Genomic DNA, 236,800 nt, shown 5'->3' on the forward strand with positions numbered 1-236,800 from the left:
AATCCTTGTAACAGAGCAAGATACCAAGCACATAGAAGCTGTTATGGCCTCTGGGAGTTCATGAGCATCCATGGGTGTTGTCATATCCATACAATACCCAATCCCGATCTGACTTCCGGACCTTCCTCTCCACCACCTCCAGAGTCCTACCTTACCCCTGTCCGCTCTGACACCCACCTTCAGATGTGACGCCACTCCTTACCTCCTCACCTCCCACTCCTCTCCTCACCTCCTCTCACTCCTCTCACCCCTCACCTTCTGTCCCTCTCTTACCCTACCTCCATCCGCTCTGATACCCACCTTCAGATGTGACCCCACTCCTCTCATCATTCCTCTCATCACTCTCCTCCCTCCTCCCCTCTTCCGCCAACCTCTGCCAAAGTTATGACCTTCCACCACAGTCCCATATCCCATACTCAGACACCGCTTGTACCTTCGCTCCGAGATCCTGTCATGGTTCCGACCTCGGACTTTGACTCCACCTCAGCTTAAGTCCATTGCATTGGTGACCTCATAAACACCATTGCCAATATTCCTTGGACTTTCAACCCTGCCTCCACAACCTCCATAAGCTCCGCAACCTCCAAGCTTCACGGACCATACTCAGCACTTTCACCGCTGCAAGAGGGCCTGTGGCTCTCAATGCCAACTAAGCTCGTGGGGGACAACTCTCCCTAAACTCCTACTTTCTCTCTTGACTTCACTTATGTAACTCAATCCTTAACTCCATGGTGGGTTCTCCAGGATTCCTCAAGGTCCGGGCTCAGTGTCCACTACTCACTTGTTGTGAGCTAGATCACTGCCCTTATTCCTACTGTTGGAATTCCACTCACTCACTGTCAGGGGCTGCGTGTCAGTTCACGACGATGAGGGTGTTCCCGAGAATCCTAGTCGTTGTTAACGCTGAGTGTCATATCCATCCCTGGCCATCGACTTCCGATCCCTCCGATCCCTCCAGTCTACTTCCGCTCCTTCTCCACTAACCTCGGAGCTCCCATATTCCGCAACCCCCTCGGTACCCCTCGATGGTCACCACCCCCTCCTTTACCTATGCCTCCCTAAGTACGGAGCCCCGAAGGCTTCTGGACAGCTCTGACGTCCGCTAGCGCACTCCCGCCTCCGCTGGACAATACACTCACTTGCCCTGCAAAGCCCACCTTCGGGCCTATCCCTCCTTTCTGTTTCTGGGTTATCGCCTGTCTTTCCGCTAACCCTGTAACCCGACTCGTCGGTAATATTCAATCGGCTAATGTCTAAACCCTGTTAGCTCCGCTCCGCTCGGCTCCACCATTTGCGGACCCGCCCTCACTGTAACTATATATATACTTAACTTGTACATAGGTTACACTCCAGTAATAAAATCGACTAGAGTTTACCCTCTTCAGTTCTGGTTGCCAGTTAGTAAGTTAGGGCACAGACGTGTTTACTTGGCACAGCGCTCCTGGCATAAGTTGCTGAGGCTGAAGCCCTCCATCACGGAGACACTCCCTCGTCTTGACCTGGTCTCTGACACTGAGGTGCCACCCTCAGCGGAGATAGGAGTTATATACATGGGTACCGCTACCCACTAGAGTGCGGCTACAACAAGATAGAAGATAACCGATAGAATGACGACATGAAAAGATAGCTATTCATTCAGATAATCGTAAGCGAGGTGTGGGAAAGGGGTGACATGTGGATGGAAGATAGGAAGTGGGAGCTAAGCAAGAGCTAAGCGAGATTACCTGTGTTCTTCGGATCACTCCGGATCGTCTTACGGCAACTCCCTTCCGGCATAGGGAGTCAGGGTAGCTGGTTAGGCCGTGCCCTGACACTCACACCCACTCTAGCACATCCTAGCACCTTAGAGAATTTGGGGGAGGGGAGGACTTCTTTTCCAGAATCCCACTAAATATTGACCCGTTTGACCACCTTCATCCCCATGAGAACCAATTCAATTGTGGGGTATGCATGTCCCCGAAATGGGCTCTCGGCCAAAGCCAGGCCAGCCGTTTCATTCACAAACCGTGAACATTGTTGTAGGTAAGGCATGTTGATTGACGTCCTCAACATCAGGATAACCATACATTACACTACAGACCCTATTCCTTGGGTGTTCTACTTCCTATATATTGCCATAAGTGGCATATTTGGTAAGCTCAAAATCCATTGTTGGCATCATTCCCAGCCCTGCACCTAACAGAACGCACTACGTTCGCCTCCAATCTCGTGATAGATATCATTAAAAAGGACCACTCTTTGTATTTAACTGAAATCCACTGGAGGCGCTTAGCGCATTGCTAGTGCACCACGGTTAACGACAGGGATCCCCCCAATCAACCCAGCCCTCTGAGTACACCGTCTACATAGAGTAACGGTTTCTCCAGGCCGTTCTGTATATTCTGCGCGAAGATTTGGGGCTTATCCATGGAGACACCTGCAGAGGGCCAGAGGTTGCACCTAGCACCGCTGGTACTCATGGTTGTGTGGTTCGTCTGGGCCACCCGCCGCAAAAACCGATCCCCCGCCCCGGTTCCGTGCCATACATTGACAGCTAACACCTTCCTAGGCCCCCATCAAAATCTTTTACCCAAACGGTCGCACCGACATGCAATTCCCCTCCCTGCTTGCTTGCACACCAACCCTCAGATCTCGCTGTCTGCGCTCATACACCCTAAAACACTCTGTGTGTCATCTTTTGTTATCAAATGGGTGCAAAAGATCTCAGCGAGCAGAACCATTGGGTGTTTGCCACGATCCTCTACACCCTCATATTACACACTATCCTGTTGTCCAATCTGTATCAGTGGGAATTCGCTGTCCGCTGTCCAGTCATATCATACACACACCTTCCTAGGCCCCCATCAGAACATCTTACCCAAACAGTGTATTGCATTATGCACCGACACACGATTCCCCTCCCTACTGTTAGAACTGGGCGAGGGCAGACGATTCCGGAGGGGAACCGGAGACTTAGCAAGGAGGGATCTTGGCCTCAGTGACTCAAGCGGAGCGCTGTGTCATATCCATACAATCCCGACCTCTGCTCCGGGCTCCCGGAACCCTGAAACGAACTCCGGATCCCTACTTCCCTTCCATCACTTTCTCCTTGCCGACTCCCAAGAGGTTACCCCACCTCCGGCTCGGACACCACCTTCGGTCCGACTCCAGAACATTCCGGGTCCGACCCCAACCTCGACACCTTCCAGACGAGTATGCAAAACCTATGCTCCCGACTCCGGACCTCCGCTCTGGAATCCCGTTCACGTCTCCGTCTCCGGAACCTCCGGTCTTAGCTCCGACCTCGGACTTTGACCCCACCTCCGCTTATACCCATTGTATTGGTTAGCTCATTCCATTTAATTATGTTTGCCAATATTCCGGAGTTTAACCTCCGAGTTCGGACTTTCCGGACTTACCCCGGACCTTGCAACTATTGCATTGTCCATTTCAATTCCGCTATTCTCCCTCATTCCTATTTGGGCTGCTGCTTCCTTCTATTCAGTCAGCTAGCCATTCCCAGCTCCCATCCTCCTTCCTTCCTCCTTGGGCCTTGGCCCTTCATTCCTCCTTTGGGAAACACCATTGAGTCAAACACTTGACCCTCGGTGTTGTTCCTCTTTCCATCTCCCTTTGTCTCCTTTTGTCCTACCCTTGTTCCTTTTGATTCCAGACCCCTCCTTATATACAATGTACCTAGTAACTTGTAACCTCAGTCCGAAATCGACTTGAATTCCCCCCAAGAGACTTTCCCTCTGCTAGATCCGAAATTAGGGACCCCTAGGACAACCAGCAATGGCACAGCGCTCCGCCTGAGTCGCTGAGGCCAAGGTCCTTCCATGCTAAGTCTCCGATTCCACTCCGGAGTCATCTGAATCCAACAGTTCTAACACACATGACGAGTGCCATGTCACCCTCGGAGACAGCCGCAGGCATCTGGGTATCCCCGTGGGGGATCCCGAGAGCGTCCGCTGCATGCGCATGTGCTGGGCACAGCGGGAAGCCGTCCGGGGTGTGTGGGCCGGACGGGTCAATAGTACATTGATACAAAGGAAGGTGGTCCGTGTAGATAGAAGGAAATAAACAAGAAAAGGAAGATGAGAGGAATGAGATAAAGAAAGGGGAAGAAAGAGAGAAAGGAAAGGGGAGGAGAGGGAGGAAGGAGGAGGGAGAGGGTTGGACAGCGGGGAGCGGGTGTGGTGTGGCCGGGTGGGTCCGGGTGGACCCGGGTCAGGTGGGTGTGCCCTGACATCACCCCCTCCTTAAGCCGCTTTGCCTCGAAGCGGTCAGGTGGTTCTCTCTCTCTCTCCCCGGGGCTAGGGGATGCGTCCTGTGGAATTCCTCGATCCAGTCAGGGGCATGGGCTAAGTGGTCCCGCTGGAGCCACTGGTTCTCTGAGCTTGGCCAACCCACAAATTTTACCAGATACCAGAGTTTCTGGTGTAGCCACTTGGAGTCCAATACCTTCTCGACCTCGTACTCTTCTTCCCCATCTACGAGTTCCGGGCCTGGGCGGGGGTCAGTGGGTCAGTGGGTCGTTCTGCGATATCGTCCAGGCGGTGTGGCCTGATGTTCGTTACGGATACGACCAGGTGAACTCCCTTCTGTCGTGCAGTGAGTTGGAGTTTGATGGCAGCTGGGGAGATGACTTTGACGATCTTGAAGGGGCCAAGCCATTTGTGGTCCAGCTTTTTGGTTGGATGGTTGGTCGTGTAGTTCTGGGTGCTGAGCCAGACTTGGTCACCTTCTCGATATTCTGGGGCTGCCTCATGGTCTCGGTTGTAGTAGCGGGCCATCTCGTCTGCTGCGTGTTCCAGTGTGGCCTTCGCCTCCTCCTGCATTTTCATCATCCTTGATGAAAACGCGTCAGCGGCTTCCACTTCGGACGTACGTGTGGGTTCCATCCCCATTCTGGGGTGCTGGCCGGTATCGAGTTCGAAAGGGGTTCGGTGGGTGGATGAGTGGATGTGGTTGTTGTAGGAAAATTCCGCTAGCGGGAGCCAATCTGCCCAGTCATCCTGTCAATGGTTGACAAACACCCGGAGGTAGGCTTCGATCTCTTGGTTGACTCACTCGGTCTGTCCGTCCGTCTGGGGGTGGTAGGGCATTGAGGGGGTTAATTTTATGCCTAGGAGGTCTGCGAGCTCCCTCGAGAAGCGGGAGACGAAGGCGCTTCCTCTGTCGCTGAGGATCTCCTCAGGGAGCCTGTGATGCTTCCAGACGTGCTCTAGGAAGAGCCGCGCGATACCCTCCAAGTCTACGGTCGTCACAGTGGGGACCGCGTGGATACGTTTGGACAGGCGGTCCACCACCACCAGGATGGCGTTATATCCCTTGGACTCTGGGAGCTCTCCCACCATATCCACTGAAATTACCTGCCAACGACGGGTAGGGACTTTGTTCGGGGTAAGCTTCCCAACCTTTCGTGAGGGGAAGGATTTGACACGGTTACAGGTGTCGCACCCACATACGTATCGCCCAACATACTCTGCCATCCAGGGCCACCAGTAGTCGCGGGAGACAAGTTCCAGGGTTTTCCACCGCCCTGGGTGCCCTGTCGCCTGCGTGTCATGGTGTAGCCTCACTAGGTCATGGCGGAGTTGGGGGTCTTTTGGGACATATACCCTCCCCCAGTACAAGACCAATTCGCCTTGCCTTTCCCATTCATCTGACCTTAGCGTTCCCTCCCCTAGCTCTCGCATGGCTTTGACTACTCTTTCATCATGGTCCTTTGCCCTGCGTATCCGATCTAAGATGCCTACCTCCTCACCTTCCACCGAGAATGCCTCTGTTGTGCGGGCCTCAAACCAGGCTGGTTGGAGGAGGGTCAACCCTTCGTTGTCGTCTTTCCCTTTCGGGTGGTCAGCACGATGGGAGAGGGCATCCGGTTTTCCCATGAGCTTCCCAGGACGATGGACAAGGGTGAAGTGGAAGTGGGAGAGGAAGAGGGACCATCGGGCCTGGCAGCGATTTAGCCTCTGGGCCATCCGGAAGTACCCCAGGTTGCGGTGATCGGTGTAGACCTCGACCTTCTCTTCAGCACCCTCTAGGAAGTGTCACCATTCCTCAAGAGCTTGGACGATCGCGAGCATCTCTTTGTCATACACTTTGTAGTTACATCCGTAAAGCTCTTGGACATGAATGCCACCAGGTGGAACTCCCCATCGGGTTGGAGCTGGGAGAGGACCGCACCGGTTGCGAAATTGGAGGCATTGCATTCGAGTTTGAAGCGGCCAGAGTCAGAGGGGAAGGAGAGAACTGGGGCAGTGGTGACAGCTTCTTTGAGGGTATGGAAGGTGTCGTCTTCGTTCGTGCCCCAGTTCCAGGTTTGGGCCTTTCGGGTCAGCTTGTGGAGCAGGCGTGCCTTCTCAGAGAAGTCTTTGATGAACCGGTGATAGAAGTTCACAAACCCCAGGAAGGACTGCACTTCCTTCACTTTGGTTGGGGTTGGCCAGTCAAGGACTCCACGGACCTTTACAGGGTCCATGGCAACGCTGCCCTCCGAGATGACGAGGCCGAGGTACTCGATCTGGGTCCGCTCAAACTTGCATTTTTCTGGCTTCAGGAAGAGCCTCCTCTTTCGCAGCATCTCCAGGACTTCTCGGACGACCTTCCGATGCTCCTCCAGGGTGGCCATGAAGATGAGAATGTCGTCCATGTAGCAGATAACGACTTCCCGGTCAATGAAATCCCTAAGGATGTCATTCATCATGGTTTGGAAAGTCACGGGGGAGTTACACAGCCCAAAGAACATTACCATAGGCTCGAACAGCCCTCGGTTGGTCGCAAATGCTGCCTTCCACTCGTCCCCATCCTTGATCCAGACATTGTTAAACCCCCAGCGCAAGTCCAGGGCAGAGAAGTATTTGGCATTCCGGAGGCAGGCGAGGATGTCCGAGATGAGTGGGAGTGGGTATGAGTTCTTTATGGTGATCTCGTTCAGCTTCCGGTAGTCCTGTACCAGGTGCAGTGATCTGTCCTTCTTTTTGACAAAGAAGACTGGTGCACCCATCGGAGACTTAGACGGTCGTATCCGCCCGTTCTGCAGGTTCTCATGCAGGAACTCATCCAGTTCTTTCTGCTCCAGGCGTGAGAGGGGGAAGGTCTTCCCTCTGGGAAGTTTGGCATCTGGTACCAGATCTATAGCGTGATCCCAGGGCTTCCAGGGGGGCAACTGGTCGAAGGCTTCTTTCGAGAACATGTCCCGGAAGTCCTGGTAGTGCTCTGGCACCAGCGTCTTGAACGATGCGGGCTCTGCGTCCGGGTCACGGGCCTCCTGGGCCATCCACTGGGAGGGGGTCGTCGTGGCCCTCAGGTCGTGGCCCCAGCCGGGGGGGATGATTGCAGTGTAGATCCCATCCCCCGGCTCTAGTGCAGGGTCCTGGTCATCTCGTGCTCGCGGCTGTCTACAGGCAGACAGGCAGCGGGACATGACGACTTTCTGTCATGCCCAGTCTACCTCTGGGTTGTGGTGTAGCAGCCACGAGTGCCCTATGATGAGGGACTGTCGTCCCAGGTTTGCAACCGCAAAGCGGGCACACTCTGTGTGCTGCCTGAACGTCAGGAGGGCTTCCAGCTCTTCGGTTATGGCTCCATTCTCATTTGGGGTTCCGTCAACGTTACGGACAGGAATGGGTTGCGGGAGAGGGGTTGTCTCGAGCTTGTGCTTCCGGATGAACTCAGGGCTTACGGAGTTCCTGGTGGCTCCTGAATCTAGGAGGGCTGATACTGACACTGACGCGAGGGAGGTCAGGGCAGTTAGTTTCACCGTAAGGTTGAGGGATCTGGGGGATTGCTTGGAGAGGACATAGATGGCTGGCAGGGATACTGCCACTTCGGGTGCCGTCTCTATGGTTCTCTTACTCTCATGGGTTGAGGATGTGTTTTTTCTCCTCTTCTTTGCAATAACTCGGTGAAGTTTTGGCATTGGCGTTGACTCACGCGCGCGCTGCAGTATTTACACGAGCTATCTTCTACGGGCACCCAGGACGCATCCCTCACCGGTCGCCTTCCTGAAAATCCCTCTGAGCCTCCGTCTCTGGCTCTGTCCCTTCCGTCTCTGGCTCTTCAGTCAGCTGCCTCTTCAGCCCTTCCATCAATGCCCGAAGGTCCTCAGGGTCCCAAAGACCTTTATAAGACCAGTGCTGTCATATCCATACAATCCCGACCTCCGCTCCGGGCTCCTGGAACTCTGAACTCCGACTTCCGGAGCCCTACTTCCCTTCCGTCACCTTCTCCTTGCCGACTCCCAAGAGGTTACCCCACCTCCGGCTTGGACACCACCTTCGGTCCGACTCCGGAACATTCCGGGTCCGACCCCAACCTCAACACCTTCCAGACGAGTACGCAAAACCTATGCTCCTGACTCTGGACCTCCGCTCCGGAATCCCATTCGCGTCTCCGTCTCCAGAACCTCCGGTCTTAGCTCCGACCTCGGACTTTGACCCCACCTCCGCTTATACCCATTGTATTGGTTAGCTCATTCCATTTAATTATGTTTGCCAATATTCCGGAGTTTAACCTCCGAGTTCGGACTTTCCGGACTTACTCCGGACCTTGCAACTATTGCATTGTCCATTTCAATTCCGCTATTCTCCCTCATTCCTATTTGGGCTGCTGCTTCCTTCTATTCAGTCAGCTAGCCATTCCCGACTCCCATCCTCTTTCCTTCCTCCTTGGGCCTTGGCCCTTCATTCCTCCTTTGGGAAACACCATTGAGTCAAACACTTGACCCTCGGTGTTGTTCCTCTTTCCATCTCCCTTTGTCTCCTTTCGTCTTACCCTTGTTCCTTTTGATTCCGGACCCCTCCTTATATACAATGTACCTAGTAACTTGTAACCTCAGTCCGAAATCGACTTGAATTCCCCCCAAGAGACTTTCCCTCTGCTAGATCCGAAATTAGGGACCCCTAGGACAACCAGCAATGGCACAGCGCTCCGCCTGAGTCGCTGAGGCCGAGGTCCTTCCACGCTAAGTCTCCGATTCCATTCCGGAGTCGTCCAAATCCGCACATTCTAACAAGTGCCCGTGCTATACATATATTCCTCAGTGCCGAGCAAGCACCAGTAATCGCCCTTCTTCACCACAAATCGTCCTGTTTGGTGTCCATTCCTATTGGTATGTACTACAGCTACACACATGAATATGCAGCTGAGTGCATGTCTCTCTTACAGGTCGGCTACTGGCGTAACTCGGCCAATATACCCACACTTGTTGGGGGAGACCTATCCCGTTCTGCTCCTTTGACCTGAACCCATTAGTTTCTTTAGCAGCTACTCCCATGCCAAGGCATAAGCGTGTAATTCCACCCCTTACTACTTTGCCTGTGAAAAAATATCAGCCATATAATTTAAAAAAAAGGACATAAGCACGTCCCAGCCACTGAAGTCCCTATTTCCCAGCCATCATGATGCATTGAGATAGCAAATGCCAGCGGCACCATGATGATGCAACGCTGGGAGCCTGGCATTGAGCCTACACATTGGTGGCAGGTTCCAAATCACCATGATCATGTAGGAAATGCAATGTCAGCGGATGCCAGCAATGTTTCAACTCCCCCTTCAATGCCAGCTCTAAAAAAGGAATCACCAATATGGGAAGCATCCCCTCAGGGTTGGCTGGAAAATATCGCAGAGCCCACTCCTTCGGGCCCAGACACTGCTCTGTCCCCTGCACTGTTGCGGTCAGCTTCCCGAAAGCGGGCCAAGAGAGCATTACGAAATCCGCAAAAGCAAGTTGCATGGCTCCATTGGCACCGCAATGTAATACACAAAGCAGTGGAAATCTATCTAGGTCTAGAGGCAAAGAAGGCAGGACATGTGCCCCTTGCCACCCCCAGCGAGACGTTGTATGATAGAAACGGAAAACTGCAAACACCAGCAGCATCGCTGTGCTCCCACTGCAATACATCTTTCCAGTTTCATTCACTCATGATGATCGCATTCTCAGGTACGTTTGTGTTCTGACCTCGCTTAGCAGTGTCCCAATGACCCTGAGCCAGGTGCCATGGGGCAGATGTTCGAATATTGCAAATGTCCATCCAATACTCTCCCGCTTAGCATCATCCAGTCTGGCTACTTTCCAGGGTCACCTGTAACGACCCAAGTTGCCTTTCATTTTGATGTCCTTTCGCTGTATTCAGCTTTGCATGTGGACTTGTACACCCCAATTGCCTCCTTTCATGCCGCTTTGTTTGCCATGTTACGAGAGAACTGTTACGAATTCACCCACAACATAAGATCTATTTGTTGCATGTCGGGAGTTGGCACCTTCATGATCTGGCGCGCATATAGGACCCCTTTCTGCAGTCATTTAGCGAGGCGATAACATGGTTTCAAGCCCTATGTGACTCGGTAGAGGTTGAAACAGAGAGAGAGTTTCTCCTACCCACATCCCCTGTGGCACCTGATGCACCGCTATGTCGTTCCACGCTGGTTGAGTCCGCTGTGTTTACCCTTGTCGCTCCTGCCCACAACGGTGATCCATCAGTCACTGCATCCCATGGCATGATGACCGTTAACCACAGCATCCCAACCTCCATAGGGATGTCACCGGACCTTCCATTGATGGTCCATGAGCGAACAAAGCTGATTCGCAACTCATCTGACAGCAGTGCAAGTCCATACCTCCAGGTGATGTTAGAATGGGCGGATTCAGACAACTCCGGAGTGGAATCGGAGACTTAGTGTGGAAGGACCTCGGCCTCAGCAACTCAAGCGGAGCGCTGTGCCATTGCTGTTTGTCCATTTGGTCCTCAATTTCACAGTAGGCGAGCAGGAAGTCTCTAGGGGGCATTTCAGGTCGATTTCGGACTGAGGCTCCTATGAGTATGTACAAGTGCCGATATATATAATGAAGGGGGTGAAAGCACAAGGAAAGGGGAACCGAATCGGAATGAAGGCGTTCGAATGGGAACAAAGGGATGACAGAAGCGGAGCGGTACCGAAGGTCATAAGGCAGAACCTGTGATACATCCGAAAGGAGGTAAGGAGGGTGAGGCCCAGAGGGGCAGGAGGATGAGGGGAAGTGGGGATGATGACTAACTGGCTAGAATGGGAAGAAGCAGCAGTCCAAATAGGGATGAGGGGAAAACACGAGAGATACATTACAAGCGGCGAAAGTGCCGAAGATGATCTGTGAAGCTCGGAGGTTGTGGAGCTTACGGAGGCGGGGTTGAAAGTCCGAGGAATATTGGCAATGGTGTTTACGTAGTATGAGGTCACCAATGCAATGGACTAAGACTGAGGTGGAGTCAAAGTCCGAGGTAGGAACTATGATGGAGGCTCAGAGCAAAGGTACAAGCAGTGCCCAAGTATGAAGTATGGGTCAGTGGTGGAAGGTCGTAACTTGGCAGGAGGTCAGCAGAAGAGGACCAGAGGGAAGGGAGAGGAGAGAGGGAAGAGGGAAGGAGTGGTGGAAGGGAGAGTTGTCAGGTCCGAAGGTGAGTATCAGAGCAGATGGGAGAAGAGTAGGAGGATGACGGAAGGGTGGAGGTGTTTGGGAGGAGGGAGCGGAGGAGTGGGAGGAGGAGTAGTAGGAGGGTGGCGAGAGGGGTGGTGTTCGGTCCGAAGGTGGTTATCGGAGCGGACAGAGATAGGACAGGAGAGTGACAGAGGAGTGGAGGTGGCATGGGAGGTGAAGGGTGGTGTGGTGCCAGGACCGAAGGTGAATATTGGAACGGACAGCGGTAGGGTAGGACTCCGGAGGTGGGGAAGGAGGAGGTCCGGAAGTCGGGTCGGGATCGGGTATGCATGGATATGACATGTGAGATGCCTGCAATGTTTTGGAGGCTCAATGTGGGGCAATTCAGCCAACAAGTTAGTCCTCTCATACATATGCTTTGGGAACAGGTATACTAAGCGATGTCATCATCGCCATGGATGGTAATATGCAACATAAGCAATACATGTTCATTGGAGGAGAGATGATTCTTCCCTGGAATGAAACTTGCACATTCCTCACCGATGCCGAAATTGAGGAAGCTGCCCGCCATATCTCTGATGCACGAGCTGCATCTAGAGGCTGTTTGGAAGTATCTCATCCCTCATCCCTTGTACCAGATGGTGCTATTGACAAATGCAAAGAATCACACAGAGCCACGAAACGTGGAAAGCAGTCAGCCTCAAAAATGGATACCTTCCGTTTGAAGGGCCTGATGGCAACCGTATGCCATCATGACATCCCCCTTTTCCTCTGCGATGTACACACTCCAGGTGAACAGCAGCACTTTTCAATTGCCATGTTGCACTTAGCCACCAACTACCCTCAAATGCCACTATTGGATTAATGTATGATGTTGGGTGTGTTCTTGATCGATCGATTGCCAAGGTATGGCCTCGCATGGTCTGCAACTACAACCTCTGATATTTGAACAAAGTACAATCTTATCCCCGAAATCGCTCCTAGATTGAGCATCGCCATTTCAGTCTTCCATGCCTACACACATCAATTCTGTTGTCAAATCGCATTTCACCCCTGGAAATGAAATGGGTTCAGAAAGTCAAACAGGGAAGGAAATGAGCGATTATGGTCCTTGATTGTTGATACAATTGCACCTGAACGCATAATGAGTGTGAGTCCCAACACTGTTTGGTCGACAACCCTCTCTTATGCAATGTTGTCCCAAAACTCGCCAGCAAAATCACAACTATTGACAACAAAATCAAGATGATCGCGTGCTGTGGCCGAGACCGCCCCACTTCATTGGCTAGATCCAAATTGGCCACCATTGTTCATGAGGAGGCACTTCTAATCGACCTCCTGCAAGATTTGAAGAGTAAGAGGGGATTCACAACTCCTTTCCTTCAATGCCAGTGGGAAGAGCAAAAGTCTTTGCAGCTCTCCGTTCGAGCCTGTATGCCCATTCCTGATCTCATGTTCGGCGTTGACTTATGCTGTTATGCCTGTCATATCCATCCCCAGCCATCGACTTCCAATCCCTCCGATCCCTCCAGTCCATCTCCGCTCCTTCTTCACTAACCTCGGAGCTTCCGTATTCTGCAATCCCCTCGGTACCCCTTGATGGTCACCACCCCCTCCTTTCAATTTATTACCTACACCTCCCTAAGTACGGAGCCCCAAAGGCTTCCGGACAGCTCCGACATCCGCTAGCACACTCCTGCCTCCGCTGGGCAATACACTCGCTTGCCCTGCAGAGCCCACCTTCGGGCCTATCCCTCCTTTCCGTTTCTGGGTTATCTCCTGCCTTTCCGTTAACCCCATAACCCGACTTGTCGGTAATATTCAATCGGCTAATGTTTAACCCCGTTAGCTCGGCTCCGCCATTTGCGGACCTGCCTTCGCTGTAACTATATATACCCAACTTGTACATAGGTTACACTTCAGTAATAAAATTGACTAGAGTTTATCCCCCTTCAGTTCTGGTTGCCAGTTTAGTAAGTTAGGGCACGGACATGTTACTTGGCACAGCGCTCCTGGCATAAGTCACTGAGGCCGAAGCCCTCTGCCACGGAGACACTCCTTCATCTCGACCTGGTCTCTGACAGTATTTTATTACTCCCTGACTAGTACACATCTTGTATGGCACCAAAGGCCCCTCGCACTCGTTCGCAACTATGCACATTGGTTCCAAACTCTGCCTCACCGTCCCCAGAACCCTCACAGCCTGGTCCTAGTCGATTGGCAAGGAACCCAGTTGAGTTTCGAAGCTTTTCTAACCTTGAAACCCCTCTCCCATCGACTCCGATCATGCATCCCGTTAGGAATCGATCACCAGTTGCAGATTCCGACTTCGGAGACACCACGGAACAACCCATAGACCCCGTTCACTTCTTTGGACTCGGTTCCAAGGTCCCCGACTTCGTCGATCCTCCTCCTGCTGATCCTCCCATCCCCACTGTCCCAACTGCTGACGACACCGAACCCACCTCCAACGTGGCTATTGCACAATTAGCCCAAGCCATTGCCAGCTTGGCTTGTCACACCGGTCGTCCACCACCTCCACCATCCTCTGCTCTCCGGACCAAGGTTTGTGAGCCTGAACAGTTCGACGGGAAAGATCCCTGCAAACTCCGAGTATTCCTGGTCCAATGTGGACTCAATTTCCAGGACTGTCCCCTCGCTTTTGCTAGCGACTGTGCTAAGGTCATCTTTGCACAGTCCTACCTCAAGGGAATGGCCCTCGATTGGTTCGAGCCGGATCTATTATTCGACCAAAATTCTACACTTCGTCCACAATGGATGAATAACTATCAAGAGTTCGTCAACGAACTCCAAACCAACTTTGGTCCTCACGATCCTGTGGGCGACGCTGAGGTTCAACTAATGACCCTGGACATGAAGGATGGGCACCACATCAATAAGTACGTTGTCAAGTTTAACCGACACGCCTCTCAACTTCATGGTTACGGAGAAGCCATGCTTCGTCGTTTTTTCTATAACGGATTGCCAGAACGTATCAAGGACGATATTGCCAGAGTAGGTAAACCTTCTACTCTTTCAGAACTTCACACCTTGTCACAAACTCTCGATGTGCGCTATTGGGAGCGTAAATCTGAAGTTACACGTCACGTGAAACCCTCCTACTCTAATGTTTTCGACAAGTCCAACGCCGCTTCTCGTTCCGACCCCGACCCTTCCTCCTCCTCTTTCAACTCCGCTTCCGGTAGTAAGCCTCCGAAGGACAATAAGAAGCCTGAGGCTAGCTCCGTTAAACCGGACCTTTCATCTAAACTCGAGACAACAGCAAGCTCACGCCACAAGAGCATAAGCGCCATCTTGACCAAAGACTTTGTATGTTCTGCGGTCAGTCCGGCCACATGGTCAAGGACTGTCCCAAGTCTTCTTCTCGCGCGTCTAAGGCCCGTTTGGCCCAGACCGAGGAGCAAGGATCCGCTTCTGCAGAAGCAAAAAATTAGTCCGCACCCCTGTGGACTCCGCACGGACCGGGGGTTGCGATCCTTCCTTCCGTGCGCTCAAAGAAGTGCGTTTAAACACATCTTCCATCTCCGACTTATCCTCCCTCCATATTCCCGTTTCTTTTTCTCTTTCAAATGGTCTATTTTCTCCTCTCAATGTTGACCCTTCGGTTAATGTTCTACCTGTTGTAGATAGTGTTGCTGATGTACCACTCTCTCCTCTGCCCCCTCCAACTACTTCCGTAGATCGATCCACCTCTCTCCATTTCTCTTCTTTCTCTTCTCCTGTTCCTTCTCCTGTTCCTTCTCCTCCATCCAATGATAGGACACAAAATAAACTTTTCCACTCCTATGAGAATGTCCCCACACTCATAGACTCTGGGTCTTTGGACTGCTTCATCGACGACACGTTCGTAAAGAAGTTGGCCTTGAAGACATACCAGATTAAACCCCTACAACTACACCTATTCAACGGTAGCACCAACTCAATCATAACCCGTGCCGTCGATATTCCCCTCCACTCCGCTTCCGGAAACATCACCCCCACGACTTTCTTTGTCACATCGCTGGATGGATCATGTTCCTTAGTCCTAGGACACAACTGGCTTACCTGCTACAATCCGTTGATTGACTGGGTCTCAAGCAGTATTACATTCCGAACTTCCGAACCTACCAAGACAGTTACTCCGAGCTCTCCCCCATCGTCTCCGGCACCACTGCCGTCGTCCGACATCCAACCATCTGATGTTTCGCCAGCACCTCAGTCACAGGCTCCCACTCCTCCGTTACCATCTATCGAGTTCGTCAGCTGTTCCGCATTCGCAAAGGCTTGTCGACTTGAAGGATTGGTATCCTTCAGCCTAACCATCCCTTCCGAGGAAAGCTGCTTGAGGGCTGCCTCATCCCACACCGATTCCGTTGACCTCTCGGCCGTTCCGAAGGAGTATCACGAGTTTGCGGATGTGTTCAGTAAGAGCAAAGCCTCAATGCTGGCACCGCACCGTGAGCACGACCTAAAGATCGACCTTGAGGAAGGTGTCAGAGACCAGATTCGAGACGAAGGAATGTCTCCGTAGCGGAGGGCTTCGGCCTCAGCGACTTCTGCCAAGAGCGCTGTGCCTAGTGACACGTCCGTGCCCTAACTTACTGACTGGCAATTAGAACCTAGGGGGGTAACTCTAGTTGATTTTTCTACTGGGGCGTAACCTATGTACAAGTGGGATATATATATGGTTACAGCGGAGACGGTTCCGCAATTGGCAGAGCCGAACGGAGCGGAGCTAACAGGGTTTAACCATTAGCCGACTGAATATTACCGACGAGTCGGTTTGCGGGGTTAGCGGAAAGGCAGGCGATAACCCAGAAACAGAAAGGAGGGATAAGCCCGAAGGTGGACTCTGCAGGGCAGGCGATTGTATTGCCCAGCGGAGGCGGGGGTGCGCTAGCGGACATCGGAGCTGTCCGGAAGTCTTTGGGGCTCCATACTTAGGGAGGCGTAGGTAATAAATTGAAATGAGGGGGTGGTGACCATCGAGGGGTACCGAGAGGATTGCGGAATAACGGGGGCTCCGAGGTTAGTGAGGGAGGAGCGGAGTTGGATCGGAGGGACCGGAAGTCGATGGCCGGGGATGGATATGACAGAAGGCACTTCTCCACCCTTGGGTACTATGTACTCTCTCTCTACTTCGGAACTTGAGGCCCTCTGGGCGTTCTTAGATGAACACCTAGCCTCCGGGTTCATTCGTCCCGCTACTTCCGCTCACACGGCACCGGTCCTCTTCGTCCGCAAGAAGGACGGATCCCTCTGTCATATCCGTGCATACCCGACCCCGACCCCGACCCCGACCCGACTTCCGGACCTCCACCCTCTTCACCTCCGGAGTCATAACCTACCACTGCCGTTCCGATACTCACCTTCGGTCCTGGCAACACACCTCCTCCTTACCTCTCCGACCCTATCTCCGTCCACTCCGATACTCATCTCGGACCGAACACCGCCCCTCTCGCCACCCTCCTACTACTCCGCTCCCCCTTCACAACACCTCCACCCTCCCGTCATCCTCCTACACTTCCCCCGTCTGCTCCGATACTCACCTTCGGACCTGACTACTCTCCTTTCCGCCACTCCTTCTCCCTTACCTTTCCCCTCTCTCCTCCCTCTGTTACTCCTCCGCCACCCTTCCGCCAAGTTACGACCTTCCACCGCTGTCCCGTACTTCGCACTCGGACACCGCTCGTACCTTGCTCCGAGCCTCCGTCATAGTCCCTACCTCGGACTTTGACTCCACCTCGGTCTTAGTCCATTGCATTGGTGACCTCATACTATGTAAACACCATTGCCAATATCCCTCGGACTTTCAACCCCGCCTCCGTAACCTCCGTAAGCTCCGCAACCCCCGAGCTTCGCGGATCGCCTTCGGCACTTTCGCCGCTTGTAATGTATCTCTCGCGTTTTCCCCTCATCCCTATTTGGACTACTGCTTCTTCCTATTCTAGCCAGTTAGTCATCACCCCCACTTCCCCTCATCCTCCTGCCCCTCTGGGCCTCGCCCTCCCTACCTCCTTTCGGACGTATCACAGGTCCTGCCTTATGACCTTCGGTACCGCTCCGCTCCTTCTACCCTTTGTTCCCGTTCGGACGTCTTCGTTCCGATTCGGTTACCCTTTGTTCTCCTTGTGCTCTTGCCCCTTCCATTATATATATCGGCGCTTGTACATACTCGTTTTGGTTCAGTCCGAAATCGACCTGAAATGCCCCCTAGAGACTTCCTGCTCACCTACTGTGAAATTAAGGACCAAATGGACAAACAGCAATGGCACAGCGCTCCGCTTGAGTCGCTGAGGCCAAGGTCCCTCCACGCTAAGTCTCCGATTCCACTCCGGAGTCGTCTGTTTCCGCCCGGTTCTAACACCCTCCGTCTTTGCGTTGACTTCCGAGGGCTGAACAAGATCACCAAAAAGGATCGCTACCCACTTCCCCGCATCTCTGACCTCCTTGACGCACCTAGCTGTGCCACAGTCTACACCAGACTCGACCTCCGGCATGCTTACCACCTGGTTCGCATTGCAGCAGGCAATGAATGGAAGACTTCCTTCCGCATGCGCTATGGTTCCTATGAGTGGCTTGTCATGCCATTCGGTCTCACAAATGCACCTGTGGCCTTCAGCGATTCGTCAACACAATCTTTGCCGACCTCTTGGACGTTTCTGTGGTAGTCTACCTAGACAACATCCTTACCTACTCGGAAGACATGGCTTCACATCAGGAGCATGTCCGAGAAGTTTTTAGGAGACTCCGCAAACACGGCCTATACGCCAACCCGAAGAAATGCGAATTTCATACAGACACTACGGAATATCTTGGATACTGCCTCTCTCCCTCCGGACTCACCATGTCCATTGAGAAGGTCAAAGCCGTCCAAGATTGGCCCAAGCCCTGTAAAGTCAAGGATGTCCAATCCTTCCTTGGCTTCGCTAACTTCTACCGGCGTTTCATCCACCAATACTCCGACATTGTGGTCCCCTTGACGTGCCTTACATGTAAAGGAGCCCCCTGGTTATTCTCTGACGACTGTCGCTCTGCTTTCAACACCTTGAAAGAAGCCTTCACTTCTGCTCCTATCCTCACACATTGGCTACCTGACGCCCCCCTCATTGTAGAAACCGACACCTCCGACTACGCAATCTCTGGAATCCTGTCCATCTGCTGTGATGACAGAGAGATTCGCCCCATTGCTTTCTGCTCGAGAACACTCTCGGCACTGGAGCTCAATTACGACACCCATGATAAGGAACTGCTCGCCATCCATGATGCATTCCGATCGTGGTGTCATTACCTTGAAGGTTCAGGAACCCCAATCGACGTCATCACCGACCACAAGAACCTCGAGTATTTCTCCACCACCAAACTCTTGACCTGGCGGCAAGCCCGCTGGTCGGAGTTCCTCTCCCAGTTCCACATGACTGTCCGATTCCGTCCCGGAAGACTCGGAGTAAAACCAGATGCGTTGACTAGACGCTGGGACGTCTATCCCAAAGAAGGGGATATGGACTATGCTCGCGTCAATCCGCAGAACTTCCGACCGGTCTTCACTTCGGAGCAGCTCACTGCGTCCTTATGGGCTACGTTCCTAGCTGCCACAGTAATCTGAGCAGTTGTACTCGTCGACACAGAGGCTCTCCATCGAGACATTCTAGCCTCCCTCTCCTCCAACACCACAATCTCTTCTCATCTCGCTTCCCCCAACCTCCCCAACCTCCCCAATTCCTGCTGGTCCGTTGATGCTGAAGGCCTGTTAAGGCTGGACAACTGCATTTACGTTCCGGATTCTAATGATCTCCATCTCCGCATTTTGCGAGACAAACACGACCACCAACTTTCCGGACACTTCGGTCAAAACCGGACTCTGGATCTAGTACGTCGTGAGTATACCTGGCCAGGCATCTGTAACTTCATCAAGAGTTATGTATCCTCCTGCACTTCTTGTGCCTGTGCCAAAGTCCCTCGTCATAAGCCTTACGGCTTGCTCAAACAACTCCCCATCCCCAAACGCCCTTGGAACTCCATCTCCATGGATTTCATCAAACAGCTACCCTCCTCTTCTGGATTCACTTCCATCTTGGTCGTCGTGGACCGCCTGTCCAAACAGTGCATTTTCATCCCTACCCACGACACCATCACCTCTCCGGAACTGGCCAAGCTCTTCCTCCTCCATGTGTTCTCCAAGCACGGAGTCCCTTCCCACGTCACCTCCGACTGGGGTCCGGAGTTTGTCTCTCATTTTTTCCGTTCACTTGGTAAGGCCCTCAACATCTGTCTCCACTTCACCTCCGGTTATCATCCGGAAGGAGACAGTCAGACCGAACGGATGAACCAGACGCTCGAGCAGTACCTGCGCATCTACAGTAACTACCAGCAGGACAATTGGTCCAAACTCCTGCCTCTCGCGGAGTTCGCCTACAACAACGCTCCGAATGCCACCACAGGGGTCTCTCCATTCTTCACCAACAAAGGCTACCACCCGAACATTACCATTCACCCGGAGCGAGACCTAACATCAGTACGTGCCCAAGAGTACTCCGTAGATCTCGACTCCCTCCATCACTTCCTTCGCGAGGAAATGCATCTCGCTCAGATCCGTTATCAGGGCCCTGCAGACTCCCGTCAGAGTCCTGCCCCAGCTTTCGAAGTAGGAACCTCAGTCTATGTAAAGGCCAAGTATTTCCGCTCCACCCGACCTTCCAAAAAGCTCTCCGAGAAGAACCTCAGTGTCATATCCATACAATCCCGACCTCCGCTCCGGGCTCCTGGAACTCCGAACCCCGACTTCCGGAGCCCTACTTCCCTTCCATCACTTTCTCCTTGCCGACTCCCAAGAGGTTATCCCACCTCCGGCTCGGACACCACCTTCGGTCCGACTCCAGAACATTCCGGGTCCGACCTCATCCTCGACACCTTCCAGACGAGCACGCAACACCTATGTTCCCAACTCCGGACCTCCACTCCGGAATCCTGTTTGCGTCTCCGTCTCCGGAACCTCCGGTCTTAGCTCCGACCTCGGACTTTGACCCCACCTCCGCTTATACCCATTGTATTGGTTAGCTCATTCCATTTAATTACCTTTGCCAATATTCCGGAGTTTAACCTCCGAGTTCGGACTTTCCGGACTTACTCCGGACCTTGCAACTATTGCATTGTCCATTTCAATTCCGCTATTCTCCCTCATTCCTATTTGGGCTGCTGCTTCCTTTCTATTCAGTCAGCTAGCCATTCCCGACTCCCATCCTCCTTCCTTCCTTCTTGGGCCTTGGCCCTTCATTCCTCCTTTGGGAAACACCATTGAGTCGAACACTTGACCCTCGGTGTTGTTCCTCTTTCCATCTCCCTTTGTCTCCTTTCATCCTACCCTTGTTCCTTTTGATTCCGGACCCCTCCTTATATACAATGTACCTAGTAACTTGTAACCTCAGTCCGAAATCAACATGAATTCCCCCCCAAGAGACTTTCCCTCTGCTAGATCCGAAATTAGGGACCCCTAGGACAACCAGCAATGGCACAGCGCTCCGCCTGAGTCGCTGAGGCCGAGGTCCTTCCACGCTAAGTCTCCGATTCCACTCCGGAGTCGTCCGAATCCGCAAGTTCTAACACTCAGCCCATTCGAGATCATCACCCGCATTGGAACTCACTCCCTCACTCTACGCCTGCTGGAAAACATGCGAGCCATTCACCCGGTATTCCATGTCTCGCAGATCGAACCCTCCGTCCCAAACATCATTCCGAACCACCACCAGCCACCTCCGCCTCCCATAGAAATCGAAGGCGAGATGGAGTTCAAGATCAAGGAGATACTCGACTCCAAGATTGACCAACGTAGATGCAACAAGTTGCTCTACCTGGTCAAGTGGCTAGGCTATGAAGGGACCGACGAGGAGACACAATGGCTCCTTGCTGGCGAACTCGATCATGCCACCAACCTCGTCGAAGCGTTCCACTCTCGGTACCCAGATAAGCCTGGACCCGAAGCTCCCTAGGAACCCTGACTCCTCTCCCATCTCTCCTTTTCTCTCCACTCCTCACTTCCATTTTCTTTTTTTCTTTTCTGTAAGTACAGCTCCCCTCACCTTACTAATTCTGGGCCTTCAAGGATTCAGGCCTAAGAAGGGGATACTGTCATATCCATCCCCGGTGTCAGGGACCGGTCCGGGGTCGAGAGCGTCTGGGTATATCGCCCGGCACTGAGGGCCCGGTGGGGTGTGAAGCGGGCACGTACGGCAATGGGTCCGGTGCAGGCAGATGTCCCTGAAGTGGGAATGGTGAGAAGAAGACTGCTTCTCTGGTTCCCACCCCAGGTATGTTTATATACATGGTGCTCAGGTCACATGAGAGTTGCCACGTCGTCCCCATGCACAGCCCCAGCCACCTGGGTATTCCCATGGGGGATCCCGAAGGGATCCGCTGCAGGCGCACGTGCTGGGCATACCCGGGGGTCGTCCGGAGCATCTGGGGCTGGGTGCGTCGTGCATGGGTCATGGGTGGGTTAGTAGTACATCGATCAAGGAAAGTCGTCTGTGTAAATAGAAATAGGAAGAATAGAGAATGAGACAGAGAAGAAATAAGAAGAGGGGGAAGTGGAGGGAGGAGGAGACAGGAAGGGGAAGAAGGGGGTAGTGGGTGGGGTGGAGCCGGGTGGAGCCGGGTGAGGCGGGTGTGCCCTGACACCCGGCCATCGACTTCCGATCCCTCCGATCCCTCCAGTCCATCTCCGCTCCTTCTTCACTAACCTCGGAGCTGTCATATCCATACAATCCCGACCTCCGCTCCGGGCTCCCGGAACTCCGAACCTGACTTCCGGAGCCCTACTTCCCTTCCGTCACCTTCTCCTTGCCGACTCCCAAGAGGTTATCCCACCTCCGGCTCGGACACCACCTTCGGTCCGACTCTGGAACATTCCGGGTCCGACCCCAACCTCGACACCTTCCAGACGAGTACGCAACACCTATGTCCCCGACTCCGGACCTCCGCTCCGGAATCCCGTTGGCGTCTCTGTCTCCGGAACCTCCGGTCTTAGCTCCAACCTCGGACTTTGACCCCACCTCCGCTTATACCCATTGTATTGGTTAGCCCATTCCATTTAATTACCTTTGCCAATATTCCGGAGTTTAACCTCCGAGTTCGGACTTTCCGGACTTACTCCGGACCTTGCAACTATTGCATTGTCCATTTCAATTCCGCTATTCTCCCTCATTCCTATTTGGGCTGCTGCTTCCTTTCTATTCAGTCAGCTAGCCATTCCCCACTCCCAACCTCCTTCCTTCCTCCTTGGGCCTTGGCCCTTCATTCCTCCTTTGGGAAACACCATTGAGTCAAACACTTGACCCTCGGTGTTGTTCCTCTTTCCATCTCCCTTTGTCTCCTTTTGTCCTACCCTTGTTCCTTTTGATTCCGGACCCCTCCTTATATACAATGTACCTAGTAACTTGTAACCTCAGTCCGAAATCGACTTGAATTCCCCCCAAGAGACTTTCCCTCTGCTAGATCCGAAATTAGGGACCCCTAGGACAACCAGCAATGGCACAGCACTCCGCCTGAGTTGCTGAGGCCGAGGTCCTTCCACGCTAAGTCTCCGATTCCATTCCGGAGTCGTCCAAATCCTCGCATTCTAACAGGAGCTCCCATATTCCGCAATCCCCTCGGTACCCCTCAATGGTCACCACCCCCTCCTTTCAATTTATTACCTATGCCTCCCTAAGTACGGAGCCCCAAAGGCTTCCGGACAGCTCCGACGTCCGCTAGTGCACTCCTGCCTCCGCTGGGCAATACACTCGCTTGCCCTGCAGAGCCCACCTTCGGGCCTATCCCTCCTTTCCGTTTCTGGGTTATCTCCTGCCTTTCCATTAACCCCGTAACCCGACTTGTCAGTAATATTCAATCAGCTAATGTCTAACCCTGTTAGCTCCACTCCACCATTTGCGGACCCGCCTTCGCTGTAACTATATATACCCAACTTGTACATAGGTTACACTTCAGTAATAAAATCGACTAGAGTTTATCCCCCTTCAGTTCTGGTTGCCAGTTTAGTAAGTTAGGGCATGGACGTGTTACTTGGCACAGCGCTCCTGGCATAAGTCGCTGAGGCCGAAGCCCTCCGCCACAGAGACACTCCTTCGTCTCGACCTGGTCTCTGACAATGCCCTAGACAATGATCAAGCCGGAATGAAAAAGTTTGCCAAATTTTGGAAGCTGAACGATCAGCCCAGGCACATTCGGACGCATTGGATGCTGTAAAGAAGGAGCTGGACCGAATCAGCTTAGCACAAACACTGTCCCATGGTCCTATCGATCTCATGGAGCATTTCCAAGCCGCTCAGCATGTACAATTGTTGCATGATAAATCTCAAGAATGCCTATGCGATCTGACAGCTCAAATTGGCCTGTCCAATTTGAAACTTCTGCAAAATCCGTCTAGCACAGAAAGGGACTACATGGAGAAGTACATTCTGGCCTGATTCTGCAAACATGCCATCCTTATCCACTTAGCCAAGTACCAGGACAAGATTAACCCTATTCAGAGCTCACAATGGCATGGAGGACAGCTGGTTACAAAAGTCGGTAAGCATACCCCATTTGAGGCGAATTCTGATGTGCTCGAAAATTCATCCAGTACTTTGAGGATATTCAAAATGGTCTCAGTGTTCAGTAGCGCAAACGACCGTGCCCGTATTATTTCTGCCCATGTTGCACAATATAACAAGCTTGTCGACTGCCTCAAGTGTTCTGTTAGGCCATCCTGGGCTCCCGGGCTCTTTGAAACATGCCAAAATGAATGTCAAGGAGCTGCTTAACATGGATCCCAGTGATGAACAGTGGACAAAGATGTGGGAGAGCCTGTGGGATTCCAACTGGAACTTGGATGAGAAACCACCAGCTTTTATCGTTGACCAACAGGTTTGCCATGGCATAGTAGCGGTGCTATCACTCGCTTGTATTGAGGAGGAAAAGCTTAGGCTCACTCGAGAGGAACTTAATGCACGCACCTGGACTGTCCAATCGGTAGACTTGTTGATTTGGATCACGGACGATATTCATCATATGTCCTACAAATTCCACATTACTCAAATGCCGTGATACGATCGTGAACAGACCGTTTCCTCATGTCAATCTATGGCATGCATTGCCGCACTATCTGCTAGCAAATCTAGAATGTCCAGACTCCCAAGCTGCACTGAGTACTGCGGAGTATTCTTCTTTCCACCTTCCCCACCCCCCCCCCCTGGTTCTGTTGAAATAACCACCTCAGCCTATCAGGGCGTATGGTGTAATGGCTGTGCACGCTGAGTTCGCGATCCAGAAGACTGGAGTTCGATTCCCAGTATGTCCAACTTTTAGGTTTCCCTAAAAGACCACGTGCAAATTCCAACATGGTGGACATTCTGCGGAATACACCGAGCACACCCAAATCCGGTTGCTGCCACGTGAGCTGGGCACGTGAAGTCAAGCATTAAATTAGCCGGCCTGACAAAGTTTCAGGGGGTGTAGCTCAGAGCACTAAGGACCCAAATCCGGCTGCTTCAGACCACATGACATGGACATGTAGGAGATTAGCAGTAAGTCCGGCCTGAATATGAATTCAGGGGGTGACGGCTCACAGGTTGTTGGAACCCCGGTGGTTTGGGTCACATGTGGATCACATGGTCGATCCAATGTGAAGGGGGTGTGTTGAAATAACCACCTCAGCCTATCAGGGCGTATGGTGTAATGGCTGTGCACGCTGAGTTCGCGATCCAGAAGACTGGAGTTCGATTCCCAGTATGTCCAACTTTTAGGTTTCCCTAAAAGACCACATGCAAATTCCAACAGGTTCTGCCACTCTGGCCTCAGGAACCAATGGCATAGACCCCAAAGATGATTCTCAAGTTAGAAATGAGCTAAGCACACTCGATGGACTTATCAGGATGAGCCCAGAGCTGGGTGTAGCTGATGACGATGAGCATGTTGAGCCCTACCTGTCTACCGACAGTGGCAGTGGCCCAGGCGATACTCTTGGCCCTGAGATGCCAGTAAACCCTCCAGATAGCGAACCTGAGACATGGCCAGATGAGACAATGGACCCCACAGACAATGTCGAAACACATGCTGAGCCTCTTACCGACTTGGTCCCTCCTAGTGGGTTTGGAGATGTGGATAGTCCCAGCTGTGATGAGGATATTGAGGAGAGGTTCTGGAATGAGAACCCTCGTCCCCAAAGCCTTCCTCCAATTAGAACAATCTTCAATGCCATCCACTCACCCACCCAGTCTACCCAACAACAAAAGCCAACAAAAATCTGGAAGGAAATAACAGAGTTGCATTTACCTCAAGAGACTGAAAAAGTAAGAATGTTTCCAAGTTCCCCTGTGAATGACAGCAGACCAGAGACAAAGCAAGATATTACAAACATATTGCGATCTTCCCTGATGCACTACCAACAGTCAATCACTGGCAGCTGATACACAGAGCAATAATCGATGCCTATGTTGAGATGCTGAAAGACCTTACAGATGAAAAGCTGTGGGACATACTCAAGACCATGCGTCCCTGTGTGATTATGTTTCCTACCCAGTGTGAAGGAATGAGACATTGTATGGCAGTTCACCTGTTAGATGTATGTGTGTGAGGTCTCAGTGGGTAGCTCAGCACACAGAGCTGTAAGTGATACAAAGATGTGTATTTTATGGTGTGTGTAAGCAGTTAACGGAAGTTACCGCTTACCCACGTGACTATATGTATCTTGTAATTACATATGGCTCAGGGTTTGGGGCTATTGCCCTGACATTCTCCCCCCTTGCATTGCATTTGCGATGCATACAAGTTTAATGATGAAGAGAATAAAAAATGAGTTACATTGAGTTTGATATTATCAATGAGTGTTTTATTGTCGCCACTTTAAAGTGGACGATTTATACATGTCGGTGAGAGGAATTCAGGGAATAAATGAGTGTGGGGCTGTCACTTTGAAGTGAATGGCGATACATGGGTATCACAGAGGGGAAAGTGATGGAGAGAAGGAGTTTTTCGAAAATGAATTTCGATCCAAAGATTATATGTCTTTGGTGTTCCTCCTCACTTGTTCTGTGAGGATTCGTGTGTAAATGGTGTTTACACATGAGTGGTGGTGGATGTGGGTTTTGACGAAGTAGAGATTTCTGCAATTGTTACTTGTGGTTCCTCGCATACAATATTGTGTGTGGGGCCTTGAGTTGGGGGAAGGTGTTTTCACAGGCGCCTCAATGGTGTATTACTGTGTCACTTTCCCTTTCCTCAAGGGTAGAGTTATTGCCCCAGAGGAGGATTTTCCTCCGGGTTGTTCATCTGGACATCCGATTGCTGCATCGGATGCGATGATGTAGCCTGGGCTACATTGTCAAGCTGTGGGCTCGACGAAGTGGGCGCTCCCTGGGTGGGAGTGGGTTGTTGCGTTCCTGAGCTACTTGGCTCAGGTGTAGAGTACAGTAAGTTTACTGTTCTTCCTGTGGGGAAGGGTGGTCGCTGGCCTGTTTGTCCAGTGCAGAGACTTGCATCTCTTTCCCGGTATTTGGAAGCTTTCGCTTCCCACTCCGCAGTTCTTGCAGTGCATTCCTCAGGAGTCCCGAGTGGTTTGGACTGGGACTTTATATAGGCAGCTTTGCCTAGACTTTCCCAGGAGATTTTTCCCTTGTTCTCCAGGGAATTGTACTCCTCCACGAGTCTTGCAATACTTGGGAGTCCCAAGAAGTATTTCTCAGTTTCCTTGCTTTTTCGCAAAGGACTCTATGTACCTTGCCGCTTTTAAAGGCGGCTTCAGCCTGTTCATACCAGTGTACAAATTCTTTCCCACTCATGCTTGTCCACCAAGCATATGCGGCATCGTGCGCCACTTCTGACCCCGCTATTCTCCTCATGGGGAAGTTGGGGTCGATTGTTATGTTGACTGGAGCTTCGACTTTACTGAACTCGTTGAGTTCAGCAGTCTCGTATAGCATGTGGACACTTCCCTGCAGGGTAGCTTGCCCATAGGGTGCTGAGGTACTCAGTGGCCCGCCACCTCTGGCAGTGGTCCCTGTTTTGGGGTCTGCCATCATGTTAGAACTGGGCGAGGGCGGACAATTCCAGAGGGGAACCAGAGACTTAGCAAGGAGGGACCTTGGCCTCAGCAACTCAAGTGGAGGGCTGTGCCATTGCTGTTTGTCCAGGTCCTTAATTTCATAGGAGGCGAGCAGGAAGTCTCTAGGGGGCATTTCAGGTCGATTTTAGACTAAGGACTAAAACGAGTATGTACAAGCGCCGATATATATAATGGAGAGGGCGAAAGCACAAGGGAACAAAGGGGATCCGAATCGGAACGAAGGTCAGGGTAGCCTGCCCACGGGGTGGCAGGATAGTCAATGCCCCAGCACCGTATCCCCTCCCCCTGACCTGGGAGGCCCCCATCATGATGAGTTTGGCAGCAAGGTCTGCCAGTGCATGTGCCTCTTTGAGCTCGCATTTTAGTAATTCGATCTCCCTCTTTTGGAGACCGACTTCTCTCTTTGTGTCTTTCAGAGAGGTGAAGATGCCCCCGGCACCCCTCGTGCTCTATTGTACTCGCACCTCCAATGGGTGCAATTATCGCAGGCATCATCTGATGCCCTCGAGTTATCAGACCATGCCCGTTTGGATGGCCTGGACAAGGAGCCGCTGTTGCTCCCTCATCTCCCTCCTACGAGGGACTTCATCTCTTTCAGCTCCTGATGGAGTTGGCCTGTCTGAGCAGCTACCGCTGATGCGATAGCTGATTCCCAGCCTGCATTTGGCTGAGGTGTTGTTGGACCTTGGCCGAATTGGCCGATCCAGGGGGTGATTTGGCCAGGGAAGTTCCCTGGGGAGTATGCCTGGGGCTGCAGCAGCAAATGCTGCTCCTGGAATGGCGCTTGTTGCACCATCAGTGCAGTTTGCACTGCGTATGGTTGGAAGCTCCTTTGAGGAGGCTGGGGGTATGCGGTGCCTGTTGGCATCATGGATGGTTGTTGGTTTGCAGCACTCATTTGTGCTGTGTGCATTGTGTAGTCCATGGCGCTTATCTGTGCCTGGTGTTGTTGTTGTTCTGGGTGTCAGAGACCGGATCAAGACGAAGGAATTGTCTCCATGGCGGAGGGCTTCAGCCTCAGTGACTCAGGCCAGGAGCACTGTGCCAAGTTACACGTCCATGCCCTAATTTACTTACTGGCAACAAGAACTAAAGGGGGATCAACTCTAGTCGATTTTATCACTGAGGTGTAACCTATGTACAAGTTAAGTATATATAGTTACAGTGAGGGCAGGCCCGTGAATGATGGGGCTGAGCGGAGTGGAGCTAATGGAGTTAAACATTAGCCGATTGAATATTACCGACAAGTTGGGTTATGGGGTTAGTGGAATGGCAGGCGATAACCCAGAAACAGAAAGGAGGGATAGGCCTGAAGGTGGACTTGCAGGGCAAGCAAGTGAATTGCCCAGTGGAGGTGGGAGTGCACTAGCAGACATTGGAGCTGTCCGGAAGCCTTCAGGGCTCCGTACTTAGGGAGGTGTAGGTAATATATTGAAAAGAGGGGGTGGTGACCATCAAGGGAGGCAGAGGTGATTGCGGAATACAGGAGCTCCAAGGTTAGTGAAGAAGGAGCGGAGGTAGACCAGAAGGGTCGGAGGTGGTGGAAGACGATGGCCATGGATGGATATGACACAGTTGCAAAGTTAGAGGTGTCGCACTCAAGTTTGAAGCGACCTGTATCAGTGGGGAAGGCAAGGACTGGGGTGGAGGTGATGGTGTCTTTGAGGGTGTGGAAAGCACAGTCTTCACCTGGCCCCCAGGCCCGTGCTTTGATTTTGCAGGTCAGTGCATGGAGGGGGCAGGCTGTCTCGGAGAAGTCCTTGATAAACCGGTGATAGAAGTTGACAAACCCCAAGAAGGACTGTACTTCTTGGACCTTGGTTGGGGTTGGCCAGTTGAGAACTCCGTGGACTTTCATGGGATCCATCGCAATGCTTCCCTCAGAGATGATGAGGCCGAGGTACTCAATCTGCTTCTGCTTGAACTTACACTTCTCCGGCTTCAAGAAGAGCCTCCACTTCCGCAGCATCTCTAGGACCTCTCAGACGACCCTCCGGTGCTCCTCTAGGGTGGCTGTGAAGATCAAGATGTCATCCATGTAGCAGATGACAACCTCTCGATCAATGAAGTCTTGGAGAATGTCGTTCATCATTGTCTGGAATGTTTCTGGGGAGTTACACAGGCTGAAGAACATAACGGTAGGCTTGCACAGTCCCTGGTTGGTCGAAAATGCTGCTTTCCACTCATCGCTGTCCTTGATGCACGTTGTTAAATCCCCAGTGCAGGTCTAGCATCGAGAAGTATTTGGTGTTTTGGAGGCATGCAAGGATGTCCGAAATGAGTGGGAGGGGGTACAAGTTTTTGACTGTGATCTCGTTGAGGTTTCGGTAATCTTGGACTAGGCACAATGATCTGTCCTTCTTCTTGATGAAGAAGACCAGCGCTCCCATCGGGGATTTGGATGCCCATATGCACCTGTTCTGCAGGTTCTCATGCAGGAACTCATCTAGTTCTTTCTGCTCTGGCTGCAACAGGGGGAAGGTCCTCCCTCTCGGGAGCTTGGCATCTGGCACTAGGTCTATTGCGTGGTCCCAGGGCTTCTGTGGAGGCAGCTGGTCGAAGGTCTCCTTCGAGAATACATCTCTGAAGTCCTGGTACTGTTCTAGGACTAGTGCCTCGAACAGTGCAGGCTCCACCTCTGGTTCGCAGGCCTCCTGGGCCATCTGCTGGGACAGCGTGGTCGCTCTCAGTTCGTGTCCCCACCCCAGAGGGATAATAGTGGCGTTGTTGTGGGGACAAGTCCGTGCAGGTCAAACCAACCCTTAACACACATTTCACCCCCTACTGCATCAGGGACTAGGATTGGTGAGTCGTGGTAATAGTAGGAGTTGTAGCGACTGTGGAGATGGTTCTGACGAGTTCAAGATCGTCGGATTTGGTGGAGTGGTTGAGGAGATATGACTTGTTCTTTATTTTCCTTACTATTTTCATTCATTCACACATGTGACTTTCCTTTTATTTTTGTATCGGACTCTTCCATGACAACTGTACAGACAGTTAGTTAGAGGTTAGACAGAGAGTATCAGCACTGTACTCCGCAGGACCCACATCTACCTGACACTAGAGAGAGACCTACCCCCCCCCAGACCTGAGTTGCGAGTCTAGTTGGATAGACCCGTTACAGCGTAAATCCCATTGCCAGGTTCCACTACAGGTTCTGGGTCGGCCCATCCTTGCGTTGACTGGCAGGAGGATGGGCAGTGGGACATACTGACCTTTTGCTGTGTCCAGTCTACCTCTGGGTTGTGGTGGAGCAGCCACAAGTGTCCTATGATGAGGGATTGCCACCCAAGGTTCGCGACAGCGAAGCAGGCCCGCTCCATGTGCCACCCAAACGTCAGGAGGGCCTCTAGTTCCTCAGTTATGGCTCCGTTCTCGTTTGGGGTTCTGTTGACGTTGCAGACAGGAATGGGTTGGGGGAGCGGGGTCGTCTCGAGCCCATGCTTCCTGACAAACTCGGGGCTTACAAAGTTCCTGGTGGCTCCCAAGTCTAGGAGCACTGACACAGAGACTGTGGCGAGGGAGGTCAAGGTGGTCAGCTCTACAGCCATGTTGAGGGATCTGGGGGGTTGCTTGGACAGCACATAGATGGCAGGTGGTGGGACTGCTACCTCCGGCGCCACACTTGGGGCTTCTCTGCCCTTGCTAATCGAGGACGCGATTTTCCTCTTTTTCTTGGCGATGACTCAGTGGAATTTGGACACCAGTGCTGGCTTAGGCACCTCACGGTATCTACATGAGCTAGTACTATTGCCTACAGGCAGCTGGGGCATGTCCCTCACTGGCCACCTTCCTGAAAATCCTCTTGGGCCTCTGCCTCTTGCCCCTCTCCTCCATCCATCTCTGGTTCATCCACCAACTGCCTTCTCAGCCCTTCCATGAGTGCCCTAAGGTCCTCTGGGTGCATCCATCTGGCTCGGCGGATTTTCGGTTGCAGGCAGTCTCACGCAATGTGCCCTGGTGTGTTGCAGTTATGGCACAGCCCATTCCGTCTTTGGTCTATCCTCGAGCGGTTGAGGTCCATGGGTTGTGGCCCTCCCCCCTGCCACAGGGTGGGCTGCGGGAGGCAGCGGTGCAGTGGCAGCTGGGGGGCACAGTGGTGGAGGGGCTGGGCGTACTTGCGGGAAGGTAGTAGGGAGTGGAGGTCTCACAGGTGGGAGTTGGGGTCTGACTGGGGGAAAGTGGGGCTGCATTGCCTGGAAGTGCCACCACTGGTTGTCAAGGAGGGTGGCCTTGCACTTCCACTCGGCCCAGGTTGTCAGCATGGGGTGGAGGCGGTAGATGCTCTCTCAGAGCCGGGAGTTGATCACCTGTTTGAAGCGATCTACCAGCCCTACATATCCTAGCCATGAGGCAGGGCCAAGGATCTCGAACTCTTGGATGACCTTGTCGGTGCCTACCAACACCCCATCCGCCCTTTCCACTGACAACTCTTCTGCCTCATCCTCTCCCTCGGGTTCATCAAACCATAACCACTGGAGGAAATTGCCTCGAGAAGAGAGAAGGTCCCATCCATATCCTGGCCAAAGAGAAGGATCAGTCTCGGGTCATTTGGGACAGGCTCGTTGGCAAATGGGGAACGAAACCCATCAAACTCGGATGGACTCATGTCGCCCCGAACCTAGTCGATCCGACTACGACAGAGATGTGGATAGAAGGTGGTCTTCTCGACCTACATCTTGGGAATTGATTGCTCGAAGGGACAGCCGCCCTAACCCGAGAGACTCAAATCCCGATCCTTCCCCTTCTAGTATGGTACCATATAGCACCAGAGGGCCACAGTCAATTCCGCGGATGCCAACTTTCGCAATGCCAGTTGGAAGTTCTGCAGATTGATGCAAGCATAGTCCATATCCCCTTCTCTGGGATAGACGTCCCAGCATCTAGTCAATGCATCTGGTTTCACTCCGAGTCTTCCGGGGCGGAATCGGACAGTCATGTGGAACTGGGAGAGGAACTCTGACCAGCAGGCTTGCTGCTGGGTCAAGAGTTTGGTGGTGGAGAAATACTCGAGGTTCTTGTGGTCAGTGACGACGTCGATTGGAGTTCCTGAACCTTCAAGGTAGTGACGCTGTAAGCGGGATAATCGCCCACGCACAGAGCCGGCTCAGATACCCGCTTACAACATTCAGAAATCTACTTTTATTCATGCGACAACTCGGTACGGAATTGGTATCTAAAAATAGTGCTAATTCGTACGATTCCGACGATATCAAGAACGTCCTAATCGGTGGAGATTTGACGGAGTTCTATGTTGGGCAAGTTAGGCACGGGCATGTGCGGGCGTGGGAATCTCAAGCGGCAACCCAGAATTCCAGCCTCACTCGTTCCCACGACGCCTAATAAATTGGTAAAAATGCATATTGGCTGTGTGAGATTTATCTCCGGCTTCATTTCCAATTTCGGCTCTTAATTCTATAAATCCGCTGAGAAATCGCTTATTTCCTTATATTTTCATATTTTGCCATCATTTCAGATATGAATTGATATTCTTTTATTGATACTATTACCCTTTTTTATTATTTCGCCTAATAAGGTATGCAGGTGCCATATGGTACCAATATTTCCCATCTATTATTCTAAAAATAATTGTTCCTTATATCCTGTACATACCAGATTCTGGAATAGAAGTTCTCCCCTCCCCCATTTTCTCTAAGGTGCTAGGACGCGCTAGAGAGGGTGTGAGTGAGTGGATTCCAACAGTAGGAATAAGGGCAACTGTCTAGCCCACAACGAGTGGGTAGTAGATTTGTTGAGCCCGGACCTTGCGGAAATCCCGGAGAACCCACCACGGAGTTTAAGGATCGAGAGCGTAGCGAAGTCTAGTCAAGAAGTAGGAGTTTTGGAGAGTTTGGCCCCACAAGCTTAGTCGGCATAGAGAGCTGCGAGCCCTCTTTCAACGCCATGATCGGAACGCATTGTGAATGGCGAGCAGTTCCTTATCATGGGTGTCGTAATTGAGCTCCGGCACCGAGAGTGTTCTAGAGCAGAAAGCGATGGGGCGAATCTCTCCGTCATCACAATGGATGGACAGGATTCCGGAGATCGCGTAATCAGAGGCGTCGGTTTCTACAATGAGGGGGGCATCGGGTACCCAATGTGTCAGGATGGGAGCGGAAGTGAAGGCTTCTTTCAAGGTGCCGAAAGCAGAGTGACAGTCATCAGAGAATAACCAGGGGGCTCCTTTACGTGTAAGGCACGTCAAGGGGACCACAATGTCGGAGCATTGGTGGATGAAATGCCAATAGAAGTTAGCGAAGCCAAGGAAGGACTGGACATCCTTGACTTTACAGGGCTCGGGCCAATCTTGGACAGCTTTGACCTTCTTGATGGACATGGTGAGTCCGGAGGGAGAAAGGCAGTATCCGAGATATTCCGTAGTGTCCATATGAAATTCGCATTTCTTTGGATTGGCATATAGGCCATGTTTGTGGAGTCTCCTAAGAACTTCTCGGACATGCTCCTGATGTGAAGCCATGTCTTCCAAGTAAGTAAGGATGTCATCTAGGTAGACTACCACAGAAACGTCCAAGAGGTCAGCAAAGATCGTGTTAACGAATCGCTGGAAGGCCGCAGGTGCATTCATGAGACCGAATGGCATGACAAGCCACTTGTAGGAACCATAGCACATGCAGAAGGAAGTCTTCCATTCGTCACCTGCTGCAATGCGAACCAGGTGGTAAGCATGCTGGAGGTCGAGTCTGGTATAGACAGTGGCATGGCTAGGTGCATCAAGGAGGTCTGAAATGCAGGGAAGTGGGTAGCGATCCTTTTTGGTGATCTTGTTCAGCCCTCAGAAGTCAACGCAAAGATGGAGGGATCCATCCTTCTTGCGGACAAAGAGGACCGGTGCTGCGTGAGTGGAGGTAGCAGGACGAATGAACCTGGAGGCTAGGTGTTCATCTAAGAATGCCTGGAGAGCCTCGAGTTCCGAAGTAGAGAGGGAGTACATAGTACCCAAGGGTGGTGAGGTGCCTTCCTCAAGGTCGATCTTCAGGTCATGTTCACAGTGTGGTGCTAGCGTCGAGGCTTTGCTCTTACTGAACACATCTGCGAACTCGTGGTACTCCTTTGGAACAGCCAAGAGGTCAATGGAATCGGTGTGGAATGAGGCAGCCCTTAAGCGGCTGTCCTCGGAAGGGATGGTTAGGCTGAAGGATACCAATCCTTCAAGTTGACAAGCCTTCGCAAATGCAGAACGGCTGACGAACTCGATAGAAGGTAACGGAGGAATGGGAGCCTGGGGCTGAGGTGCTAGCGGAACATCAGATGGTTGGATGTTGGACGACAGCAGTGGTGCCGGAGACGACGGGGGAGAGCTTGGAGTAACTGTCTTGGCAGGTTCAGAAGTTCGGAATGTAATACTGCTTGAGACCCAGTCAATCAACGGATTGTAGCAGGTAGGCCAGTTGTGTCCTAGGACTAGAGAACATGATCCATCCAGCGATGTGACAAAGAAAGTCATGGGGGTGATGTTTCCGGAAGCGAAGTGGAGGGGAATATCAACGGTGCAGGTTATGATTGAGTTAGTGCTACCATTGAAAAGGCATAGTTGTAGAGGTTTAATCTGATATGTCTTCAGGGCCAACTTCTTCATGAATGTGTCATCGATGAAGCAGTCCAAAGACCCAGAGTCTATGAGTGCGGGAACGCTCTCATAGGAGCGGAAGAGTTTATTGTTTGTCCTTACATTGGACAGAGAAGAAGGAACAGGAGAAGAGAGAAGAGAAGCAGAGAGAGGTGAAATGATCTATGGAAGTAGGAGGAGGGGGAGGAGGTGTCAGGGCACACACCCTGACTAGCCCGGACCCGGACCCGTGTCCGGACCCGCTTCCACCCGCCACGCTTCCCACATGCGTGCACACTCCACACGCCGCATGCTCCGGGCCCGGTTCCTACCCCTTCATGTGACTTCCGGGTATCCCCAGAAGTTTTGCTGATATTGTGGCCACTGTGGGAAGATGGGAAGTTAGCTTCCTTCTCATCTTCTTACCCACAGTAGGTTGTGCCCTGGATAGGGCTGGTTACACCAGTAGGCTGTGGACCATAGGGGAGGGTCATGGGGACCCGGGAGTCGTCCCCTGACAGGAGGAGAGAGTGGTACATCAGCAACACTATCTACAATGGGTAGAACATCAACCGAAGGGTCAACATTGAGAGGAGAAAATAGACCATTAGAAAGAGAAAACAAAATGGGAATATGGAGGGAGGATAAGTCGGAGATGGAAGACATGTTTAAGCATACTTCTTTGAGTGCACAGAGGGAAGAATTGCAACCCCCGGTCTGTGCAGAGTCCACAGGGGTGCAGACTAATTTTTTGCTTCTGCAGAAGCGGATCCTTGCTCCTTGGTCTGGGCTGTACAGGCCTTAGATGCACGAGAAGAAGACTTGGGACAGTCCTTGACCATGTGGCCAGACTGACCGCAGAACATGCAAAGTTTCTCATCGAGACGACACTTACGCTCTTGTGGCATGAGCTTGCCGTTGTCTCTGGGTTTTGACAAAAGATCCGGCTTAGCAGAGCTGGCCTCAGACTTTTTGTTGTCCTTCAGAGGCTTGCTACTGGAAGCGGAGTTGAACGAGGAGGAGCAAGGAATGGGGTCGGAGCAAGAAGCAGTAGTGGACTTGTTGAAGACATTGGAGGAGGGTTTCGCATGATGTGTCACTTCGGATTTATGCTCCCAATAGCACGCATCGAAAGTTTGTGACAAGGTGCAAAGTTCTGAAAGTGTAGAAGGTTTACCTACTCTGGCAATGTCATCCTTGATACGTTCCGGCAATCTGTTATAGAAAAAACGATGGAGCACGGCTTCTCCATATCCATGAAGTTGAGAGGCATGTCGATTGAACTCAACGACATACTTATTGATGTGGTGCCCGTTGAAGGAGAGAATGAAGGAAGGTCAGTTGGGAGGTTCAAACGAGACCACCACCAAGCTGTTCCCTGGTTCTTTAGTTAGGATGGGGAAGTGTACTAGTATTATTTGTTGTAAATATAGTACCAATCCGAGTGTTTTGGCTAATTCTATTTTTATGGGTTAGTCTAAAGTTTCTGGGAATTGACTTACAGATAAACCGAGCCCTGCGGAGCTGTTCCTTTATTGAAATTTCTTAATTTGTCTAGGTGTAATTCTGTGTAGCGTTGTTCAATTTGGAATTTAACTTGAATTAAATCTTCTACTTGGTGAAGTTTCAAAGATTCTACTCAGTTAATGGATTTGGATTGTGTCTGGAGTGTCCCTTGAGTTTGTTTTATTTTTGTCTTATTTTATTGCTTGTTTTAACAGTAGCAAAATAACTGTTTTGTGTTTACACTTTGAAATCTGGAGTGTTAACCAGCTCTCCTGTTGAAATATCTACTTAATATTTCTCTCCTTAATTGCTGCCTTTTACTACAGTGGCAATCTTAACTGTATATCACTTTTTCGCACTGGAGTGACAACCAGAAATGCTTGAGAAAAATAATACTCTATTTTCTTACTTCTCTGAGGGGGGCAAAAAGTCACAGAAAGGGTCTCCCTTTTATACTCCTTGGGTCGCTGTCAGGGGACGTCTCCTGGGTCCCCATGACCCTCCCCTATGGTCCACAGTCCTAGGTGTAACTAGCCCTGTCCAGGGCACAACCTACTGTGGGTCAGAGATGAGAAGGAAGTTAACTTCTCATCTTCCCACAGTGGCCACCATACATCGAAAACTTCTGGAGATATCTGGAAGTCACATGAGACCTGAGACCCGAGGTCCGGGCCATCCGGCCACACTGAGCATCCGGCACAGGGTGCGTGCGGGGAGCGCAACAGCCAGGTGCAGTCGCGGGTGCGGGTGCGAGTGTGGGTGTGGATGCGGGTATGGGCTAGGTCAGGGTGTATGCCCTGACAGTCGCCTTCCTTTTTCACGCTCTACCTCGTATTTACAGGATTTATTTACAGTGTATTTTTCTCAAACTGAATAAAGAATGAAATTTTCACGCTATAGTTCTACTGCGGTCAGACTGCACCTAGAATCCTTATTGTCCTTCCTTGCCTAAGCTATTTTAATGGTTAATTAAAACTTGACTGCACTGCATTTGTTGCAGTTTCCTATTTCAAATTCCTCATATTTACCATTAAATTTGCTATGACTCGGTGATTCTGAATTCAAACTTCGCATTACTATGCATACGGCTGTGCTGAGACCTTCAGCTGATTTATTCCATTTTTATTCAGCGACATTTAGTTAAAATGAGACTTGAAATGGTAAATGAGTGAATTATTCAGGTTTAAAACCGAAAGAAAAAGTTGCTAGTGGTCAAGAATTACTCAAACGAATGTATTATAGCTCTCCACTTCATTAGAATATTGTTCCCTAAAATTCCCGCCATGGTCCGTCGTAGTTTAGTGGTTTTCGTGGATTTCGTTCATCTTCCCTGATTCCCCTTTGTATTATCACATCCTAATCCTCCATATGTATTGTTCGTTGTTATAGTAGGTCGTCCTCGAAGATATCATATTTCTATGTATTTTATTTAGGGCTCTGGTGTCAGGGCACACCCGCCTGACCCGGCTCCACCTGGCCCAACCTGACCCGGTACCCCGCCGGTCCACCCCTCCTTACCTCCTCCCCCTTTCCCTTCTTCCCCCTTATCCTCCCCTCCTCAGTTTCTCCTTATCTTACTTCTCCTTTATTCTCTCTTTATTCTACACGGACGACTTTCTCTGTATCAATGTACAACTGACCCATCTGCAGCGCGCCCACCATGTACCCGGCCCGGGCACCTCGGGCGACTTCCCGCTGTGCCCAGCACACGCGCCTGCACCGGATACCCTCGGGATCTCCCATGGAGACACCCGGGTGGTTACGGCTGTGTGCGAAGGTGACGTGGCACCCGTCACGTGATCCAAGCCGCATGTATATAAACGAACCTGAAGTGGGAACCGAAGAAGTAGCCTTCTTCTCAACTTTCCACTTCAGTCTAAGTGGCCAGGGACCGCTGTCCCACATCGGGCCTGTCAGTACGCACGCCCGATCCGCCCCCCGCCAGGCTCTCGGTCCCGGACGCTATACCCGGACCCCCTCGACCCCGGACAAGTCCCTGACATCTGGACCTCTTGAAGCTGTCTTCCCACGCGTTTTCAGGTTTCTAACTTCATGTCCTTGTATCTCATTCATTTCTGGATGGTTTCTCACGTTCTTGGTATCATAAAATTTCATTTATTCCCACCTTTCCAATGGTACTAAAGTTGTGTTCTATTTCCTGGTATTCGTCGAGTTAGCAAAAGTTTGCATGCACATTCAGTAATCACATGCATTGTTCCCGTAGTCGTTTGTACGCGGGCGCCATTTCTGTTTAATTGTTCAGGATTTATGGTATGCGCGGGTGTTTATATCCTTCATATGGGCTTCCGTGATTTATTTCAGATTTTTCCCTCATTTGCACTTTCCGTGCTTTGTTTTGACCAGGCTCTTCCTTATTTGGACGGAAATTGGTCTTCACGATCTGCGGAAGTGCGGATCTCGGTTCTGACAGCCGGTTCCCTTCACATTGCCACCCTCATGTGTCATTAAACATGATGCAGATTTCTATATTCCCGTCATGGGTATAACTTCACAACGGCTGGACCGTTTGGGCTGAAAATTTGCATAACTATAGTTCCCTATTTTTCATAATTTCCGTGTAAATTTCGTTGTATGTTTTAATTATGGATCCTTCGTAAACATCGTCTTTTCCCTGAGTCCGGACTTTTGATGTCGCTATTCCCATTATTGGATATCTCATTAATGCGTGATCCTTTTATCATGAAAATTTGGGTGGATTAAGATTAGATCCCTTCCTTTCTAATGGGCTATCAAGCTCGTCTCGGTCGTTACTGGTTGTTCTTCGCGCTTGCTTTTAAAACATTGTCCTCATTTTCCGGGAGTTTTAGTCATATCTCCGTTGTTTATGGGTAGTTTTCCCTGTAATTACTTTCATTGAGTCCGTTTGGGGGACATCTACATTTCCTATTATAAACACGACTTTGAATTTTGCATTAGTTCCTGAGGAATCCTTGTTCCATGGTACTTCCATCCTTGGCTATGTGTGTGGACGTGGGAAAGTAGTTTCTGTGGAGGTTCTCTGATTGTTTTTAGAGTCAAATCTTGGTCGATTGTCCTAATTCTTTGTTTAATATTTGCTATAAATTCCCCCGAGAATTCCGTCTTGTTGATGCTAAGCTTGAAGTATTTTTGCTAATTTTCTTTCTTTCAATTTATTGCGTATAGTCTGTCATATCTGTACAATCCCGACCTCCGTTCCGGGCTCCTGGAACTCTGAACCTGACTTCCAGAGTCCTGCTTCCCTTCTGCCACCTCCTCCTTGCCGACTTCCAAGAGGTTATCCCACCTCCAGCTCCAACACCACCTTTGGTTCGACTCCGGAACATTCCGGGTCCGACCCCAACCTCAACACCTTCCAGACAAGTACACAACACCTATGCTCCCGACTCCGGACCTCCGCTCCAGAATCCTGTTTGCATCTCCATCTCCGGAACCTCCGGTCTTAGCTCCGACCTCGGACTTTGACCCCACCTTCACTTATACCCATTGTATTGGTTAGCTCATTCCATTTAATTACCTTTGCCAATATTCCGGAGTTTAACCTCCGAGTTCGGACTTTCCAGACTTACTCCGGACCTTGCAACTATTGCATTGTCCATTTCAATTCCGCTATTCTCCCTCATTCCTATTTGGGCTGCTGCTTCCTTCTATTCAGTCAGCTAGCCATTCCCAACTCCCATCCCCCTTCCTTCCTCCTTGGGCCTTGGCCCTTCATTCCTCCTTTGGGAAACACCATTGAGTCAAACACTTGACCCTCAGTGTTGTTCCTCTTTCCATCTCCCTTTGTCTCCTTTTGTCCTACCCTTGTTCCTTTTGATTCCGGACCCCTCCTTATATACAATGTACCTAGTAACTTGTAACCTCAGTCCGAAATCGACCTGAATTCCCCCCAAGAGACTTTCCCTCTGCTAGATCCGAAATTAGGGACCCCCAGGACAACCAGCAATGGCACAGCGCTCCACCTGAGTCGCTGAGGCCGAGGTCCTTCCATGCTAAGTCTCCGATTCCACTCTGGAGTCGTCCGAATCCGCAAGTTCTAACATAGTCTGTTATGGAAATGGAGATTCCTATGGACCATGCACACAGGTAAGACAATTCCTTCCCTCCACTTTGTTCTTTGCCAAACCCCATGCCAAGCTTTCCCACTGGGTTTTGGTGCTGGCTGGGGGATTTGTTGATTTCCAAGGGACTTCCCTTGGCCATTACAACCTTTGTATTAGATAGACACAAGTCATATGACATGTATGGCAAATGCCGAGATGTTTTCTCATTATCAAATACATAACCCACAAACCTTGTACTGCGATTGTAACATCCTCACCATTGTGTCACCACTGTAAACTCAACCTGTAACCCTGGAACCATGTCCACCTCCCTATTCCTCCTCTCCATGACAAAACCGCAATGAGGAGGGCATTCCCATGCCCAACCTCCTGCTGCCCGCTCCCACCAGTCCACCAGGTGGTCGAGTGGTTACTCCCATCCAACCAGAAGTTCCCTATCAGGAACTGTAGCCTATCCCACCTCCTCAGGAGAAGGATATGGTCCAGGCAGCTCCAGGATGCCTGGCCACGCACCCGTGGGTCCCACTTCCCATGGTCACCCACTACCGTGCACTGGTCCACCAGCCCACTTTCCCCAACAACTCCCACTACCGGTACGCTCCCATGAGCGCCAAGTCACCGATAGCCACCAACTGGGTGACTCCCTTTGGGAGTCCCAGTATCCCTCACTACCGGTACGCTCCATTGAGCACCAAGTCACCGCTAGCCAAACACTCCCAGCACACCCGCTACCAGCACGCTCCCAGGAGCACCAAGTCCCCATTAGCAGACAGCCAGGTGGCTCCCTCAAGGAGCCCACATCATACTCGCTACCGGTACACTCCCAGGAGCGCCAAGTTACCATTGGCCAACACACAGGTTGTACTTCCATACACTCATCCTATTCTGCTCTCCCTCCGATGGCTACGCAGCCACCTCCATTAGTGAGCCGAACGGCTCAGGTTGGGTTCCCCGGAACCCATTCCTGTAACATAGTCTGTCAGAGACCTGATCAAGATGAGGGAGTGTCTCCGTGACGGAGGGCTTCGGCCTCAGCGACTTATGCCAGGAGCGCTGTGCCAAGTAAACACGTCCGTGCCCTAACTTACTAACTGGCCACCAGAACTGAAGAGGGTAAACTCTAGTCGATTTTATTACTGGAGTGCAACCTATGTACAAGTTACGTATATATAGTTACAGCGAGGGCAGGTCCGCAAATGGCGGAGCCGAGCGGAGTGGAGCTAACAGGGTTTAGACATTAGCCGATTGAATATTACCGACGAGTCGGGTTACGGGGTTAACGGAAAGGCAGGCGATAACCCAGAAATGGAAAGGAGGGATAGGCCCGAAGGTGGGCTTTGCAGGGCAAGCGAGTGTATTGTCCAGTGGAGGTGGGAGTGCGCTAGCGGACGTTGGAGCTGTCCAGAAGCCTTCAGGGCTCCGTACTTAGGGAGGCGTAGGTAATAAATTGAAAGGAGGGGGTGGTGACCATCGAGGGGTACTGAGGGGATTGTGGAATACGGGAGCTCTGAGGTTAGTGAAGAAGGAGCGGAAGTAGACCGGAGGGATCGGAGGGATTGGAAGTCGATGGCCAGGGATGGATATGACATAGTCATAATAATTCGTTAAAATTCGTTAAAATTCATTAAAATTCAGGTCCTTCTATTTTCTCATATCTACTTGTTGTATGAGGTTTTGTGATTTATCTGGCATATTTCCATAATGGGTTTCCATAGTGTGACCGTTATTTCTCCTACACCATCCTTCATATCCAGGGTCATTAGTTGGACTTTGGCATCACCCACAGGATCATGAGGATTGAAGTTCGTTGACAAACTCTTGATAGTTATTCATCCATTGCGGATGAAGTGTAGAATTTTGATCGAATAATAGATCCAGCTCGAACCAATTGAGGGCCATTCCCTTGAGGTAGGACTGCACAAAGATGACCTTGGTGCAGTCGCTAGCAAAAGCAAGGGGGCAGTCCTGGAAATTCAGTTTGCATTTGACCAGAAATACTCGGAGTTCTCAGGGATCTTTTCGAACTGTTCAGGCTCACGGACCTTGGTCCGGAGAGTGGAGGATGGTGGAGGAGGTGGACGTCCGGTGTGACGAGCCAAACTGGCGATGGCTTGGGCTAGCTGTGTAATAGCCACATTGGGGATGGGTTCGGCATCGTTGGCAGTTGGGACAGTAGGGATGGGAGGATCAGCAGGAGGAGGGCCGACAAAATCAGGGACCTCGGAACCGAGTCCAAAGAAGTGAACTGGATCTATGGGCTGTTCCATGGTGTCTCCGAAGTCGGAATCTGCAACTGGTGATCGATTTCTAACGGGATGCATGATTGGAGTCGACGGGAGAGGGGTTTCTAGATTAGAGAAGCTGCGAAACTCAACTGGGTTTCTCGCCAGACGACTAGGACCAGGCTGCGAGGGTTCAGGGGACGGTGAGGCAGAGTTGGGGACTAATGTGCATAGTTGCGAATGAGTGCGAGGGGCTTTGGGTGCCATACAAGACATGTACTAGTCAGGGAGTGATAAAATACTGTCAGAGACCGGATCGAGACAAAGGATTTGTCTCCGTGGCGGAGGGCTTTGGCCTCAGCAACTCAAGCCAGGAGCGCTGTGCCAAGTTACACGTCTGTGCCCTAATTTACTTACTGGCAACAAGAACTAAAGGGGGATCAACTCTAGTCGATTTTATCACTGAGGTGTAACCTATGTACAAGTTAAGTATATATAGTTACAGTGAGGGCAGGCCCGTGAATGGCAGGGCCAAGCGGAGCAGAGCTAACAGAGTTAAACATTAGCCGATTGAATATTACTGACAAGTCGGGTTACGGGGTTAGCGGAATGGCAGGCAATAACCCAGAAACGGAAAGGAGGGATAGGCCCAAAGGTGGGCTTGCAGGGCAAGCAAGTGAATTGCCCAGTGGAGGCAGGAGTGCACTAGCAGACATTGGAGCTGTCCAGAAGCCTTCAGGGCTCTGCACTTAGGGAGGCATAGGTAATATATTGAAAAGAGGGGGTGGTGACCATCGAGGGATGCAGAAGTGATTGCAGAATACAGGAGCTCCAAGGTTAGTGAAGAAGGAGCAGAGGTAGTCCGGAAAGATCAGAGGTAGTGGAAGTCAATGGCTGTGGATGGATATGACATCTCCCACATGCTCCAGCCACTCCTGATGCTCCGGAGCATAACGGACTTTTGCTGATGCAGGACCCTTTATAACCTAGGTTCCTCTTTTCCCAATATGACAATCACTTCCGCTGTGGTACCACTGCGATAAGTATTGGAATATCAATATCCATGCGTACTGATATTTTCTTTATTGACGCGATATCAATTGAGGATATCGTATATACCTTTTTGTCTTGATGTCCTCTTCATTGCTGGTTATAGCAGGCAGTCGCTATAAGCAATATTAGCGCTAGGTGTATAAAACACACTGTGCACGGAAATTTTTCACACCCCCTCAGTTCTCTTGTTCGAGACTGAAGTGATATCCTTTTTCTTTTACTTTATTCCTTGTATGCGAGTTCTGACTGTATTTACAGACCGCGCGTATAGGTAAAGGAACAATAAACTTAGTTCTCTTGTTCAAGACTGAGACCGCGCGTATAGCTTATTTACTTTAATAAGACAAATCACTTGACCTGTTAGCTCAGACTTCAGACACCCAGTCGGCTCCCTATGAGTACGAGTTTGACTAACACTGCACATTCCTCTTCTCCACTCATTATTCTAATCTCAGTTTGAAACGTGACTCTTTCTGCACACACTATGGCTTCCTCTAACTCCATTTGCATCACTTCTGATTCAACCTCTAAACCGTGCACACAGGTTTGTGGTCATACTCATTTTTGAGTGTGCCTCGGACCTCGATCCATCCACCATCACTAATTACACATACTGTACTCACACGACCAACAACCGGTTCCCACGGCCTCCGGGAATTGCCGGAGGCACCCAATCAATTCAATTGTGTTAATTTTTAATTCAATCCAAGACCTTCGCGTGACGCGTGACCGGTTGTTGGTCGTGTTAGTACAGTACCTCCATGATTTATATTTTACCTTGTTAACGGCGCAATGCCCTGCATTCTTTTAATCGGATAAAGCTAGTGGAATAGAGAGCGTTGGGAAAGCTAACTGGTGTTAGGTAATAACTAATATAGTATATATGCTCATGGCGGACAAAAAGAGGGGAAAGAACACCCACGACAGCTCAATAAAAGTTGTGCGATGGTAGAAAGAACCTCAGCATAATGGTGCAGAAAGACCCGATGGTTAACCTCACATGCAGAAGGCTTATCACAAGGGCTGCACGGCAGCCATTTCTAGTTATGTAATCGCGCTTCACAAGTAGACTGGTCCTCTATTAATGGTTATTATAGCCCTGCTCGCTCCCACATGCTGAGCTGATGTACTTCTCTGTACCCGCACGCCACAACTTTATCGCTGGATCTTCTGCCCTCCGTTCCAATTGCACTGTTTGCCCCTCACTTCTTCAATCACTCCTCAAATGTGGACAACCCAGCTGGGGCCCAAGCTCCGTGGCCTTGTTCTGCCGTCTAGAATAAATTAACAATTCACGGCCTCGCTTCGTCTGAGTTCGTGGGTTATAAAGGTCTGGTGACCAATGCCTTCAGACTCAGTCTCTATACTGTGTCCTATATGCCTCCTGAAAACCTCTCCCCTTGCAACGCTACTGCCCTTGCGAGCTCCAACCTGCCACCGTGTGAGTCACATTATATTATTACAATGGCCGGAGGTTTGGGTGCGCTCAGATTCTGGGTTACAATCCACCGCTCTGTGCCTTTGCAAGCGGCTCTGGATTCCCCTGCGTCGAAGGGGAGGGGATTATTTAAAGCCAGGCATTATCCACACCTCGGTGGGATCTTGCGAGCCGTCGGCGCGCACGGACAATACATTGGTCAGCGCTTTCATGGCTAAACACCATGAAATTCAGCCATACACTCCATACTGACATCGGGAGGACATACCCATCGAGAGGGGGTTTCTATTATTGTATTAGGGTGTCATTCGTCCCGCTCACACTCACGGAGGGAAGTGCTGCAAATGTTGATCCGAAAGGGGCTACAGGCAGGAGCGTACTGATCATCAATGATCCAAATTCCTTCGTCAACTAGACAGGGATGTTTGTTGGCAAATGTGAGGTTTCCGTCAACTGGGCCGGTGAACCTATCCCTGGGGATTAATGCAGGCACTGGTGACCTTTCCGGGCGCCTCGTTCAAATGTTTAACAACACAGGTTCATATATGCCTTACCCTCAGCAGTTAAACCCGGACCAGTGGGGGGTGAAGTCGGGCCAGGTGCACGCATGCCAGCGGAGACCAAGTGGCCCAGTAATAAGGATTTATCGCGCATGACTACTGGGAAAATGATGTGACTAGCTCGACCGCCGGGATCAAGTCTGGTGATTCCCGGGTGGTGCGTGTTTGATTTGGGCCCACAAGAAAATGCAACAATATATGCCCTTGGAATCCCAGGTCGTCATGCAGCAGTGACGCTGGGAGTTGTCTTACGCGCATAGGATGAAAGGTTGAAATGGAGCCTCTGAGGCTTTAAAGCCCAATATGAAAACTATATATAGTCTACTGTGCATGGTGCTCACTCGGATGGAAATTCCGTACCTGCATGGATTCCATAAGCTCGTGGAACAAATGGCACAGTCATCCCGGCCAGCTGCTGAGAAATTTCCTATGACTATTCGGATACGAACACACCCACTTGGAAATTCATTCAGGCGGCGCCGGTATTTGAGCCCAGGATGGCTCACAATCCCTACTCCGATCGATCCACACCCACGAATAGATGCTCACTAGGGACAAAACATCCGATAAAAGAGCATCGCGACGGCAAGTGGCACAAATCCCTGAATTTTTGCGCAGCATGGCCAGTGCCAGTCAACCACAGAATTCAGAAAATCCCTAAGGGCCATGGGTTGGTATTAGTGATTGGGTACTACCCGATATATGCAGTCTCAATCATATCATATGCAAGTCACCGGGCCATTACAATTCGTCGATGGCGCTATCTCTTACGGGGATGGCGCCATCGTCAATTCCGCTGAGCGCGAAGGTTTGAGAGACTGACATGGATGAATCGAAGATGAGTGGACCTGATTTTCTTTTAGCATCCTGTCAACTTCCTCCGACTCAAGATCCAATCACGAAAAAAGCGATATCTTGGGCGGGCGAGACTTCGGTTCCAGTACTGGAAGCCGTCTCGGGGGCAATTGCAATAGCAAATAGTCGGAAGTAATTATCTGTGACGCCATCTTGGACAATGCTAGGTGCAGAGTAGCGCAGAGTAAAGATATGCCTCGAGCCCTTAGGCATATAGGACTTCGGAATGATTGTATATTAGCGATGCTCACTGATCAGGAGCACGAAGGGGAACCCCGTTAGATTCCCAGAGAAGATCAAGGATGTGGAGAAATATGTCGCTGGTAACCTGCCCGTGCCGATGCGTGAGAAATCAAAGACGCGACGATGTCGTGCTCAACCAATATGGCCACAGTTAAAATGGCCGTATCCCACTCATTTATCAGCCAGTCCACCATCATAAATCTCGCACCGTGTCATGGCAAACATACCTCATGGTGGTGTCCTGAAAGACCTCATAGTCCGTGATCGTCACCTACATGATCAACTGCAACAAGAATCGGGCTCGCTGCCATCGTTTACCCTTACTGAGCGCCAGTTATGTGATCTTGAGCTTATCATGAATGGCGGGTTTAGTCCCCTGGAGGGTTTCTTAAACCAAAAAGACTATGAATCGTAAGCACGCATAAAACTGCTCTTCGATCTTGCTGCGATGCATACATGGCGTAGTGTCGTAGAAAACCTTCGTCTTTCTGATGGACTTCTGTGGCCGATACCTGTCGTACTTGATATTTCGGACACAGAAATTGAACATCTTGGCATCAAACAAGGCTCCCGTTTAGTTCTTCTCGATAGACGGGATGATGCGGCACTCGCCATTCTAACCGGTTAGTTATTCGAAGCAGTGTTCCTGCTCGTAGTAACTCTGAATTCTGACAACCGCTTGACTACAGTCGAGGACATTTATGCTCCGGATCTTACCAAGGAAGCCATCCATGTCCTAGGAGATGATGATATTGCCCATCCCTCGGTAGCCTATCTCCATCACCGAGTACAAAATAGGTATATAGGAGGGAAAGTCCAGGCCATCCAACTACCCACTCATTATGATTATGTTGACTTGCGATGTGTGTTTCGTCTTGAGCCATATTTAGCGATCTTCGCACTGAGATCCTTCCCTTTTAGACACACCGTCCGAACTCAGGGCACGATTCGCTAAATTGGCGTGGAAAAAGGTCACTGCCTTCCAAACTCGTAACCCTATGCACAGGGCCCATCGGGAACTTGTCGTTCGTGCCGCTCGTGAAAGCCGGACCAATGTTCTTATCCACCCTGTTGTTGGCTTGACCAAGCCCGGCGATGTGGACCATTACACGTAAGCACGGAACATGATCTTCTATTATTCCGGCTGAAACGACACTTCTTTTAGACGTGTTCGTGCGTACCAAGCGCTCCTTCCATCTCTGCCGCCAGGGCTGGCCGTCCTATCGCTTCTTCCGCTCGCGATGCGCATGGGGGGTCCACGAGAGGCTCTGTGGCATTCAATCATCCGCAAGAACTTTGGCTGCACCCAGTTCATCATCGGGCGCGATCACGCCGGCCCTGGGAAAAACTCCAACGGCCAAGACTTTTATGGTCCGTACGACGCGCAGATCCTCGTGAGCAAATATTCGGAGGAGCTAGGTATCCAAATGGTCCCATTCAAGATGATGACTTATTTGCCGGACGGGGACGAATACATGCCCGTTGACGAAGGTGGGATGAAAAGTCTCTCGAATGGATAAACAACTCACCATTGTGATAGTTCCGGAGGGCGCCCAGACACTTAACATTTCTGGTACTGAGCTGAGGAGGCGATTGCGCACAGGAGCCGTAAGTTTTATCTCGAACAATGAAACCGAGGTTGACATTTCTGGGATTGATTAATAGTCGATTCCAGAATGGTTTAGCTACCCGTAAGTCGTAGTAATTGGTCACCTATCCCCTTGTAGTCACGCTACTCTGCCCCCAAGTGCTGTGGTGAACGTGCTTCGCGCAAGCTACCCTCCACGCACGAAGCAAGGATTCGTCCGTGAGTGCAGCTCGTTGGTTCGAATATCCGATCGCCTCACTCGTCGATGTAGTGCTCCTAACTGGCTTGCACAACTCGGGACGCGATACTGTCGGTCGAGCTCTTCAAACCATTCTCAATCAGCATGGTGCCAGGAGCGTTAGTCTACTCCTTGGCGAGACAGTCCGCTCGGAGCTCAGTTCAGGTTCATATGCTTCACCTTCCTTTCCTCATGCTCGCTGAGCGGCTGACGATGTGTCTAGAACTCGGCTTCTTGCCCAGCGACCGACACCGTAATATTCAACGCATCGCTTTCGTTTCCGCAGAGCTGGCTCGGGCAGGCGCAGCCGTTATCGCGGCACCTATTGCACCGTATGCGCACTCGCGAGCGGCCGCTAAGCAAACTATCGTTACGAATGGTGGCTCGGGGGGTAATTTTTTCCTCGTTTATGTTGCCACGCCGCTAGAATATTGCGAGAAAACTGATAGAAAAGGAACATACAAGAAGGCTAGAGCTGGAGAGATTCAAGGCTTCACTGGAATTGGTAAGGCACCTCTTCCATATATTTATAACTGCTGGCCCTAATTGAAAATATCTAGACGATGTTTATGAACCACCGACCGATGCAGACATCGTTGTAAATGTAGAGACTCAATCTATCCCGGAGATAGTTCATTGTAAGTGTCAGTGACTTATCCTTGTATCGAAATGGACTAATTGTGCACTTTGCAGCAATTGTGTTGATGCTCGAGGCTACGGGGTTGTTGTAGACCCAACTAGCGAGTCATGTGGTCGTATCTTGCCGGCTCGGCGTGGATAAAAGTAGGGATCAAAACTATGACACAACCCAACATTGAGCACGGTCCTCCACCTCCAAGTAGTCTGACAACCGTAACGACCTCATCTCTCCCTTCAGGGAACAACAAATCCAGGTTACTAGTTCTGCCGTTGAGAATGGGATGGTTGATTGGAGGCTAGGAGACATGTTTGGGATTTCAGACTGAGACTGTTGCTGCTGTTGCAAATTGTCGCTAAACGTATGCGAAACGAAAACCACAAGTCAAATCGAATCACTAATAAATTCGGCCAACCCCGGCGCTAGTACATAGATTTAGTGTACAATGTCATACTGTACGCCACAGGCACATGCATGCACTATTCAAAGGATAATTTGAATTCCATCCAACTATATGCCAAGTAACTTGGCTGATATAAACGACTCATGGATGGGCTGCTGAGATAGGGACGGCAGAGGATCGATACCTAGCTGCACTGTTCGTGATGCTGTGCAGGGGATGCTCGACGCATGGGGCAGCAAGCACCTCCTGCGATTGCGTCATAGCCCTGAGGAACACTTATCAACGACTGGGTACGAGTCTGCACTTATCGGGGACTATGACGTAAATAAATGTAAACACACGATCTCTGGGCCGGTTTCTAGCAACTACGGGGGTTCCGCCGCTTGCACGCGTTCTGTACGCGCGTGCAGCTTTCTATTAATATTATCGGCTGTGCAAGGAGCCTCGGCCCTTGGAAATAGTCGCATACATATAAGAGGCCAGGTCGTCTCGCAACAGTGCAATCATTTCACACCCTCACATCAATCAAACTGTGCGGCTTCCGTAGAGACAAAGGCTCAGGCAATAAGCAAAGCCCCCATCCACGCGAAGCCATGGCCGCCTATCCCACTCACTTCCGGGATGTCGTGGAACAACTGCTCCAGAATCTGAGATCAGAGAAAGACTCAGAGGCACATAGGGTGTGAATCATGCTTTGCCATTATGAACGTTATCGCTGACGAAGCGGCGTTATAATTTTGTGTCGCTAACTCCCTGCAGATCTTCCGTTCACACCCTGGACACAAGTCTAAGCACATAATCCCAGAAACTGTCAACCCTAATGAAGAGACTGTTCCAGGGGTGCAACACCCAGGATCGACAGGCGTTATATATTGCACTGACCGTGCTATGGCCAATGGTTTTACATACGGAGACCCGCAATGGGTATGGCCTTTCGGATCTCCCTACTTGATAGGTGGAAGGTGTTATTAACATGTCCGCTATCAGGCCAATCTCGGTCAAGGTGCACCAGAAGTAGGGGAAATACCCGATGCACCACCTCGCATCACTAGTTTCCAAATACCAGTGGAAGCACTGGAGTACGGTCCCACCACAGGCGTGAAAGCATTCCGTCAAGCTGTCGCCAATCTGTACAATATACAGTATCGCCAAGGGAAAGTACGTTATGACAATCGTACCTATTTTCATAGCGTCACTAATCGTGGCTTCCAACCCACAGGAAAGCAAGTATACGTATGAGAACGTATGTATCGTCCCTGGTGGGCGTGCTGGCATGAGCCGCGTGGCTGCAGTTGTCGGCGATGTGTATTGTGGATATCAAGTTCCAGAGTACACAACTTATAGTGAGGTACGCCAACAGGGGGGGGTGCGGGGTTGATGTCACTGAGTGAATTCATCATAGGTCCTGTCCGTGTTCAAACGCCTGGTTCCTGTCCCCACTGCGTGAGTGCTCTTCCGTTCATGGTTGCCAAATGTTACAAGCTCTCTCTTTCCGAAATTCCAGGCTGAAACCTGAGGTCTGTCGAGTTCCACCACCACTCGCCACCCATTGACTAATCAACCACCACAGAACGAATATCGAATCGACGTCGAACAGTTGAAGGTAAGTCTCTGGAAACAGCGTGAGGTGAAACCAAATTCATACCGATCCCTGCATAGGGAGATATCAGGACGCAGGGTCTCCAGGTTATCGTTGCTTCTAACCCCAGGAACCCCACAGGCCAGGTAATCAGAGGCGAGGATCTCAAAGCATTAATCAAAGTTTGCATACCACATACAACTCTCGTTTTGGATGAGGTAATTTTCTCAGAGCATCATCTCACCTAACTCTAATACTGGCCTCTACAGTTCTATTCATGGTACATCTATCCCAAGGAAGGCGAGGATTATGGCCAGTCTGTCAGCGGCGCCGCTTTCGTGGAGGGTAGGCGCTTTTGCTCTATTTCGGTGCATCGGTCTTGAATGTCTCCCACTCTAAGACGTCAACGAGGACCCTGTCGTTCTCATCGATGGTCTTACAAAGAATTTCCGTCTTCCGGGTTGGCGCACCTGCTGGGTAATTGGCCCCAAAAACCTCATCAGCGCTCTATCTCAGAGTGGTTCTTTTCTTGATGGAGGTGCCAACCATCCGTACGTCTCTGCTGTCTCCAGTTTATTAGCCACTACTTGCTCACGGGGGTTAGGCTGCAAATTGCTGGATTGCCATTACTCGATCCTGATCGCGTGATTCAGGAGAAACTCGCTCTGCAGAAACACTTCCACAAGAAGCGTGACCATGTATTGAAGAGGCTTGCCGAGATTGGGTTGCCCGTGAAGGTGATTCCTCATGCGACGTTCTATATCTGGTTAGACCTGTCCAGTTTGCCTCATCCGTTGGATGATGGCTTGGTAAGCAACAAAATTCAGTGCGCCGTGAGATGGCAATATTGACGGCCACCTATAGACATTTTTCGAAGAGCTTCTGAGGGAAAAGACTATTGTCATCCCAGGGATCTTCTTTGAGATCAATCCCGCTCACAGACGCGATCTCTTTGCTTCTCCTTGCCACCACTTCATCCGTATCTCATTTGGTCCTCCGTTATCTGAACTTGATAAAGGTGAGGGTTTCAAGTGATGTTGGGAGGGATGCAATATAACGTTATGCATTCATTCAATTAGGACTCGATGCCATTGCCAGGGTCCTAGAGCGTGTCAGAAGGGAAGGGGCGAAAGACTTTGGCCACAGCTACAAACACTCTGGAGGGGAGAGTGCTGTTCACCAGTGAAGAATAACGGCCCGTCCAGCGACTCTAAAGATCGTTTGTTCGTAAATGTATGTTTGTCATCTACGTGAGATATTGTACTCGTACCCGCGTTGATACGTGGCAATGCGGCTATCCCAGCACATGAGGGGATCGTCAATACATGACTGGTTGATGTCGTCGAGTCCTCTGGCTCGTGTTGTTTATAGTTGTTGACGTGTCACGAAAGCAAAGTCACTCCATTGTGTCGTCATAGTCCTATTGCGTATGATTCACTCTTATGGTCAAGAATATAAAGAGTCACGCCAGTCAGGTTAGTTGCGCTCTTTCAAACCACGGGCTGACGATAAAGAACGTTGGACGTAGACAACGTGAAAGACGGGCCACAACAACAATGCTAAAGGCTCAAAGAATGCTAGCTTTGGGGTTTGGGATGAAGTCGCAGCTAAGTTCGGTGACACGAGGTGCGATATCGTGTGCGTACTTTCTGGAACTGTGGTGCTTATCTCTCGATCTTTCCATGTTGCGCAACCCACTTGCATCACGCGCACACAGCTTATTCAATGCACCCCAAGCTTTCCATCGCACCAATGCGTACCTTGCATATTCAGCAACAATGGATCAGGCCACGTTTGACAGCTCCTACCCTCCTTCAAGTCCGCTTCGCTACAAGTGGACCTGTCCCTCGGGATGCCAACTCAGTTATTCAAAATGCAGCTGAGGAGATGAAGAATATGTCTAGTGATCTTGCGAAGACAATCGCGGGGAATAGGATCGATACGACCTCAAAGGACCCTTCGGTTGTGAAGAGAGAGGCGGTTTCAGGGAAAGCCCGTGTAGTTCAAGACTTTGTGAGCTTGCGATTGGAGTAACAAGCCCTACATACATCAAATGATTCATATTCCATTTTTTCAACTCAGGTCGGCATCACTACAGCGATCGCTTCGGAAGTCCCTAAGCACATTTTATATGCTGGTCTCGCTGGTACACTTCCATATTTGGGAACGACGTTCTCCACGCTGTATTGTGCTCGAACGGCTGGCCTCGTTCCAGATCAAGTAACCATCGCTTTATTGGAATCTTCGACACACATTCAGGTCACGTATGGTGCAGTTATCCTCAGTTTCCTTGGTGCCTTGCATTGGGGAATGGAATTTGCTGGTTACGGGGGGTACATGGGATATAAGCGTCTAGTTTTTGGAGTCACACCGTTGCTTGCTGCATGGCCTACGCTTGCGATGGAACCACACACGGCTCTTGTCGTTCAGTGGTTCACCTTCACGACTCTTGTGAGTGAATGTCCTCCAGCTGAGCCGAAAGTTTGAATGGATATTCATCTTGATATTTAGTGGTACGCTGATATGAAAGCAACCGAAGTCGGTTGGGCGCCACGTTGGTATTCTCAATACAGATTTTACCTTTCTATCCTCGTTGGATCCTGCATCATCGCCACTCTCCTTGGAATCAACTACTTTGGCCCTACCACACAAGATATCATCGAGCATAACCTACCTGACTTGGGTGGTGTCGGGAGCGCCGTTGCGTTGATAAATCGTGACACAGTCAGCAAGCGAAGAGCCTATGAAATTCAGGAGTTCACGATTGGTCCTGATGTCCCTGTTACAGTGGAGGATGGTACCGCATCGGATGCTGATGCATACCTTATTGTTAAAGCTGGGGAGAAAGAGGAAATCTTGACTGGGGACAATGAAGAGAGTGGTGCGCCGGAGGAGAATACCCAGAATCAACAAGAATCGGAGTAGACCAAAAATAGCGGGAATCGAGATCCGGAAGTCGACAGATGACGGGATGATGTCACAAGAGTACAGGTCAGGAGGGAACGGCCTCTGCCAAGCAGCGATTTTTCTTGAGCATCATGACCTCATTTCAGGTCAGTCGCCGCATGGTTTGATCTCGAGGCGCATTTGCTGTACTAGTAGGCCACTGGTATCTTCATCGTGTACATTTTGATAAAATATTACAGTATATGGATAAACAAGCCGGGATAAACTGGTGCTTCAGCATAGTCCCTCATCTCCAAGCAATCTGATAACCATAGCGGTCTCGTCCCTGCCTTCAAGGGGTGGCCCTAATATCTGCCAACACATCCGACATACGAGAGTGATGGGCTCGCCAGTTCGCACGTCTCCGACGATAGATAGTTCTGCGGGGAGTCTGTTGCAACTCCTGCATAGAGGCTTCCTGCTCGTTATGCTGGCAGGGGACAGTTGGATTGTCAGAGGATAATTCGCGGGGGGGTCAGTGGGTGTCGGCAATCTAAACAAAGCACATTAGGGAGCAGTTGACGGGGGGCATTATCAAAGAACACCTTATTTGACTGAAAACGATGAAGTGTTCGCAGTCTCCTTGGTGCAGAAGATAATAAGGTTGATGTAGTCGGAAAGCCAGGTTTGCAAGTACGACGCTGTGAATTCCAGCTCCCAGGTGGACAAAACCAGGACCTCTCTTGTTGATATACGTCTTCAGTTTTCTGTGGGGAAGTGCGTGAATATAATAAATAGGTAAGACTGGGGTGATCCTGATCGCTTACTCGCCATAATCATGCGCACCTAATCCATCACCATGCACAACACCCTCCACACATATAACAACTCCTTTGCCTTCTTCGACATGATCTTCGTAGCCCACAAGAGTTTTCCCATCATCGCTTAAAATTTCTTGTGGGAGGAATTTCTCCAGGCACGGCATGTTGTCGTACACATCTCCCAGAGTCTGAGTGGAAAGAGCAACATGCGTAGAGGATCGATGGAAATGGTGAGGGAAAGAAAACCCGCGGGAGAAAATTGCGTATGTGATGAGCGCAATGGGACTGCCGCTTCCAAAGATACCACTGATCGAACATAAGGCGGAACCATCCTTGCTTGGAACCGAGCTGTATTTCTGGGAAGAAAGTGGGGGGTCAGCTCTAGAAGGTGTAGTTGACCGAGGTCAGCACAATATTGCTTAAACTATTTATGTCCTCATTACGCCGCAATCGGGAATAAAGGTTGGCTTCCGCAGACACGCTGTCACGTTCGTGAGGGATGAGGATGACATTGGCTTGGCTTTGGGACTTACTTCCAACACTCCAATGGGATATCCCGAATAGTCTTCTCGAAATGAGTGAGGTCGGGCTCTGTCAGACGATTTCAGCAAATTTACGCGAAAGTTCGGTAGGAATACTGTCTACCATCACTTGCAGTGCTTGAACGACCCAAACGCACGGATGAAATTTCACCGCGCAAGCCAGCGTGTCCTTTCCGCCTTTTCATTGCACCATTTTCACCAAATTCTTCATTCAGCTGAAGGTCATGGAAGCTTCGCAAAATCGCTTCTTTTTTAGGATTTCCTAGGTTGTTCCTTATGTCTTCCGCGATGTCATCAACTCTGCCCAGTTTATATACGGCTAAAATATCTGAAAATCTATAGTACACGCACCAACATACCTACATTCTTGCTCTATTTTGTCGTGCGTGACGTCGTCAACGCGATTCCACTTCAATGAATCCTCGGAACTTGGGCTATCCCTCCCCAATGAGACGTCACGGTTGAGTGATGTAGCTTCCTCTATAAATTTGACGATCGATATTGGATGAGATGGAGGACCGAATGTCGCATTCTCGTCCCAGCGATGGCTGGGTTGCATCAGGGCTCACGTTCACATCACGTTACATATACTTTGTCCGTCGTAGCGGCGCTTTCCGCCAAATCGTCCATCAAATATTGGCAATATTAGGCAAGACCCCATAGTGGAATATAGAAGATAGGTTGGCAATATCTTTTTGCCGTCGCGCAGACTGTCGCGTACCTTTATTTTTTTCCCCTCCACCTATATACTGCTGTACTCTAGTGCTTCACCAGAGTAATTTTCTTTGCCCTGCTACGCATGAAAGCACTGGACACAACAGGAGGTTCAAAAGAAAAAACCGCGACGGGAAAACATGGGCTTGAGGTGGGGGGAAGCTATATCAAGTTATTCTAATTAACCTGCCAAGGGGAAGCAACCACGGGAAGAAGTGCAAATTGAGAAGAAAGGTAAAAGATGGGCCGGAAAGATCCGTTGCGACGCCTGGTTCGGCATTGCCTACGTGTTGAGCCGCACCATCGCACGGATCATTGCTTCGCAGTCTTCACCCTTACTGACGCCATGCGCCCACTGAGACGACTTGACGTCTTGCCCGCATTCCTTCTATCTCTCATCTATTCCTGGATAGCGAATGGCGAATTCATCCGCCCGCGGCCAAATCCTTTGAAGCAGGTCCTGGAGCATACGCCAGTGAATCAGCCCTCCGAAACTTGCGCTAAGGTGTGATACTACATAGAGGATTTCCTGGCGACTTGGATTGAACCACCTCACAAGCTCCGATTGAAAGGACCTATAGAAACCACACATTGTGATTATGAGACTGTGGAAAGCGTGAATGACGAACTGGTATCGAATCTAAGCGCTCTGGTTCGGAAACCATTCTTCAGATACTATAAGGCATGTCCTTCCCCCCTCCCTCCCTCCCTTAACAAATTTAGTTGCTGTCCCAGGTTGATTTATATCGGGAATGCCCGTTTTGGCGAGAAAATGGCTTTTGCATGCATCGCACTTGTGGAGTGACGTCCATAGATGAAGTAAGGCAGGTAATGGGTATTGAGGTCGCTTTCTAATTACTCTTTGCATAGAGTCAAGTACCAAGGGAGTGGAGAGCTGAAGCACTTAGCCAAGTACGAGGAGCCCAAGAAGGCATTGTGGTGCGTCTACTGTTCCATCGCTCCGTCCATGATCTGAACATGAATTACCATTCAGAGACTTCCGGGATGCTTTTATAAAAATTCGGATTTCTGTTTCCTCGACGATAACGAAGGTACGTGAGGGTCGGTAGCGCCATTCAAGTGGTACATTCACATGTTCATCCAGGAGGAGAGTATGTCGACCTTACTGAAAACCCCGAAGGTTTTACTGGATACGCTGGCGCATCTGCTCATCGAATATGGGGCTCGATTTATAACGAAAATTGCTTTGGCTTATCAGAAGCGACCCTTCTCCAACGTGCTGAAATGTCGCGATTTGATCGGTCCCCTGCCAGCATACTCGGACTGAGTCGTTTACCGGCAACAGCAGATGAAGGGTGTCTGGAGAAGCGAGTATACTACCGCATCATATCTGGTCTGTGGATCTGCACAGTTAATATGCTCCCAACACTCTATTCACCATACTCTCTAGGCATGCATGCATCAATATCAATTCACATTTGTCACCGGTGGTTCAATCAGACTACGGGAGTATGGGTATGTCGTCAGGCTTGCGGTATTTACGTCCCTCTAATCAATTGATAGGGCCCAAATCTGCAATGCTTCGCTAATCGTATAGCACTGCACCCTGAACGTCTTCAACACCTTTACTTCAACAACGTTCTCCTTTTGCGTGCTGTTTCTCGTGTTGGTCCATACCTATCCGCTTATAGTCTAGATGATGAAGAGAAAGGCGCAGATGAGCTCCTCGATAATGTGTTAAATATAGCCAAATCAGCGGGGGCTTTTGACGAAACTGCATTGTTCCGGGGCAACGATGCTAAGGTAAGTTCAGAATGTCAATTGATTTGATTCTGGGCTGAGCTATGGCTTGGTAGATACTAAAGGAGGAGTTTAAAGACCATTTCCGCAACGTGTCTCTAATCATGGATTGCGTCGGATGTGACAAGTGTAGGCTTTGGGGGAAGATTCAGGTGACAGGCATTGCTGCTGCTCTGAAGATTCTCTTCGAAATGGATGAGAATGCCCTTGAGTAAGTTGCATCTGCTTTCTATATTTGGATCTCAGTAATGTTCTCCCTTTGCTAGCCCTCAGCTGAATCGCAATCTGCTCACGCGCTGGGAAGTGGTGGCTTTAATCAATACACTGCGTCTCTTCAGTGAAAGTCTGAAGATAACAGAGGATTTCCGTGCACTTTGGCATGAGACACACGATGCTGAGAGGATAATATCTGAAGCAGAAACAGAAGCACTTATCACTGCGAAAGTACGTACATCATGGGGTGCTCATGTGTTGTTGGTTCTTATCCCCATAGGTAGGCAGGCCAAGCCTCAACTATTCCTCGGCCGTCACCGGCATCTCTGATGCCTCCTCAACGGCCGGAATATCGTGTTCCGTCGTATCGATTTGAGGTGTTCGGAGAAAAGGTAATCGATGTGTGCAGGCGAGGGAGGGGCTGTGTGGCAGCTGTCATGAGAGAGATAACACGGCTTACACAGGCTGCCGCAAGGATATTACGGACTATATTTGCCTTGTCTAGAAAGGACCACACAAACGATCTATAGACTAAGCACCTCGACCTAATCAGTATATACTATGTATATTCATTGTTTGTAGTTATATCCTATTTGCGTCATCTAATCACTTGAACATCCGCATTAAATATAGTGCATCCCTATCCTCGCATCTTGGAACTAGGTTAGAGTGAGCTGCGAGTCAATTGAATGAATTTCCCACGACTCTCCGAAACTCGAAATCCGTCTACGCCCATTTTTGTGGCGGCCATTCAACATGCCAAATATCCACCTCTCACCTCGAGCTGAAGCCCTGAAGCTGGAGGCCAACCGTTTATTTCAAAATCAGGACTGGAGTATGGCCTTCATAACATACTCCGCAGCCATCTCCGTAGAACCTAGGAGTGCAGTGCTTTATGGCAATCGAAGCGCCACATCCATGAAGATGAACAGATACCATCAAGCCCTTAGTGATGCAAAGAAGGCTATTGAGGTAAGATCCCTCGTCCAATCTTCATAATCAGGGCGATCTGCAATCGATTCCACTCTCGAAGCTAGACCATGGTTGGGACAAAGCTCACGCGCGTGCCGCCGCAGCTCATGAAGCTTTGAGTTCAGTCCATCATGAGTGTGGCGATATAAAAGCTTAGGGTCATTCGAACTTTATAGATGAGCTCACGAGCGCCCATCTTAAATATTTGGAAGCGGCTAAATTCGCTACGAAGCCGGCAAGCAAAGACGAATATGAGAGACTTGCAAGGCTTGTGATCGAGAAGGCGCAACGGGCTTCCGAGGCTACAGTGGCCCAATCTTACGTTCAGCTGAAGAATCCAACCGACAAATTCATGCAGATGGTCGAGCAGGGACACATTTTCCCTCTCGACTCCGCCGTCGTACGGAACGTAAACACTGTTGATAGCGTCCTAAAAGCATGGAAGGTGGTTAACCATACCCATCCATACGGACAATAACAGAGTCGCTGAGCCTCGTTCGTCAGGATATTTTGGGTCTCGCAATCACGAAGACTGATGCCAATGGCAAGCCATTGCCCCAAGCTCAACATACGGCCAAAGTCAAAGTAGGGGCAGTTTCAGACTTCGTCTCCTGCGTACTACAGGATCCGATGAATAGTTTCGCGGTTACGAGTTCCACAGAGTGGAACAATCCAGTTGACTTGATCCAGCATCAGATCCAGTGGGAGGCAGTGAGTACGCATCTATATATTACCTTGGACATTCAAACTCTAGCCGCGTACTTCATTAGGCAATCTCAAAACTTCCGTCGGTGTGTTCTCTAACCTTGGTGACTTATTTCCGTGCTTATCGGTAGCACAACACTTTCAGTTCGAAAATACACAGAACTTCGTAAGATGATAATTACTATTGCGTGCGATGCTTTAATGTCAATATCATAATAGATTCAGTATTTTGAGAGTATAGTATCTGCTCATGGCTGGGATCATGTCCACGGAGGACCTCAAAGGCGAGTTTACAGTGTTCGGCGAATAGTGCGCCTTCTTGACCCAAACTACAGCTGCTTCAGGGTGCGGGATAGCCTATCACTTGCCATTCGCATTCCTATACTTGCCGGAATGGTCTACGAGCTCATCGCCGGCCATTATGGGACAGCGGCGCAAAAGTATGAACAAAGTCTAGCATATATTGACGCCATTCGAGCCAGATGGCCTGATTTGGGCCCCGAGATCGTCGGAACTAGCATCAAGGAAACGTTCAGTAAGGAAAAAAGTAATACTGTGCGACTGGCTCAACAAAACTACGATTTCATAATAGGGAGAGCCGTTCAAGCCAGGTACTTAATGTGTCTTGAGCAGCGAGCATCAGCTCGTCCGAAACCTCTTTCGTCGGAGTTCGAGGAGATCAAAAAGGTGGCAAATGAGCTGCTGGAGTCGTGTAGAGCGCACCCCGTTCACCTTGGCCCAGGTGCATCCCCATCGGATATAATTCATTGGGTTGCGTTCGACAAGAGTATTCGTGCTGAGGTTAGTGCTTCATTACTTTAGGATTTCCGACAAGTAGTTGAATATACTAGGCACACATGGCGCTAGCCTATGCGTACCGAAACACCAGAGATGATCCCGAAGATGGAGTAAAGTGCTTACAGAAGTACGTGCCTTGTTCCAAGTCGAAGCTTTGGGACGCCGCTCATTGATAGACGACAGTTATCTTCTAGCCGCTGCTTGGTTTCCGCTAGGTGAGTCAGTTAATCCTGTTTATCATTCGGCAAATCTTCAATTCTCTTTTAGATGATTATCGCTGTGCTATGAATTTGTGGTATGCACTCAATATCTCCATGAGAGAAGGTGGTATCTCCTTAGAAGGTATGAGAGACTATTGCGGATTTTGGCGGGGGATAATGGCTGTTGCAGATATTGACGCAATGATAGCAAAGGCTCAGGCTGCTGAGAAAGCTTCACAACTATTTTTCGATAAACGAGAAGATCCCCAATGGTATGACCGGAATTCATGCTTCAGCCCCATTTTAATCAGGTATCGTTCATCAGTCGTCAATGGGTATTAGATTGCAGGGACGAGCTCAAGAAGTGGGCATCAAAAATGAGAAAGGCGAACCCTCGCAATGTTTTCTTAGGACCAGTGATAGGACAAGCCGACCGGATTGTCTCAGGCAGGATCCACGGTTTGGATTTGTCTCAGCTCCGGGGAAATGGTTCGGGTCGAATTGGTATTTTTGCTGAAGTCCATGTGGTGGAGACTTACAAGGCGGCGAAGGAAGAGGCAAAGCAGGAATCCGAGGGAGTGCTGGTTCTCTCGGTTGATTAGTCGACATTCGGAATTACCTCTTCTCATCATTTGTTGCCAGTAACACAGCGCTGGCTGATACGAATCTCCTTTCTTGGATATGTAGAATTGAATTGGATGGTGTTCGACACCAGCGAATGTGCGAGGTACAGTAATGTAAAATGCAGCGATACAGGCGATTAATAGATGGAAAGTAAAGGAGTGAACGCAATCATCTTAGTATGGGAGTAGTTGAGCCAGAAACGAAGCAAAGGGAAAATAAGTTGTGTCCAATAAGAATACCTTTGACCCCATGAGCAACGATCACACCCCTGCTATGTGCCGATTTGCCACGCAGATGGCCACTCATCAATTCCTTGAATGAGCGCCGAGTTTTCTCCGTCAAACACGAGGATTGACGTGGCTAGGTGTGATGCGACGTTTACCGTTCCTAACTTCGCACGCATACTATTGGGAAGATCGTTCCACGATGCTGTGCCATGTTGGGATTGCTGTGGGTCATCGTCATCCTGGGAAACCAAGACAGACCGCACATGTTTGTTCCCTGAGGGATCTTTTACGCCTGGAGCTTGGGAAACTTGTGCTATGGAGTCTTTAGCCATACAGTGGAAAGAACCTGCAACAAAGAGTGGAAAGGGGTTCAAATTGGTAACGAATGCACTGTGTGAAGCGTCGACCATTACCTTGAAATGAAGGTGGGACACGAGCCAATACTGGCGAGAGCTTCGTCTCAGCAGACATCTGAAGTGCGACAGGCGGATAAGAATATGGATAATCTACGATCACGGCAACCGGTGCATATGTGGTGCATGCGGATAGATGGATGGCATAGGGGTCGGTCGAACCGCTACGCCTCTTGGGGAGATTAACGGCTTTAACTATAGCATCGATCGGACTAATAACCAAAATTCAGACGCAATCAGTAAGGACCGTGAGACAGAGGGATAATTTGGAGGTGTACTAAATGTGACACATACGCATGATCGGAATGAAGAAGTACAGTGAAGGGCAAGCCCCTGTACACAAGGGTGATGTTGGCCATTATTTCAGCTGACCGGGCCTGGATACGCAAGTACTGAGACACTCGCATCAGCCCACGGATGGGAGCATATGTATCAATGCTGAAGTTTTTAACTTCGTTCTGCACACATCTCCCCGTAAGTAAATAAACGAGAGATTGCCCACAGATGCGTACCATTTGCATGGAGACGAGAGAAACAGGTCCTTCTAGTGAGAGGGATTCGATAGAGAGGGGGTGTTGTGAGTTTCTCCGTTGAAAACTGTGACTGAAACGGGGAAGGTAGGTGGAAAGACAGCGCAGCGACACATCTCTAGGGATGATTAGGCTGATGGTCACATCGAGAGGTATATTTCTTTCATTCCTCTGTTCTTGGTCATTCACTCAGTCTGGAGAAATATGAAGAGAAAATGACCACGCACGTTGCGTATCTCCAAACCATATTCACCGTCCCCTACACCTTTCACCATGCACACATGGATGTCCCTCGTAGGTGCGAATTGGCCAGGCACGTATACCTCAATCAGGATGCCCATGTCTGGCCAATTATGAGCCCAGACATCAAGTTGTCCGGTCAGTAACTCAGAGTCAAAGGAACGAATGAAGAAAGATGTCGTATTCTTCGGGTAGAGATACCGAAGCTCGGGCATGCTTGGGACGCTGAAATTCCATGCATCACACGAAGCATTTTGACCCCCCATGCATGCATCACACGGAACGGTTGGCGGTCCCCTGTAATCAGCTGCAAGCGGAGGATAGGGTGGGGGGGAATGGGGAGGCGGAGGCGGGGCGGAGGATGGGCCAAATTGTGGACCCGGAGGGTCATTCCAGAAATTAAAGCTGAACTGTTCGTGGTAAGTTGCGTCACTCCATCGTCGCTTCCAGGGTTTCTACATTGGGGATATCATCGATATCATAAACCCAGATATCCTTCGTAGGCATGTTGAATTTCAAATGCTTACCAGAATCAAGAGGGCTGTGAGAAGAGCAGAGTACACAACGAAGGCTATGAGAATATATAGAAGCCATCGCCGACGTCTCTTCCGCGGGAATGTCTTGTCTTTTTCGACGACGGTAGAAGTATCATCATCATCGTAACCAACTCCCGAGTTGTCATTGATTCTGGTGGTCGTTGGAGCTGACGGGATATAGGGAGGCGGATGCTCAAGGGAAGTGGTGGATAGAGGGCGAAGGGCAACAGGCTGGCTTGATGAAGGGTCAACCTTTTGAGGCTGTTGCTCGTCGAGGATGATCATGGGAACATTGGACAAAAAGTGGTGTTACCTAAAGGACACGGAATAGAATAATTCCGAACGTGATTGCTGTGCGGCAATTCCCGCGGAACTTGCTAACTCCGTTCTTCTCCCGCTTCAATTCCTGATAGACTCCTTTCGGAGGGTTCAAGAATATCTATTGCGTTCTACATACACATTCATCCAGAAACAAGTAGATAAAGAATATAACTATTGAAACTATAAAAATAAGAACCGACACGGCGCAGTTCATCTTGTGAGGCAGTTGCAGAAAGGCGGATCCTGAGAAGAATACACCATCTTCCACGGCTGTCGAGCCTGCACGATCTGTCTCTCGTATAGGAAAACCCAATTTTGAAGACACGATGAATTCCGCGATTTGACCGATAGCCTTTGTAATGCCTTCCCAGCCTCAAAACATTCTCCAACCCATTCATCGAGGTGCTTCGGCTCATCCATCCCAGCTATACTGCCTTCCCAAGCCAGCTCTTCCAAAGATGATGCTAGGGCTGGAATAAGAACATCCACAACTCCCGCGAGCCCATTGACGAGTTCGGCTGCTACAGTGGGAAATTTGATTTCGACACTTCTGAGACGTTTCAAAGCGGGTATGCGAAAGAGGTCCGAATACGTGCTAGGCGCGCAAAGGGCAGCCGTGGATGCGCCGTGGAAACCCATACTCAGGTGGTCTAAGGGGTCGCGTGCTTTCTCGTCCTCGTTGGTTGAGAGGGCAAGCTCAAGTTGCTGGAGGTTTGTTGACATATAATCAATGGAAAGGCGCTTGATTGGTTGACCACGGATGATGTTAGATTGGGAGGGCGTGCGGACATGGAGGGATTGGAGGGAGGGCAGGTAAACGTCTAATGGAGACGCTTCGCATATTGATAACGGGAGACGTAGAGTATGCAATTGTGGATGAGCACGTAAAAATTTTCCGAGTCTTGCATCGCATCGATCCATGTTCGCCGTGAAGACCCTCAGGTGCGGAGCGAACCCCAGATTTCTCTCAAAAGTCGAGGTAACGGGGTTGTGTTCCACCCCGTGCCGATGCGAGCAGACTTCCAAATGCGTAATGTTACGTGCATAGCGCGTAAGCTTCCCAAGGATGAGCTCAAGCTCTTCGGAAAAAGGGACATTCTGGTTCCCTTCACCGATCATCGAATTGCCGACTTCGAGGCCGAGCCCGCTGGTGCCGAAATCTAGGCAAAGACGGCGAATGAACGTCCCCGAGATGTCCTGGACGAATGTGGCAAAGTTGTTAATCGTGCAGGCAGAATTGCGTCGAGCTTTGGGGGAGGTATAACGGATGGAACGCCAGAGCTGTGGCGCCGTTGCGCGGCGTAGCGACGAGCTACACAGGCTAAGAGACTTGAGTGAGGACGAGTCCAACAACCCGAAAAGGATGTAATGGACGTCGTACGTCGCGTTTTCGATGCGAGAAGACGGCATGGATAGGACTCCTGGCAGGTTTGGGGTAAAGGTCAAATTCTGGGCACTCTTATAAGCACTGCGGAGTGTTAGGTAAATAAGCCACGAGTGCCAAGTGCCCGATCAAATTCCAAAACGGTCACCTTGTGCGTCCCCAACGAAGAGGCGGAGCCGGCGTCTGTACCACTTGACAGGAGCATTGGCTGCAGGCCAAACTTATAGACTAACCCTATCACCCTTTTTCAATGACCCTGATCGTATTCCCTGGCATTCAATAGTGGACAGAGAAGTGCGAAGCATGAGGCGGAAAGAGGGTGGATTGTTCGAAAGAGCTGCCGCTCCCACGGCCAACGCCTCATAGCCGACGACTTCCCCTAGTCCTAATGAGATTTGAAGCATGAACACCGCGCATTAGAGCGCTCTTTAAGCGGGCCACTGCAGCTTCTTCTGCAGTGTCGAAAACATAACTGGGTTCGCTGATGCAATCCACATGGGCACATGGGATCATATCAGCGATTGATCGGCTCCGCGTGTAGTAGCGCCGTAAAGTCAAGGCGGCTTTGATGCATGAAGTACGTGACAGGGGACAGGAAGCGCACTATTCAAGGCGAATCGCAACCTCAAGGAACAAAGAGAAATGCAGCAGGAGTGCATGAGAAACGAGCAGTTGTAGAAAAGAACATGGTACAAATTAGGCATGGTTTGGCGGCTGTAAACTGAACCTAAGGCAATACCCGCCCAAAACATCCATATGACATGCCCCCGCTACACGGAACGACACGAGCTTTCTACTCCCCATAGGGAGGCGTCATTGCAGCTAAATCTTTAAGGCATGCATTTAGATGATGGTCGGGCTGGGGTTCTTCTGCAATATCGAATCAATCCACCACACACGAGGTTCTTGGTCGACCTCGGCGTGTCTGGTTCCCTGAGGGAGTACTGGGAGTAACAGCTACTGCCGCAATCTAGGGCAACAAGGTATGTCTTCCAACGTCACGACGGAACCAATAGCCCCTCACACAATCTCAGCGTCTCCAGTACTGCTTGATCCATGTTGAACGCAACCTCTCATAACAACATATTCGGCTCAGAGGATAGTATCAGGACTCGCCCTCAATACCGAAAGGACCTACCTGGGGGGTCTCAATATATTACCTGTGGGAGGTGGCTTCATCACCCGATTGCAAGCAGGTTCTCTCAGCAAGCTCAGTTCCCTTGCCGATGCGCTCAGTTCCCCGACCAATTTGGAGCGAGAGCCCGTATGAAAGTGCTGGCCTGCCCGGGTGAGATACCTCCTGACGCACCAACTACTACGGTCCTAGGGGGAACTTCCCATGCACAACTGATTGATGAGACACTACTACCTTCTTCTCATTTATCGTTGGATTCACCCAATGGGGACAGCCAATTTATGCGGGATTAACAAACTTCCACCACCCACCTATATTGTCAACTTCTTTATCTATGGTGTGTGTCGGTCTCACGCCGTTTTCCTGGCTCCCTGGATCCAGCCAATCTACACGCAATGTAGCCTTTATTGGAAAGAGTGTAGCTGCGGTGAACCCTTCCCATCGAACGGTTTCTGTCGACGTATCGCTTATATGGAGACGTCAAGTTCTTGCCGTTGTGGGGTTGATTGCACCGGATGTGAGTCCGAGTCATAACTAATTAAGAGTCGTCCACCGAGGTGGTCGAGGCTGATATTCGGACCGGCCAGGCTGGTAGATGTTGCCCCTGGCTGAGTCAAGATTAGGCAGCACACTTACAAGACGGCGAAGTTCGGGGCCGGGGAGGTATATATCCGTGGCATCGGTTCTCTTGGTGCCACTGATCTTACCGTGTCACGCACAACCTTGGTCGTGGAACGCATCTTTCACCTAGTGTGTTTCATGACACCGCGGATACGGCGAAAGCTTGATGTCTGACTGTACGTTCACGTACTAGCTGAGATCAGTGGATAGAACATCCTGAAGACTTGACGTAACTCCCTCTTCATTGTACTTGCGGCCTGATCTCCCCAGTTATACTGCCCGCAACTAAGTCGCAACTTGCACTTTCCACCCTTACATAAACCGAACGAACCTGACACCCTTCTTGCACCCCGACACTAATGGAATGCCCGCGAATGGGCTTGTCCCGATGCGTTTGCATAGAGCGAAGGTGAATTTGTCCACCTTGCTGATCGACTTGCGACTGGGACACGTGCGAAGTGATTCCAAACTGGTATCCAAATTTGAGGTGCCAATCATTGCATTTTGCGTTGTGTAAACCTGGCGTTGCCACTGAAGGGTCTATTCACTCCTATCCTTTCATCCGCACTAGGTTAGAGCTCTACATCCCTGGCGTATGCAGTCATTTTGATTCGATAGCTGGTGTCTGATGACCCGAATAAGGACAACCCCACTACAAGCGAGGCGACCCTCAAATTTCCCATTATACGTGACAAAAGCTGGCTCCCTTGCACTCTCGGGAACCGTCTTGATTCGTCAGCTTTAGCTTAGTGGCTGATGTTGTGCAGATTGGCATCTCAATAAAGTCATACATTAACCCACGAGTCCGATTGCGTAGGATCACTGCCAGACGGAGATAGTAGGGAAAAGTGCTCGGTTGCCTGCAGCTTGATCAACTGCTGTGAATTGGTCCTCGCCTTCTGGGTATCCAACTCACATCAACCACACTGGGCTGCACCTCCGTTCTGTGGAGCAACCTTGGACCCTAAAACGATATCCTGCTTCGGTCAGGTCTGTGGCCGGCAGTAACGCACATTGCTGCGGTTATACTTAGTTACCTATGCCATGCGCATTCGTCTCTGGCTTTTTCGTCAGCGGTCAAGTCGTGGTCAATATGGTCATATAATTCAAGTCGTAGGAAGGATTTCGTTTATCATCCTTCGAATTCAGACCCATAATGACTGCATTATTCTGCACATTCATATTAAGACATGCTGACTAGGCAATCACATTGGAATTAGCCGACGTTTCAATTTATTTCAGTAATTCAGGAGACTCGGATATCCAACAAAGCATATCAAGGAACAGGAAAAGGGGCGCGAATGTTGCAATGAGAGCCGACGCAGTGCATGATTCACTTCGACTTCGCGAAACCAACGGCATCACGATTGAGATCGTACACAGTGAAATAACGGCGGAGGAAGGCATCACCAAGGATCCAGAGGGAGCCGCCTGGAACGTTGATGTCCATACCTTCAAAAGGTTGAAGTTTAAGGTACGGAAGCAAACAGAGGTGAGGGACCCCTACCTTGGAACGCACTAATGCACGTGTTCTGAATATTGAGGATGTAATCAGTTCCCTTCAGGGATACGGCTTGCCATTGAAGTAGAACGAGAGCTCCGGAAGTGTGGGGACCTCATCACAGGGAACGGTATACTGGCCATTCCAGCCCTTCGTTGCGCCAATCTCAGCATTAAGCATTTCGGCAATGTCAGTAGGAGCCACAATCAGCGAAGTTCCACTGAGCTTATCCCATGAGCAACATGCGCAAATCATGAATGCTTGAACTTACGTGTCGATAGCAGCGCCAGTGTTCTCAAGCTCTAATTCCTCATCACCGAAGGTGATCTTCTCGAGCTCCACTTCCCAGTAGGCCTTCCTCCTAACAGGTACATACTCGATCTTTCCGGTATAGTGACTATTATCGATACCGCCAAACACAGCTTCACCTCCATCTTCCTCACTATCACCGACGCGGAAGGAGAAAACAGGGTCCGCCAGCAATCCGTGATTGACAAGTTCGTAGAATGGAGGGGTGATGTGATTAACAGCAATGGTGTCATAAGCAAGTCCGAGGATACCATCGAACCTGGTCAATAATTAGTTCAAGAATCGATGCTGGCGTGGGAATTGGCCTACTTTCCGAAAGCAAAAGTGAGACCGGGTTCTTTGAGCGCCTCAGCGAAGGTGACGCTTCCCAAACTCAGGTCCCCAATGCTAAATGCATCATGCGAAACAATACCAGAGAGGGAACCAGAGCCATACGCAATGTCGAAAGTTGATCCATTCGCCTTGTAGGTGCTAGAAGCCGACGAGTCGTATTTGGCATGGAAAAAGCATGCAATAGACGTGCAGGACTTGCTGGGGACCCAGAGGTTTGAGGAACTAATGACAACCATGGTTAGGTATTTTGCGGCACGCAACATGCGGCAACAAAAACTTGCCCGGTATCTAGATGTCCTCGCGTTAGCAGCCTTTATATATGATAAGATACGCATCTTACCAAGAATAACCTAATGGTGACAGACGAAGAAAACGAGTCAGTAAAAGTTATGACGACAACCTATCTGCATGCGACACAGGTAGCAGTACCTTGAACTAATTCTCAAAGTCAGTCTGAAGTGTAAGTTAACAAACACAGCACTTACAGTTTGCGGGGGCGTTCCTATAGTAATATCGGCAAAATATTGCGCATTGGCATAGTCTGGTGTTCACACAAATCGAATCAACTCCACGAAACGAAGAGAAGTCCACGTACTGGTAAGTGGGACAGTGTGTCCACCTTGACCCCTCTCCTGAACCTGGGTCCAGTAGAGGTCGTCCTCTGCATTGCGATTGAGGGGCTTCGAGAGGGGTTGTTGAACACCGTATTTCTGTCCAAGCTGCGCAACAGACGCTGCCGATGCGACATGGTCGGGAGAAGAGGGGGTATCTTCTGAAGCCTCAGACGATGAACGCCTCCCGCCACCGCGAGAGCTGAAAGGGATAACGAGACAAGCAACGATGAGAACATAGTTTTAATGAACGGACGAACGCGCGGCAACTCGCACATGACCTATCCTTTCTTTTACATGTTTTCTGCACGTGAATTCCAAAATGCCAACCGCAGCCACTTAATAAGTTAATTGAGGTTAGGAATTGAGCGCGCCATCCCGTTCGCTGCGCGTCCTACAACGTCGCTTGCGGGCCAAGGCTATGTTGTTACCTGTGCTTCTTGTAGGCTGGGTTTCTTGCGCAGTGGCTTATCTTCCTGCTGTTCCCACCAACAATGTGTCGGCTGTTCACGTCAATGCCTCGATGGTCGTACTTGAATGGTCTGGGGGTGTGTACAGCCGCGATGTCTCTTATCAGCTAGTAGGCTCAACTACCACCGGGATCGACAAGGTATGGTTTGCGAGTGGTCTGCTACTCAGTCCTTAAGACTTCAGTTAGGGAGCGCTGGTCCATTTCGCTGAAACTAATGCTACCCAACCTTTTGCGACTACCCCATGGATTGCTCTCATATCATGCGACCAAAATTACACCTGGCCCAATGGCACACTTCATAATGACAGTTACGACGTATTGTCTATGGCGAACGATCTGGGCGCAATTGCAGCCCTACTCTACACCACAAATTCCGAGGCTTGTCTGATAAATCCCGAGTTTTCCAACCCAAAGCTTTTCGACCAAATCATGGATATATTCACAACCGTCTCGAAAAGTTCGGCAAGGTAAAGTCCATCCGTCTCTTTTTTACAACTGTAATTCTCTGATCCGTGCTTCTATATCTGTGCCCTGATGGGAACCCTTCGAGAAGGCTTATCGAGTCTCGGTTTAGCAATGTCGACCACTCATATTATTGGTATGACAGTGGGAAATTGAACGATTCGTTCTCCCAGGTGGAGTCATATATCAGCGGTGCTCCTCCGCAGCCGGGGTTCATGATGTCCAGTCTGACCGTCAATTCAACATTCCATCCCAACATTACTACACCTCCTCCTCCCACACATCTTCCAAGGGATCTGGGGGGTCCTCCAACACTAGTTTGGCGATGTGGGTGTGCCGTATTAGTGCGCCTGCATGTGCTCATCAGCCTCGGTTTTAGGATTTTGTTGTACTCAGTCACTGGTTGCGTCTCCGTGCTCTTCTCCATTGTCGTCATATCCGGGGTATGTCGATCTGATAGTCCCTGTTTCGTGAACTTGCGCTAATTCCCTTGCCTATTAGGCAGTTCGTGCTTTCCGATACCCCGATAGATATGGCCCCCGATCAGGAAATGAGCCTCACACAGGCCCTGGCCTGCATCCTGGCCCACGCACCCGAACTCAGGGCCTCACGCGTGCGATGTTGGATAGCTTCCCCCTTATCAAGTTCGGCCAATCTGACAACAATGCACCGCCGCAGCATAGACAGATGGAGAGGATGCTGTACCCTAAATTCGATGGAGAAGATGTGGAGCGGCATGCGGGTGTCCGGGCCCCAGATCACGGGCATGCGGACTCTACCATTATGGAGGAGATCAACGGCGCGGTGGAGGGCCCCGCGCCAACAATCGTGAGGCACCCAAACTTCACAAAGAATCTGGACGAAACCTCGGGGCTAAGCGGGACTCAACGGAGAGAAGGCTGGACAACGGGAGTCTAGATCCGAGGAGGTGGATCCTGCCACCATAGGACGCGAGACTTGCCCTATATGCATCGTTGACTTTGAGAACGGCGATGATGTCCGGGTATTGCCGTGTGAGGGCAAGCACCGGTTCCACCAGGGGTGCGTGGATCAATGGTTGTTGGAGCTGTCAACCTCGTGCCCCATCTGCCGGGCCGGTGAGTGTTCTCTCGCCATTCATCTCTCTGATCATTCCATTCATGATACTGCGTGCACAGATTTCAATACTCTTGATGCAACTGCTGGCACGAATATACATTTCCCCGAAATGCCTGAAGTCCACTCCCCGTCATCTTCTGCAGCTTCTGGACCTGCGGCAGGGAATACGCCGAAATATTCAGCTTCACTATTCCCAAGATATCTCGGAGTCTCGCGTAGAAGCCACGAGGGGGCAACCAATGATGCCGGTACTTCGCAAATGCGCTGAACAAGGTCATCCAATCCCCGCCTCGCCTGGCGCGTCACCGTGTGCAGCTTTCTCCCACGTTATATATCCAGAATGACAATGTTCAATCTTCGCCTGACGCCGTACCATCATACGCATTCCCAAATAATCGGGCCTTCATGTTGGCATCCTCGAATCCCACCGTTGGTTTCGATCCTGGGTCTCTTTCAGAATTCTCGTACACCCATTATTGCTCAGTTCTTTACGACAGGATTCTGCTTTCCGCGACCGTCACCGTCTCTAACGCAACAGCAGCACCGCCACTAGTTGTATCACGGAGTCATTCCCCTTGTTTGAACATCTCAAGCTCCAAAGCGCCACCGGAGCTCACGGACTTTCTGGATTTGCTCACCGTCTGACCCTAATATCTGTACATTGTTTGTAGTCTAGCTAACATGTATTATCAACTGTGGGCCCGACTCCATGTGTCAACCTGGAGAGGCAGCTCAAAATCCAAAAATATGGGATGTTACTGTTCATGCTGAACTTCTTCAAGGAAATGGCAGTGTTGGCTTTGTCGAGGTGACAAAGATTAGATATAGAATTCGGCTCTGAGAACCAAGCTTTCGCCATGCCAACCCGATGTCAGCACTTCGCCATTCCGGAAATTCTGCATGGTAGCTTCGTGAGATACGCACGTAAGGACGACCGGCTCATGACAGATCCTGTCATGTCGCCGTCGGAGCAGCTCCATCATGATACGGTTCTCTGGCGTAGCAATGATGCGGGTCATTGCGTGGTGCGAGGAACCTTCACGTTTTGGAGATGATGAGATTGGGAGGAAGGGACCATGCAATAAGTCCGATTCTCTCGTCCGCCCTCGTCCGCAGCGTAAGACCCTCCCATTAACGAGTTCCACTTACGGATCATCGGGTGATCAGACACAAATACTGCCTAAAGACTTTGACCCCTGAACGATGGTACAGACCACTAGTTTGACGCGATTTTAAGGATACACGGAGGGCCGTAGTACCGCTGCCTTAGTTTCTGCGAAACTGCGACTCAGAATTCACTGTAATAGCCCCATTCCATCTGGGTACTATATTAGCTATTCCAGTCTGCCCGAGGATGGTGCGTATCGACTCTCACCGATTCAAGGAGCTCATCTTTCTCAGCGGCCAGGTCGGATACCGGACCAGCTACATGGCTGGGGGAGAATATGGGCGCTCATTCTTATATGTCCAGGAAACTTACTGCTTGAAAGCCTCTGCGTTCTTATACCTATTCGTAAGGCGGATCGAGTTAGATCGAGGCTATTCTATAAGTCAACGGATCAACGCACTCTTCAAAAATCGTAAACTTTCCCCCAAATCTTGCGATTCGATAAGCGAGAGTGCCTGGTTCCTTGTCAGAGAGCGCGTAGTCACGAAGTTTGGAGATTCGATCAGCAACTACGTCCTCTTTTTCCAGGTTTCGAAGTACTCTGAACGGATCCGGAATCCGTCATGAACACTTCACTTGTTATGACCGACGTTCGAATTCAAAAAGAATGAACTCGCACATGAGCAACAACGATAATAGGCCCGGTAATATCTTGAAGATTGTCAGACATTTTGTCGATCGATCAATGTCCTTTTGAGGGGAGGATCGTTCGTTCGGAATGGAAAGTGCTCGAGGAAAGTTGCCATTTGGATAATATGGGGGACATGCCATCGGAACAGACTCGTACCCAGTCGGAGGAGCTCCGTGGACGCGCAAAATAATAGCTTTTTTACGCAATGTAAATAAACGTTCTCGTGCCTCCATTAAATTTAAACTTGTGCGTGGGCGAAGGCGCAACGGATAGCGTGGCGACGGCCCCGACAAGATGTCGAAGCCTCTTGATTTGAAGCGAGCCGGTAACATGGTAGAAGAAGGAGGAGGAGGGGAGGGATGGTGGTGAAAAATAAAAGGAGGGAGCTAGGAATCAAAAATCGAAGACCCCACAGGGGTATGGGCACAAAGAATTACAGGGTTCTTACGAATATAAATCCGCCAAGCATCAGAAGACCAACGACCTAAAGCTTGAATCCTCGAATCTGAAAAACCAAGAGCGGCAAGATGGGTAGCCCCTCCAGAGCGAAAAGAATGACCGGCAAATTCTTTCGGAAGACAAGTACGCAATTTTTGCAAAAACCAAGAACGGGAGGGTAAGGATCCATCACCTCGGACCCAAAGCTGGGGAAAGAAGGAGAAGGCATCATCTCGCAGTTGAAGGTAACGTTCAAAAATCAGAACAGGATTAAGTGGACCAGACCTGGACTGAATCAAAATAGGACTACCATGAAACCGGCGATCCGCTTTGTGAGTGGGTAACAGGAATTGGAAGCAGCGTAAGGAATCGCGCACAACTATGTCGACTGACCGACGAAGAACCAACTTCCTGAACACCAGTTTTGAGGGGTCATCCGGCACAACCAATTCGCCTAATCGCAACAAACCGTGAAAGGCTGTAAAAGCAATGGCGAGGAAAAGGCAGTCATCAAAGTCTTGAGAAGCACCGAACTCTTTCAGCAACAAGAGTAAGTGCGCATCTTCAATCGGCAACTTCCGGACGATTGGCTGGCCGTCAGTCCGCTCTGCTCCACGCAACGTGTTAACTACCATTGGGTGCTTGCGGGCCTCTCGAACCGAAGGATAACAAGGCTCCAAGTGGTGAGCAAGGCCTGACAGGTAAGAGGTAATTGTGCGGATTGAAATCAGTTTTCCTGACGGTCCTGTCTGTTTCGCCATAAAAGAGATAAACAAACTAAGCATATTAGGAGTTGGCTCGGGGTCGTAATGATGGATTTGGCAGAAGGTAAGATATGAATTAATCCCTGATTGATAGGCAGATTTTGTTGACTTGTCAAGAGCATTAGACAAATAAATCGCTCGCTGACGATGCAAACGATCCAATGTCCAAGGGGCACGTTTGGGCTGACGTGCCTTGGCGCTTACTGAAACATTCATTCCCGTATCACCCCCAACATATCCTGTGGAGGCCTAAAGGAAGAAATTTTCAGCCCTGGACAGTGAATAAGGGCCGAGTTGAAAAGGTGACGTGACAACGCATCTGTGACGGTATTTTCGGAGCCAGGGATATGAATAACTCGAACATCAATGTCGAAATCCATCATTGTTTCAACCACATGGAGGAGGAGTAGAACGTAATTAGGTTCGGTGGCTAGTGAATGGAAGATATCGACCGTGTTCATCGAATCAGTTTGAAGTAAAATGCGATGAGGTCTATCCGGTAACTGCGCAGCCCAATCAATTGCTGAGACAACCGCCAACGCTTCGTTGAAAAGCGTGTCTCCAAAACGTAAGCTAGACTCCAAAATCGTTGCCACCATTGCAATCCTGATGTCCGGAGACCAGAAAGCCAATCCTACATTAGACGCGTCTGTCAAAAAGGTCAAGTCTGCCTCGTGCTCCTTCCAAGTCCTGGCTCGCAAGAAGTTAACACCCGCCGAAACCTGGATTCGCTCTGTGAACCAAGTTAAGTCTTGTATGACTGTCAGGGACGCGTCCGGGGTCGAGAGGGCCCGGGGGTAATGCCCGGCACTGAGGCCGTCGCGGGGTGTGGAGCGGGCGTGCGTACTGGCGGGCCCGATCCGGGACAGTGGTCCCTGGCCACTCAGACTGAAGTGGAGAATGTGTTATTATTATTAAAGAGGAAAACTATACTACTTACCTGAAGTGGAGAATGTGAGAAGAAGGTTACTTCTTCGGTTCCCACTTCAGGTACATTTATGTACATGCGGCTTGAGTCACATGACAGGTGCCACGTCATCCTCGGAGGCAGCCGCAGGCATCCGGGTGTCCCCGTGGGGGATCCCGAGAGCGTCCGCTACATGCGTGCGTGCTGGGCACAGCGGGAGGCCGTCCGGGGTGTGTGGGCCGGACGGGTCAATAGTACATCGATACAAGGGAAGGTGGTCCGTGTAGATAGAAAGAAATAAACAGGAAGAGGAACATGAGAAGAATGAAATAAAGAAAGGGGAAAGAAAAGGGAAAAGAGGGGGGAGGAGAGGGAGGAAGGAGGGGGGAGGGGGATAGACAGCGGGGAGCGGGTGTGGTGTGGCCGGGTGGGCCCGGGTGGGCCCGGGTCAGGCGGGTGTGCCCTGACAATGACTGACTTGTTCAAACGAATTGGCGCTAATGGAAGATTCTTCCCTCGAATTTTGGCATACGAAGATTGAAGTGCTGGTCGTAAGAGTGGATAAGCATTCAGCACCCAATTGCAGTAGCCTAGGAGGCGTTGCCAATCTCGAAGAGGATGTCGGCAGGAAGAATGTTCAAGAAAGGTTTTGATTTCGACAATCAAGTTCTCTCTTTTTTCGTTCGGAATGACGATCGTTAACGTATCAAGGCACACTCGGAGACCAATTATCGTGAGTTGCTGGCCAAATTCTTGCTTTTTCTTTTCATGTGGGATTCCTACCTCATCAAATAACCTGAGTATTCCACTTGTTTGTGCGGGTAGGTTGAACCATACGGAACATAAAGTTCCAAATCCTCACAGGGCTCGAAAGGGAAAACGTCGTCCACATAATGCAAGAGTCCAGGTAAGTTTCTTTCTTCGATGCCAATCCATAGGACCAACGCATAAAAAGTACTCCAGATCGCACCTGAAGCCCGGTTCCCGAAGATGCAACAACGATCAATGTGGTATTGACCATCAATCGTTGTCGCTTGTCGAGCCTGCCATCTCGGGTGACAAGGAAGCAATCTGAAGGCTGAACTCACATCAGTTTTAAAGAGCCAAGCAGGTGAATGACCATGCTTTTCCAAAAAAGAAAGTAGGAGGTTCCCTAAATCATGTAAATTGTCTGGCTTGAACGACCCTTCCTCCGGAGGTATTGCCGCATTCAAGGACGAGTCTCCAGCCGTATGATCGTTCACTAAACAGAATTTCGACAACCCAGACTTCGGGACTGCGAAGCACAGTTGCGACACCATTCCAGGGAGTAAGGTCGGCCCAAAGGCAATAGAATATCGGTCCAAAGAAATCTCCACATCTCGCTGCGACTTCAAGAATTCCCACTTCTCCTCATCCATCTCATCCTTCCCTCGGCGATTATCATAACCTTCTCGAAGTGAGACCAAACGTTCGGGGTGCACTCCCAGCCAGAAACCCTCGTGAAAACCTTTCAGCACAGACTCCACCAGGGCTCGATTAGGGTGATTGATCAAGAGTTCCTCAAGCTTATCAGAACGGATAGGTGTCACTATTTTAAAGAGATGAGCATTTTGGGCGACAGTTTCGGTAACCAACTCATGGTCATAGTCGGTATTCGGGGTTATGGGTAAAGGTTCTCTGAAGACAGTAGACGTTACCGAAGGTGTGCCCGATTTTTCATTGCCCCACACAAATCCTCGCAGATAGCGTGGCTCTCTGATCGATCTTCTCCAATCACTGATCCTTTCCAGACTTCTTCCCTTCCTTTTGTTGACAGTTGATACACCGATGTTCTCCTTGGCACTGGTCACATACGTGCTTGTATCGGCAGTTGGTATGGGGGGTTCCCGCATTGAAGCGTTGTAGGCGGGATAATCGCCCACGCACAGACTCGGCTCGGATACCCGATTCTACGATTAGGAAACAACTTTCATTCACGCGACGACTCGGTACAAATTTGGTATCTAAAAATAGTCCTAATTCGTACGATTCTGACGATATCAAGAACGTCCCAATCGGTGGAGATTTGACGGAGTTCCGTGTTGGAGAAGTTAGGCACAGCAGGTCACGGGCATGTGCGGGCGTGGGAATCTCAAGCGGCAACCCAGAATTCCAGCCTCACTCGTTCCCACGGCGTCTAATAAATTGGTAAAAATGCTCATTGGCTGCATAATAGTTCTATTAAGTCACATTTCCAATTTCGGATCTTAATTCCGTAAATCCGTTGAGAAATCGCTTATTTTCTTTTATTTTCATATTTTGCCATCATTTCAGATATTGATTGATATTCTTTTATTGTTACTGTTACCCTTTTTTATTATTTCGCCTAATAAGGTATCCAGGTGCCATATGGTACCAATATTCCCCATCTATTATTTCTAAAAATAATTATTTCTTATAATCCTGTACATACCGGATTTTGGAAAAGAAGTTCTCCCCTCCCCCATTTTCTCTAAGGTGCTAGGACGTGCTAGAGAGGGTGTGAGTGTGTGGAATTCCAACAGTAGGAATAAGGGCAGTGATCTAGCTCACAACGAGTGAGTAGTGGACGCTGAGCCCGGACCTTGCAGAAATCCCGGAGAACTCACCACGGAGTTAAGGATCGAGATAAGTCAAGAAAGTAGGAGTTTAGGGAGTTTGGCCCCCATGAGCTTAGTCGGCATAGAGAGCCGCGAGCCCTCTTTCAGTGTCGACAGATCTCTGAATCAAACCTCCCTCTCCCACTAGGGTTAGGTCGTTGTGATCCACTGCTCCCTGCAAAAGAGCCGAAGAGGAATGGGTGGTTAGTTTCGACATCATCAAAGGTAAGTCTAGCATCTGCTGCGAGATCTTTTCGGAACCTGACATCGAACTCAATGACTCCGCACTCCTTATAGAATCCTGCCAAGGTAAAGAGTCGTTGCATGTAACGCTTGTACCCCTCAAGTTCTCCCTTCCTGTGTGGGTATATGAAGAGTACTGCTTCGGAGTAGGCTTCAAAGGCCCTTGTCCAGGTAGCTTCTCCTCGGATTGTTCCTTTCACTTCAACTTGATTAAAGATGAATTTGAAGCGACCAGATTCGTGGACCACCTCTTCATCCAAGGCCTGCCCCGACTCGATGGCATAGAGTTTGTTGAAATCCACGAATTTGTTGAGGAGAACTGCTTCCCAGAGTGAGTCGGGTAGAGGGGGCTTATGCAACTCGCCTTTGAGGTCTCTGAGTGCTCTCTTCCGCCTCTCCAAGTAATATTTCCGAACAATATTCGTCTTGGTGGCAAGGCGTATGTTTTTAAAGTGCTCATGCTTTGTTCCCCTACTCGATCCCGCAAAACTAATGTGTTTCTTCCCATCACTGCTCGAGCTACTCCCTCTTGAATGGGTTTCCTCTGAGTCGCTTTCTCGCTTGTCAGCATCCCTGAGGATTCCTTTGACTCGTTTTGCTCTCCGACTCCATCCATCTTCTTCGTCGCTTGATTCTCGTTGTCGCTTTCGACGTTCTTGTGGGTCACTACCTTTACCTTTTGATTCAAGGGTAACTACGGTAGTATCTCCCTTCCCTTGCTCAAACTTCAATAAGGTCAAGGGCCTCCTTTCTTGTGTGATTGTAGTCCCCAGTGGATTCTGCGTCTCGCACGATGTCCTCAAGGATGTCCTTCGGGCCCTTATCAAAGTCGGACTTGGGTGGATTTCTCCTCTCGATTCCCGTTGACACCTTTACTGAGGACGAACTTGTTCCCAGTGTCTCAGAAGTTCCGCTCGTTCCTCCTGCCGTAACCTGGGGTAAAATCGACTCTTCCTCCCCGTCAGGCATAAACCTTCTTTGTTTGGACGAAGGACGAGAGAATAGGCAGATTCGATAGATATAACGATGAAGACAGACAGAGAGTAGCAGCAAGAAGCGCCAACAAAAGAGAAGAAGTGAAGTTACAAGAAACAAGGCATGAGCCGAAAAATGAAAGACACCATAAACATCCGGGATCCAACTTGCAAAGGGTAACCAAGGCTAACTGCCTTATCCAATGCAAGACCGAATATTCAACACCAACCAACCACCCTAACCAGAACTAATAAGAGAATTAGTCAGAAAAATACATCAGAGTCATAGAAAAAGGAAATAAACTCCAGCGTGCGCGGATGCAAGAGGAGGTAAAAGACTGTAGAACAACAGCGTGCAGCGGACGTGAGAGGTGGTGGCTGAGAAGCCAAAGCGTACCGCAGACGCAGAAGAGAAGGCATGGAGGCCGAAGCGCTCAGCGGGCGCGCATAAAGGAAAGAAGGCACGGAGGCCAAAGCGTACAGCGGACGCGTGTAAAGAGAAAGAAAATCCTCCGACGTACCGATCAAGCAGCAGAGTATCAGAAACATGGACACAATTGCATACCAGACAACTAAGAAAAACTGAACATCGCGGATGAACAGTCTAAAGGCATAAAGCAATGAATATTGCGTACAGATGAGGACTTGACCTAGCAAGGGGGCACGGCGGATACCCAGAAGAAAACTGAGGCGCTGAGGCCGGCGCACACAAGTCATATTTAATCTCGTGCCTCCATTAAATTTAAAGTTCTCACACTGGTACTCGATACCATGTGATCTTTTGTATTGAGTACAAAACGTGACTAGCATCGGAAGCAGTCGAGTACCAGTGTGAGAACGTTTATTTACATTGCGTAAAAAAGCTATTATTTTGCGCGTCCACGGAGCTCCTCCGACTGGGTACGAGTCTGCCATCGGAATAGCATTTACGCTACATAGCACAATGATTCTTTTCCCGCCATAGATGAATCAGACCATCGCCTAGACCTCATCTAAGACACTGCCTCAACGGATAGGGCCAAGCATCTGTGTAGAAAATCATTAGGTAGGGTCTAGAGTTGGCTGGAACAAGTCAATTTCTCACGATATAAAAAGTTCATCAAAACAGCGCACTGTCTCCCGGCTGTCTTGCTGACAATGCTAGGCTAACTCTTGCCGCGCGGAATGATCTAATCCGTAAAGAAGGTGCACAGCCTGATGGTTCATTGGTTGGCCAATGGCCCGCTCTCTCTCAGATAGTTCATGTTGTTAATCTAATTCCAGTCCCCCTATGGGCCTCCGGCAAGGCTCTAATTGGTTCTTGCCGTCGACTACGTATACGCGGAGGGGATGGTAACTTAGTATGTAACAGTCAGTTGTGGCAAAATCTCGACTGGGAAAATTTTTTTCCTTGACACTGATCATGAGGCTGAAAGCAACATTTCAGTGATGGGTCTTCAGAGAGGCAATAACGCTGCCTCTAAAGGGAAACGGAACTATTGTAGCCGTCTAAGTGCCAGTCCTGTTGACATCGTCAGGTCCTGGGCAGTTCGATTTTTGAATCAAATGCTTTTGGCGTTTCTCTTTCCGCGGATCCGTGTGGCAAATGGGGCGCATGACCTCGTCATGAACTACTACTTGATGCTGGTTTTGGAAAAATTGCTGTCACAGAGTCCTCGCTGTGTGTGAGCTTCACCAGGGTGATTCGGGCACTTGGTCTTCATTGCCAATTGGCTATAACGGTCTCTTGGGCCATTGGCCAGTCCTGCGAATCCTGGTTGTCTCCCCCCCGGCTCCAATATGACTTGAATGTTCGAGTGCTCGATTTCCCCTCCACTGAGCCACAGAAGCAGCATTTTCCCTTCAGTGCAAAATCCTGATTCAAGAGCCTTTGATTCCCTTCTTCCTGTGTCCACTGCGAAGTCCACATGATTCAGATCCATTTCATTGGAATTGCGTAGTCCCAGGAACCTTCAAGTTCTGGAGGAAAGCAGAGATGACGAGAAGGCAATATTTGTATCGAATCAAGTATGCGACGGATCATCAGATGATCAGACACACGAGATGGGGGCTTCGCCAACGAGGTTGACTTCTAAAGTTATATAGGGCTCGGCTAAATTTATTTTGTTCATTTGTTCAGCACACGCTGTTTCCTACGTAAAGACTTCGATCATAAACTCTGGAATATGGTGGTACAGACTGGTTTTGACACATTTTCAACGATACACAAAGGGCGGTAGTGCCGACTCATTTCCTGCCTCGAGACTGCTACTTAGTATTCACTGTAAAAGCTCCATTCCAACTGGGTAGTTGGTTAGCGATTCCAATCTGCTCGAAGGTGATGCCTATTGATTCTCACCACTTCAAGGAGCTCATCTTTTTCAGCGGCCACTTGGGATATTGGACCAGCCACATGGCTGGGGGGGAGAATATGAGCGTTCGTTCTTCCATGTCCAGCCGGAGAGACTTACTGTTTGTACGCATCTGCGTTCTCATACCTACTCACGACACAGATCAACTTAGACCAAGGCTATCTTATAGGTCAACGGAATCGACGCAACTGTTCAAAAATCGCAAACTTTGCCCCGAATCTTGTGATTCGATAAGTGAGGGTGCCTGGTTCCTTGTCAGAGAGTGCGTGGTCACGAATTTTGGCGATTCGATCAGCCACTATGTCCTCTTTTCCAGGCTTCGCGATAGCCTGAACAGAATCGTCATGAGTACTTCACTGATTACGACCGACCGTTCGAATCTGAACTCGCACATGAGCAACAACGATGATGGGCCCAGTAATATCTTGAACGTTGCTAGACATTTCTTGTTGATCGATCGATATCTGTGTTGAAGGAGAGATCGTTCGAATTCGTTCGAATGGAGAGTGCTTTAGGAAGGTTGCCCGTATGAGGCAATACTTAGTATGGGTACATCTATCTCATGTTCTACGGCGCAACGATCACTCCCCCACCACAGCCTTGAATAAGACCACGTAATCCCATTGCTTGCGCCCCGTCGAAAACACTGTCTCAATGGATAGGGCCAAGCATCCAGGAAATCGGAGGAATGTCCAGTAAATTTCCCACGATATGACCTCTCGAAACAAACTCGTGAAAACATTGTACGGCCTCCGCCTGTGCACAGCCCGATGCATGAAGCTTTATGCACCTCCGCATTGCACCCGCGCAAATTGTCATCTATTACTATGGGTGGAGCTTCCGGGCTCTCGGTTCTTGTAGTTCACCACGTATCAGAGGACGGCAGGTTAAGTATGTATTAGTTTGTGTGGCGAATTTCGACCGTCTGTGTTGGAAAAGATTTCCTTCGACACTGAGGCTAGGCCGAAAGCAACTTTTCAGTGATGGGCCTTCAGAGAGGTAATAACGGAGCTTACTGTAACCGTCCTGGTGACAGTCCTGTTGGCGTTAGATGCCGGGCTGTTCGATAATTACCTGATTATTGTATCAGATGTTTTTGGCGTTTCCCATTCCGTGGAAAGAACTCGATGGAGCCCACTGATTCGGAACGTCTAAATGCTGGTCTTTGGCGACCTGAACTACTGTCGCGGTCTCGCTGTTTGTGGGCTTGTTCGGGCACTATGTTCCTTATTGCTGATTAGCTGTCTTACTTGGGATGATCTCCTTGGCACTAGCCAGTCCTGGAATTTTGCTTACGATTTCAACGTTCTCATTTTTTCCCTCCACTGGGCCAGAAGCGACAATATGAGGAGGAAGCAAGCGGCCCTTTCGAATGGGCATGTACTTTCTGCAACATCTTCATTTACTCATGCTGTGCTGTTCGTTCACTGCGGATCTCCATATCGAGTTCTAGCTTCCACTTTTCCCCTTCAGTGCGATGAGGCTCGTGAGCCCACTGATTCAAGATTCAACCCATGGTTTTTGGCGACCTCGGGCTTGACAGGATGACTAGTATGTAAGACTCCCTGTTAGCTTCTCTCCTTACGTCCGGTTGTACGTACAACTTTAAACTTACCAAGTTCACTGGAACTCCATGCGCTTCCGCATTACGTCTTTCGTCAGCTGAGCCATTAGTAATCATGTTACAATAGCTATACAATCCCCTCCGCTCTATAAATGCTCTCTGGGCTTGGCTTTCAGGGATACCTCAACCCCATGGCTAGGATCACTCTCAACATCATCTCCCTTTTGTTTGTGGCCTTGGTCGGGCTCATCGCTGTTCCGCAACCTGCGGCCGCCTATGACTTCCGTGTGTTGGTGAAATGGAACCACTCCCAATACAAAACAGGAGACGAATTCTGCACAGCTTGGAAGGCAGCATGGTATGTGTTGTTGTACAACTAAATCGGCTTCATCTTTAATCTAACGTGTTTAATTTCGCAAACATCAAAGCCGATCCTTTAAGCCAAAGCAGGCCGGCTTTTTCTTCCTGGGTGCCGTCTGCGAACCTGGCGATTATAAAGGCAAACATCCGAACACTGAAGCGAAAGTTACGTGTATCTTCCAAGTGGCAGAGACCGAGGGATTAGCGAAAGAGTTGAATCTCCGTTTCGTCTGAGTGTTGGGATGGAGCGAATGGGCGCATATTTGCTTGTCACCTCATGTACTGTACTTGTATATTGCTGCGAGAATTGGGACTGTTTTGACCTTACCATAAGTGTACCGTAGCCGCATGGATACCATAAACGATGGATTATCGCCGATACCTTTGCTTGGCAGTAATATGAAATTCCCGGAGAACTATGTACCTGTAGGCACATAGTCACGCACCGATACCATGCCGTACGTACACCGAGTAATTGTTACATTGTTCAAAGTGAATAATTGCGGAAGGATTATTGGGGGTAGTACTCTGCAGTGACAAGTAGAATGGATAACAACAATATGGCGGACATGAAGGTGGTAACATCAACATGGCCGCCCCAGGGGCCAGAACACATTGAAGGTTGGGAACTCGGATTCAAATGGTGGCGGAAGCTTGGCGGATGGCGCGCCTAGAATCAAGTCGCCCGGGCTCCTCGGGGACGAAAATGGAGGGGCGGGGCCGGATGGTTGAGGGCTTTTCGCCAAATCCAGTAGGCGAGGTGGAAGTAGACAGTTGAGGAGAGAATACGCAGAAGTGTACTGCGTTGACCAAAGGCCATAAGATGATTGGGCGGAGGTAGTGGGAAAAAAAAAACAGATGCAAGCAGAGGGGACCATGGCTGAGGGGACTCCGTCGAATATGTGTGCGATGCCCGTTAACAGAACCTCCGATCCAGCGGTTGTACATATACTCCTGTTAATCATTGCAAAGAACGCCACCAACTGTCTGCATAAAAAAGGAATTAACAATCCCGGCCCTTCAGACTGCCACGGTTAGAAATGCAGAATAGAGAAATATGAGCCATGGGTCCGAAAGAGAGAGGATATAATAAGGAAAAGCTGATACAACCCAGTGGAATGGAGAATGGATGTGGGGAGTTACTGACGCTAACAAGTTTTAAGGTATCATAAGTGCATCCAACGATAAACACCTTAGTACATCGAGAACACAGACAAAGCGAAAGATAATAAAGATCTTGATGAGGAATGAAAAGGGAGAAGGGATCTTGCGAAACCGTTAAGCTCATGAGCTAGTGGCTTGTTCCGCAAACACACTCGTGGCGTTCTCTATAAACCATTCTATCGTGAGGGCTTTCCCAGCCATGTCAGCGAACTCCTGGCTTGGATCGCTCGAACGCATCAAAGTTGCTGATCCTGTCATCAGCGGTTGAAAATCTGCGCGAACTGGGAACACTCACGCCCAAAAACAACACCCAGATTACGTGCATTCATCAGGTTGATATTGCTTTGTTGTTTCACGCTGTTGAGTCGTGGTGAGCAGAGAGGCTTGCATCAACGTAAGCAGTGCGGAACAGTAAGCATACCGATTTAGGTGAAGCATGAGCACTTTAAGGGTGGCGAAATGTTCCTTCGGAAGCTGTCGAACAAGTTGTGAAAGCTGTGCAAACTTTTCGCTTGAGGTTTTCATCGCTAGCAAAGAATAATCAGTTCCAGCTGAAGCCAAACGTTGCATGCATTGGACCTACTGGTTGCCTTTATAAACGCTTCATGAAGTTCGGCCGTGAAGAGGGGATTGGGAAGTGAACGGAGATAATTCTTGAGGACGGAAGTAATGCTGGAGACATCGTTAAATGTATCATTGTCGAGAAGGTCAAATGATTCGTATCGGCCACGCTCGAATAACTGAGTGATCGCTTTCGATTGGGAACTACCTCCATTCTTACGATAAATCCCTTCATAGTCCATGCCTGCAGAAAAAAATATAAGCGAGAGCGAGATGATTCGTCTGGCAAACACACCTTTAAACTCGACTGCAGCAATGCATTTGTCGACAATAATGGGAACAAGCCGGTCGTCTCCCTGCGCATCGGCACGTGCCTGCTCAACCAAATTGCGCCCAAACATCGATGGGGCTTTAAAGATGTTCAGCGTCAAACTGAGGTCGGGAGAACGAAGGAAAACATACGGAAAGGGATAATTTCCGCCAGTTCATCCGAATGTCCGTTCAGCTGTTTGCACATTCCCTTGACAAGCGCACTGCAGCGAGGATGACAACAGAAGCTACAATCTAATGCAGAGGTAATCGATCAGATGCCACATCATGGTATCTGCTGAAATATGACTCACTCGTGCACTTCATCTGAGCGCCCCAAAGCTTATCACCACAATGATCACAACGAGTTATCCGCAACATATTCGCGGAGGCAAAGTTATGCCCTTTCACTCCAAGAGGGGCGTGCGGAGCCTTATTCGACATTACACCTCCAGCAGCATCCCGCAACCACCTGAATTTCTTCTGGTGCACATGCGGCTCCGGAGTCGAAGGTTTGGCACCCCGGAAAGAAACTACTGTCTCCTCAGAGATATCATAAGTCGAATTAGTGCCAACAGTGTTGAAGGACGTGACTGAGGGAGAGTATCGGGACCTGGCATTTTTCCTCCCGCGTGATGAAGCCTTTGTCGAAGCTATGTCTGAACCGACCAGGGTAACCGAGTAATCCTGTGACACGTGCTGCCCAGCAGCAGTGGATGCGACAGGGTCCCCAACTACATTCTGTATCTGGGCAGCAATTTGTGCATTTAAATCGGCAAGCTGCTCGTTCCGAGTGTTCAACGCTGTTGTTTCCTCCAGGAATATATCACGGGCCTCCCCCAGCTCCGTGATCTCCTTCAACACCCACTCGCGCTTCTCCTGAAGAGCTTCCAAATCTTTGCGATATTGAGATTTGACGTAATCCAGACGGGACGACATGGCTCGCGCCAAATTCGCTGTAACCTCCGAAGTAGTGATATGCCCATTCCTAGTGGTCCCATCAGGATAATATACCAGAACTACTCAATGAGCAAAGCTTACTTCCTAGTGGCAGCAATTTCGTCGAGTTCAGCAAGACCCATATCACGCTCCACGCGAATCTTCGCCACTTCCTGAGCGATGGTGGCAACCTGGTTATTCAAATCCATAACAACCCTTTCTAACATTGACTGGGTACGTGTTTCGGCACTCATGGCGGTAAGACGCGCTGCCTGTCCAGAGAGTTGCACCTGAAGCCGCGACACCTCCGCCTGGAGGTCTTTGCGAGCAGCGACTTCCTTCTGATACTCTTCCTGTGCAACTGTGAAACCAGTTAGATACTGATGACTCGTACGCTATTGAGGAACAAATCTTTGTATCAGACCCAAATCATCTTATAGGTCAAAATCAGCCTACTTTCATATGATCAATATCGCCCTTTAGCCCAGAATACGCCTCCCTAGTACCTTCCACGCTCTTCAGGAGAGTCTCTACGAACTCAAGTTCAAACTTAGCACTAGGCGCCCCCTTCTCCTTTGCATCCATCAAAACCTCCCTCAATCTCTTCACTGCAAGGTCTGACGAAGCCGATGTCGAACCTGATTCCTGGCGACTCGTACTGGACTTTAATGGACCAAGCAATGACACAGCACTGCTATTTGCCATTGAACCGCCCAGCGCAGCGAGGCCACGATTCTCCATGGATGCCTTACGTGGCGAAGGCTGCACCATGGAAGGCAATGGTGTGGGGAGACGTAATGACGACGAACCAGACATGTTTGGGGACGAAGATGGTGCAGGCTCACTGTGGCTTCTAGTAGACGAAGAGAGTTGAGTCGGGGGATGAGAGGCCGACTGAGGCAATCCCCCATCTTTGGCGTCTTCATCCGCAAGCAGGCGTGGAGGCAGGTGCAGCAGGATGGGCGAGGAGTGGAGATGCGATGCATCCTTCTCATCGCTCGATTCTGCACCATGGTGAACGATTGTGGGTGTGCTCTGCGATACACCAAGCGGCGAGGCAGTACGCTGATGAAGGATATCATGCGGTAACGGCCCAGCGGATTTCGCAGTTTCATCCCTGGCATCAGCGAGTATGCCAGAATCACGGGGCATCGGTACCCTGGGAAGTGAATCAGAAACAGATTTCAGAACATCCGCAAAGTCTGTTGTATGTAATGAGAAGCGCATTGGGGGCAAAGCAGGAGTTTCCAACTGCATGGTCTGCGGACCGGCCTTCTGAGGTGTCATCTCGGGGTCGCTACCCCCAAACTCCGAAGTCGGTGATGGGGAAGGCGTCCTCAGAGACCTCTCATCTCCTGGTGAAGGAAGCGGGGTATCATCCCCCAATCTAGGTGTGATATGACCTTCATCTGAAGCAGTAACAATCGAAAGAGTGGGTTCAGATATCTGTCTGCGTGTTTCTGGAACAATAGTGGCCGTTGATGCATGGGGGTCTCGCGCATCTGAGCCTCGTCGATGGATAGGTAAGCTATTCCCCCGAATTGGGAAGGATGATTGCGTTAGCGGAGATTCAGTCCAAGTGACAGGGGAAGCGCTGTTGCCATCGGTCTCATGTAGACTGGGAGGGACAAGGTTCGATGGAGACTTAGCTCGGGAACTTCTTCGCGAAGATGAGATCAGCGATTGGGATTGTGCATCGGCCAAAGGCGAGGAACGTCCATCAAGTGGAGCAGGCGAAATGGAAGGCGAGTAATAAGACGTGTGGCTTGAGTCAGGCGAATCACTCCGCAGAGGAAGTGCCGCTAACCCTGACAATCCCAACGAAGAAAGCGGTCGGGCAGGAAGACCTGGGTTAATGGACCGCCGTTTATCCGCCTTCGATGTTCGCCCTGGTACGTCTAGACCATTCGATAGGCCGCTGGGTAGCAATAACGAATTATTGGATAAAATAGATTGAGATGCACGAGGCGAGTAGGGGCCGAAGAACGATTGCAGGGGTCGGACCCCATCGTCATATGACTTGCGCGGCTTGCCATCTCCGAGCATTTTGAGCCCATGAACGGGAAGCGATTCGATTCCATCCGTAGGTGATACTTTGGGTGATGGTAATGAAGATGTCGATGGGTTATCTTCAGTCACAAGTGCCAAGTGAACCGTATGATCGTTTCCGTCGATCGGCGAGGGGGCAATGGATTCATCTGCGTCATCTGGGGGAGGCAATGAGATTGTAGTATCAGCTGGATCCATTAATGATTCTACATCTTGAGGAACAGATTGCGATGAAGACCGAGTTAGATTGTATGGGTACGACACGGACTCATCCACCGCTTGGTTCTGACTGGACGCACTGTGCAAGGGAGTCGTAGTCTGTGCAGACCCCTGGAAAGTTATAGGAGGATACGAGGGGTGAGAAAACGCCAAACCGCTGATGATAGACCCACCGCAGACCCAGCATCTCGATCGCGGCTCTTAGCTTCCCTTGGCCGTTTCGATCCGCCGTTCCGTTTGCGTTCAGCATGTCTTCGACTCCTCGCTACGCGTGTATTGTGACAATCCATGCAATATATCCCCTGACTGGTCTTCGCGAAAACAAGCTCTTCGATCCGTTTGTGGCACGTCCGACATGTGAAACATGCCGCATGATAAGAGTCTTCACCGGTCATTATTGCCTCGTCTAGGATGGGCTTTTTGCAAATGTTGCAACTATAAGAACAGTTTGAGCATATTGGACTTCCATCAGCGAGGAGTAGCAGAGTCGTATCCGCCTAAGAGACACCATGGGAGTTACAATCCATCGACGATACATGCTCCATTAGGAGTCCCACTTACCCCAACTTGGTTACCGCATTTTGCGCATCGGAAGCTACGCGTCGATTAGATACACGGTCATTCAAACACAGCCATGTTGTACATACCAGTCTGTATGCCACAAAGCGGATCTAACGGTTCATGGCCGTTTGCAGACGGTCGGGATAGAGATACGAAGAAGTAGAATGCCCATGAGGAAAACACAACTTACGATAAGATCATGGCACATACCCAAAAGCTACCACCACCCCGCCGGTTTCTTCATCGATAGTTCTTTTGCACCCACCACAAACTGACGCTAGCTGATCAGTGGTTTGCGTGGGGTTATGAAAATACGATGTAGCCGTCATTGGATCAGCATTAGCGGCGTAAGAGGGTCCTGCCACGTCCATGCAAAGCGCGCTGAGAACCGCGTCGTATAAGAGCGGAATAAGGTTATAACTATAAAGAAGGTGTAAGGTTGGTTGAGCACCGTTGTCCCAACGCAAAGGAAAGGTCTAGGATGGAGTGAGGGAGGTTTGTCGCCTGTGTGATTCTCAAACGTTCTCAATAATGGAGAACCTTTCGAACTATTGGTCTTTCCGGAACCCGCCGAGGCAAATCGAGACTCGGCCCAAGCCTAAGGCGTAGATGGCGAAGGGAGAGGTGGATGAAGTACAACACAGCGCGATGCAGAGATCCCAGGGATGGGGTGTTTCTCTTGATGACACGCTTTAGAATGTGTGGCTACACCGGTTGCTTGTCGCACGGTTACGGAAGGAACCCGGGCAATCCTTAAAGAACTAAATAAAGGCCGTCGTTGGGACACCCGTTGCAACTCCTGCATAAAGTCTTGGTATCCATATGTTCGATTTACGTGTATATTAGTGTCAAATCATCAATTCAGCCGGGGGACAGTGTGCATACTGCAACAAGTAAATCCGACGGGACGAGAATGTGGGAAGAGAAAGAACGAGAACATGCATAGGAAAAACAATATTGCTTCAAAAGTGCAAGCATGGGTGCGTTCTTTAGAAATGGGAACAACTAGATTTCAATGCCAACCAAGACAAACCGGGGGTCAACGGCAAAGGGAGGATTGGTAACCACCGTGCCGCCAACATACATTAACGAGTGCAACAACTCCCCAAACTCTTGATTCGTCGACCTCGTACCTCCATTTCCAATGCCTCTCCCGTCGTTCAATGGACGCTGGTCCCGTTCTAGAACCATCACCACGGAATCACATTTCAGGTGCTCGCTGGCAAGATCCAGAAGCGCGACAATGCTCTCACGGATCCGGTCTTGCTGTTTAAATGCGTTCTGGATGCTCATGTACAAGATACGCGCACATGCGGGAGATACTATTTTGACCGGGGGACGGCCCTTCCTCCCCTTCACTGTCGCTGGTACCGGAATTACGGGCACGTGTTCAAGAACGAAACCCTCCCATATGTTGCAAGTTCCGTTAGGCTGAAGGCTCTCGACAATCACGCTCTTCGCCTTGTCCTGAAACTGGTGCGCATTCTGTGGGAAGAGTTTGTAGAGCAAGGAATTGCGTTGTTCCAGGTTCGAAATGGGTGCAGGAGACGGAGATGTCGGAGGCGTGGCGGGAGGCGTGGTCAAAGCAGCATGATTGTGAGCTGGGGCATGCGCTGAATTACGAGCAACCATTTCCATCTGAATCGAACCGAAGTGAGCAAGCGAGAATGTGCCGGGTGGCGTTGGAAGTGGACTGCACGTTGCAGTTGAGGCATGTTTGGGAATCTCGATGCTTTTGCTCAGCGTCGGCAATGATGACGAAACAGTGATCGAGCTCGCGGTTGGCATGATAATGGCAGGGTATGTCGAGGAAAGGGGAGAGGGGGCAGAAGAAAAAGCATGGCTTCGACCTGTCACATCTTGGCCATGACCCTCGGGATGACCCAATGGGCATTTCTTCTTTGGCGGGTCAAAAACGCCACTAGGAAATGAAATCAGTGTCAATGTACAGCTATAATGGCTAAAACTGCTGAATCGGGCAGCTTCTGCGTACATACCTGGGGGCCACCCGAGAACGTGGTCGAGTAATAGTAGAGATTGGAAGGTTGCCCTTGGAGGTGACAGATGGCCGTCACGTCCTTAGGCAGAGGTGGAGACGGAAGCCTCATATCGACCCCATCCACAACGGCAAGTCCTGCGCCGTTGCTGTCAACGAAAGATAATTAGTATGCAACAGTTAGGGCCTTCAGAACGACAATGAGACTGACGGGATGGGGAAATAATTAGATATCGTTAAACTGGAAGTGGTACTGTTTTGACTCGACATGATGTTCCAGATCCAGTGGTGTGTGTGTGTGGTGAGTTTTAGAGTTGTGAAATGTCAGAGAAATGAAGCGCTTGGACAGAATCACAAGTTACGACTCAGATACAAGCTCTCGCCGGCAATACCCTGATATACTGGTGCTTATGTAATTCTCAACTTAATGTATGTTCCTTCCCTTTGATTCCGACGCTGTCTTTTCTTTCGAAGACTCCTAATATTGGGTCCAGCCAGATCCATCATTGCGCGCAGCAGGGAATTGGAAGAGAAACAGTGCAACATGCAAAAGCTGTTGATAGTAGTTTTGCAGCGGAAGCTCTGGGCTGATCTCATTTCTGGATTTAAGTTCAAAGTAGCCTGAAGCTGCATTCTGATATGAACGTGGACGCCCCAGGCAGAGCTAGTTTATCTAGTTGCTGAAAGAAAGATGCCCGAATGTACGAAGTGTCAGTCAGATATCACGACGCCCGTTGGTATTGATAAATCAGAAACAGCGCCGGCAGGAGTCTGCACATAATGTTACTTCTCCATGGTGCATACATACGATGGCTCAAATGAGAGGATATAGAAGCCGAGTATTACATGCATTGGGCAAGATGTTGATGGGAATTGGGAAGTTGCTTGAATGGGTTTCTCATGCACATTCATTCCACCAAGCTTTGATAAAGTTCACCAGCGGCGAGAACCAGCAGCTAGATTTCAAAACCAGTTTCTGTAGCGGCAAGAAACGTCATAACAAACAAAGAAGGGGGCACCAACTGGAACAAAAAGTTTTGGGATTAATCCCAAGTTGAAGTCCACTTACGAACACGTGCCGAAACTACTCCTGTGACAACAAGCGGTTCTGTCCGCCGCTCGAACTGTCCCTTCACACAAACGTCCCTAAGTGGCATGCCATGCCATTATCCAAAGATGTCGAGACTAGGGGACCACTACCTGGCATGCAAATGAAGCGTGCAATGGTATTACGCCTGTCCTCAGAGACCTTTGCAGAGCTTAGTCGGGCTATTGCTGGCGGAGCAGGCAGTGGCGTGCCTCCGATCGAGGTACAGTTTGGTGATCATGAACCAAGTGTGCGTTTCTTTTTCACTGTGCTCGGCCATGAATGAAACGAGCTTATCGTCCGGCGTTTGCAATAGGTGCTTTATATCGGTGGGAGGCGGGTTGACCTCACTGACTTGCCAGAGTCTGTATTCGAAATATATCGTCAGCGCCGAACGAAAGGCGCATCGGGAGCAGGAAACCCCTTGGAGCTCTATGGGACTGTTTCTTCCACTCTCACTGCGAAACGTGTTCTTAACGAAGAAGTAGAAGGTCGTTTACACCAACGGACACAGCAAGCCGAAGAGGATCGTACAAAGCGCAAAGCTATATACCTCGACGGTGCACCAGATACATTGCAAACCGCCAAGAAGAGGAAGGTTGCTAATTCGTCAACGGGGTCATCACTGGCAAAACGGGCCCTGACCCAAGCTCGGACAGGTGCTGGTCCGGCGTCTGCGGCTTCATCCAGGCCTGGTTCTCCTTTGCCACCTCGACATGCCACAACAACCTCACCATCTGGAATAGAGCGTGCCTCAACACCTGTGGCTTCTACGGCATCGCTCTCTCAGGGACATGGCACTTCCGTCGCCTCGGCTCCTGTGGCGGCGCCAGTACAAAGGCGCCCAGTACCAAAGGTGGTTAACCGCCCCGCGGACCCTCCACAAGTCTCTGCGGATGGATTCCTCACATCTTCATGGAAGGGTGGGGTCAAGCCAAAGGCAAACACCTCTGCTTCAGGCTCGAGCAGACCGGCGAAGTCCAAGGTCGTGAAAACTCCTGCAATCGTCCCCGATAACGCTGATGCTCAAGTTGACGGTCCAACTACTAAATCGGTCCCTGAAAGGTCATCTGCATCCACCACACCTACGCGCTCTTCGTCCACTTCCAGCACCAATCCTGCCCGAAAAATGGCCGTCGGCGAGCCGCTACCTTCTCAATTGAATCGCCAAGCCACCGCCATACAACCACCTCCTTCTGCATCATCATCATCATCGTCTGCATCGAACCCTGTTGTCCGGAAGAAACGATCTGCATCAGATTCCATTGACCATGATGAAGATATTGCGGCAGCCGTGAATAGTATGCCGACATCTAAGAAATCTCGACCTCCAGTGAATTACATAGATGACGAGCTTGTTGCTGCTGCTGCCACGACCGTATCGAACGGAAAGGGCAAGGGCAAGTTAAAGGCTGTCGTCGCTAGTCCTGAAGATAGCGAGCTCGTCGCAGCTGCTTTGGTATCCAAGGTCAATGGGAGGCCGAAGAAAGTGGCGACGGGAGTGGAGGACGAGCTTGAAGCTGCGGTCGCATCAACGTCCGCCAGGCCAAAGAAGGCCCCGAATACTACCGCCTCGCGGGCGTCTGCGGAGGAAGACATTGCAGCCTCAACCCGGGCAGCAAACAATGGGAAACCTAAGAAAAAAGTCGGGAAGAAAGCCGAAACAGGAGATACCCCGGTGAGGCGTAAGGCGCCACAACCACTTTATAACGACAGCACTGTTCAAAGCGTGCCCCCACCTCTACCACCACCCACCTCAAAGCGCGTCACCGCAACTTCAAAAGCATCAAGAGCCGCAGCATCCTCAGCAACCCCTTCACGCTCATCGACTGTTCACGCGAGCGCCGGCAACACAGCCCCAACAATACCGCATCCACCTAAATCTAGTCCCCCTCCCAAACGTCCCAAAACCACCACTCGTAAAATGAATGGAGATGCTCGTCGTGCCTCTGCCATGTATACGAGCAGCGAGGAAAGCGAGAAGGATGTCAAGCCCTCCACCATTACCCACAACGTCGCCCCACTATCGCGAAAGCAAATGAACGGGAACGGGACCACACTTTCTTCGTCTGGCACATCATCAGCACCGCCCAATTCCACCTCGCCTGTCCATAAACGAATCCCTTCTGCGGCAACCAATGCCCCTTCTCCCCCTCCGCCTCCATTGGCGGCAAAATCTAAGAAGAAGAAAGAGTTCGTAATCCCGCCCCTGCCTCCAACCACGGATCGTGCTGCACTGAAAGCACAGTACGATAAATGTTACGTTCCCTATTCCCAACTGTGGGCTCGAATCGTGGCTGAGAGACATCGGAGTGAAGTGCTACTCAAGGCTATCGAAGAGGGTTTAGATGACGAAGGAGACAGTGATGACGAGAACACCTCTTCCGAGGAGGATGTAGATGCATTAGCGAATTCTTACGGGGCGTTACATCAAAGGCTTTTAGATATTAGAAGTTTATTGGGGGGGTGACGGAGGTGGTTTGACGTCTAATTGTACTTCACTTTGTTAACACACACTTGGAGGAAGGAGATTCTCATTTTTTTCTTCCATACATTTCCCACAGTTTTAGTATTAATATTATTCTAACCCTCGGATCCACACTCGAAACCTTCCATTCCCGCGCAGGCCAACTTGGCAGGTCCTTGAACGGCGAAAGCTTATCAATAAGCAGCGATGCCAATCTCGTGCGGAATACCCACCGCCAAAACTTAGAAAATTGTATGCCCACAACGTGTACAGACTTCCTGGGTATCAACACTGGAAGTGGAAGGGATGAGCTCAAGAAGGGGTTTTGGCAGGTTGTTACTTACCTTAACGCAATTAATCCAATAGGGAAAAATCTATATGGGTGAGTAGAATACATTGAGACTACCTGGGACTTGCTACGCGAGCACAATCGAAAACATACATAATGGCGATAATAATCCCCGCTACCTGGAGTAATGTTATGCGTAGGCTGATTCCAAATCGAGATAAATACAGCAGACTTACTCCGTATCTCCTCATGTAGGCGTGGCCGCCCACGCACTGATTTTGCATCATGATGGGCATGAAAGCAGGCGAATAGCCCCCTCCTCCTACCACCACTGGATGAAACCATCAAAACCTGTCGTGAATAATTGGCAGATAAAATCTCACCAACGTTAGGAGCTGTCGACGGCGGCTGGGGCTGATAGGTTGGCGGAGCTGCTGCTGATGGCGGAGCTACTGATGGCGGAGGATATGGAGGGTCCGATGGTCGGTGGTGATAAACATTATTTTGCTGAGAGGTCCCAGTCCAAGAATTTTGGTGATAATTAAGCTGGTTGTAGTTGTTTGGCGGGCCACCAGTGGGATACTGACTCAGTCGGTTCTGGTTTGGATCGTAACTGTGCTGGTGCTGGGGACTCTGCGGTGGACCGGTTTGTTGCATATTGACTGGAGGCGGCATGAACGTCTGCCCCCCATGGTGACCACCTTCTGGGAATGGTGCTGGTGGACCAGATTGAGTCTGTACCAATTGCATATCTAACGCATTTGGCGGGAGAGACTGTTGATGATGTGGTGCGGGAGAGCTGGGTGGGCTCTGCGTAAATGAACCAGTGGGATAGCCCATAACTTGACCGGGCCCCGCATTATAGAGGTTATTTGCCTTTTGATCATCAGGGATGAACGGCGGCGGTTGTTCGGACATGTACGAGGGAGTGCCTACGGTTTGAGGGCCTGTCATATGGCCATGAACGCCAGGGGAGAAAGGATTGGTAGATGTCTGAGAGGGTACGACACTCATGCTGAGGGGGGGGAAACTAGTTGGTGCTGATCCCAAACTTGGAGTACTCTGCTGCGCCATGGCAAGGACAACAGCGAGATCAGCAGTGTACAGGGCGTCTCTGGGGACACTGACGAGCAATCAGGTGGAGTTAACGTCAAGAATTATGGGACAGAACGTAAGCGCTTCAGAATCAGAAGAGAAAATCACTCTTTATATATGCCCTCACAAGGGACTGGGCGGTGCTCAAATCAGGTAGGATTACCCAGAATGGCAGATTGATCCAGGCACGTAATTATGTACAAGTGCATCGCCTCAGCAGGGTTAACTGGAATTGACGATGTCAAGACCGCCTTGTCCGCTTTATCAGGGTTTCGCTCCAAGTCAAAAGAGGTACTAGAAGAGAACGCTTCCGAGGTGCACCGTGTTGGAATGCTCGATTTCATTCCTTCGATGATATCATCGCAGTGTTCTCCTCACGCTCATTTATGTATGGCCTGCGTTGATTCCGACTCACACGGAGTGCGCGCTGTCGATCCTGAATCCATTTGCCCTGCTGCCGAAATCCCTGGCGTGCTCATGGTCTCAGACATCGTGATCGAGACCTGAGAATTTGTTGAGGTTCGATATATAAAGACTAATCACTGCACAGGATGGCGCTCTCAAACTGCAGGCGCCTTGCTTCACTTACACGCACGCACACTTCACTGTCCTCGACTACCTTATCCTTTCATCCAGTAAGGTCCCGATCTCCTCTTGCGTTTGCGCGTTTGCGCTTATGTTGGGCATATTCCTTGTCTGTCTTCTAGGGAAAGAAGTCCTGGCACTGCTGTGGGGTCTTTACGCTGCCGACACAACAGTTTCGTCTCCCTGGAAGCATTTTCTATTATTGTCTGCTCCGTATGACATCACGAAGCTTTGCAGCACTGCTAAGAAAAGTCAATTGTCGGTCTCACGCAGGCATATCAACAGCCGTCAGTCGCATGGATAACTTTGTTTTATCTATGACAGCTTCCCTTGCTATGTCTACCACACAATCGAGTTCTGCAGTTGACCTCCTGATTAGCTTGGAACCCAGTGCTCATTGTCTTGTGTACAATCCGTTCAGTTGTGCTCTTCTGCGCCATTGAGGTAATGCATTGTTGCCCGACCGCTCTGCCAGGAGCTCCGGCGGCGACGATGAGCAAGAGTCATTTTTAGGATCGCTGAATTCGCGAACTTCCCAGATCCTTCGTGTGCATTGGTCATTGGTCTGACGTGTCTTGGAAATCAGCCTCTTGAAAGATAGGAATAAATGTTATTTGGTTGAGTGTGGTACCGATGTGCACACATCATCGTCTAAGTGACAACCCGTGTCTTTCGAGTTGGCTTCTTGTCTTCTCGCAGTGGGCAAAATAAGAAGTGTCTTCGGGGACCGCTGCTGGAACTTGGTATTCGTGGATCCTGAGGCACAACATCTGGTCCGTTCCGCATGCCAAGGCTAAACATCCTGTCGAAAACTGATGGAGGCAGGCAATCAACAATTGGATGGGGATGAAGAACACCAAAAAGACACACGTGTCGACACCCACGCCTTTGCTGTAAGCTGACAACTGTGGTGGGTCAGTGAAAGAGGCGGGCTAACGCCTTCAAGTTGGCGAAGATATCGGAAAACCATGGACGGTTGGGCTGGGCCTGTTTAACGATTGAATCTGTAAATTTCACTTTCAAAATTGACATACAAAAGAATCGTGTATACCGAATCGAAAGAGTGCCTGGTACCCTTGTTTCCACTTTTCTTCGAGCGATCTAGCGCAGTTGGCAGAATCTGGACACGTCAGGCACTGGCAAGGGTGGGCCCAAACGTCTGAGGTGTTTAACATTCTAGAGTGGAGTTACTTACGCATTGATACTCTTTGGCTATCGGCACCAGTCCGAGTTTCAGTACACGCTCAAGGAACCAGCTTCGCCTAAAACCGTTCAGGCTGGTGTCAGTGTCTGGTAAATTGTCCAAGATTCCTGAGACGAACCGTCTCTCCAGCTTCAGGAGTGTCTCCTGCGACAACGTTTGCATTTCGGCTTCGGGCCTACGGATGGAACGGTCAATATATATGTGAATGATTATTACCACGACCGTACCATCCACCTAAGGGAGGCATTTAGCATAATAAACTCATCCGCATTCGCATCCTAGGCGGCGTGATACACACCGGGATTATCAAGTACAAATCGACTCGATTCGCGGTACAGTTCTTCTTCTTCGAACAATTCAGCTATTCGTAGCGCCTTGATCGGTTTCCCGGCCGCGTGGGTCAAGAGGAATGTCATACATTCCTTTTGAAGAGCTGGTACGACAAGTTTGTGCGAGATGTTCATTCTGTGATGACCGGTGGTTGGGCAGGTTCAGGGGGCATTCTATGGTAATTGGACTCACAAGCCTTCCACATTATTCCTTGCCACACGGGAGATTCAGACATCGAGGGAGATCCTTTGCAATGCCGCTCACCATGTAATGACACACTCTAAACTGTGAGAAGCCCGTGAATATCATCATGTCTTTGTAGATAGCGGGTTTTTGCGTACTGAGGATAGACAAATTTGAGGAAGTCATGGAATGTTGAAGCCTGCTCGTTCGGGCATGTTACTAACGGGCATAAGCATTGACAGCGTTGACTCCCCTTCTCCTCCTGAAGTACAATATATGCTATTGCTATCGGATGGTGTGTTCGTGGAGCGGATCCACTTGCATCCAAAGTGCCATTCCCTGCACTCTCAAGCTTCTTCAGTGAAGCATCACGCTCGGCGTCGCGTGCCGAGTCGTCCTTTGGTGTGTTTTCATCTGCACTCATCTGAAAGACCTCATGGTCCTCTGTAACAAGAGTTGTTCGTCTATCAGTTCCTGCTTTTGAAGAGTTTGCACTTTTAGGAATCTGAGGTGGTTGGCTAATAGTGATTATTGATGATGCGACTGAGGCCCGTCGGCCGGTTTCGCGCCATCTAGGGTCCTTTGCTTCAAAGCAGTGCCTCGACTTTTTCCATGGCATATTACTCACCCGCCACTTAAAGCAGCTTCAAAGAACGGTGAGGCAAAAAACAGGACTTCCTTATGTGTCCTTCCCAGTTGTTTCGGGTCTTTAATGAGAAGCTAGACTGCGGGAAGGAAGCAACACACCAGAACGTTGTCGCACCTACGGTGATTTTGACCGTTCCGGGAAAGCGCGCGTCTTCGCGGAAAGTGGCATCAACTTCGATCGGTTCGTCGTGTTCGCGATAATCTGTAGTGGATCCTTCATCCTCGCTATCATCATCAGAAGCATAGTAAGATACAACGGGTGGGGAAGTCGAGTTTCTAGGAAAAACTCCGCTAGCTGCAGCGTGGGTCTCCAAGGGAGACGAGAGGGTCGCGTGCTGATGGAAATCAGTTTGTTTACTGCTCTGATATCTTCTTTGTCATGGACGCGTACAGGCTGAGATGAGCGCGATGATCGTGCTATTAAAACATGAGAGGGGTTGGACATTTTACGGGTGTTGTCGTTTTGAACGCCAAAGTGTTCGTTCCGTTCGTTCCTGAGCTGCTCGGAAGCAAATTTGCTTGGTTCGGTCCTACCTCCTTCCTCGTGGTCGACGGAAATCTTAATGTCGATACAGCCTGAGGGCCAGCACGCATCTTCCCCCTCTCCTTTGGCAGACACTCCGGCAGTAGCTGATATAGCCAACGTCAACGGCGCAGTGCGTAAAGAAGATAACGACGACGGCGAAGGAGAGGAAACACCCAAGGCGAACAACGAGGCATCGTCGACCACTGCTCCTCCTATCTCCGTTCCTCAAGAAACGGCCACTACCACTTCTATCACACAGCTTAACGGCCCCACGTCTAACATCCCTCCTGAAACCCCCACATCTGCGCATAAACTCTCATCTAAACGCTCAAAAGTGACAACGCCAACTATGACTTCCAAAGCGCCTCGCAAAAGGTCCATCTGGAGCTCTTTCTTCGCGAAGCTCATACCATGTGTTCCATCTTCCAAGTCTGCTTCAATCATCGTAGACGATTCGACAACCCCTGCGCGTGACTCATCTTCTACAAGCAGCGCGCCCGTCAAGCCTGAGCCTAAATCACCTCCCGCTCTCAAAGAAGATGCGGCTCCTGCTACTCCCGCAAGCAAAATAACCGAGAAACCTGTTCCTTCCACACCCACGCGTCCACCTCCATCGCAGGTACCAACACTCAACATCGATACAAAAGCTGATGAACTCGTGCCGCCTACCCCCGTCAAAGCTGAAATCGTCGTTCCCCCCACCCCAAAAACTCATTTGCTGCCTGAATCAGAGACTGCTGGTGTTACATCTGGTGCTGTTCAGCCTCCTGGATCCACTGGTACGGAGCATGATGACGAAGCAATGCCTATCTCTGATGATGAGGATGGTGAACAAAATGGCGAAAGCACCGCACAGGAGGAGGACGATGAGGACAGACTAATATTGCAAGGTGGCAATGGGATCCCCATCATCGTGAGTACCTTAATTGCGCTCCACAGATCCTTTCAATTACATGAATCATCAGGATGGCGTGCCAAGACCGTTGTTACCTCCTCGTCTACCGGAACACAAGGGGCGGAAATGCTTAGTGCTAGACCTGGACGAAACGTTGTTACATTCGAGCTTCAAGGTGCGGAATCATCCAGGCTTGGCTCGGCCGTCACTTATCCGAATGCTGTGCTATTTTGACATCCCAGATGATACCCCAGTGTGACTACGTCGTCCCGGTTGAGATCGAATGGCAGTGGCACAACGTGTACGTTATCAAGCGACCAGGTGTCGATGCATTCCTTCAGAAGATGGGCGAACTATTTGAGATAGTTGTTTTTACTGCTAGTCTCAGTAAAGTAGGGGTTGGATCTTTTGCAGTAGGTTTGAACCGAGCACTCACACCCATTGCCCGTTAACAGTATGCGGATCCCGTCTTGGACAAACTTGACGTCCACAAGGTAGTCACACACCGGTTATTCAGGGAAAGCTGCTATAACCACCGGGGCAACTACGTCAAGGTACCTAATTCCGCCGTATAACATTAGGTCCCCACCATTGATCTCTCTGTGGCCATTCGACAGGATTTATCTCAGCTCGGCCGTCCAATTGCCGAAACAATCATCTTGGACAACTCTCCCGCCTCCTATATCTTCCACCCGAACAATGCCGTACCTGTCTCGTCGTGGTTCAATGACCCGCATGACACCGAGCTTACGGATCTCTGCCCGTTCCTTACTGATCTGCGAGTTGTAGACGATGTCCGCGGTGTGCTGGATGGTGGTCTATGAGTCCCTGCAACTCGAGCCATCGTTTCTGGTGGACAGATGTTACACGGTATAAGGAGAAGGTGGCATTCGTAACGGACGTTTGCGTTCATTTTTGGGGTTAGTCTCGATCCCGTCACTCATTCGCTTCCCTTCATTATCTATTTCTGATTTTTCTCGTGTTGCGGCACCTCTTGTTGGGCACCGGATTAACGATTAATCTTTCTCCAAACAGTGTGCTTGTTACAAATTTCTCTCGCGGTTCTCAATTCTCATACTTCATATCCTTAATCGCAAGCAATGGACAATTCGACCGGTCCGAGTTCTTCAACTATTTACTTATCCTATTCTTTTGATTCCCTCACGTTGTATTCGTGTGTTCTCTGGGCGTTTGTGGCACATGCTCCCAATCCTCAGCTTTCTATTACATTCCCGACATCCCATCCCCTACCCTCTTTTCCTTTTCCGCTTTTACTGTTTCTTTTCTTTGGCAAAAAATCCTACATCGTTCTTTTGCTCCGTTTTTGTTCTCCCCTTCAACCCCATCATGTCTCATTGCCACGATTACTGATGATTTCAAGCTGGCCTCTTCCATTTGCCCAAACACGTATCTGCGTGCAGAGGACTGATCAATGATCATGAAAATATACTGACTCCATTCCAATTCGGACCTCGGCCCTCTATTGGAGGGTAATCAAACAATGTTTTCGACGTCGGAGCCCGATTAATCATGATGTCTGATAATAAGTGTCGGCATGGGATGCTGAGGTCATTGGGGCGTCAGTCAGATCAGAGACACAATTAAGAACAATATTCTGCATTCGTGAAGATGAATTTGGCCAAAGCGGTGTAACGGAAGAACGGCAGATAGTGAACAATCAACAACTAAGAAAGCACGAAGAAATGAGAAATAATCTGGTTCTGTTAGATCATGCCCATGAACCTGAGCAGAGCTGAGAATGCAAAACGAATGAATCGGGGAGTGTGACTTTAAGAACCGGGCAATCAACAGCAACAGAACACCGATTCATAACAAAAAAAAAACAGCATGCTCCCAGACTGCCCACCAATAGATTCGTGCACTTACATCAAACCATCATCGCATCCTGACTCATCCTTAACCCCAAAATCTCCCTCAGAACCAGTAGATATACTTCCGGCGTTAGAACGCTCTTTCTTATGACTCCACAACGAAAACGTCTTCCTGAGGTTGGATGACGAGCCAGCGTCTCCATCTCCCCCGCAGCAACTGTCGGCTCTGATACTCCCTCCTTCAGCCCAACCGCTCGCGGGACAAAAATGGAGGGCCCAGTGCGGCCATTCAAACTTCCCCTTGGGTTAACATTGGAGAGGTAGAAATCACTCCCTCCCCAAATAGAACTACCACCGGTACCCAATGAAGGACCAAGGTGCTGTTGGGGCGGCGATGGTTTTTGCGAATAATGACTATGGGAGGACAAACTCGGGGATGAGTGGTCCGGAAGGGACAGCTTTTCCATAGAACTATTGAAGTTCGGGTGAGATTGGCCCAAAGCTCGTTGGAGCGCTTCACGTTCAGCAGGCGACGGCGTGAACGCAAGGAGGGACGAAAGGAAACTCGTCGTGCTGGATGCTGCACTGATTAATGGAGAAGTCGAGTTGGACTGGCTCGGCGAAGGGATCGGTAGCGAGCTGAAGGAACTGCGAGATGCGGAACTCGACCCAGGGTGCCGGAAAGAAGGCTTCTGTGGGTTTATATTCGCAGATGTAGGCTCATTCGTGGTCGCAACTCCGCCAGGAGGGAACAAGTAGGACCGGCCGCGACTAAAATTGAAAACCTTGGCATCCGGATTCAGATTACTCGACATTCCAGTTGAAGTCGCGTGTCTCGAAGCCAAGGATGAAGCCAACCACCGACGAGGAGTGCTGGAGACAGTCTCTTGTTCGGCCTGGGAAGGAAAGTGCGTCGTGCTGGGTGTGTGCAAATAAGGGGTGGCTGGAGAGGTGTAGAGAATCTCCGAACCGTCATTCCATGTCCCTTGCACAGGCAAAGTTGTTCGCCACGCTCGATTTGCATCGTATGGCTCGCCCGCTGATGAGATTGAGAAGGAATCAGTTGGGGAGGCTCCAAGCTGGCTCCCATCATCTGAATCTAAGGAGGAGAACAAGCTTGTGGGAATCAGAGACGATGCTGTAGGTGACATGAGGCTATGGTCGGTGAAGGGGGAAAAGTCATGGTATGGAGCCGATGATTCCGGGTGCGTCGTGCTGGGGGTATGGCCGGTGGAATGCCTGCGTCCCAAGGAACCGAGCTGGTTCGTGGCATCATTGCGCACAGGAGGACCGAACGCACCATGCTGAAGGAACGGAGGAAGGAAGGCTTGTTCAGCAGTGTTGAGCGTTTGGGGTTCAAAAGATTGAGGCACTGATCGCCTTTGGAAGAGGGGAACGGATGGGCTTGAGTTGGCTGGTGTAGAATGAGGAGACGCAATCCCTGACGCAGCGACCGTGGCAGGGCCTGCAGCGACCGGAGCAGGAACTACCTGAACCGCCCGAACTGCCCTTGCGGCTTGAGCAGCCGCTACTGCCTTCACCCTCTCCTTCGCATCCGCCTTCGCCTTTACCAAAGCCTTCTCTTCGTCTTCGATTTGCGCCTGCAGCTCCCTTGCACGGAGCGTCAACGCTGCGACCAGATCCTCCGCAACCTTTATCTCCTTCTTCTTATCTTCGATTTTCTCCTGGAGCACACGCTCCTGCTCATTCGCCTGTACTTCGCTCGCAGCTACACGATGCTTGTTCTCGGCGATACGTGTTTTGAGCACACCAATGTCTCTGCTAAGTTGCTCCATACGATTCGCAGCACGGTCGCGCGCACTCTGAGCAATCTTTAATCGCCTCTCTGCATCACGTTTCGAGTTCTCAGTTTGTCTTTTGGAATCTTCGACAGCTTTCTGCTGTTGTCTAAAGTCAACGCGCTGCAAATCGTCCTCGCGCTTTTTCTCTCGGCATCCCTCCAAGGTAGACTGGAGTTGGTCGTGGGAAGTGGCAGCAGAGGCCTGGAATGCGGCAAGATGATTCCGAGACTCGTCCACCCCATCCTGAACAACTTTGATTTGATTGAGAATGTCCACGATGATCGGTGATTCGTCCAACCCATACGTCGGCGTGACATTGCTGGTGCTGTTGTTTCCTTGATTATTTAGCGATATCGAGTTGGAGTTTGAGGCCGAAAACGAAGAATCTATCCGATGCGTTGGCTCTATAGCGTTCGTCGAAGGATTGAAAGGGGACGTCTGAGATAAAGGATTAACAGATTTGATGGCCAGCAGACCCTCAGGACCGCTTTGTGGAGGACGAGTTTGATGAAGTGGGAGGGACGCAGATTTAGGCAATGGTGGGGGGATCCACTTCGCAACGGTCCATTGGCCCCGTGAGCTGACCCAAGATTAGTTATTGATCTTCTCCCGCTTCGCGAACGTTCATGTTTAGCTGAACCAGACGAGCTGTTCCTAGTAGCTTTCCTTGACTTGCTCGTGATTGCAGATATGGAATCAGTAATCGTCTTGAGACCTGAATACGACAACGTTCGAAGTAAAATTTTTCAACCTCGGCTATATTAATAGTGGTGAAACATTACCTTCTGAGATAATATCACAATCAAATGCATCGAGGGCACGAACACCAAGCACTCCCGCAGTGAACGTATCGTCTTTACCATCCATGCATGAAGCACTGCGCTGACGGAGTTGTAGTGTGCCACCGAGCCACCATTTACCGAAAATACCGATGAACCAGCTGCCATCTAGCATGACCTCTGCTTTCTCTGACGCAGAAGGAGTAATCTGTCCTGCAAGATTCACATCTGTAGCTTTGTCCGTGACGATGGGGACGGCAGCAACTGTGAGAACGCCGAGACTGCGAAAGATTAACCCAGGAGTTCGAAGTGAAATCGATGCACGATTGGAGAAATGGAACCCAGAAACAGTTGTAGGAGTCGTTTGAGAGGAAAGGATGAGGTCTTTACTTGGATGTTTCGTCTGTTGATGGTGGCGTTTTGGGGTGTGCAGCCCACTGATCTCGCAATCTTGACTCCCTGGTTTAGAGTTCTGAGCATCATAATACGGAGAAAAATGGCGGCGAAATGATAGCTCGGTGAGGTAGTTCCTAAAGGAGGCCTCGGTTGGATTGGTGAGGTACGCTTTAAAGGGTAGCAAAAAAAACGTGGACGAAGTCAGGACAATCATGCCTCGTGTGTGGCAGGCTGGTTGAGCTAATTACGACAGATCACATACCAAGGATGATCGTAACTACCACGAAGACAAACGAAAGGAAGAGAGATCTTGGCTCGACCAAGTTTGCGATTCGGGGGAAAACACTCATAGCCTTGAAGGGTGCGAGAGGCAGCCTCGCCGAGCGGAGCATGATACCCAATGCACCAAAGGATAATCCCATAAAAATTTTGAAGCTCAAAGCGGAAGAAGAGTGATCGTGGTGAGATTGTGGGCTGCTCAGAAATCCGGAGAAAAGGCGAGTCAGCAACAGATTGGCGATTTCTATCACGAGGCCACCGCGTCAGCGCTCAGGCCACTCTCAGCGCGAAGTGGTCGACGCTGGGGATGGGCGGAGAGCGCTATCGAAGCAGCAGCCGACTGTAGTTATGTTAGGTCAGGATATGGGACTTGCGAAGGAGGGAAAGCCTCGGACTCAACAACCGCAAATGAAAGCCAAGCTAGTTCAGGAAGAAAAAATTGAAGTTTAACTTCAAATTATGAATAAATAACAACAACGATAACTTCACTTTTACGGAGCTTGTGTGCACTGTCTGGAGTCTAGAAGATGCAAAGACAAGGCACACTGGTTATATACACCCAGGTTCTAACCGACTACAATATTGCAGTGCAATTCCGTACGCACACAAGGCCATCAGTGGAACAAACGGAAGAAATCTTGACGCCTCCTCTGCGCGTATTCCTGCACCATGGATCTTCCAACCCGTGCTTTCTGCGTAGTTGTTCCATTTTCGCACACCCAATATCGGTTATTGCTTTCGAAGACCGATCGCAAATTATTAGAGTCGTTTTAGTCGTGCGACCATTAAGTCTCAAGCTTCCAAACGCCTCTCCCAGGTGACTGCAGTGTATGAAGATGGCGATAACTGGGATATTAGAAAATACATATGAATGTATGTGTGCAGATGGCTCTCTATTGCATCTCGCCCCAGCAGTCAGTCCTACAGAATGACCAAGGGACTCAGGTGGTGCTGCGAAAAGGCTCAAGTCGCGGCTACTTATGACGGTGGTTGCGATGTCGATGTCGATGTTGTCGACGGTGGAGAGTCCGCAGCCCGTTCCTCCAACGCAAGCTTGTACTCCGCTTCTAATCGCTCTTTCGCACGTACAACTTTGGATTGGAGGTAGTGTGAGTGTACAAGGGGAGTGTTCTTTGATGGAGGGGGGTCGATCTGTGGTGCTGAGTTTGCTTTGAATAGATGTTCGTAATTCTAGAGCATGAATCATCAGGGTCAACGGCTGGAAAATGCGGTATGAGACCTGCCTGTAAAACCTTCTCCATACTCTCCCCCTTCTTAAGATTCAGGATGAGGTGTGCTTCATCTAATGTCATTCGATGGTCTCGGGATAAAGTGTCAGTAATCGAGCCTGAAGTAGCATTCCCTATGCCAGTAGCTTGGTTCACTTCTGCCGGTCGGTATTTTGCATCTGTGATAACCATATGAATACCACCAGGAATACAGCCGAAAAATCATAACAGTGCGCACTTTTAATCGCTTGACGTCCAGCTTCCAGAAGTGCTTTGCCGAATATGCGGCCCCCAACAATGACAATTTGAATGAGTATTTTTGGAGCTGACTATGTCCATTCCAGGAGCGCGTTAGCATCGTTGAAACGGGGTCATGGCAGCAGATAGGCTTGCCATTTTTGCTGACGAAGGGTGAACGGAAATATTAAAGGAGAAATATTAATTCCCACGCTTGTGGCTGCATAGCCTCACTCCAAGTTCTTCTTGACTTTTGCTTTCAAGATGGGCAAGAGGAAGCGCTCTACATCACCACCTTCGAGACTAAAGACAAAGGAATCGTCGAGCACTAAAAAGCGTAAGCCTGGGAACGACAATAATGATAGATTGTCACTTTTACGTAAAAAGGCAAGGTTAGATGTGAAGCGCGAAACCGCGAGCAATGACACCTCTGCCTCTGAACGAGAACATGGGCACGAAAAGGAAAGAAGGACCTCTTCACGCAAGAAGTCTAAGAGGGATCTGGAGAGCGGGCTTTCGGGCTCTAGCGATGGTTCCTCACCCCCGGAACAGAACTCCAGTCACAGACGTGGACGCGACAGAAATAGAGCAGTATCGACTCCTCCGCGCAAGAAGAAGAAAAATGTGGAGGACGAGGCCGAAAGCTATCGCGACGATACCCCTCTTTCAGACCGTATCTCCCCTAGTAACCAGAAACGCGACCACGACCAGGAACCTTCTTCTCTGCGCGGGAAGGAGCACAACCCCAAACATAGACGCGACAAGCATAGTGCGCTGTCTCCCTCACCCAAGGGCTCGCGGAAGGAGGTGGAGAGCGAACTCTCGGGCTCCGGCGAGGACTTTTCTAGTGGCGCAGGCATCGAGGATAAAGAATCTCGTTCGCCGCTTGAGGACCCAGGTATATCTGCGGTAGTCAAGATCTCAACCCCTAGCCCCGCTCCCAAATACGACTTCAGTTACGTGCGCGCAAGAGTTCGTCTCTCACTCGCGCCTGTATTTCTAAGGAATCCCACATCCGGAGTTTTCGAATTGTTAGACGCAATGACCATGAAGTGAGTCTTGATACTATGTACGGGCAACTCGTGATTTATCGTCCCGCCGTACGTTTGCGTGCCTTTGGGGTATGTTCATCAGATATGTGCCGGATTTTCGTGGGGTACTTCTAGCTCATTCGAACGCGAAAATATTGGATTCTAAAGCAAAAATAATGGAGAGTTGTCCATTTGCATCTGTCGATGTTGGATTCAATGCATTGATATGGAGTCCATCGATAGGGATGAAACTCAGTACGTCCTACGTTAACATATTATTCCTATCTGAGCTGCATCAACCCCGTAGCCGGCGAAGTTAATCTTTGCTCCCCATCCCACATATCATTACTCATCCATCGTATATTCAATGTGTCGATACCCCGCCGTCACATACCAACAAATGAATGGCATTTCGAAACCGAGAATGATCCTGAATACGAAGCTAGGGAAGATGAAATGCAAGTCGATGGCGGCAAAGCCGAGGGTTGGAACAGCATCGGATGGTGGGTTAACACCTCAACGGGTAAGAGAATAGGTGGAAAGAAGAGGCTCGTCACGTTCACTGTTATAGGGTAAGGTGATAAGCTCGATTCCCTTAGTTGGTATTTATCAGGTGCTATCTGCCTTGTAGCATGATCGAAGCCCATAGGATGCTCTCGCTGAAGGGCTCATTACAACCTGACCCTTTTAATCCCGCACATTCTCTTCAGCTCACGAATTCCATCGAATCCCAACCCTCTACCACCAGCGCATCCGAACCCACGGCTCGAAGGGAGACAGAGGAGGGCAGCGAGGATGGTGATAACGATGACATCAACGAAAAGGAAGAGGGACGCCCCAGACGAAAAGTCAGGTTCAGCCTCCACATGGGGCCCATTCCCTCGGATTCTGATGACGAGTGACATGGCCAAGCCGACCCTTCATTTCCCAACACTCGTGTTGCTCAAGTTGAATACCTTACGACCCCCCAAAGCCCACTGGTGCACGGCCGCCCAACCCAAAACTTTTAGCACCCTTCTCATTGAATAAACCTAGGTCTGGAACAAATGGTAATCTCGCATAAATGCTTGTGCTTCTATGGACCTTTAGCGACAAAAAACGCACATGTAATGTACTCAGCTGATTGACAATTAATAACCGCTAATCACCAGCAAGCTATCTCTGAGCGCTTCCCATGAATTATGATGCGCTGTTGAGTTGTTACGGCTTATGGGCGCTAAAACAATGATTGTATTGACAACCGGTTTTACTGGACGAGACCCCCCTGGGCCATGTCATCCAAATCGGGTGTGCGGTTTTTTTTCTCGCTTACTGTAAAAGTACCCCAATGTCATGGCATAAGATCTTTGAACGCTGGAGAATTGCCACGGTCGTTGTGGTGAAACAGGGTCCTGCCTTCCAAAAAGTCGTATGGGGTGCACCTGCTAGAGTAAGAGGTCCATTGGAAAGTGTTACATCCCTAGGGAGCTTTTAAAAGATATGGAGTCATGGACAAAGCTTGAGACGGCGGGATTGAATGAAACCACGAGCGCTTAATGTGTCCTGCTTTAGGGAATGCTCACGTAAGGATCTTCCGCAATGTCAGACTGATTAATTTACAACGTCTTGTTGCTCTTCCACATGCAAAATGCACCAAACAGGACAATCCTTTTCTTCATCACAGAAGCAGGATGAACTCAGGCAAGCCGATTCAACAACATCGATCACCTCTTGGGACGCGTCGTTGCGGAAGTTCTTTCAGACAGTGCGCATTATGTTTTCGTCTGCCTGCCGTATTCTGAGGAAACATTAAGACTGGTTTCAATGAAACATTCAGGTCATTCGAAACTGATATGCTTACTTTAAATTCAACATTTGAACAAGACGTCGTAAGTCCCGCTCTTGCCACTTTGGCCAACGAGTTGGCGGTATGCATTGTTGCCTGTGCTAGAGAAAGGCCACTGATCGTGAATGTTAGAAAGCATCTCACACTAGAGCAAACTCTACGCAGAGTGATATTGAAGAAAGAAAGTTACATTATGTTCAGGATTCCGTTCATCCCACTTCCCCTGCCAATGTGCGCTCCCACATACTCAAATCATTGCGAACTTGGCTTCTAACTCTTTCCGGCTAGTTGACAAGGTCCATATCCCAGTTCCTGGCGTCCAATCATGCCCGCTCTAATCATAACAACATCGAGGAGTTCCTTCGTCCAATGAAACGTCGACGGGTAGATGAATCTTTAACTTCGCCTGCGCAGCATGATTCCTCATCTTCTGGCGACGTATGTGATGAACCTCTTCCCACATGTGCAAGGACCCGCGCGATACGCGTAAACCGCGACATCCAGATGAAGTATGATATTGTAAAGAATGATGAAGGGCCTTTGGGAAAGACTATGCATGGTACTTTCAAGGATCCAGTTGAAGTGTTGCGAAATGCCCCCGAACAAGGGGCAGGAGGCGTGATCGGGGACTCCAGAAAAGGTGTGCCCATACTTGATAGACACCCAGGTTTCACGGAGAGGTTCAAAAACATAGAGGAGCACCTTGCTATCAGATACAGTGAGTTCACAAATTTTCCATTTGAGGACGCCCATTTTGAGGCCAAGGTTATCCATGCACGCAGTTCCTCGACCTCCAGAAGATATTCGTCTCCGGCTAAAAACCATCGAGGACCATATCATTAGGTTGGAGAAAGATTACCCTCCTTGGGCGGCTCTTCACTTTAACCAGCCTCGACGCGATGTGTGTGCTGACCCCATGTTATATTTCTGAGGCTTTCACTAACCGCTATTTTAAAACACGCAAGTGGCCACCCCCTCCGCCTTCCACACTGATTGTCATTCCTTCCCATCTGACTATTCCCGACCCTACAGTTTCATCATCAAGTGCAGTTCCCCAAGCACCATCATCTGCCCCCGTCTCAACCCTCTCTTCCTCAGTTTCCACCTCACTGCATGTGGACGGACTGACATCATCACCGGCGTTATTAGCACCTGTGTCGACGAAAGGGAAAATGAAAGCAAAACCGTCACGGATGGAATCAAGCTTATACCGAGCCGTGATGGAGAAATTGGAGGTTAGCAAGGCACTGAGTGAGGGTGCGAGGGTTGCAGAGCTTGATGATGGAAAGCACTGACGGGCAAATGGCTGGGATGCTATGATACAGACTATTCGATTGCCCCGATCCGATATCGGGGTTATGTCTATCAACAGATACATAAGGTGGTATTAATTATACGAGAAGACATAAAGCACCACGTTCTTGAATGGATGCCTAGAGAAACAACAAAGAGGGCTACAACGTAATGCATCGGGGTCATAAAAGCATCACCATGATGCTTCTGCATGAGATTTTGCACAGGAAAGTAGGGATGGGAAAAACATAATTCATCGAAGTGTGTATGAGGATAAAAGTTGATCAGGTTGTGTAGAAATCTAAGTGAATACAAAATTATGAGCTTTTGTCTGAGAAACGTAGATTCAAAACATGGCCTACAATATAATGCAGCATACGGAATGGTAACATCTGCCGGTCCGGATGTGCATGTAGATTTAGGTGGCTGACCAAAGTATGTACTGACGCGGTAGATAGACTTCGCAAGGGTACCGTTGACATTCTGGAGTAACAGCCAGTCAACGTTGCCCTTGCTATTTTCTGGATCAGGAACATCCTAAAGAGATTATATAAACAAGCACGAAGACGACGGAATTAAAACAAAGGACAAAGTGTACCTGGACTTTCTTCATGACACTGAACGCGACCAGCGCGCCATTAGGTTCTAGGTCGAACCTGGGATTGATGCCTCCAGCACCATTATTCACGAAATAGTGGTGTATGGAAGGCCGGGAAAGATCTAGTCCAGCTAATGGGGTTCGACCAGTAGGATTGGTCTCGATAAAGTCGTAAACGAGTTGGGGTACAGTCTCAAGCTTTGGTGTGCTTGCCATGCACGAGACGTCATAAAGTTTGGCCACAGCGCCCGCGGGAGAGTACGCTCCGGAAGATGAGCAGGTGTAGTTCTGCGGATTAACATAATTCAGCGCACTGGTAAACGTGTGATTGAACGACAGCGAAGGACTCACTTGGGTGCCATAACCAACCATCACGTATTCTGGCGCTGTCGTGGACTTGGTCAGGTTCTGGGGCCAGGTGCAGGGAGTAAGCGCATTTGACAGAGGGCAACCTCCTCGCTTAAATCTCATATCGTGTCGTTCACCGTTGAAGAGTGACGGCGCCGCCTGCACAGCCATTAACCAAGTGACAAGTGCGAACACAATTCTAACAGCAGCCATGGCTAACAAACGCAGACCTCAAGGAAATCGAAGGATAGGAAGAAAGAGGGCAACAGCGTCGAGCAAGGCAGGACAAATCTTGTGAGTTTCCCTGCTCCTCACGCCACCAAGCTTTATAGGCATAAAGGGTGCTTTCCTATCGCCACCATCGCTAAGGTTACAACACAGATGTCACCAGGGAGGTCTTCCCACCTGTTGTCGTGCCGAACATCCAATAACCTGCCGCTACAGTGTTCACTATGGAGATTATGCGGCTTTGAGTTGGAAAGGTTCTGCGCCAGACTGATGTATCAGCTCCAGCCATTGATAAGGTTAAGTGTTGTGTCAGGGGTAAACGCATATCTCTCGCCTAGCTACCAACCACAGCAAGATATTTGACGTTTTTGCGTCAATTGACAAGCATGTCACTGCCACCATGCCAATTATGGTACATGATTCTTTGGCACCGCTGTTGCTTGAGGTTCCTGGCATCGCTAGCTGAGGAAATTTCGGCCTCGAGAGTCGTGCACCTACCCCAGTCACCGGAATGAAACCGAACTAGCTACGTCATGAGCTGAAATGTTTCTGGGCTAAATAAACCCATCATCAAACAAACACAAGGGGTCAAAGACTGGGACTGGGGGAGTATAGATATTGCCATCGGGACTTTGTTGCATGCCGTTAATCCTCCTCGTGTGGCGCTTCCGACTTGGAGACCAGCACTGCCCAGCGACGTCAGCCAACGAGCCTGAGAGGCTCAGTGACGTAGAGACGTACTGGAAACCGAGCGACCGGGGACCCATACAACATGGAGCATTCCATATCCCCCAAAGCAGTGCAAACAGGGACCGCCAGCGCAAGCAAGCGAATGGTTCCGTTCAATGTGCCTCCGATGTCACGCGCTTGGTTTCTTTACACCCAAAATGGACAGGATCTTAAGCAACATTGGCGACCTGATCAGTGGTCAGAACGAACATTCTGCACATTACGCGCCGGATGAGCCTCAGTCCACTACTTCTCCCTCCCTATCGGAGGCCGTAGTTTATCGATATCGCAAGCAGTATGGCATAAACCTAGGTTAGAGCAGAATTCCAACCTCCACACCTCGAAAGATCGATGGCGATTCACTGATGACCATTCTCTAAGGCTCATGGTTCACGTTGGAGCGATGGATTTCGGAGGCGCCCTTCAAGGAAGTTGATGGTCAATGCGATCTCGCTTTGGCGCACGGCCCACACGCTAAACAACACCTCGAGGCTCATTGGGACTCGTGGTTGAAGGATGAAGACTGGGACTGGATACGGGATCATGGATATAATACTGTCAGGATCCCTGTCAGTAAGAATACTGCTGAATATTGAAAGCAACGGTAGCTAAATTATGGTTTCAGATTGGATACTATCACATTTGTGGCCTTGAGCCATCTGTCATCCATGGAACAGACTTCGAGCCCTACCGGGACGTATACGAAGGCGCGTGGAAGCGCATTTCCCGAGCAATTTCTACGGCAGCCAGTTATGGCATAGGAGTTCTCGTCGGTAGGCATCTCGCATTTCAACCCTCATAATCTGTTTCCTAATGATCGCGATGACTAGACCTTCACGCTGCGCCAGGGGCACAGAATAAGGACCCTCACGCGGGAACTGGAACCGGTCAAGTCCACTTCTGGGAGCCTCACAATCAGTCCGCCACAGTCCGTGCACTGCGAGTTCTCGCTGCCGCCTTATCTCCTATCCCCAATGTTGTGGGTCTGGAACTCCTGAATGAGCCTGCTAACAACGATTCCCTCCAAGGATGGTATGAAGACACAATTCGCGCCATCCGATCGGCCCTTCCGCCCCGACATGCTGATGAGTTTCCCATCTACGTCGGCGATGCGTGGGATCCGAACTGGTATGCATCCTGGACGGGACAACGACACGACTTTGTGGTATTGGACCATCATGTTTATCGTTGCTTCACACCTGAAGACTTGAAGCTTACTGGTGACCAACACGCGCATAACATTCAAACGGACACAAGAGGATGGTTCACGTCTCTCTCATCGAAAGCTAAGGGTAATTTCGTCATCGGCGAGTGGTCCGGGGCCTTAGGTCCCAGCTCCGTCGGTCTTCCCGGAGCGGATGCTGGAGAGCAAGACCGACAGAGAAGGGTGTTTGTACGTGCGCAATCTGAAGTTTTCGATGCGACATCCGCTGGGAGTTTCTTTTGGACATATAAGAAAGGTCAAGGCTGGGATGCTGGCTGGTCTGCCCGAGATTCAAGATTGGCAGACATTTTGCCTCATTGGCGTGGTGGCGTGAAGAGGGGTATAGGAAGAGGGAAAATTACCGACAACGAGAAACAGGAGGCTTTAAGGAAGGCTTATGGTGCGTACGCTGAGCCTGTGTTCCATGCAATTTGTTCTCAACTTCTTCACGAACCCGCATTTAGATTCCCATGTGGCATACTGGGAGGCTCACGGTCATGGAAGCAAAGAGCCTTGGCGCTTTCAAGACGGCTTCTCCAAAGGATGGGATGATGCGAAACATTTCTCGCAGAACATACCCGCATCAAACTCGTCCCCCACGATTGGGTTCCTTGGTCGTTGGACGAGTCGACGTGTAGCAGACCATGTCCAAGAGAAAGGAACAAGTCCTCAACTTTGGGAGTTCGAGCATGGCTTCGAACAAGGGGCAAATGCTGCTGTTGCCGCGTTGGCCGACTGAGGATCAGCGAATCGATGGGCGGATCGTGATGAAGTCAATTGTCAAAGTTCAAGTGTGCTGATGCGTTTGAAAACAAATGTACTTGATAGCCCCACAATGTATGTACAATCCAATGGAATTCCAGACAGTTGTGATGGATTGCGGCCACCGCATGGGGAATACCTATTAATCAATGTAGAACACATGTTGGTGGGTATAGGGTGTGGAAAGTTGTAGACAAGATACGGATGGAGCCACAAAGAGCTTGGGTATGGCAGGCGGCGGACTGACGATTCAAGCGATCAAGCGATTGTGAAGCTCTAAAGGTGATTATTTGACACCGAGCTAGTTGAGAGGAAAACGACGAGCCCACCTCGTCATCCTCAGTAGGGATTATGTAGCCATTATCCACAAGAAAATCGAAGGCATCCCTGACGAATGTCGTGCACACGTCCGCCCGCGATTGCAAATCAGCACAGGCACTGTTGATAACAATTGCAAATAAACGAACAGGATTGCCTCTGGAGTCCAACTATCATCTCTCTTCTGGAGGGTCGTGACAACGGCGTTGATGTGTACCCCTTCTGGATGTCCATCCGACAACTCTCTTATACACTCGAACAAACGCCGTTGGGGCCTGGATAACGACGGTGATCCCGATGTTGAAGCCAATGGCGGGGGCTGAGGGAGCCGTACCGGCGAGGCCACCGAGTGCTGTGGAATCACTGGGGGCCCTGATTCGACTTGCGTCATTGGCGCCTCCGCGATCGGAGTCGAGGCTCGAGTTGGCATTGGGGAAAGCATTGCTTGAGCCCGATGAGACGCACCCGTGATAACTTGTGTCGCGGGAGCAGAGCTCGAACTCGGACTCGAGGGTTTGGTGGAGGCTTGTAGCGATTCTGACATGTCTGATGTACCCAGTTGTCTCCTGAAAGGATTTTTGTTTGATTTGGGTGGATGACCGGAGGTCTCTAGTTGCTTCTGTGTTCCGGTGGCATGGGTGGCTTCCGATTCAGCCCTCAGGGGCTGTTATTATCATTACTGTTGAATTAGCAAATGAGGCCGGATTAGCTTAGGCTTACGGGACGAGAACGTCGAGGGACTGCTGAATTCATTGATCTGAAGCATGGGCGTGAATAAAGTACATAATGGTGAAAAGGTCAAGTCACTCACGACTTCCTTGGGCTTCGTTCAGTCTGCGTGTCAGATGATCGACTAACGGTGCGTGTGCGTAGAGTACCCTCTGACGTACTGGGACTGCCAGATCGTGGCTCATTCAGCGGGACCCCTGTGGATAGATGAGCGGCCAGACGTTCTCAGATACATGATACTCACGTCCCGGTGCATGGGAAATTCCATTCGAGCCGGAAACCATCTCAATAATAGTACGGATATCTTCAGGCCCCCCCATTAATTCTTCACGCAATTTTCGGAGACTTTCCTCGTCCGCATCCTCCGCAACAACCGAATCGACAGACATTTCACCATCATCCCGTGGAAGTGTAAGTATCATGGATTGGGGTGACGGGTATTGAGTGTCTGAGGTCGCTGTGTTCCCTGAGCCACCGGAAACCGACGGAAGGAAAGCATATGCGGCCCGCCCAGCCATTATAGTCCCTTCCAGATTACTTATTCTGTTCGATAGTTCCTGGTGCTGCACCAATAACTGCTCATTTGTGTTCAATTGTATTGTCCTAAACTCCTGAAAGATCTCCGTGAACTGTCGAAGCTGTTCGTTGGTTTCATTTTGGCTCTGTTGAAAATGGCCAAACTGCTCTACGTGACCGAGCACTTCGTGGAGCTTGGGCAACTAATCGATTCCGTCAGAAATGGGGTCAAGATATGCTGTCTGTAAGTACAGAATACCTCTTCACGCAGCACGCCGACTGCACTGATAAGTGCGTTCATATCAAACATCCAGTCTCAGAGACTGAAATGTAAATACCAGTGCCCTTGGCGGCTTGCCGGCATCAAATCACGCGCTCGTGACCCTGAGAAAGTCACCCCACCTAAAATGATTCAGGAATCGAGGCCCCACAATCACTAAGCGTTTGACATATGGTGGGAAGCAGTACAAACAAATAAATTTCTGGGCGTACGCTGTGGCCAACTCACGTTTGTTGATGTTGAGCTTTCCTGTGTTGGATTACTTGCGACCAAAGTCAGTGCGCATTCAGAGCGCCTGAGACTACAAGACACAAATGTTGGGTCTTAGGCTTCGTTCAGTATGAAGAAACAGGTTTCTTTGGCCTGTTTCTTAAGGCTTCGTTCGGTATGGAGAAACAGGTTTCTTTGGTCTGTTTCTTCCTGTTTCTTAATACAAAAATTGCGTGTTTTTTTAGGTAGAAGAAATGAGAGAGAATATTGAATTGAAAAACTGGAAGAAACAGGCCTGTTTCTTCATACCGAACGAAGCCTAAGTTACGACTTCTCCTCAGTTCACGTACAACGGGACTGTGCGAGAACGTCGCTAGTCCTTATTTCCTAATACCCTCCTCTGACGCACCTCACGACACGTCGGTGTACCCTAGGCCAAGCGTGAAGATATTGCTGTTGATATGACATTCCGATGCCCTTTGTGCCGATGATTGGCTAGTCAATAATATGTTACCACTATTGAAACAAAACTAAAAGTTTCATTGTTGTTAGTGCTTTGTCCCTTTGTGCCACTCAGAGATGTATGTGTGAGCTGAGAGCACGATATCTAATGACACTGATACCGTGCTCAGATTTTCACAATTGCAACTTTGAATATTTGCGGAAAGAACGAGGTGCTAAAAGGATATATAGTGCTCACCTACAGGGATGGTATAGGCGATGAAGAAACCTTGGTATTCCTAAGCTCGTGGGTGATGATGGGGTTCCCTACCACCTACTTACCTCACGCTTCCAGTGAAGGGAACCAACAGATTTGACGTCAGAGGAGTTATTTAAGACATTGACGCCATCTGGACTTCGGCTGAATAGTCGTCGGAAGCAACGTTACGAACGGGACGGGTGGAGTTGGCTCTCCGTGACATGATCCGATCAATCACCCTCTAAAAACACCGGGGCTCGCCAGCCTAGTACAGCTGATGCCACTGGTCAGCGATCTACTCTTCTAGCATCCACTTTGCCCGCTGTGAATGCATTAAATATCAAGAATAGACTCTGGCTTTAGCCCTGTCGTTGTAATGTCGGCGTTACAAGCGGCTGTTGCCAGGCACCCAAAATAAAAATCGTTTACAAGCAGCGCAAGCAAATTTTTGAATAAGTGCTATCCACAACTCTGGTGCTACAACGTCTGAGTCGAGGAGCGGACGTTGGTATGGATGAAAATGGCTGATGCTGATGTTCCTAGGTAAGATAAATGACATAAAGCATACAAATGGCGACAGATTAGAGGCGTAAGTCATGCTGGACTGGGCAATTCCTCGGGGAGGGCAACATATCGCTCCTGTTAAGAGACCAACCCAAATAAGTCCATGTAAAAGGGCGAGAGCGAGAGTAAAGACTAGTTACCGCATCGTCATCAAGACTCTCAATCAACCTGAGGTCTTCAGCGACGTCAAATGCGTCACTGAAATGAAAATAAATCCTTTAAATGCAAACCCCGAGTAGAAGTCAACCCACAGAAAAGACTCAGCCGTCCACTCGCCGACACTGTCCTTCAGCGCCCAAATAATATCGTTCACGTGGACTCCTCGTGCGTTAGTGTCCTTGCGCATCAACTCCCGTACACACTCCACCACAAGGCGCTGGGGCTCGGGAAGAGATGAGAATGGCAATTGCACATGTGAAAGGGCAATTGAGGTCGGAGTGGATGGTTGTGGTGTTGCTGAAAATCCTCCGTGATCTGGAGTTTGGGCCTGGCTACCTTCGGAGTAGGGTGGGGGTGTATTGCTATCGGAATCAACGGGCTATGGCCATTTCAATGAAATCGCAAGTGGACGTCACGATCGCACGACCTACCAGCTGAGGACCAGAATGCGAGGCGAAGGAGCTAATAGAGAAGAATAAGTGGACCAGACACATGCACGCCAGCTTCCATGTGACTGACCCAGGTCTGTGAGTGCCGCTTGAGATGGACGAAGAATTAGTCGGCGAGGAGGGTAGCTCAAATGTACCGCTCAGGCCGACTGAGTCAACCTGGGCACCATTCGCCAAGGAGGCTAAAAAAGATCTTTAAGACTGAGATTGCCAAAGAAAAGTGCATCGTTCACCCACGAGTTGGGGTGGGGTATGCCGCAGCCGCAATATCGACTGGGCCTCGGCTAGGCGTATGTGGTGCTTCAAGTGCTTCATGTTGTGCAGCACCAACCCCCGTCGCGCTGCCACCATTTACAATAGAGCTTAATGGGCGCTCAGGATGAACGGACGCCATTGGCGTACGAGGTGATGGACGTTGAGGTGTAGAATGAGTATAATTTGTGTCTGTAGTGGCAACCACACTCTGGTCCTGTAGATTCTGTAAAGAATCCTCGATATTCGAGAGACGAGCAAGGATTACGCTCTGTTGCTGGAGTATCTGGTCATTCAGACTGCGATGCGAGTTCATTGATTGTTGAAGCGATTCAATAAGAGCCCCGAGGGCTGAAGCCATAGCTTCCTGGCTTCTCCGAAAGCGATCAAATTGCTCTGCAAAATCAAGCAAGTAGTTGATGCGAGGGAGCTTAAAGGTCAAGTTCAAACAACACGTCAAATACGGATGAAGTTATTCGCACCTCTCGTTGTAAGAGACTGGCGGCTTCGAGAAGGGGAGCAATGGACTCCATACTCACGGTTGGTGATTGGCACAATACAGTGAGCAGGACCCCAGCCTCTGCTGTCGAAGCGGTACAACCACAGCTAGACAAGTTACAACTGTCACTCTATTGACTCGTTTTAATGTGACAGACATCACATGGCCGTTGATCCGTAATTGAATGGTGTTTATTCATCTTGTGTGTGAGCGAATGTGACAAGAATAGGGTGGCGACGGCCCCGACAGGACGTCGAAGCCTCTTGATTTGAAGCGAGCCGGTAAATACATAGATAAGCAAACAGGAGGCGATGGGGCAGGTGGAGGGTAACGATGAAGACGAGTGAGAATAACAACGGGGATTCAGACAGGAGGGAAGAAGTCAAGTTACAAAACAAAGGGATCAGCCGAAAGGAAAAGCCACCGTAAACACCCGGGATCCAACTTGCAAAGGAAAACCAAGGCTATACTGCCTTAACCAATGCAAAACCAGACATTCAACGGCAACCTAACCAGAACCGAAAAGAAAATTAGTTAAATAATAAACGACGAAGTCGTAGAAAAAATCCAGCGTGCGCGGACGCAAGAAAGTAGTGGCTGAGAAGCCTAAGCGTACCGCGGACGCAAAAGAGAAGGCACGGAGGCCGAAGCGCTCAGCGGGCGCGCATAAAAGAAAGATGGCACGGAGGCCGAAGCGTACCGCGGACGCGCATCAAGAAGAAAAATATAAATCGACGTACCGATCATGCAGCAGAAATCAGAACCAGACTCGCAAACAGATAATCAAGAAAATGTAAACTGAACATCGCGGATGATCAGCTTGGAGGCGTCAGGCATTGAATAATGCGTACAGAAGACGAAGCCTAGCAAAGGGCACAGCGGATACCCAAGAAAACGACTGAGGCGCTGAGGCCGGCGCACACAAGTCCTATTTAATCTCGTTCCTCCATTAAATTTAAACTATTCGTCTATTAGTGTTGTCATTTAAATTTACAAGTGCCCGGGCCCTCAACTCGTGCACTTAAACTTGCGAGACATGTTGAAGGGAGTGTTGAAGGAAGTGGTATTTGGCGACGCCGATCGCCTTTTCACTCGGACAAACATATTGATACGCTGCAGAACGGGAACTCTTATACAAGTCGATCTATGCCGGTCTATACACCATGGGCAAATGACCGTCTGGATAGTTTCACAGCATGTTAGAAGGATACAGCGACTGGCACTAGTAGTAGGAACGAACCTGTTCAATACCAAACCCTTGAGTGCTTTCAGCTCTCGTCGGACCTCTTCTTCAGCGGGACCAAGAACATTTACGCTGCCACCAGAACTACCCATCGTTCCGAGTCGGAAAGAAGAGGCAGCAGGGATGAGGTATGTTTGAGATGATATGTATGCAATCAGATCAGTCACCGACTCCAGCGTCCGAGAAAACGAAGTAGACCGTGATATCGCAGCTGTTGAGTTGGGGTCTTGTGTTGCTGCCTCGGCTAGCCGTACGACGGATGCACACAACCTCTAAAGAGTGGTCTATGAATCCAAAATGCCAGCGTGAACATGCTGAATGCGCACCTCGGGCTCTACTCTGGGAGATATGTGCCTCTCGACCGAATGAGGAGAAGGGTCAGATAATGATTCGTTAACTGTCTGTTCTGGATTGTCTAGCTGATTAGAGGCGGGCTGCATGGTGGTTTGTTTCGCAAGGCTCGTCAATTCCTTATTCAGTTGTTCAACCAACTGGAGGCCATGTATCCGTAGACTATGACGAGATTCGAAAGAATCATTCAGAAGTGGGAATATGTAACGCTGGTGATGGCGCAGTCTGAGTACTGGAGAAGACTAAGAAGCGATGGGCGGCGATGAGACCGACCTGGTATAGCATCACGCCTACCCCAGCAAGCGCCCCACCATAGCCCAAGGCCCGAGTCAACGACACCAGCATCCCCGGAAGTTTTGAGGGCGGGGAAGGTGGAATGTATGTCTTCGGAGGAACAGGGGGAGGCGTTGACTAAACGGAAGTTGAGTGTGGCAAAGCGCTGTGAGGACATGCAAACCTGCCGTAGGTTCGTCGATTAAAGAGTCGACTTCTTCATGGGTAAGCCCCTTCGACTCCAGAAATCCTCTCTTCTTTGAAACATCCGAAGCATGAATAACCGGCGTAGCCAGGAAGTCGCGGGCTTGTTGCAGCAGCATTGCTCGATCCTCCGGCCACACTTTTGGGGGTTCGTCGGGAGTGTTCTTTACATGGTCATTTCCCACCACGCCTGGGGACCTGGGATGAGATGCTGAGCCCTCAGAAGAGGGCGCGGCCATGCTACTTTCATCCCCTGCGCTCTCCCTGTCAGCTTTGCTGTCTTCGTCAGCCATTTGGGCGTGGGAGTCCCGTGACCTTGGTCTGTCGCAGGATTCCAATACTGGCTGGCGCTATAACTGTCCTATCGAGTGGGTGTAATTTACCATTGCTATTATGGAGCATAGGTCTGCTCTAAGGAAAGTGGTGAAGGACTGCTCTCAGAGAGGGCTATATGTGGCCTCGAAATGGTCTGTGATGTAACTCTTTAGGCATATTTTGTCTAATGACTCAGGATGCAGGGCATCGGAATTGCTGCTGTCGTATCATACATCGCTGCATTCCGATACGTCGTTAGGGCGACGGTTTTCGCTTGATACGGTACTGTCATCCGGGACTTATAAGGGGAACGGGAGCATGCAATCCATTTCCACGAGCGAAATTGGCCTATCGTCAATACATGATTCTTTAATGGACGAGAGCTCTCCTGTCTCTGACGCGTATGAGGAGCCTCCTATAACAGAAGAAGAGGAGGATTTGTTTATGATTGCGCGTGCGCATTATGATGCCAAGGAGCATGAACGCGTTGACTTCCTGTTGAGGAATTGCAAACACCCAAGAGCGCGATTTCTTGGTTTGTACTGCCGATTCCTGGTCAGTACCACAGTGACTAGTACCCTTTCTTAGCGTACACAATTTTATTGATTTAACATGCACAGGCGAGCGAGAAGAAAGCGTACGATGTTTGGATGTCCCGCAAAGGTTCAAAGTTAGACAGCTGAAACAGACCTATAGACTAACATCGTTTGCCTAAGAGGTTAAACCTGACATACGCAATATCGATGCTCACCCCCCTTCACCAGTGAATGACGACCTAAATGACATCCTTGAACAACTCGAAGGCGTCATCGATCCATTTTTGATCTTCCTGTGAGGCTTCTTGTCTCATGTATGAGACGTGCCACCGATGATTTATCCTCTAGAAAAGGTGTTATACTGAAGGGTCTAATACGGAAAGCTGAAGCTCTCGAATGCGCGGTGCTTTCGCTACGGGCATACCCTTGGAATTGGAGTTGTTGGACCTTACTTCGTGAAGTGGTAGATGACTATGATGTGGTAGCGTTCCATACCCTTTTGTAACGCTTATCACTTCTCAAGACCAGCTTATTTGTTTCAGATCGACCGCTTACGCCCTTTATTACCAAAGCACCCAATGACGAAATTGTTCATTCTGAGTGTGATGATAGATGGACATGCAATGAGCCCAGATTTGGAGGAAGAACTCGACGAGATGCTCCAATTGTTTCCCGAAAGTCTGTATTTGAAAACATTACGTGCGCGTTATGCTTATAGTCTTCGAGGTTTGTTCTCTCTCTCAAAGTCTTCATCAGCGTTCTGACTTAAGCAATGTTATTGTAGATTATGAAGCGGCTGTCAAACTGTTTGGTGAAGTGCGGGAACTGGATCCATTCAGAACCGACGACGTTGATACATACTCAAATATTTTGTACACGATGAAAAAGCAAGCTGAATTGAGCCAGCTTGCTCAACACTTCATTGGCGTCAACAAAGATAGACCAGAGGTTAGCCTAGCAATCGGTGAGTGTGTGTGACATCGTGTCCTCAGTTAGTGTTCATGGAGGGCCCAGGAAACTACTACAGTTTGCGGAACGAGCATGAGAAAGCTGTCAAATACTACCATCGCGCTGTCAATCTGGATCCGACCTATGGTGCTGCGTGGACGCTCATGGGTCACGAGTATCTGGAGATGAAAAATTCACATGCTGCGATTGAAGCTTATCGGCGGGGAGTTGGTGAGGACAGAAGTGCTTACCATCAATCAGCGTTTCAGATCGATGACCATGCATAGACATCAATAAGAAGGACTATCGGGCGTGGCATGGCCTGGGCCAAGCATACGAGCTATTGGACATGCCTCAATACTCGTTGCATTACTTCCAGCGGTCCACAGCATTAAGGTGGTTAGGGTTTTTTCGGCTTGAGACAATGCTAATGGTATACTGGCAAGGCCCTACGACATCAGGATGTGGAAAGCTCTGGCGAAGACATACCACTCCCTCGAGCGGTGAGTTAAGGTTCCTGATCCCAAAAATTGCGGCCGTTTATGTTAAACTCAGTTATGCCGAGGCTATCGAATGCTATAAGCGTGCGTTGATTGGAGCGAATAAGGATGACACCAGTTCGTATCATGCACTGGCCCAACTTTACGAGCAAATTGGAGAAGCAAACGAGGCCGCAGCTTACCATAGGCGGTGCGTCGACATCGGCCAGCGAGCCGGCAAGCCAATACACACGTTCTCAAAGGACGCAATTGAGCTTGCTCGGTACGAAATGCTGAAAGGATGGTGGTCAAAAGGACCTTTGCCTTCGACACTACATCCGGATATGTTGCCTGACGCACCTCAACCAATCTCGAGGTTTGAAGGGGACATGATACTGGCTAAAGAATATCTAGAAATGATCGCCACCTCAAACTGCGCGGAAGTCAAAGAAGCAGAAGATCTCCTCAGGGTTTGGAAGAAGTTTGTCGTCGAATAGACTCGCGATGTGCTATCGAACAGCGTTTAGTAGTAGGCGTCATGCTGGGCAGCTAAACCAGATGAGTGGAATTGTTTGATATATCAGCCGAAGTGCCGTCACAAGCCCAGTACCGAAATCTGGAAATAATCAGATTGCCATTTCATCGTTGCAAAGCTACAAGAGGACATCAATGCGTTAATATATTCGCTCCACGGCGGCGATCATATCGATCGCTATCACGGTCATTCCTTCCGTATTCCCTGTCATCGTATCGGTCACGTCCGCGAGGGCTTGCTGATCTTCTACGCTTACGATCCAAGTCATCAGTATCTCCGTTCCGTTCAGATGGAGGCTGCCATCCACCGGCGCTCTCGTTTTTGTTTGAACCGTTAAGGCGGCGCTCGAGACGCTGACCGGCTTTTAGAGACGATACCAGTTCTTTGGAGGCAAGACGAAGGTGCATGAAGTTGCAAAAACCACCTCGGTTGCATTCTCCATTCTCATTTTGCCGGCAGCATGCCTCACGAAAATCTGTGACTGGTGATAATTCAGCATACAATGGACGACCTGAGGGAAGATTAGTAAGCGTGCAATGCCCGATGAGCACAGAATGCCAGAACATACCGGCATACCAGCGACTATTGAGCTCGTCCACGGCAGCCTGTGCTTCAGCTTCCCACTCATAGCGAGCATAGACATTGCCTATAAGATGATCTCCAACATTGTCACAGACGTGCAACTCCAATAAGTGCCCATACTTGGCCAGTTCGCTGAGCATAGTGAGATTCGTAAGTGCCAGAGAGAATCCGGATAACGTACCAGTAAAGATCCTCGTATACAGCATCGAAGTTGTCTTGCAACTCTTTTTCTGTGAACTTGGCATTTGGGTTGTGGGCAGGATTGTGATACACATTTGGAAGCAATATGGTCTGAGAAAATGGCGGCTTTATATGTTTTCTAGAACACCTATCCCCATGCCGGCAGGCTCCAATCTATGCGGGGGGAGGGTTGGATTGGTCAGCGGAGTTCGATGTCGAACGCAGCGTCCGCCCACTTTGTAATAGAAAGAACAATTGACACGATCTTGCTCTGTTAGATAAACGAGGCATTAATGGGTCCACATAGCATCAGATATGTGGTCCAGGACACGTACCAGTTCCAAAAATTGAGGCAAGATGATGAGCCATGGCTGGACTGCAAGTTCGCCGGATGCAAAGTCGGTTGTCCCTGAAATTCCTCACCTCCGGCGCTTCCACCTTGCTCGTCAGGCGACGTCTTATGTCTTCCTCCACGAGACGACCGGTGACACCCACTGATATTACGCGTGAAAGTGCCCCGATCATCAAGTACCGGTGTCCCAATGGACGGATTTTTGCTCGCGTATTTAGAGGTAAGCTTTGCCGCAAACTCCGGCAGGTGAAATAAATCAATGCATATGGCATACGTTGCCTTCAGAGGATTCGATTGAGGACTGCGAAGCAGTGATTCGCAACAAATTGGGGCTACCCCCGGAAACAAACCTTCGCCTGGTTCAGCTTCAAAATGGAGAGCGCATTGACTTAGAGGATGGTAAGAATGACCGTATGCATTTAATTCATTTTGGCAGTTCATAAATAGCAACGCAGAGGAAGATTTCAACGCGTTGAAGGAGAGCTCATATTCGAACTACTTCCTCGAACTCGACGTCTCGTTCGACGACACACCTTCCAAGTCTTCAATTTCTGTCGATGGCTGTTCCGAAGAAGTGCCCATGAGTAAGGCAAGTGCTCAGCAAGGTTCTGCAGCTGTGCTTCACTCAACTTTAAACACAGCGTTTTGCCGCCAAACGCCCGAGAACGTTTTCGCATATGGTGCCAGTCGACCCGGGGCACATGGAACCTTCCCATTCGCGTAACAAATCAGCACCCCCGTCTTTAGCAAAACAAAAGAAAACTCCTGAGGTTTGTTGAAGCTGTTTTGTGTTACACCGCTCATTCAGGCTCTAGCCAACAAAGGTGCGCAGAAGCAAGAAACGAAACGAAGTCCCCGGAACCCCCAACGGGAAACAAAGAAATGAAACCATTCCACCTAACCCACCATCAACTTCGGTTCCACCGAAAAAGAAGGTTGGTTTTGATTTATCTGACCTTCTTTCAGAGAACTCATGTGGAATCCACAGAAGGGAAAGCAAGAAGTCACTGGTCAATCGTCCAATGTTGATGTAAACGGGTCTCATCTCCATATCGTGTCTTCCCCTACCCCACGGGGAAAGGGTGTGGGCGACACAAGCAAACTAGATAAATCTCTGGCAAAGATTCTTGCTGACCTAAATTCCATGTCACGAGTCTTACCAAATCGCAGCCTCTCGCCCGGCACTCCACCAGATGACTCAATGATGTCTTTGCCCGTCAGGACGAGTAAGAAGAGGCGTAAGTGAAGCCATTTATCGGTCGATTTTTCCGTCCTTTGAAATTGTATTACTGGTCCCATAGGGGTCACAAATAGACAAGAAACCTCCGCCCGTGAACCGTCTGCCCAGGATTCTAAGAAGTGGAGAAAAGGCCCGGGAGGGTCCGTCAGTGGGGTGTCTGGTGATCATATTCCCTCCGAAGTCGGGGCTCAACGAGATCCAACACCTGAAGTTGATATTCGCAACGTCAGCACACGGGGAACGAGAAAAAGTTCAGGCAAACGTAAACGTGTTGATCTCGTGCAGCATGATAGTACTTCTACGAAAAAGAGGAAGAAAGAAAGTTCTTCCCTGGGAGTTGACACCCACGAGCCCCTTCAGACATCGGAAAACACCCCTGATGATCAGGACTCGGTCATTGTCAATAATCTCCTGGTGGGCCTCAACGCAGGTGCTATCCCGCCTTCACTCACTCCTGAAACGTCTCCGTTTGCTCTATCAGTGAAAGTGTTACAGAAGTTAAAACGCAAAAGTGGTCCAAAGACAGTCAAGGCTCCCAAGTCGCACATAGATGCCCCGAGTCCTACAACATCGCTGAATTGCGATGTATGCAAGATATCTGGTCACACCGAAGAAAGCTGCGCCCTTACGGGGGAACGAGGTCCCGAAGAGCCCAGACCTCATCCCTCAGAATTAACAAAGAAGCCGATTGATGCTCACGGTGGAATGGAGAACTTGGCTACGGCTAATCTGACAGCTGCGATCCTGAAGGACAACGGGGGATATCCTACATCTGCCGTTCTTCCAAGTGCTGATGACGACGCCGCAGGCTCCTATAAACATCAGACATCGGAGGAGCTGGCAACAGGCAACCTTCAGCTATCCGGAAGTCCTTTAATGACATCAGACGGCTTCAGTTCATACCAATTCAAACCTCCGCAGGCCCATGGTACCCATGGTACCTCAGCGACCTCGAGTGGAGTAGATCGCGCAGACGAAGTTACCGAAAGTGAGGACGATATGCAGACGTCTAAAATGCCGAACGCACATGACATTCCTCAACACGGTGCAGCGGCTACAAAGCCACGGATATCTCCTGAACGGATGACGGCGCGCGTTCTTGTCCCCGAATCAGAATCTTCTCAAGAGGATGAAATTCATGTTGGACGTCACAACGCTTCACAATCTTCCCAGCGGAGAACCAGGACTTCGGCTCTCCTAAAGCAGCTGCCAGAATCTCGAGTAATGGGATATACCACGGATCCTGCGTTCTCGGAGGCCGTACATGATGCCAATTTGATTGAAAATTGCACCCCAGCTGAGGTCGAAGTTGCTGCAGGTGATTCCGACACTGGTGAGCCGGAGAGAGGATCAGATTTATCAGTGGAACTTCCCAGCGGCACTGCGGAGTCTCCGAGGGCTGCAGAAGAGGTGTCGCATGCCCAATCACAATCGCCTCTTCCTTTATCAAATTTGAAGTCTTTCGCGTCTCCACGTCAATCTAATGCGCCAGCGAAGAGTCGTGATTCTGGAACGCTCCTGGCGCATAACTCGCAGTCCCTGCCTCAATCGCTCGGTGGGCACAATAGCAAAGTGATTTTATCGCACTCGAGGCGCGTGGAGCCAATCTCAGAGGATCAATTTGCTGAAATGGAGAACCTCCCCGCCATAGATGAGGCTAGGGATCTCCAACATAGACAGATTACATCCTCTAAAACTCCTCTGCCGGATTGTCAGGCTCCGCCAACTCCAGCAAGTCAAAATCGTGCGGCTGGAAATTCCTTGACAAGAGCAATTACTTCGGCAAGTGGATCCACTCAGACTGCTCTGCGTGTCAGAGGCTTGAAGACCGTGAGGAGGGCAAAGTCAGACACGGTCAGCTCTACGCCCAAGGTTGGGAGACGCATTCCTAGGGCCACTGTTCCGTCGCCTGAGGGTGGGGATTTGCAAGCGAGTGGGTCTCAGAATAGAGCTGATTCGGCTGCATCGAAAGCCCACAAGCCAGAACACCATGCTTCCCCGACCAAGGCGGCATCAATTGAGAACTTTGACCATGACCAAGATGGGGCGAGTTCGGACGTAAGCACCGGTGCCTCATTTTATGCTTGAGTTGATGAGGATTTGTTACAGGAACCTAGACGGTCACAAAGGAAAGTTGGAGCGTCTTCGGACAGAAGGGCAAGGCTCTCTAACGGGACCAATGTGGATGATGTATCGCTGCTTGTTAACCGTTCGAGCCCATCCCCTGTTGAGGACCTCGTCGACGCAAGTTTCTTAGACTCGCCGAATTCATCGCAGGCAATGGATAAGCGAAAAACCCCCCTTTTTGTCTCGTCGCCACCCAGCACCCAGCACCCAGCGATCCCTTCAACTCAAGACCACCTCCCGCCACGGATGCGTCCCGGAAGAGCTAGCCAATTGCCTCCTTCATCCCGCTGGCCATCTCTCATGTCGCTCACAACTGATCAAGTTCGCTCCGCCGTTCAACACCGTTGGAATGCTTCACTTGGGGGATCATCCCAAATGAATTCTCAAAATGCAATTAATAACGACGATGCCAATGCAGACAAATCCGATGAACTGGATGAATCGGATGGTGATCGTGAGAAAATTCCGACTTGAACGCAAGTGAGACCCCAGTCTTAGTGGAACTCGATGTGGGCACGGCCCCCAAAGATTTCTTCGCAAAATGCACTTGCGAATCTTCTGGGCTTGACATTGTGATTTATCCATGGACGCACGATGCACACTGGTGGATTGCCACATTAAGATCCTACATGTACATAGTAACCTCCTATACATCTCATGTTGCAATCTGTCCGTCGCATCCCCTGATTGTCAGTAACTGGTAGCCTGAGATATGGGTTTACCCAAATCAATGTTCCCAGGCTCTTAGATCTCGTATGCGAAGTCCACCACAACAATTTGGTCCACAAACTCACTGATTTGATCTAAACAATTTTCCCCTCAGCTCATCATCTGGGAGTATCATGGCAATGACATACCGCCCGGCCAAGGGAAGCGAAGTATTCCCGTGTATGTGTACCTTGTGAAAAGCATAAATGCAACACCTTGTGAGAGTGGATGACGAGGCAGACCAGATGTTGCTTTCAGACATTTGGATGCAGCAAACTGTTGCGCCGTCGGAGCGGGAGAACGATACGATAGTCAACAGTCCATTCTCCGATGGTGTGAAACGTTTATCATAATCGAGGGCATCTTTTAAGTGCAAGACGCACAGCTCGCTGGGCTGTTGGAAATAATTAAACATAGACAGAGGTCGACGAACTGATGGAAAACATACCGTGTTGAGGACAATTTTGAGTCCATCATAAGCCAGGTTTGAGATATGCTTCCCGGAAAAGAGTATCCAAAGTCCCATCTTGTCGCCCCATTCAATAGGAGAGTCTAATGCCGCCTTATCCAGGACATCGATAACTTCGAGCATGTTTTCGACGTATAAGATGAGCCCTTCTTGACTGACTGCGACGAAACTTCCACCATCGGGTGAAACGTGCACCGCCGTGAAGACAACCCCATCTGCCAGCTCTCGAGCAATAGGGAAAGTCCCATTTGTGTCCGTGATCCATCGATGTGGGCTAATATCTGACGTGGGGTTCTTGAAAGGAATATGGGCTCGCGATGAGCAGAGTCTTGTGTCGTTCCATAGCGACTCTCTGGTGAACTCAAATACTTTACGACCTGCCTTGGGTGGCTTAGAAGGTGTTGCAATTCCATCCTGGGAGATATTGAGTTCAGGAGCAATTTTTCCACGCTCCAACACCACCAGCCGGTCACTGAGTGAGATGAAGACATGCGTAGCACTCAGCTCCACATAGTTGATACGGTCAGGCCCATCGGGGTTCCAAGCTCCACCTTCAAGTCCTTCAGATCCATCGATGGGAAATTCCTCAACAATTTCTCGGGTCGGTACGTGCCAAATGACAACGCGACGGTCATGCTCAGAAGCAACCAATAAAAGAGGGTAGACAAAGCGATATGCCCTAGTCCGGATAGGGTTCCTGAGCATTCCGAAGGGGACCATACACCCCCGGAAGGGATTCTCAGGATCGTTCTCAAAGTCCACTGCTCCCTCTGCGTTTTGCTGTTGCTCCAACGTGGGTTCGCATGGGACCTGAAGATTAGGCAACATGCTGTGTTTCACCCATACTTCGTGACAATTTTCCCCCCGATCAAAGATAGCATATCCATTTGAGTATTCTATGTGCGCGAACTCGCGGACAGCTTCCTGCTTGTCCAGAATTTTCGGTTAATTGTGCGGCGATTACTTGGGAAGGTCAACTGCACCTGATACATGCACCACAAGTCCTTATGTGTGGATGCACACCGAACGAAAAGTCCTCCTAAGCGCAAATGGGCGGAAGGATCTCCGTAAAGGAAGGGATCCGCTCACCATCATCTGAGGTATTCATGATCAAGCTCTCGGAGCTGTCGATCTTGATACGATGAGGAATGTTGCGCGTAAAACTTGACCGTTCTACGATCCTCGGTCGAGGCGGATGAAGGCTATCCCCCATCCTCCAATAGCGGTCCAGCAGCACGTTGTACTGGCCTAGTTCAATCTCGTGAACTCATAACACACTGAACACCTGTTCATGCAGCTCACAAAAGCCTTTCCAGGAAACAACTCCACGTAATTTTTGCGTCTCAGTCTGATGCTCTTTTATAGCTTCCTCCAACTGCTGATGCGGTTTCGCAAATCCATGCAGTACGCAGGCTGAATGGTACAATGTCGATTCATGGGTCAAGAAGAAATTGGACCAGAACCTCGAAAGCAAGCGAATATTCAGCAAGTCAAAGACCCCCAGCCTGTCGGCGATTGCTAAAAGAACCTCCGAAGACAAATGTTCGAGTTTCATCGGCTCGGCAAGGTGTCAGTCTGAGAGCAGTTTCACATCACGTGTCGCGTGCACAGCTTCCTAGATTAAAATTTAATGGGCTCGCAGACCCCGGCTCTCCCCCGACATGAGCATCACACCCTCACGGGCCATTCTGGGCCCGTTAATATTGCAGTATATGCCAAGGGGTTTTCCAAGTATGCTTTGTCTGGAGGTAACGACAGGACGATCAGACTTTGGAATCCTGAATTGGGTGCCGAGATAAAAGCATACAAGGGACACGGCTATGAGATATTAGGCATTGATGTGTGAGTAATGGGGAAATACTAGTTAGTTCTTTCTCATGGGTCTGACGTCGTTCGATATTGGCGGCCGGAACAGGACATCTGATAATGCTCAGTTTGCCTCTTCGGGCGGTGATCGTGTCGCGTACCTTTGGGATGTCACTTCGGGGCAAACCATCCGTCGTTTCCAAGGACACATGGGGAAAATAAACGCCGTGCGGTTTGGCGGTGACGGTGCTATCCTTGTCACTGGTAATATGCGCACAAGATCAACAGGATCGATTTTTTGATTGTCTGTTTCCAGCTTCCTACGATCGTACAGTGAAGATCTATGATTTAAAGTAAGTTGGAGTAGAGCCGAGCTCAAGTTGATGATAATCGACCTATGGAAGAGCCCAGAACCGATCTCCGATACAAAGCCTTGATGAAGCTAGTGATAGCGTAGCCTGCGTTTATGTCAGTGCTGCGGAGATTGTCACTGGGTCTGTAGACGGCCACGTTCGGACGTACGATATTAGGAAAGGAGAGTTGAGGTCGGACTACCTTGGCCGTGAGTCCCAGAGCATCCATGATGTGCACGTAAAAATAACAATGACGAACAGATCCCGTCACCTCGATCCGACCTACGAAGGATGGATCAACATATCTCGCCACCACGTTGGACTCCAGCATCCGTCTCATGGATTGCGCTAATGGAAGCGCACTCAATACATTCAAAGGTCATAAGAATGATTCTTATCGAACCAATGCCACTTTTGGTTTTGGAGAGGCCAGGATTGTATGCGGAGACGAGGACGGGCGGGTGTGGTCGTGGGATTTGCTGACGGTACGTGCTTGAGTTATGTATTTCATCTCCTGCGTGAACCACGTCCCATTGTCCTGCCAGGGCAAGCCAGAAAATCCAAATCCGCCACCCAAGGCACACAGCAAGACTATCACTTGGACAGAACAGCATCCAACCAAAAGGGATGAGCTCCTTACGGCCAGCGCGGACGGGACTGTGAAAGTGTGGCGCCACCCATCCCCTGTTTCTTCATAGCCCAGGCGCATTGACATATGTCAGTTCTTTGTATCCAAATGCCAAAACGGGTGTTGTTGATATTCTCGTGGACTTGACACGACGGGGGTCGATTAAAAAGCACTTAGCTGGGCGCGTGATAACCTTCACATTGCTCGAGCCTTCACTTATCCGCTCATTGGCTACGCTTGTCGATTGACAGCCGCAGGATTCGTTCCAATCTCAGTTTCCCCGTCCTGCGTTAGACATGAGGAAGTGGGGCTAGTTTTTGGTGTCAAGACCAATCTCACGGTATAGTTTGGAAGCCATGACATGTACTGTTCACGTTTGGTTGCTGTTAAGAAACCATGATGCTCTCAAACCTCCTGCAATCTGACGTGTGGGTTCGAATTGACCGTAGCTCCTGAGGCTGTTCTCAGGTACATCATATTTCCCGCTCCTATCTGGGGTGGCACTGGCGCAGAGGGAGCGTGGTGAAAACCTGCCTCAATGGATTAAACATCCTGTCGTGTTTACGCCACCACGGTAAGGCTCTGGCACACAACTCTTGTAGCGTGGCAGTGCGGCATCCATGCATGTGGTGTATCCGGGTGAGTGAGGACGCGTCGCGTTAGAATTGAGCAGCATAGAAATACGTGTAGAATAACGCTCCAGAGGCGCAGGCTATACCATAAAATAGAATTCCAACCGTAATGACTGAATATAGCGGGCGACTAACAAAGGGGGACTAGTAGGGATGTACTGGGAGGAATAGATGAGGTAGGATAGAGTAATGGCTGTTCCGTTGACGACGAAAACGATGGAGGGCTAAAATTGCGAGCGACATTGAACGGGTCGGGGCTCGGGTCGATACGTAAACCAAAGTTTATCGACCCCAGTACCGAATCTGAAGGGCACGAAAGGTTTAATAATGTAATAATGAAAGGAATAACAACGAAAATCGATGATACAAGGGCGTGGAAATGCGTCAAGCACAAGGGTCAGAGCGTTGTCGAGTTCATCAATTAGAAACTTCATGGATGAAAGTTCGTGGTGGGACTGCTGGAGGGAGGGTGCTGCTGGCTTTCAGCACTGCTTCTCCGTAGGCTGGGTACTCGGATCCCCAAGTGTAAGGGCCAACTGCGCGGTTATCGCTACGCGACTCGCCCGTTGTCCCTGAGGAACGTTGACGCAAGAGGGGATCTTTATATATACCGGATATCATTTGTTGTTGTTGAGGCAGTACAGCTTCTGGAGAAGGCACGTAATAGGGCTGCGGTGCGTGTTCGTAGGATCGTGGCGTGTACGAGTGCTCAGGGGAGCCTGCAGGCTGCAGGGGCGAGTGGAAAGGCGCGTGGGTTGGAATGACATCCGCCTGTGGGGAGTAGTGATGCTGCCGATGTGCAGATTCGGCGGTGGGACTAGAAGCTGATCCATACGACATGCTGGGGTCTTCAGAACGCTGTGCACCCGGGCGATAGTAGCTGCTGACTTCCGAATATGAGCTTTGGTATTGGACTGAAGGTGATTGTGTCGATTCATGAGCTGGATACTGAAGAGATGGGTACGAAGGTTGTTGAAACGACTCGGGATGATACAGGTGTTGTGCGTGAGGAGGAGGGTAGGTTTGTGCACTGTGTTCAAACTGTTGCCGTGACGACCCTATCTGACCCTGATGACCAGATGCAAGGCGGTTTGGGTTGCAGCTGGCCGTACGGACGACTGATACTGTGACGAAGTGCTCGATGCTTCTCCAGCGGAAGATTGGGTTGGATATGCCCGTTGAAGATACTGTTCCATCTCGGCCGTAAATGAGTCCGGTGAAGAAGATGATCCCCTGACCGTCGGATGTTCGGGTGCATTTCGCATGTATGTAGCAGTAGAACGTAAATATTCATTTACATCCTCCATTCCAGGGCTCAAGCTAACGACGCCACTGGGTCCGGACACGCTGGTCTGGCGACTAGCTGAATTGCTTCCTGCTGGCGATTGACTGGAGAAAGATGTCCGCGGAAACTCGGTTGATTGTCTTCCGGCACTCAACGAACGGTAAGGGTGGTGGAGTCCAATCGGCAACCCAGCGGTCGAGGGTCCAGCTGGCGCTGGCTGATGCGATTGCTGGGAGGAGGGACTTCGCGATAACAGGTTCTGGGTCGTGAAAGAACGTCCTTCAGAGTTTGAAGTGGCAGAGCCCGAAGATGCAATATGGTAGTGGAACGATTGGTGTTCTGGTGAGGTTTCAAATGGAGCGGTGGAAAAATCTTCCAGCTTCACTTGCGGGCTGCAGGGCGGATCTACGGTGGATGGATGGCCTGCTGGTGAGTCCTCCTCCAGTTTAACACCATCCTGACAGACAATCGGGTCGAGTAGCGCACCTGTCGTAGGCGCGTATGACTGCGTATGCATTAGCGGGAGTTAGTGATGGCGTAATTAACAAAACACCACGCTACTTACATATTTCTTGATCACTTTCTCTAGAGCGGTTGGAATGATCTTCCATGGAAAAACTTTCAAGTCCTTCTCAATATTCCGAGGTTTAGGTTCTCCGAATCCCATAATAAGAGCGAAGAAGGAGTCAATCCCTTTTCCTGGCTTGCTCTTCACTACCGTTTGAGGCTTGAAACCTTCTAGATTGCGTCGGATCCGATTCTTTTCCTCGATGCTGAAAGGAGAATCAATGATCATCTCGAGTAGGTAGATGAGATCGACTGAAGTAATAAAGCATTCGTCCGCATCGTCCCTATAGATGCAGGACACCACGATCGACGTGGGTTGGTACTCCTCAGGTGGAATAGACTTGAAAGCGAGATGAACGTCGGCCCCATCCTGACGACGCCAAAATTGCACGAGTCTCCGGCGACTAACAAAATCTTTCTCCGACCTTACAGAGGAACTACTAAATACGTATTGACCAGCATGTGGAAAAAAGTACGCACCATCCAAGAGCCATGTTATTCAAATCCCCCTTCATCAGAAGTCTAACTGGGTTTCTCGTTGTTCTTCGAGATGATAGCTGGCTGGTTCGAATTAGTGTAGACGGGATCAACGGTTTCCCGCTAATTGAGGTCCTAGCTCCAAAACCTCGTGGCCTGTGCGTACTCGCTGTAGACGAGGAGGCTTCCTGTTCCCCCTCCATTCCAAGATCGGGTGTGGACGTATCTGCAGAGTCCTGAGTCTGAACTGCAGAAGCTCTTCTTGAACGCCTCTGGGCGAGTGGAGTAGGTTTCCGTGGTAACGGGGATCGTTCACGGTATGGTGCTTGGGTCGAGTGGGGCGCTTGTGCCACAGGGGGGGTGGTATCGGTTTCTTGATGAAGAGGAAGGCGCATGCGCTCCTCAATCGGGCTGTTCTGCATCGCTGATGAGTCATGACCCGAACTAGGTGTTGAAGGTGGCGCTGGAGACGGGGTAGGGATATTGCGAAACATAGATGGCGCAAGCGCGTGCGGCATTCCCGGCAACGATGTCGATCGAGTGTCGAGAGACGGAGGCTGGGGTCTTATGGAGGAATCGTGGTGTGTGTACTGTGGAGAAGTGAACTGCCGATCTGGGTTTGGCTGCTGAACATGTTGTGTCAAACCCCGGTCAACAAATCGAGAATTCTGTACTTTATCTCCCCTTCTCCCCTTGGGTACCAGCTGTGAGTACGGCCCAGAAGGGGAACGCACGGCACGGTCTTCCGAAATTGGTAGGGGGGCTGTCGTGTTTCTCGGTGCTGCTTCTACAAGCAATTTAAGTTGATTCAGTGCATGAGGTGCGGGGCGAAAGCGCTGAGGAAGAAACGCGAACAGGGGGATGCTGAAACCTACCAGTATCCCAATACATGAAGACACCGATTTGGGCAGTGTCCAAAACAGCGTGGTTTGCCGTTAGCTGAACGCTGACAGGAACATGCGGCAGGGTTGACTGCCGCTTTGGAATAACGGATTGCAGCATAAATTTCATCTGCGAACTTGGCTGATGCAAATCCAACGGCTGCAATGCAACCAGAGTGTCCAGGGGGTAGTCACCAAAACATATACGAAAACCGAAGGGAAATGGTATCTGCGATTGGGTTGATTTTCCTTCCGAGGCTCTCGAGGCTGCGAGGTGTATTTGCCGTTGTAGATGGGGAGGGGGGACGAAGTCGAGACGTATCGTGAGTGGAATATTTGGCTCTCCCTCCTTGGGATGGAACTGCGTGATAGACATGGTACGGCGAGAAGATACGATAGGTTCAAAAGGCGAAGATGGTTCCGAATATGGGTCTTCATCGGTGCTCCGAGGTCCTTGCGCCCGTAAACGCTCGTCCGGAGCTCTGTCTGGAAGTCTCTGCCAAACCGAGAGATCAATTTCAGACGCAGAAGAGGGGCCTGGGGCAGGGCGGCCGTCTCCTTGCATCTCGATGAGGCTGGGAGTGATGTCTGAGATACGGCGCAAAGCTAAGGTGCAAGGGGGTATCTGGGTTAGAAGGCGTCCACGCAAGTGAAAAGGTAGGGGAGTGAGTCAAGGGGACGAAATGAAGGGTCTTTCCGCTTAAGATCGGGCGTACGCTGAATTAAGGACGAAAATATTAGGGATTGCAAGGAGTAAGGGCAATCGGCCTGGAGAATTACTTTGTGAGTTTGATATTTCAAAATTGCGACGCCTCAACGCCCGAAAGATGGCAGGGGATGTAAGGTAAGGTATCAAAAAGCGCCGAATGATTTAGTAAATCACAAAAACGCGTGCGATATGCTAGTAGAAATTAAGGTTTTAGGCGTCCAGGGAAAAACCGCTTCTCCAAACCTGTCCTTTGACAACCGATCGCCCTGACTGCACTCAGAAGACAGGCCGCGTTCACTGATAGCGGCCCTGTGGTCTCCAGGAGGATCAGGTGCGCTGACGAGGCGTGTTTCGACGATGGATCGACTGAATACAAAGCCTTGCACCAGGCGTGAGGACTGTACTCAATTCGGATTGCATCCGAAAGCATGGCGCCGATAATAAAGCAAGACCCTTTTTCGTATGCATTCAGTGTTGATCCAAGCTTCCTCGGACGGGAGATCTGGTCACGGCCAGATCTATGAGCGCATGGGATCCTACTCATTGCACCTCGAGGACGGCAGCGATTTTGCTGAGCGTTTTTTCGAGGTCATCCGTTTTATTTTCGGAGAGCCTTTTCCCGTGACCCCCCGCTAATTTCCATATCGGGATCATTTCTGGTTGCCATTTTCAAAGATGGGCGCCCGCAGCGAGCATCAAACGACAAAATTGATTTTGACTCAACTTAGGAGATTTTCGTGACTGTGTTGTCGGTGGCAGCGCAACAACAGAAACTCAAACGGTTTTGCCCTTCAGGAGTTAAATCGTTCCGTGGCAGAAACCGAGTCGTTATTGAGCTGAGGCACTTTCCTATCGACATCCCAGGATGCCGTTATTTCTATGGGACCAGCGTCTCGTTCCCAGTGATGGCATCATCCCATCAGTGGAAACATTCCATATGGCACGGCACCCATTTCGCTTTCTGCTCTTCCCCCACTCCCGCTACTTCCTCCTTCCATACACGTCCAACAGGGGGAAATCGCCCAGTTCTGGAAAGCAGCGCGCCACACACCCCGCACGCGTCCGTAAAAAGCGTGTCATATGTAGAAAGCAGGTCCTGAAATATACCCAATGCGTCATTGGAGATCAGCGGACATCGAACCCAAAGAGGGATAGCGTAAACCATTGACCGACCAGCATCAAAGGAATTGAGAAGCGGTCATAATGCTCGGTTAATAGAGTGGTGAAAAATTGTGACATCTGGTTATACACAATATGATCAGACGGTTCGTGAGGGAGCTTCTATGAACATCCACGCAGAACACAAAGGCATCAAAACGACAGGCATACCGCCATCAATAAACGCGCCTTGATAGGTGAAATCCGGGGCACTCACTTTTTCGCCAAGTGCCAGGCAATTAAGTGATATCACCCGCAACGGAACCTCATCTGACACAGGCGGCGATAATCGAACGTAGACAATAGACAGATCCGTTACTTCCACACGCAAAACAATAGATTCACGCTTATAGGAAGGATTTTGGCGTATCACGGATATGATTTCGGTGGTTTTGGACTGTGTGAGCAAGTGTTGACGTGCCCTGGGCGGAAACCATATTCTCAACTTGAGAACTTTCGGACGAACCGTGCTCGCCGTTCGGATAAATTGAGGGAGGCCCAACAGAGTGATCCGCTTGGATGAAGGCAAAGAGGAGAAACCGGCAATTGAGTCGGATAATGAAGGAATCAGAGAAGAATGTGGTGGGAGTAATTGAAGACCGTTTTTGGGTCTGCGAGGTTGTACTGGGGACCTGTTTTTTTGGGCGGGAAAGTTACAAGGTTCAACTTTCTGTAACAAATTTCGGAAATATCGGCGATAGACAGGAGAACGAACCGAGTTGGTGGTTTCTGGACACGCGTCGTTGTGGGCGTTTGCGGTATCCCGATAGACGTATCTGCCTTCACCACGGCAGGTTCTTCGATAAACGGATGGTTCTTATCACTCTCCTCTGATGCTCGAATAGCTTTTTGAACCCCCGCACTCTTCAGCGTGGTGGAAAAGCTATTTAACTCATTGAACGCCCGCCGAATGTCGAGGGGATTGGAAGAAAACAGTGCTCTAGTCAACTTCCTGGTAGATTGAAGCTGCTTCTCGACATTGCTAAGGGCATCCAGTCTTTTCTGGAGCTCCTCGATTGACTCAATGGGCTGAGGCTTGGGCGTTGATCCCGCAGGGCTGACCATTTCCAAGATGTCAACCCAACGATGGTGGCGGTGCACCAATAACCCTCAACAAGTTGTTTCAAAATTCATCATCAGGTTGATATGAACTCTGGCGACCCAAGTTCTCAATGCAATAAAATCCTTTTCCAGTTGAGACATATAAACAGTTGGGTGCCTTAGGTTGTCGAAAGCAATATCCCACCTTGATTACACCAGCGATCAGCCTGATATCAATACTGCTGGCCAAATACCCGGATCTCAGGCAATTAGAACTTCGGAAGAGGTCGCGAGTCTCGGTGAAGGCACTAGTACCATGCATCCGCATGGGGCTTCGATACATATATATCGACTACTGTACTATTAGTACGCTGTACATTAACAGTGATGCGGAACAAGCATTACACCCTTGTCATCTTGATATGGCTCATATAAGCTTTGTAAGTTGTCAAGATTGCAAAGGAGCATCCTAATTCCGCAGAGCCGCCTCCACATCCGCGTCAAGTGCATGGATGAGTAAAGACTTGATCATATCCTCCGGAGTCCTAACCGTCACAAGCCAGTGCCGAAGGACTCGGCGCAGCTCAGTCTCATTCCGACCCACTGTGAGACTTTAAGCGCGGCGAACATCAGTCAAACAAGAGCACGGACAAAGGTATTAGTCGCTACTTACTATCCCCGCTCATTCAATGCCACTCGGAGCTCTTCGAAATCAAGACGATCTCCGAATTCCTCATGCGTAAGTAGCCGGTCATCGTCGGAAATGTAACCGAGGTGCCTCAACAGTCGTCGGTTAACTAGAGAACGGGGCCCTCGGTCCGACAACCCGTACACTCTGCAAAATTCCTTGGGATCCACGGCGTAGCCTACTATCAGAGAGACGTACCTGCATATTGTCCATGCTAAGTCATTGTCGAGCCCGGCTACACCACGTCTGGAAGTGTCGGATGGAGTTGATGTGTTACTCGACTCGAGGAAGAACTTGGCTTGAACTAAAGCTTCAGCCCTCTTCTCTTCCTTCCGGCGGTATATGCGGTCAGCTTGCGCTGGTAGGATTGTGGTCGAGGGAAGCATGCCGGGTGCATATAGAACGATGAGCGGAAGGGCTTCCTCTAGGATGACTAGAATGAAGACGAAGGGCACGAGTCTGGGATTACATCGCAACTGAATCATTCTGTAAGGTATGAAGGCAAATTTATACTCACTTGCGTAGATCTCTCTTGTGCGTTCTAATAAACTGGGTTTCCCATCTTGTCATTAACGGCTCTGGCTTTCCCGCAGCTTTGCCTTCTCTAATACGTAAAAGAATGGCCCGCATGTGTTGGTGATTCCGGTATTGTGCCCTTAAGCCCTCCCAATAGAACTTGAATAGCTGCTTCGCTTGATGGACCAATTTAGAGAGTGTACTAGCCCCTTCAGGTGGGGGAGTCAAGATGCCATGTCTCTCAGCGTTTCTCAGATCCTTCCCGACTTGATCCAATATGGGTGATGGGCCATTGGGAGGAAGAATAATCGTGGGTGGGGGTGTGAAATTAGAAGTTGGGAGCGATTTCTCTTTTGCGGATACGGGATGCTCAACATGGCCGGAAGGTGAGGATGGAGGAACAGCTGACGGGCTGTCTTTTATGGGGGCTGGGCGAAGCTCTATCTTTCTTGACTTGGCTGGCGTCGAAAGTGGGAAAGAGTCCAGAGGCACATCAGTAGTATCTTTCTGGGTGATTGAAGGCTTTGCGTTGACGGAACCACATGCCGGGCTGGTATGAAAGGAGCGAGTGTTTAGAAGGTGAAATGTTAGGAAAATTCTAGGGGCTGAAATGTATTGGCGGCGACGCGTCCGAAGCGAGGGGCAGTGACGATTCTTGCGCATCCATCCGATGCTAATCTGCGCTGTGCCGTGCGACTGAGTGCCAAGTCAGAGCAGAGCAAAGTCAGACTGTTACAGACCCACATATCTAGCCTTTGCTGGCGCCATATGGCCCGAATCATCCGAGGCCTTCCTGCTTGTGCAGCGACCCTATTGTTGGGCGTATTCGTAAACGATGGACACGCGTTCCTGACTCGTCCGTGGCGGCCGCCAAGTTGAATTCTTTTCAAAGAACACGTGACTACAGTCTGCAAGCCAAGCCACATTCAAAGTCAAAGGGCGCATCAACATCTTCTGGCGATGACGAGGTATCAAGATGATGATGATGATTGGGAGGATGATAAGGACCAACTAGAATCCTCCGCCGGCGAAGACTACGAAGAGGATGAGGATCACGTTGGGGACGCTTCGCGCAGCAACACATTGATTGGGGAACTCGAGGAGCCGCGACCTGCAAATTACTCTGGACAAACGCTATATAGTGGGCTTTTTTTTTTTTAATTCTATCCTCTTGCCTTAATTTTTTTTTCCATCAGGGATGATGATGGAGGACGACATAGACCTGGATCCCGATTATCAACGAGGTTCGTGGCCTATCCGCCTGACTCCCCTGCACGTTTTCTGATCCCCTCAACATAGCTGTCGTATGGTCTGAAGCCGCCCAGTCCAAAATCATTGAATCCTGGATAAAGCGTTTTCATGTGCCTGAGATTCTCTTTCGTTCGTGCCCCGGGACTTTTTATCCCCGACCTGTTCTAATTTCGTCTCAATAGGAGTCATCGCGCATCGGGACGGAGAGAGACGCGTTTGTATTGATGGGAAGCAAAGACTAACATCTCTGAGGAAGTGAGTTCTGTTTTTGGTTCACATAGTAAGATGACAAACTTGGTTAGGTTTTTCGATGGGGAGGTCGGTTTCATTCTCCGCGGTGCCGAAATTGTTCGCTGACGCCACTCAACTTCCTCATTAGATTCCATGTAAGTGCTGCCGCTGAAATCAGAGCGAATCTGCTGATTCGCGGTGTAGACATCGACGAAAAGACAGGGAAAAGGTATTATTACAAGATGCGAGCAGTGCACCAGTCGCGGAAGGTCAAGCCATTGGAACTATCGATTGCTCTGAAAAAGCGAATGGAGAATAAGCAGATTCGCTGTGAAGAGTAAGTGGCCAGAGCCGAGGTATATCTTTCCTGACTTTGGTCCTAGGTACCATCATATCACGGAGGCGCAGGAAAGAATGCTTTTCGAGGTAAGCAAGTTCCTCAAGCCACTTTCAATGGCCCGGCTGACCGTCCACTTTGTCCTAGCGAGTGCAAGTAAGCATCAAATATCGGTATTATTTACGAGCATCTCGATCTAACTCTACATCAGAGAGGAATGACCCTAACACCGGCAGAGAAGCTGAGAGCCCACAACAGCCCTTGGTCGAAATATTTGAATTCAGTTCTCCAAGAACAAGTCCACGACACCTCGCTCTCCGAATTAATCAGCTTCAATCCTGCGCGTAATGCCGAATTTTTGGCTCTTGTCCGTCTCTGTTTCATCATGGTGCATGGATTGGATCTTCCCCGACCGCCGACAGATGCTGCGTTGTCGACATGGCTCTCCAAAAAGGGTAGACCAACTGATTTTTTCAAAGAACAACTGAGAAAAACGATGGATATATTCAATTATATTGCGACTAGCAAGGACTTATGTTCTAAGGCTTTTTGTTCCAGCAAAGAGCTCAAGCCACCCAAGGGCGCCGTTTCCAAGGCTTCACGACCCAGATATTCACCAGTTGAATGGGTCTTAACGGCATTGTTAATTGCCAGACACACGAAGGAAACCCCCCAAAAGTTGGCTGATGCCATCCGGAATTTCCGAGAGGAGCTGAATAGGTTTCACTTTGGCGAGAAGAAGTTCAATGGAAAGGTGTTCGATCGCTTTCGCAGTTGGGAGTTTAGCGAGTTCGGTGAGGCAACTCCATCCCCGCGCAAACGCAAACGGAAGGGCGAAGAAACGGATGACGATTCGGACGATTTATATGAGGAGCGAGACGTTCTCCCTGCGAGTCAGGGCGTCGTCTCAGTAAAGGAGGTCAAGAAAACTGTCCGCAAGTTCTCATCATCCAGGCCACGGTCTTCTGGCTCTATCTCGACCCCTACACCCGCCAAGAGGCACAAGGCGAATGGAGAAGGGCTTATTCAGCTCATTCCTCCTATACCATCTTCATCTTTTGTGGGACATTCGATGGACTGGGTGACAGTTACCACACCACCGGTGAGATGTTGCCCGGGAGGTGCACCGCTTTTCGTTTCTGACGCTTCTTCATCACAGCAGATGGGGTTAGAGGGAGTTGACTTTGGGCAACCCAATGATCTTCTCATGAAATGAAAAGATTGCGCCGCGAAGCTTCTCGGTTTCTCGGCTTATGCTTTGCTTCTACCTTCGACGTCTTGATGTTTATAATCTAATTTTACTATCGTTTGTCAAGCACTTCATGTATACGCCTGCCACTTGTTCTGTGTGCGCTTGTTCCTTTGCTGAATTACGCAGAATTGCTTCGAAATGAGACTTGTGTGCTCCCAGTTCCCAGTGCTTACCGCGTCCGCTGCATGCTTCAGAATATCTGGCTGTCTTCTCGTACGTCGTACCCGCCTACGGCTCTTCGCATACTGATCATCGGCGTATGCTCAGTTTGCAGGTCTCAATCGTCGCCTTTCAAGCTTTGCTCCTGAACTATTTTCACATTATTATGTTCGGTACGTTGTCTCAATTTCTTTTTTCTAGCGTCTGCTGCGCGCATCGGCCTCCGTGCCTACGCTGTCAATCTTGCCTTAGCGTCCGCCGAACGCCTCGGCTCCCATGCCTGTACTCTATTCGGTGCATCTTCACGATCTAATTCGTGGTTTTTTTCTTTTTGCGCCTTTGAGTGTGCCTAGTTTTTTTGTTTTAACCTTTTTTTCGTTTTTCGGCTCTTCCTGAACTCGCCACCTCCGTGTATTTATGTAATCCGGGTCACTCAAGGTCGCGTCATGTCTGGAACAAACGGAGTTATGACGGAGTAACGGATTTAGCTACAAGCGCTTGATGTATCATGGCCAACCCGCCATCTGCCACGGTCTCTAGGCTTGCATCCAAATCTAAAGTCTCTCGTGTTAAGAGATCTTCCATCTCTGTTTCTAGCACTAAGTGGCGCACACCCTGGATCCAATAAAGATCCCACATGGCATCACGCGTCTAATTGAAGATATCTTCCCCTGCAAGCTTACACCTTGAAAGCAATAAATCTTTTGAGAAGAATGTGGGAGTGTTGATATTCAACTCAATCGGGCAGTTCCATTATCTGTCGATCCGGAAGTCATGGCGGGCGCAATTGGTGGTCTGTTAGAGCACGAATCTGACCGGAGATCCGTGGCAAAACGATCAAAAGCAACATGCCACATAGACAACAGCTGCGGTCTGAGCACTCGGGAAATGCTTCCACGCTGCTCACTCGTTGCTTAGCAACCTTGGAACGGCTCGCTTTATCCTGAGTCTCCAGGCGGTCGGACCCGCACCTGGATTCTCCCATGGCATATGTGCGGCATTGGCAACAAAATGTGGCACGCAATATTAATCTTATGACGCTTCCATCAAATCTGGCAACCGAGACGGATGTATAAGCATGTTTACATCTTTCGATCCTCCCGACTAGTATTCCCCAGCAAGACTCTCTAGTGGACCAATACCATCCAGCTTTGACGATATGCCGATCAATCACGCTATTCAGATCTACAAGACAGGCGGACCTGAAGTTATCGAGTTGAATAAGATCAGTTTCCCCTCACCGAAACCTGATGAGATCCTGATATCTGTCGAATGAGCTGGCGTCAATTTTAGTGAGGGCTTTTTCCTGATCTTCTGGTGTAGCTCACTTACAATATTTATGGTACTTCAGTTGATACGTATTTTCGCAGGGGAATATATCCAGTCACCCAGTTTCCGTATACCCTCGGTGCCGAATTAGCGGGAAAGGTTCTGGCTTTACCTACGTCTGAAGAAGTTTTAAACGATAAGGAGTATAAGTCACACAATCTCAAAGTTGGAGACAACGTTGTTGCGGTATGTTGCATGCCTTGCCTCTCTGCTACTGCGTAATAACGTCCCTACGAAACGCATTCAGCGTCATACTTCGGGGTTCTCTAGGTATCGAGCAGTTCCTTGGACGCAAGTTGCACCACTTCCAGAAGGAGTGTCCACGCGACTCGCAGCAGCAGCCTGTATCTCTGGCCTCACGGCCTTGACATTCCTCAAAGAAGCCTATACAGTCAAGCCGAATGATTGGATCCTCATTCATGCAGCAGCTGGTGGATTCGGCATTCAAGCTACTCAGGTAACGCGCCAAATCTTCCTGTCGTTTCTCTGTGTCATTCCGAATGACTTTGCCTTCCTCTAGCTTGCAAAGAAGTTTGGGGCGCGTGTCATCGGAACGGTTTCAACACCTGAGAAGGCCTCACTTGCAAAGCAGCATGGCGCTGATTACGTCATTAATCATACCAGAGAGAATGTCGTGGAGAAAGTATTGGAGTTTACAGGGGGTGCAGGTGTGCAAGCAGTTTATGACGGAGTTGGGAAGGACACGCAAGTACCGTTGCTTTCTATGGGTGACTCTTCCCAGCTTATCCAGAGGAGAATTTAGATGGGATGATAACTTCAGCCTCATCGCCAGGAAGGGAACGATCGTGTCGCTGGGAAACGCGAGTGGCGTCGTTCCTCCATTTTCACCACTGAAGCTTGTGACGAAGAACCTCAAGCTGTGTCGTCCAACGTATGTTCATCACTTCACATCCTCTCGTCACATTAATCATATGAATAACTCCTCACAGTGTAAACACCTACCTCGTCACTCCGGAGGAGAGACTCTCCCATATACCAGAATATTTCAATTATCTGGCAGAGGGAAGTGTTAAGGTTGTGATTCATAAGGAGTATCCATTTTCCGCTGAAGGGGTACGTCAGGCGCAGGAAGACCTGATGTCCCGTGGAACCGTCGGCAAATTACTGATTAAAATTCGCAACGACTGATGCAAGGGAAGCATGCTAAAAACCCATGTTTGTCAAGGCCGACGCTGCGTCGCGTATCGGCCCTCCTGTACTGTAAAGTCACCAACTTAAAAACGTAATTGCACAATCGGCTCAAATTTGATCACAAAGAGAGTCTTCGCCCCAAGGAGACCGGCAACGATATCGATATATATGGGTAGTGCTGACACATCAAACTACCAGTGGTCAGCGGGAGAGATTTAAGTATCAAATCTCCAAATATTCACGCCACCACGACGTGTATCGGTTGCCACAATCCGACGCTCGTCAAATGTCACAACGACAGGTCGCCCCTCGGCCACGGCCCGGCCTCCAGTATCCCCCTTGCCTTCACCGTCCTCGTCCGCCCAACTGGCGCCACCAACCTCGACAGCCCAACCCTCTTCCAGATCCCAAACACGCACAACTCCTTCCTTACCCAAGCTCACACACCTCCCATCCGTCACTTTTAACCCTGAAATACCGGCCGTATGTCCGTACAAATTATGTTGATAAGTCAGTGACATTGGCGTAGCATTCGAACTTGTTGAGGGTGGCCGATAAAGGCGGTAGACTTGCAACACTCCGTCCTCGCTCCCTAAGACAACCCACTTCCCGTCAGTCTGAACACCCGCCACCTTCCCTACTTTTCGATCCCATTGCTCCATCGCCAGCTCGGCCTGATGCCGCAAAGTACTGACTTTAGGCTCGGACTCAGGATCCTGACAAGATGAGGGGGAAGTAGGAGCCTCGAACCAACCGAAAGGCGTATTGGCAGACGCCATTCGAGTTGATGTAACACGGGCGAATGTGCCTGAGCTGGAAGAGCCAGGTGGCAAGGCCTGTTCGTTCAATGAGATGGATATCTCGCAAGCGCCAGCCGTGAAGTGGGCAGGGAAGACCGGCACTGAATAGGCGACAACAAGCTTAAAAGTCGATTTATAGGTTCGTGTGAGAGACATAGAAGAAGGTGGGAAGGATGTGTAGGAATGAAGCGAGTGTTGAAGTATAGGACGGAGTGGTGGCGAGGATTGAAATCCCCCGTCTGAGGGTGGGGAAACAACCGTTGGAAGATAGTACACTAGAATGTGAAAGGCTTCGGAAAGGGCAACAAGCAAGGGATGATGATAGGCGGACGAGACGATATTAGATTGTCTAAGACGAGGTGCAAAACCTTCCGAAGAATGGGCTCCCAGATGGTACAGTTTACGACTGAGACCGTGTTCAGGCCCTTGCTCCGGAACATGAGGGAGGAATGTTGTTGAAATTTCACAGACTGAAAAGACTCCGACCTCATGAAAATATGCGAGTCTCAGCACATCTGGAGGTGCATTTGGGGACTGATCTAATGCAATGCTGGTTACCAAGGATCGCTCATCAGGATCGCCCAGGCCCGGTAAGAGCCCTGAGACCGAGGGATCATTGGCGGCGAAATGCGCTACTACGCGGTTGCGGATTGCAATACTCGTCAATGGCCCAGACAATGCCGCAGCTCGTACAAGGTTGTCTTGGTCATGCGTCTGGTTGCCCTGAACATGTAATTTTGTGCAACGACCTAATAAAGCAATGAGCTCCACTTGACTTGAAGTTCGGAGTATCGGTAGCTCACCTTGCTCCCAGTTCCATGCAATCCTGAGGACAAACAGTAGGTGCGCACAATTTCAATACCACTGTTCCATCCGTGATGCGGTAGCTCCTGAGGAATGATATTTACCTATACAATGTCTTCCAATTTTGGCGATGAGCCTGTCGCAGCGTCAAGCCGGCTCGTCGCGGAAGTTTTTTGATAGCCCTTCCATTATGATCCTCGCCATCCGGCCCTAGAGAGGGGTAAAGAATCCCCCTCCCACCTCGCAAGCGTCGAGAAGGATGTTTCTCAAAGAAAAGGATCTTCCATAGGTGATTGTCTGAGCTAAGTCTGCAAAAAAATTTATTCACAGCTTAGGGTTGCCTTTGTGTTAGTGGTTGCACGAGATGAGACGTAGTGACCATCTACGTACCTTGTACTCGACATAAGTCGCATGCATCCAGCCAGGAAAAGATTTGTAGGACCACCTCTTCCACGACCGGAAAACCTTGCTGTTCCATCTTAATGGCTCGCTGTAGCTGGCGCACGCTAACTGAGTGATTGGCTTCTGCTCTTAACGCGGGACAAAGTCCCAGGCCTGGCTATTCAATTCGATCGGGCATTTCCGTTATCTGTTTATCTCCAAATTAATTATGGCTCGCTCGGGGCAAAAGAGCAAATGCGACCTTGCCCCGTAGACGACAGCCGCAGTTCTGGAAGTGCTTCCCTAACCATTAGTAAATTTGGGATGGCTCGCTTCACTGATCCGAGCGTCCGGTGTGGGACCGCACCGGATTCCGCCATCGCGTGTATGCAGCATCGGCACCAAAAAGCGGCACGCAATTTTAATCTCGTTTGAGAGCGTTTATGTTGACGATTGTGAGATGATTGAATATTTAAGGGGGGGGGGGGGGGCGAAGTTGTTGACCTCCGAGTCTCCAGACACTACTAACAGAATAGCAATGGACCTACGCGACGAAAAGACTTCTGGAAAAGACGCCATCGAGGAACTACCCTTAGCTCGCGACCAGGAGGAGGTGAAAGCTCGTGGTAGTTGTAAGAAGAGCGAGACACATGAAATCCCCCAAAAGTACGCCGATCTTTTGGCGTCGAGTACCCTATGTCATCCTTTGCACTCTTTCCCACCTTTTCCCTCATCCTTTGCTCATCACCAGCAACTTTAAGATTGGTACGTACACTTGCGTCTGAAGAAGTCTCCTACATGTCCTCATTGACAACTTGGTCAGTCTTCCCTGGCTTCATGCTGCGCGTCTTTCTTGCAGCCTTGGATCAAACTATCGTGAATACCGCTGTCCCTAAAATTGTCAAAGACTTCAATGTCTCGTCAGGTTATTCATGGATCGGATCAGCGTACCTCCTCACATCTGCCTCCCTTTCACCGCTCTATGGAAAATTGAGCGACCTAATCGGTAGAAAGAAAGTTCTTCTGGCAAGTGTAGCCATCTTCATGATCGGAAGTGCTTTGTGTGGTGCCGCACAGTCGTTTATGATGCTCTCTGTTTGTCGAGGTGTTCAGGGGATTGGAGGCGGCGGCATCCTTCAATTAGTCAATATAACGCTTGGCGATATTGTCCCCCTTTCTGAGAGAGGGAAGTGGATTGGATTCATCGGAGCTACGTGGGGAATTGCCAGCGTTCTAGGCCCATTAATCGGTGTGTTAGAGAACCCTCGACTGGATAGTCTCAGAGTGACGATCTGATGCAGGTGGAGCGTTGACTGACGGCGTATCATGGAGGTAGGTGCTGAAACCGAATAGCATCTCCCGAGCAAATATGAATCTCATAGGTGGTGCTTCTTCATTAATTTGCCAACCGGAGGAGTTGCGGCCTTCCTATTATCCTTCCTCAAAGTATGTGGTCCATGATTCCGCGGTCGCTACTTCCGAATGCCGGTATCAACACGCTATACAGCTCAACCCACATCAGCAACGAACAATGAAACAACACATTCAAACCTTCGACTTCCTGGGCCTCTTCCTGATTGTGACTGGGGTCGTCCTTCTTCTCTTCGGCTTTAACTCGAGCCAGCTTTCATGGAGTGCGTAAAGTCATTGGCAATTGGATATATCCGATTAATCTGGAAACTACCAGCCTCAGAGACGATTGTTCTGCTGGCAGTTGGTGCTGTCCTCATAATCTTTGGAGCTATTAATGAAGTTTTTACAAACCGGGAGCCAGTCCTTCCCCCTCGCTTGTTTGGGACTCGGACAACAACGGTCCTTCTTGCGAGCACATTCACCCATGCCGTATCTTTCTTCAGCGCGTCGTACTAGTATGTAATGGATATTGAACTAGCGCAATTGTACCCCTGAATTGTGATTGAATTTCCCAGCCTTCCACTATACTTCCAAATATTGGGTTCATCTGCTTTGTGCGTTCTGTTTTGGCCGTGGAATCGCCTAATTGACCTCACATACTAGAATGTCAGGTATCCTGATGATTCCGTACTCATGTGGAGCCGCTATCGTTGGCATCATATGCGGCCAGGTCGTCGCTCGTGTTGGGAAATGTCGGGAGGCGATATGGTTCGGTTATGTTGGTCTTGGTTCCCACCTTGTGGACGCATGAATCACGAATCCCGTTGAACTAGGGTTTTATGGCGTTAGGCTTTGGTTTAATGATAATGCTGGATAATGATTCAAGCATGTATGTGTCAACCTTCAAATAGCCATATATTCGTGCGCAAAAACTGACTCACAGTACTGTTTGATTCAGAACTCAGCAAGAGATTTGCCTCTGTATCGCTGCCATTGGGACAGGGTGTTTATTCCAAACTCCTCTCATCGCACTCCAAGCTGCTATGCCTCTCAAGGATATGGCAACAAGTACGAGCGCATTCACACTCCTCCGTATGCTTGGAGGAACAATAGGAATTTCGGTCGGAAATGCTATCTACTCGTCAGAGTTGGAGAAGAGGCTAAGACGGATCCCAAGTATTGAAAGTTTCTTGAATGGGCAAACGGTCCATCAATTGACTAATGACATCAGCAAAAGTCCGTTATGCTCCGGAGCATCAAGAGTGGCTGGAGCATGTGGGAGACAAAACAGCAGATTGGGCACTCCTGGAGCCAATAGTGTTCTCCTGGGAGGGGGTTCAGGAGCAGCTGGGAGTGGTGAGGAGTATGTAATGTGCCAGGAGCAGTGGGAGGAAAATTTTGGTCTCTAAAAAGTTGAAAAAAAAAATTTAGGGAAAAATCAAAAAAAAATTCAGGAACTATAGTGCCTTTAAAGTGCTTTCAGGACATATAATTATTTGCAAAATTGAGGAAGAAATAATGGAGAAAAATGGAAAATACTTTCGGAGACCCGAGAAATAATGAGAACTGGATTGATGGGAAAGTCTGAAAATTGAATAGGAAAGTGAGGGGAAGCCTTGTAAGCATTGTTATTTTCTGCTGTTCTGATTTTTCCTGATTGTTCTTGATCTCACTCCCAGCTGCTCCTGGACCCTCTGTTAGACACTGGTCCGGGGTCGGCACCGAAGGTCGCCGATGCGGGCCGCTATTGGCCGCAATGGCCGCGATGCCTTAGACAAGGCCCGAGGGTAGGGCATTTGGCCTCAGCGACTCTAAAGGAGCACTGTGCCCCCTAGTTGTCTCTTGGCCCTCATTTCGGACTCACTGGGGTTGCCTTGTTGGGGTCAGGACTTAGGGGTCGTGGTCACATCGATATTAGAGCTAAGGTACAATTGTCACGACCATGCATTCCGGCCCGTTAGCTGCCCGTCCCGATGCTGCCCGAGCCTATTCCCGCTGTGCGAGCGTGAGCACGAGCCCCGACCTCAGCCCTATCCTCCCTGAGGGCTCCCTGCTCACTCCCTCACTTGCCCCTAGGCTCCCCTACACTTGGCCGACTCCCCCACAGCCACACCGACCTCCCTGCCCCGAGTCCGCCTCTGGCACCGACCTAGCGTGACTCCGCGACATCGCCTACTCCGCTATGATACCATCGCCGCTATCGCGGCCCTACACCCCTTCGTTTATTTATCTGTTATTGTTTGTTTTGACCCTCGGTCATTGCCGGCCGCTGTGCGGCCAACCCCGCTCGTTGTTCCTATTTGCTTCCGGACCCTTCGGCCTTCGGCCCGGGTCCGCTTCTATTCATTCTATCTTCATATATATATCCTGTATACTACATTATAGTACCTCAGCTCTAATATCAATGTGACCACGACCCCTAAGTCCTGACCCCAACAAGGCAACCCCAGTGAGTCCGAAATGAGGGCCAAGAGACAACTAGGGGGCACAGTGCTCCTTTAGAGTCGCTGAGGCCAAATGCCCTACCCTCGGGCCTTGTCTAAGGCATCGCGGCCATCGCGGCCAATAGCGGCCCACATCGGCGACCTTCGGTGCCGACCCCAGACCAGTGTCTAACAACAATAAAGTATCATACAGGATATATATAGGAAGAAGAAATGAATGGAAGCGGACCCGGGCTGGAGGCCGAAGGGTCCGGAAGCAAACAAGAAGAAGGAGCGGGGTTGGCCGCATAGTGGCCGGCAATGACCGAGGGTCAAAACAAACAATAACAGATAAATAAAGGAAAGAGCGTAGGGCCGCGATAGCGGCGATGGTATCGTAGCGGCGCTGGACTCGGAGTTGGGCCGGAGTCGGGCGCGGGGATGATAGCGGCCCTGTAGGGGCCAAGTGGGCGGGGTAGGGGAGTCGCGCTGGGCAAGCAGGGAAGTGAGCAGGGAGTCCTCAGGGAGGATAGGGCTGAGGTTGGGGCTCGTGCTCACGCTCGCATAGCGGGAACGGGCTCGGGCGGCATCGGGACGGGCGGGGAACGGGCTGGGATGCACGGCCGTGACACCCTCCCAGGAGCTTTCAGGAGCTTCCAGGAGTATTGAGGAGCAGCTGGGAATGAGACCAAGAAGGATCGGGAAAAATCAGGACAGCAGAAAATAACAATGCTACAAGGCTTCCCCTCACTTTCCTATTCAATTTTCAGACTTTCCCATCAATTCAGTTCTTGGGTCTCCAAAAGTATTTTCCATTAGCTGCTCCTGGACCCTCCCAGGAGCTTTCAGGAGCTTCCAGGAGTATTGAGGAGCAGCTGGGAATGAGACCAAGAAGGATCGGGAAAAATCAGGACAGCAGAAAATAACAATGCTACAAGGCTTCCCCTCACTTCCCTATTCAATTTTCAGACTTTCCCATCAATTCAGTTCTCATTATTTCTCGGGTCTCCGAAAGTATTTTCCATTTTTCTCCATCATTTCTTCCTCGATTTTGCAAATAATTATATATCCTGAAAGCACTTCAAAGGCACTACAGTTCCTGAATTTTTTTGATTTTTTCCCTAATTATTTTTTTCAACTTTTTAGAAGTCCCTATTTTTCAAATTTTCCTCATTTCCCTCTATATCCCCCCCTCATCCCCCCCTCATCCCCCCTCATCCCCCCCTCATCCCCCCTCATTCCCCCCTCATTCCCCCCTCATTCCCCCCCTCATTCCCCCCCTCATTCTCCCCCTCATTCTCCCCTCATTCTCCCCCTCATTCTCCCCTCATTCTCCCCCTCATTTCCCCTTCATTTCCCCTTCATTTCCCCCCTCATTCTCCCCCCTCATTCTCCCCCGTTTCCCCTCCCCCATATTCTGCCAGCCCGAAAGTGATTAAGTTGCCAGATTAATCATATATCAGGCCATAAATTTTGATTGTGTATTGGTGAGTCTCAGTGTCCTTGATATATAGTATAGTGTTTGATCTAAATGTTAAGCAGTGTTGTGTTGTGTTAGTCTTGTGGTAGGAGGTATTCATGGGGGATCTTCCCTCTTTTTTTCCTTTTCATTTTCAAATGCTCCAGGAGCTCCCAGAAGCTTCTCACCCCTATACACTTTGAAGCATTTAAATTGTATTTACTGGATATGTTTGTGCACAAAGCAATGCTCCAGGCCCTCCTGGGAGTGCCCTGGAGTACCTAGCCAACTCCGGAGGAAATGGGCTGTTCCTGGACCGGCCAATCTCCTCCTGATTCTCCCAGTGCTCTTGATACTCCGGAGCACTCAGGAGCATAACAATTTTTTGCTGATGGATGTGAAGGGCTTGACTCAGATTCAGGTATGTTGGCTAGGCTTCTTACTCAGTTCCATTTCCAAATGATTTTCGTCCATAGCCCCCATTTCTCAGGTACCAAATTCTCAAGGCGTACACGAAGAGTGTGGCATTTATTTGGTATGTTGTTTAGGTTTGAGCTGCTATTTCTATATCTTAGATAACACGAATGTCCTAGGCTCGTCTACACTCCTATCATGAGTGTTACCTTTGTTTCTGGTGTGTGCTCCTCGAAACTGACTAGTACGCAGCTTATAAGCCGACTACTTCCAGTCCTGTTCGTTCGAGAATATTCGTTAAGCCGGAACATCGTTCGAACTTGGAGAGAAGCGAATCAGGCCGGTGAAACTACGCGTCCTGTATTAGAAATTACTGAGTCGCCAGCACCACAAAATGGTGCTTCATCTGCAGTTCATGCCTCTGAAGATGTCGAACACTGTTAAAAGCTTGGAAGAGCTAAATTAGTTTCTGTTATACTGATTTGTGCTGGGAAATTGATGATTGTCGTCATAACTGGTGGTGCGCTGTCTATCGCAGGGAAAGTCTGCTACTCTCCCCCCTTTGGAGACCCTCGGAAAGAGCTGACGGAGAGAAAGATATACACGAAATGGGGATGAGTCGATGTTCGAATAAGTTCCACTTCCTGCGTGTCAGAACCCTATCATCTGGCATAAGCCTGCCGAAACACTCTTGTAGCGCACCTGGGGAAAGGAAACTAATTTTAAAAAAATAGTGCCAGCATTTGGTGACAGGAAGATTCCCGATGCGTTCAGCATATGATCGAAGAGGTGCATAACCAGATGAAAGACTCCAACTTGGGACATGAAGCTCTGGGAACTGTTGAACGAAGAATAACCAACTGGCGTAAAGTGAAGCCACTGAAGTCAAGAGCTCTGCCACAAATATCCCACATATGTACATCTCGAGTGGTCTTGGAATACATTCAACCGAATACCACAGTGCACATCTTGCATCAGATTCCTTGCATGTTTAACAACATCATCATTCATTAGCGGGACTGCCCCCATCCCCGACCACAGACCGCCTTTATAAAGCGTAGAAGTCTGAGACCTAGGCCAAATCTTCCCTTAGAGTGTCTCCCTTGCAAGCCCGCCAGCCCCCGAGCCCAGTGACCGCACCGCGAAGTGAACCACTGGGCTGATGTTCAGGCGTATGTTGAATTGTCGAGAATGGTTGGAGGCGGATGATCATGTAGGGCGCCTCGTTATGTGTGGATTGCCCTACGCGGACGCGTGGACCGGGGATGGGAAAGAGACACATGATTAAAGGATGACGTGTTGAGGAAAATGAGTGACCCTAAACCTGGACGTGGAATTACCGGGAGACATATCACAGTTATGCTAATGATATCCGAGCGAGCCGGCCCAGATCGGGCGTGACTTGCCCATTGCTGGGGAGTGGATGCAATGGTGTACGCAATTGGAGTGCATACGGGATTGGATACACGTAGTTGTTTTACAGTTTGAGATGAAATTCAGGAAACACCAACAACACATCCTGCGGAGAGCAGAACGTGAGCGCTCATTCTTGGTTCGATCAAATGCTGATTTCCCGAACGAGAAAAGAGCGGACCGAGCGGCAAGCATCATGCAGGCGTAGAATTAAGTCCGAACCACGAAAGAAAGGAAGCCGACAGGGGAAACCAAAACAAGGGCCCCGTACGCAAAGTTGCTTGTAGAAGCCACCTGTTCACACAGACCATAGAGCTCAAGCGAGAGTACCGCAAAGCTGAAAAAGATTAGGTAGCCCCCATTGTGGACGACGACAAGTGTGCAAAATCAAAAGTTACAGTGCTTTAGTTGAAGGGGTGAGCGGACTGTACGGGGACTGTTCCGAACACTTCAGTTCCATCTCCAAAAATTTGCTTGGCGTCATCATACCCATTGCTGATAAACACACGCACGGTCCTGCACGGTCAAAACTCCAAGAATGACAACCCCAATGCCTTAGGATCGGGACAGAGGATCCCAAACTGACGTCGTGCGGATAAGAGCCTTAAAAGTTCATCACTGAGGGGCGAGTGAAATCGGATATTTCCTGGTAAAACACGCGAGCACACGACTCAGAGCCTATAAGAATCGGCGGAGTATACGAATCCAAAGATGCGCCCCGAGACGAGATGGTGGGAGGGAGACGTATCCATGTTTGAGTCCACAACGATACGCCCAGTCCCGTGTACAAAAGATCAGGATGTTCCATGAGTTTGCTTCGCCGAGTGCTGAGGTTTCCATTTTGTGGAGCCAAGTCCTCCACACTTCTTAGATTCGTCAATGTATTACAACGGCGACTTTCTCTGAGATGACGATAGCGCGAGAAAGACTTTGCGAAGACAGGAGAATCGCCTAATTGAATCGTGTTGCGACCTCTTGTGAAACAGTCCCAGATGGGAATGTGGTCGTGATCCTTGATGATGTATTGATGTTACCAGTGTTGCACATGACACAATCAGACATTGAATCAGACCATTTGCAATCTCGTGGTGCTTCCGACTTGGGTCAATTGTCTCGGAGGTCCAAAATACGGATGTAAGCCGGCATTATCGGATTTACCAATAGGACTATGCCGCATCTTGAACCTCCCACCCCGCAACGCCAGCTATACTAGAATCTAATTCTTGATTACATGTCCTCGTAACCAAATCTTCAATCTCCATCTCAGCTGCCAAATTATCCTTTGCCTGGAACCAATAGAGATCCCATTCACCATCCAATGCCAAATTAAAGATATCGCGAAGCTTAACACTACTGCTTGCTACCTGCTGGAGTTTTCCATAAACATGATACCTAGCAATATGTGCTATGAAACTCACAGAGGACAAGCTGGGAACTTGAATATCACAGTCTGCCGAAAGGTCTGAAAGCAGAGAAACCTGTAAATTGTGAAAACTGTGATACTCCTCCTGAGGGATGGCCGTTGGACATGAAAGCTCAGGGTCTAAGCGGGATCCGGTGGGGTCTTGATCCCTATCTGAAGGTGCCAGCCCAAAAGAGCGCCGCATGTGTCTTCGGTAAGTGCCTTGAAGTGCATGCTGGCGATTTAATTCCAATTTGATGGCAGAGGACATCACCATCTTCTCTACTGAGAGGCGATTACGCGAAGGATCCTTTGTGTCACCTGTCACTGAGAAGAACCGCTCAGTGTCCGCGGAATTGCAAACAAGCGACAGAACCAAAATGGCTAATTTCGCAAGTGGATCATCTTGTGGAGCGTTGAGCCATGCCATTAAAGGATTAAAATCCTATGAAAATATTCTGAGATAAGAGCACTTCACTAGTGCTGAGATACAAGAACTAACTGGGATCCGCTTACATATGTTACTGCGAGTCCAATCTCCACCCGGGTATCCAAAAACATCGTGAGTTGATGTCAAGTATGCAATTGCGCGCGGTCCAAGATTGCTTGCAGCTTCATTGGTTTCAAAGACTCGGCAGTAAACCTCTTCCATTAGAGTGACAAGCCGCAAATTAGAAAGGTTTGGATTGAATAATCTTCGCTTCACAAAGGGATTGAGAGTGACGGCAACAATGAAGAAAGAATGATCTATTTTTGCCCATCGAGTTTCAAGACTCCTAAGGACTGCATGGACAGTTGAAGTTGGTGCAATAGAGCGGGGAAGGAGATCTAGGGCAGTGTTTATATCCGTGTAATGTTTATACAGTCGTCCAAAGATCAAGGCAACCTGATCGGCACGCGTTGTTGAGGCCTGACATACATTCACAGCAATGGCTAAGGGGGTGATATCATCGGTAATCCTAATGTGGAACTCTATATTAGACAAATTGTCAGAATCGCGCAAACACTTACTGTCGAATATCATTCCAAAAGTTTTCATTATTGATTGTATCAATGATCTGTTGTGCTTTGTTGATCATTTCCCGCCTTGTGCCCGCAGCCATCAGTATGTTATCACTCGATTTGATAATGATACTTTTGAGAGGTCTCTTTAAGTCCAATAATCGCTGGAGTGACATCACATGTGAAGACCACCGAGTAATACACCCACGGATGAGGGTCTTTGCTGTCCCAGTGAACTCCGGAAGAGTCTTCTGCTCGGAGTACAGAAGATGAAGCGCAAGAGAATGGTTATTAAACCAGTTCACAATCTCACTTGCTTGTGCCATGCGCAACTTGACACTATCAGACTGTTTGATGTAATCACCAAGCACCAACTGAACCTATTGAGGACTGTTAACACTCAAATAGTAGAAGAGGTAGGGACGGACTTGGTGTGCATAACAGTCAACTGTGATTAGCCGAGGGAAATTTTGTTTGAGCATTTTCCGTGCTGCGCGTGACTCTCCCGAAGCATCAGAGACCCAACCAATGAGTTTGAGCCCAAGTTTCTCTTCGATAAAAGTCTTCTCTTGAAGCATTAACTTGAAGAGGTTGTCAGCAGTCTTGCGCGAGCCGGATGTGTTATGGACATGTGTCATCCGAACCTGGGTATAGATATGAGTGAATTAACCCTTTACACAGTGAAGAGAGGATATACCATATGGTTTGCAGAAACCATGAATGCGATGAGATGATTCCGAGATGTGTCACGCCAGCCATCACATTGGCCAGTGGCATAGGCACTGCACATCATGTCAGTGAGGCAATTTTGAATAGACTCGAACTCCGCTGAGAGAAGAGGTCCTGAAACTTTGTTTCGTTGCGGTAGCTTGAATGCAGGGTTGAGCATGTGCACAAACTTCACCATTTCGGGGTCGTCAGGCAGTCGGAATGATATCCCAGCAGAGATTATAACGCGGAGAAACTGTCTTTCTAGATCCTCCTGTTGCTTCTTGGGGAGCGGGGGGATATCGGAAATTCCCTCAGACAAAGATGAATAGCTACCGCGCCGGCCAATTTGTAAAGGGGGTGTAAGATGTGTTGGAGATGGTGAATGCCCGGGGGAATGGGATGTAGGTGAATGAGGAGATATCAAGGGACTAGCGGCAGGTGAAATTTGGAGTAAAGGCAAGTTGAGGCGAAGTTGTCGGCCAGGGAGATGTTGATCAAGCCAAGTTTTCCCCATTGCACGCGCATCTGTGGTTGCATGCTCACAGGTTTCAATATGACGTGCAAGCCGTTCAACAGAGCCCTGTATCTCAGAGCAAAGAGGGATTGCTGTTAGAGTCTGATGTTAGCATTCACGCAAAGTGCATGGACGGATGGGGAGTTTACCTCTCATATGAAGTTGACTAAGTGAGTGACGAGGTGCTGAACCAGCTGTAAACTCACGGAAGTTCTCCTCCTCCAGTCTTGCCGTTTGGGCATTTATGCAAAAATTGCATTTGTGAATAGTGTGGCTTTTATTGTTTCCAATCTTCTCCTCGAGGTCGAGAAACCACTGACGCAAGGGGCTTTTGCGGCCCATCCCAGGTGTCAAGCAGGGTGAGAAAGAGAGATGAAACACTTAGGATTGTACCCTAGGTTTTTATTGCATGCTCCCGACACGGTGAACTAGGGCTGGAAGCAAAAGACCGTCATGGTATGTGCATGGGAAGTTGTTCTTGATTCCGCAAAGATAGACAAATGCAGCATTTGGACATCGGAGTCTTATAAAAATTCATTACATGGAAAATGGGTGCTTGACACGCTTCAGCCAACGGATGCTGATCGGACCATGGGACCATGGGAAAAACATCGTCTACTGAATCAGACATTCGGATTTCGGACCATGTGACCATTTGGGACAATGTCCGTGCAACACTGGATGTTACAGGCGGATCAAACATAGCCGAGTATTATAGGAGGGACAACGAGCCCTCACCAGTGCGGGTGACGTGTAGTAAAATTTTACAAAAAAAGGGCAAGAAATAGAGGGCTAGAGATCTTTATGACTGCGGACCAGCATGCCTTTCGACAGTCGTCCGCTTCGAAGCCAATCCCATTATTTTGGGACAAGATAGGTTCAACGAACAGTACGTGATGGTGCTCCTTGCTCCAATTCCATAAGCTACCACCTCCCTTTGGAATGCGTGCAAGTTCAGACTCCAGAGTGATTTGTGAAAGCACAAGCACAAAATGTTTTGGTAGGAAGGGCATCAGGGACGGTCGCGTCCAGATACCACCAGCATTCTTGTAGAGCGGAGAGCTGGGCGACAGAGTACCCCAGTGACATTGGAGATTGAGGCTAAGGCCGAGTTGACGGACTTGGCAGCACTAGTTGCCCAACACTAAGGGAAAATGCAAGCGTTGAATTGTGGGGTGATCGGGTACCCTCCGGTACAAATAAGGTACAACAACTCACCTTTTGGCATTTTTTCAAGCCACATCCACTGAACAACCGCTGAACACAAGTCCTCTTTCGAAGAATGAGCACCTCAGCTGGCGTCATGTACGTTGGTGAACACTAATCAAGTGGATGTAACTCTGACATTGTGGCACCCTTTTAGCTCATTCCTCATTCAACCAGGCAAAAATTTTGTCCTCGAGGCTGAGGCAGACATCAACATTAAACAAGTCTCGCTACACGAGGATCTCGTGGACAATAGCCGTTCTTCGCTGAAGATCTTCTATTCCGCTCCTGATGAGAATGATGGGTCTGAGGATGGCGAGAGCTCCAAGAGCGTTGGGGAGGAGGAAGTGAACTCGGCTGTCATTGCAAACTTTATTCCTGGAGTAGTCAGTGCCCTTAATTCTTTACGCTCGTCCTTCCGCTCTGCTTGGCTCCCCACTTATGACCTTAACGTGTTGATAGATTGAACATCAGCCTGTCAGGCTGGTCATTCCTGAGGGTCAAAAGGTCTCCTTTGAAATCACTGGAAAGAAGTAAGCAAAACCCTCAATGTCACTTTTCTCAGCTGTAGCATTGATCATCTCATATTCAAGCTCGGTTTATCTTTCTGGAAACATCATTCGTAAGCGACCGGAGTCAGAAACTCGCCGCATTCATGCTCACTTTTTGCATGCAGTCCAATTGCCTGTAGATCTGCCCTCCGATGATGAGGACGACTTCGGCAGTGAGATTGATGCTATGGATGATGAGGAGCGAGACGCGTGCGTAACCACCTTGTTGTCGCAATCACCCTTTCATATCCCTGCCCCTCATCCTCTTGTTCCAATCTCATTCGAAATTTTAGCTTCCTTGCAGACCTAATCCGCGACGACAAGCAGAGAACGAAGGAGCCTAAGAATGCTTCGAGCGATGCAGTCCTCAAGACCAAGAACAAGCGACCGGCTGAGGACGCTGGTCCATCCGGAGTCGACGAAGCAAGGAAGAAGATCAAGACTGCTGACGGAGCCCCAAAGATTGTAGCAACACCAGCGAAAAAGGGAGAGACTCTGAAGGGATCTCCTTCAAAGGAGGACAAACTAACTCCAGCTGACACTCCGGCAAAGAAATCCAAAGCAGGAAAGTCGCAGAAGGAGAGTGGAAAAGACACTCCAGTGAAGAAGGATAGCGGCGTCCCGAAGGAGACGCCGTCACAGAAAGCGGGTGGGAAGGATACTCCAGTGAAGAAGGATGGCAAGGTCCCAAAGGAGACGCCGTCACAGAAAGCGAGCGTGAAGGACACTCCGGTAAAGAAGGATGGTACCGTCCCAAAGGAGACGCCATCACAGAAAGGGGGCGTGAAGGATACCCCAGTGAAGAAGGATGGTAGTGGCCCGAAGGAGACGCCATCACAAAAAGAGGCAAAGAAGACTACTGAAGCCGGTGAAACGGAACCAGTGAAAGCGGGGGGTGACAAATCAGTAGGACTAGCCATTCGATGTTTTCAGAGTTGTTGGCTCACTTGTTTCGACTAGGCGAGGACTGTAACTAAAGGGGGGGTGAAGGTAGAGGATAAGTTGGTTGGAAGTGGGCCTGCCGCGAAGCCGGGGAAGACGCTCTCAATGCGATACATTCTCCGTTCGAAAGCAGGAAAGATTTGGGATCAGAACGTCAAGGGCAAGCCGGTACATCTCATGTTTCAATGGGTCCGCAATGTCACTCATTCATCTCTCCCAGTTCAAGTTCAAGCTTGGCGCCGGCGAGGTCATTAAGGGATGGGATGAAGGTTTGACTGGCATGCATGTGGGCGGTGAGCGGAAACTTGAAGTTCCCCCAGAGATGGGCTATGGGAACCGGAAGACAGGAGTGCGTATACATTGGTGTCAATTGCGACCACAAGCTGAAGGTTTTATACTCTCTTAGGATATTCCGTCTAACTCCACATTATACTTCGGTGAGTGATAATGCAAGCCACGATTACCTCACTGCTGACAACTCATTCACGCTTGGCAGAGGTCAAGCTTCTCGATGTCAGCCCTTGAACGGCGGGATAAACCCATCATCTTCGTTGTCCTCTGGATTTCTTGCTTATTGGATATTAGTCTCAAAAGTACAATACCTACTCCGGCAGCACACGGCTTTCGCAGGATCGTAGGATATGATTTCGCTCACATCCCTGGATTTTGATGTCTCGTCCTATTATGCTTGGTGTGTGCCTGTATGACAAATTATGCATATGGTGCATTGGCGTGTCCTCAGGTAGTTCAGCTCGGTGGAAAGCCGCTTTGACAGTACTGTTGCAGCGAGATCCGACGGGTATACGATCAATGAGGGACGCGAAACATGGGCTCTATTTTACTCGTTGCTGCACGCGTCCCGGGTCACGCTTGCAGACTAGTGATGGTGACTGAGATACATAATATCCTTCTCGTGAGCTGTTGGCACGCTCATCTGTACGTTTACGGGCTAATACGCGTGTGTGCGTTCTCGTGATGACCCTTGCGATTCTGAGTTGTCTCTAGTCTACAATCCTAAGGACTCTATCTATAGAGGCTGGTATCCTGCCTACCTAAGGACCAACACCTGCGGCCTTGGCCACCCCTGAAGCCTTGCGGGGGCTCGTGAGAATATTGAGTTTACAAATACAATGCGGATGACACTTGAAGGTGGTGGGGTCATCAGGACGGGAATGAAGCGGGGGTGGCGTCGGTAATTTGATCTCACCACCGCAGGTCCGGTCGGCGGAGCATGCCCGGGCTGTAGTATCGGCCCTGCGGATGACACACTCCGCCAGGTTCATGAGTTCCACTAAGCGTCCGGTTGGTAGAGCGTGCCTGGGCTATAGTATATAAGTTCTCAGACCCGTTGTTTTCTTCATTCTCGTGCTTCACCAACACTCTAGTCAAGTACAATTCTCCTTGCCAGACTTCCTGCCAAACGAAACCAGCCATGGCATTAGCTATCGCCGCGGAGTTCGCCCCGGTTGTGACAGTTCTTTCGGGGCTTGCGAGCTTCACAAACTCGGTGAAGAACGTAAGTCAACCCTGTTGGCATGAACACATTTTTCTAGCCAGTATACACTATTCGTCATTACTGTTATCAAGACTTCAGGTTGAAAGCTAACGTACTCAATATGTAGATCGCAAACAGGGCCCCAGCGGAGCCAAAGGCCTCGCTCAAGAACAACAAGGACCGCTGGCTCGTCTGCACCGTCGAGAACAAGACCGACTTTCCCATCTTGACCATGGCCAGCTTCTTCTCTTCAGGGCGGTACGATGACCCACCGAAGCGCATCGATCCGTTCTCAGTGATGACGTTCACTTGTTGCGAGGGAGACAACACCGTCATGCAGGGAGTGACCGGAGGCCACTCCTTCTACATCAACGTGGACCACAACAATCACTTCTACCTTGGACTTGTGAGTTATTCTATGGGGTCGCGGCCCACTCCTACACCAAAATACCAAAATCGATGCCGGCCGCTAATGTTCTAAAACTCCCCAGGGATTCTGCAATCCATACATAGGCGGGTACAAGGCTAGCGTGTACAAGCCCTCCGCTAAAGAGGTCAAGGACATTCAAGAGAGTGGGAAAGCCCAGAAAACGGTGGCTGAGAAAGCTTACGACAACTGCAACGAGAATGGTAACATGATCACGTCTGAATGGTATCGCGCAAAGGATGTGGACAAGAAGGACGTGGTGTTCCAGTTCCAGGTTTCTGCCAGTGCGGGAGCTAAGCCGGTATACACTATCAATGAAGTTCGAGAATACGTCGATGAGAAGGAGCATGAGAGCATTGTCGGCAACAATTAGATTTGGGATAACAAGAGGCAAATCGTATGCTAGTACTTCATGTCTATACAAGGATGTTTTCTCCAAGACCAGTACTAGTGTTGATGATGATGATAAATCATTACCCCGCGGCTTCAGACTAGTCAGCTAAGTATCAGACCCTATCAAGGGGTGTTTTTTTGCGCTTCAGATAGGGCCTAAATGGCCTATTTCACTGTGGACGTCCTGGGATGTCCTGGTGAAGCGGCTTGCTGCCAAAAATGGACCTGTGAGAATATCTGGGACGTCCTAGGACGTCCTGAAACTACTTAGCACACAGCATTCTGGTGGGGGTCGCTAAGCTAAGGTTAAGTCCGGTAGTGTACAAGTCTTTTTAAGCACTAGGCAGGCCAGCTCTCATGCTGTTTGCTCATGACGCTATGTACACCGCAGCATGAGTCTCTAGAGAAAGTTTGCGGCACAAAAACGTAATTATCTCCTTGAGGATTTTCACTAGAGTGCGTGCCTTCGCACGCGCTGACCTGCACTGCTTTTCAACACCCTAGTCAGTTGTACAGGAAAAAGTGAACCATGATTAAATCATTATTCCACACAAAAAGAGTGCATAGATGTTCTATGCTCAGGAGAGATCCCAAATCATGGCATCGGGCTATGTCAAGTGTGTGGAGACAATAGCGGAAGTGTTCCGGATAATAGGAAACAAATAGGAAAATGGGGAGCAGAAAGAGGACATCAGGACAGCGACTTGGGGGGGGACAAGTGTACAAATGAGGATAAGACAAGCGCACTGAAAATTGGTCAATAGTATCGATGTAGGGAATGGATGTGTGGTGATGCGTGCTGTGCACGCTTTCTTTCTTTCATTGTTTATTACTCTTTATTTCTCGATGTAAACAATGTATATAAATTGCGGGGAAGGGTGAAACAGGTTTTCACTCTTCTCCTCCCCTGTCGAAATTACAGCTCTATACTGCCTAATTCCTGACAGCTTGAGGATAGCAGGAGTCAACACCAAGGTCGGAACCTCAACCAACCTTACAATCGACTAATAAATCTCCTTCCCTTGCCCAAAGCGCCCATGCGGCAGGGCAAGTGGGGGTGCAGCAGCAGTGGGGGGGTTGGACCAAGAGCTGCGCAGTTGGGCATGTGTCTGCTGCATCCCTTCAAGAATGGGCCGCATTGCAGGCTGACATGCCAATTCATGAGTACGACACAGTATTTTAGCAGATGCAGGCTGTGGCTGTGTCATCGGACGCAGCCTAGCACGACGAGTAAGGCAGGTAGGGGTGCAGATACAAGTAAGGGGAATTTTGGCCAGGTAAGCGCTGGGCGCGCATTCAGGTGTGCTTGGACTAAGCGCTGACATTGCGAAGGGCAGAGTTCTTCATATTACAGCAACCGTCAAAAAAATCTGCGCGTCAGATTTGGATGCATGACCCGAGTTGGATCTCGTGATTGTCCAAAAATGGTCGGAAATCAGGGTCAATTTCGGTGTCAATACATTCGGCATTTAGCGCTCGTGGTGCGGGGGTCTTCAGGTTCGCAAGAGCCTCTTCCGTACTCATGTGAGGCATGGATAATAATGATATAGCATGAATACTAAGAGCGTCGTCGGCCACGGGTCTCAGCAAAGGTGGTCAGGGGATTCCTGATAAGGCAATACTCAACTCGCGATCAATCAGAGGTAAGCTAGAAACTATCTTGTCAACGCACGTCTGTGCGTATTTATACATACACGAAATGTATTATCTGGGGATTTCCCACAATAATCCAGAATATTCCGGCAGGTTCTGGTCACTTGCGGATTCCAACAGGATTACAATCCTCGTGGATGGTGCATGCAGACAGCTGGGTTACTGCTGAAATATCGTGTGTGCTCGTCGAGTTAGGCATCGTGATGATTAGATCCTTGGCTGCGGGTTTGAGGTGTCTGCCCACTATATGCATGTGCAGCCTCTATAACAATAGAACGATGAGTAATATCCTTTTTCGGTGGTGCCATTGGGACACGGTGATTTTTTCCCTAAATCGCAAATCACATGTTTTGCCTGATATATCCATCAAGATTTGACGCGCAGATTTTTTTGACGGTTGCTGTAACTCCTGAAGTAGTTGGGCATTCACCCCTAAACTCGGTACGTGGATAGATCTAATTCTCCTCTACCAAAAGAGCCCAAAATCAAGCCTCAGAGATTTGTAGGTGACACTCACATTGGGTTTTGCCAATTCCACTTGATTTGTCTACCAATTGTACGTTATAAATATAAAAGTCACAAGGTCATGAAACCTAAATGGAAAATGAACACATCAGCACAAGTGGCAGAAATGGCGTAATTTCACCCGGACGGCTGTGCAGGTAATACAATGCGGAATACAACACGTAAGCAAAAGTGGCACGTTTTACATAATTATGGGGGAGGCAGAGTGACCTGCAGTGCAGGTAACAACACCTTATATATCGTATTCAGGAACCAACCAACATGTCAGACTCGTACCCAGTCGGAGGAGCTCCGTGGATGCGCAAAATAATAGCTTTTTTACGCAATGTAAATAAACGTTCTCACACTGTGTCAGGGCCCGGCCTCGGACTCGGAGGCTCCCTGACCTCAACCCCCATCTAGCCTGTCCTCACACTATGCGGGGCATGAGATGTATAGTAAAAGAAAGGGAATATATACACTTGCCTATGCGGGGCATGAGATGAGAAGAAGGGTAAAGGTCTCATCTCCCCGCATGGTTGCTATATAAAGGAATGGGTCACATGCCCACAACTATACAGCTCCTAGAGTTGTGTAGTGTGACCCAGAGGGAACATCCAGGTGGCAGTGCCCAGTAAGTGTGGGAACGTTCTGGGCGAGTTGCTCACCCAGAACTGTGGCTGTGACCCATGGGAACATTCTGGGCGAGCTGCTCGCTCAGAAAGTTCCCGCGCTATCCCGTGCGTGCGTGTACACAACACACAAAGGCAACAACAAGGCAACAGTCAAAGAATAAAAGGGGGTAAAGTAGGTGGGGAGTCCGGGGCACCCTAAGGCAGGGTGCTGAACCCTGACACACTGGTACGACTGCTTCCGATGCTAGTCACGTTCTGTACTCAATACAAAAGATCACATGGTACGGAGTTAAACAAATATCCGATCACCTACTCCGAAACTTAGCCCGCGACACTTCGCTCCTCCGACTGGGGCAAAATGTAGGTGGCGATGCATCGGAAACACCCGACTCTCACGCTAAGCCTGAATGAGTTGTACATAGAGGTTGCGCAATGTAATTGTTAGTGTTGACACATGCGGTCATTATACCCAACCCAACCCATAGAGACTTGGAAGCACCTTGAGGGTTGTGGAATCGACAACCTGGGCATGTGCAGAAATTAACGCTTCATATAATACTTCTATAGCATTCTGCAGCTGGTGCTTTGGAGTGAAGCGGTACGAGCGTGAGCTGAGGCTATGCAGCCTTTTTTGGCTGCGGGTGTTCGATTCCCACTCAATGAACCTTTTTTTATGGTCTCAGGAATAATTGTAACAACCTCCCATTTACACTAAGGAGTAAAGAAGGAGAAAAAAAGGTTCACTGAGTGGGAATCGAACACCCGCAGCCAAAAAAGGCTGCATAGCCTCAGCTCACGCTCGTACCGCTTCACTCCAAAGCACCAGCTGCAGAATGCTATAGAAGTATTATATGAAGCGTTAATTTCTGCACATGCCCAGGTTGTCGATTCCACAACCCTCAAGGTGCTTCCAAGTCTCTATGGGTTGGGTTGGGTATAATGACCGCATGTGTCAACACTAACAATTACATTGCGCAACCTCTATGTACAACTCATTCAGGCTTAGCGTGAGAGTCGGGTGTTTCCGATGCATCGCCACCTACATTTTGCCCCAGTCGGAGGAGCGAAGTGTCGCGGGCTAAGTTTCGGAGTAGGTGATCGGATATTTGTTTAACTCCGTACCATGTGATCTTTTGTATTGAGTACAGAACGTGACTAGCATCGGAAGCAGTCGTACCAGTGTGAGAACGTTTATTTACATTGCGTAAAAAAGCTATTATTTTGCGCGTCCACGGAGCTCCTCCGACTGGGTACGAGTCTGCCAACATGTGTGTTATTACAACTCATGGGGATACTTACAATCAAATAGAATATCAACGGGAATCAAACTGGGAACGCGAAGATGACAAAAAGTGAGATCAGCTGAACTGTTATGCCACAACATTAATTGTTCATTCCTAAGTCTGAATCATATATATATGAGTGATCCTAGCACAGGCGGCGTAAATGGATTGACTGATGACGTAAGCCACCCTGACCACACGACTCCGGATTTCGAGGTCTACTGGGTTAGAATATGCCAGACGCCCTCTTACGCGGCAAATTACTGCAAGACTGACTGATGGAATTACGATACAAAGGCAACAGCAATTGTCTTTCAGATCTTCTCTCTTCCCGTTAAGGGCCACGGGCATTCATCCGGCATCCCCGTAGCACCGGAGGTTTTCAGGACCCGCTGCAGAGTAGCGGGAATATATCGACCAGTTGAGAACTACATATGCATGCACCCAAGGCCGTTCACCTTCGTCCAAGTAAAACGCATTTGCAAGATACTCGTGTTACCGAAAGATCCGGCGCCTTACATCGATCGCTTAAAAGTCAAAACAACAAATATAAACCGGAGTCATCTAACGTCTCAGTCACCCCAGACTAGCACTGTGTCATAGAAGGGCTGCAGAGTTACCTTCCGCATTTCACGACGATGGGATTGACAGTCAACTTCTTGCCCACTCACTCTAATGCCACGTCTTAACGTCAAGAACTGGGTATCTCTCTGCATCAGTCTGCATGAAACTGGCGGCAAGAAAAGCATCGAATGAGAATGTCATAATCATAGGGACGTCGATTCTCATACAAATAACACCACATGCAGCATACGATGTCTATCGGTTAGACTTGGCGACACGTTCCAACTCATCCTTTTTCTGTTGCCATCATACCATGGTAGGTCAGGGAACAATAGACAAGATATAAACGAAGGGAGGGGGGGGGGACGAACCTTGATAGCGTATGAGTTGGACGAGCCTTTTGCGGCATTGATGAGCTCGTCCGCAAGACACTCAGCAATAGATTTGACGTTACGGAAAGCACTCTCACGAGTCTAAGGCGATATAGAGTTGATTAGCTCATCGACAAGACGTATAGAATGGTGCTCGAACGTACGCCAATGGTGATGAGGGCGATCGCTTGGTTAACACGACGAAGTGGCGAGACATCAACTGCCTGACGGCGAACGGTACCCTGAGAACCTATGCGAGTGCTATCTTCACGAGGACCAGTGTTTACGATAGCGTCCACGAGAACTTGAATAGGGTTTTGGTCGGTGAGGAGATTGACAATTTCGAAAGCGTGTGCCACAATACGGATGGCCAATAATTTCTTGCCATTATTACGGCCATTCATCATGAGACTAACACCGAGTAGAAACGTCGAAGAGGTTCACACAAATTGAACGGTGCCGAGTGATGGTTGGTAAACACGAATTTCGCGTGTCAGTATTGGGTCAGCTTCGATAGTCAGCATAGATAAGAACAACACCGCACCTGTCGACAAGGCGTTCCACGATAGGCATCTGCGCCTTCCTGAATTTCTGCTTGGCATATCTCCCAGCAGTGTGAGGCACCCAGACAGCATGACGAATCTGGATGTAGTCGGTCAGCGAAATATCTTTGACCTCGATGCTGGATTTCGGAAACACGTCCAAAGTCATCAAAGGGTTTACATCAGCACTGTAATATCGTTCGTGTGGTCAAAACTCGACTGACTCTTGTGTCTCCCATTTGCCGAACAGTTTGACACCGTCCTTGGATGCATGGGCGAGACGCCGCGGCAAAATGTGACGTGGGGCAGGCATAATGGAGAGGCCTCGGAGGGATCTTAGGGACTAGACGACAGTTCCAGCTTAGCAATGCACACTGACGTTACGACAACCTCGAATTCCTTACAAGCCTGGAGAATGCGGATTCAAATCAAGCTCAGAGAACTGCACAGTTTGCCACAATACGGCTAGCTCCGTAACTCGCGCCTTGATCTCAGCATTGCGGAACTAACACCACAGTGAGCTCCTCAATAGGAACAGAGGACTCGTATTTGTCCAACTGATGGACAGGAGTGATGCGTCGGTTCTCCGCCTCAGCATGCCAAGGGGCCAATCACATTTTTAGCTTGGAAGCATAGCAGATAAAGCTGGGCATTGAGCCAGTGGACCAGTACACTGGTTATAATGACCACTGGCATCTTTATGATCAGTTTACTGTCGTTATTCCCGACATGCTCACGATCAATCTCATGTGTCAACTTGGACGGTCTTGATATTGAGGTATGCCATCTTCGGCTCTGGCTGGGCATCACTTAACTGTCAGCCAGAATAACTCCTTAGGTTTTACACATCAAACATGATGTTTCCGATGCATATAGGGTCGCAGAAGCTAGCAGATAATAATGACTTTCATGTATTTTGCGGGTGAAGTTAAGACAACTTGATGATCTCTCATCCCTACTGGCGTCGAGTACTTGAGAATTGAAACGCGGATTGTGACGATACTGCATTTTGCAATAGTCGCCGTGACCAGTGTTGCTGGCACATTACTTTGAAGCCATAGAGTACTCAGAAATACAGTTCACAACATCTTCTCTCAAGAAACGAGGACCTTCTCTGGCAGAACATACCTTTCTCCAAACCACACGCCTACTGTATTCAGCTACATTCATCCCACACATTCCAAACCTCGTGCTGGGGTAGTGCACCATACACAAGGACATCATGATGCGGCAATTCGGAAGTCGTAGGGTCGGTCAATGAGTTATCCATATGTTTGATGCTGATCTCCACCCGCGTTTGAAATGCTTCTCCTGATGATGCTATTTCGAGTATTCGATGCATCGATTTGATGGCCAGCAATAGACCGGATCGCAGCGCATCCCAAATATCCCTTCTCAGCCTAAGCGAAATCTCGAAGCTTCGTAAGCGGAACCAGGATTTGTTGTTGGGAGGATGCAGTGTGTAGGACGTAGCGAGTTCGGTCAAAGAATTGACGATTTCCAAAAAGGAGTGTAGATCAGTCTCTGAGACGCGAATCAACCTTAGGATGGATAGCCTCGGGATGAGTTCCAAAAGAGGTGCGGTTGTGATATAGGGCGAAAGAGGAGTCTCTAGGTGCTCGAGGGATGGAAATGTACGCAGCGCAGGCCCAAAGTCTCCCCGCATAGATTGCGTGTCTAGCCTTAGCCGCTTTAGCTGAGGCGCGCTCACATATCTGCCAAATATCTCGAATGCAGATCCGTACACCTGGAGGGATTCTAGCGAAGGAAGCGTTACTCTCAACTCGTCCCCGAATATGCCCGGCCCCCCTAAAGTCAGCGCCAGGAATTTGAGGTCGTGGCATGAGGTGAGAAAAGGGGCCAACCCCATCGGTGTACCAGCACACGGAAGATAAATTTCCAAATGAGTGAGGCCACACGCATCACCCAAAGGTGCCCAGGGGAAATATGAATTCCTGACGTTCGAGAGAGTTATTCTCTCCAATGAAGGATGAGAACCAGGAATACTTGAATTGGAGAATCCGTCTGTAGTACATTCGTACCTTCGCAGTGCAGGCAACGGAACGGGGAGTTGGAATCGAGATGAATTGAACAATCTGATGTTTAAATGATTGCAGCGCGCGAGGGAGTTTGCATGAATTTTCATCCAATCCTTGGCGACGTCGTCATCCCATTCTCTCCCGTTCTCGACGCCCAGATAGATGTTCGAGTGTCCCGCACGCTCCATGTAAAGACCGCACATCTCACCCGAGCGTTGTGAACCGTCATACACAAGAATATTCCACTGTTCTCGCATGCGTTTAGACTCAACAAACTTGAAAGGGCCTCTAGAACTATCTCACCCAAGTTGATATGCCAAGAGCCAGGCCTCTCCATGCGGCGCAGGTCGACGCGATTGTCCCCCGATACTTGACGAATGAAGGATCGTCGCGGTTATAGGTAACCTTCTGTCTCTGGTGGTACTGGAAAATCATCAAGAGCAGTTCTCCAGGAAGTTTCGATATAGGTGAGCCAGTGGCCGAGGCGCGATCGGACCCTTGATCAGCGGTCGGACTGTTGGGGTCGGGCAGTTCATGCGTGCTTTGAGGAATAGAAGCTTTGCGCTCATTAGGTGGTAGCTGTAAGTTGCTGATGCGCGAAGACATCGTTAGGTTATGGTCCTGAGGTTCAACTGACTCTTAGACACGATATCAGTGTCACACTTGACCGAAGGCGTTCTGAAAGGATGTTCTGTTCTGTCTTGGACCTACAATCCAGGTTCACTGCAGTATGATTGGAGTAACGATGAGACGGGCTGACGTAGCAGTCACGATCCGGTCTCCAAAACACGTCACAAGACAATAACTGGTGGACGCCGCCTGCCGCGGCAAGGGCCCGCTACTCTCTTCACAACTGCCTTTCGACGTTTGGTTTTGGATTTATGGTCGTATCTTCACTCTTTGCGTTACCACCGTTCCAGAACACCCTTCCCCTACTATCTTCAGTACATTCTTCACAACCGTGTTTTCCATGCAGAGTCGGAGCCGACTGGGTACGGAGTTATGAGTGGACCGAATTATATTGTCATTGTCATAATGGGAAAAGAGGACCTTAGGTTACAGAGGACCTGTGCACCCTAAATTTACAGGACCCGCTACGGAGTAGCGGGAATAACTGGGGAAGGCCGCCTGAAGCGGCAGATCCCGCTACTAACGTTGCTATTGGCTGAGACGAAGCCCGAGATTCGCTCTCGCTCTGTAAACACACCACATACTCTGATTTCAGGACCACGTAATTTACACTGGAGCCATGCAGCAAGCGGAATAGAACTAACTGTATGAGGCAGAGAATGGACCCTGGGTTTGGGGGTCATACAGGACCCTGTGATAGGACAATTGAGTTTGGGAGAGAAAAAAACGTAGGACCCGCTACGGAGTAGCGAAACTTGAGTGGGTTTTTCCGCTCGCGTAACAAATGAAATGGTTGAAATTCCCAGCACAACGAAGACTAACTCGTCCCTTCCAAGCTTTTAGCGGAATACTTGACATCTACAGGGACACGAACTCCAGATGAAGAACCATCCTGTAGCGCTGGCCTCTCATTATTGGCCCTGAGTGCAGGCCCAGTAGCTCGACCAGCCTGAGGCTCCTCTCCTCTCCCAGTTCGAACGATATTCCGTTTCAACGAGTACTGGCGAACAAAAAGGACTGGAAGGAAGAAGATTGATTGCGAAGTTGCGTAATCAATTTCGATCACACACCAGAAACGAAGGTGGCACTCAAGATAGGAGTGTAGACAAGCCTAGGGGCATCGTGCCATCTCAGATGGAAATAGCAGCCTGGGTCTAAATTTGCATACCAAATAAATGACACACTCTTCGTATATGCCTCAAGTATCTGTTCCCTGAGGGATGGGGGCTGTGGATGAAAAATCACTCGAAAATGGAACCGAGTGAGAAGCCCCATCCAACATACCTGAATCTGGGTCAAACCCTTGACATCATTGGTCAATTGATGGATCGTTCGCCCATTCAAGAAACTTCCGATATCTGGGATCCGTCGTAGCCTCTTCTCCAGCTCTGACGAGTAGATAGCATCCCCAATCGAAATTCCAATTGTCCCTCCAAGCGTACGAAGGAGTGTAAACGCGCCCGTGCTTGTTGCCATGTCCTTGAGAGGCATAGCAGCTTGAAGTGCGATGAGAGGAGTTTGGAATAAACATCCTGTCCCAAGTGCAGCGATACAAAGGTAAATCTCTTGTTGAGCTCTGAATCAATCGGTGTATTAGTTATGCTTGGAGGTGGCCATTCGCAGGCTAAGACATACAGGCTTGAACCATTATCTAACGTCATCATTAAACCAACGCCCAATGCCATAAAACCCTAGTTCGATGAAATGAAGTTAGCGATTTAATGAATGATAACCAGGCCCAAGACTAACATAACCGAACCACATCACCTCCCGGTATCTCCCAACACCAGAGATAACCTGGCCGGATAAGACGGCAAGGAGTGAGCCTCCACATAAGTATGAAATCATTCGGACACCCGACATTCTAGAGCATGGGATCAATTGAGCGAGTCCACGACCAAAACATGAGGGACGTACAGAGCAGATGACCCTAGTACTTGGAAGTACAGTGGAAGGCTGGGAAATCCAATCATAAATTAGATGCACAATCACATCGCTCCAATATGCATTACATACTAGTACGACACGCTAAAGAAAGATAGTGCGTGAGCGAATGTGCTCGCGAGAATAATCGTGGGCGTTCGAGTCCTGAACAAACGAGGGGGAAGGATCGGCTCCCGGCTTGTAAAAACTTCATTAACAGCTCCAAAGATAATGAGGGCAGCACCGGCTGCCAGCAACACGATCGTCGTGGAGCCTGATGGGTTCTGGATTAATCGGACATCAATTTGTCAATATTTACACGCACCCCATGAAGACTGGCTTGAGTTGAACCCAAGGAGAAGAAGGACGACGCCAGTCACCATTAGAAAGAGGCCCAGAAAGTCGAAGGTTCGGACATGTTGTTTTATTGTTCGTTGCTGATGCGGGTTGAGCTGTTAAGATGTAAGTATGTCGGGACCATGCCAGTCAATGGAAGCAAGCGGCAGATTAAGATTACATACTCTGAGAAAGAGTAATAGGAACGCCGCGAGCCCCCCAGACGGCAAATTGATGAAGAAGCACCACCTATGAGCTTGATGTTTGCTTGGCCGATTACCTGGTTTCGGCACACGTACCTCCATGATACACCGTCAGTCAACGCCCCACCTGCATCAGATTGTCACTTGGAGACCATCCAGTCAAGAGTTCCCTGACACACCGATCAATGGACCCAGAACGCTGGCAATTCCCCACGTGGCCCCGATGAATCCAATCCACTTCCCTCTCTCGGACAGAGGGACAATGTCGCTAAGCGTTGTATTGACTAATTGAAGGATCCCGCCACCACCAATGCCCTGAATACCTCGACAAACCGAGAGCATAACGAATGACTGTGCGGCACCACACAGAGCACTTCCGACTATGAAGATGGCTACACTTGTCAGAAGAACCTTTTTTCTACCAATGAGATCGCTTAGTTTTCCATATAGCGGCGAAAGGGAGGCAGATGTGAGGAGGTATGCTGATCCGATCCATGAATAGCCTGAGGAGATGTTGAAATCTTTGACGATTGTGGGAAGAGCGGTGCTGACGATAGTCTGGTCCAGAGCCGCAAGAAAGACACTTAGCATTAAGCCAGGGATGACTGTTTAAGTCGTCAATGAGGGAATTCATGAGGCTTCGGCGGGCATAATATACCAATCTTAAAATTGCTGGTAAAGAGTTAAGAATGTAGGGAAGAGGGCACTCAACGCCAAAAGGCGGGCGTACTTTTGGGGGATTTCGTGTGTCTCGAGGTCCCTCGAGCCATCATGTGCCTCGTGATTGCTGGCTGGGGGTGATTCCTCAATGGTGTGTTTTTCGAGAGTCTTTTCATCATGTACGTCCATCGTTGTCCTACCGTGACGGAGGGTGAAGGTGAACAATTGGGGGTTCCCATAAATATCCGATTATCTTATAATATTCCTGACATGACGTTCCTTAATAATTGTGCCGCATGTCGTTGCCGATGCAGCATGCACGTGACAGGAGAATCCAGGCACATGGTTCGAAGAACGTTAGCGGGGGTGGCAATCGTATGCTGCACGGATGTATGACATCAGACATACATTGAGTACGAGACTGGGATGTCATTTCTGATGGTGTTTGGACATCAGATGCCAACGCGTTGAACGTATAAGAGTCCCTCTAAAAATATTCAATTAAGAGAGGTTGGATGAAGAAAAGTTGATTACCCACCGGTGAAGGAACCGGAAGCTAGCGGTGGACCGGAAAGCATTGCGGAACTGGCGAAGATCGGAAGGCAGTTTAGAGGACCCTGGGTTATGCAGAATTGGCAATACTCAATGGAGGACCTTGTCAGAGAATGAATTCAATCACGGGCGAAAATTTTGCAGGACCGCTTACGGAGTAGCAGGAATTGAGTTTGCTAGTCCGATGATCGATTCTTAGTGGACCAATCACAAACTCACTGAGAATCCTTGCCGAAAGTACTTACTCTGTGCTTGCCGAGTGCATATTCATCTGCCGTCGGGACAGTGCGCGATTAATGGTGCTCATTGCACGTGCGCTGGCTGTGCTTCATTGACCTCCATCTGAATTTGTGTCGTGAATACTCGGTCTTGTAGGAGGAGGCTTCAGTAGGCAGCATCCCAGCCTCTACTAAAGTAGAAGGCTTCAGATGGCTGGGATCCCGTTTATTTGCAATAGGGGTTCTTTGGGTGTTCCCGTGATCTGGCTGGTTCTCGGTTTCCTGCTTTCGCATCCTCTGTTGGTTGTACACTGTCTGTTCTTGCGCTTCTCAGACTCCGTGCCCTCAATTCAGAAGTCTCGGCGCAAGCCGGGGCCGTCCTCAACATCCTTATGAAGACAAGACAGTCGTGTCTGGATGAATACATAAATTTTCCCGGTGTAAACTGGGGGATTTGCGCGCCATTCGATCGCCACTGCACCCACGAGCTGGTGATACATACCCGAGGATTTATGTGGAGGACATGCCCCTATCACCAACCTCACCCAGACGAATGGAGCAATCACTGGCGAATTACATATCCTCGCGCAGTGTATTGGTGCAGAGCTCAAGATTCCCCACTTGGAGGACAGGTCATTATAAAACCAAAGACGCTTTTATGTAAGAAGAGAGTATCGTTGCTATAATTGAGAGGCACCGTGAAACCGAGATTGAAACAATGGCAGTAGCCACCGCAAATCTCTCTGCATTGTTCATTTGGACACTGACTAGGAGTCGGATGGCGCGGATCCCAAGGATGTAGACAATAGGGCTACCCCAACCGTCGGAATCGATATATGGCGCGTACGCGCTTTTAACACCCGGATGGTACTTCTCTCCTATTGGAGCGCCTTTCCATCCGTGTTGATCCCTGATTTGATCTCCGGTGTGAGCAAACACCCGGCTTCGCTGATCATAGCGGAATGATTCCGAACATTCCACTTAGCCTACGTCTATTGGTTCAGTGCTTCTGCTGCCGTTCTTCATTCACTTTGGCGGGCAACGGCTGGGGCCCTTTCACTCTGGTGCTTGTGCTCATTCTTGCGGAATCGCTCTTGTGGTGTTCTCCAGACATCATTGGCCGGCAGGAAATGCGATTGCAGAAAGAACAATGGAAACATACAACGGCCAAGGGCAAGCCGAATAACCCCGTAGCATGACGTGTTTGAACGATGTTGCTCTCCAGCTCTGTCTGACATCAGTTTTCCAGCCGTTGGCCGGTTTTGACTCCTGATCCTCGACCTGAGACCGGGATGAGGAAGTTCCAGTTTAGAACGATCTATCATCGGATCTATGACCTTAGAAGATCAGCCCCATAAGAACATATCCCAAAGAGCGAGCCCATCAGAAGTTCAACCATTCTTTCTCCCACTCCTCACTAGGTGGAGTTTGAATGATAACAGCTCCCTGCGCTGCGAAATCAGCACTCCTTTTATATTGCTTATCTAAGTCAATACGTGGGCTCCCGGTGAATGTTCTGGAATTCGGCTTGGCCGGCAGATACGAACAACCTTGGAGCCTGCCGGCCGTGACTGATGGTGATGCCTGGGACGGGAGATAGATTTCACGTCGGGGGCCGTCCACTAGCGACTTGACAACAATTTCTCACGTTCCCATAAACTGCGCTGTCGCGACTTTTACTGGCAAGACGCTCAGTTGCAAGAAGCATGGGGTTCAAACTGGTCTTATTAATTGAGATCAGAGCGCTCACGTCTCGTGCATGTCGGGTGGGAACAGCAATGAGGCATCCTGCTTACCCGCCTCGATCTAGACCTGACTATGACAACCGCGGCCTATTGTCTTACGGCGTAACAGAACAAATCATGGTATCGCCCACTGGAGGGACGGAGGCGTAACTAGCTTTCAGCTACCTAGGGTATGGATCCGTTGTATCAGAAAGACTATTGGCGGGGCTTCTAACCCAGTGTTGGTCCGGAAAAAAAAAAGTCTGACGCAAATTTCTGTAAGGTTAGTATTATCTGAATGCTCTAGGAACAATTCCTAGTGGGGTTTCCTCAGAGACTCCCTCACTACCACAACGAGGTTCCATAGATCATCCGGTCTATGTATATTCTGCCAGTATTGGGAGCTCAGAGTGCGAAAGTTCATTCGCGAAAACCTATAAGTACCATAGGTACCCAACGGTTTGCCGTCTACTGGGTATCCCGTAAAACCCTCCTCTTCCCTCACTTTGCTCAGGCTCTACAATGGATAAGCCGGAAACCACCTATATTGATTCGGAGGACAAAAGGGAGCTCGACCTTAGCAGTACGAATCATCGTGACAGCAGTCCGAGTGATGCTGCCGCCCTTGAAGGCAGCGTTGATCCAGCAGCAGCCCGACGAGCCCGCGTCAAAGTCGATCTTGTTGTCCTTACCACGTCAACCTTCATTTGTAACCCATTCACTAGAGAACATGAGCCTCAATTTAAATAGTTTCTTGTCAGGCTTCCTGGATTACATTGTGAGCTGAAGCTTCCACCTCGTGACACCCCTTCCAATCTATCGTTTTATATCAAGGATAAAACAAACCTAGGTGAATACCTGCGCTTGTCCCAGTTTTCAATTCTGACGATTACTCGCCCAATCAGGGAATGCTGCAAAGGCAGGGCTTTTAGAAGACCTCAACATGTCTCCGTATCAATTTTCCATCGTCCTAACCCTCTTCTTCAGTGGGTCAGCCCCAAGGGAGATCAATGATTACAATCGCTGATATCCAATCCCACTAGTACCATTCCTACTCGTGGAGATATTCTCGAACTTCCTTTTTAAGAGGATTGGTGCCCATATATTCATTCCTAGCCTTATGGTTGCATGGGGAGTAGTGGAGACATTCCAAGGTCCGAAGAATGAACCCCTCACATAAAATATCGGGGCCTGATCTTGATTCATACACATACAAGGTTTTGTCACATCCTACCACGGATTAATCATTTGTCGTCTATTTATGGGGCTGGCTGAAGGTATGCCCATCATAGTGCCCTCAGCGTTTACTCCCATTTTACCACAGGGCCCCTGGCTCCGGCGATCATCTTGTATCTGTCGGAGTTTTACAAGCGGCACGAGTTGCAAAAACGGATAGCTATGTTGTTTAGTGCTACGAGCCTCGCGGGTGCTTTTTCTGGGCTTTTGGCTTACGCTATCGTTCATCTTGACGGTAAAGGTGGTAAACCAAGCTGGAGGTGCGTTCGTTGTCGTCTTGCTCCACCATGCTGAATCTCGGCACATAGTTGGATATTCTTCTTAGTTCGTCCCCTGGTTATCAAGTAGATCTATCTTGGAATTGAACCGTTTGTTTTTACAGGAGGGCATCTTTACCGTTATATTTGGTGTCGCCTCGTTCTTTTGGCTACCGAAGGACATTGCGAGTGCCGCCTTCATGACAGAGGAAGAAAAATCCGCATACTCAAGTGTAATTCAAGAAGATATGGCCGTCGAGGAAGTGGACGATAGATTCCAGTTCTCAACCGTATGGTCGGCCCTCACAGCGCCTCATGTTGTACTCCTAGCCAGTTCCGCATTCTTTGCTGGTGCGTTGAATATACGCTCCCGTGCTGTGCTACTATATTATCACAAGTGTCCTCCAGGTTACATTCTCTTTGGAATAGCGTACTTGTGAGATTGTTGTTGACATGCTGCCAATCATCGTCAGTAGACTGATGATGAAATAGCCTCCCGACTGTAGTGGGAAGTCTAGGTTACTCACCTGCGAAAACGCAGCTCTATGGGGTTCCCCCATTCACTTGCGCGTTTGTCTGTACGTCGTTTCATGCATTGCACATTCGGATTTTGATTTCAGTATTTAATTAGCGAGCATAACAGCCGCCTATTTCAGTGACAAATATCGTTGCAGAGTGCTAATTGCGATTGGTTCAAGTCTCATCACTCTTGCAGGTTTCATCGTGATGTACCGTTCGTATCCATCATTCACCCAACATAAGCATTCCAGTGGATTGACTCGAAACAGACAGCATAAATGTCCATGTGAGGTATGGCTCGATATTCGCCCAAACGATTGGTATGTCCATCGCTTCCCCTTGCGTGTACACGTTGATCCCAAAGTAAGTAAGGTCATCGCGATTTTGATTCCTTGTTAATTTCATGAACTTTCCTCATTCAGCAATGTCTATCCCCACTATCGCCGTGCTGCAGCTATCGCATTTGGTAACGCCCATAAAGTCGATGCCTCTTGGACTGAGCTCACTGCATCCTGGTTTTAGGACTCATCAACAGCGGCTGTGGAGGGATATTAGCGATGTGGATGTACCACGATGCTCCTTATTTTTACAAAACAACGAAGCTCAATATTAGCTGCACTATTGGTAAGGACCTACCCTCATCCACACACTTATAATTAACGATATTTGGATATCTAGTGCTCATTGTACACTTATTCCTACTACTTGGCTATCTACATTACAAGAACTTGCAGAAGGGCAAAGAGCGTGGATTACACGATAACACTCCGGATGATAATACTGAAGAGAAGCTAAGGCTAGGTGACAGACACCGAGACTTCATATATACTCTCTGATCTGGCTCTGGTTTGGGCATGGATTGACGTTACGATCTCACACGCGTGTATATTACGAAGGCCCACCAATGGGCTGCTACCCTTACAAGTTTTTGGAGGGAGACAAACTTTTAAGTGAATGAAGCATGTTCCTCCCGCGCAGTCGCTCATGATACCAACATCACCATCGCACCCGATCGAGCCGCTTCCTCGAAGCGGTTAGAGAATGACGGAGCTGAGAGTGACATTTTCTCAGCGCTCTGGGAGAGCGGAGGTTCTCCATGGCCCTCAGAACTCTGACGCTCTTCGTTACTTGGGAGAGAATGAAGAAAGAATGATGCCAATGACAGTCCACAGTGCAATCCCATTAAGTTTTCACTCGATCCGTCTGTAGTATCCCAGACTCCTGGTCTTTCCCGAATTTCCGAAGTTCATCCGCAACTTCGGAAATTCGGAAAAGATTGGGTAGGAGCCGGATTGCCTTGTACGGAATCCATACGTGGCAAGACCATTGCGTTGGAGGGCACTCCCCCAGCCTCGCTTAACGACGATGCGCCGTGCCCCAGGTCTGGAGCTTTTAGCTCGGCTTATCCCTAAACTCTGCCTCGTTCCAATCTTGCTTTATTTGGCCCTCAAACTCTGGGCGCCTTCTCGCGGCTCTGTGCTGGACAATGGATGGATCAAGACGGCGTTGTTGGTGCGTAAATCGCCCCGTCCCAGCATTTGTCGACTGGACTGACATATCACCTCGAAGGTCGTTTTTGGCCCATTATCGATGTACTTGAGGCGCAAGTGGTATTTCTCGGTAAATACCTATCGAGCATACCGACTTTCCGTCAAAGAAATCCCTCTTGTCGAGGGCAAATGGCCTGGAAGTATCGATTTATTATATAAGCTAATGAAGGCGTTTGAAACGGAGTATGTGGGGGATGCATTTGAGGAGCTCGTGATGAATGGGTGGGATACGATTAGGGTCAGAGTCTTATGGGAGGAGAACGTAGGCTCTTCGTGTTTCATAGACCCGTTTCACATTAAATCTAGATGCATGCTAATGAGGGGTTTATTTAGATACTCACTTTCGAGCCTCAATACGTGAAGCAAATCCTCGCTACAAACTTCCCTAATGTGGGTCCGCTTCATCACTCAACTATTGTAACTGACCATTGAGGTGACACTATATTTCTATTTACAGTATGAAAAAGGCAACGAAGAATTTGGCGAAGCAACTGGCAGCGTCTTAGGCTCGGGTGTCTTCAACGCTGATGGGGACCTCTGGAAATTCCACCGCACCCTCGCAAGACCTTTCTTCTCCCGCGAACGCATCATCGATCACTCATTCTCTATCTTTGAGCGACATTCTACTACAACTTTTGTTAAAATGAAGGAACGTTTTGACGCCGGAGCACCGATTGATTTTCAAGATGTGATGGCTAGGTTTACACTGGATTCTGCCACGGAGTTTTTATTTGGGAGGAGTGTGGAAAGTACAAGTGACGTATTTTTGGAACCCGGTGGTATTGTCCCGGTGTCCATTCCGACTTCGACTCCGGAGAAAGTCGGAGTTCTACATGGACCTTCGGCATACAAGTTTGTCAAAGCATTTGTGCAGAGCCAGATCATCATCTCACTTCGAATTCGGATGGGTAAGATATGGAAATTGACAGAATTTTGGGGCGATAAGAGTCTTCCGCATATGAGGGATATTCATGAATTTTTGGATCCTATTTTGGAGGATGCGTTGGAGAGAGTTGGGAATAAGGGAGGGGAAGGCATTGATGAGGATACGAATTTCCTGATGCATATGATTACTCAGACGAAGGGTGAGCAGGAACGCACTTAGACTAATTTGGAGCGAGTCTAAAGTTATTGATTGACTTCCTAGACCGCAAAATCATTCGCGATTCTATCATGAACATGCTTATAGCAGGCCGAGATACAGTAAGTTCTTGGAATCTCGGATCGATATTCATTTTTATTTATATGCAGACCGCATGCCTTCTCACCTTCGTCATATACATGCTCTCCCAACACCCCCATGTCCTGGAGAAACTTAAAGAAGAGATCAATCGTACGATCGGTCATCAGAAGATACCCACGTTCGATGACATTCGCTTGATGAAGTACTTGCGGGCTGTTCTGAACGGTACGGTTTGTCTTGCCCAATCTGTACTAAATGCTCTCTAAGTCACGAACTTATCTATCAGAAACTCTGAGACTTTTCCCTCCCGTCCCGTTTGACCTTCGGTATGCTATCGAGGAGGACATACTCACATCACCAGACGGAACAAGGTACTATGTCCCCCCAAACACTACGTATGTATATCCAACCCCTTAATCCCACCATTGCTTACTGTATATCGGGATAGGGTTAGCTATGGTATCGTAACCATGCATCGTGCCAAGTCTCTTTGGGGTGATGATGCATTGGAGTTCGATCCTGAAAGGTGGCTCGACGATCGCCTTCGTAGGGTCACCGAAAACCCTTTCATTTTCTTACCTTTCAACGGTAATTCCATGTCCCCGGTTTTGCTCCACTCATTTTTGTCAAGGCTTCACTCATATCATCCTTTCTTTTCTTCCCGTCCTCCAGCCGGCCCACGCATTTGTCTAGGACAACAATTCGCATACAACGAAGCGTCCTTCATGATCATTCGTCTCCTTCAAACGTTCTCGACGATCCAACTTACACCCGAAGCCCAACCCAACGGTTCACTTCCACGATACGATCATTGGGCTCAGAGGCCGGCAATCTTGAATAGGAGACACATTAAGGAGAAGATTTGGCCTAGGTCTCATGTTACGCTTTACGCCGAGGGTGGTCTGTGGTTGAAGATGGGTAGCTACGAAGAGGGCAGTGGCGATGAATGACGCAAGGTGTGCGTTGTGGATTCGCTTGGATGTGAGGCTGCTCGAGATGTATGTACGATATTGTATCCAATCCTCCTACATGTAATAATAAGTCCTCTTTGACTGAAGGCTTTTTGATTGGCTGCTCAAAGGCTGAGCCAGTGGAACGGAAGCGACGCATTGTTGACCTCGATGTTTCGCAATCGTAGTCTTAACTTACCATGACATAGGGGCAATTGGACCTTGGGTGAATTTGCTGACGGCACCAAGTGCCCCTAGAGCATATATATTCGTCTACGGTCTGTACACTGCTAATGGTTTTGGGACTAGCATTTGTACCATTGCAGTACTTGCTTGGAAAGTAATTGAGGTTTTATTGGAGGGCGGGGGTTTAGCGTAAAATGTCTCAGTCGGTTGTGTTACATGGTCAACAGAAAACGAAAAGCTAATTATGGTGTCATAGGTGATCATCCTCATTTCGCAGAGTTTAAAGTTTAAAGTTTAAGCTTGCTTTGGCGGAGCGTCCTCGTCACTCAAGAAGTATTAGAAGTCCAATGTTTTGTATCGCAACCCACCCAAGCTCATCTTACTCTCGAAACTTTTTGATACCCACCTATCATGTCGAGTAAGTCGCCACATTTCAGGCTAAAATCTCACAATTCGGTCGGAAAGATACACGCCTTGTTTGGGCCAAGTCAAAATTGCCCGGGTAGCTGAAGAAACATATGCGTCAAACGCTCCAATTTGATTGCGGACCAGCATGTGTTTCTGAGGAGTGCAAGACTGAATTGTATGCGGATGTGCGCGCTAGCACAAAAGAAGGGAGATTTCCTCGGAGATAAACCTTTGTAATAGATAATAAACACGTAGCAGAGGGTTAAGAATATGAGTCTACAGGGCCGGGGGAGCTATCTCCGGGAGAACATGCACGGAAGCGGAAGAACCTGACTGGAGGTGGGGCTTCGCAAGTGCAAGTAACAGATATTAACAATGTGGCACCCCGATGAGTTATGAGTCCGGGTTCCAGAGGGCCGAGACATTTGTTTCTGGGGCTAGATCCAAATCCTGCATGTAGCACCTTTGCAAGTTGGTTCGAGTTGAAGAGTGTCTTTGATACATCCGTCATTCACGGTAATAAGACGAAAAAAATGAACGAACGCGTGGGCAATGTGTAGGAGCATAGCCCTCTCCGAATAGGACCACCCGGATAAAATATCGCGACAAAGCAGACAGGTCCAATCGTATCTTAAATTCTTTCGTTTCAATTCCGGTGTCTCGACTTCCATGATGTAGCGTTCTTTTTCGGTACCAAAGAGGATCCTCCAATCTGCAGGAGATACATGCGAATGTTTCTCACGGAAGTGATGGACCTCGATACGAAATGTCAGGGGACAGAAGATCGTACGAACGGTACAACCCACACTTCCTCGCCATGTCATTGTCGGCATGGTGCCATCAGTTCCCACACAGGAAGCACACTGAATACGTATATTTTCCCGCTCTAGTTCAGCGAGTGTCATTTGGCTGGGATCCCATCCACTACGCCTGATGACATCGCTGATGACGCCCGAAGCAGAAGCGGCGAACGTCCAGTCGTCAATATCCAATACTTTACAGAGGAGAGCCGACCCCAGATGAGCTATCCTCCAAGCGTTTCCCCCAGAAAGCTCAAAAGCCACGCAAGCCAACGCTAAAGTACTTTCCGGCGTAGAACGACGCAGGTGATTGGGAACTTTAGAGAAAAGCTTTTGCATGACATCGCGGGAATACTCGCTAGCGAGTAGCTGAAACTGGGATATCAAAGAAGATAGGGAATCATGACTATCCCTAGGGTCCCCATCCGTTCGAAGACGATCAAAATCGAGCTCCACAGCGCGAACAGCGTCCTTAGGAAATTGGACTTTCAGCATTTGCGGCATGTGAAGAAGTCAGCAATAACCTTTACGACCGAGAGATGGAGGAATTGCACAGGGGTTGGCCAGACTCATCGCCCGAGGAACAGGACCCATACCATGCGGTGTATTCTTTCGCTATTATCTTTTCCGTGCGCGTTCTAGTCAAGGACTTTACAAGTGTCACTTGATTCGTAGCAGCATCGAAAGCTTTGTCCTTCATTGCAAGCCATTCTGGGCGGAGCCATCAGTGGGCGAAGGCGAGATAAGTCAGTAAGTTAACGAACCTCTTTCTGTTAGTGGCTTGCCTCGATTCGCCCCTGGGATCCGCAAGATTACATCATCCGCCAGCACTGCATCACAGAAACCCAATCCCTTGAGCCGTTCCCGAATCCTAGGTTGGCGCGTCAGTAAGCGAAAGCAAAACCAATACTTAATCATGGAACATATTGGCTCACGATACAAGACGTCCTTGTTTGAGACTACACAGTTCCTTGCCACGTTCATGCACTCGCAGCTGACACCAGTCATCGCATGATTTTGCGTGCTGAATTGAAAATGTGTCACCAGTAGAGTTCAAGTAAAATGGAATGGAGGCGCACCACTTCCAACGCCTCCCGCTCAGCGAGACTTCTTGAAACAAATCCATCCCATTCCACGTCACTCAGTGTGTTCAACTTAATTTTCAGATCCTCAAACTCATCCACAGGACAAATGGTGACATTTGCGAGGTGCCCTTCGAGGCATTATCGTCGTGTTCTGCCGGATGCAGTTTGAGTGGGCTCCACTCACGTTTCATTGTTTCTTGGTGCAAAACCAACCGGCTCGATTCTTCATGCTTCCTGGTGTATCTACCGATGTATAGCTCACAAAACCCAGAATGTGGACTGCATTGGATGTTCAGCGTGGAATATGGAAAGCTTCATAAAAGCAACATACAGTTGGCCTTGGCACTTTCTGCACCAACGCCTCCGCAGGCACCACAGCACTCTGAGAGTCGTTGTGACACCGCATCTCTTAAAGACCCAGCCCATCAGAGAACGAAACATGGAGAAATAGATAACACCGTACCTGGCACACAGTCCCAAAAGCCAGCACAGCATACTGCTGTTCCGTAAGGTCTTCGTGAATGAGCGGTAGGTCAGGGGTGTGGTTCTCTCATGACACCCGCCACACCCATGAACGCTGAGGCTTTAATAGAAGACGCGCGAACATTTTGGCAGCACGAGCAAGAGATAGGAGGCTCCGTGGATGAAGGAAACAGCAGATCTGTCAAATACGATAAGCTCACGGTGCACCGCCCAACTTCATGCACGCGCCTCTGTGATGAGTTCAAGCGGGATGCCGTCTACTAACTGACGCAGTTTTCCAGTACGGCGGACGACTGATTAATGAAATACAAATGGATTGCATGATTCTAAAGCTTGGGAGGCATTGAAAATTCACCTCTTACACCTGTCCTGGTGCCTTCCATATATCGTATTAGTGTGATGCGAGCCTAAGCCAGTTAGACTCTGAATTGATGTATATCAAAAATTGATATCAAGGCAATTTCCGGGAACCGATGGCCTCTTTAGCGGGAAGAGGGCTATACCGCACTGATCAGTGAGAAACACCAGAAGTCCACAACCCAGCGTTGCCTTAAGTGTTTTTTCTTCGTACTGAACGAAGCCTTACGTTACCTTTTATTCTCGGCCGGGTTTGTGATTGGCCCGTCCCTACCACCCACCAGGCTCGAAACACTTCGGCCTATATCGTACCATGCTATTTTAGTTTCATGTCACTTGGCTTGCGCAGAAACCTTCATTAGCCAGCGCAGTTCCCACTGAGAAGATCGTTCATACACTTGAGACTGAAAGACAAGGCCGTCACCGCTAAACACAACAGCCAAGGGCTGGGAATCCCTCTGGTCGTAACTATATTTCTTCAAGTGCAAACCACGCGGCTAAAGTTCTCATTCCACGGGATCAGAGATGGGAGCTCAGTGTAACGATGGCAGTCTCGATGAAATAATCCCCGAAACGTATGTTATGTAGATTTTGTACTCTTTCGGGGGTGGAGTATGAAGTTGTAGGTTCGATTACAATGGTACGCGTGCTGTTTGGGCCAAGGTAAATTGTCCGGATGGTCTCCTCCGAATGGATAACCCGTTACAAAGCAGACAGGTCCAAGCTCTGGCGCTGTGCAGTATGTACCCGAACGTTGATTTCACTCGTTCTGATTCGGGAATCTCGACTTCCAGGATGTAGCGTTGCTTCTGGGCAGCGGGGAGGATTCTCCAATCTGCAGAAGCTGAGTTGGTATGTTGTGATAGACTTTCGATACGAGAAATCAGGGGAAGGAAGATCGTGAAACAGTGCAGCTCACACTTTGTCGCCATGTCATTCATGGCACCATTAGTTCCCGGACATAAGGTACACTGGACCCGTATATCTTCCTGCTCCAGTTCAGCGAGTGTCATTTTACTGGAGTCCCATCCACCGCATCCGATAATGTGGCTGATGGCACGTGAAGGGAAGGCAGCGAACAACCAGTCATCAAAAGCTTTTGTTGTGCGAAGGGGAGCTGATCCCATATGAGCCAAATTACCAGCCGCGGTATCTCCAGGAAAGGAAAAATTCACACAAGCTAAAGCGAAGGTACTTTCCGGTGTGGAAAGGCGCAGATGCTGGGGGACTTAAGAGAAAAGCTTTACGTGGCATCGCGGGGATACTCGCTAGCAAGCAGCTGAAACCGGGATGTTAATGATAAGGTAGCATCGTCATCCTTAGGGTCACCATCGACTCGTACAAGACGATCAAAGCTGAACTCCACGACAGCGTGAACGATGTCCTTGGGAAATCGGATCTTCAGCATTCGCAATATCTGGAGAAAGCAGTGCCAACCTTTACAACTGGAAGATCAGGGAATTGCTTAGGGGTCAGCCAGACTTCATCTCCTGGAGAACGGCACTCGTAGCATGCAATGTTACTCTCTGTATTGTGCGTTGTTCAGTAAAGCCCTTTGTTATTTGTCTCTAGCAACATTGAGAGCATCTCCCTTCATCGCAAGCCATTCTGGATGAAGTTATCAATGGCCGAAGCTAAGACAATTGTAGCTTAAGATAGTAAGTTAGCGAACCGCTTTCTGTTAAGGCTTGCTTCGATTTGCTCCTGGGATCTACGAGATTACATGATCCTTTAACATCTCTTCGTAGAAGCCCAACCCCTTCAGCCGTTCCCGAATCTTAGATTGGCCGTCAATAATCGAAAGTAAAACAGGATGCGTGATCATGGAACAAATAGGCGCACGTTCTTGTTTGAGAGCACATAGTTCCTTGTCGTGTTCATCTACTTGCAGCTGGCACCAGCTGTCACGTAATCCTGCATGCTGAGAATGCGTCACCAGCGGCAACACAGATGAAGACGCACCATTTCTAGCGCCTTGCAGTCAGCGAGACGTCTTGAAACAATTACTCCCCATTCTACGTCAGTTAGTGGGTTTAACTTGATTCTCAAATCTTCAAGCTCATCCACAAGACAAATTGTTCTTGGTCCATAGCCATCTGGAGAGTGTTCTTCGAAAAATTGTCATTGCGTTCTGCCAGGTACAATGTGTATTTATATATCCTCTCGGTCGACGAATAGATCACAAAACCCAGAATGCGGACTAGATGAATGTTTAGCGCAAAATACGAGAAGCCACCCAAAAAAGACATACAGGTAGTCACGACATCTTCTGCACCAACGCCTCCGCAAGCGCCGGCTCGCTTTGAGGCACCTCATCAGAGAGAATTTCCGGGTGAAAAAGATACTTAGTACCATACCTGGCATGCATTCCCAAAATTCAGCACGGCATGCTGCCGTTCCGTAAGGTCTTTCGTGAATGGGTGGTATATCAGGGACATAGCTCTCTCGCGACACCCTCCACACCCATGAACGCTCCGGCTTTAGTAGAAAGCGCGCAAACATTTTGGTAGTACGAGCGACAGACAGAAGACTTCGCAGATGAAGGGAAAGGCAGATGAATTCAAGCGGGATGCCATCCACTGGCCGACGAAGTTTTCCATTGCGGCGGCGGACTAATTCATGAAATACGGATGTAAGTGATGGATCGCGTGCTTCCAGAGCTCGGGGTATGTTCAAGTCCACCTGTCCAGACGCCCTTCTAATGTCACCTTGGTTCGTTGAACCCAGACGTCACAGTCACTCCATCAAGGCATCTTCCGCCCCGTCTCTGAACTGACGGCAACCACCGACAACATCCTTCCTCGGTATCATGGGTCATTAGTAGGTCAGCCAAGCTTCGCCGCGGGAGCCCTATGAGAGCAGACCCCGCTCTGGGCCCTACAACTACGAAGTGTCTCGTGAACACTGGTCCTGCTCTTAAAACCAGCGCGGTGAGGCCCTTTGAGTAAAGGTTGCCTTAACTGAAGCGTTTCGACCGATCACCTATGAAAACAACTGCTTCTGAGCGCTTCTGAGGGTCGTCCGCTGTGCGTCTCAAGGACTGGGCTATGGTCACTGTTGGGACAAGACCTTTAGTTGCCCAGAAGACTGTATTGCTGAGTGAGCCTAGCCTCAGGTGAAAGTCGGCTATTTTAGCTTCAGGTTACTCCAACCTGAGTGGGCCTGTGCGGGGCCTCCGCTCGCTGTGACAATCCGACTGACATGGCTGAAGAGGATCGTTTATATACTTCGGAGTGAAACGCAAAACTCTTACTGTAGCGATGGACTGAGGGTTCTTCTGGTCGCAACTATACCACCACGATCTCATTTCACGGGTGGGAGATGGAAATCTACTTCGCGAACTACATCTAATCAGCAAGGATGTGCAATCCTACTCGTGGGTACAGAGACGGACAGGATGCTTTCTGGCCTGGCATGGTGATGGTGATTCTTGTGCCAGTCTCGATCCGATACAAACTGGTCGTAGCCCGATCAAGTCGTCTGCCTGCGAATGATTTGACAAACACACGCCGAGCGCGGTTGTTGTCTTGTGGATTCGTTTTCCGCCTCGTTCCGATCAATTCCCATGGCTGCTTGGATGAAAACCCCTGAGGCGTGACTGGCACCAGTGAACCTAATGGTCTGATCAGGCCCGCGATGACCCTTCTGTTCCAGCTAATGGGGAGCTTCACTTTCAATCTGCTCAGGGTATCTTGTGCATGAGCCATTGCGTAGCCCAACGTTCCACACCAACACATTGTCAACCACCAAACCCTCCGCGGCAGCGGCGACCCTTCCCCTTTTTGCACCCGTCCCTTTTTGTTCCTAAAGCGAGGCTAGAAGATCAAAACTGATCGTTTTAGTTCTGATCAACCTTATCTCCATTTAATCCCGATCGGTTCCGCGGCCCTTGCTCCTGCCCTAATGGATCGCATTTGCTATCGCCCGCCCTACACATCACATGTGTAATGATTGCTGGGGTGGTCCCCTTTACCGTTCAGGCCACTTGACATTCGCCCCGCTTATTCAACAAATGTGACGAAATATCATGATGCGTTGTGTGACTTGGCGTGACTAATGTATGATGCGTTATACACTCCTTTTGCGCTACTGGAATTGGCCGGTATCGGGAACTTTTTTTTTTTTGGCAGAAAGGCCGGCTATTGATTGATTGATTGTTTCCCGATCGAGCCAACTCGACAAGGAAGATGTTCCGATATGGCTAGGTCTCACTTTTGCGTGATGCTGTTAGCTAGTGACTCGTTGCATGCGCCTTGCATGCGCAGCGCAGCTTTTTAATCTTTTGGTTTTGGGAACACATGCACTTTTCATAATGGGATCGAGGCACTTGTGGCCAATATTGAACAATAACTTGACCAAGATCCGCGGACATCACTGAGAACTCGCGGTTATTTTTTTTTTTGTCTTCGGTGAAAGTTTGGAATCGGATTTAGATAGATTCATGCATTTCTTTTTTCTTTCCCAACTTGAACACATGCGCTGATTGCTCTCGCATCTGCACACATGGTCGCAATTGTGGGGACGTAATGGAAAGTATTTACAGTGATTGCATTTTGGTTAAAAGTGCATCATCGGATCATGGGTAACTTTCGATGTAACGCGGGTTGGACTTGCTAGTACTGTTTGGCCAGAAAGTTGAGCCTTTGATCCTATGTGTTCGTTTGGTAGTGTTAATTGCTTATATATATAAAACCGCGCTTGTGAAGATGCGTGAGTAAAAATGACTATCTATGTACGGATAACGTTCACCTCGGCGACCTCCAGGACGTATCCAAATGGGGACTAATGGGATAATGTAATGCGCAAGTATATCACATCGCTCAAGATCAGATTCAGCTCCAGCAGTACTGGCGCAGCTGGGGTACCCTCATTATCCTGTGCGGCACAGTAGGTCCCTCAGGTGACAATCGGATATAACGTGAGTGTGGGGACCGGTTCTATGGTGCCTGCACTGATTAGCCTCGGGTGGCTTGCGGGTTACTTGCGGGCATTTAGCCAGGAAATTGTGGCACAAGTGATGCGGTGGTTGTCCAATATCTTAGATAGGGCCAAGGCAGATCGAGTACCGTGCGCGTGGTGGAGGGTCAGCTGTACGTGTGCGTCGTACACACGGTTGGGTGAGGCCAGGTCAGGCGTGAGGCCGAAACAAGGGTGGTCCAAAATGAGTGGCTGATAGGTTTCTCTAATTATGGATATGAATGTTTTGTCGGCACTTGGATGCGAGCACCTTCCTATTGGGTACAGTGGATCCGGAGGGGGGGGGGTACAACTCGTTTAGTTTAATTGACCGATGGGATAGATTGGCCCGCTGCCTCGCATCGTCGCTAGAGTTGCAGCAGCAAGCGAGGGCTGTTGGAGGCGCGCGGGCACAAGCGCTCAAACGTTCAACGGATTGATATGTTTGATCAATAAGCGAGTGTACAAGGTGGGGCTGCGTCATGTGCATGAGAGGGAAAGTAGGTCCTGCATATTGATTGTAATCTGTGATCCTGATGCGAACTGTTCAAGTCTATACGAATCCTTACCAAAAGCTCATCGATCGGTTCGGCCACAGTGACTCTCGTGAAAAAGATCATGCGTCCTACGAGTACATGCATGGCTTGCAATTGCGCTGGCCAGAAGATCAACGCTAAACGTAAAGAGTTAAAGAACTGCGATCACCTTGGACTTTAGCATTTAATATGCTATTTCATTTACCGTGGAACTTGATCAGGGAATGAATTCAGTATGCATAGGGTTGAAGCGTGTGCGAGTTACTTATTGCTACCTGCCCTGCATTAGCGACAATGGATCCGGATAGATATGCGTGTCGCGTAGAGTGAGGCATTGCAATTGCACTGCAATCAGTTGTACGCATCGAATTCCATATGCGCTGTGCGAGCGCCAGTTGATGGAATTTCCGCTAAAGAGTAAACAGTCTGCGGAAATGAGTGTCCATATGCAATTATTTGAATATAAAGAATCCTGAGATGAGTCGAGACTTGGATGGATGGTTTGGATCATCAGATGTGAACCCAGAATATTAGGTAAATTGTTGGAGAGGTGATGGACGAATTACCAATATGTAAGGAGAAAGACGTGCAGCGGTGATGGCGAAGAATGGATACGGCCTTCCCAGCCACCATCAAAATGGTGTCGGGTTGGTGACGGGATTGAGTTGATTGACCGATCCAAAAACCTCGTCCAAGTCCAGTTCCGAACCCATTCGGTCAAACTTCAGATCGCTTTCTTTTTGTTTCATTGCGGACTTTTTTTTCTTTTGGTTTGTTTGTTTGGGATTTTGCTTTTCTGGGTAGACTGCCGGACGTGGGAGGACCCAAGGGACAGGATATTTCTCCGGGACAACAATTCATCATTTTGCTGCTATGCGGGCAAAACTGACTGGGAAAGATGAGTCGGTCGGATGGAGAGTGACAGAAGAGAAAGATACATTTGTGGTCAAGGGAAGAGGGAGGAGAGGGAAGGCGTGTGTGAGGCGATAATTTGGTAGAATTTCAACAAGTGAATTGTAAGGAAGAAGCCGTGCGAGCGTGCAAGGCCGATCTCCTCTAATTGCAATACTTTGTACTAATCAGCAGGTCCCATCCCGTACCTTCTCTGCTCCCTTGCTCTCTCCTGCTGCACCGTTCCATGCCTGTCACTTCCGTCACCACCTCACAGGCAATGCGTACCCGTCCAACAAAGAAAAGGTACTTATCCTATCCCAATCATAGCCCCCTGCTCCCTCCAGTGGCAAGCACGCTTTCAGCTACAGAGATCGCTCACTATCGCTCATCCTTTAGACGACCTCCTCAGTCATCCAATAATCTAAAAAGAAGGCTCACAGTAAGATAAACCATGTTCCTCGCTTGGTCCTGACGACACTGAGCCTTGTAATTACAATCCATGCGCGCACGTTCACACTCAATAGCGATTGAGTGACCTCCCAAGGCCACTCTCTCCCTCGGTGACGCCTTCGCCTCCACCATCCAGATCCTCTTCCCCTGCGTCATTCAGTCTCAAGCGAAAGCGCGACGGAGAGCCCGAGGCGCCGGCGAGCAAGAAGGGCAAGCTCTCATCTCCGAGTGCAGCCACCAATGCCCTGACTACACCGGCCGGACCGCATGTGCCTTCCGGCTCTGCTTCTCCTTCGGGGCCTATCCCCAATCGTCATACCCCTACCCAACTCTCAGCACAACGCTCGTCCACGCCTGTGTACTCATCCCATTCCATTGCTTCCGCTTCCACCGCCGTTTCAACCCTAAAACGATCTCCTCCGCCCGCGGCTCCAAATACTAGTGCACCGCCGCCGCCTCAAACACAACATCAACACCAGAATAAGGGGACAGTCGGCGCTAGCTTGACCGTCCCCCACAGGCAACGCCGCACACGGACACACTCCGAGTTAAATGCGCTATCTTCAGAGTATGTGGTATTTTTCCTTTATCCCTTTAGCCGTTTGCCCCATTTATCCCCTTTCTGGGATACTCCTTTCCCGCGGGATTCCGACTTGCCCCCTCCGGGGTGTTGGTTGGCATGGATATTATTTATCCAACTCACCCGAACCTTATTTTTATACTCCTCATTCCCTCATATATTCAAATGACTTCACTTGTCCATGCATGCGTCCATATTTTGAAACTGACTCTCCTCATCGCCCCCCCCCCCTCACTACTTCCGTTGCGATAGATACACAGCACGCGCCCGGCTCCTGAAACGATCCGGCGAGAAACGTGTCAAGGAGCGGACGAGTCCTCGATCGATACTGATAGGCTTACTCGAGATGACGGAAGGTCTCATCGAGTTTGTGTATCAGGTGTATATCACGGACGTGATGAACGGAAGGGTGAACGTTAACAGTTGGCTTACGTTTCATGGCTTGATGAATGTTTGCATGAGTCGGTGGCAGGATCATGCGACGACGGATCGACAACGGTTGATGGTCGGATTAATGTAAGTCCCACTCCTTTCGCTTGTTGTCTGCCCTTAATTGGGTTCGGGGGATGTACGTATACTGCGATTGGTGGAGCGGAGAGTGGCATTGCTCAACCCTCCGGAGCATCAATTGTCCGCGTTACTCCCCTGGTTTCGTCCTTGTTTCTGATGGCGTTCTTATCTGATTTGCGTTCTTTCATCCATGACAGACATCTCGTACAGGCGAGCGTGTACTCACGCACATCTAGCATTAATTTTAGAGATATGAGCAGGCGAATGGATCAATTAACGTCGACGTCCCCTGCGCCACCTAGTGTTCCACCGCCACCCTATAGCGTCATGTCTTCCACGACTTCCATGGGCCTTGTACCGCCATCCTCGGCGGCACATGGTGGCACGCCAAACCACCCAACACCACCTCTTATCTCCCCCGAACCATCGCCTCGTGCATCTTCTTCCACATCCTCACCATCCCCTTCCGTCGTGGGTCACCACGCATCTTCCTCCATATCATCCCACCCATCGCATGGAACACCCAACCCACACGCACCTTCACAACCTTCATATCTCCATCATCCCCAACAATCCCAACATGGGAGCACTCAACAGCCAAGACCGCCCCCGTTACCTGAAGTTTGGGATTTACTTCGGCATACACATCGGAGCGCAAAAGGGTTTGCGGACGCTCACGCGATGTTGAATGGGAAGACGATGGGCAAGTTCTTCCCTGTTACCTGGGGAAGGTGCCTTGAGTGTCGGTTTGGGATTCGTGAGGGGATGTGTGTCTCTCTTGCGGCATGTGCAAAGGAGGACCCAATTTCATCATCATCTACTTCTACTTTCGGTCCTGCCTCGTCATCGGCTACCGGTTCTACCTCTGCATCCGCTACATCTCCATTTTCCCCTTCTTCCCTAGCTTCGACACCCCTTGATACTGGATCGGGGGGAAAGGAGGAAGGAGAAGCGGAAGAAGCGGAAGAAGGTGAGATGGAGGAAGATGGAGGAAATGCGACAGCGGTATCAACAGGAGGCGAAGAAGAGCCTGAAGTGGCCGGATGGTATTGGCCTGTTATGTCAGGCGATCATGTGCCGCACATGGTTGGGTTTGCGAAGAGTCTGCTTTGGGAGTTTGCAAGGGCTGAGGTGGGTGCGAGTGGGACGAAAGAGGCATACAGAGGAGATGCTGGCGTGAACGTGGATTATTGAGTGAGTTGTCATCCAAAGCGCCTGGTGGAAAGTGGCCCTGGTTTTGGGTGTTTCTTTTTTCGTGGCCAGATCTCAGGCGTCACTGCGCAGGTGGCATAGTGGGCTAGATCGTGGGATCTGGGTCGCGATCGCGATTGCGACTTATGGGCAGGAGGATTCATGCGGTTCTACGAAGGTTGATCCGCTTCTACCCTGCGATTGCACGCGATCGTGACATATGCAAGCCTCATACACATTACCACGGACTAAGGATCATGCTAAACCTTCTATCCTCCCCGCGTTCCAATCTCCCTGGTGTCCTCGGATCCCAACCCCGGATTTTAACCATTTCCACCATTTCCCAGAACTTGTGGGCATCATCGGCGCAGCCCGCCGTCCTATTTCCATTCTCATCTTCTTCCTACAATGAATCAATGATTGATATTGAATCTAGACCTTTTTGGGTTAACATTCGATCTCTCCATATTGGAGATTCCAATTCCTTACCATTGCTCGCTTCGCACACACACTCACGGAATGTTGAACCCCCCCACTTTTGCCCACGCATATCCTTCTTTTTAGTAGAGGACTCGAGTTTGGAGTACTGCGATGGGCATATGGGTGACAGCGTTGATTGTCCAAATGAAAGGAAGGAGCCTTGTGTTACCGAGATGAAATGGTGTGTTGGGGTTATCTTGGACCAACTATTGGGACATCATGGCGGCGATTGTTCTCCCATGGCCTGACGGAGAGCGTTTCTCTATGCCGTTCGATATCCCACAGCTCATTTACGCTGATCTGGTTCTCACAATCCCGCAGGACCCTCGGACATGACATGTTCTCATTCCCGCTCCTAGCCCTTTTTTACTACTCTTCCTCTTCCTCTTTTGGGTTACATACACTTTGCAAGGGATGATCCTTCTTAGCCTATTCGCACTTCTTGCGGCGTCGGCGCGGTCTCGGGTTCGTGGTTTCTGCCTCCGCTCGTTTGAGGCTAAGTATCGAACATGTCCTCGGGCCTCAGGAGCCGTCCTGCTTCGTGTAAAGACTCAAAACTTGTCTCTCGTTCACTCCGAACTCGCTTAGTCACTCACGTGGTTCGGGGCGCGGGCATTTCAACCTACGCGGTAATAATTCGTTGTCGCTTCAGCGCCACACTGCATAGCCTTGCTTTGTGACCAACTCGGATCTCAGCCTCCATTTCACCTCTGCAAGTTTTATAGTGATGTTTCCCCCCCTTTTTTTTTTTTTCTTCGTATGTTTAGAAAAGGAGTTATTGTTGATCGGAGTTTTTTGGCCCAAGTTACTACTACTATTCCCTAATTTACATCATCGCATTCTCAAAAAAGCACCATGGCGAGCGAGCGGGGAGGGATGCTTTTAACAAGCCATTCGCTGACTTATTTGGGCCGTTCTTTTCTTGGTATTCGCTGTTCGCTCCTCCTTTTCCTTGTTCACACACACACGCTTGATCGTGATTCATCCATTCATCTAATCAAATCCAACACTTTTCCACTGCTTTACTTTTCCAAATTTTTCTTTTCCAGCCGCCCAATTGCTATCACATTCCAACCCCCCACCCCACCATATCGCCATTTCTTTCTGGTTTTTTCCCTCACATCCAAATTTGTACCATTATCATTGCCAATCTTCATTAGCCCCTTCTTTCCCCGCCCTCTCCGCCCCTTTTCACTTCGTGTTTTCATTATCTCATTGACTACGTACATTTGACCCTTTCTCGCTCACTTTTCTCTGCTCAATTTTCAAATTCTCGGCTTCCTAATCCAAATCTCGATCTCATTATATTTCCACATTATTATTTTGCACAGTCATCATGATTGTCTTTCTGCTTTTGTAACAATAAATGGGAGTGTTTGAGGTTTGAGCGTTAGTTTGGCTATAGTCAGTTTTGGCTAAGGCCGTTACGGCTATGTTGCTTAGTCATGATTGAGGCCAATCAGCTTTGGGCAATTTGTTCAAGTGCACAATGGTTGCTTCTGGTGGTTGAAGCGGTCATCTTCAGCGAGTAAAGAAATGGGCAATCCGATTTACAGTAAGGGTGATCATGAGTTCTTTGGTTTGGCAATCTCAACGGCCTGGCAATGGACCTCGCTGACCCCCGCGCGCACCGACCAAACGCAGTTAAGACCCCTCCCACTGAATAGCGTACCAAGCGAGATCGATGGTTTAAAAGAGGGCCAATCCAACACTCTTAAGGTCGACCATCTGAAATTGACAAACATAAACATGAGCTAGCCGAATTGTAAGGAGGAAAGGAGTTGTATGTCGTTGGTTGGCTTTGTTCAAGCATTGCCTAGTGTACGATTGGGTCTTCGGATTTGTGGGGATAAAAGACAACAATTCTAATGAAGGGCGTGTGATATGTGTGAATCGGTCACCTCCCTCCCATCTCTCGACAGGCCAATCAGAATCCCAAATCATGACCTCACATGTCGGTATATCTTTGGTGCTCGGATAACAAGGTGGGTACCGTCACGCATACAAAGAGTAACCGCCCATCACCCAACTGGATATGTGGCACGATAAACCTAAACCGCATGTTCCAAAAAGGTGAATGCGGCTGCGCGTCTTATGTGTGACCTCGGCAAATGATCAGTCACGAGGGAACGGTTGGGTCGGAAGGTAAATCCTTGGGTAGGTTGGATGGGATGCTGATGGGAATTTCTTCTTCGGTGATTGTATCCCAGATCCGTACCGTCGTGTCGGATGATGCTGAGGCTACCCTGGATAATATGAGACCGAGGCGACCTTTTTGGTGTGCCCCAGAGGACTTTCACCGCTTCCCCGGTCACAACATCTTAGCTAGATCCGTACTACGTAGTCATTGGATGCCAAGACCAACCTGGATCCATCAGATGAGTATGACACTGAAGTGACGGATCCGGTGTGCCCTTGGAAGACCTTGACTTCCCGGGTCACCAGATTTGTACTATCCTGTCATCGGAAGGCCTTGAGTTCTTCCCCAGTCACTGCATCCTAGATCCGTGCTGCGTTATCGCGGGATGCTGAGGCTAACCTGGATCCATCAGACGAGAATGAGACCAACTCAACCCAATCGGTGTGCCCCTGGAGGGCGTGGAGTCCCCTGGTTACCACATCCCAGACCCACATTGTCTTATCACAGAATGCTGAAGCTACCCTGGACTCATCAGGTGAGAGTGAGACTGAAACGACGGAATAAGTTTGCCCTGAGAATACTCGGAGTTCTTCCCCAGTCACCACGTCGAAAATTCATACTGTATTGTCAACCCATCAGATGAGAATGAGGCAGACTGAGCAGCATACACTTGGGTGGTGTTAAAGCAGCTATCTCATCGATAATATACCCCTGCGCCGTTGGGAGGTATTCACAAGAAAGCCCATTGTATAGCCTACGCCAATCTGAATCGGGGGAACGAGACAGAGCTGGATGTGTGATATGGCCAGCAGTAGCCGAAATAACTCTATAGTATCAGTAGGCAAAGCGACGGCATCGCAATCGGAGTTGGAGTAGCGGGTTTTGACCCTGTGATTGGTGGTCTTGACTCCATAAACTGGTACTACTGTAGATATCGTTCGGGCAGTCAAAGTTGAGATTACATACCTTACACCACGTAGCCATTTTCTCTAATGTGATCCCGTTCCCAGCCGGCTCAACTCTTCCAACCACCTGATCACAAAGTCAGCCATGAATATTTCTAACCCGCCCAAAAGTTCCGTGGAAGGGTTTCCAATCTCGGCGGACATCTTCGATTGAATTTGAAGAGCGAGATCTGGGATGTCTGAGTTAAGGACCAAGGGGCCAGAGAGTTGGACAACGTTTCCCTTCGGTAAATGGCCAAGGGTCCCAATGCAGTGTAGAGCAAGACGAGATTGCACTCTTTTCTAGGCGTTCTGGAGAGTCCATTCAGGGATGTCTTGTGGTGGTGGGGTGGGGGGTATCCGAACCTTGCGCTAGGTCCGCACTTTGGATAAAAAATACCGCGATGGAACGACTGTGCTACCCTTTTGGCTTGGCGAAGCTTAAGGGTTGTTGTGACAATTGAATGGTGTACAACAAAATAGGCGAGGCATAAAACCTATGCACCTGGGCCGAACTTTTAAATGCCTTCATGACCTTCTACAAGATTAACAGATCGACTACGTTGCAGGTAGCTTACCATATCAGGTGTCACACCAGCCACCCGCTCAGAAATTCTCCGGGCTGCTGTGTTACGAGCAACCGGAATTCCAAACATGTAATCCCCATCGGCCGAGGCTCCAAGATACTCCTGCAGAAAACGAACAGAAATCCAGCAGTTCTCCTAGAGCGATCACTGCGGAATCATACCCCAGTAGCTCTTCGCAAATGATGCGAAGATAGACACCAAAGTCGCCAAGGAAGGGCAGTCTTTTAAATCCTCGAATGTTTTCCCTTCCGGTGAGGGCCTCCTCAGTTGCACCTACAAGGATGCAAATGAGGGAAAAAAATGACGGCCTCTCACCGCATCGTTGGCATTAGTTTTCGTGCAAGTCGCAAAAATAACCCAATCCAGCCCTGCGACCCGAGCCATATATCCTTTTCCCCTGGACGCCGTAACTGAAGGACGAGGAAGCGATGTTGGATGGACTTTCGATATTGAGAGTAGTAGGATGTGCTGATGATCCTGGCCGTTTGAAGCCATGAGGTGTTCTCTTTAGAAAATGTTCTCCCGCAGCTCCTGATTGATAGAGTCGATGCTTTGGAAAAGGTCAAAAAGTGGAGAAGTTAGAGAAGGTATTAAAGGTAGAAAGGGCTGGTGTAAGACTCGGAGGTGGTTAGGCACCTGTGAGCCCGGTACTTTCGTTGTCTTCAAGTGGTTCGATAGCATGTTGAATATTCACGCCAGACTCCGTCTCAAAGAAACCCTCCTAGGAGAAGGGATCAACAATTCCGTCATCAAGGTCGATGATCAGGTGCTTGACCACACTCACAAGACGATGGTCCTCAGACTCTCCCTCGAGAATTCACAGTTTTCAGCGGTGACGCCCCATGTCACGAAAATACAGCTTCAGGAGCAAGGTCCCCTGCTCTAGAGTGCTCCTGAATGCTAGAGCACTTGTGGGCACTTGTCGGGTTTTCCTGACTGGCACTGGAGGACGGTACATCGTCGATCAGTGGAGGTTGAACAGCGTCAGAATCCTCATCCGTTTCTTTGACACATTTGAGGCACATGTGACAGCGAAATGGTGTGATGTGCTCCGGCTTTTCATACCAAAGGGCCAGCAGCCCTGAAGAGATGTAGTCACACTCGGAGTGTAAGCGACGCTAGTTACCATTTTGGGGCGAAGCCAAATTTGGCTGCACCACGCAGGAAAGGAAACTCTGAGCGTTAGTGATTCAGGTTGAGTCGTTATGTTTTCCCTATAGAGTGCACGCATAGGATTCCTTCTGTGAGCAGGCTGTGCTGGTGCCTACACAGTGCCATATGATTGATTTTGATGGGATGCACGTAAACTTACACGATGTTCTGACCAAACTAATCTGACCGTCAATGTTGTGTGCTGATGGACATCTGAGCTCACTGACGAACACATGCACAAGGTTTTACGTAAGGTGGAGGCGGAGCCTTGATACTAGCAGTTCGGTTGCCAGAGCTGACGCGTTGTTAGCCGCCATGCATCTTGCGGTCCCTTCATTGTGACGCAGAGCAAGCTGCCACCTGGGAATTACAAGCATAACATCTGGGACCCAGCCCTCGATCGAGATTCCGTAACCAATCCCGGAGAAGTCTGCTTATTCTCATTCGGAGCCGCGATGCCAACACAACTAGTGTCCGTGTCTTCAGTAAATAAAAGATGAGGGCGAGATTAGAGGTATCGTTTCCCATTCCCCCCATCTGGCATTCCATGCCAGTCAGAATCCCCATTACGACATCATGTATGTGCACAACGGTGTTTCTTCGGTGCTCGGATAGTGAAAAGCCCATGGCCATCCGTACGAACAGTAATGGCTTGCCCATCTTGCGAAATTTCCCAATTGGATATAACGTCGCTGATATAAGAAGGGGCAATAAAATGAGGGGTTCCGCATCTCCCTAGAAAAAGGTGAAGGCGGTTAGGCTTATCATGTTTGACTTCGGCAAATGAGCAGTCGTAGGGAATAGCGACTGGGTCGGAAAACGGATTCTTGTGCAAATCAGAATGGAAGGACTTGTTCCCAACAGAAATTGCTTCCCCGATTACTGCATCCCAGATCCGTACCGTCCTGTCACTGGATGCTGAAGCTACCTTGGATCCATCCGATGAGAATGAGACCGATGTAACCCAATCGGTGTGCCCTAGGAGCACCTTGAGTTCTTCCCCAGTCACGGCATCCCAAATTCGTATCGTCCTATAATCGGATGCCGAGGCTACCCTGGATCCATCAGATGACAATGAGACCGACTGAATCAAACCAGCGTGCCCTTGGAGGGTCTTGAGTCCCTTCCCAGTAGCTGCATCCCAGATTCGTACTGTGCTGTCCGAGGATGCTGAGGCTACCCTGGATCCATCAGACGACAATGAGACCGACGTGACCCAATCAGTGTGTCCTCGGAGGACCTTGAGTTGTCCCCAGGTCACAGCATTCCAAATCCGTATCGTCATATCACTGGATGCTGAGGCCACCCTGGATCCATCGGATGAGAATGAGACCGACTGGACGGAACCGTGGTGTCCTCGGAGCACCTTGAGCTCATCCCCAGCCACCGCATCCCAGATTCTCACTGTTCCGTCCAAGGATGCCGAGGCTACCCTGGATCCATTGGATGAGAATGAGACCGACAAGACCCAACTAGCATGCCCTCGGAGGACCTTGAGTTCTTCCCCCACCGCAGTGTCCCATATTCGTACTGTCCCATCCATTGAGGCTGAGGCTGCCCTGGATCCATCAGATGAGAATGAAACCGAAAAGACCCAACTAGCGTGCCCTCGGAGGATGCATAGCTCTTCCCCAGTCACAACATCCCAGATTCCTACTCTCGCGTCGCTGGATGCTGAGGCTATCCTGGATCCATCAGATGAGAATGAGACAGAGATAACCGCGTTGGGGTGCCCTCGTATGATGTTGAGGCAACCGTCCCATCCAGAACCCAGGCCTTCCGCCGTTGGCAGGTATTTATCGAATGATTTGGGGTATTGCATTTGCCAATCTGAGTCGGATGAATGAGACATAGCTGAATGTCCGATATGTCCGGCAGAAACTGAGATGACTCCGTAGTATTGGTAGACAAATCGACGACACCGTAGCAGGGATCGGAGTAAAGATTTTCCCAAACTCCGGTCTTGCAAATTGCGGCTCCAACCCTATGAACTGGTGTTAAATACCAATAGCAATTGGTGAGTCAAAGCGGATGGCATACCTGGTACCACGCAAAAACTTTGTCCAGCTCAACAAGTGCATTCTTTGTTGCCCCTAGGAGGCTCAGAACTTCCAACCATCTCATCATTGATTCGACGAAAAACGTTTCTAATTTGTTCAGTAGTTCCGTTGAAGGGTTTCCAATTGCCGCTACGTGGAGAAGGCCATAAAGCGCAGCATATTCAACATCGGAGGAAATCTTCGATTGGATCTTGAGAGCGAGGTCCGGGATGTCAGAGTTGAGGATCAAGGGATTAGGGAGTTGGAAAGGATTTTCCTTTGGTAAACGGCCAAGGATGTCAATACAGTGTAGAGCAACACGAGAGTGCAAATCAGCCTTTTCTAGGCGTTCCGAAAGTGAGAAATCCGTAATCCACTTCAGGATGTCTTGTGGGCGGTAGTGGGTATCTGAGTCTTGGACCAGGTTTGCAGTTCGGGTGAAGAATACCCAAACGGAACGACCAAGCCACCCTCTTGGCTTCGCAAGGTTTAGGAACTGCCACTGCAGGACAAAGAACCAAGGTGAAAATCAAATGGCGTGCAACAAAAAGACCTATGTACCCGAGCCGAACTCTGCAATGCTGTCATGATCTTCTGCGAGATTAACCAACTCGGGATTGGATGTGTTGAATGTAGCTTACCATACGGGGTGTTACATCGGCCATCACTCGCTCAGATATTCTCTGTCGGACAAGAGGTGCTATGTTCCGGGCAACCAGAATTCCGAACGTGTAATCCCCATCTCCCGAGATCCCAAGATGTTCTTGCAAAAGCGAACAGAACGTCCAACAATTCTCCTAGAGCGATCATGATCATAAGTATGCTTCATCGGTCTGATTACTGCAGGATCATACAGGCCAAATTTTATACTCCAGCAATTCTTCAGAAATGACGCGAAGATAGACACCAAAGTCACCAAGGAAGGGTGGTCTTTTAAATATTTGAATGTTTTCCCTGCGTGCCTCTCCGGTGAGGGCTTCCTCAGACGCTGACAGCTGCACCTGTACGGATGTCAGCGGCAAATGAGGCGACAAATAAATGACCTCTCACTGTATCGTTGGCACCAGTTTTTCCGAGTTTTCGTGCGAGTTGTAGAAGACTCAATCCAGCCCTGCGATCAATCCGAAGCCATATATCCTTCTTCCCTGGACGCCATAACTGGAGGATGAGGAAGCGATGTAGGATGAAATTTCGATACTGAGAATAGCAGGATGTGCTGACGATCCTGGCCGTTTGAAGCCATAAATGTTGTCCGATGACATTCTCACAAAGATCCTTTAGAGAAAAGGTTTTCCCAGAGCTCCGGATCGACAGAGTCGATGCTCCGGAAAAGGTCGAAAAGTTGGAGATGGTGGAGGAGTTAGAGAAGGTAGTGAAGGTTTGTGTAACAGGAGGGGGTTGGACGCCTGTGATGAGACCGGCACCTTCATCATCTTCAAGTGGCTCGATAGCATTTAGAGCATTCAGGCCAGGCTCCGTCTCGAAGAAATCCTCCTAGGGGCAGGAATCAACAATTCACCAAAGCGGATAATGATCGGACGCTGAATCGTACTCACAGGGTGATCGTCTTCAGTCTCTTGAAAACCTTCCTGGGAAAAAACACCCTTTGCTCCACCAGACAGGAGTGCATCGTTCGATTCTTCTACACGTGGGAGGGGCATGTTATGTCAGTGAACTGGTATGGCGCGCTCAAACTTTTCGGTTAGTCACCTGCCTACAATACCCACCCAGTCGGAACGCAAGCCGTTTTCAAAATTCCTGGCAAACTCCGTAATCTGTTTGAATGGCGGCGATGGATACGGATGGCGGAAGGATGAAGAACCAATACACGTTCAATTTAGGAACTACCGGCTTTCGTTCGTGATAACTCGGTTTACATACCTACTGATGAACGGCAATAAGGCAAACCACTAGGGGTTCCTAATAAGACAGATCTCATATCCAGAGTATCGAATCTAGTTGGTCGATGAGAGCTAAGAACAGTGAGAGTGTACCACTACCGGAATTTGCACAGTCATAGACCCAGTTGTGCCAGATCCAGTCCGATGTTAAGAGCAAATATTGCATTGCTCCCAATTGTAACTCCCGTGAGCTCAGCCCATTGTATTGGATAAGTGAATACAGCTGGAGGCCTTTAGTGTCTCGTGGGTTGACATCGCGGCGGGCTAGCTTATATTAGGCCGTCCGACTGTGTCCTAGTCTTTGATTTAGTGCAAAGGTTCTGAGCCATTTGAGGTGGTTCGGGAAAGAGACTCAAAAGGCAGAGTCGTCCGACAATGAATGAGGAGAATTACTATAACGAGCATTGCCTCAAAAGGACCAACCATTACTTAAGATGAGCATGTGAACGTGGATCGCAGTGTCAAAAGTCATATAAGAGAAGAAGCGCACAACTCGAATCCCGAAGAACGAGATGGGAACACGAGTGCCCCTGTGCGCATGTTGGCCAACAGCTAGCAACCATGTTGAACCAACTTCAGCAGTAAACACACTATTCTGTATTCCAAGCCCGTACGAAGCGAAAGGGGATTTCTCTCATAATCCTAGTTTCACATAGAACGCTGCTCCCTTCGGCACATGATTTCGACAGGTGGTAGCGGCGCAACAGTTGAACTGATTCCTTTTTGTGCAGTCACTCAGCAATGCATCTCCACTCCCCCTTTCTGATTTCAACTCTCGCGGGGAGGCAAATGATAGTGGTAGCACGTTTGGGATGCCAGGATCATGGACGAAGATCATAATCCTCGATTGACGAGACGGATGCTGTCTCCGCGAATTTGGACTAGCGGAATCCCGCCCAACTGCCCAGGCCGAGGACTGACCGGGTGAGCGGGGAAACATGATAAAGAGATCATCCTCTCTAGTTCCAAAACTCGGTGATTTTTCGTCGAAACCAACTTGGTCGAGACCAGCAATGAGCGCTCATCACACTCCACTGAATTCATTGAATTTTTGATCAAATTGGGAGCATCCTGATTCACCCCTCGCCCGCAGTCTTGCATAACATGGATCCATGTCGAGCCTGCTTCAGTCGTTGAGTCTGTATGGATAGGAGGGGTCTGAGCGTGGTTGAATGCATACACATTGGTCATTAAAGCACAATTAAAATATGGCAAAACAAGCTCAAGAGAATCCCCAATCATAACGTCGCATGTTGTACACAACGATATATCTTCGGTGCTCGAATAATGAGGACCTTACCGCTGTCCATACGAACAGCAATGGCTTGCCCATCATGCGAAATCTCCCAACTAGATATAACGTCACTGATGTAGGAGGGGGCAATAAAATGAGGGACTCCGCATTTTCCGAGGAAAAGATGAATACGGTTAGACTTATCATGTTTGACTTCGGCAAATGAGCAGTCATAAGAAATAGTGACTGGACCGGAAAATGGATCCCAGTGAAGATTGGGACGGACGGGCTCGTTAGCGGCAGAAATTGCTCCACAGATCACTGCATCCCAGATTCGTACGGTCCCATCACTGGATGCCGAGGCTACCCTGGATCCATCGGATGAGATTGAGATTGACTCGACTGAACCGGTGTGGCCCCGGAGGAGCCTAAGTTCTCTCTTGGTCATCACATCCCAAATTCGTATTGCCCCATCTGAGGATGCAGAGGCTACCAGGGACCCATCAGGCGAGAATGAGACTGAAATGACAGCACCGAAATGACAGCACCGGTGTGCCCCCGGCAGAACCTCGTCACGCCTGTCTCCACATCCCAGATTTCCACTGCCCCATTAATAAATCCCGAGGCTACCTTAAATCCTTCCGAGGAGAATGAGACTGACTCGGCCCAGCCGCCTTGGACATTGAGGTCTTCCCCAGTCATTGCATCCCAAACTCGCACCGTCCCATCCGAGGATGCAGAGGCTACCCTGGATCCACAAGATGAGAATGACACCGACCAGACGGAGGCAGTGTGCCCCTGGAGGATCTTGAGTTCTTCCCCCATTGCAGCATCCCATATTCGTATCGTTGCATCATTAGATGCTGAGGCGACCCCGGAACCGTCAGGGGAGAATGATACCGACCCAACTGAACCAGTGTGCCCTCGGAGGACCTTGAGCATGTCCCCGGTCACTGCATTCCAGATTCGTACTGTCCTGTCCGAGGATGCTGAGGCTACCCTGAATCCATCAGACGAGAATGAGACCGACGTGACCCAATCAGCATGCCCTCGGAGGACTTTGAGTCCCTCTCCAGTCACTGCGTCCCAGATTCGCACCGTCTCGTCGCCGGAAGACGCTAGCCTGGATCCGTCAGATGAGAATGAAACCGAGCGAACCGCTCCGGTATGCCCTCGCAGGATGTTAAGGCAACCGTCCCATCTAGAACTTTGTCCATGCACGGTTGGTAGGTATTCATAGGATGACTCTCGGTATTGTGTTTGCCATTCGGAGCTGGGTGAGTGGGACATAGCTGAATGCGTGATATGCCCAGCAGAAGACGAGATGACTTCATAGTATGGTAGACAAATCGACGGCATATCAGCAGGAGCCGGAGTAAAGATCTCCCCAGATACAAATTTTGTGACTTAGGGCCCTGGCCCGATAAACCGGCATTATATATTCAACGGTTGGGGGAGTCAAAAAAAGCGGGCTGCATACCTGGTACCACATAAGGAGCTTGTCTAGCTCAATAAGTGCATTCCTTGTTGCCCCAAGGAGGCTCAGAACTTCCAGCCACTTCGCCATAGAAAAAGCAAAAAATGTTTCTAATTTATTCAGCAGCTCCGCTGAAGGGTTCCCAATTTCTGCCACATGAAGAAGGCCATATAGTGCGGCATATTGAACATCGCCCGAGATCTTCGACCGGATCTGGAGTGCGAGGTCCGGGATATCGGAGTTGAGGATTAAAGGGTTAGGGAGTTGGAGAATATTTTCCTTTGGCAAACGGCCAAGGATGTCAATGCAGTATAGAGCAACACGAGTGTGCAAGTCATTATTTTCTAGGCATTCGGGAATTGAAAACTTGCAATCCACTTCAGCAGATGGTTGGGGAGAATATCCAAGCCCCATGACGGGTACACGGTTTGGGCAAAAAATACCGCGATGGAATGATTGTGCCACCCCTTCGGTATCGTGAAGCTCAAAGGCTGCCACTTAGGAATAAATATCTGTCGTGGAAATTAAACGGTGCGCAGCAAAAGGCAGAAGGCCTACACACCTGAGCCAAACTTTGCAAAACTGCCATTATCTTTGCGAAATTAACGGCCTCGGGATTGATTGTGACGCGTGGAGCTTACCGTGTTGGGTGCGACATCGGCCACCACTCGCTCGGATATTCTCTGTCGGACGAGTGATGCTATGTTCCGGGCAACCGGGATTCCGAATGTGTAATCCCCATCTCCCGAGATTCCAAGATGTTCTTGCAAAAGCGAACAGAACATCCAACAGTTTTCCTAGAGTGATTACAGTCACAACTGTGCTCTATGGGACTGATCCCTGCAGAACCATACCGGCCAAACTCTATACTCCAGCAGCTCTTCGCAAATAACCCGAAGATAGACACCAAAGTCACCAAGAAAGGGCGGTCTTTTGAATATTTGAATGTTTTCCTGGCGCGCCTTCCTAGTGAGGTCTTTCTCAGACGCTGAGAGTTGGGCCTGTAAGGATGTCAGCGGCAAATGCGGCAACAAAATTGATGGCCTCTCACCGTATCGTTGGCGCGAGTTTTGCCAAGTTTTTGTGCAAGTTTCAGAGGACTTAGTCCTGCCCTACGATCAATCCGAAGCCAAATATCCCTTTTCCCGGGACGCCGTAACTGTAGAATAAGGAAGCGATGTAGGATGAGGTTTCGATACTGGGAATAGCAGGATGTGCTGATAATTCTGGCTGTTTGAAGCCATAAGTGTTCTTCGATGACGTTCTTGCAAAGATCTCTTAGAGAAAATGTTTTCCCAGAGCTCCGGATCGATAGATTTGATCCTTTGGAAAACGTCGAAAAGCCGGAGATGATGGAGAAATTGGAGAAGATGGTGAGGGATTGCCTGAGAGGACGGGGTTGGGTGCTTGCAATGAGGCGGGTACTTTCATTACCTTCGAGTGGCTCGATGGTATGTAGAACATTCAGGCCGGATTCTGCCTCAAAAAAATCATCCTAGGGGAGGATCAACGATTCAATCACCAAACCCGATAATCGGGTGTTCATGGCACTCACAGGCCGACCGTTGTCCGTCTCTCCAAAATTTTCCCGAGAATAAGTAGAGTTTAGCAGAAATGCACCAGTATATGAGGGTGTTCTTCCAACCAGCGGAGGACGAACAGCGTCGAAATCCTCATCCGTTTCTTCCACACGTGGCAGCGGCATGCTGTCAATGTGATGGTGAATTGTTAAATTGGAGTTAGACTCTTGTATTGTTTAAGCCAACGTGTAAGGTCCTTAGTTATCAGCTTGGGGACCAATATAATGCCCGATGCCCTCGAATTTGAACGGGGAAGGAAACCTTAGGTTTGGAACAAAAATGGATGAAAATCAACGGGTAGCAGGAGGACGGCTATGTGTTCCCCCATGAGAGGTGTGGTTCTGTGAGCGAGCTGTGATAGTGCATATATAGGGGTATGGACACTGATGCTCATGAGTAGTGGTTTTGATCTGCACTTGCAGTGTCATCACTGTCATGACACAATTTACGACTGAAATTACGTGTATGTGGCTTGTTTTCCGTACCTCCATCAACCAACTTCTGTTCCCATCTCTTTCTCGTATTCCTGTTGAGTTCTCCCGACCACTTGTCCTTGTTGAAATAGTGTCCCATCAGCAACACGTACCCACGCGCGGACAGATGCGCGGGCAGCATCCCACACTCACCCCGACGCCGCCTCTTGCTGCCCTACCCGCATATGGGAATTATATATAACATTCTACAGTCCCTCTCCAGATAGATATAGACAGTCAGGATGAGATCGAGATGGACAAGCGTGATGGTCATTGGTGTTGACGTGCGTCGAGCATCACCTGAGACTAATGATTCTTTCTAAGTTGAGTGTGTGTGCCTCTCGAGATATTTTTGCGGAGGGAAAAGGGTCGGCCAGTGAAGATACAATACATACACTAAACTTCCTGAGTTAGTGCATGTTTATTTAACGTTTTAGCGGCTGATTGATATTCCACACGACGTTGCGCGTTATACATTCAACTCCCACTTTAGATTTGTTTTCGCCGTAATTAGTGTGTTCCACTAAAGTTGGGACTCGGACTTGGGGAAAACGAATGGGTATTCTCCGCCACAACCAGACTCAGCTCGGCTCGATCTCGTAGCATCTTGGCCATTTCGAACGCGCGCCTCGTTCATCTTATCACTATCATTCTCATTTCGCCTCACGCTTTTCACATCATCAACACCAACCTACAAAACAACTCAGAGAATGAACCTAGCCTTCTGAACTCGCACGACCTCGGAACCCCGTCTCATGCAGCCTCGGAAAGAAGTCCATTCCTCAATGTCAGCAAGGTGGTTCATATGCAATTTCATTCAGTGGGACCCATCCAGGAGAATGCAGTGGGATGGAAAGGTGGAGACTCTGTCGGAGTTCTGACTGACAGGTAGAGATGGAGTGGATGGGGGCGTGGGTAGTCTCCGAATGTTTAAAGCTATGGTGATTGCATACAGAAGGCTTGAGCTGTGGAATGTATGAATATAAAATAAATACGGTGAAATAAACTCAACAACATCCCAGATCATAATGTCGCATGTTAGCTTACTGTCTGTCGTCCGTACGGACAGTAGCAGTTGTCCGTTACGCAAAATCCCCCAATCGAATATCATGTCGCTTATACACGAGGGGGCGATGAAATAGGGATTCCGCACGTTCCAAGAAAAGGCAAGCCATATCATGTTCGACGTGCGCAAATGAGTAGTTGTAGGAAATAATGGCTGGACCTAAAAACGGATCTTTGCAGTTATGACGAAGGATTTGCTGTTGACAGAAGTTGCTTCTCCGATCACTGCATCCCAGATTCGTATCGTATCATCTTCAGATGCCGATGCTACGCTGGATCTACCAGACGAGAACGAAACTGGTCTAACCTAACTGATGTGCCCTCGGAGGACCTTCAGTCCCTCCCCAGTCACAACATCCCAGATTCGCACTGCGGCATCCGCGCTGTGGGGGCTACCCTGGGACCAACATGACCGAATGGATGTTCCCTCGGAGGACCTTGAGCTCATCCCTCCCCGCTCATAGACTCATACTGTGGTGTCACTGGATGCCGAGGCTACACTAGATCTATCAAATGAGAATGAGACGGACGTGACCCAAAGGGCGTCCCCTCGAGAAGTGCTTCCCCCGTCACAGCATCCCAAATTCGTATCATCGGATCCTGAGATGACTCCTGGAGAGAATGTTTTCCCCCAGAGCTCCGGATCGATAGTCAACACTTTGGAAAGAGTCGAAAAGCCAAAAGTGGTAGAGAAGGTGGAAGGGCGGTCTAAGAGGGGGGTTGGGTGCCTGTGAGGAGGTTGGTACTTTCATTGTCTCCGAGCGGCTCACGTAGGCTGGATCCCGTCTCAAAGAAATCTCCTGGGGGGAGGAATCAGCGATTCAGTTATCAAGGCCGATGATTCCTTTCTTAGCAACACTCACAGAGTAACCCCCAAAGTCCCCTTGAGTGTCCAGCAGGAACGCTCCGCTAGAGAAGGGTGCATCGCCGATCAGTAGAGGGCCAACAGCAGCAAAATTCCCATCCCTCTCTTCGACACGTGGGAGGGGCATGGCAGTGAATTGGTGTGGGGCTCAGATCCAAGGTAGACATTTCTTATCTACCCCGCACGCCAGCCTGTGTCGCCCAGTTGGAGCGCAAGTAATTAAGCCGCGTGCAAGACCCCAAGAGATGAACCAATATTATGAGGCGTAGATAAGGAAACTTTGGATTTGGAGACAGCGGGAGGGCGGTTACTGTGTGAGCCTGAGCGCCATGTGCTTCCCCATGGTGCAAATCCGTTCTGTGAGCGAACTGTGATAGTGCGTACATAGATGTTGACGCTTATGAGTAATTTTGAACCCCGACGAGGCTGGGGTAATTGCGAGACCCCGATTCAGCAAGCGCCCATTTCTCTGCGTGAGCGCCCGCGGTCCGAAGGCCTTTGTTTGGCAAATATGGACATGAGGTCGTCGATCGAGATCAGTCAAATCACTGGCCAAAACAAGTCGTCTGTGGCTCTGCTCAGAAATTCAATCTCGGAGCCAACCCCGGCAGAGCCTTCTTATTCGGAGGGCTGCTGCACCCACTATGGAATTTCATTGAATTTCTGCAGTCCAGCTCTGGTGCGGAACAGGTGAGGAGATCAAGATTGAGATAGTTAGGGTGAGATGAGTGAGGGCCAGGAGTGAGGTGACCATGCTGCACTGGTGTTGGGGACATGGAACATTGGGGGTTACACAGCAGGGCCTGCCGGGCTCCTAAGAGTGCTTGGGCCGCGCGCACCATTTGAGACTGAAGATTCTTCGTAAAGGAGGTTGTACTTGAGCGAGTGCGCCCTCGATAAATTTTTGCGGAAGACGAAGAGTAGAGTCCGTGACAACATAAGAGTACTCAACAAAGTTACGTAGGGTGACCTCGATTTATCCTTGACGTTTGGATGATTAGCCACAGATTTCTAGATCTGCAGCCGATTGATATACTGCACGTCCATCGCGTGCCTTACACCCAACTTCCATCTCGTCTGTGGTAATCAGTGTATCAGGCATCGTCTCGCTCGATTTTCGTAATTTTCGCAATTTAAATTGACAGCAGTGGGCTTCATCGAGTCAGAACCGCACTACGGCGCTTAGGGTTCGGAGTACAATGTCGGACAAACAAGCCCTCAAGCGTGTCGTTCATGTTCACGGTTTTACCACGGAGAAATTGCCTGCTAATACCTACGAGATTCTTGCACAACATGGATCCATGTCAGTACAATTGATGTATTCTCTCCCTTCTCATTCACGAAGCGCTGACGATCAAAACTGTGACTCGGGGTTGGGGAATGCGAATTCGCGTTTTCCAATTTGATTTGACTCGATTTGACCCAATGCCCTTTGGATCCTGTCGAACGCGCGCTTCCTTGTCGCGTATCACTCGTCTTACAAACACGCTTTCGTCCAACTGTTTAATTCTCACCCCATTACCAACAAACGCCATCCATAATATACAAAACATTAACTCAGCGAACGTATCATAGCCTTCCGAACCCGTACAACCTCAAAACCTCACCTCTTTGTCCAATATACCGCTTCTTCTGCAGCTCAATCGGCCCTGGGAAAGAAGTTCGTTCCCCAATGCTGGCAAGGTGATCCTGTACAATTTTATTCGGTAGGACCTGTTTGGGAGGTTGTTAAGGATAGGGAGGATGTATATGAGTGGGACGGAAAGGAAGAGATTCTACCAGAGTTCTTGCCGGCAGGTGGAGATAGAGATGGGGCCAGCAAAGTACAATGGCGACATTCTAAAGAGAGATCGTGGGTTGGGTTCGGAGTTCAAGATTTACTTTGTCGGAAGGGGGATATTCCTGAGTCTAGAGAAGAGGATCAGTCGCGTTGGAGGTCTGGAAGTGGGAGTGGTGGTGCTTGGGGGACGAGGGCCGGCAGTGTAGAGGCTGGAAGACGAGTGGAGAGATATCGAAGGGGTGACTATACTTCTTTTCGAGCTGCTGATTCTGGTTCTACATTAACTTTTACAAAAGGGTCGTTTGACGCTGCTGGTGGAGGGAGAGGTACAATGAAGTTGGAAGATGGGGAAATCTTCCCAGAGGGGAGTGGGAAGCTGTACTCTGATAGGCTGGTAGGAAGCGGAAGATATAGAAGCCGGGAGGGGAGTCGTTCTAGAGGGAGGAGCAGGACTAGGAGCAAAAGTCGCGAGAGGTCGAGAGCTCACCTGAGCTCTCGCTCTGTTCGTCGTCGACAACGTCAGCGCCGAGACGAGTGGCCGTCCTGTTCTCGTTCACGTTCACGTTCCCGAGGTCGAGGTGCGGGGAGGGATCGAGATGGGGATGAGCACAAGATATCTCGACGTTCTCAGCATTCGACGAGGTCGGTTTCTCGAATACGGCAGCGACGTGATGGACCAATTGCAGGGTCATCTTCTGCGAAGGAATACGAGAATCGAAATGGCAGTGGAAAGGATACGAAGGGGAGGGAGAGGGATGAATGGCAACAAGCACTCGCACCCCTCAACAATAACGACCACGCCAAAAACCTTGAGGCTGGGCACTTTGCGCAGCGTACTGCCCACGATACCCATCATGACGAGTCGCAAGCACGCCTTCAATTGCACGCCGTGGATCGTTTAAGTCTCAATGTAAATGGCAACAACGACCACGAGCTGCTACTTAAAGCGGTTCCTATTGCAGCTCCCCGAAGCTTGTCTACTATGGCAATCCACAATTCCCCGCCTACTCTTACCGCCACGAGTGGGATGAAGACGGCAACGAGCACCATGGCGGCCGAACAAGACCACAGTCGTGATGAGAGGGGCCTTTTCCGTCATCTTCCTCTTCCTGCTTCGAATGGTAGGAATGTGGCTACAGGTATGCCCTCTACTCAACGACAGCTGGGTTGTGCGGCAAGTGGTATGAAGCGCCAAGAGGGCGATGTGACTTTGGCTGCATCTGGGTCTCTATCCGCATCTCGGTTGGTTCAGCCAGATGAATTTCTTAGAGGGATCACTCCCTTTCATACTTCGAGTGTAGAGGGAGCTCCCAGCGCTAGCCACGGGGCGGGTCAGGGTTTCCAGAATGAAAGGTTCCAGGTAAGTTAGCAGGTAAAGTCCCTGAGTCAGAGTATCAACCCAGTAACAGCTCGCGACCTCGACTGCTGGAGATGGCACTAGAGATGCATCGCTGACGAAGAGAACGCCGTATCCTAGTCCACAGGCATCGCCTATGTTTGATAATTCCCTTTGGCTGCATCACGATGGAGCAGGTGAGTTTCCTTGCGTATTTGGCTCCAAGATGAGCCAAACACTGACGTGATGTTCAATCCCTGGCAGGTGCTATGAATGCGGTTCACTTAGAGGTTAGTACTTCGACCAACGCCTGGCGAACTACCTTCACCGTCATTTTACAAACACCAACAGCATAGATCTTTCCCCTCGATTCACTCCTCACCTCAGTCGTTACTCTCATTGATAGAGTTTCACGCATCCCAAGTGGCCAAGTATAGAGAGTTATACAAGTCTTCGCAGGTTGAGTTGACGCTTGAAAGAGCAGCAAAGAGGAAGTCAGAGGATGAGGTCGACAGAGAGAGGGCTATGAGGAGGAAACTCGAGGATCAGGTTTGGGAGATGAAGACGAACGAGAAGTCATCGTTCTGAGGGTGGTAAGCTCGGAGATGGGGTCAACGACTTGGACAGTCTTTTTTTCCGAATGGGCTCGCGCTGGTGCGGGCGCCAGTAGTTCGTCCTTGGGGATTTCTTTGTAGCGTACGTATACGTATAAGCATCGATTAGTTAGGACGTGCTTGCAAGAGTCACCCAAACTATGTACGTACCATACGACGCAATATCGCACTCACCTCAACTTTGTTAGTATGTTACTCAGCTGTGAGGCGTTCTGTGTATTTTTGATCTTGACGACACTGTCGTGTGGTGACAAAGCTTCGTCATGAGTGAAAGATCTGATTTAAGCGCCCACAAATCAAATTCATTGTGTGTAATTCATATTTTCGGTCGTCAACCTTTTTCCTGTTTGTCAAGCCCGGATTTGAATCCTCCCTAGAAGCCAGAAGCTGTGCTTTTGAAAACTCAACATCAACAGTTCTTTTCGTTGTCCTCTCGTTGCTTTCTGCGTCGGAATCTTCTCCTGCCATCGTTCTCCCATGCCGCTGAGTAAAGGATCGAATCGTCTGTGGCTGCTTAGTGGACTCCTGCTGCTCGTTACCTCGGATGCTCTCGCCTACAGAGGAACATTCGAGGCCCGCCAGATCGATAGAAGGCTTATACCGAGACTGAATCGACGTGATGCGACTGTCTCCGCTGGGAATGAGACTGTTGGCAATATTGGCAACAGCCAGTATGTGTCAAATATTACAATTGGTGGTGTAACCTTCAATGTCATCCTTGGTGCGTACACCTTGTTCTACCGAACCCGGGCTTGTTCAGATGGGGTGATTGGGCTCACTTTGGACTTTTCTAGACACCGGAAGGTGATCCTGAAGCCTATTTGCATGACGATCGTTTATGCTGATCAGAACGTCTTGAATTTTGTACCTTCTCGCTCGTTCGTCTTTGATGGGGACTTGTTCAGTTCGGACCTCTGGGTGACAGGGAGCGTTCCGAACGCGACATCTCTTAATGCTGATGGATCTATCGCGTACGCTATCGGTAATGCAGGAGGCCCAATCCTCTCCGCTCAAGTGGACTTTTCGGATTTTACAGTTCAAAAGCAAGCCTTCAGTATGTGTCACAACTAGTCACTCGGGCATGGGCACCGCGGTGTGCGATGCCGCTCTCTGAGATCATTGCCGCTAATTTAATACACCGCTTTGTTATTTAGTGCAAGTTAATGACACAACATCATTTGGAGCTCTGGCTTCAATCGGTGTCACTGGACTTGCAGGACTCGGGCCCGGTTTCTCCTCGGTCATTAAAAATAAAGTGGGCTCTGCGGGCGACACGCTTTTGGACAATATCTTCCAGGCATGTATTTGTGCACACTGTCCTGTGCTTGAGCCCCTTACCTTATGGCTACTTTTTGTCCCACAGCTTAACCGTACCACATCCAACTTCGTTACCTTTCTTCTTAATCGGAGACTAAAAAGTGATAATGGCACAACCCATGGCGAGTTCACTATCAGTGAAGTCTTACCCGGCTACGATGAGGTTCTCTCGGAACCTAAGCTGCCCGTCAATGAGCTGAAGGGCTCGGACAAGCTAAATCAGCATTGGACAACTGTACTTGATGCCATTACTGGGCCAGATGGGAAGAACATTAGTTTGGGCTCAATTGTAGACGGTACACCCAAGGGGAAACTGGTGACGATTCTCGATTCAGGTTTCACTTTGCCTCAGGTCCCAAGGAAGGTCTCAGATGCAATCTATGGGAGGGTAAACGGAGCAAACTACTCGGTGGATGATGGGCTTTGGCTCATTCCTTGTGGACAAGAACTAAACATCTCGATCGTGTTTGGCGGCGTCAAGTTCTTCATACACCCTCTTGACACCTCTTCCTGTAAGATCTTGTGTATCTTTGGGCGTTCAGAAAGATGACGATACTAAACCGGTTCCCCGCGCAGCTGAATTTGGATATAAATTCTCGGATGGTACTGAAGCTTGTGCGGGGGCGGTAAGTTCGTTCCGTTGCCACGAAAGATTTTTTCGTCATTGGACAAATTAGTTTCAACCTATCTCAACCGCTTTCAGTCTTGGAGGACAGTACGATGCCGTGATGGGCCAATCGTTCTGTAAGTGACATATATTTTACAGTTAATGATAGGTCTCATCATTCCACATGTCAGTGCGCAATGCATACACTCTCCTTAACTGGGGCGATTTCGTCGACGAGACATCAGCTGCTCGTGGGACTCCATACGTTCAAATGGAACCGATGACGGGTCAAGCACAAGCACACAAGGAATTTGTTGCAGACAGGCTTGGGGGCGTCGATACCACCGGCGATTCCAAGTGGAAGCTTTCTAATACTCAGAAGTCATCCCCTGTTTCCAAAGGCGAACGAGTGCAGCACATAGTCGGCTTTGTGAGTGACGCGCACTCTTTGCCTCATTTCTTACAATACACTCATTTCGTTAACTTTTCCAAGGCCGAACGCAACAAAATTATCATTGGAGTTTGTGCTGGGATTGGCCTCCTCATCATTGTAGCGCTCATTTGCCTTTGCTGCTGCCGCCGCCGACGTTCGAGAAAAGCTGGTGCTGGACGTTCCATGTTGCCCGCTAACAGGATAGACCTTAATAGACTGAGCGGCGAAGGACGTTATCGATCGATGAAGGACCCTCGCTCAGTGCCCCATACTCATTCGGCTGGATCCAACAAACATGACGATCCATTCAGTGATATGACGCCTGTCCGACATTGACACTGCGTAAGAGTTGCCTCATTGCTGGTCCGGTGAAGGGGAGTTTGTGGGCGTGCATCGAGCACTGCCTCCATGCAATCTCTATCTTGCATATGCCCCTCGTGGTTGAGTTGGAATGGAGATGCTCCGACACTCATTTTCGCCTCTTGATTTCCGTTCCTTCATATAATGTTGTTTTATTTACTTAGGATGGGGAATCTTGTCTTTAGGCCTCTCGTTCGGTTTGCACCTCCATCAGATCTATTGAACATATAATGGACGCTGTCTTCGCGCAAGAACATATATAATGTCACTTCCATGCCACTGCCTGCGCGCGTACTCAAACGAAGATTGGGGACCATATACACTGCTCTGCTATAGTGTGGTTCTGGACGTTTATCTTGCAAACCCAAGTGATCGGGTGTGACATGGGAAATTTCAAGCGGCATAAAGAGGATCCACTTTCCGACAGAAATAGTGCATTTCCTGGAAATATTATGTCCTCATGAAATGAACACTTTCAAGCACAATTCAAGCGCAGTAACGCAGGGTGCCAATCTCAAGCGGTTAAAATTGAGATCCAATCTGAACCTGCACATTAGGACGCAATCACAATGGCAAAAATAAACGTATATCTGCTGGAGGGGTACATAGTTGCAATCAAGCGTGATAAGTTTAAGTACTGTTTTGTCAAATGGGCAGTTTGTCAGCGCCAAGAACTGCAAGCGGCAGCGTAGAAGATGAAAACTTGTCTCATCCACCGAAGATCCACCGAAGCTGGGTCGGGGTCTAGAAAAAAATAACATAGTGATGATTGAATCTGCCGTATATTAAAAGGAGTGCAAAGCAGAGAGAAAGCACGAAGGATACATCACAGACAAGCTTGGAGAGCTATCGATGCCCTTTTGGTGGATGCAGCTAACATTCATGGAAAGGCTATAAGTAATGGCGTTATTTAGTGGAACCGAATTCAACATCAGTGTTAAGAGGATCCTGTAATGTAGGAGCGTTGGTATCTGACGTATCTGAGGAGTAGATCCGACTACGACCAAATTGATGAACGTTCTATTGTCACATGCCCCGAGATATTCTATGAATTCCGCCACATGTACAGTGCACTTGAAGGACTTACATTGCTGGGATTGTCTTCGTACTTAGAATGATGAATGTTCACCACGACATTACTCGTCTGTAATACCGGTTAGTTTCTTTGGCCTTCCGCCACAGTCAGGCGTGGTAAACTCACGGGTCGACGTGGTACCAGTGGTATGGGCTTTCCGCGTTCATGGGAAATCACCACTTTCCTCTGAGCGGATCGTAATGCCTCGAGAGAGTTATCTAGTCTGTCTTGAGGGAGTGTGGGCGCAAGCAACTGCTTTCGTGCTCTTGACCGCATGTGCAAGCTAGCGGGCACAAGGAAGATTATCAGTCAGGCTGTTCACGGACAAGAGGAAATTGTGTTTGCTATACTTTGCGAGCATTGATATGGGATACATGGGACTAAGGGTCTGAAGACATGTGGTAAGGCGTGTGAAGAATCCTTGTGAATGGACTCACCATTCCGAGTACGAGAGTGCTAAATGTAAAACCATGGTGGGCATACTAAAATCATGGTCTCGGTCCAATGCTTTCTACCGGGAGAGACAATTGTAGCCCATACTTACGATACTTATCAAAATAATGGTTTGAAGACAGGTCGCGCTACCCGTGGCTATGGACCAATACACCATCGTGTTGATGGCTCTGTCCGTCCTATTAACGAGTCCGTTCGGTCCCGATGTGCGGCATTTCAGTCATCGACTCACTTTTTGAAACCAGTCTTGCGGTACCAGAGCAGGAATGTGGTCAATATTGCAATTAGAGCGTCACATGTTGCCTGACGTTTAACAGCTTAGAGCAGGTAAGTCAAGGCATTGAAGAGGAGGACCACACACCTGGGTCGTTAGCCAAAGCTTAGATAACCAATTCCACCTATGAGAGATTTCTTCGAGGGATAATGATATGTTCCTGAGATGTCATTGCCAAATCAGGATGGTGACAGGATGCAATCGGCAGGCGTGATGACACGTACGCCAAAGTTGAAAGTGCTGAGAAAAAATTACGGGACCAATGAGGACCCAGAAAGCAAGGACAAGGACTCTGGGCTCACCTGTGGCAAAAGCTGACGGTAAACCAGACTTCAGTCTATGGGCATGGGACGTTCTGGGTTAAGGGACTTACCGAACTGCATGATAACAAGGGCTTGCTGTCATGCAACCGGTAAGCATCGCTGCAGCTAATATGAGGAGGCACCAGCGCAGTCAACATACTAGGGGTGCTGCGACACAAATGTTCGCAGAAACTGACGACACGGTTACGAGCAGTATAACCCATTAATTCCCACAAGAACTCACGGCTCCAAATACGAAACACAAAGAAAGACTGAACGACAAGGGATCCAACTGTTGTGGAGAGGTGATATGATGTACCCTCCCTGAAGAAAGTGTTGAATGGGGGAGGATGCCATCGCTCAATTGTGAAGAATGCGTACCATTGCGCTGTTGCCAATGCGCGTGGATTGAAATAATTTTGGATATGCAACCACCAAATCATTTTAGTCATGCAGACCCTTGAAAGGATGAACCACGAGCCTGTCAGGACAGATATAGTCTAGAGCCATCAATGTCACATACGTTTGAAATAGAATGACAACCCTTCAGGAGCCGAACGTTATCAGAATCGGTCGTCCGGTCGTTTGAAACATATTACGAGAGAATGAACGTACCAGAGAAATCCAACCTATTGTCGCCAGGCGCTTCAGCGCATCAAACTCGAGTCAACAATGAATGACGTACCGCTCGCCGCGTCCATCTACCATCCTGAGGGAAACGGTTGTAGTAAAGGGCAACCTGTATTGTGAGTATCCCAAAGAGACTGAAACCGTCGTATGAGTGGGGTAAACGCCTGGGCTCAAACATTGATCCCATCTGAAGAAAGTATTCTTACAACGTAGCGACAACGTTCCCAACGAAAAAGCCACCAAAGATGTTTTCCAGGGGTCCCGTCATAATGCGAGCCATGTCGGATAAGCGGGGAAAAGGGAAGACAGCCACTTGGGAGAGACGAAAGGAACGAGGGAAGCCCCAAACTGTTCATTTGCATGCTTGTTCATATATGACAAGAGGTCGGGGATTGGCGTCGATCATGGAGATTACGTCGGTGAAATGATCATTGCCATTCTCCCTCAACATGTCCAAATTGAGCTCTAGGGTGCGAGCAGGCCATGGCCGTGGAATGATACGCCAATGATTGGATCAACGCCAAAACGACCTGGTCCCTTCCAGTCCTCTTCTAAGTGCAACGCTCACTGTGTCGTAGAGACCTAGCCACTGCTGATCGGCTGACCAGTGTTTGAGATTGTGCAAGAGCTACCGCCACGTTGTAAATGCTTAATGCAGACTGCCCCTTGATCGACTCGGCGTCCGCAGGTGAGCGCCGCCACATTCAAAATCCTGCACGGAAACAGGCATGTATACAGCTTGCTATCAAGCAATCAGAGCCTCACGGAATCACCAGCCCGTATAATTTCAGCGCGAGGCGATGATAATTCATTCGTACTGGCACGAGTTGTTATCGCAAGGACAGACTACATCCCTAGTTGGAATCAAGGCTTACAACGCGTGCCTGCGCTATTCTACCATGGAGGAGTATTTGGAAAGGGTGGATGGTTCGAAATACCGGCAACTGAACTAGGTGGAACCCAGCGGATATTGCAGCGAGTGGAAGCTCACGAAAGCGCCCTAGCCTGGTCTTAGGTACCAGATTAAATAAGGCTTGCGTACTGACCTACTTCACTTTAATACATGTCCTGCGTCAGTTGCACGCCCCTGCCGCCATAATGCATCCGCCGTGCGCATCATTCTGCATGCTCATTGGCCACGCTCATTGGTTTCACGTCTGCTGTGGTCGTCGGCGTCAGTCATGCACACGGTCTAGCGTTCCGCATTAACCACTGCCTACTTAGTCCGCTTTCTTCACGACATAGTGTGACTGTTTTGGACTTGCCGTCAGGGGTTGCCCATGCCCTTTGGAAACTTAGGTAAGCTGGACTCGACCCCGGATATTTGTTTTATGCTCCCACTCCACCTCCTGGCTGAGGCCATTTTTTCTCCTGGTATTTTTCTCTATGTCGTACATACTTCATCCTTTGCTTTCTCCATCTTTCATCCCAATCGTCGCACACTGCATCCCAAATCTCCATTTCTCTCCGCGAGCCAGCGCTTGCTTGGTGTGTTTCACTGGGTCAACACTGTAGTACGATAGTTGCAGGGACTGCCTCTAAGGTTGCAATGTGATGGTAATCACATCACGAATGGCCCCCCAGCACAACAACTGTAGCTCAAAACACAACCAGGAACGGTTCAAGAACAACCCCTGCACGCAGCAATTGGTTGCAGGCCCGTCATTCCCAATCATCAACGAGGCGATGCACTCTTATGTCTCACTCTTCTGCACGGCTTCTTTGTTGTGCTTAGCTTGGACGCTCACAGGGCATTTCACATCAATTTTTGATGGATATCGCAATATGATACATTCCCCCTTCATACTCGCGCCGGACGACGCTAACCGCCCCTTCTCCGGGCTCACTTCGCCGGTTATTTTCACACCAACTTAACTCGCTCTGCATGGGATACGGTAGAGATACGCCCCAACATCCTGGATGAGATACACATTTATAGTTAGCTGCTTCTGAGATCAAATTACTGTCATACATTCCAGGATCACCCCATGTATGTTCATGTTTAGGGCAGCTCTTGGGTGCTCCTATTGTTGACAATGCCGTCACCCCTAGGTCCCGGGCTACTCCACCGCAATCCGATGATAGCTCTGGAATATCCAGTTAAACCTTGGGTACACAGCCATTGCGTGTGTAGTTACCGCTTTATTCATATCAAGCGCTTGGTTGCTTGGGAGCCTCATCGCCCGCAGCTGAAGCACTCGTAGACGGATTTTGTTGCCAGTCGTTGCATTTTTTGCTCTCCTGTGTATTGCACCTTCCGACGTTGCTATCTCATCTTGATCATCCCTTTAAGTGGTATCTAATACACTTAGGCCTTTCCGCTGTGTTCATTATTATTATTATCCGATGCCTCGGTCTGCGCTATGCGGCCAATCCATCCGGAGTTCCATTCAACCCCTATCAGTCGCTAACTGGAGGTTTGGAATCGGCCGAACCACAGATGCTACATAAATGCGGTGTGGTGGATGGAACCTTGTGCTAGGTGGAAAAGGTCACCAAAACAATTAAATTAGACATGGAAGGGCTTTAAGTTACAATCTAGCTGATGCCTTTGGTGTCTGTGACGGTGAATACCGGGAGGAATGAGGCGTATCGAGTTGTTTCTCCATCCACTGTGGGATGGGTTTTCTCTTTAGGCACGATTGCATTTCGTTCTGGCCGTAGTCGTGCCAATGTCAACAATGGTGGCTCCACAGTCTTGTCGACTTTGACACCCAGCCAGTTCGGTCCAGTACCAGTGTTGCCCTTGTTAACGGGACCTACATATTGACGGAGCTGAGCTCTATAGTGCAAGCTGAGGCGCCAAAGTCAGCATTTGAGTGCGAGACGCGCACGGCTTCCTCACGTACTTGGTGAGCATAGTGAAATTGTATACAGCGCCGAGTGGCTATGTCCAAGGTCAGAAGGCCGCTTCGACGCCAGTGGAAGTGCTACTCACTATTCCTAAAACGAGAAGGTCTAAACGGCGAAAATGAGTTCCAATGTCCGCTGACCAATGGTGCTAACGTACCAGAACCGAAGCCATGGATTGCGAACTTCATCCGAAAGAAACGTCAGTGCTAGGGATTGTTCTTCAGGTAAGGATACGTACGGTGATACACATGACAATAGCGATTACACTTGTGACCGTTCCAGTGTTTATTGAATAAACAATCAATTTGTTCAAGATGTTGTCGGTTCTGTGGAATGAATCTGTGAGCTTCCACGACATCACCCTCCAAGTCAAACTAACTGCTGAAAACCAGTTCTCTGCCGACGTAACAGGATGGTCATCGAAACGGCAAGTGTGACATCACAAATCGCCTGCCAGCCATTCAGATTGAGCGCGGGCACATCAGAGCAGAGCATGTGCTAACCTCCATAAGGAGCCATGATTCGGCCAACGATCGCTTCTGCTGGGGAACCGTGACGAAATTCGCCATATGATATGCCTGATAGGAAGCAGCTAATGGGTAACGGTTTGGCAGCACGAACAGCAGCACGTAAAAGAGACCACACCTATCCCAAGACCTATTGGACACAGGAATTCGATACCACCGTCGATTCATAGTGCGTGAGATTTCTGGGTTATATACATACCGAATTGCGTGAGAGATAACAGCATAACCAGGCATCCCCATATAATACTCTTACTCACTGCAGGGGTAGGGGGCTGTCATGAGTATTCGCGAGACTGGGGAGATGAATGGTACGTACAAGTATACACGCGGTATGCGAAAAACGATTGAACAGTTGTCGAGGAAACTACCTGAAAACAACACAATTTCTCTCAACCCTCACCTAAGCTCTGTGAGTGGATGTCGAACGCACCGCCGTAGTCTGATGTATTGCCATTTCCCAGGTGAGAGACGGAAGGACGTTCTTCTCAGTTGAAGCAATCACAAAGTACCAATAAAGAGCCTGGGCCGTGCATCCACTTTATTTTCTGTGAGGCGAGTTCTTTAGTTGATGCTAAAATCGGGGGGACTCACAACAGGAGAGCTTGGACGACCCTAGGCAGCACTTTGAACCCACAGTCGTACGATGATCTGGGCTTCATACTCACCACAAAAAGGAGACCTGTTCGGGCATTCCCCATTTTAGGCGTTTATATCATCAGTAAGGCATGATACACCCACTACAAGCTTGATATATAGGGAGTCCTTCGGGAAGGTAGAGAAATAGGTGTGGGTCTGTATTGTGATGATACCGAAGAAGCTGGCGGTATTGTAATTCACGGAGGGTTTTAGGACACTGATGGGAAGACAAGTCCCCTGTGGTGACTCACACAGCAGCGAGCAGCTCACCAGAGAAGGCGCCTCCAAGGATCTCCTGGGCGCTAGTGGCGATCATCGGCAGACGGGATGAGCAAAGAGGCGTGTCGGGTGGAACGGACTCAGGAAGAGAAGGATTTTCAACAGTTTAAAGACCTCTGCAACCACGTAGAGGCCTCGGGCTTGGGGCTGTTACTCCGTCAGATCAATGCCGTTGATGAGGTACACATACCGCCGGAACCGACTATGGGACTATCGCATCAAAGAGAAACATCCAGATGGAACAACTGGCGATCCTTTGCACCGGCATCGGTACGGAGATACGAAGATCGAAGAGGAGGTTTCCCTTGTTCTCGAAATCAGGCAGTGGAGCTCTTGCGGTTGCCTCAGTTTCAGCTTGCCGGCACTGGGCGTTTTATTTCCTTCCGTCCAAAACGGGCTGCAACAAACGCTTTCTTCATCGATGTTGTTGGGGAGCATGCTGGATATGGTCACCATGCATCCTAGTGTCCTTGCAGGTGTTCGCACCATTTCAGCGCGTGCCTTTGGCCGCGCCTCGCAAGGGCGGGCTCTCCGTTGTTTTGACGGGAAAGCCGGAAGATCTCGCTTGGATCAACTTCCTCTAGTTGGGCGCTTCCTTTCACGCATGAATGATTGGCGTTTATGATTCACCCCAGCATTTTAGGCTGTCAGACCGTTCAACGGATCTTGGAATATCAAGTGATGGGGCAATTAAATCCATCTGTGATTATAGAGGCTGGTAACCTGCCTACCACCTAATCACACCATGGATTCTACTGTTCCCAACATGATATTCACTGCGTTTTGAGGCACAATATCCGAGGTGATATCCGAGCTCGGATACGAGTTGGATATCGGATACTTCCCGGATTTCATGTGCTGGCGAAACTACGAAAGATTGTAACAATTGCAAGTCCCCCCAGAAAACCTACAAAACCCCTCTGAGATGAGCGCAAAAGGAAATATAGTTCACTGGAGCACCCTCGAGTATGGAACCGATCTCTAGAGCACTCCTGAGTGCTCTATACCGGTTTTCGTGACGCCCACAAGCGGAATATCATGTGCGAGATGGGCCAGCTGCGAGCCTGCGTTTTTCGCTCGCACAAAGGAGCCCCAGATCGAAGGGTACGTCTCTAATGACGTGAGCACAAGCTAGAACAGGCTAATTGGGTAGCCGAAGAAGCTGTTTTGGTTAGTATGGTAGTTCCAAACCCAAGTCAAATTCGAAAGTTGAGTATTTTTTTTGCTTCATTCACTTCATTTTCTTTATCACTGTTACATGTATCTTCACTTAAGAGGGTGCGTTGGAGGTCAAGCTCGGATACATGTATATATCATTGTTTACATCAAGTTATTGCAACACCCAGAAAAATTCTGTAACGCCCTCGCCCAGCAAAAATCCCATAGCACCTTGTAACACCCAGCAAAATTCCGCAATGCATTATAACAAAATTCCCAGTTTTCCGACACCATGTCAGCATGTCAGGCTCATGCACGTTCGGGTCAGCTTTTGGGTACATAAGCGACCAGTGCATTGTGGCTAGTCAAACCTGCCAATCGCTAACCAGAGGCATGGGGTCGGCCCCAACTACACATGGTGTATAAATGTGGTGCGGTGGATGGAAAGGGGCACCAAAATAATTTAAGTAGACATGGAAGGGCGACGAGTGGTGATGTTACAATCTAGCCAATTTCAAGGCAGCCTCGAAAAATCAGTCTGTGACAGTGAACACTGTGGGGAATGAGCTATATGGAATTGTTCCTCCATCCACTGCGGGATGGGTGTCCTCTCTAGGCATGACTGCATTTCTTTCTCGTCGTAGTTGTTTCAAAGGTATCAATGTCGACGGAGGTGGCTCTACAGTCTTGTCGACAGTAACTTTGACACCCACCAAGTTCGACCTAGCACTAGTGTTGCCCATGCTAACGGGACCCAAACGTTGACGGAGTTGTGTTCTATAGTGCAGGCTGAAGTGCAAAAAATCAGCATTTGAGTATGCTGAGGTGCACGGCTACCCCACGTACTTGGCGAGCATAGTGCAGTTGTATACAGCGCTGAATGGCTATATCTAAGGTCAGAAGGCCGCCTCAACGCCACAGGGGGGAAATGTTGCTCACTATCCCCAACACGAGGACGTCTGAACAGCGAAAATGAGTTCCAAGGACTGTTGATCAATGGTGTTGACGTACCGGAACCAAAGCCATTGATTGCGAACTTCATCCGAAAGAAACGTTAGTGCTAAGAGTTGATCCTCAGGGAAGGATACGTACGGTGACACAAATGATAATAGCGATGACACTTGTGATCGTTCCGGTGTTAATTGAATAAACAATCAACTTGTTCAACATGTTGTCAGTTCTGTGGAACGAGTTTGTAAGCTTGCACAACATCGCCCTCCAGGTCAAACGAACTGCCTAAAACCGGTTCTCTGCCGACGCAACAGGATGGTCATCGAAGCGGCGAGTGTGACATCACAAATCGCCTATCAATAAGTATTCAGATTGAGCGCGGGCGCATCGGAATAGAGCGTGTGCTAACTTCCATAAGGAGCCATGATCCGATCAACCATCGCTTCTGTTGGGGAAGCGTGATGAAGCTAGCAAGATGGTACGCCTGATAGGCAGATGCTAATGGGCAACGGTTTGGCAACACGAACAGCGGAAGATAAAAGAGACCACACCTATCCCAAGACCTAGTAGACAGAAGAATTAGATGTCATCGCAGGTCATAGTGCATGGGATTTCTGTGTTATATACATACCGAATTGCGCGAGAGATAACAATTCAACCAAGCACCCCAACATAATGCTCGTGCTCACTTGGAGGAGGGCTATCATTCAAAACTCGCGAGACAGGGGAAATGGATGGCACGTACAAACATACACGCGGTATGCGAAAAACGTTTGAACAGTTGCCGAAGCAACAACCTGAAAATGACAGAATTTCTCTCAACCCTCACGCAAGCTCCGTGAAGGGATGTCAAACACACCGTTATAGTCTGATGCATTATCATTTCCCAGGTGAGAGGTGGAAGGACGTTCTTCTTAGCTGAAGCAATCAAAAGGTACCAATAAAGAGCTTGCGTCGTGCATGCACTTCACCAGTTGTGAGACGAGTTCTTGATTTGACATTTTGAATCGGGGAAAACTCACACCAGGAGACCTTGAACGACCCTAGGCAGCACTTTGAATCCATAGTAGTACCATGGTCCGAGCCTCATACTCACCATAACAATGAGACCTGTTCGGGCATTCCACATTTCAGGGATGTTTCACCAATAAGACGTGATGCACCTACTGCGAGCTTAAGATATAAGGAGTCCCTTGGGAAGGTAGAGAAGTAGACGCGGGTCTGTATTGTGATAATACCGAAGAAGCTGGCAGTATTGTAATACACGGAGGATTTTAGGACCTTGATGAGAGGACAAGTCCCCTATAGTGACTCACACAGCAGCGAGCAGCTGACCGGAGAACGCGCCCCTAAGGAGATCGTGAGGATTAGTGGCGATCATCGAAACACTAAGCAGACAGGATGAGGAAAGAGGCGTGTTGGAGTGAAGCGGACTCAACTCCTCCAAGAAGACAAGGATACCCAACAGTTTTAAGACTCCGTTGGACCTTTGCCGCCGGCGCAAACCGGGCTCGGGGCTGTTACCCCGTCAGATACTGGTCAGATCAATGCGGCTTAAGTATAAGATACAAGTGCCCACCGAAGCGACCACGGGGACAATCACATCAAAGTGAACCATCAGAATGAATAATGAGTGATTCTTTGCACCCTCGGTACTGAGATAGGGAAAGGAGCATTCTATTTTTCTGACCAGTGAAACGAGCCACGACACAGCCAGCTCGCGAGGCTGATAGTGCTAACAATGATGTGATCTTGGCGTTCTCATGGTGACATCTTTAAGCGCTTTCTTCAACGATGTTGTTGGCGAGCATGCTGGATATGGTCACCATTCATCCTAGTGTCCTTGCAGGTGTTTGCGCCACTTTTGGCACGTTCCCTTGGCGGCTTCTCGCAAGGGCAGGCTTTGACGGAACAAGTGGGAAATCTCTCTTCGCCTAGTTAGGCACTTCCTTTCATTTGATTCATCCCTGCATTCTAGGCTCTGGGGCTACCAAGCAATGGGGGCGTTAATTAAATCCATCCGCCCAATCCCATTGCCTTGTGACGCAATCACGTGGAATTTCCTATGAAATGGTGGGATCTTCGGGAAGGCCGAGCAATTGACCGGTGTTGGGACGGCCATGGATGCACCTGGGATCACTGTACTTGGTACGATTGCCGAGCAAGGCAGAGGAGCATATGAGGGATGAGTCTATATAATGTCATAAGGGGCTGGTGCCGGACACAGATCCCTTCTTACTAGCAGGCCGAAAAGCGCAGGATCAAACGTAGGAATTGCGTAGGAATTGTTGATGTGACAACGTTGCCAGTGGCGGAGGAGCCGGCTAGGCACCCTATTGCCGACGTGGCGTGCCCGAGCCATACAACTTCGCGAAGAAATGCGTTTCCCCGCGTTGTTGGGCAGCACAGCGGCTTTCTGCATCAATTTTCCATTGCGGATTTGACGAGGGATTGCAGGGACTCACTTTCCGACACCAGAAAGGACACTGGGATTACACAAGACTTGGATTTCCGACAACTCAAGGGGCTACGGATATTGTCATCTTTTTGGTCTAATCACACTACATGTGACTTCGGATTCTACAAATGCTTCGAGAGGATCTACAGCAATTACCCCAATACATAACTCTACTCTAAAATCCCCACATGTTAAGTCCATGCGTGGGCTTGCCCTCGCCTCCGTGGATGATTTCCCCCGTCGAAACAACTTTGAAGCCAACGAGATCCTTCCCTCTCTCAAGAACGAACCCGTCGCGTTCGATCCTATCGCTTCCATCCTTCGGCGGCCCATACCTCGAATCGGGGACATAGTCCTCCGCGGCAGCCCTCAGGAACTGCAAGGCTGGCTTACGGAACCAACGGTCAGGAGGTCGTCCAATCGGACTTCCACCTTGAAACCAACCAAGATGACCCCCGGCTGGTGTCACAACAAGAGCGGTCGTCTGACCATGAATCGCCTCCTTAGTTGGAGCGATACCGATAATTGGGTCATCGGCAGAGCTAATGGCGAGAAATGGTACTCGAATTGAACTTAGATGATGATGACTAGATCCCCATGCGTCTGTTATAAGTGTCAGTCGAACATCAATCCAACACAGGAGCCCCCCTGGTGGGGCTTACAGTAGTCATCGGCAGACTTGAAAGGAAATGGAGGAGAATGTCCACCACAGAACCGAATGAAGGCTTCGTCAACTTCCTTCAGAGTTGGATTTTTCTTTAAACTCATAATGTTATCCAGTTGAGGGGCGAGTCGATCGTCTGGTGGTAACTTCCGAAGGGAATCGACTAGATGCGGGGGAGAAATATCAGGTTAGCGGGCCAAGCGTGCGATACGACAACCCACCATGGATTCGAAATGATGCCAGCAGAGTGCCTCCCAACACGGGAGAGTAAAACGTCTTCGGAACGAACTCCGTCTCGAATCTGGGTCCCCAAGTCCTTGAGCAAATGACAGCAGAATACTACTTCAACTCTACCTTCTGCTATTCTTGACACAATCCCAGGGCTATCAAGCAGGTTATATTGCATATCAAAGGGATCGATATAGGATGCTCACACAGGCAAGTGCAACGGCAGCCTGCAATCTACTCTTTTCCTTCTCCTCGCCCAAATAACGAGTAATTATACCGGCACCAAGAGAAAATCCGATACCGACGAGTGGAGCTTTTGGGAATTTGTGTGAAATATACAACAGACCGCAACGCAGATCGTCCGTGTGTCCAGAGCTATAGAACTGAAGTCGGACGCATCAGTGCCTCGTAAGTCTGACGGCCGCCGTATTACTCACCTGCCAGCTAGTGAGAGGTACGTTTGCACCTAATCAAATACCATTTAATGTCGGGTTGGACAAGGTAGAAGGGATGAAATCCTCACATCCTCGGAAATTGATCACGATTCCTCTGTAGCCTAAACCCCCTTGTGACTTTGACGCGCAAGCGTGAGCGAGAACGGAGCGAACATAAGACTCATACGACCCGCCACACAAGCCATGCTGAACTACGACGATAGGTGTATCATCGGGGAGGTCAGGGTTTTCTTCAGTCGTCGGTGTCATGTCCAATCCCAATGTGCCTCCATCAGGGGTTCGAAGCAACGTGCTTAGCTCATACGTGAATAAATGCGAGAGGGGGCAAAAAGATTGGTCCTTACCGCTCGTACAGTATTTGATCAGTCTTGGTAAAGTCCCCCACAGCAGCGTAGCAGGTCTGGGAGTGTCCATTAGGAAGCCACCAGGAAAGTCTGTACCCCTTATATAAACTAGGATCAATTGCATCAGCTAGGCGAGCGCGAACAGGGATAAGTCCACAGACCTTGGCACCTTCGATTCGAGAAAAGTCTTGATACTCATCGTCTCGACCCCCTTCTTGAGAGAGCCGTTCGCAGAACCATTGCCATTGACATGAGTCGCGTCATCGTTGGCGTCGTCGCTGGCGCTGCCAGGCGCCTCCACGCGTTGGCAGACTTTGAACAGCAGAGGTGAGGTCGGATAGTATACATTCGGGATGTGTTTCCCTGTAACGTATCCTACAGCAAGCAAAATTGGGACAAAAAGAATCAGAATGACCTGCAGAACAGAGAGCATTGTCGTCCAAGCAACGCAGACGCGTGAAGGGAAGAGGAGCTATGTCCCCGCGGACCCCATGCAGTACGGGTCCCTGACATTCGCACGCCCATGCGACACGAGGACCCCAGCTTGCTTCATGATTCCCACGGGTTCAATTAGCTTATCTTGAATCACACATTGATCACGCATGCCCAAAACGGCATAAGAGATGCCCGACAGACCCGGCGCTCAGTCCGTCTATTGGTAGGCAGGTTACCAGCCTCTATTAGTGTAGTCTATTGGGGTGGGCCTTCTGAATCCGCTGCATCGATCGCGGGAGAGCTACACGGGAAACCTCAATCAGTGACCAGCCTCTATTGGAATGATCAACTATGGATGTTCCCTTTTGAAATGGAGTGGTCTTACCTACTTCACAGATGCAACGCAAATTACCTTGTAGTCACTGAGCCGGTGGCATCGGTGTTCTTCATCAGCATTGCCTACGATGTGGGTGCTGGCCAATTCCTAGCACAATCCATTCACAGCCCCACTCGACGAGCAAGTTACTCCATATGATTTATCCTAGTCATCGGTTTGATCGAGTTGGCATACGGCGTTCACTTTAGCTGCTTTGCTCGTGCGAAAGTTTGGAATCATTTTTGGGTGAAGAATGAAATAAATCCACTCCAGCCCGACCCGAAATCGCTTGCTCTGGGATCACTTCACACCACTGGTAGGCGATAGAAGTTACGAACAAGCTGAAAACACTAATTGTGTTTTTTTTTTTTGGCATTTTTGAGAGCTCTGAAATGCTCAACAATTCCAGGATGCCAGGGCTAGTGCAAGTCTGCATGCCGGTGCCACACATGTGGCGATGAGGACCAGATAACAATCGGCACCCAAATGACACTGCCTAAGTTGTCAATTACAATGAGGAACACTCATCAATGACCCGGAACTGCCGCGTGTATTGCAAGAAAGCTCAGACTTCATCCAGACAGATGAAATCATGCAGGGAAAGGTGACAGGCCCGAAGTCTCAATGAGTGACAGCCCGTGACTGGGGTTTGCCCTTTTTTACGCGACCATAGGGCAATAAGATAGATTCATACTAATATGACCACTTGTTTATACAAAGCCGAGGCACCATACGTCGGTTCTGCAACAACGTCGCTTTTGCATCTGGTGGCAGCACAAGAGCTTGGCAACACTTGAAAGACCCTAGTTTAATCATGAAGGCTTCTTCTTTGGTGGTGCATTCTTGGAATTCAATCAATGAGTATGCAGGCATTCATCCTCTGGGGACCTAAACATATCCCGTGCTGCAGTGCCAGTGTTTGATTCTAAATTGCCTATGACATGATTAGGGGGTAAAACCCTCTACGCTAACGCGAGTATGTTAGAGAATAGCAGGCCCGAATAAGTGAAATGAGGAGAGGTGGAAGTCCCCCGGACAGAAACCCCCCATCCGTGGTGAGACTCGTCGAATTCACCTGATCCACCCCAGCCAGTGTAAAGTTTGGCGATACAACACGCACTGGGTCCGCGGTATGAGCATATAATGGACGTGCAATTAGGCTCGTTAAACTCAGTCTTATGCAGGCACATGATAGTTACTGAAAACTCTGCAGCTGCACTAAGTCTTATCAGACACATGAATGATATTTCAGATTCAGTAGTTGTAGTGTGATGATTTTGTTGCGGCTTTCCATCTGGCTATGCCGTCGCTCAGCAAATGGGATGTGAAGGCGTAGGTAGCTTTGGGACTCCCACAACTCGATGGTCTGACCACAGAAAAGAGCAAGCCAGTACAATTAGATGTGCAACTGACCATGGGATCCTGGTTCTTCTAACGGAGATATGTCGAGGTCACTGAATGTTTCATATGATGATAGCATGAGACTGGTTTGAGCGGTAGCAGTTGGCTCCGTTGAAACAGCCATAGGGAAGGAACTAGCATTAGCCACTGAAGATGAAGGCAGTGCTGAGCGCTTCATCCTTTCACCAACCCAATCTGAAAACTGGGGGAATCGGGTGACAGTTATCGTGACGAGAAGTGATCCGTCTTATCCAGGACGAATGAACACGGAGCCCGCCGCCCATTGAATGGCACAGGTGCCTGTTTTCTGTCGCGGCGGCCTTTCATCCGCGTCTCGCCCGGAATTCGAAAAAATGAACGGCCGGTTGTAGATCCTGCCGAGACGCGAGCATTTTTTATGTCGACCCGCTTCCATACATGCTGTGGATGCAAATACAACCGACGGGTGTTGTCAGAAAGGCAAGCGTTCGTGCCTAGATAGAGCAAGGATGGCCAAGTGCAATACCATAATACAATCGTAGAGAACGAACATCCATTGACGATATCCCAGCGCTCCGCAGGTGGTGGGAAATCCCGTGATGCCAGATAAAAGGGGAGGTTCGAGATATGGGTGCGTAAGGCGTGCACCCTCGGCAACCGGAAACCGCACAACAATGGCCAATTCGCTCACATTGCCCGCTCGGCCTCACGAAGAGTTTAGAAATTCTGGTGATGGCGGGAAAAGTAAAATCCATACCATTCCTTGTGATAACGGCGTCACAATGGCTTAGGTAGATGAATTTAATCACCCCATTACTTGCTAGTCCAAGATCCGTTGAAAGGCCTGATAGCCCAAAATACTGCGATGATCATAAATGCCAATCAATCGCGCCCGGAAGGGAGGCCTTAACTAGAGGAAGGAAGATGATCCGAACGAAGTCTCCCAACTTTTCCGCCAAAGCAGCGGGGAGCCCGCCCTTGTGAGGTACCGCCAAAGAAGCGCGGCCACCTGCAAAGGCACCAAAATGAAGGGTGACTATATCCAGCATGCTCGCCAACAACATCGATGAAGAGAGCATCTAAGGACGTCGTGGTGAGAAGGCCAAGACCATTTCGTTCACGAGCCAGCCACAACGAGTGTCACTGGTATAAGGGTCCAACGGACAGAGAAAAATAAAATGCGCAGCGTCGACAAGCTGGAACTTGCGTGGACTGAGGCAACTGCGAAAGTCAATATGGCCAACCGAGAATATCATTCTCAAAGCCAGCCCACAGAATAACAACTCCAATGGTCATGTCTGGGATCTTTGTTCCAGTCAAAATGCGGCACGCAGCATATTTAGTTCCGTCTCAATGTCAATGAGGATAGACGACTTACAAGCACCGCGAACGCAGTGATGGACTACGGAACATCACTCAACGGTCCAAAATGAACGAAACTAGGATGGCCCGTGAATGGGATACCTGCACACAGGGACAGCCATAATGAAGCCCACTCCAAGAGGAAAAACGATGGCCCCGAAAGAAGAATGAAAGAATGCCTGGGATCGCGCCCAATGATCGACAGACCAATTTCGTGGCAGATGAGGAAGAGAAATATCACAAGCCCAAGGTAGCCCCGAGGTCCAGATACAGATGCGACTGAGATGCATCAAGGAAGACATGCTGAGGGACTTTCGGGACGCGCCCCAGATTAGTTAGCCCGAGAACCGCACCGTCATATCAGTGACCGAGACAGACCAGTAAGCGAGAAGAGCGAGCTCGCATATCAGTTCGGTGATATTATAACTTGGGGCCGTGTCCAATAAGAAGTAGAAGTGTTGTCGTTATAATTATTCCTGAAAATCAGAGGTAATTGGAAATCAGCATTCAGCGGTTGTTAAAGCACGCCACTCAACTGAAGGATCCAGGACTGGATATGATCAGCGCGGTGGGAAATTCGGTGAGATGATTGGGTGCCCAGGAACTCCACAGGCTAAGTCACAGGTCGACGAGCACTAAAGCTGACGGAGCGCAACCTGTCCTTTGTATTACGAGATAATACCGTACCTA

At 49.6% G+C, this 236,800-nt stretch overlaps 74 protein-coding genes and 2 non-coding genes across 76 annotated transcripts; 34 read left to right on the forward strand and 42 right to left on the reverse strand.

Moving 5' to 3' along the window:
* Window positions 1-9,420: 9,420 nt before the first annotated feature.
* EI90DRAFT_3011697 (uncharacterized protein) lies at window positions 9,421-10,076 on the forward strand (the record flags this gene model as incomplete). Its single annotated transcript, XM_039056500.1, has 2 exons — window positions 9,421-9,928; window positions 10,039-10,076. The coding sequence occupies 2 exons, from the start codon at window positions 9,421-9,423 to the stop codon at window positions 10,074-10,076; spliced, it is 546 nt and encodes a 181-aa protein (XP_038922812.1).
* Window positions 10,077-23,933: 13,857 nt separating this feature from the next.
* On the forward strand, window positions 23,934-25,842 carry EI90DRAFT_3011699 (uncharacterized protein; the record flags this gene model as incomplete). Its single annotated transcript, XM_039056501.1, has 8 exons — window positions 23,934-23,965; window positions 24,109-24,301; window positions 24,654-24,725; window positions 24,756-24,828; window positions 24,884-24,960; window positions 25,005-25,067; window positions 25,091-25,166; window positions 25,214-25,842. The coding sequence occupies 8 exons, from the start codon at window positions 23,934-23,936 to the stop codon at window positions 25,840-25,842; spliced, it is 1,215 nt and encodes a 404-aa protein (XP_038922813.1).
* Window positions 24,661-24,734, forward strand: EI90DRAFT_t32. The gene has a single exon. It is a non-coding gene; the product is annotated as a tRNA-Ala (tRNA).
* Window positions 25,098-25,171, forward strand: EI90DRAFT_t33. The gene has a single exon. It is a non-coding gene; the product is annotated as a tRNA-Ala (tRNA).
* Window positions 25,843-47,121: 21,279 nt separating the features above from the next.
* On the forward strand, window positions 47,122-49,724 carry EI90DRAFT_3032364 (sulfate adenylyltransferase). Its single transcript, XM_039058384.1, has 12 exons — window positions 47,122-47,416; window positions 47,471-47,628; window positions 47,695-47,868; window positions 47,927-48,116; window positions 48,171-48,496; window positions 48,546-48,613; window positions 48,671-48,696; window positions 48,754-48,812; window positions 48,865-48,996; window positions 49,055-49,336; window positions 49,392-49,469; window positions 49,525-49,724. Exons 1-12 carry the CDS (start codon window positions 47,220-47,222, stop codon window positions 49,560-49,562), a joined length of 1,728 nt encoding a protein of 575 aa, XP_038922814.1. The 5' UTR covers window positions 47,122-47,219; the 3' UTR covers window positions 49,563-49,724.
* Window positions 49,725-50,136: 412 nt separating this feature from the next.
* On the forward strand, window positions 50,137-52,796 carry EI90DRAFT_3032366 (aminotransferase). Its single transcript, XM_039058385.1, has 14 exons — window positions 50,137-50,161; window positions 50,234-50,551; window positions 50,631-50,795; window positions 50,859-51,029; window positions 51,091-51,219; window positions 51,274-51,314; window positions 51,376-51,388; window positions 51,442-51,474; window positions 51,531-51,668; window positions 51,720-51,795; window positions 51,851-52,001; window positions 52,055-52,259; window positions 52,315-52,468; window positions 52,530-52,796. The coding sequence occupies exons 2-14, from the start codon at window positions 50,465-50,467 to the stop codon at window positions 52,634-52,636; spliced, it is 1,470 nt and encodes a 489-aa protein (XP_038922815.1). The 5' UTR covers window positions 50,137-50,161; window positions 50,234-50,464; the 3' UTR covers window positions 52,637-52,796.
* A 379-nt stretch (window positions 52,797-53,175) lies between these two features.
* Window positions 53,176-54,375, forward strand: EI90DRAFT_3116116 (uncharacterized protein; the record flags this gene model as incomplete). Its single annotated transcript, XM_039062855.1, has 3 exons — window positions 53,176-53,463; window positions 53,533-53,901; window positions 53,962-54,375. 3 exons carry the CDS (start codon window positions 53,176-53,178, stop codon window positions 54,373-54,375), a joined length of 1,071 nt encoding a protein of 356 aa, XP_038922816.1.
* A 127-nt stretch (window positions 54,376-54,502) lies between these two features.
* On the reverse strand, window positions 54,503-56,456 carry EI90DRAFT_1310868 (snRNA-activating protein of 50kDa MW C terminal-domain-containing protein). Its single transcript, XM_039051653.1, has 7 exons — window positions 56,063-56,456; window positions 55,803-55,979; window positions 55,691-55,748; window positions 55,569-55,638; window positions 55,164-55,513; window positions 54,942-55,103; window positions 54,503-54,889 (listed from the first exon to the last, which is right to left on the reverse strand). Exons 1-7 carry the CDS (start codon window positions 56,256-56,258, stop codon window positions 54,631-54,633), a joined length of 1,272 nt encoding a protein of 423 aa, XP_038922817.1. The 5' UTR covers window positions 56,259-56,456; the 3' UTR covers window positions 54,503-54,630.
* Window positions 56,457-56,660: 204 nt separating this feature from the next.
* EI90DRAFT_3150264 (uncharacterized protein) lies at window positions 56,661-58,757 on the forward strand. Its single transcript, XM_039065646.1, has 10 exons — window positions 56,661-56,918; window positions 56,973-57,095; window positions 57,149-57,232; window positions 57,284-57,352; window positions 57,408-57,465; window positions 57,519-57,767; window positions 57,825-57,889; window positions 57,938-58,177; window positions 58,231-58,385; window positions 58,441-58,757. The coding sequence occupies exons 1-10, from the start codon at window positions 56,760-56,762 to the stop codon at window positions 58,715-58,717; spliced, it is 1,479 nt and encodes a 492-aa protein (XP_038922818.1). The 5' UTR covers window positions 56,661-56,759; the 3' UTR covers window positions 58,718-58,757.
* A 386-nt stretch (window positions 58,758-59,143) lies between these two features.
* On the forward strand, window positions 59,144-61,664 carry EI90DRAFT_3116119 (uncharacterized protein; the record flags this gene model as incomplete). Its single annotated transcript, XM_039062856.1, has 12 exons — window positions 59,144-59,359; window positions 59,421-59,478; window positions 59,536-59,804; window positions 59,864-60,074; window positions 60,130-60,230; window positions 60,284-60,599; window positions 60,657-60,865; window positions 60,916-60,989; window positions 61,046-61,077; window positions 61,130-61,204; window positions 61,253-61,334; window positions 61,412-61,664. The coding sequence occupies 12 exons, from the start codon at window positions 59,144-59,146 to the stop codon at window positions 61,662-61,664; spliced, it is 1,896 nt and encodes a 631-aa protein (XP_038922819.1).
* A 67-nt stretch (window positions 61,665-61,731) lies between these two features.
* Window positions 61,732-63,917, reverse strand: EI90DRAFT_3150265 (uncharacterized protein; the record flags this gene model as incomplete). The annotated part of the gene is made up of 6 exons (XM_039065647.1): window positions 61,732-62,259; window positions 62,327-62,538; window positions 62,621-62,784; window positions 62,839-63,027; window positions 63,084-63,551; window positions 63,624-63,917. 6 exons carry the CDS (start codon window positions 63,915-63,917, stop codon window positions 61,958-61,960), a joined length of 1,629 nt encoding a protein of 542 aa, XP_038922820.1. The 3' UTR covers window positions 61,732-61,957.
* A 246-nt stretch (window positions 63,918-64,163) lies between these two features.
* On the reverse strand, window positions 64,164-65,363 carry EI90DRAFT_3116121 (uncharacterized protein; the record flags this gene model as incomplete). The annotated part of the gene is made up of 1 exon (XM_039062857.1): window positions 64,164-65,363. One exon carries the CDS (start codon window positions 65,361-65,363, stop codon window positions 64,164-64,166), a length of 1,200 nt encoding a protein of 399 aa, XP_038922821.1.
* A 3,063-nt stretch (window positions 65,364-68,426) lies between these two features.
* On the reverse strand, window positions 68,427-69,472 carry EI90DRAFT_3011708 (aspartic peptidase domain-containing protein; the record flags this gene model as incomplete). Its single annotated transcript, XM_039056502.1, has 5 exons — window positions 68,427-68,545; window positions 68,601-68,611; window positions 68,665-68,814; window positions 68,866-69,162; window positions 69,213-69,472. The coding sequence occupies 5 exons, from the start codon at window positions 69,470-69,472 to the stop codon at window positions 68,427-68,429; spliced, it is 837 nt and encodes a 278-aa protein (XP_038922822.1).
* Window positions 69,473-70,170: 698 nt separating this feature from the next.
* Window positions 70,171-72,598, forward strand: EI90DRAFT_3285286 (uncharacterized protein). Its single transcript, XM_039066960.1, has 7 exons — window positions 70,171-70,457; window positions 70,506-70,786; window positions 70,927-71,112; window positions 71,161-71,224; window positions 71,283-71,609; window positions 71,680-71,878; window positions 71,939-72,598. The coding sequence occupies exons 1-7, from the start codon at window positions 70,269-70,271 to the stop codon at window positions 72,145-72,147; spliced, it is 1,455 nt and encodes a 484-aa protein (XP_038922823.1). The 5' UTR covers window positions 70,171-70,268; the 3' UTR covers window positions 72,148-72,598.
* Window positions 72,599-73,149: 551 nt separating this feature from the next.
* Window positions 73,150-73,890, reverse strand: EI90DRAFT_1311546 (uncharacterized protein). Its single transcript, XM_039051654.1, has 5 exons — window positions 73,665-73,890; window positions 73,448-73,588; window positions 73,360-73,386; window positions 73,255-73,304; window positions 73,150-73,197 (listed from the first exon to the last, which is right to left on the reverse strand). Exons 1-4 carry the CDS (start codon window positions 73,715-73,717, stop codon window positions 73,277-73,279), a joined length of 249 nt encoding a protein of 82 aa, XP_038922824.1. The 5' UTR covers window positions 73,718-73,890; the 3' UTR covers window positions 73,150-73,197; window positions 73,255-73,276.
* A 5,863-nt stretch (window positions 73,891-79,753) lies between these two features.
* Window positions 79,754-80,332, reverse strand: EI90DRAFT_3032399 (uncharacterized protein). Its single transcript, XM_039058386.1, has one exon. The coding sequence runs from the start codon at window positions 80,319-80,321 to the stop codon at window positions 79,869-79,871; it is 453 nt and encodes a 150-aa protein (XP_038922825.1). The 5' UTR covers window positions 80,322-80,332; the 3' UTR covers window positions 79,754-79,868.
* A 1,362-nt stretch (window positions 80,333-81,694) lies between these two features.
* Window positions 81,695-82,502, reverse strand: EI90DRAFT_1311837 (uncharacterized protein). The gene is made up of 5 exons (XM_039051655.1): window positions 82,348-82,502; window positions 82,145-82,284; window positions 82,055-82,081; window positions 81,943-82,000; window positions 81,695-81,874 (listed from the first exon to the last, which is right to left on the reverse strand). The coding sequence occupies exons 1-5, from the start codon at window positions 82,396-82,398 to the stop codon at window positions 81,863-81,865; spliced, it is 288 nt and encodes a 95-aa protein (XP_038922826.1). The 5' UTR covers window positions 82,399-82,502; the 3' UTR covers window positions 81,695-81,862.
* Window positions 82,503-82,820: 318 nt separating this feature from the next.
* Window positions 82,821-83,587, forward strand: EI90DRAFT_1312479 (uncharacterized protein). Its single transcript, XM_039051656.1, has 2 exons — window positions 82,821-82,995; window positions 83,046-83,587. Exon 2 carries the CDS (start codon window positions 83,111-83,113, stop codon window positions 83,501-83,503), a length of 393 nt encoding a protein of 130 aa, XP_038922827.1. The 5' UTR covers window positions 82,821-82,995; window positions 83,046-83,110; the 3' UTR covers window positions 83,504-83,587.
* A 123-nt stretch (window positions 83,588-83,710) lies between these two features.
* EI90DRAFT_3116127 (uncharacterized protein) lies at window positions 83,711-84,113 on the forward strand (the record flags this gene model as incomplete). The annotated part of the gene is made up of 2 exons (XM_039062858.1): window positions 83,711-83,877; window positions 83,948-84,113. 2 exons carry the CDS (start codon window positions 83,711-83,713, stop codon window positions 84,111-84,113), a joined length of 333 nt encoding a protein of 110 aa, XP_038922828.1.
* Window positions 84,114-85,163: 1,050 nt separating this feature from the next.
* Window positions 85,164-87,557, reverse strand: EI90DRAFT_2903744 (Rho GTPase activation protein; the record flags this gene model as incomplete). Its single annotated transcript, XM_039054152.1, has 9 exons — window positions 85,164-85,288; window positions 85,339-85,400; window positions 85,465-85,570; window positions 85,627-85,848; window positions 85,900-86,013; window positions 86,067-86,168; window positions 86,228-86,901; window positions 86,955-87,247; window positions 87,309-87,557. The coding sequence occupies 9 exons, from the start codon at window positions 87,555-87,557 to the stop codon at window positions 85,164-85,166; spliced, it is 1,947 nt and encodes a 648-aa protein (XP_038922829.1).
* A 3,129-nt stretch (window positions 87,558-90,686) lies between these two features.
* On the reverse strand, window positions 90,687-91,313 carry EI90DRAFT_2904198 (ornithine decarboxylase antizyme-domain-containing protein; the record flags this gene model as incomplete). Its single annotated transcript, XM_039054165.1, has 2 exons — window positions 90,687-90,793; window positions 90,851-91,313. The coding sequence occupies 2 exons, from the start codon at window positions 91,311-91,313 to the stop codon at window positions 90,687-90,689; spliced, it is 570 nt and encodes a 189-aa protein (XP_038922830.1).
* A 1,313-nt stretch (window positions 91,314-92,626) lies between these two features.
* Window positions 92,627-95,364, forward strand: EI90DRAFT_3032421 (uncharacterized protein). The gene is made up of 2 exons (XM_039058387.1): window positions 92,627-93,014; window positions 93,081-95,364. Exons 1-2 carry the CDS (start codon window positions 92,838-92,840, stop codon window positions 95,232-95,234), a joined length of 2,331 nt encoding a protein of 776 aa, XP_038922831.1. The 5' UTR covers window positions 92,627-92,837; the 3' UTR covers window positions 95,235-95,364.
* A 109-nt stretch (window positions 95,365-95,473) lies between these two features.
* On the reverse strand, window positions 95,474-96,534 carry EI90DRAFT_3116130 (uncharacterized protein; the record flags this gene model as incomplete). Its single annotated transcript, XM_039062859.1, has 5 exons — window positions 95,474-95,522; window positions 95,576-95,605; window positions 95,674-95,699; window positions 95,757-95,851; window positions 95,904-96,534. 5 exons carry the CDS (start codon window positions 96,532-96,534, stop codon window positions 95,474-95,476), a joined length of 831 nt encoding a protein of 276 aa, XP_038922832.1.
* A 917-nt stretch (window positions 96,535-97,451) lies between these two features.
* EI90DRAFT_2988693 (uncharacterized protein) lies at window positions 97,452-100,047 on the reverse strand. Its single transcript, XM_039056047.1, has 12 exons — window positions 99,951-100,047; window positions 99,665-99,900; window positions 99,546-99,605; window positions 99,076-99,489; window positions 98,999-99,019; window positions 98,927-98,944; window positions 98,699-98,869; window positions 98,523-98,579; window positions 98,396-98,462; window positions 98,252-98,336; window positions 98,071-98,187; window positions 97,452-98,012 (listed from the first exon to the last, which is right to left on the reverse strand). Exons 1-12 carry the CDS (start codon window positions 100,008-100,010, stop codon window positions 97,852-97,854), a joined length of 1,467 nt encoding a protein of 488 aa, XP_038922833.1. The 5' UTR covers window positions 100,011-100,047; the 3' UTR covers window positions 97,452-97,851.
* EI90DRAFT_3032430 (HAD-like domain-containing protein) lies at window positions 99,957-102,142 on the forward strand. The gene is made up of 5 exons (XM_039058388.1): window positions 99,957-101,004; window positions 101,057-101,161; window positions 101,229-101,378; window positions 101,442-101,540; window positions 101,604-102,142. Exons 1-5 carry the CDS (start codon window positions 100,129-100,131, stop codon window positions 101,808-101,810), a joined length of 1,437 nt encoding a protein of 478 aa, XP_038922834.1. The 5' UTR covers window positions 99,957-100,128; the 3' UTR covers window positions 101,811-102,142.
* Window positions 102,143-102,874: 732 nt separating this feature from the next.
* EI90DRAFT_3150277 (uncharacterized protein) lies at window positions 102,875-106,491 on the reverse strand (the record flags this gene model as incomplete). Its single annotated transcript, XM_039065648.1, has 4 exons — window positions 106,058-106,491; window positions 105,403-105,963; window positions 105,266-105,335; window positions 102,875-105,200 (listed from the first exon to the last, which is right to left on the reverse strand). The coding sequence occupies exons 1-4, from the start codon at window positions 106,215-106,217 to the stop codon at window positions 102,875-102,877; spliced, it is 3,117 nt and encodes a 1,038-aa protein (XP_038922835.1). The 5' UTR covers window positions 106,218-106,491.
* A 69-nt stretch (window positions 106,492-106,560) lies between these two features.
* On the reverse strand, window positions 106,561-107,927 carry EI90DRAFT_2988699 (Pam16-domain-containing protein). Its single transcript, XM_039056048.1, has 4 exons — window positions 107,697-107,927; window positions 107,542-107,632; window positions 107,319-107,482; window positions 106,561-107,265 (listed from the first exon to the last, which is right to left on the reverse strand). The coding sequence occupies exons 1-4, from the start codon at window positions 107,697-107,699 to the stop codon at window positions 107,053-107,055; spliced, it is 471 nt and encodes a 156-aa protein (XP_038922836.1). The 5' UTR covers window positions 107,700-107,927; the 3' UTR covers window positions 106,561-107,052.
* EI90DRAFT_3011718 (uncharacterized protein) lies at window positions 107,805-109,473 on the forward strand (the record flags this gene model as incomplete). The annotated part of the gene is made up of 4 exons (XM_039056503.1): window positions 107,805-108,592; window positions 108,675-108,826; window positions 108,879-109,143; window positions 109,203-109,473. The coding sequence occupies 4 exons, from the start codon at window positions 107,805-107,807 to the stop codon at window positions 109,471-109,473; spliced, it is 1,476 nt and encodes a 491-aa protein (XP_038922837.1).
* A 914-nt stretch (window positions 109,474-110,387) lies between these two features.
* On the forward strand, window positions 110,388-111,833 carry EI90DRAFT_2988706 (uncharacterized protein). The gene is made up of 5 exons (XM_039056049.1): window positions 110,388-110,478; window positions 110,529-110,627; window positions 110,685-111,114; window positions 111,179-111,297; window positions 111,362-111,833. The coding sequence occupies exons 1-5, from the start codon at window positions 110,404-110,406 to the stop codon at window positions 111,689-111,691; spliced, it is 1,053 nt and encodes a 350-aa protein (XP_038922838.1). The 5' UTR covers window positions 110,388-110,403; the 3' UTR covers window positions 111,692-111,833.
* Window positions 111,834-111,873: 40 nt separating this feature from the next.
* Window positions 111,874-112,946, reverse strand: EI90DRAFT_1313898 (uncharacterized protein). The gene is made up of 5 exons (XM_039051657.1): window positions 112,866-112,946; window positions 112,639-112,794; window positions 112,288-112,575; window positions 112,052-112,226; window positions 111,874-111,990 (listed from the first exon to the last, which is right to left on the reverse strand). The coding sequence occupies exons 2-5, from the start codon at window positions 112,756-112,758 to the stop codon at window positions 111,974-111,976; spliced, it is 600 nt and encodes a 199-aa protein (XP_038922839.1). The 5' UTR covers window positions 112,759-112,794; window positions 112,866-112,946; the 3' UTR covers window positions 111,874-111,973.
* Window positions 112,947-112,952: 6 nt separating this feature from the next.
* On the reverse strand, window positions 112,953-113,677 carry EI90DRAFT_3032447 (uncharacterized protein). Its single transcript, XM_039058389.1, has 3 exons — window positions 113,362-113,677; window positions 113,041-113,312; window positions 112,953-112,984 (listed from the first exon to the last, which is right to left on the reverse strand). Exon 1 carries the CDS (start codon window positions 113,628-113,630, stop codon window positions 113,418-113,420), a length of 213 nt encoding a protein of 70 aa, XP_038922840.1. The 5' UTR covers window positions 113,631-113,677; the 3' UTR covers window positions 112,953-112,984; window positions 113,041-113,312; window positions 113,362-113,417.
* EI90DRAFT_3032451 (putative cytoplasm protein) lies at window positions 113,654-115,686 on the forward strand. The gene is made up of 5 exons (XM_039058390.1): window positions 113,654-113,904; window positions 113,974-114,161; window positions 114,218-114,365; window positions 114,423-115,196; window positions 115,261-115,686. The coding sequence occupies exons 1-5, from the start codon at window positions 113,709-113,711 to the stop codon at window positions 115,533-115,535; spliced, it is 1,581 nt and encodes a 526-aa protein (XP_038922841.1). The 5' UTR covers window positions 113,654-113,708; the 3' UTR covers window positions 115,536-115,686.
* Window positions 115,687-115,724: 38 nt separating this feature from the next.
* EI90DRAFT_3150283 (uncharacterized protein) lies at window positions 115,725-117,568 on the reverse strand (the record flags this gene model as incomplete). The annotated part of the gene is made up of 6 exons (XM_039065649.1): window positions 117,381-117,568; window positions 116,850-117,324; window positions 116,688-116,802; window positions 116,597-116,633; window positions 116,026-116,540; window positions 115,725-115,945 (listed from the first exon to the last, which is right to left on the reverse strand). Coding segments are annotated over exons 1-6 (1,413 nt in total), but the record flags the coding sequence as incomplete, so codon positions are not given.
* Window positions 117,569-118,501: 933 nt separating this feature from the next.
* On the reverse strand, window positions 118,502-120,309 carry EI90DRAFT_3032453 (uncharacterized protein). Its single transcript, XM_039058391.1, has 6 exons — window positions 119,721-120,309; window positions 119,554-119,665; window positions 119,466-119,496; window positions 119,127-119,413; window positions 119,016-119,073; window positions 118,502-118,950 (listed from the first exon to the last, which is right to left on the reverse strand). Exons 1-6 carry the CDS (start codon window positions 120,094-120,096, stop codon window positions 118,906-118,908), a joined length of 909 nt encoding a protein of 302 aa, XP_038922843.1. The 5' UTR covers window positions 120,097-120,309; the 3' UTR covers window positions 118,502-118,905.
* A 1,079-nt stretch (window positions 120,310-121,388) lies between these two features.
* On the reverse strand, window positions 121,389-122,598 carry EI90DRAFT_3116141 (uncharacterized protein; the record flags this gene model as incomplete). Its single annotated transcript, XM_039062860.1, has 5 exons — window positions 121,389-121,413; window positions 121,475-121,749; window positions 121,804-122,037; window positions 122,102-122,239; window positions 122,278-122,598. The coding sequence occupies 5 exons, from the start codon at window positions 122,596-122,598 to the stop codon at window positions 121,389-121,391; spliced, it is 993 nt and encodes a 330-aa protein (XP_038922844.1).
* A 100-nt stretch (window positions 122,599-122,698) lies between these two features.
* Window positions 122,699-125,080, forward strand: EI90DRAFT_2903838 (uncharacterized protein; the record flags this gene model as incomplete). The annotated part of the gene is made up of 12 exons (XM_039054156.1): window positions 122,699-122,772; window positions 122,824-122,902; window positions 123,002-123,179; window positions 123,337-123,451; window positions 123,505-123,642; window positions 123,680-123,882; window positions 123,941-124,120; window positions 124,171-124,335; window positions 124,392-124,503; window positions 124,551-124,607; window positions 124,660-124,887; window positions 124,960-125,080. The coding sequence occupies 12 exons, from the start codon at window positions 122,699-122,701 to the stop codon at window positions 125,078-125,080; spliced, it is 1,650 nt and encodes a 549-aa protein (XP_038922845.1).
* A 169-nt stretch (window positions 125,081-125,249) lies between these two features.
* EI90DRAFT_2903921 (uncharacterized protein) lies at window positions 125,250-126,249 on the reverse strand (the record flags this gene model as incomplete). The annotated part of the gene is made up of 5 exons (XM_039054157.1): window positions 125,250-125,629; window positions 125,687-125,832; window positions 125,882-126,054; window positions 126,117-126,151; window positions 126,216-126,249. The coding sequence occupies 5 exons, from the start codon at window positions 126,247-126,249 to the stop codon at window positions 125,250-125,252; spliced, it is 768 nt and encodes a 255-aa protein (XP_038922846.1).
* Window positions 126,250-126,612: 363 nt separating this feature from the next.
* On the reverse strand, window positions 126,613-127,138 carry EI90DRAFT_3032462 (uncharacterized protein). The gene is made up of 3 exons (XM_039058392.1): window positions 127,057-127,138; window positions 126,874-127,002; window positions 126,613-126,821 (listed from the first exon to the last, which is right to left on the reverse strand). Exons 1-3 carry the CDS (start codon window positions 127,122-127,124, stop codon window positions 126,728-126,730), a joined length of 291 nt encoding a protein of 96 aa, XP_038922847.1. The 5' UTR covers window positions 127,125-127,138; the 3' UTR covers window positions 126,613-126,727.
* Window positions 127,139-128,027: 889 nt separating this feature from the next.
* EI90DRAFT_3032463 (uncharacterized protein) lies at window positions 128,028-130,269 on the forward strand. Its single transcript, XM_039058393.1, has 2 exons — window positions 128,028-129,530; window positions 129,582-130,269. The coding sequence occupies exons 1-2, from the start codon at window positions 128,178-128,180 to the stop codon at window positions 130,071-130,073; spliced, it is 1,845 nt and encodes a 614-aa protein (XP_038922848.1). The 5' UTR covers window positions 128,028-128,177; the 3' UTR covers window positions 130,074-130,269.
* On the reverse strand, window positions 130,257-132,380 carry EI90DRAFT_1315206 (uncharacterized protein). The gene is made up of 6 exons (XM_039051658.1): window positions 132,079-132,380; window positions 131,866-132,024; window positions 131,760-131,815; window positions 130,756-131,700; window positions 130,550-130,701; window positions 130,257-130,497 (listed from the first exon to the last, which is right to left on the reverse strand). Exons 1-6 carry the CDS (start codon window positions 132,329-132,331, stop codon window positions 130,440-130,442), a joined length of 1,623 nt encoding a protein of 540 aa, XP_038922849.1. The 5' UTR covers window positions 132,332-132,380; the 3' UTR covers window positions 130,257-130,439.
* A 26-nt stretch (window positions 132,381-132,406) lies between these two features.
* Window positions 132,407-133,633, forward strand: EI90DRAFT_2904281 (nuclear mRNA splicing protein; the record flags this gene model as incomplete). Its single annotated transcript, XM_039054167.1, has 6 exons — window positions 132,407-132,618; window positions 132,692-132,846; window positions 132,899-132,935; window positions 132,987-133,144; window positions 133,197-133,420; window positions 133,481-133,633. 6 exons carry the CDS (start codon window positions 132,407-132,409, stop codon window positions 133,631-133,633), a joined length of 939 nt encoding a protein of 312 aa, XP_038922850.1.
* A 2,343-nt stretch (window positions 133,634-135,976) lies between these two features.
* EI90DRAFT_1316349 (uncharacterized protein) lies at window positions 135,977-138,054 on the reverse strand. Its single transcript, XM_039051660.1, has 4 exons — window positions 137,400-138,054; window positions 136,528-137,311; window positions 136,046-136,465; window positions 135,977-135,985 (listed from the first exon to the last, which is right to left on the reverse strand). Coding segments are annotated over exons 1-3 (1,356 nt in total). The 5' UTR covers window positions 137,971-138,054; the 3' UTR covers window positions 135,977-135,985; window positions 136,046-136,464.
* Window positions 136,022-136,447, reverse strand: EI90DRAFT_2903961 (uncharacterized protein; the record flags this gene model as incomplete). The annotated part of the gene is made up of 1 exon (XM_039054159.1): window positions 136,022-136,447. A coding segment is annotated over one exon (426 nt), but the record flags the coding sequence as incomplete, so codon positions are not given.
* Window positions 138,055-138,719: 665 nt separating the features above from the next.
* On the reverse strand, window positions 138,720-140,464 carry EI90DRAFT_3285307 (uncharacterized protein). The gene is made up of 4 exons (XM_039066961.1): window positions 139,988-140,464; window positions 139,490-139,904; window positions 139,288-139,395; window positions 138,720-139,210 (listed from the first exon to the last, which is right to left on the reverse strand). Exons 1-4 carry the CDS (start codon window positions 140,335-140,337, stop codon window positions 139,034-139,036), a joined length of 1,050 nt encoding a protein of 349 aa, XP_038922853.1. The 5' UTR covers window positions 140,338-140,464; the 3' UTR covers window positions 138,720-139,033.
* A 144-nt stretch (window positions 140,465-140,608) lies between these two features.
* Window positions 140,609-142,398, reverse strand: EI90DRAFT_3285308 (uncharacterized protein). The gene is made up of 4 exons (XM_039066962.1): window positions 142,264-142,398; window positions 141,519-142,215; window positions 140,987-141,460; window positions 140,609-140,924 (listed from the first exon to the last, which is right to left on the reverse strand). The coding sequence occupies exons 2-4, from the start codon at window positions 142,178-142,180 to the stop codon at window positions 140,783-140,785; spliced, it is 1,278 nt and encodes a 425-aa protein (XP_038922854.1). The 5' UTR covers window positions 142,181-142,215; window positions 142,264-142,398; the 3' UTR covers window positions 140,609-140,782.
* Window positions 142,399-142,405: 7 nt separating this feature from the next.
* On the forward strand, window positions 142,406-144,639 carry EI90DRAFT_1315573 (uncharacterized protein). The gene is made up of 11 exons (XM_039051659.1): window positions 142,406-142,658; window positions 142,714-142,761; window positions 142,817-142,897; window positions 142,951-143,023; window positions 143,071-143,086; window positions 143,148-143,154; window positions 143,204-143,336; window positions 143,383-143,425; window positions 143,484-143,492; window positions 143,548-144,438; window positions 144,499-144,639. Exons 1-11 carry the CDS (start codon window positions 142,478-142,480, stop codon window positions 144,550-144,552), a joined length of 1,536 nt encoding a protein of 511 aa, XP_038922855.1. The 5' UTR covers window positions 142,406-142,477; the 3' UTR covers window positions 144,553-144,639.
* A 1,267-nt stretch (window positions 144,640-145,906) lies between these two features.
* On the forward strand, window positions 145,907-147,225 carry EI90DRAFT_2904655 (NAD-binding protein; the record flags this gene model as incomplete). Its single annotated transcript, XM_039054176.1, has 6 exons — window positions 145,907-146,014; window positions 146,071-146,262; window positions 146,324-146,533; window positions 146,597-146,790; window positions 146,840-146,968; window positions 147,027-147,225. 6 exons carry the CDS (start codon window positions 145,907-145,909, stop codon window positions 147,223-147,225), a joined length of 1,032 nt encoding a protein of 343 aa, XP_038922856.1.
* On the reverse strand, window positions 147,112-149,664 carry EI90DRAFT_3285311 (uncharacterized protein). Its single transcript, XM_039066963.1, has 4 exons — window positions 149,223-149,664; window positions 148,937-149,162; window positions 148,832-148,854; window positions 147,112-148,777 (listed from the first exon to the last, which is right to left on the reverse strand). Exons 1-4 carry the CDS (start codon window positions 149,308-149,310, stop codon window positions 147,444-147,446), a joined length of 1,671 nt encoding a protein of 556 aa, XP_038922857.1. The 5' UTR covers window positions 149,311-149,664; the 3' UTR covers window positions 147,112-147,443.
* Window positions 149,455-151,975, forward strand: EI90DRAFT_2965315 (major facilitator superfamily domain-containing protein; the record flags this gene model as incomplete). The annotated part of the gene is made up of 12 exons (XM_039055518.1): window positions 149,455-149,668; window positions 149,732-149,879; window positions 149,965-149,978; window positions 150,037-150,462; window positions 150,515-150,545; window positions 150,596-150,659; window positions 150,721-150,847; window positions 150,901-151,081; window positions 151,142-151,180; window positions 151,230-151,344; window positions 151,400-151,455; window positions 151,525-151,975. The coding sequence occupies exons 2-12, from the start codon at window positions 149,752-149,754 to the stop codon at window positions 151,973-151,975; spliced, it is 1,632 nt and encodes a 543-aa protein (XP_038922858.1). The 5' UTR covers window positions 149,455-149,668; window positions 149,732-149,751.
* A 2,977-nt stretch (window positions 151,976-154,952) lies between these two features.
* On the forward strand, window positions 154,953-155,390 carry EI90DRAFT_1316527 (uncharacterized protein). The gene has a single exon (XM_039051661.1). It carries the CDS (start codon window positions 155,061-155,063, stop codon window positions 155,304-155,306), a length of 246 nt encoding a protein of 81 aa, XP_038922859.1. The 5' UTR covers window positions 154,953-155,060; the 3' UTR covers window positions 155,307-155,390.
* A 5,710-nt stretch (window positions 155,391-161,100) lies between these two features.
* Window positions 161,101-163,551, forward strand: EI90DRAFT_2965318 (uncharacterized protein). The gene is made up of 10 exons (XM_039055519.1): window positions 161,101-161,209; window positions 161,268-161,496; window positions 161,573-161,643; window positions 161,704-161,732; window positions 161,787-161,871; window positions 161,955-162,567; window positions 162,622-162,771; window positions 162,824-162,952; window positions 163,010-163,040; window positions 163,100-163,551. Exons 1-10 carry the CDS (start codon window positions 161,187-161,189, stop codon window positions 163,126-163,128), a joined length of 1,389 nt encoding a protein of 462 aa, XP_038922860.1. The 5' UTR covers window positions 161,101-161,186; the 3' UTR covers window positions 163,129-163,551.
* A 484-nt stretch (window positions 163,552-164,035) lies between these two features.
* On the forward strand, window positions 164,036-164,898 carry EI90DRAFT_3011737 (uncharacterized protein; the record flags this gene model as incomplete). Its single annotated transcript, XM_039056504.1, has 3 exons — window positions 164,036-164,119; window positions 164,226-164,504; window positions 164,590-164,898. The coding sequence occupies 3 exons, from the start codon at window positions 164,036-164,038 to the stop codon at window positions 164,896-164,898; spliced, it is 672 nt and encodes a 223-aa protein (XP_038922861.1).
* A 4,914-nt stretch (window positions 164,899-169,812) lies between these two features.
* On the reverse strand, window positions 169,813-170,811 carry EI90DRAFT_2965321 (ribosomal protein S7 domain-containing protein; the record flags this gene model as incomplete). Its single annotated transcript, XM_039055520.1, has 5 exons — window positions 170,695-170,811; window positions 170,473-170,610; window positions 170,093-170,339; window positions 169,929-170,030; window positions 169,813-169,854 (listed from the first exon to the last, which is right to left on the reverse strand). Exons 1-5 carry the CDS (start codon window positions 170,781-170,783, stop codon window positions 169,813-169,815), a joined length of 618 nt encoding a protein of 205 aa, XP_038922862.1. The 5' UTR covers window positions 170,784-170,811.
* Window positions 170,812-171,451: 640 nt separating this feature from the next.
* On the reverse strand, window positions 171,452-173,307 carry EI90DRAFT_1316628 (uncharacterized protein). The gene is made up of 2 exons (XM_039051662.1): window positions 172,813-173,307; window positions 171,452-172,754 (listed from the first exon to the last, which is right to left on the reverse strand). Exons 1-2 carry the CDS (start codon window positions 173,113-173,115, stop codon window positions 171,627-171,629), a joined length of 1,431 nt encoding a protein of 476 aa, XP_038922863.1. The 5' UTR covers window positions 173,116-173,307; the 3' UTR covers window positions 171,452-171,626.
* Window positions 173,308-173,855: 548 nt separating this feature from the next.
* On the reverse strand, window positions 173,856-176,423 carry EI90DRAFT_2965322 (major facilitator superfamily domain-containing protein). Its single transcript, XM_039055521.1, has 13 exons — window positions 176,260-176,423; window positions 175,781-176,206; window positions 175,698-175,728; window positions 175,584-175,647; window positions 175,388-175,514; window positions 175,156-175,336; window positions 175,057-175,095; window positions 174,889-175,003; window positions 174,775-174,830; window positions 174,424-174,715; window positions 174,308-174,366; window positions 174,210-174,250; window positions 173,856-174,156 (listed from the first exon to the last, which is right to left on the reverse strand). The coding sequence occupies exons 2-13, from the start codon at window positions 176,190-176,192 to the stop codon at window positions 173,957-173,959; spliced, it is 1,617 nt and encodes a 538-aa protein (XP_038922864.1). The 5' UTR covers window positions 176,193-176,206; window positions 176,260-176,423; the 3' UTR covers window positions 173,856-173,956.
* Window positions 176,424-177,381: 958 nt separating this feature from the next.
* On the reverse strand, window positions 177,382-178,145 carry EI90DRAFT_3011740 (uncharacterized protein; the record flags this gene model as incomplete). Its single annotated transcript, XM_039056505.1, has 3 exons — window positions 177,382-177,684; window positions 177,800-177,979; window positions 178,062-178,145. The coding sequence occupies 3 exons, from the start codon at window positions 178,143-178,145 to the stop codon at window positions 177,382-177,384; spliced, it is 567 nt and encodes a 188-aa protein (XP_038922865.1).
* Window positions 178,146-178,871: 726 nt separating this feature from the next.
* Window positions 178,872-181,724, forward strand: EI90DRAFT_2988739 (major facilitator superfamily domain-containing protein). The gene is made up of 17 exons (XM_039056050.1): window positions 178,872-178,946; window positions 179,018-179,038; window positions 179,123-179,533; window positions 179,590-179,605; window positions 179,661-179,741; window positions 179,799-179,909; window positions 179,973-180,032; window positions 180,080-180,251; window positions 180,300-180,315; window positions 180,374-180,599; window positions 180,657-180,684; window positions 180,741-180,826; window positions 180,880-180,981; window positions 181,037-181,130; window positions 181,190-181,233; window positions 181,290-181,391; window positions 181,446-181,724. The coding sequence occupies exons 3-17, from the start codon at window positions 179,135-179,137 to the stop codon at window positions 181,601-181,603; spliced, it is 1,695 nt and encodes a 564-aa protein (XP_038922866.1). The 5' UTR covers window positions 178,872-178,946; window positions 179,018-179,038; window positions 179,123-179,134; the 3' UTR covers window positions 181,604-181,724.
* A 267-nt stretch (window positions 181,725-181,991) lies between these two features.
* Window positions 181,992-184,489, forward strand: EI90DRAFT_3032519 (cytochrome P450 monooxygenase pc-3). Its single transcript, XM_039058394.1, has 9 exons — window positions 181,992-182,279; window positions 182,337-182,579; window positions 182,651-182,707; window positions 182,775-183,402; window positions 183,465-183,520; window positions 183,569-183,725; window positions 183,787-183,895; window positions 183,949-184,088; window positions 184,173-184,489. The coding sequence occupies exons 1-9, from the start codon at window positions 182,133-182,135 to the stop codon at window positions 184,448-184,450; spliced, it is 1,815 nt and encodes a 604-aa protein (XP_038922867.1). The 5' UTR covers window positions 181,992-182,132; the 3' UTR covers window positions 184,451-184,489.
* A 948-nt stretch (window positions 184,490-185,437) lies between these two features.
* EI90DRAFT_3011742 (uncharacterized protein) lies at window positions 185,438-187,335 on the reverse strand (the record flags this gene model as incomplete). The annotated part of the gene is given in 10 exon segments (XM_039056506.1): window positions 185,438-185,507; window positions 185,588-186,219; window positions 186,252-186,315; window positions 186,441-186,555; window positions 186,609-186,715; window positions 186,780-186,868; window positions 186,924-187,057; window positions 187,114-187,172; window positions 187,192-187,208; window positions 187,261-187,335. The coding sequence occupies 10 exon segments, from the start codon at window positions 187,333-187,335 to the stop codon at window positions 185,438-185,440; spliced, it is 1,362 nt and encodes a 453-aa protein (XP_038922868.1).
* An 817-nt stretch (window positions 187,336-188,152) lies between these two features.
* On the reverse strand, window positions 188,153-190,369 carry EI90DRAFT_3285320 (uncharacterized protein). The gene is made up of 6 exons (XM_039066964.1): window positions 190,127-190,369; window positions 189,732-189,877; window positions 189,493-189,690; window positions 189,017-189,186; window positions 188,689-188,819; window positions 188,153-188,604 (listed from the first exon to the last, which is right to left on the reverse strand). Exons 1-6 carry the CDS (start codon window positions 190,269-190,271, stop codon window positions 188,402-188,404), a joined length of 993 nt encoding a protein of 330 aa, XP_038922869.1. The 5' UTR covers window positions 190,272-190,369; the 3' UTR covers window positions 188,153-188,401.
* Window positions 190,370-192,553: 2,184 nt separating this feature from the next.
* On the forward strand, window positions 192,554-193,013 carry EI90DRAFT_3032527 (uncharacterized protein). The gene has a single exon (XM_039058395.1). It carries the CDS (start codon window positions 192,709-192,711, stop codon window positions 192,940-192,942), a length of 234 nt encoding a protein of 77 aa, XP_038922870.1. The 5' UTR covers window positions 192,554-192,708; the 3' UTR covers window positions 192,943-193,013.
* Window positions 193,014-195,178: 2,165 nt separating this feature from the next.
* EI90DRAFT_1318376 (uncharacterized protein) lies at window positions 195,179-196,998 on the forward strand. Its single transcript, XM_039051663.1, has 2 exons — window positions 195,179-195,701; window positions 195,893-196,998. Exons 1-2 carry the CDS (start codon window positions 195,532-195,534, stop codon window positions 196,887-196,889), a joined length of 1,167 nt encoding a protein of 388 aa, XP_038922871.1. The 5' UTR covers window positions 195,179-195,531; the 3' UTR covers window positions 196,890-196,998.
* A 4,667-nt stretch (window positions 196,999-201,665) lies between these two features.
* EI90DRAFT_3116161 (uncharacterized protein) lies at window positions 201,666-202,062 on the reverse strand (the record flags this gene model as incomplete). Its single annotated transcript, XM_039062861.1, has 3 exons — window positions 201,666-201,758; window positions 201,822-201,845; window positions 201,895-202,062. The coding sequence occupies 3 exons, from the start codon at window positions 202,060-202,062 to the stop codon at window positions 201,666-201,668; spliced, it is 285 nt and encodes a 94-aa protein (XP_038922872.1).
* Window positions 202,063-202,763: 701 nt separating this feature from the next.
* Window positions 202,764-205,889, reverse strand: EI90DRAFT_3116162 (WD40-repeat-containing domain protein; the record flags this gene model as incomplete). The annotated part of the gene is made up of 7 exons (XM_039062862.1): window positions 202,764-204,173; window positions 204,230-204,730; window positions 204,790-204,822; window positions 204,870-205,025; window positions 205,083-205,229; window positions 205,279-205,722; window positions 205,785-205,889. The coding sequence occupies 7 exons, from the start codon at window positions 205,887-205,889 to the stop codon at window positions 202,764-202,766; spliced, it is 2,796 nt and encodes a 931-aa protein (XP_038922873.1).
* A 683-nt stretch (window positions 205,890-206,572) lies between these two features.
* EI90DRAFT_3032548 (uncharacterized protein) lies at window positions 206,573-207,287 on the reverse strand (the record flags this gene model as incomplete). The annotated part of the gene is made up of 3 exons (XM_039058396.1): window positions 206,573-206,796; window positions 206,835-207,010; window positions 207,031-207,287. Coding segments are annotated over 3 exons (510 nt in total), but the record flags the coding sequence as incomplete, so codon positions are not given.
* A 1,698-nt stretch (window positions 207,288-208,985) lies between these two features.
* Window positions 208,986-210,545, reverse strand: EI90DRAFT_3208365 (uncharacterized protein; the record flags this gene model as incomplete). Its single annotated transcript, XM_039066438.1, has 6 exons — window positions 208,986-209,352; window positions 209,403-209,432; window positions 209,482-209,637; window positions 209,695-209,841; window positions 209,892-210,335; window positions 210,396-210,545. The coding sequence occupies 6 exons, from the start codon at window positions 210,543-210,545 to the stop codon at window positions 209,185-209,187; spliced, it is 1,095 nt and encodes a 364-aa protein (XP_038922875.1). The 3' UTR covers window positions 208,986-209,184.
* Window positions 210,546-210,797: 252 nt separating this feature from the next.
* On the forward strand, window positions 210,798-211,156 carry EI90DRAFT_3032554 (uncharacterized protein). Its single transcript, XM_039058397.1, has 2 exons — window positions 210,798-210,940; window positions 211,021-211,156. The coding sequence occupies exons 1-2, from the start codon at window positions 210,856-210,858 to the stop codon at window positions 211,137-211,139; spliced, it is 204 nt and encodes a 67-aa protein (XP_038922876.1). The 5' UTR covers window positions 210,798-210,855; the 3' UTR covers window positions 211,140-211,156.
* A 1,392-nt stretch (window positions 211,157-212,548) lies between these two features.
* Window positions 212,549-212,950, reverse strand: EI90DRAFT_3116164 (uncharacterized protein; the record flags this gene model as incomplete). Its single annotated transcript, XM_039062863.1, has 2 exons — window positions 212,549-212,758; window positions 212,822-212,950. 2 exons carry the CDS (start codon window positions 212,948-212,950, stop codon window positions 212,549-212,551), a joined length of 339 nt encoding a protein of 112 aa, XP_038922877.1.
* Window positions 212,951-216,055: 3,105 nt separating this feature from the next.
* EI90DRAFT_3032566 (uncharacterized protein) lies at window positions 216,056-216,633 on the forward strand. Its single transcript, XM_039058398.1, has 3 exons — window positions 216,056-216,136; window positions 216,204-216,229; window positions 216,291-216,633. Exons 1-3 carry the CDS (start codon window positions 216,097-216,099, stop codon window positions 216,525-216,527), a joined length of 303 nt encoding a protein of 100 aa, XP_038922878.1. The 5' UTR covers window positions 216,056-216,096; the 3' UTR covers window positions 216,528-216,633.
* Window positions 216,634-216,850: 217 nt separating this feature from the next.
* Window positions 216,851-219,672, forward strand: EI90DRAFT_2988753 (aspartic peptidase domain-containing protein). Its single transcript, XM_039056051.1, has 9 exons — window positions 216,851-217,274; window positions 217,348-217,357; window positions 217,459-217,607; window positions 217,708-217,874; window positions 217,917-218,382; window positions 218,447-218,496; window positions 218,548-218,614; window positions 218,669-218,907; window positions 218,971-219,672. The coding sequence occupies exons 1-9, from the start codon at window positions 217,031-217,033 to the stop codon at window positions 219,244-219,246; spliced, it is 1,668 nt and encodes a 555-aa protein (XP_038922879.1). The 5' UTR covers window positions 216,851-217,030; the 3' UTR covers window positions 219,247-219,672.
* A 105-nt stretch (window positions 219,673-219,777) lies between these two features.
* EI90DRAFT_1320512 (uncharacterized protein) lies at window positions 219,778-222,466 on the reverse strand. Its single transcript, XM_039051664.1, has 18 exons — window positions 222,211-222,466; window positions 222,060-222,138; window positions 221,990-222,003; window positions 221,898-221,918; window positions 221,756-221,833; window positions 221,619-221,698; window positions 221,535-221,566; window positions 221,446-221,470; window positions 221,375-221,386; window positions 221,297-221,312; window positions 221,160-221,232; window positions 221,031-221,101; window positions 220,890-220,977; window positions 220,783-220,827; window positions 220,696-220,733; window positions 220,472-220,628; window positions 220,358-220,414; window positions 219,778-220,290 (listed from the first exon to the last, which is right to left on the reverse strand). The coding sequence occupies exons 1-18, from the start codon at window positions 222,282-222,284 to the stop codon at window positions 220,177-220,179; spliced, it is 1,074 nt and encodes a 357-aa protein (XP_038922880.1). The 5' UTR covers window positions 222,285-222,466; the 3' UTR covers window positions 219,778-220,176.
* A 2,031-nt stretch (window positions 222,467-224,497) lies between these two features.
* Window positions 224,498-225,514, reverse strand: EI90DRAFT_3032586 (uncharacterized protein). Its single transcript, XM_039058399.1, has 7 exons — window positions 225,361-225,514; window positions 225,237-225,307; window positions 225,096-225,183; window positions 225,015-225,039; window positions 224,943-224,962; window positions 224,854-224,891; window positions 224,498-224,798 (listed from the first exon to the last, which is right to left on the reverse strand). The coding sequence occupies exons 1-7, from the start codon at window positions 225,424-225,426 to the stop codon at window positions 224,543-224,545; spliced, it is 564 nt and encodes a 187-aa protein (XP_038922881.1). The 5' UTR covers window positions 225,427-225,514; the 3' UTR covers window positions 224,498-224,542.
* On the reverse strand, window positions 225,436-226,216 carry EI90DRAFT_3032590 (uncharacterized protein). The gene is made up of 7 exons (XM_039058400.1): window positions 226,123-226,216; window positions 226,050-226,063; window positions 225,976-225,996; window positions 225,815-225,920; window positions 225,701-225,752; window positions 225,584-225,640; window positions 225,436-225,514 (listed from the first exon to the last, which is right to left on the reverse strand). Exons 4-7 carry the CDS (start codon window positions 225,836-225,838, stop codon window positions 225,450-225,452), a joined length of 198 nt encoding a protein of 65 aa, XP_038922882.1. The 5' UTR covers window positions 225,839-225,920; window positions 225,976-225,996; window positions 226,050-226,063; window positions 226,123-226,216; the 3' UTR covers window positions 225,436-225,449.
* Window positions 226,123-227,178, forward strand: EI90DRAFT_3032592 (uncharacterized protein). The gene is given in 4 exon segments (XM_039058401.1): window positions 226,123-226,201; window positions 226,291-226,744; window positions 226,788-227,114; window positions 227,133-227,178. 2 exon segments carry the CDS (start codon window positions 226,348-226,350, stop codon window positions 226,922-226,924), a joined length of 534 nt encoding a protein of 177 aa, XP_038922883.1. The 5' UTR covers window positions 226,123-226,201; window positions 226,291-226,347; the 3' UTR covers window positions 226,925-227,114; window positions 227,133-227,178.
* Window positions 227,179-227,594: 416 nt separating this feature from the next.
* EI90DRAFT_3032597 (uncharacterized protein) lies at window positions 227,595-229,864 on the reverse strand. Its single transcript, XM_039058402.1, has 13 exons — window positions 229,576-229,864; window positions 229,431-229,518; window positions 229,268-229,373; window positions 229,154-229,205; window positions 229,040-229,096; window positions 228,960-228,971; window positions 228,818-228,906; window positions 228,691-228,761; window positions 228,550-228,637; window positions 228,469-228,493; window positions 228,397-228,416; window positions 228,304-228,341; window positions 227,595-228,246 (listed from the first exon to the last, which is right to left on the reverse strand). Exons 2-13 carry the CDS (start codon window positions 229,505-229,507, stop codon window positions 227,991-227,993), a joined length of 891 nt encoding a protein of 296 aa, XP_038922884.1. The 5' UTR covers window positions 229,508-229,518; window positions 229,576-229,864; the 3' UTR covers window positions 227,595-227,990.
* Window positions 229,865-231,041: 1,177 nt separating this feature from the next.
* EI90DRAFT_3116170 (AB-hydrolase YheT) lies at window positions 231,042-232,990 on the reverse strand (the record flags this gene model as incomplete). The annotated part of the gene is made up of 9 exons (XM_039062864.1): window positions 231,042-231,469; window positions 231,529-231,693; window positions 231,752-231,831; window positions 231,885-231,913; window positions 231,965-232,141; window positions 232,196-232,224; window positions 232,282-232,505; window positions 232,558-232,665; window positions 232,719-232,990. 9 exons carry the CDS (start codon window positions 232,988-232,990, stop codon window positions 231,042-231,044), a joined length of 1,512 nt encoding a protein of 503 aa, XP_038922885.1.
* Window positions 232,991-236,800: the final 3,810 nt, after the last annotated feature.

The sequence above is a fragment of the Cantharellus anzutake genome, assembly GCF_015039405.1.
Source record: "Cantharellus anzutake strain C23 chromosome Unknown EI90scaffold_3, whole genome shotgun sequence".
Classification (NCBI taxonomy): Eukaryota; Fungi; Basidiomycota; class Agaricomycetes; order Cantharellales; family Hydnaceae; genus Cantharellus; species Cantharellus anzutake.

Excerpts from the sequence above, each read along its gene's own strand:
- EI90DRAFT_3032364 (XM_039058384.1), top strand. The coding sequence starts at position 47,220 with ATGGCAAACATACCTCATGGTGGTGTCCTGAAAGACCTCATAGTCCGT. Across the intron at positions 48,117-48,170 it reads GGCGATGTGGACCATTACAC|ACGTGTTCGTGCGTACCAAG; the intron begins GTAAGCACGGAA and ends CACTTCTTTTAG. Across the intron at positions 48,997-49,054 it reads CCGCTCGGAGCTCAGTTCAG|AACTCGGCTTCTTGCCCAGC; the intron begins GTTCATATGCTT and ends CGATGTGTCTAG.
- EI90DRAFT_3032366 (XM_039058385.1), top strand. The coding sequence starts at position 50,465 with ATGGCCGCCTATCCCACTCACTTCCGGGATGTCGTGGAACAACTGCTC. Across the intron at positions 52,002-52,054 it reads GATGGAGGTGCCAACCATCC|GCTGCAAATTGCTGGATTGC; the intron begins GTACGTCTCTGC and ends CACGGGGGTTAG. Across the intron at positions 52,260-52,314 it reads ATCCGTTGGATGATGGCTTG|ACATTTTTCGAAGAGCTTCT; the intron begins GTAAGCAACAAA and ends GGCCACCTATAG.
- EI90DRAFT_1310868 (XM_039051653.1), bottom strand. The coding sequence starts at position 56,258 with ATGCAACCCAGCCATCGCTGGGACGAGAATGCGACATTCGGTCCTCCA. Across the intron at positions 55,639-55,690 it reads ATCCCATTGGAGTGTTGGAA|CGTGTCTGCGGAAGCCAACC; the intron begins GTAAGTCCCAAA and ends CGAACGTGACAG. Across the intron at positions 54,890-54,941 it reads ATCGTTTTCAGTCAAATAAG|ATTGCCGACACCCACTGACC; the intron begins GTGTTCTTTGAT and ends TGCTTTGTTTAG.
- EI90DRAFT_3150264 (XM_039065646.1), top strand. The coding sequence starts at position 56,760 with ATGCGCCCACTGAGACGACTTGACGTCTTGCCCGCATTCCTTCTATCT. Across the intron at positions 56,919-56,972 it reads CCTCCGAAACTTGCGCTAAG|CTCCGATTGAAAGGACCTAT; the intron begins GTGTGATACTAC and ends CCACCTCACAAG. Across the intron at positions 58,386-58,440 it reads ATGGATGAGAATGCCCTTGA|CCCTCAGCTGAATCGCAATC; the intron begins GTAAGTTGCATC and ends TCCCTTTGCTAG.
- EI90DRAFT_3285286 (XM_039066960.1), top strand. The coding sequence starts at position 70,269 with ATGTTGTTACCTGTGCTTCTTGTAGGCTGGGTTTCTTGCGCAGTGGCT. Across the intron at positions 70,787-70,926 it reads GTCTCGAAAAGTTCGGCAAG|TGGGAAATTGAACGATTCGT; the intron begins GTAAAGTCCATC and ends TTGGTATGACAG. Across the intron at positions 71,225-71,282 it reads CCATTGTCGTCATATCCGGG|GCAGTTCGTGCTTTCCGATA; the intron begins GTATGTCGATCT and ends CTTGCCTATTAG.
- EI90DRAFT_1311546 (XM_039051654.1), bottom strand. The coding sequence starts at position 73,717 with ATGTCTGACAATCTTCAAGATATTACCGGGCCTATTATCGTTGTTGCT. Across the intron at positions 73,589-73,664 it reads ATTATCGTTGTTGCTCATGT|AGTACTTCGAAACCTGGAAA; the intron begins GCGAGTTCATTC and ends GGATCCGTTCAG. Across the intron at positions 73,305-73,359 it reads AACGCAGAGGCTTTCAAGCA|CTGGTCCGGTATCCGACCTG; the intron begins GTAAGTTTCCTG and ends CCAGCCATGTAG.
- EI90DRAFT_3032399 (XM_039058386.1), bottom strand. The coding sequence starts at position 80,321 with ATGACTTGTGTGCGCCGGCCTCAGCGCCTCAGTTTTCTTCTGGGTATC.
- EI90DRAFT_1311837 (XM_039051655.1), bottom strand. The coding sequence starts at position 82,398 with ATGTCTAGCAACGTTCAAGATATTACTGGGCCCATCATCGTTGTTGCT. Across the intron at positions 82,082-82,144 it reads AAGTTTGCGATTTTTGAACA|GTATGAGAACGCAGATGCGT; the intron begins GTTGCGTCGATT and ends TGTCGTGAGTAG. Across the intron at positions 82,001-82,054 it reads AACGCAGATGCGTACAAACA|CCATGTGGCTGGTCCAATAT; the intron begins GTAAGTCTCTCC and ends TCTCCCCCCCAG.
- EI90DRAFT_1312479 (XM_039051656.1), top strand. The coding sequence starts at position 83,111 with ATGCTGGTCTTTGGCGACCTGAACTACTGTCGCGGTCTCGCTGTTTGT.
- EI90DRAFT_3032421 (XM_039058387.1), top strand. The coding sequence starts at position 92,838 with ATGCCATTATCCAAAGATGTCGAGACTAGGGGACCACTACCTGGCATG. Across the intron at positions 93,015-93,080 it reads TTGGTGATCATGAACCAAGT|GTGCTTTATATCGGTGGGAG; the intron begins GTGCGTTTCTTT and ends CGTTTGCAATAG.
- EI90DRAFT_2988693 (XM_039056047.1), bottom strand. The coding sequence starts at position 100,010 with ATGTCCAACCCCTCTCATGTTTTAATAGCACGATCATCGCGCTCATCT. Across the intron at positions 98,188-98,251 it reads CCAGGCACTCTTTCGATTCG|GCCCAGCCCAACCGTCCATG; the intron begins GTATACACGATT and ends ATCGTTAAACAG. Across the intron at positions 98,013-98,070 it reads AAAGGCGTGGGTGTCGACAC|TTTTCGACAGGATGTTTAGC; the intron begins GTGTGTCTTTTT and ends TGCCTCCATCAG.
- EI90DRAFT_3032430 (XM_039058388.1), top strand. The coding sequence starts at position 100,129 with ATGTCGATACAGCCTGAGGGCCAGCACGCATCTTCCCCCTCTCCTTTG. Across the intron at positions 101,162-101,228 it reads TGTTACATTCGAGCTTCAAG|ATGATACCCCAGTGTGACTA; the intron begins GTGCGGAATCAT and ends TTGACATCCCAG. Across the intron at positions 101,379-101,441 it reads TTACTGCTAGTCTCAGTAAA|TATGCGGATCCCGTCTTGGA; the intron begins GTAGGGGTTGGA and ends GCCCGTTAACAG.
- EI90DRAFT_2988699 (XM_039056048.1), bottom strand. Across the intron at positions 107,483-107,541 it reads TGGACGTCAAGCGATTAAAA|ATGCAAAATACCGACCGGCA; the intron begins GTGCGCACTGTT and ends TGGTTATCACAG. Across the intron at positions 107,266-107,318 it reads GTATGGAGAAGGTTTTACAG|AATTACGAACATCTATTCAA; the intron begins GCAGGTCTCATA and ends TTCATGCTCTAG.
- EI90DRAFT_2988706 (XM_039056049.1), top strand. The coding sequence starts at position 110,404 with ATGCTTACTTTAAATTCAACATTTGAACAAGACGTCGTAAGTCCCGCT. Across the intron at positions 110,479-110,528 it reads CTTTGGCCAACGAGTTGGCG|AAAGCATCTCACACTAGAGC; the intron begins GTATGCATTGTT and ends CGTGAATGTTAG. Across the intron at positions 111,115-111,178 it reads GCACCTTGCTATCAGATACA|TTCCTCGACCTCCAGAAGAT; the intron begins GTGAGTTCACAA and ends CCATGCACGCAG.
- EI90DRAFT_1313898 (XM_039051657.1), bottom strand. The coding sequence starts at position 112,758 with ATGAGATTTAAGCGAGGAGGTTGCCCTCTGTCAAATGCGCTTACTCCC. Across the intron at positions 112,576-112,638 it reads TGGTTGGTTATGGCACCCAA|AACTACACCTGCTCATCTTC; the intron begins GTGAGTCCTTCG and ends GTTAATCCGCAG. Across the intron at positions 112,227-112,287 it reads GTGTCATGAAGAAAGTCCAG|GATGTTCCTGATCCAGAAAA; the intron begins GTACACTTTGTC and ends TAATCTCTTTAG.
- EI90DRAFT_3032447 (XM_039058389.1), bottom strand. The coding sequence starts at position 113,630 with ATGGGTCCCCGGTCGCTCGGTTTCCAGTACGTCTCTACGTCACTGAGC.
- EI90DRAFT_3032451 (XM_039058390.1), top strand. The coding sequence starts at position 113,709 with ATGTGCCTCCGATGTCACGCGCTTGGTTTCTTTACACCCAAAATGGAC. Across the intron at positions 113,905-113,973 it reads GCAGTATGGCATAAACCTAG|GCTCATGGTTCACGTTGGAG; the intron begins GTTAGAGCAGAA and ends CCATTCTCTAAG. Across the intron at positions 115,197-115,260 it reads GGCTTTAAGGAAGGCTTATG|ATTCCCATGTGGCATACTGG; the intron begins GTGCGTACGCTG and ends ACCCGCATTTAG.
- EI90DRAFT_3032453 (XM_039058391.1), bottom strand. The coding sequence starts at position 120,096 with ATGGCTTCAGCCCTCGGGGCTCTTATTGAATCGCTTCAACAATCAATG. Across the intron at positions 119,666-119,720 it reads GGCATACCCCACCCCAACTC|CCTCCTTGGCGAATGGTGCC; the intron begins GTGGGTGAACGA and ends GATCTTTTTTAG. Across the intron at positions 119,497-119,553 it reads AGCGGCACTCACAGACCTGG|CTCCTTCGCCTCGCATTCTG; the intron begins GTCAGTCACATG and ends CTTCTCTATTAG.
- EI90DRAFT_3032462 (XM_039058392.1), bottom strand. The coding sequence starts at position 127,124 with ATGGTTTCATTTCTTTGTTTCCCGTTGGGGGTTCCGGGGACTTCGTTT. Across the intron at positions 127,003-127,056 it reads CGTTTCTTGCTTCTGCGCAC|CTCAGGAGTTTTCTTTTGTT; the intron begins CTTTGTTGGCTA and ends GCTTCAACAAAC. Across the intron at positions 126,822-126,873 it reads GGGCGTTTGGCGGCAAAACG|CTTACTCATGGGCACTTCTT; the intron begins CTGTGTTTAAAG and ends CTGAGCACTTGC.
- EI90DRAFT_3032463 (XM_039058393.1), top strand. The coding sequence starts at position 128,178 with ATGGAGAACTTGGCTACGGCTAATCTGACAGCTGCGATCCTGAAGGAC. Across the intron at positions 129,531-129,581 it reads AAGATGGGGCGAGTTCGGAC|GAACCTAGACGGTCACAAAG; the intron begins GTAAGCACCGGT and ends GATTTGTTACAG.
- EI90DRAFT_1315206 (XM_039051658.1), bottom strand. The coding sequence starts at position 132,331 with ATGAAACTCGAACATTTGTCTTCGGAGGTTCTTTTAGCAATCGCCGAC. Across the intron at positions 130,702-130,755 it reads TCAAAATTGTCCTCAACACG|CCCAGCGAGCTGTGCGTCTT; the intron begins GTATGTTTTCCA and ends TATTTCCAACAG. Across the intron at positions 130,498-130,549 it reads ATGTCTGAAAGCAACATCTG|GTACACATACACGGGAATAC; the intron begins GTCTGCCTCGTC and ends GCTTTTCACAAG.
- EI90DRAFT_1316349 (XM_039051660.1), bottom strand. The coding sequence starts at position 137,970 with ATGCAAGGAGACGGCCGCCCTGCCCCAGGCCCCTCTTCTGCGTCTGAA. Across the intron at positions 137,312-137,399 it reads CTTCATGTATTGGGATACTG|AAGCAGCACCGAGAAACACG; the intron begins GTAGGTTTCAGC and ends AATTGCTTGTAG.
- EI90DRAFT_3285307 (XM_039066961.1), bottom strand. The coding sequence starts at position 140,337 with ATGGTCAGCCCTGCGGGATCAACGCCCAAGCCTCAGCCCATTGAGTCA. Across the intron at positions 139,905-139,987 it reads GTCCAGAAACCACCAACTCG|GTCCCCAGTACAACCTCGCA; the intron begins GTTCGTTCTCCT and ends CCAAAAAAACAG. Across the intron at positions 139,211-139,287 it reads TCTCAATTCCTTTGATGCTG|GACCTGCTTTCTACATATGA; the intron begins GTCGGTCAATGG and ends GGTATATTTCAG.
- EI90DRAFT_3285308 (XM_039066962.1), bottom strand. The coding sequence starts at position 142,180 with ATGCGCAAGAATCGTCACTGCCCCTCGCTTCGGACGCGTCGCCGCCAA. Across the intron at positions 141,461-141,518 it reads CACAAGAGAGATCTACGCAA|ACTCGTGCCCTTCGTCTTCA; the intron begins GTGAGTATAAAT and ends ATGTAATCCCAG. Across the intron at positions 140,925-140,986 it reads GCATTGAATGAGCGGGGATA|TCTCACAGTGGGTCGGAATG; the intron begins GTAAGTAGCGAC and ends CCGCGCTTAAAG.
- EI90DRAFT_1315573 (XM_039051659.1), top strand. The coding sequence starts at position 142,478 with ATGACGAGGTATCAAGATGATGATGATGATTGGGAGGATGATAAGGAC. Across the intron at positions 142,659-142,713 it reads CTCTGGACAAACGCTATATA|GGATGATGATGGAGGACGAC; the intron begins GTGGGCTTTTTT and ends TTTTTCCATCAG. Across the intron at positions 144,439-144,498 it reads TGACAGTTACCACACCACCG|ATGGGGTTAGAGGGAGTTGA; the intron begins GTGAGATGTTGC and ends TCATCACAGCAG.
- EI90DRAFT_3285311 (XM_039066963.1), bottom strand. The coding sequence starts at position 149,310 with ATGGAACAGCAAGGTTTTCCGGTCGTGGAAGAGGTGGTCCTACAAATC. Across the intron at positions 148,855-148,936 it reads AATTGGAAGACATTGTATAG|GATTGCATGGAACTGGGAGC; the intron begins GTAAATATCATT and ends GTTTGTCCTCAG. Across the intron at positions 148,778-148,831 it reads TGCATGGAACTGGGAGCAAG|GTCGTTGCACAAAATTACAT; the intron begins GTGAGCTACCGA and ends TTGCTTTATTAG.
- EI90DRAFT_1316527 (XM_039051661.1), top strand. The coding sequence starts at position 155,061 with ATGAGTGTTACCTTTGTTTCTGGTGTGTGCTCCTCGAAACTGACTAGT.
- EI90DRAFT_2965318 (XM_039055519.1), top strand. The coding sequence starts at position 161,187 with ATGAGCACCTCAGCTGGCGTCAT. Across the intron at positions 161,644-161,703 it reads TTTGAAATCACTGGAAAGAA|CTCGGTTTATCTTTCTGGAA; the intron begins GTAAGCAAAACC and ends CTCATATTCAAG. Across the intron at positions 162,772-162,823 it reads AGAACGTCAAGGGCAAGCCG|TTCAAGTTCAAGCTTGGCGC; the intron begins GTACATCTCATG and ends CATCTCTCCCAG.
- EI90DRAFT_1316628 (XM_039051662.1), bottom strand. The coding sequence starts at position 173,115 with ATGTCTTCGCGCATCAGCAACTTACAGCTACCACCTAATGAGCGCAAA. Across the intron at positions 172,755-172,812 it reads CTCTTGGCATATCAACTTGG|TGGAATATTCTTGTGTATGA; the intron begins GTGAGATAGTTC and ends ATGCGAGAACAG.
- EI90DRAFT_2965322 (XM_039055521.1), bottom strand. The coding sequence starts at position 176,192 with ATGCTAAGTGTCTTTCTTGCGGCTCTGGACCAGACTATCGTCAGCACC. Across the intron at positions 174,831-174,888 it reads AGGTGATGTGGTTCGGTTAT|GGTTTTATGGCATTGGGCGT; the intron begins GTTAGTCTTGGG and ends TCATCGAACTAG. Across the intron at positions 174,157-174,209 it reads GAGTGCCACCTTCGTTTCTG|TCCTTTTTGTTCGCCAGTAC; the intron begins GTGTGTGATCGA and ends TCTTCCTTCCAG.
- EI90DRAFT_2988739 (XM_039056050.1), top strand. The coding sequence starts at position 179,135 with ATGTATATTCTGCCAGTATTGGGAGCTCAGAGTGCGAAAGTTCATTCG. Across the intron at positions 180,033-180,079 it reads ATTTATGGGGCTGGCTGAAG|GGCCCCTGGCTCCGGCGATC; the intron begins GTATGCCCATCA and ends ATTTTACCACAG. Across the intron at positions 181,392-181,445 it reads CAATATTAGCTGCACTATTG|TGCTCATTGTACACTTATTC; the intron begins GTAAGGACCTAC and ends TTGGATATCTAG.
- EI90DRAFT_3032519 (XM_039058394.1), top strand. The coding sequence starts at position 182,133 with ATGCGCCGTGCCCCAGGTCTGGAGCTTTTAGCTCGGCTTATCCCTAAA. Across the intron at positions 182,708-182,774 it reads TCGCTACAAACTTCCCTAAT|TATGAAAAAGGCAACGAAGA; the intron begins GTGGGTCCGCTT and ends TTCTATTTACAG. Across the intron at positions 183,403-183,464 it reads TATGATTACTCAGACGAAGG|ACCGCAAAATCATTCGCGAT; the intron begins GTGAGCAGGAAC and ends TTGACTTCCTAG.
- EI90DRAFT_3285320 (XM_039066964.1), bottom strand. The coding sequence starts at position 190,271 with ATGTTTGCGCGCTTTCTACTAAAGCCGGAGCGTTCATGGGTGTGGAGG. Across the intron at positions 188,820-189,016 it reads GAGTATCCCCGCGATGCCAC|CCACATTATCGGATGCGGTG; the intron begins GTAAAGCTTTTC and ends ACGTGCCATCAG. Across the intron at positions 188,605-188,688 it reads GAATGACATGGCGACAAAGT|ATTGGAGAATCCTCCCCGCT; the intron begins GTGAGCTGCACT and ends CAGCTTCTGCAG.
- EI90DRAFT_3032527 (XM_039058395.1), top strand. The coding sequence starts at position 192,709 with ATGGTGCCTGCACTGATTAGCCTCGGGTGGCTTGCGGGTTACTTGCGG.
- EI90DRAFT_1318376 (XM_039051663.1), top strand. The coding sequence starts at position 195,532 with ATGACGGAAGGTCTCATCGAGTTTGTGTATCAGGTGTATATCACGGAC. Across the intron at positions 195,702-195,892 it reads CGGTTGATGGTCGGATTAAT|ACATCTCGTACAGGCGAGCG; the intron begins GTAAGTCCCACT and ends CATCCATGACAG.
- EI90DRAFT_3032554 (XM_039058397.1), top strand. The coding sequence starts at position 210,856 with ATGACACAATTTACGACTGAAATTACGTGTATGTGGCTTGTTTTCCGT. Across the intron at positions 210,941-211,020 it reads TCTGTTCCCATCTCTTTCTC|ATGCGCGGGCAGCATCCCAC; the intron begins GTATTCCTGTTG and ends ACGCGCGGACAG.
- EI90DRAFT_3032566 (XM_039058398.1), top strand. The coding sequence starts at position 216,097 with ATGTTTGATAATTCCCTTTGGCTGCATCACGATGGAGCAG. Across the intron at positions 216,137-216,203 it reads GCTGCATCACGATGGAGCAG|GTGCTATGAATGCGGTTCAC; the intron begins GTGAGTTTCCTT and ends AATCCCTGGCAG. Across the intron at positions 216,230-216,290 it reads TGAATGCGGTTCACTTAGAG|CATAGATCTTTCCCCTCGAT; the intron begins GTTAGTACTTCG and ends AAACACCAACAG.
- EI90DRAFT_2988753 (XM_039056051.1), top strand. The coding sequence starts at position 217,031 with ATGCCGCTGAGTAAAGGATCGAATCGTCTGTGGCTGCTTAGTGGACTC. Across the intron at positions 218,383-218,446 it reads CCCTCTTGACACCTCTTCCT|CTGAATTTGGATATAAATTC; the intron begins GTAAGATCTTGT and ends TTCCCCGCGCAG. Across the intron at positions 218,497-218,547 it reads CTGAAGCTTGTGCGGGGGCG|TTTCAACCTATCTCAACCGC; the intron begins GTAAGTTCGTTC and ends TGGACAAATTAG.
- EI90DRAFT_1320512 (XM_039051664.1), bottom strand. The coding sequence starts at position 222,284 with ATGGCTCGCATTATGACGGGACCCCTGGAAAACATCTTTGGTGGCTTT. Across the intron at positions 221,567-221,618 it reads TGTGTTTCGTATTTGGAGCC|TTTCTGCGAACATTTGTGTC; the intron begins GTGAGTTCTTGT and ends CCGTGTCGTCAG. Across the intron at positions 220,978-221,030 it reads CGCAAGACTGGTTTCAAAAA|GACGGACAGAGCCATCAACA; the intron begins GTGAGTCGATGA and ends ACTCGTTAATAG.
- EI90DRAFT_3032586 (XM_039058399.1), bottom strand. The coding sequence starts at position 225,426 with ATGGCGAATTTCGTCACGGTTCCCCAGCAGAAGCGATCGTTGGCCGAA. Across the intron at positions 225,184-225,236 it reads CAGAGAACTGGTTTTCAGCA|AACCGACAACATCTTGAACA; the intron begins GTTAGTTTGACT and ends TTCATTCCACAG. Across the intron at positions 225,040-225,095 it reads CTATTGTCATGTGTATCACC|TTCGCAATCCATGGCTTCGG; the intron begins GTACGTATCCTT and ends TTTCGGATGAAG.
- EI90DRAFT_3032590 (XM_039058400.1), bottom strand. The coding sequence starts at position 225,838 with ATGGCAATACATCAGACTACGGCG. Across the intron at positions 225,753-225,814 it reads CAATACATCAGACTACGGCG|GTAGTTTCCTCGACAACTGT; the intron begins GTGCGTTCGACA and ends TGTTGTTTTCAG. Across the intron at positions 225,515-225,583 it reads GTTATCTCTCACGCAATTCG|GTCTTGGGATAGGTGTGGTC; the intron begins GTATGTATATAA and ends TGTGTCCAATAG.
- EI90DRAFT_3032592 (XM_039058401.1), top strand. The coding sequence starts at position 226,348 with ATGAGCAAAGAGGCGTGTCGGGTGGAACGGACTCAGGAAGAGAAGGAT. Across the intron at positions 226,745-226,787 it reads TGTTGGGGAGCATGCTGGAT|TTTCAGCGCGTGCCTTTGGC; the intron begins ATGGTCACCATG and ends GTGTTCGCACCA.
- EI90DRAFT_3032597 (XM_039058402.1), bottom strand. The coding sequence starts at position 229,507 with ATGGTGAGTATGAGGCTCGGACCATGGTACTACTATGGATTCAAAGTG. Across the intron at positions 228,638-228,690 it reads CAGAGAACCGGTTTTAGGCA|AACTGACAACATGTTGAACA; the intron begins GTTCGTTTGACC and ends CTCGTTCCACAG. Across the intron at positions 228,417-228,468 it reads AATCAATGGCTTTGGTTCCG|ACGTCCTCGTGTTGGGGATA; the intron begins GTACGTCAACAC and ends TTCGCTGTTCAG.